This window comes from Anser anser (assembly GCF_964211835.1).
Source record: "Anser anser genome assembly, chromosome: 1".
In the NCBI taxonomy this organism is placed as follows: Eukaryota; Metazoa; Chordata; class Aves; order Anseriformes; family Anatidae; genus Anser; species Anser anser.
The window spans coordinates 139,641,885-139,930,242 of record NC_139720.1 but is presented as its reverse complement, the minus strand read 5'-3'; the positions used below and the strand labels follow the sequence as shown (position 1 = coordinate 139,930,242).

Sequence of the window (288,358 nt, the reverse complement as noted above, 5' to 3'; positions counted from 1 at the left end):
GGCAACCTCTTCTTTAAGTTGCATTTAAAGGAATCCAATTTGCACACTTGCATTGCTCCAGGTTATGAATCAAGTTGAGGTAAACAGGGACAATTTAGAGATTTTCTTGAAAAACATGTTCTGATCCAGTCAAAATCACTAATGTAAATGCTTCTTAAAGCTTTTTGCCCACGACAGAGGTACTGTGGTCAAGCCATTTTGAGTTTTGTGCCCTTCTGAGCAACTTAAACATAAAGACAGCATCATCCCATTTTCATCTCTTGTCCTTTCCGTTTCCAGGTGTTCACTGTGTAGCTATAAGAGCACTGCTGAAATGTGCAGGTTTTAATAGAGCATACTTCAATAGCTTTCTCCTGACAATCTCGTAGTATATGAAAATAATGAAGTCATGATATGTGTCCTTTTCATCTCATTGTCTCCTTTGGAGAACTTGTTTTGAATATGAATATTGGAGAGAAGCAGAATTGTAGCCAAAAGTTCCTCTGGATGCAGTGTTGCATACCCAAACATCAGAAAAGTTTATTTTGATTTTGAAACAACTGATAAAAGGCATTGCAATGCAGAGTATGTTAAGTATGATGAACAAATTGGATGAGGCAACATAACAATGATTTATGTGCAAGCTGCTCTTCTGGGATAGAAATTTTGAACTGATCTTACATGTGAAAACAGCCACTGCGAACAAGTTGAAATCAGAAAAAGTGTAAGAAAGTATGTGAATGTGGTTATTCTCCTAAATCCCCCACTAATCAAATTATACAGTCCCTTAAGCTGCTCCACAGGTTTGCACCAACTTAAATGAAACTCATTTTACAGTGATGTTTCAGGGGTGACAGGCAAAGATTAAAATGAAACAGTTACTTATTTCAAAATTTTAAGTAAGTTGGAACCTTAATCTAAAATGTACAACACTACTGTGGTTGAGAGTAACTCATCTCTACTTAGTCCTTGAGATTGCACAAGCACTAATTTCACACAAAAGTATGAAATCTTTTTAAGCTTCATCTTAGCAGATGAAGTATGAACAGTGATCAGCTAAAAAACGCTTCCTAATTACAATTCATTTGATTTGGTGGGAAAGATAGAAATACAAATCAACACATGCTACAGACCATAATTGATGATGTCCTAAGCAAACTTTGTCAAAACAAGCACATAGCTTGCATCAGCAACTATTAACACTGTCAGTGCTGAACAGATCCTTTGACTTTTGGAAGTGTTCCCTACCCTTGCTTTGTTGCTAATTATTCACAAACCATTTGTGCTGTCATCCAAGCTGAAGAATACACTGTGCTTTGTTAAGATGATCAAAATGTGCTTCATAAACATCTTTTCTAGCTTTTGAGATAAGGAGCTGCTTCCACCACTTTGCACAGCTTCTTCATTTACGGTCAATTAAAACCAAACTTTGAATTGTTATTCATCTTTTGCAGTTTTCTTCATTTTCTTTGTTAGTTTGGGGGCACTGGAACATGTGTAAAAAAACATTTTAGAGGAATGATATTTCCAGTGTTTCTGTAGAAAATCTTCCATTGTCTTCTGATTCACCCTTGTCCGAGGTTAAGTGACACTTCACCAGGATCCTAATAGACCCATTGCCATAAGCAGCTCTTAGAAAGGCACAGAAACATTTCTAACAAAGCTACTTATCTTTTACCCAAAACACTTTCATATTTTCTGGAGTTTCAAAGATCTGTATCACTGCTTCACAGTTCTTTCCCCACAAGACAAATCTTCAGATATACAAAAAGCTTTTGTTGTTTTTAAGACTCAAATAGTTGCTCTCATTACACAAGCTTCCGCTTTTGTTTGCTGATCATCCTGCTGCCCTGAAGAGTCTTGTTTTCCTTTTTCATTAATGGATATCAGAAAGGAACTCCAAAGCTTGCAATAGCATAGAAGCAGGCTACCCAACATAGCATATGGAATGGAAAGATGGAAAGTAACTGTTTAATCGAATTTTAAAATAAAAAATAATAATAAAAAAAAATAACACCTGTATCAGCTAACTTGAATGATCAGTAAGAGTCAAAAATGCTCTTGGGATGAAAGCAGTACATAGATCAATGCCAGGAGTCTAAAATACAAATTTTTGCATTCTTTCCCTGAATTTAATATTTGGACAAAATATATTCCTGATAGGTACCTGGAAAAGGTTTTTATTTCCCCAAATTTTCTTTACACCACAGCGACAGGGTGCTGGATTTTTCAAGGACAGAACACGAGATATAGTTAATGACATAGTGATATTTTTTTAGCGATATTTTTTTAGCAAACTCTTTTTCTGGATTTGGTCATACCTGACGCAGAACAATGCTAGTGAAATATATCCCCATTTCAACCAACACATATTTTCATGAATGAACATTTTCCTACATGTGGGGAAAATATACCAATAATGTTTTTGAATGTGAAGCCTTTGAGGTCAATAACACTGAACTCACATGTTCCAAGATTCATTCCAACCCAGGAAATTGCATGATATTGTGCAGCTAATAGACTGTGGCTAATACAGCAGCAAAAACTAGGTTTGTGTCTTCTTACCTTTGCTTCTAGGTTCTTCATTTTCTAATACTGATATATTCTCAAAAATAGTGTTAGGCTGAACAGAACACAGCTGTTGACAGGAAACTACGCTAAAAGAATGCTAAAGGTCTCCTGAAACAGACAGTCAGATGTTAAGAAATGTTAAGGTGTGACTTTTGAGTTAGGCACAACCCTAGCAAATAGTATAGGTTTTGGAATGGAACAGATTTGTTACCGTGAGTCGCTGAATGTTAGCAGATATCAGCATTAATGAATTGTTTCAGTTTTTGCACATTCACCACTCAGACACTAAGGCAGTCCTCATTTTTCAAGACAACTTTATCTTTTCTTCTTATTTTCTTAGAACTTTCAGTTCCTGTTACTAGCACCCACCTCTTCATTTTTCTCTCTGTCTCCAATCACTATCTCCAGCAGTCTTTTAAAATCTTCTTCTGCTTTGTTTTTCAGGCATAAAAGGGTGTGATCTTTGGGGGACCCAGGAATTCTTTGCTATAATCCTGTCCCCACTGCCAATGTCCTCTGCTGTTGTCCTGGGTTACCTAATCTCTCTGCTTCATTTCTCTCTGTGTGAGTTATGGGTAATGATATTTACCTTCTGTGCTTCAAATGGATGTCAAGGGATTGATTAGAATAATATTTTTACAACAGCATGAAGTGGAATGGTATTTGAGATCATCCTTGTTTTTGTTGGCACTTTAGTTATACATTATTTCCCTAAGTTTATTTGCTTTGTTTCCAACATTAGTTGTATGTATTATGATTTTTGCTACTGCCTTGTGCCAAATGACAGGTTCCTGCATGTTTCTTCATGCTTGCTGCTCTCCGGTGTTTCATTCACATTGATTTCTCCACCACCTGGCAGACATCCCTGAACACTAAACTGATAAAGCTGTGCTACAGCTCTCAATCCCTCTTCCGGCAAGTTCATGCTGACAGTAACACTGTAGTATATCCATAAGAAAGAAGCCATGGAAATTCTTTTTCCCTCAGTACACTTACAATACCTGTTGCTCCTCTAGGTATTCAACAGCAGCTGCCCCGTAAAATGTTAGTTATTTGCAGTATTGTCTTTTAAAAATACTACAATGTAGAACGTATCCTGATTAGCAGCTTTGGCTTTTAAGTATGTAGTGTTTTGTACAAAGAATTTAAAATCACCTTTGCAGCCCAACAGATGACATTAGTATACCCAGAGAAGCTGGGTCTCTTTCTCACATCCTGCAGAAGTGACCACTGTACTCATGGCTGCTCTGGGACAGCCGAAGCTGGAGAAGACAAATCTTGCTATGGTGCTGACTTTTGTCAGAGAAGTACGAAACACAGTAAGGGAAAGTAGATTTAGAAATGGAAGAAAACTGCTTTTTTTTTTTTTTTAATGAAAGCACAAAAAATTGCTGCCAAAATGATCCTTGCGTTTAAAATTAAAATTTATGAAAGCCGAGTGAAAAAACTTACAGTAGTTGGAAGAAGTAATTGAGGAAGAAAAGTGAACTTTAAACTGTATGTTTCTGTAATATTAATCAACAGGAATTATGGTGAAGGAGACTCTCGAGGTACACTGTATTTCCTGATAGCTGGCAGAACAGTGTTTCTGCTGTTCATAGGTTATAATGGTTCATAAGCTCTAACTGGAAACGAGCAGTTGCTTTTCATTCGTCTAATGTTCAGTCAAGCCAATGACAATACACAGGGTTTCCAGAGCTGTTTATTAAAGTGGCATTTGTAAATGTCAGACATTCTTACTATCTCTACTGGGCACTCAAATGTTTCATTAAAGCCATGAAGACAAGATAGGACGATGAGAAAAATCAGGCACATATAAATAAAATAGAAGGGAGCTGTCCAGCTCCAGATGTATCTAAATAAGATGAAATGGCATTCTAATTCAAAGAATGTGGTACATTTTATAAATCAGACTGAGAGGATATTTCAAAGGAGTTTTAAGACAATCAATCATATGTATCAGTCTTCTTTTCTTTATAGTATATGAGTTTAGACAATTATAACCATTATTTGAACTCTTCTAATCTTCTGAAGACTTTCTTTCTACCAGTTTTTCATAGTAGTTACCAGTTCAAGCCCAAACAGCATCACAGAAGTATTGCAGCTGCTTTCAAATGCCAGCCCTGAGAATCAACACAATTAATAACTGTATTTGGGCACAACCCCGGGCAGCCTGTTGTAGCTGACCCTGCTCTGAGTAAGAAGTTGGATGAGCTGATCTCCAGAGTTGCCTTCAAGCTGCAGCCATCCTGTGATCCTGTGATTTGGCAAAGAGAGATTTTTTCCTATGTAAAAACCTCTTAATATTTCCTCACAGAAAAAAAAAATAGATCATTCAAGATAGAAATCAGCCATATGATTGAAAATATTTTCATGCCACTACACACAAACAAACATATTAAAAAAATCAAGAGATTTTTATGCTGTTATTGGATAGAAATTTTCTCAGAAATACAACTGTCAATATCTCCTACATTAGCTACATTGTAATAGGGCCTCTTATTTTTTGGTACACCAATAGTCTTTTCCCACCATTTTTTTCTATTTTAGGACCTTATTCTCAACAGAGATTAATCTGGACTTTCTGCCTTAGCTGTATGGAAAACAAAATATGATAATGATCTAATGATCTTCAGCTTGTAATCAGAGAAGGTTATGAAAGTCCCACATATACATTAATAATTTCTTGTAAGTTAGAGATGTTCTGCTTAGTTCAACATGAAAAACAAGGGTTAACCTCAGATGACTTTCAATAAGGCTCTGAAAAAAACTGAGATCAACTGAAAGATTACCATGGAAATCACTTCCACTTATACAGTTATGGCTGTGTTGTCTGTACCTGAAGAAAAACTCCCTGTTTTGCTTATGAGAAACAATAATTATCTTTAACTTACATCATTTGTTTTTTGTTTGTTTGTTTGTTTTGTTTTTCTGTTAAAAAAGTACTGCTAAGCACTTGTAACTATACAAGGTGGAATATCCTTTCACTCCTGGAAATCCTGCCATCTACTGTGTAGTAATGCAATGCTTTACAGTAATTCACACCTCTCTAATTAGGCTTGCTTAAACAGCATCACAGGAGCAAACTTTATATGAATGAGATCAGAAATAATTTCCACCTTTACCAAGCAGTGCAAGCAGCACAGTGGATCAGAGAGCATGACATAATGTCAGCACAAAAAAGTGTCACTATATCTTAGACTATTAAGCTTTATTACCTTACTGCTTTGGAGGTTGTTGACCTCTGTAGAACATAGTCAGCACAAAAGTAATGCTTATATAGTCATGAGAACCACAGGTGAATCTTGTGTTACCACCTCTTCAGACATCTTTATTCTGCTTTACTGAAATAGACCTAGATCTGCATTCAAAAATATCCTTTGCAGGCCCCCTTTCCCTATGTAGACTGTTAAAAGAGTAGAGAGTATCTAGCTTAGATATAGACATCTATTATGGGATTTAGTTACCTAAACACTGGTACCTATTACTGTTTTAAATCTACCACATTAACCACCTTGTTTCCAGACCCGTCCTCCTGTATGTGCTGTATAATACCTAACTGGCCCATGCAGAAGTCTCAGATCATATTGGCTGTCTGAAATGGCCCTAGACAGATACGCTTGGCAATTGAAAATTGCTCCTAAACTTCTAATCTCTGAAGTTTGATGAGATGAATCATACCCTTTGCTTTAGAATTACACTGGTCAGATCCTCAGAAAACAGGTAGCAGGCTCCTTCATGTGGAGCAAAGCGGTGGATGTCATGGAGTCTTCCACCTAAAAAAAAAAAAAAAAAAATAATTAAAAAAAAATCACCCAGCACTCTTTTAGAAGTTCTGCAATGTCCAAGATGTGTGGGTGAGATGAACTGGCAGAAGAATGTAGGACTTCATCCTTCAGGAATGGCACCTACCAGTGAGGTGGCTATCTCCAATGACCTGCAATGGGAATAGGTGCTAATGTTTAGATAACTGAATTATCTCCTATGGGGACGGATCATTTATCCTAACATTCAGATATCAGCAAGTGTCTATGACTTGGTTTGTGAGCTACCTAAGTGAGCTACCACTGGTGTTCTGGATCTTCACTCAACCACCTAGATTTAGGTAACTGAATTTATCAGTAAGGACAGGGGAGCCTAAAGACATCTGTTCAGTTGACCAAACATTGGCATCTAAGCAATCCTTGAAGGATGAGATGGATAACTCACTAAAGTACTTACCCTGTTTTGGCTCCATCACAGTGGCTTAGGTATCTATCTCACATGTGGACACCTACAGTACCTGGAATTCAGTGTCTCAATCCAGAGCTGTACCCAACCCTTTGATTTTGGGGGATTTTTTGAGATCTCTTTCTAGTTTCATACCCCTAGCAATGAATCAGAAATCAACTTCCTACATCCAAAAATCAGTGCCAGCTCTCCCAGATCTCTACCAGATTTCTTGCACACTCACAATATTTCTAGAAATAAGAAGCTAAAATTTGTGAATACATTATTTCTCTCCTCAAGACCTAGTGGAGTGAACATTTCATGTAGCCTTTTCTGGGAAATCTGCAAATGAATACCTCTCACCCACAGGAAGGCACTATGGAAAGGCAGCAAAGGAGTATAATGGAGTCTCCCTTTCTAGGAATCCCTAAGAGATACTTCTGTTGCAACTTACAGGTCCATGTCTAAGCTTTCACCCTGCAAAGCTCTACATTCTCCTTACTCAAGCAGCCAGTGGGAAAGTATTCTCCTTACACCCTGATTTTCCAGTGTATTACATTGTTTCTCCCCAGTTTATGAATTCACATACCTCATCCAGGGATTTCATTAATTGATTTTTTTGGATAACACTGTGCAGGAGCCAGTCCTCTAGACTGCAGCTGCTGTTTTATGATGATGATGAGAGGTCATAACCCATACTTGTCTTTGTTATGTTAGTCACCTGTTATCACCATCTTGCTTTCCAGTCCAACATGAGATATATGACAGAAAGATAACTGCACTAGCACAGAACAATGTGATGACTGCAAAAACAAAACCTAAGAATATGTAATTTGATTTTGATAAATTGATTTTGATAAATCTATACAGAAATGCTGGTATGCTACATCTGATATACGCATCTGCTCAAACATTACAGTGACAAAAAATGAATCTTTGAGCTACAGAATAAGAATGTTGATTATTCAACTTATTTTGATTATATTGATTATTCAAATTATTCAATTATTCAACTACACAGAGAATAAGTAACTCTGCAAAGTTTCAGCTCTTCTTTTCACTTGAAGGACTTCTGTGTCCCCTCCATTTCAACTCCAGTGCTCTGCAAAATGAGAGAGGAGCTCATTTTAATTTTAAGAAAGCAAGGTGGTGTTGCTTGGCAACACCACGGTTAATAGCTGGCTGCTGGCTGGCCTGGAGCATGCCTCTTCAGAAACACTTTGTGTAGAGATATCCCATTATTACCAAGACAGTTACTGAGATTTTTTTCCCCTGACCATTTAATTGCATAAGTGTTCTTTCAAAAGCAACACAATTAGAGGAATCTTTTTTTTTTTTTCTTTAATTTTAATAAGTAGACTATTCATACTCCACATAGAAGTGGTCAGGGGAAACATTCCTAATAACTCCCCAGTGCACGGTTATTAGCACTATTGTCACAGCACACAAAGCTTCCCCAGTTAGGAACATTTGCACCATTATGTGACCTGATTTCTAAAACCAATACATATTTTTCAAGTATTTTTCACATTTTACTACTAATAATTAACAAAGCTATAGTTTCTGTACAAAACAGAGGATTCACTGTGTCTTTTGTCTCCACTGATAACAAGACTGTTCTTCCATTCTTTAACAATCTATTAAAAAAGAAAACTGGCCTAGGTGATTTCTGTAAAAAAGTCAGCATGTTCAGCTTTTATTCAAATGGTGTTAAGTATATGTGAATTCCAGACAGGTGGTTTAAAAGGTCATTTTTAAAATTATTAACCTTGCAGAATAGCTCAAGCTGTAAAAGTTAACAGAGAGTAACTGGTCTGGAACTCTAGAGAAAAACTCTTGGGAAAAGTGTTCACAAGAAGGTGCTTTCTACTATGAATACCAAAGACATTTTAGATTTAACCTCGGTTAAAGAAGATGAGTCCTGAGAGAACAGATATTCATTTAGTCTAATGTGTCATGTGTACATATGCTAAGAAGCTGGTTTGGGAATTTGAGCCTTTCTTTTTAATGCAGAAGGAGCTTAAACTAAACTAGCAGGACTACAGACACTACAGGAAATAGCTTGAGAGGGAGAGATATTTATATCTAAAACCTGCTGTCACAAAATACACAAAGAGTAACAGTTGATCAGTCTAAATCACTGTATTTAAGTAAGTTGCTTTGCAGCCCAAGTCCTTAACTCAAGAGTTATCATCTCAACATTAACCAGATAACAAATTCTCCTTATTGAGTCTTTCCTTAGTCTATTGAGAATCCCTCCCAGAAAGTGATATCTGACTGAGGAAGTTACCAGAAAGTTAAGCAGACCACTTGGACAAAAATTAGAGGTATTTCCACAGGTTTTATAGTCTGAAACTTCTATTTCTCCTTCTTGAGTATCATCTTGCTAATTCCATATTTCAGTTCATCACTTCCACAACAGCACCAGGCCTGGGTTTCCGTTCCTTTTGCAGAAGATAAACTAGGCCTACGAAACCTTTGCGATATGCATTTGATTCTCATTAAAGTTTTCCTAGACTTCTCATGTCTCTGAAACAAAAAGAAACATATCCACTCCTACTGCAAAGTTTTATGTGCATATTGATTCACCACTCAGAAAGAATATATATTTACTTGACTATGATCATTTTTTAAGTCCATTATGGAATATTTTCTGCTGAATATAGTTGCAATAATGCATTCTCCAGCTTACAAACCACACACAGCTGGAAACTGGGGACTTTGAGTAAATTAGAATATCATTCTAAAGATGAGGCTAGATTTAAATATCAGATTTGCATCAGCATCTGTTGAAAAATTCTTAATGTGTCTACAGGGCACTGCAGGCTGCAGTTATTCTGCATAGTTTTGAATAAAATGCCATGATTATTGAAACAAAAGAATCTCATTCAAAGACAGCTATACTTTTTTCAGTGTCCATCTACTTCACTCAGAGCCTCAGGAACTCAACATAATAATACTTACGAGTGTAGGTCATAATATAACTATTTAAGGTATCATTATCTATTTATAACTAGTAAGTGGCACTATTTCCTTGTATTACGCACAACTAGCAATTAACCAGGCAAGAAATAAAATGTGTAAAACTCCTCTGACAGAAAGAAATTTTACTGGTTATCAAAGAATTCAAATATTACCCAGTAAAGCCTACTAAAAATAGCAATAAAAGAAAAAGCTGGTCTTCTTAGCTATTATGATATACAATGCATGGTGATTAACACGGAGGAATATACACAGGGTCAATTAGCCAGTGGGATGAGTAACCAAAATTAGCAAGTGATCATTATACCATTTTTACTGCATCCTCTTTTCCCCATTTTTCCCTGCAATTATTATTCAAGTTTCTTTAAAGTGTTTGTGAGACTTTTGAAAGCTATTAGGATGTATTTTTTCCAATAGATTTTTCATTACTTTTATCACCATAACTTTTTAACTGTGCTTGCCAGGAAAATTATAAACTGCAGTTCTCCTTAATCATTTATTCCTTTCTTTGACTAGATAAACATTGTGAGACATAGGACAGTCTCACTTCTCCATCTCTCACAAAGATATGGACTCTGAATTAGGAACGGAGCCAGGGACAAAGCTCTGGAAAGTCTTGTCACTGACACCATAAATATGCGCATTCAATGCAAGGTTACGTTCAAAAAGATGAAATGATATCTTGAGATGTTTGAGGACACGGGGAAATACAAGTGCTATTGCAGTGTTACATGTTACACAGTGCATGGAATGCACACGTTTCTTGTCAACTATGATTAGAAAAAATAAATTGAATTTGGAAAAAGTGATGTTAACATAGTAGGAAAATTAAGATCATGTCATATGAGAGAAGATTAAAAATAATGTGTCTGATCTGATGAAGTCTAGGCCAGGAGGGATTATGATGAAAACTTACCAGAAAGACAGAAGGACATGTAAGGAAGACTGAAATACAACACACAAGGAACAAGTGGTTTAACTGACCATTAGTAGGGTGAGGATGTACATTAGGAGAATGATCCTACATACCTGAACTTCAATACTTTTGAGGAAACTCTCAGGAGGTCCAGAGAGAAAAGGAGGGAAAGGCAGGCAAAAGTCCTGAATAAATTTCAGACTGAGCATCATAACCTTACAAATGAGAGAAAACAGCATGGCTGTCTCTCACAGCTCTGTTTGGCAGAAACGTCAGAATGTGACAGCCCTACTTCCAAACTCCACATTTTGTGGTAGGCTGGGGGTAGAGGACAGACAACGTGGCTGTCACACTCGCTCCCCATCTCAGTCCCCCTTATAGTTCCCTGCTCACACCCAGCACAGAGACATCCTGTTAACTCTGCAAGGGGAACACAGTACAGGGTACCACCTCTGAGGTTCACGAGAAGTAGTTTAGTAAACTAATATGAGGGATTTATGGGGCAGGGGCTCCTGCTACAGAAGAAAATTGGGAGGGTTTGTCTTTTGTGGCTAAAAGAAAAAAATACTTTAACTTCAACATGAGAGTGATTTTAAATTTTCTGTGAATAAAAAAAGGTCAGGCAGTAAGCTATTTTCATTGGCATCACTGGGAGGTGTAAAGTGAGTTTATATAAACCAGTTAGTATGTTACTGCCATCATAAAAAGAACAAAGTCTACTCCTCATCTGACCTCACTCAAGTGGCAAGTTCAGCCATTGAGAACTGAAGAGTTATTTAAATACAGGGAAAAAAAAAAAAAAAAAAAGGCTGTAAATATGAAAATAATAGAAATATGCAAAAAATGAACCAGAGTGAATATCGCACAGATATCAAAGCAGCTATTTTCAGTGTCTTGGGCACATTCAAACCTATTCAAAATGCTAATGCCATTAGAAAATCTCCCTGTGTAAGTGACAAGCTGTTGTCTTAGAATCAGCAAACATAGGTGAGAACTGTACTCCAAAGTATACATTATAGATTATATTTATATAATTTATTTATTTATTATACTTATTCTAAATCCAATTTGCAGTGCAGTTCTCATCTGGATAGAGTGTTTGGATAATAATTGCCCTTACATACTTGTACAGTCTAAGCAAACTTGAACTGTTAATTCTTATTTCACAGCATTAGATCTGATGGATTTTGTTTGTCTTCTCCTGATGAATCTTTACGGTCAAAAGTCATTCTGAATAGCCAAGAACATCATATTCATGAATACAGAGGGCTTTTTTTTTTCTGAGAGGATACTAGGAAGGAATAAGAGTCCATTGCAAAAGAACATCCATGGGAAAGAAGATTAAAACATTTTATTAGGTATGTTTTCCTGAAAGGTTAAGTTAAAATATGCATTTATAGCTACTAATGTTATTCTTGCCCTAAGAACACTATTATTTATCAAAGAATCCTGAGTTGACTTAGTTGTATGTGAAATCAGGTGATTAAAACTTATTTTTCAGAATTATTTTTATATACTTTAACAAAACCATAGCCATCTTCTGTGAAAATCATCTCTTTTGGGGACCAAAGGCCAGAACAACGCTTGCACACTAGTTCAGATCTCCAAAGAGGACCCACGTTTCAGTTTAAGTGCCACATCACCAAATAGGGAGCTTTGCCAGAGGAATAAAGCATGACATCCTGGGAAGTTAAAGAATGCGGTTATTTCTATATTTGTAATTAATTCATGACAGCCTTTTATTGATTATTAACCTGCACAGGTAACTGTGTCTAAAAGTGTTTAAGAGCTTCTCCTTGAAGTTGCCTGAAGTATGTGATCATTTTTTCTGCACAACTCCTCATGTACCTTGCAGATGCGCTGGGTGATCTGTCAGGATCTGTCAGAATCTTTCTAAAAAGAAAGTCATTAAGATGAAATCAGTTTGCCATTACTATACAAACTTTGTTTGCACATTCAAATATGACCTAAAGTGAGAGAAATTTTGGTTTCTTTTTGTCACTTCTTTTTATAACTTCTTTAACCATTGGGTCCTACAGTTGCCACTTCACAAGTCAACAATAATTCATTGTAAACTCATCAAATATTTACATCCAAGTCCTCACTGTTTCAGGCTTTTTCAGAAAAGAGCTGATATATGATTTTAGAAAATCCTATCTTCCTAATATAACTGGAAAATCAGTGGCAGAACTAATTTTATAGTTGTTATTACCATCTTATGTCCAAGCTTGGAGCAGGATGCACAGAAATGCATTTACTGCATAGCATGCATCTTCTCACGCTTACATAACCATGTCCAGAATAAATTTGACACATAAGCTCTTTACCTTTATCACAACTATCAATAGTTTCCATTACAGGTTTTGCACAAGATGTACTAAGAAAATATGCTTTTCTCATTGTTTACTGAATCAGGTTTTGAAATATGATTCCATAAGTAGCATGTGTCTCCACAGACCAATTTGAAAAACCTGATGTATCACAGTATTTTTCAATGCAATAATAAACCGCAGAGAAAGTGTCAGCATGAATCATGATAACTTCCAGAAGTGCATGAAACAAATAGATCATCAGTTCAGTGACACCACTGCTGTCTTCTCTGTCCATACTGACCTAAGAGCAAAGAAATATGAAAATCCTTGCTATATTGGTATAGCACACTTCTGTTCACTGGAGGTTTATATTTCCTTCAGTGAGTTCTTCAGAGACTTCAGCTCTTTTCACTTTCTGTGAACATGGCTAAGTGACTTGCTCATCTTAAACAGCAAAATATCAGGAGACAGGTTCTCCACCTCTTTGTATCATCTATAGCAAAATGAATGCAAACTAGGGGCTCCATTTTAGGACCAGTCCCCTACAGTATTTTCATAAATGATTTGGATGAAGGACTTGAACTTTTTTTGAACAAATTCATGGATGATACCAAATTGGGTGGAGCTTTTGACTCTGTCAAGGGTGGTGAGGCCTTGAGGAGAGATCTTGATAAATTAGAAAGCTGGGCAATATGAAATGTCAGATTGTGCACTTGGGAAGGGGCAACCCTGGTTATATGTACAGACTGGGGGACAAGATGCTGGAGAGCAGCCCTGCAGAAAGGGATCTGAGGGTTTTGCTTGACAGCAATCTGAACATGAGCCAGCAGTGTGCCTTGGCAGCCAGGAGAGCCAAGAACACCCTGGGGTACATCAGGCATGGCACTGCTAGCTGGTAAAGGGAAGTGATTGTCCTGCTCTACTCTGCGCTGGTGCAGCCTCACTACCGTGTGCAGTTTTGGGCGACACAGTATAAGACATAAAGCTGTTAGAGAGTGTCCAAAGGAGGGCAACAAAGATGCCCTAGAGAGGAAGACATATGAGGAGCAGCTGAAGTCACTTGGAATGTTCAGCCCAGAGAAGAGGAGGCTGAGGGGAGACCTCATCACAGTTTACAACTTCCCCTTGAGGAGAAGCAGAGAAGCAGTGCTGAGCTCTTCTCTCTGGTGACCAGCAAAGGGAATGGCATGGAGCTGTGACAGGGGAGGCTCATGTTAAGGAGAGGTTCTTCACCCAGAAGGTGGTCGGGCACTGAAACAGGCTCCTCAGGGAAATGGTCACAACACTGAGCCTGCAGGAGTTCAAGAAACACTTGGACAATGCTTTCAGACATAGGGTCTGATTTTTTGGATGGTCCTTTGGGGACCAGGAGTTGGACTCAGTGATCCTTGTGGGTCCCTTCCAACTCAGATATTCCATGATTCTATGAACTACGTTTTGTTTTGATAGCATTTTTTTCCTTCTTCAAAGGACATGAGAATCTTAAAAAGGTATCAGAAAATCTATTGCTACATATTCTTTATGTAGAATATATTTATGTAGAATATATTTTTATATGCATATATATTTATGTAAAGAGAGTTTTCCATTCTCTGAATTCTTATGTCACAAGCCAGAAATCAAGTGGCAAAGGTGTTAATTACATGCCTGTTTCAAGACCAGGTTTTCTCTCTTAACTCATTTAAGCAGTCCACTTGACCTTCTAGAAATATTGTAGAACTGCCCATGCTATAAGATTTCCTTGTCAGGGATGGGCCATAAAACCTGAATTATTTACTGTTTTCCAAACTTCCTGAGCATATCTTTGACAGAAATAACTGTCTTATAATTATTTCATTTTGAAAAAATGTTTAAAAACTCTTATAGCGATGGAACAGAATATATAGAGATTTTATAATGTATAATATGTTATAAAGCTAAAACATACAGGGCAATTTAAATAGCATGTAATTCACTTTTACTTCATATGCTTTTGTTTCACAGATTTCCTTTATAAACTAGACTATACAAGACTAGACTAAAACAGTTCAGATGGAAGGGACTTTCAAAGGTCATCTAGTCCAACTGCCAGACCTCTTCTGGGCTTACTAAAAGATAGCTTTATTAAGTGCTGACCTGTATTTCCTCTTTCTATCTTTCTATCTTTCTTTTTCCTCTCTTTTTTTTTTCTCTCTCTTTTTTTTTTTCTCTCTCTTTTTTTTTTTCTCCTGGTACAGTTGTCCACCAAAACACATAACAAACAATGACAACAAACAGAGAGAACAAGCAGAATTCACTCAAGTGTGCAGAGAAAGGGCTTAGAAGCACAAGCAGTGAGCCCTAGCAACACTTGTTTGAGCTTGCTTCCTTGATTTCCAACATTTTAATTAAGTAAGTACATCTTAGTCATGAAATAATTCTGGAAAGAGCTGAAGCAAGAGTAACAGAGGCAATTATGTGTCTTTGACATTCGGTGGACAACCTTGCATTATATCTTAAGAAAAAAAAAAAAGAGGAAAATGTCCTTTTTCTGTAAAATGCTGAATAAATTGTCCTTATGTGGATACTGTACTGTTAACACTGTAGAAAGCTACATTACTCTTGTAAAATGGAAGGGGACTTAAAAATCTGTCTCACATATTGTGAGTTAATTTAATAATATAATATCAATTAATTTAATAATTTTAATATCAGAACTCTAATATTTGAAGAAAACAGGTAGGAACTTTTCTCTACAAGGAAGATGACAAACCTAAGAAATTTCACGTGGTCCCTGAGAATTTTCAAGCCACTGAAAACAGAAACACTAGGAAGGCAGTAACCAAATCAATACAGTCATTTTGTTGAATATCTATGCAGATTTCCAAGGGCAGTATTTTATTTTTGAAACTTGTTTGAAGCTTATTTTGTACACATGTCTTGTAGGATAATCAATGCCTTTTTCCAGGTTTTCACTCTACAAACTTTAAGAGAAACAGAAGTACTGTTTTTAGTCCTCTGTCTTCCTAAAGAATTTTGCTTCTTTGTGTTTTATTTTTCTGATTTAACTCATACAAAGCTCATAGAAAACAGACTTACAAGAGACCTCAAGAGGTCATTCAGTCTATCTGCTTCTACCCACTTCTGAGCTTGTTAAACTTATGACATTCCTAGCAGAGGTTCCTAAAGTAAGGAAATTTTGGTATCCCCTGCCAAGTAATCTCCTCCAGTGATTACCTGCAAATACTCATCAGAAGGTGTAGCACCTTAAAAAAGATGCCTTATAAGTGGGAGACTAACATCCTGAAAAAAATGAACTTACTAATTCTATTACAAGGAATTTTTAAAACCTCAAAAAATAAATAATGTATTTAAAAACAAATGAACAAACAAACACATGGAATACAGAGGCTTCCTAACCTTTATTCTGTTCTTTCTTTATTCTGTTCTGTATGTGCTGTTCCTTATTTCAACACAGAACAAGAAACACAGGAAAAACAGGCCCTCTATCTATATTATGTCCTTTTATAGGATAAAACGTGGGGAGAATAGGACGAAAAGGACCTCATTACGTAAGCTTTCAAAACCTGGATATAACTCTTAGGTTTCTTTGCTGATACTAGAGCTGGCCAAGGTCTGTCAACTCAAGATCAACTCAACTCACCTGAGCTCTGTAGAAGGTGTCATCTTCCACAACACATCAGGCTCTCTGAACATAGCAATAATTTCTAGAGACATTCATGAGTTAAAATATTGTTTGCAATAGATTGACCAACATAATTTATTAAAGTACAATAAGTATGCTTCAATGGAATATAATCTGAATGAAAAATGTGAAGGGAGTAAACTGCAGTTAGTTGGACTCTGGTTGCACAGATAATTAAAAGGAGCTCCCAGCATTCCTTGAGGATTTGACTTGTTCCATTATCAGGCTATGGCTGTCATAAACATACCCCCTATTTATTTATTTTTTTAAATAGTATAAAATCCATTGAAATGTGTGGGGAAAAAAATATGCTCTGAAGTGCTGGAAGACAATGATAAATGAACAATGTAACTGCAGTTACTAGTGCCTTTTAACAGCCAGCAGGAACATACTCAGTGAATCTCAGAAATGTGATTCTTGACACTTCTTCGTGAGCTGGCAAAAAAAATGAAAGGTCTGTGTGAGTTTTTTCTGATTTTTAGGGACTTGCACTTCAGTCTTTTCCACCTTCTAATGAGTCTGGTTCAAAGCTCACTGAAAGAAATATGGCAACTATTATAACACATAGAATAAAAAAAAAATGTTTTTATAAATATACTAACAGCAAGATGAGGGCCAAGGAGAATCTCCATCCTTTACTGGACACAGGGGGGACATGACTACTGAGGATAAGGAAAAGGCTGAGGTTCTTAATGCCTTCTTTACTCCTGTCTTTACTTGTCAGACCACTTATCCTTGGGGTACTCACCCTCCCAACCTGGAAGTCTGGGACAGGGAGCAGAAGAAACCCCCCAGCAGTTCAGGTGGAAACAGTTAGAACCTGCTGCTCCACTTGGACTGTCACAAGTCCATGGGGCCAGATGGGACCTACCCGAGGGTGCTGAGAGAGCTGGTAGATGTGATTTGTGGGCCACTTTCCATTATCTATCAGCGGTCATGGTAATCCAGGGAGGTCCCAGATGACTAGAGACTTGCTAATGTGACACCCATCTGTAAGAAGGGTCGTAAGGAGGACCCAGGCAACTATAGGCCTGTCAGCCTGACCTCAGTGCCAGGAAAGGTGATGGAACAGGTCATCTTGAATGCAATCGTGCAAAGTATGTGGGACCACTGGGGGATCAGGCCCAGTCAGCATGGGTTCATGAAAGGCAAGTCCTGCCTGACCAACCTCATCTCATTCTATGAGCGGGTGACACACCTGGTAGATGAGGGAAAGGCTGTTTAGTCTACCTAGACTTCAGCAAGGCCTTTGACACAGTTTCCAACAGTATTCTCCTGGAGAATCAGGCAGCCCGTGGCTTGGACAGGTACACTCTTGGCTGAGTTAAAATCTGGTTGGATAGCCAGGCCCAGAGAGTGGTGGTGAATGGAGTGAAATCCAGCTGGTGACTAGTCACCAGTGGTGTTCCCCAGGGGTCAGTGTTCGGGCCCATCGTCTTTAACATCTTTATTGATGATTTGGATGATGGAATTGAGTGCACCCTCAGTAAGTTTGCAGATGACACCATGTTGGGGAGAAGTGTCAATCTGCCGGAGGGTAAGGAGGTTCTGCAGAGGGACCTGGACAGGTTGAATCAATGGGCAGACATCAATGGGATGAGGTTCCACATGGCTAAGTGCCAGGTCCTGCACTTTGGTCAAAACAACCCCATGCAATGCTACAGGCTTGGGGCAGAGTGGCTCAAAAGCTGTGCAGAGGAAAATGATCCAGGAGTGCTGACTGACGCTCACCTGAACATGAGCCAGCAGTGTGCCCAGGTGGCCAAGAAGGCCAACAGCATCCTGCCTTGTATCAGGAATAGTGCAGCCAGCAGGACCAGGGAGGTGATTGTCCCCCTGTACTCAGCTCTGGTGAGGCCGCACCTCAAGTACTGTGCTCAGCTTTGGGCCTCTCACTACAAGAAAGACACCGAGACTTCTCTGTGTCCAGAGAAGGGCTACGAAGCTAGTGAAGGGCCTGGAACACAAGTTCTGTGAGGAGTGGCTGAGGGAGCTGGGGTTGTTTAGTCTGGAGAAGAGGAGGCTCAGGGAAGACCTCATTGCTCTCTATAACTACCTGAAAGGAAGGTGTGGGGAGCTGGGGGTCAGCCTCTTCTCGTGGGTAACTGGTGATAGGACTAGGGGGAATGGCCTCAAGTTGTGCCAGGGAATGTTTAGGTTGGAAATCAGGAGACATTTCTTCTCAGAAAGAGCAGTCAGGCATTGGAACGGATTGCCCAGGTAGGTGGTAGTGTCACCGTCCCTGAGGGAGTTTAAGGAAAGGTTGGACGTGGTGCTTAGGAACATGGTTTAGTGGGTGACATTGGTGGTAGGGGTATGGTTGGACCAGATGATCTTGGAGGCCTTTTCCAACCTTAATGATTCCATAATTCTGTGATTCAATGATAATTGTTACCACCTCTCAGCTTTAAGTTGGAACTTAAAAATCATTTGCACATTATCTATACTTTTTTTAAAATGCAAGGGTTTGCTTGGAAAGGAAAAGGAGAAATGCTAGAGCCTTTTGTTGATCTTCAAGTAAAGATATGATGGAGATGGTTTTCAGGCATAAATTCAACAAACCTTTCTATTATTCAATTTTTTTTCTATTTAAAAGTGTATTTTTATTTTGCAACAGGCTATGGCAGTCCTTATTTAAAGAAGTAGAAATGCCAGTAGCCAGAATAATTATATTTAAGATATCTCTAAGTCATGCGAATCGCTCAGCTGCCAGGACTTCCTTCTCACTCAATCGGTTATACTTTCAATGGGCAGTGAACTAAAGACTCGTGGGTTTTGTTGTTGTTTGTTTGTATAGTTTGTTTGTTTGTTTGTTTGTTTGTTTGTTTGTTTGTTTGTTTGTTTTCCAGTGGAGAACCACAAGCATGAGACCTAGCCATTTATAGTTATTAGAGACTTCCTGGTAGTGTTCATAAGCAATAGGGAGTGAGCCACATAGGGAGAGAGGCACAGAGCAGCCTTTGAAGAAGAGGCTGAGTAGTTTGAGACCTAAACTCTGCTGATTTTCTGGAAGTTTTACGAAGCTGAACACCCAAATGATTTTTAAAATGGAAATTGAATTCTGGGGAACATATTATCTGTCCACATCATATAATGAATGTGGCAGATTTAATCTAGATAGGAAGGACAGCAACAGCAAGGAAGGGATAGTTTCAGTGTTAACATGTGCTGCTAGAAGGCCACGTTCAGAGTCAGCTTGCTGAGTCAAAACTTTGCACGTTGGCTGCCAGCTCAGATAAAGCCTGAGCTGACCTACCTTTACTATTTTTCTCATGTCAGCCATCTGAAGTGGCAAATGTATATGTGAAAACAGTATGGATATATTTATACCAATGAATTAAGCACTGCAACCCTCTGTACTGTTAAGCAGGTGGATGAGTCTCTGAAACAGTTCTGGCCCAAACTGGCCCATGTCATATAACTGATTCCCAGGCATGGTTCATGAGTCTGCACATGCCAGAGACCATCCTCACTGTGCATGCAGTTTCTGTGCAGGCAAACTGCTTTAGAGAATAAGACAGTTCCTTTGCAGAGAAGCGTACCAGTCAGCACCAATTGACATCAATGCCCAGGATAGTTCCTAGCCATGTTTTATTTACTGCTGTAAACATAGCCTTTGAACACAGCATGTTCATTTTGCTCTCCAGGCATGCTAGACATTTCAGGTATTTCTTAAAGCCTTAATGTTTGCACAGCTTTCTCACTTCATTTCTTGCTGCAGCTTTCCTCCACCCTGAAGTTGCAGTTGTGATCAGCTTTCATCTGTCCACATAACTCTATATTTAATTGCTATTATGTACCTCCAGCTGACAAGTCAGTAACATACCTTACACATGCCCAAAGCAATGCTTTTCCACAGAAGGAGCACTTGTATGGTGTGAAATTTGGCAGTGCTTTCCAGTGTTTCAAATTCCTTGACACTCCCAGGAATACATTAAGGTAAGACCTAAGCACATGGCCCCTGCAGGAACTGCAATGTACTCTTGCTAGGTGTCGGTGAGGATGAGCCACATATTAGGATTTTGTGTCTTGAAGAAGCAGGCATAGAAGTAACTTGCAATAAAACTGAAGAAACAACCTAAGGGTGTGTACTTTATTCCTTCTTGGGGGAAGCAAGAAGTGCTTCTTTGTACGTGCAAGTTTAGAGGGAAATGAAAACTACAACATTTTAATCATCTTAAAGCTCCTAGACTCATGAAAGGCAAATTATACTGCCTAGAAATGTTAAAATCATCTCCTTCTATTTTATATGAAAGCATGGGCATAAAAATGGAAATAATCCACTCAAGAAACAATCCAGGGAGAAACAACAACATGACCCTGAGTTATAAACAGGAAGAGATTTTCAGTGTACTACAGAGGATTTAGTGAAGGGATCCCCATTAATGTTAATAAGAGGCAGAGTGATGAAGCCCAAGCACTGAAGTGAAAATTTAGCCCTTCACGTCAAATGTTCTGAAGATGAAGCACCTTCCTTCTGACTGCATCCAGTCAGAAACAAGGATTAAAATGGTTAATTGCTTTCTGACATTTGAGTTGAACTAAGGACACAATATGAGCAAAGGCATCTGGAAATGGTGTTTCTTTTAACAAATCTGGGAAGTGCCTCCATCACTGCACAGACATGGGATCCATCACTGCACAGACATGGGATCCCTCACTGCAGCTCTCTGGGAAAATCTAACAAAAACATCATTTAGATTAAATGAGATTAAACTCAAACTCCATTGCCCATGCAAACAAGGCCACCTAAGTGCACTAATGTATATGCTAGCCCTTTTTATCAAAACGTAAATGCTTCTCTCTGCAGGGCTTTTAAGCAAATTAGAAGCCAAAATGAACATAAAGTGCAAAATGTGTTATTCTATTGTAAACATCTTCTGTCTTTATATCATTTTTGAAGATTTTTATGCTTTGTTACGTTTAGCAGTGTAAACTATAAAATGTCCTGTTATGTTCTTCATTCACTGCATTCTTTCAGCTGAAGTTTTTCTTTTTACAACAGGGAAGCTGAAATATTGAAGGGAATGCTGGTCTACTGAAGTAAAGGATGATTTTCCCACTGTTTTGGGAGAACTTTGGATATCTTTCACTTCTTTCCTGATTGTTCAAAAGCAAGGGGAGAAAAACAATGGAAAAGAAAAATTAAAGTCAGTGGAGGGAATAATGCAGAACCACTGGAGATCTGACCCTATACTTAATCAGGTGAATGTGTATTTGTAAAATTTGCCCCAAGCTCAAAGTTTGCTTCTTGTCCCTTGTAATTTGGAAACACTACTGTATTCCTACTGACAACATTTGAAGAAAAAGGACAGTGCAAATTTGCAAATTATGCACATTTGTATATCAATTTTTATTATTTACAAAGTAGAGGCATAGAGGAGTGGATGATAAACTGGAGGGTAGGTCTAGCATCCAGAAGGACCACGACAGGCTGGAGAAAAGGGCTGACAGGAACCTCATGAAGTTCAACAAACATAACTGCAAAGCCCTACACCTGAGTTAGCATAAGAATATGCTGGGGGCTACCTGGAAGGCTGCTAAAAAACAGCGTTGCAGACAAGGCCTATATATCCTGGTGGACATCAACTGGAATATAGGTCAGCAGAGTGACCAGAGATGAAGACCAACTGCATCCTGGGCTGTATGAGCAGTATCACAGTCAGCAGATCAGGGGAAGTGGTTATTCTCCTTGCTGTTCACCTGTGGGGCCACTTCTGGAGCATTGTGTCTAGTTTGGGTTCCCCAGTACAAGAGAGATGTTGACAGACTTGAGAGTACAGAGAAGGGTAAATGAGGGGTACTGGAGCATGTGGCTTAAAATATGAAATTAAAGGAGCTGGACTTATTTAGCCTGGAAAAAAAAAAAAGCAAAATGGGAATTTTACTACCGTCTTACACTATGTAACGAAGGTTTGCAGAGAAGATGGGGTCAGACTCTTCTCAGACATGCACTACAAAAACAAAAGGCAACAGGCACAATTTGCCACAAAAATTCTGATTGAAAGTAAAGAAAAAAATGTTCAGCATGAGGACTGTCAAATACTGGAACATCTTGCCAAGAGATTTTTTGTGATCATCATCCTCGAAGGTTTTCGAAACTTCTCTGGACAACAGGCTCTGAGCAACCCGATACAGCTTTGAAGCCAGCACTGTTTTGAGCAGGCTGTGGACTAGAGAACTCCTGAGCTTTCTTCAAACCTATTTGAGATTTGTATGAGGTTTAAAATATTGTTCAATTCCATAAAAAATTTAACAATATAAGAGATATCACTATAATCTTTATAACAGTCTAGCATGAGCCAGGAGAATACAAGGGACATCGTATTTGTGAATGGATGATATTCAACCAGAAGGAAACTCAAACTCATATGCAGGGATCCTTCCTTAGCTTTTTAATCACTTTGAACCTGTACTTCAGGATCATCTGACTAGTGCAGAGTAATCTGAGTAATACCAACTATCCTATTTGAAAGGGGTTAGGAAAAAATCAAAGGATTTACCTCGGAAGATCTTTCAAATATCATTTAGAAGCTTTTCTAAAGTTAAATTTCAGCATATGGGAAAGTGTCTGCTGCAGTTTCTGTTCCTTGTTTCATTGACCTCAATTGGATGCGGAATATGAAATGGCAGACAGTGTAAGTCTCCCTTTCTTTACCTCTCTGTAACTTGTCTGAGGGACTTGGCTGCCTGCATGTCAGGATTGGGAAGTCACTGACATGGCCTAGCTGCATAACCTTGGTTCAGAGTGCTGTGGATATTGCTGAGTGTTGAGAAAGAACTGTGAAATAGTCTGTAGAACAAAGATAAGGAACATAACATTTCACACAAAGGTAAGATTGCTGAGACAGGATCTCTAGTAGCTCAAGGATTCATGGAAGTGGATAAAATCCTAAAGGCAAACAAAACAGCAACAAAAAAAAAAAGGAGATGTTGGAGGCTTACAGCTCAGGAACATGTTCCATGACATACACCAAAGCAATTCAATCCTTCCCTTTCTGACTAATGCCTGCCCAGCCTGCAGACACTCTGAATGTCCTACTGGTGTGGGTAGTATAACAAATTATGTGGTTTGTTAAATACAAGCTAAATTCTGTGTGTGTTGGTCAAGATATAATTTTCTTATCATTTAAATCTGTGTATACTCTGCTTGCAGGGTCTCTGTAAATGGCTAAACATGCAGCACAAATGTCCCAAAGAAGCATCATAACAGAAGGAGTACAATTTTGAGATTTGTAGCAATGCTTGGTTTTGAATTTTAGGGTTAGAAAAAAAAAAGAACCTTTTAATCTGACATCTTATTAATTAACTTGAATTGATGCAAAAGCATGCAGGTTGTATGGACAAAGCCCTTAGGAGTATTCATGCTACTGTCACTGACGGTTTTTTACGTGGTTACTGTGCCTGGGTATTCTTTAATTAATGTCATTCCCAAATAGACAATTGAGACAATCATTTCTCAAGGGATTTCAGTGTAGAGCCACTCTCTTTACAAATTTTGAGCACTGAGCCATGAAACAAAGAGTAGCAGCATGGTTTTAGGCAGTGTACAAATAATTGATTGTTAAATTGTTGTTAAATTATTACTCTTACACAAAATTATTTGTGTTCAATTTATAGTAGCAGAACACCTGCAACTTGAAAATATTTGCAACCAAGAAGTAGCAACAAAGTCATTTCAATTACTTGAGTCTGAACAACCCACCAGCATCTACTGTACTCTACCAGTGACCACCACAGTGTGTACTACCAAGGGCATCATTTTGTTCTCCAGAGAGACCATTCTCTCTATTTACTACCAAGTTCCTTTTATGATAGAAATCCCTGCCAGGCATTTGTTCTTTGTCAAGGAAGCAACATTGCAAACAGATTCCTACCTGTTAGCTCTTTTACTCATCTTATTTAGCTTTTCAGATGTTGGCTTCAATACTCCAAGCTGTTGCTGTTAAGCAACTAGACACAGAGTTCTCTTGAGAAATGTTTCACAAAGCTTGGACAGGCTAAGCAAAGATGATTAAGAAATTCTCCTGGCAATACTTACTTTCTTCAGTTGTGTCCCCAGGTGGTCAAAATGATGGAGGCTTCACAAGGGTTGCCCTGAGTTTAGTTTAGTTACAGTTAAAACTTTGGCTGACCAAGAAGTTGGGACCTTCCCTCAGTGTCATTTTGCATGACAGCAGATGATGGTCATAAAATTATCTCAGGCTTAGCAAGCCCTAAAAAGAACAGAATTATTCTGGTTCCAAATATCCTAAAAAAAAAAAAAAAAGTCCACATCCATCAACCACGTCTGTTGGCATGTTTACCATACACCTAATATTTTCTCCCTTTCCTGCAGCAGTTATGTTGCCCATGGGGGGGATCTAAACTGAAAGCTAAATTCCTCCTTCAAAGTTGTCAGAATGGATTCTTGTCACTGACTTATAGAACCAGGTATCATTATTGTTCTGAAAGATGCAAAGGGAGGAAACCGAGCAATTAAAGGAACTTGTAAAACCCTGTCAAGCTGCAAGTGGTCTATTTATTCTCCTATTGATCTTGTCTTCCTCTCCTTGAGGAAAAATGAATGTCCCATCAAATTCTTTAAGTCCCCATGTTTGTGATGCTAAGGATCTTGGATTTGCAGTTCTGTAGTCTGTCTTTCACTTGCAGCTCTATAATCTTTCACCTGAAATGCTGTGATGTCTTTTTTTTCCCTATATTGTTCTCTCGCTGATATCCTTATGCTGTTACTCTCATGCCCTTCCACCTCTAGCACCTCTAAACTCAGATGTTAGAGATGTTTCTGGTTTCTCAGAGGAAAGAGTTGCCCTGGTATGACAATTACCCCTTCTTCCCTGCTTTTTCATATAACTTCTTGTTTAAAATTTAGCTTACACTAGAGGAAAAAAAAAAATAAAGACTTAGGAATAACACAGTACGTAATAGTCATTTATATAACTGATAAGTCTTACCCAGTAATACACATCCACAGTGCTTAGCCTTCTTTGAGTGCTTAGACTTCCTCTTCTATGAAGATGTCTCAAAAACTAGCTTGAAGTCATTGTTCACATTACAGGCTACTAAATAAAAAGCAGATTTTAAATTTATTTGACAAATATTGATGGCATTTTTAATTTTTAAACTTTTTTTTTAACTACTTGAGAATCACTGTGAAGCTCATGCGACAGGAATGGTGTTTTCACATGAGCTATGGGAAAAATGTCATGGGCAAGAAACATGACCAGAACCTTCCAAAATTGCCACCTCAGAGCTAGGGTACCATTCTGAGAATTATTTTATTTTTGTATCGTTTGGTTTATAAATACTGAAAAAGTTCAGAGCATCTGTAATCCTTTCTACAGATGTAATGTTTATTATAAATAGCACTGTACTGTTACTTTGTGGGCTGGCTGTGAGGACTCAGGTGACTGAGGTGTTATGGCTCGCTTACTTATCTTCCTGACTGTGCTGTAAGAAATTATTACACACACAACCTTTGCTTTCCCAGGACAGCCTAGCTCAGTCAACCACATGGGGTACTTACTCCTACACTATATTTTATTTATACAGAACACCATGAGAAAAAAAAAAAGAAAAAAAAAAAAAAAAAGAACCCTGCTGAGGACATTTTGTCTCAGCATATAAATCAAAATCAGGTTGAATGAGAAAGCTAACCTAGTTACTTATAGTCCTTAAAATGTTGCAAACCAGGTGTTGATATGGAAAATGTCACAGACCAGCTCAGCACTGCAGCTTGCTAAGTTTTACCTCGGGGCTGCTGGAGCTTGAACCAAAAGCATTTAAAGGATGCCTGTATTTTGCAAACCTGAATGTGCAGAGACAGGCATAAACAGAAATGAGGCTCACTGGGTGTCACGGAGGAAAATGGAAGTCTGGAAGACCATCTAGTCTTTTCCTAGGTCAGATCAGCCTAGACGATGACATTTCTGACCAATATATATATAAAACACCATAGATCAAGCTTTGATACATTGATACTTGCTTTTTATTTTTATTTTTTTTCTATAATCTGGAAGAAATGACTAAATTCTACCCCAGTAGTTCCAAGAGAGCAAGGAGAAAAGAAAATCTGAGTATCAATAAATTATTTTTTTCCACATTTGAAATGCAGGATGGATTAATATGCTTGGCTGGCAGCATTATAAGTGACCTCAAGCCATGTCCTGATGACAGACAGGAGAAGTTTTAAACATTAAATTAAGAAAAAAAATTAATCTGTATATAAAGGATGTGAATAATTCCTCACTGATAAATAAAAATAAATAAAGAAATATATACATACATACGTACATAAAAACACCTTTGACTTACACTGAAGTAAATTTCATTTATTTATCTGCAAATATTTTTCTGTGAAACTCGGGGGAGTATATGTTTAAATGTCATTTCAAGGATTAAATAAATACATAAATAAATGCTTACTTTTGTTCTGTCTCACACTTTTCTTAATTTGTTAGTCAGCCACTAGAATGAAAAGTCTATTACTTGTCCAGTTAAATTTCTGAGTAAAAAACTTACATTCTGAGAAAGGAAATCTAGCCCAGAGCAGTGAGCTCTTCAACTAAAATTATATCTGTGATGAAAAAGGATTGTACCAGCAAAAATGTTTGCTTCCCTGACTTTTTTTTTTTTTTTTTTTTCTGAATTGAAGCTTTAGGTTTCTTACAGACATCCCTGGGTCAAGAGAGCTATACCACCACAGCCAAGGAGGTTTTTGCAATTATACATAATGAGCCAGAGTAAAAAAAAAAAAAAAAAAAAAAACCTTCCTTCTCTTCTTATGCACAGATATATTAAATGACAGATTTGCTGTTGTAATATGCAGAATTATTGGTGCCTGAAAACAACGGACCAGTTCTCAGATCTGGTGTCACTTCTTTGTGCTACATGGTAAAACATAACCCAGACCAGGTGTTTTTTATTTGCTTTTGGTTTCTCACTGCTCTAGCCTGCTAGTGGTAAGCAAAAAATATATATTAATTTGCCTATGCGGAGTCTGTTTTGCCCATGACGATAATTGTTGAGCAATCTCCCCATCCTTATCTCAACCCCCGAGCCCTTTCCATGGTATTTTCTCCCCCTTTCCCTTTGAGGTGGGGGAGTGAGAGAGTAGCTGTGGTAGAATTTGGCTGCATAGAAGGGTAAAACCGCCGTACATGGTGAGGATTAGCATTGCAAAGATAATTTTTTTGGACCCAGGGACTTCTTATGCCATGAGTACAGCAAAGAAAAAGGGGTGTTTCTAAATTACAAGGAAAAATAATTAGCACCTTACCACATGATACCAGGAAAATCTTTGTGACAGTTTGTAGGCTGGATGTAGTAGGACTACTGGAAAAACTTTCTCCAAACCTAGCAATGTGTATGCAAGAAGGTGGAGAGGATTGATTTAGACAGTATAAGCCTTCTCAACATAGCAAATATTTTCATTGTATGAGGCTATAATGTTTAACCTCAGTCCTCACAGCAAGTCTGTGAGGTAGCAGTATGGTAATACTTACACTAAAAATGTAGTATACAGAAAGGACTTCAGATTTCAGATGCTTTGAAGATTCTCTATATTTGCAAACTCAAAGCAATAAATATGTATCATGGGATACTCAGGGAGAAAAAAAAATAAAAAGAGAGTAAAAAGAGTTTACGTTCAATGCCAAAGATTTTGCCAGCTAATATTCAGAAGACTGTAACAGAGACCAAGAAACAGCAGCCGAAAATTATTAGATACAATATATTGAGATAAGAAGGAAAAGAAAGGTTAATGACCTAATCCCCAAAACAGGAGGCAGTGTCCTCACACCCAGTCAGAAAACAGCCAAGGCTTGTCAAGGAGCAGGGGCAGCCCAGGCTGGGTTGGTACCTCCTGGGTGGCTGACTGCAGTCACTGGGGCTGGGGCTGGGCATAACACAGAATTCATGGGAAAATGGCCTCCTCTCTGCTCAAAATGCAGGCAGTGTTTTGCCCCCGAGTCAATAGTAACAGGAAGGTTAGAGGTCAATCCTGTCTTTAACTCTCTTACTTTGCAAGATGATGCTTGGAGAGCAGAGGGTCAATAGCAGAGAAATGGATGATTCAGATATGGAAATTGGATTCCTGGGTAGCAAATTCCTCTGCATTTTCTCTTCATAGGTGTATGAACTTGTGGGTGGGGGACCAGCATGGTGATGGAAAAGCCCAGATCTCCCCACAGACCCTGTGACCTCAAGCAAGTCACCCAGGCTGTCTGTTTGCTGTGTCTTTCATCTGTAACACAGCAAGAATATTCCTTTGTTTCTCACATCTTGTGAGTATGTGTTCCACTTTCTGACCATCCCAACTGTGATCTGCACTCAGCACAAGGACATTTTGTTTTTATTTATTGACACCCAAATAATTGCAACAACAACTAACTGGACACCCTGGGCTGAGTTTTAAAGCAGATAAGGAGAGACCACTTAAAACATTTTACAATTTAAATTGCAACATGATCACATCATAAACTAACTAATCAACTGTCCCTACTATGGAAGAAGAAACACATAATTCAAAAATACACACATAGTACTAAATTATTCTCCAAGAGATCCACATAGGCCAAGGACCTCAGTACCATGGAGAATTTTTTAGGTGTTAATAGCAACTGTGGTTTACAGCAAGCAGCTGACAGGTATGTCTCCGGCCTCATAGACTATGCTGAAAATCATATCAGCCTTTCAAATGCATGAGATTTCTTCAAACTTGTACAAAACTCATGAGGTTGTCCTCTTAAAATATACCTGAGTAATGTTCACGTGGGTCTTGGCTTGCAAAAACATAGAGGAAAGCTGTACATTCAGTGACCTGCATACCAACAATCTGATCACTAATGTCTGACCCAGGCATATGTTTTTGTTCAGCTCATTCTCCTACTTGAGGAGATGTTAGAAGTGGAATGCACAGGTGATGCTGTTGCTCAGACAGCCCACGTAAAGACAGCAGTGATGCTCCTGGGCATGCAGCATCTGAGCTCACAGACAGTAGGCACATCACCAGAGAGACCTGTGCAAAATAAAATGTAAAAAAACTGCCCATCATGTGGAAACCAGTATGCTCCCCGTTGTAACAGTAATTCCATTCAGTAACTGAACTTTTAAACATTAATATTGTTGATCATCCCCCATTTTTTTGTGTAACTACAGCTGACTGTAGTTGAGCTGCAAAGTATTTTTAACTGAAATTGAAAGCACTTAGCCAATATTTTCAGGTAGACTGTGCCAGTTTGTCTGAGCTGCCATATGCACTGCAGTAAATAGTTGAGTTGAGAAAACCTGAGGAATTGTTATATAAAACCCATATATTACATGATCTCAGCTGACAGGCAAAATCCCTCTACCTTCTGAGATGTGATTTTGTGCTGGCATCAAATGCCTGTTTAGGAAAGCCCAGTGCGGTACACAGTGCTAAACCTTTGCTGGTGCTGGATCACTCTGGTTGCCACAGAGATGTTTTTTCCACTGAAATGAGGAATTTGCTGCCCTGTGCTACCACCTCATTTTCTCCAGACACTTAAAGCTTCATAATGTCAGCCTGCCTGTGACATTTGAAGAATTTCTACTCCTGTGTTTATTTCCTAGAGAAGTATCTGTGAGTGAAACAATAGGCTGAAATACCTCTTTTGCTCTTTACCTACAACAATGGCATAGGTTTGTTCTTGGCAATTTATTCTTCATTATCATATAAGTAAGTACCTGTTGTCACATAAATAGGGAGATTACTGGGAAACATAGTCTGATAAGCACTCAGCTTTGGCCATGTATGAAAAACTAAAATCAGTATATTCTTTTTGCATTTCTGAAACTGAGACTGAGGCTCCACCACCTATTATGATACCCAAAGTCATTTGAAATGCCGGTGAATATCCCATTTGGCTCCAGCTGTAGAGCAGCCTGGGACCTAACCTCCAGCTAACTCCATGTTCACGTAACCTAAGACAGATAGAATGGCATTAGACACATTTAGGCATCTGCATCCCATCAGCATTGTTTTGTTTTTTAAGGGCCAGGCATGTGATGCTACTCCCTTATAAAAGGAAGGGAAAAGAGGTGTCATTGCTCTCTCCTCCCTCCCTCCACAACAGCCCTGGAAACCACCTTGGCAACTCCAAGCCAGAAGCCATGATTCAAGTCCCCATTCTGTTTTGATTAACAGCAAACATTTCAGCCCACACAGAAGATATTTAGTTTATCAGTAAGTACAGTGTCTCCAGTTGTACTTTCTGTAAATTGAATATTCATACAAACGGGGATTTAAAAATACATTTTTCAGCATGACCCTTAATTAACTTACCACTGAGATATTCTTCCTCTCTCTAGCTTGAAGAATATTTAGCAATGTGAAGTGGAACAGCTATAAGTGAAGAGCCTTGTTCCACATCAGCTTATAAATGTTTGCAAATGTTTCTTTGTATTGGCCGAAACAGAAATTCAATCTGTTGTACAGCTCAGATGTTACTGTTCTCTCAGTTTGTTGTGGTCTTCTAAGGAAAAGGCAATAGCAATGGCTGATTATGGAAAAGCCCTCCATACAACATTTCCAAAGCACTCAGTGTGCAGCTTTTCTATGAGATGGTGCACTCAGCATCCCTATAAAATCACGAGAGGTGTATTAGGAAAGAAAACTTAAGCACCTAAATATTTATTCAGGTTTTAGTATTCTATAGCAAAAGAAAGGTCAACAAACCCTTCTGTTCTTTCTTATGTCCTTTCCTGAATGAGACTTTTTTTATTACAGTTTTTGGCACAGGTGGTCTGACTACCCAGTGCCAGTTGAAGACGTCACCCCAAGGAAATATTTCATGATGTTCAACAGGATTATCACATTCTGCATACATCTTTCAAAATACACACAATAGAGGGCCTGGACTAGCAAAAGAAAGCATGTTCAAGGGCTACATATAACACCCTGGGTACAGGTTCTCCAGTCTAAAATCTTTTGTGTTTCTTTGAGTGAGTCTGCATTGGTGTCTCACTGAAAGCACAATTTCGAAGCAAATTTTATTCTTATGCATCCTATGGTGTGACCTTGGTTCACATCACTGGAGTGACATCAGAGTGCTCAAACTAAGTTACTCTTGGATTAAAGCAAACTAGAAGATTCATGCCAGGAGCACACCTAAAGCTCTCCAGCTCCTATTGGGCATGCAGTGAGCAAGAGCAAGCCAGATCTGATCCAAAATAAATTTCCCTGAAAGGCGGCTTTTGGGTCTTCACAACCTCCTTCTTTGGTCTGCAGACCTGCTCTTATCCACTTATTCTATTAATAGTACAGACATAGCGTCTGTGCCTTACATATGAAAAGGTTTATCTTTATTCTGGAAGGAGCAGTACTAGTGGTGAGGATAGAGGAGCAGCATATTTGGGCAAAGGGTGATCAGTGTCACAGGGTGGGAAGAGCTGACAACTCCCTTCTATCTCTAGGAGGAATGTCAGAATGCCTTGCACACAAGTCAAGTGCTTCCACAACTGCCAAGGCTCACCACACATTCAAGGGACCACCAGGCATGTCTCAGTCAGGAACTGGCCACTCCTAACAGGCTTCAAGGTAGCCTGAGATGGTAGGAATGCACTGCCCACCTCACTGGTAGGTATTCAGATGATTTAGGAATCAGCAAGAAAGGCTGATCTGGGGTCTGTCACAGTAGCAGTATTTGGTCAAAGGTTCTGCAAAGGTCTCTCAGAGTAACATCAGCCCTGAAAGGGCTGGAGGACATGGCTGGAAGACGTGGAAGGGCCCTGCCAATGTCCCGTCTTGTTGGCACTGGTCTCCTTCCCATCCCTCACACCAACCTCCCAACCCACCCAGCCAAATGGTTCTGTGCCCACATCAGATATTGCTCTATCGAGCCCTCATCCAGAACAGCCCCACCATGAAGTCTAAACACAACATTGTTCATGAAGTCTGCAGCTTAAGACTATTATTTACGAACGATGTAGTTGATGTAGGTATCCTATTCTTTATGTTTCAATATCTTCTGTTTCAAGGCACATGAAAGATAAAGAGGTCATCCAAGATAGCCAGCATGGCTTCACCAAGGACAAATCGTGACTGACCAGTCTGGTAGCTTTCTACGACAGAGTGACTGCATTACTTGACAATGGAAGACCGATCGATGTCACCTAGCTGGAATTCTGTAAGGCCTTTGACACAGAAGAAGATGTTCAGCCTACAGAAGAGAAGGCTCCAGGGTGACCTCATTGTGGCCTTTCAGCACTTAAAGGGGACTTATAAAAAAGATGGAGTGACTCTTTGCTCAGTCAGATAATGACAGGACATGGGGAAATGGTTTTATATTAAAAAAGGGAGATTTAAAATAGATGTTAGAAGGAAATTCTTCACTTAGAGGGTGGTGAGACACTGGAACAGGTTTCCCAGAGAAGCTGTGGATGCCCCCCATCCCTGGAGGTGTTCAAGACCAGGTTATGTGAGGCCCTGGGCAACCTGATCTAGTGGGTGGCAACCCTGCCTATGGCAGGGAGTTTAGAACTAGGTGATCTTTAAGGTCCCTTCCAATTCAAGACAATGATTCATTCTATGATTCATTCAGATAGCATTTCAGCTTTGCAGAGCATCACTTTCTCAAGTTCCCACAGCTTAGGTAAGCCAAGGGCAAGCCAAACACCTGCTCATAGAAACTCAGTTAATCATCTCCTGTATTTCTGCTTTCTAAATAACTGGTAATTCCTTAATTTGGACCTAGATTGAAAGGACCAAAAGACTGGCTCTGCTTTCTTTTCCCTATATGGACCTACAATGGCAGGTATGGCTTGCCAGACACGTCAGCCAAGAGCAGTCCACTTTTTAAAAGCAACCTTTTCTGCATACAATCACTTGCCTGAGTTTAATGCTGAAGACAGAGACAAGCTCTCTTTAAAACACTTCCTCTATTTACTGCCTTCTATTTGGAGCAAGGAGGGGAAGCAGAAGAACATTAACATGCTGCAGAATTAAACTACTTTGCAGGTTTTCCTCTTTCTTCCTCCATAAATGGGGATGGTTTCCCAGAGGTGCCTGCAGCTTCTCTGATAAAGAAAGTCATTTATTTAATTTATTGTGTAGTATATATTAACTTTGAACAAATGCCTCATCTTTACTGGTAATAGATAAAATCGGATATCTTTATTGCTTCTGCTTATAAGGGTTCCTCTTCTCAGCTGAAAGAAGCATACTGCTCCAATATGCATTTTTTTTCTCATTATGTTAATTGTCTGCCAAATAGCAACTGCTCATTGATGGGCAATTTAGGTGTAGGAAAAAATCTTTATTTAGATGTAGGAAAGCCTCAAAGTAGGAGGACAGTAGATAACTATCCAAATACTTTAGCTAAATAGAAGACTTCTGAAATAGTTGGCATCAATATTTTTAACTGTTAACAGGAATTCAGTAGGTTGAAAAATGTGTCCAGCAATAAATTTCTTCTATAAACTAAAAAGCAATCTTGCAAAGAGCTGTTGTGGAATTGAAAAAAGTTATGTCTGATCACATTTTTCTGATGTTCTGGGAAATTACCGCATACACCTGCAGAAAACCATACAAAATATATGCATCCTCATTACAGTTGGCTTCAACCAAAACTGGGTAAGTTACACACTTGCTTTTTTTTTTTTTAAATTTAATGTACACATTAATTAATTAACAAACAAAAGAATAGGACTAAGTAGCAAAATCTCTCGGCTCTTTCTAATCAGTCTCCGGCTGCATGGTGCCAATTGCATGGTGTTAGCTGCAATCTGCCACTGACAGATGCAAGCAGGTTTGGAAGCTGTTACTTAACCTAGAGGCAGTGACAGTGTCTGGATAATTCTGATGTTATCCTGAGAGGATTAGGATACAAACACAAATTTAAACTCTTCTCCAATGCATATTTGAAGATGATGTACATTTGCAGGGATCTGGCTGCCACAGAACTAATTTGGCCTATGTTTTTTATTTGAACATATGTGGTTTCTAAAAGGAAGTGTATTGTAGGCAGAGATGAAAACAATTCAGTGCCTCTGATCTCTGGGATGTCATTTCCAAATGAGATCACCTTAACTGCGCATTTTCCTTTTCTGGCACCCATCTGGGGATATGTAGAGAACTACAAACATGCTCTTTTATTTTCTGAGTTTTAAAAAATTAGACCAGATACTCATTCATTTCTTTTTCTTCTACATATAATGCATATCATAGAAGCAATCTGGGGCTTTGTTGTTCTGAGGCTAATGTAATTTCCTGAGAGGTGAAATAAATGGTATTTTCTGAAGACAGAAACAAAGATACCACCAAAAAGCTTCTCTGCTTCCTCCTCAAATTCTCGAAAAACACAAAATACATTTGGAAGACTTTTGAACTCCCTTTACTGTCACCAGAGAAAAGTAGCAATGCAAGGAAACTATTCTTCAAGCACTAAGAGCACACTGCTTTTCAGAGGTCAAATGTAAAAGATTTGTATTTGTATACACAGTACATCATGAAATCCTTATACAGTGAAAGCAGTGAATCTGGGATCTAGTTTTTCTACATGAGAAAAGTCAAAAGACCTACTGCTGCTCTTATTAGAGAAGACAAAATTGCAGCTTTCTATTTCAACTTACATTTGTAGATGCATTTTAATAAGAAACATCACAGTAAGATCCACCTTTAAAAAGGCAAACTGAGAATGCAAATATCATCTCTGTTGCTATATTGGTATTTCAGTAGATATCTTATTTGTTAAGCACTTGATTTCTTACAACAAGCAAATGTAATGTGATAGATTTTCATACATCCGATCTTCCCAGATTATTAACGGGGCAGGGAGAAATGTACTTTTAAAAAATAAGATAAGAAAAAAAAAAAGATATGGTATTAAGGGTCTTTGGTGGAGCATTAAGTTACTTCCCCCTCAGTTATAGAAATTAATATTTAGTACTTATAGACATATTGCACACTAAAATTCTTAATTAATGCTAAGTTTTTCCACCCTTTCAGATCATGGATAAAAGTTTTAGAAAACAGGGAGCTTTCTAGAATGACAGGTTTTATCAATGATGAACTTACAGACCCACATGTTTTTAAATTTTATTTTTAATAAGCTACAAATTTTCAGGATAAAACAAAGAGAGAGCATTTGTCAGAAGCATTTGCTATAAAACACAGATTTGCTAAAAAGAAATGTATTAGTAAACATCATCTAACCTACATGCTGTGCCTCCAAGTTGAATCATTATCTACCATTCGCCATTGAGCTAAAAAGAAAAAAAAAAAATGTTCCTAAATATTTGTAGAAACATGAATAACAGCTTGAGTGTAAGGAGCTGTTAAGGGTTTACTGAGCTTTGAAAATGCTCTGGCTTTACCACTGCGTGTTCTGCCTTCAAATGTTATTTCTGTATGTTGGGTGTAGATACTGTTTTTATAGTTCCTTAGAGGACTGTAAGCACAGAATTCCAAACTGGAAGTGAGAGAGGATTTGGGGCTTAGGCCCAAACGGTCTTAAAAGAATTATGAAAGCAGCTACTTTTTTTCTTTCCTCAGCACTCATGCTTTATTTCCAGATGAAATAAACTTATTTTTACATCTCAATGTAGGGTTGTTTTCATAACTTTTGAATTGCTTGTCCTTGGAGTCTACTGCAATTTTTAATAATAATTTACATTAAAAATGTGTTATATTGCCTCTCTACAACACTCTTGTGGCTATCCAGATTTCATGCATTATGCCATGAAAAACAATGAATGAGATGTGTAAAAATAACACTTTAAAAGAAAAAATCTTTTTTTTTTTTTTCCTTCTATTCTTCAAGTTGCCACAAGTTTGGCATTTTCAAATTTCTCTCTTCAATGCTGAAAATTGAAAAAATGAAAACCAAGATTCTGGGACTTTGAGACCAACACCAAATATCAAGAAAGATAGCAACATCGCTTCCAAGGACACAGGAAGAGATTCACACAGAGGACCTTTTGCTTTGTGCAGGTTACCTTTGAATTTACAAGGATGTTTTTACACCTGCTAAGAGTCCACTGAGGCTGATAGGCTCCTGCTCAGATAGAAGACTTCGTGCTTATACTTCATTTGCAGAATTACATTAGTACTGTCATTCTGAGCCTATAGGACAGTGTGAGAGGAATATTTCTCCTGTTATACTGAGATTAAAACATGACTAGAAAACACTTACTAAATATCACTATTGTAATGCTGACTTTTAGAAGGTTTACCTTCAAACCAGGTAGCTAGTCTAATGAAAAATTTGGCTCCTGGCATTGCCCAAAGAGAAAATCTACACTTTCAAAGATGTCAAATTTGCAGAGGAGTGAAGGAGTTTTATGGTAAAGGTGGTGCAATAGTAAGAACATATTTATCATAGGTCATGTGATAAAAGTTTGTCAGCACACCACAAGGAGCACTGGGGGAAAGCCCACATCACACCCTGCCCCAGCTGTTCCTAGGCTCTTCACAGGCGCTGTTAGCCCATCAAATACCCATCTCCACAAGCCCAGAGGAGCACAGGGACACAAAAGCAAACCCAAATTAAAGACTTATTTGGAGGAAGGGACAACTTGTCTGGGTTCTTCTCAGGGCTGTCCCAGAACAGCCTCAGCCACATGAAACCCATCAAGATGAGTCGAGCCTGAAGAATGTTTTGGACCAAGAGGTTGTCTAGGTGTATAGGACACCTTAGAGACATTCAGGGGAAGAGCACCTGGAGATTGCACGAAGCTGATTATGGGATGTTTAGGAAGGATGCTTTATGGGATGTTTTAGGGAAGGAACCAACTGGAAGGGGTCTGTGGCCTCATGGACTCATATGTTCAGGGGCCAACAACTGGGGAGACTGGGATCCAGGGATAGATACTGGGCAGAGTGAGTGTTTGAGCCCAGCTGCTGGAGGGATCCACACTGTAATTGTCTGCATATGTATATTATGTATGTTCTCACTGGTGGATCTCCATCCTGCTCAGCTGGGGTAGAGACAGAACAAGGCCATCAGTGCTGTTTGTGTGCATGTGAGCGCTCTCTCTGTCTGTGATCTGTGTGGCCAGACATGTATACAGGCATATATGCACATATATATGCAAATAAGTATATATGTGGTGTATATATATGCTCTATGAATCTACTGAAAATGTATCTTCAGCTCCACTACTGATTGGACCTGGGGCATAGAGCTACTGCAGCCTCACCTCTCTCAGGCTGTCAGATTTGGTGTGTTATAGTTGTTTCTGTGTGTGTGTGTGTGTTTTCTTTTTCCTACTATTTATATACCACTGCATACAGGCATAAAAATCAAGCCCATTCTCCCTTAATTACTAAACAGACAAAAATTAGACTAATTCAAAAATGGAAACTAAAACTTAATTTTCAATTGTGTTTTAAGCTACCCAATGAACTTTTTCTGTGATTAGCTTCAGATGAAACATCTACAGTTCATATGTGAAAATTAAACATTAAACCTGTAAAGGGAAATTTGTTGAAAGACACAATCAGTCTTTATAAAAAACATACCCAGAACCTCTGTAATACATGCCAGGGCTGCCTGCAGCATCAGCGCATCTCTCCCCTCCCTAGGTTTGTCTGCTACCAGGTGACTGGTGGCATCACAAAAGTCAGCTCACCACCTTCAAAACTCCCTGTGTAACCAGCATGATTTCTCAAGTCTTTTTCAGCTCAAGTCCTGAAAGTCTTCCCTGACTTTATTTTAGCTCAGATCACTGTGGCAATGAAGCACAAAGGATATTCCTTTACTGTCATACAGTGTCTGCCAACAAGTGTCCAAAGGAAAGATTGTCCCCGTTTCATCTCAGCAGCATTTAATGGTTGCATTCCAGGTGCCCAGAGAGGCTTTGCCAAAGATAAAAGAGAATAGAAGCAAGTGGAAGACAGCAACTTCTGCTGGTGGTAGTTGGGGGCTGTCTGTATTAGCAGAGTGTTACCCCAACACTTTAAATTATCACTTGAGAAACTCAAAAATGATTCAAAATTCTCTATTCAAGAGCTAGCAAAAGAAAAAGAAAACTTGCATGGGGCTTCTTCTCCAGCACAGGAGCAACGTGGACATACGGAAAAGAGCCCAACATAGATTTTTTAGGGACTGGAACCCTTCTCCTATGAGCAGGCTGAGAGAGCTGGGCTTGTTCAGCCTGGAGAAGAGGAGGTTCAGGGGGATTTCATCAATGCCTATAAACAACTGAAGGGAAGGTGCAACAAGGACATAGCCAGGTTCTTTTCAGTGGTGCCTAGTGCCTGGACAAGAGGCTCTGGGCACAAACAAGCACCCAGGAGTCTCCCTCTGAGCACCAGGCAGCACTTCTGTGCTGTGCGGGTGACAGAGCCCTGGCACAGGCTGCCCAGAGAGGCTGTGGGGTCTCCTCCTTGGAGCCCTTCAAAAGCCACCTGGAAATGAACCTGGGCAACCTGCGCTGTGTGGCCCTGCTGGAGCAGGGCTTGGAACAGGTGGGCTCCAGAGGGCCCTGACAGCCTCAACCATTCTGGCATTCTGGGATTCTCGTTCACCCATGTAAGAGCACTGTAAGAATTAGTAGTATAACCCCAATTTTACAGGTGCAGAAAGTGAGGTAAACAGTCATTAGGTATTTTCCTTGTAACTGCAAACAGACAAAAGCAAGAGGAATAAAAGGAAATTCCACCCATATTATTAACCACAGATAATTGCACAAAGATCTAAGATCCATTTACAATGCAAAATATATTTTTAATTATTTTGATTCTGGCCAAAACCAGACACTACCTGATTAAATGAATTATTTCAGTGTTTTCCATTCTTAACCACTGTTTGCATATTTTGACATTTTGGATGGAAATAAAGCTTTTTAACAATGAAGGAGTTTTATAACAATTCCTTTAAAAATATTTTAATTAATGTGGGGTCATTTTGCAATGAGATACCATACAACATGATGTAGCATGGTAGGTGACAGGCCAACATATGGGAAAAAAATGAAGGGAAAACAATATTTAATTATATTAATCTTCTAAATATAATCATTGCATTGCTGAGAATTTAAAATATGTGCTATTCCAATGAAGACAATAAAATTACATTTATGCACAGCTGACAGTATGTACAAATGGCTGTGTGAAGAATAAAGATGCCTGAGTCAGGAGAAGCAGCAAAAGGCAATTCCCTCAAACTTTTTTTTTTCCTTTTGAAAACAGTCAGTCCAAATTTTCCATAAATCCAGGCAAAGTTCTTGCTTAGATTCTGCCTGATACGCCATTTTGTTGAGTCACTGAGTCATCAAAAGTAAATAAAACAAAACTCACTGGCTTTTCAGAATGCCTTTCCTTGAAATGTAAGATATGAGGAGTCCTGTTTGTCCATGGAGCTGAACAGCATGTTATAGCCGTATGCCTCAAATTTTGAAATTGATGTTTTGATATTGCTATAACATGCAGGTGGATAGCAGGATGATAGCCCGGCAGAGTATCATAATATATTTCAGAACTTAATGTACTCCTTGTCATATGGACAATTCTTTAACTAATTCAGTGATCTTGCAACATTTTCAAAATCCTTACTGAGTCTGGCTCTGCTTTTAACTGTCTGCTAGTGTGACAGGATCTGTTGTTTCATCAGCAATAGTGCATGTCATTTTCCAGAAAAAGTCTGAGAAATATCACTTGTCATTTCAAAATCTGTGATTTCCAGCACAAGCTTGTCTCCACAATTTTTCAGCAACTTTGAAATATCAACATCATAATCTACTCAGATTTAAAGGCAGCTGAATAAATTTGCAACTAATCTTTCTAGTTATTGTCGGTATATTTATTATGATGGTCTTGTACTGAAACCCCGTTCAGCAAGATCATAGAACCATAAAATCATAGAATCATGGAGTGGTTTGGGTTGGAGGGGACCTTAAAGATCATCTGATTCCACCCACCCTGCCATGGGCAGGGACACCTCCCACCAGACCAGGTTGCCCAAAGCCCCATCCAGCCTGGCCTTAAACACTTACAGGGGTGGGGCATCCACAGCTTCTCTGGGAAACCTGTTCCAGGGCCTCATCAACCTCTGCGTAAATAATTTCTTCCTAATATCTAATCTAAATCTACCCTTTTCTAGTTTAAAACCATTAATCCTTGTCCTGGGGGGTCCCTTCCCAACTTTTCTGTAGGCCTCCTTTAGGTACTGGAAGGCCACTGTAAGATGTCCCTGGAGCCTTCTCTTCTCCAGGCTAAACAACTCCAACTCCCTCAGCCTGTCTTCACAGGAGAGGTGTTTCAGCCCCTTGATCATCTATGTGGCTCTCCTCTGGACTTGTTCTAGTACATCCATGTTCTTCTTGTGCTGGGTGCCACAGAGCTGAACGCAGTGCTCCAGGTGGGGTCTCACAAGGGCAGAGCAGAGGGGGACAATCACCTCCCTCAACCTGCTGGCCACGCTGCTTTTGATGCAGCCCAGGATAAGGTTGTCTTATTGCCCTCAATCCATTCTCTGCCCAGCCTGTAATTGTGCTTGGGATTACCCCAGCCCAGGTGCACTTGGCCTCTTTGAACTTCATGAGTTTCGCACAGGCCCGCTTCTCAAGCCTTTCTGGGTCCCTCTGGATGGCATCCCTTCTTTCCAGTGTGTCCACCACACCACACAGCTTGGTGTCACTGGCAAACTTGCAGAGGGTGCACTCAATCCCACTGTCCACATCACCAACAAAGTTGTTAAACAGCACCAGTCCCAATACTGACCCCTGCAGAACGCCGCTCATTACTGATCTCCACTTGTAAATTGAATTGACCACAACTCTTTGAGTGCAACCGTCAAGTAATAAGTTATTTTCTTACTTAGCATTTATAACAGGTTCAGGCTTCTTTCTTCATGAGGTTACTGGAAATTTGAAGATCTGTTTGTTTAGATTTTGAGTGTTAGTTCCTGTCTCAAGAATTTTTTATTTTTCATATATGCCCAGCCAGACACAGCTTGTCCCTAAATGTGGTGCAGCACTAAAACAGCTCATTGTCACTGATACCAGCATGATGGAGCCACTGAAGCTGCTGAACCTGGATGAGCAGAAGGGACATATCCACTTTCAAAAGTGATTTACACGGAAAGGAATGGCATGTTTGGTGAAACAGTAGGAGCCAGAAAAGTTAACTTACTTGTTGGGAAAGAACAACAACAACAAAACTTTGTTTATTATTAGTGTTGTTGTTATTGTTATTTCCCACCCACCCACCCCACCCCCACCCACCCTTTCTCTTTTCTTTCACAGATCTTTTTAGAACATGCAATTAAGGAATAGTCTAGACTGAATCACTGGGAAGAGATGGAGCAACATAAGCATAATGCAGTGATTATTCAGGATAACCTTTTTTTTCACTATTCTCCTAAGTGAATCCTCTGTCAAAAGATGCTCTAACAAAGAAATGATTGAAGTTTGACTAACAGGCATGACAGGCAAGTCAGAGACATCCCAGGCTTCAGGTGTTCAACAGTGCCTGGTTTCTCTTCTCTTCATGAAAGAACAGACCACAGTCAGATGGGGGTGAAAGGAAGGAATAACTTACAAAAGTCAGTTGGGAGACCTAGAGTCAGTCTCAGAGAAATGGCAAGGCAATCTCAGATGGTCTCAGATAGGAGAGCACTGCCACACAGAGTGATGAAAACATGTAGCAAGATTAATGAAAGAAGGGAAGAAACAGCTATGCTTCAGGAAGACCTGTGAAAAATAAAGAGAGAGAGAATACAGAACAGAGACAAATGAGTCTCTTGGGGAGTGAATTTGCGGCAAGGGAGGGAAGGAAGCAGGTTCCCTAGCAGACCAGTCTTCAGCCCTGTCAGCGGCAGCCAGGCGCCAATCATTCCTCTGGGTGCCCCACAGGGCATCATCTTTTCCACCACAGTTAGAAAGTTTAAGTGGGTCCTTTTCATATCTCCCCTCCTGTTTCACAGAGTTAGTAAAAAGAGGGAGGGAGGCTGTGGTTCTGCTACACAGAGACCTTCCCTTGTATCAATTTTCCTGTTATTGCAGAGGTGATGGTGCTGTATTATCTGCAAAACACTGCTCATGTATATGCTAAAAGGCCACTTTTATTGTGCTCACATGAGTCTTGTGCTTATAACTGCCTCTTTTCCTTGACTTCTTAAACTGTTTCAGTTTCTTCTACAGTTTCGGTAAGGCCTTTGAAAGACTCAAATGTTGATGTCACAAGATCACCCAGCTAGTTGACCAAAGGAAGTCAGACGATGTAAACTTTCTGGATTTCAATAAAGCTTTTGATACTGTCTCTCACAGTATCCTTTTGGAAAAAAAAGACCAGAATACAGTTAGACAAAAGCATAATAAGATGGGTGAAAATTATCTGAGGTGTCTAGAGGGCAAGACATATGAGGAGCAGCTGAGATCCCTTGGTTTGTTCAGCTCAAAGAAGAGGAGCCTGAGGGGAAGCCTCATCATGGTTACAGCTTCCTGACGAGCGGAGGGGCAGGTGTTGATCTCTGCTTTCTGGTGACCAGTTATAGGACCCAAGGGAACAGCTTGAAGCTCTGACATGGGACAGTCAGACTGGATATCAGGAAATGGTTCTTCACCAAGAGGGTGGTTGAACACTAGGACAGGCTCCCCAGGGAAGTGGTCTAGGCACCAAGCCTGCAGGAATTCAAAAAGTGTTTGGACAACGCTCTCAGATACTTGGTGTGAATTTTTGGGTGGTTCTGTGTGGACCCAGGAATTGAACTCGATGATCCTTGTGGGTTCCTTTCAACTAGGATATTCTATGATTCTATAATTCTATATCACCCATGTGAATAATAGATTTCTCCAGCTAAAGGGAGTCAAATAAGGGGACATGGCTGCTAAATATACTAACAAGTAAAAAGAAGAAATTCATTAGTCCTTGAAAAATCTTACACATGATGGAAAGAGAAAGGCAAAAAGTCAGATTTTTGCTTTGCAGTCCACCATTAAAGTATTTCAGCTACAGATCGTGCTTGATCTCCAGCTGCTCTCTTGACATGTCATGGAACAGTTACTTGTAATTCATCTGTCCTTAGATGATTTTTTCCTAAAAAATGTAAGCTTCCCTTGTCTGAATGTCTCTATGACATTATCCACTGTATGACAGGTCTGCAATTATCATTCTTGCAAATTATTATTTAAAAATCTCCAGCTTGCTCCTGAAGCTCTTAAAGGGTATGAATTATAGGACCTGCAGCAAGAGTGCGCCACAGAACATTTCTGTCAATATGCAGACAATTGTGAATCTTGTGAGGGGTACAGAAAGAAAAAGGATGATGGCTCCAACCCATGAAAACTTAGTTCAAGGGAGATGTTGTAGAAGAAGAAATTCTCTTTGAGAAGAGAAAGCAAAAACTAACTTTCAGGTACAGGATATATTTATAATATTATATTCACTTAGTATTATATATTTATAATATAATATCCAATCTAGGACACAGCTCTGCTGCTAAAATTTAGATTCTCTCAGGACAGCTCGTGTTCTGCAGAAAACTGCCAAGGTAAAAAAGCAATTACTTGGCATGAAGAAATATAGAAAACAAGGAAAATATTGAAGAATAGTAATGTCAACAAAGGCTTGTTGCGATAAAAATTGAGCACAAGTTCTTGAAGACTTTGAGAAGAGATAGAAGAGTCATCAAACAGCAAACAGCACTTGAAGTTGTCTGGGTTCCCCACCACTTTTCTTTTCCTTCCATGTACTAGGCTTATCAATCACACTGTTGACACAAAGACCAAAGAGTGTACCCTTAGGAAATTCACATTTGCTGTTGCTGAAAGGTAGCTGCACCCATGAGAAGCTAAAGAACTCAGATGTCCAAAACCCTTGGTCCTCCAGAACACATCTAGGATTACTCCAGAGAGGCAGTTGAAAGCTTTATAGGTGGGTTTACAGATGACCCCATGAACTTTCCTGCTTTTATCCCAAAATGATTCCCTAAAACTTAGCTTAAAATAAGGTTGGAACAGTATGTTACTAAAATATGCAGAAGGAAAATGACTTCCTCCTGTACTGCCCAGTTACACAAAGCATATGAATAACCAAGGAGCACTCAGGCGGATACACTGCTGTAAAGCAGGAACTGAAAAGATCTATTGACCCCATCTGACACGCTTTGCAAAGCACGACTCCAGCTGAGCAAAGTGGTGCCATTCAAAGGCGGATGATAAGAGGTAGCACAGTGTCCTGAGGGGACTACACTTTGTGAACACAGACAGTGATTATGCTGAAATAATTAACACCTCTAATCAAGCAGAGAAGATGCAAGGTTCAAAACACTGATTTTGTACCTTTTATTTAAGAGAAAGAAGCTGTTCTTTTATCCTAAAGACTGTATCAGCCCTATGTTCACACTGGTACAAGTTGCAAAGCTCTTAGTTTTTACATTCCTCTCTGAACACACCAAACTGTGCACAGCGTGAGCTGATAAAGCTTGACTTGAACATTTTTTTCTGAATGCAAATTGCTGTAGGCTTTAAAGGATTCCAGATCTCCCTGGGGTAGGTACAAACTATTTTTAAAATGGATTTGATATGAAGTCTGTTTTAAAAGTCAATTTGAAACAGACTATGTCTGTGTGATAATGGGAGTAAATGGGATTGTGAAACATGCTGCAGGCCTTTTTCTTCTTCTTCTTCTTCTTCTTCTTCTTCTTCTTCTTCTTCTTCTTCTTCTTCTTTTTATGAAGAATGCCAGAGAGTAAGCACACAAATAATAAAAGTAAAAACAATAATTACCTACTGCGTGTTCCAGTCGATCTCCATACAGATACAAGTGTATTGACATCAGGACAGAGACATGCCAGGAAGCTGTCTGCATTACGGAAACGGTTTCTGAATTGCACACTAGCAGCAGCCAGCGCAGGTCATTGGGAAACATGGAGACAGAGAGGGTTCCTGCATGCCAAGGTTACAAAAACTGCTTTGTATGCAGATATACACATATATACATACATACAAGTATGCACACTTATTTTTGTCAAGATTTCCTGATATATTCCCATCCTGATATGCCTCTTCTCTCCCTCAGCTGAGGTCCCAGAGGGCATGTAGCATGCCCTGAGGCACACAGGTGCCTCTGGCAGTAAGGTACGGCAGTGCAATAGGGATTTTTCTCATCCCTAAGGGAGGCAGCAACTGTCTGAAGAAATCCACTATATACAGAGGAGAAGAAGAGTGCTAGGCCACCAGACTGTCAGCCCTAGGGGATGTTGTAGCAGTATCAATTTGCAAGATAAATATTTGGAAAAACATGAAAACAAAAAGAAAACATATCCATACATTTTTTAAATCTGGTGGCAGAATTTCCATTATTTTTAATGGAGACATGGATTTACTACTTTTTAAAAAAGCAGCATGTCTAAAGTTTTCTCCCACTGACTCTCTCAGCACAGTGGTAGAGGAAAGAGCAGCAATATCTCTCACCTGTATGAACCCTCTGCCCTTGTACGGGAACTAGGATGCATGGAGGTTGCAGTTATTGCTGATGGCTGCTTCCGCCTCTGATACTGTCCATGCATCCTTTCTCTGCCACCATCTGCAATAATTGCAGTCTGCCAAACTCAATAGTCTCAAAAAAAAAAAAATCTTTAGCTTTTCTCAATGGAAAAAAAAAGGTAAAAAAAAAAAAAAAAAGAAAAAATAATCCGACAGGAAAAGGGCACTCAAATATCTTTGAGAATTTAATTGTCACATTTGCTCTGAGTCACTTAACTCTACCTGTACTCAACAGTTCGTTTTTTATCCTTTACACCACTTCTGCTACAGAACAGTAGACTAAAATGAGTATTTCAGTCATGTTTTACAAAACTACACAAAGAAGTCAATCCACTTTGGTAATCCCTGTGAATATATATATATATATACATACACACATACATTTTATATATATAAAATGAAATGCTTTAAATATCTACAATACTTGTATACTGAAAACTGTTATCTCTGTCCTCAGTGCTAGATTCTCATGACTGTAAGCCCTGCAACTCCTTAAGCACTTCCTAGCTTGGCTGGAAAATTCCTGGAGAACCTATTTTGACTTGCTTATATTTCCTTTAGAAGTGTCTGTTGTATAGAGACTGGCATCTATTCCCCAGTCTAAACCATCATTGCAGCATAGGCTTAGATGATTATGTACCTGAATGTCATCCAGGCCTTTCACCAAAACATCAGAAGTGATCAGAGCTATAACTCTTGTGGTAGCAGAGACAGAATTTAAATGATATCAGGAGTATTTAAGTAAACATCCAGAGTCAACTTCCCTAATAATTTAAACCAAAACTTCAGTGCTAAAACTTCAGTGTCACAGTGCCTGAACAAGTCTGGGGTCCACCACAAAGCATCACTGGAAAGGCAGTAAGTATAAAAGGCAATCAAAATTTCTCCACTCTGAAGCATGAGGCACTTGAGACTGGCAGCACCCCAAAATGTAGTCTAGTACCACAAGTTACCTATCCCTGTCAATAAAGGAGAATTATTAAAGAATCTAATCCCAATGGAACAGCCAGGTGGTTATGAAATTGTGTGGTAAAACAGAAAAACATCCCTGTAGACAAAGCTGTCAAGGTTATAAAAATCTGAAAGTAAAATGGGTATAAATAATTATCTGGAACCAATGAGGCAAAAAAGAAAGACAAATACTGTCAAGAGAGAATAAGACACAAATTTAAAATCCAAGCTACAGCAAGTGAGACATGAAAGCCAACCATTGCTATAAAGTAAAAGATAAGAGGAACTGTGATGAGGTGATTCTGTTCCAGTAGAAGAATGGCACTCTTAAAGACCGTTAATCAAACTCAGAATATTCATAAATTGCTAGTTAAACAAACTTTACTTCTCAAGTGTTCTTGTTTTCTGTTTTGAACACAACTGAAGATGAATATGTAGATTAATCTAATCCTGGAATTATTTTTCATTGTAACTGCTGAATATTTGTACACAAATACCAAATTACTAACATGCACCCTACAATTTTAATTTAATAATGTGAATCCATGAATGTCTCTTTGGACTTTATTAGCCAGTGTTTATCTTGGGAAATGTTAGAGAAAATTAAGCTTCACAATTTATGTGTCTAGGAGAAAGTGTTTTACTGGAGGAAATGTGGAAACTTTTGAAAGGGTTCCACTCTGACATCAAGAGCTGCACATAAATATTTCCAAAGGGAATGCAAGAACCACCACAGTGAGGCTACCAGTGCTCCACATGCATTTTTCCTGGTTTACAACACACTTGCTGCAGCACAAGCCTTTGGGACTGTGGTTAACCACTACCTGACACATCTCCCAGGCTGACCTTTTCATCCTCTGTGCTTCCTTCCCCATGAGGCTAAAGAAATATTCTCTCCCTCCCCCACCATAAAAAACACTATTCATTCAGGACAAATTTCCACACTCACCTTTTTTCTCCTCTTCTCCTCCACCTGCTGTGAAGCCTAACTCCTGGATCCTTCTGCAGGTCCCAGCCAGTTGCTTCTGACAATCCTCTTGGCCAGCATCAGGCTCCTTCCAGCCCCACTCCAAGGATGTCCATTAGGCCTGAACCACTGACCAAGTACCGTCCTGCCCACCAGGAGACCCCAGGTGCTCACTTGCTGACCACCACATCCCTATGAGTGCTGATGTCCCCAGGGGCCACCTTCTCCCTGTCCCTTCTCAACAGCTGCTGTTCCTGTGCTGGGAAGATTAAAAGCCCCCAGCCAGCTGGACATCAAATATTAGAGACACTTATCTTCATTGTTATACTCAAAACTGCCTGCACTGATAACTATGAAAAAGAGATACTTATGGGGATCTGGGGACCATCCATTCAGATGAAATTCAGGAGTAACAGCAAATGAAGCAGAAAAAAACTCTTCTTCCTTGCTGAGACCTCCCACATGGCACAGGCAAACAATGAGCATTTTCTCCTCCCTGTACATCTGCAAGATGTTGCTGAAGGGTTTTGACTTCTGAGAAGAACCAAGTTTGGAGGTGTAAGATGATGATGGAGGTTACAGAGGTATTTCTCATCTCCCCAGGGACACCAGCTCTACCAAGAGAGAGCAAGTCTTGCTCTCAGCTACTTTGGTCAGAGCGACAACGTACCTCAGTGGTGCTTGTGTTGGCTTCAACTCTGAGGCACAGAACCCATTCAGATCAACCTCTCTTACAGTGTGCTGCACTGCATTGCAACTGTGCGTGTAGGTATATGCATACAGATCCATTAAGTTGTTATGATGGGAATGTTTAAGAGACTGACAAATTAGGCCAGGGTTAAACTTTAAAACAGACCATTTCCAAGTTTACTTATAACAACATGCTTCTGCTAATGCTATTTTGCCTAAAATTTGGCACTTTGGGCTCCTGTTTGTATGTTCTGCCATGTCTCCTACCTGCAGCTACACAAATCTTTTGTTGTCCCTTTGGTCACACTCGCAAACCTTTGTAAAATGCTTAACCGTTGTGTAAGTCCACCACAGTGTTACAAAACGCTTATTTGCAGTTGCAGGTGGCACTGTTTTAGTGCACTTATAATTGGGCTCAAAGCAAGCTAATACTAATTATGTTCGAAGTGGTGCATTTATAATTTACGGATGTCTCAGATTTCTTTTTGGGGCTGCAGTCGCATTGTTTGAATATTCTCAAGACTTTTTTTTTTTCCTGACAGGTCTTTGATTTTGTGCTATTGAGATGCACAAAAGCTCTTTTATTTAAAGCATCATTAGGATCATTTCTGGCTTAAAAGTACTGCAGCATGTGTTGTTTACACCATATATACTCTGCCACAAACATATTTTCTGTTTTTTTTTAAGACCCTCTTTGGAGGAAGGTGGCAGTCATATGAAAACAGTAGTGTGAGGAATACGCTTTCATAGAGAGGATTCTGATCTATGCTGCTATAAACACACCTGCCACCACTCAACAGACCAAATGTGGCATCCTGGCTAGTGAGCTGTAACAGACTCATTTTCCTATCTGGGATTGCTTGGACAGAAATATGTGCCATGCCTGTACCACACATACAATGTAGAATTGAAAAGACCATCTCAGACAAGTGGCCAAAATCTTTACCACAATTTTAGGAGAAAAATAGAAAAACTAACAGGGTGATAGATGACTTGGAAAAGCAGTAGCATCTTTTGCCTTCCTTCCCTCAAAAAAACATAGAGACATCAAATATGAATATCTTTTTACAAAATTAACCTTTGGTAGATACCTGAAATGTCAGAAAGTTCAGGAGTGAGCAAATAACAGAAAGGTCCAATTTCTGCTCTCAAGAAGCCAGTAAATATTTGGAAGAAGAGAAGAACTGCCAGAAAGAGGATACAAGGGAATAGACGGAAAAAAAAAATGGAACTAGTTGAAGTTAAGCAAAAAAAAAAAAAAAAAAAAGCCTAAGAGATTAAATGAGGAGAAAAATTGAAGACAGAAATGTTTAATGTACACATCTGAAAAGGGAAAATAAAACAGAGATATAATAGGAGAAAAAGTAGGAAAATTCTAGTGAGACTGAATGAAAGTGTATCTGAGGCAAAATAGCCACAGGGAAAGAATAAGGACACAAAAAGTCATATTGCTCTAATCATGCTATGTAGTTACACTAGTAAAACCTCCTGAGCATAGACTCAGCAGTATAGATCTAAATGTGTTTGTATCAGTGGAGCACATTCATAAAAGAGATGGAAAATCTGCGGGGCAGGAATATAGCTAATAGCGGTGAAGACAAAGCAACAGTCAAGTTGGAAAGAGAGATAAGAAATTGCACATTCTGCTCAGCAGTAGCAACAGAGCAGCATTTTAATGGTGCCTTTTAAATTTGATAGCAGAAAGGTTTCACTTCTGCAATCAAACAATAAACTCAGCTTTCAAAGTGTTCAAAACATGTTTCCCTCCCTCGCCAAGTTACTTCAGACACAGACCTGGACTGCATACATTCTAGTATATTTTCTTCAGCTTAGGCAATTGTACTTGCCCCTTGCACGCACACTTGAGGTTCTGGGGGCAGACTTGGAAGCCTGGGCTTCTAGCTTCAGTCCTCTTCTGCACGTATGTTCAAGGCCAAATGTAGGTGGCAGGAATACCTATACACTGTGCTGGGATGTACTGCAATCAGTACTGGACTCTGGGGAGGTAGCCTGGTACTTAAATATTTTGAACACATTTTCCAATGCAGTTAAGAATCACACCAAAGAGAGCAAGATTGCTGTACAGACTAATCCCCTTTTCTCTTGAGTTTCAGAGCAATTACACTGCATTTGAGGCACTGTGGATTTCAGCTGAATGAACCAGTGCCTGGGCAACAAGGGCATCTTGGTAGATGTGATAAGCCAGATAATTCAAGCACAGCTGATCAGCACTTACTGCTATGCTTGTCCCTTTTTACCATTAACATTTCTTCAGTTGGTTTGCCTTCTTAGATAGAAGATAATAAAGATTCACATGATACAGACCAGGGTCTCTATTATCAGTATGCAAAAGCAACCTTTGTTAATGTCTACTGACAGCACGACTACTTAAGTGATTCAGTCTGGTGTCCTTTAGTCACATCCTCTTGAGGGCTAAAGCTTTCTATATAGCAGCAGGGACCACTTCCTCACTAAACACTGATGCTCATTTAATCCAAGCTCTAATTAATTGGTTTTCTTTTACTGTGTATTCATGTCTAAAAGGGTTTTTTCTATTAATTTATTACTTTTAACAAAGCAGATCGAAGCAGAGTTGGAGCTGCTGTAATTATTACATTCAGTTTCACAGCAAGTGAATACAGAGCACCCATTTTAATTCTAGTGTGAGCAGGTACATCACCACAGAAGCTCATCTTGATGCAAGGATCCAAAGTGAGGTCCTGGGTAGGTCAGCCTTAAAGGTGACATGGCTCCATTTCACTACACTGCATTTTAATAAATCCAGTCCTATAGAGATAGAGACATCCCTATATTGCAGAAATTTCCATAATGAAGTATAATCAGTGAAGTTAAACTCATTAATAACATAGCTAAGTGTACGTTAACACAGTAACACATAAGCTAATAATTATTAGAGAAAAAGATATTGATGGAGAGGCAGACTTGTCTCTATCAGGCCACTGAACAGCAGTTGTTTCAGATGTGTGGGAAGGTTAGATCTCATTCTCCTTTCATCAGAAAGGATGAAAGGCTTTATAACACAGGTGCAATGAATTTGCCAGATAGGTTTTCTTTGGGTAAAAAACACAAGCTCATCTGACTGCATTTTGAGTCATAAAAAGGTTACCATCAGGTGTGACAAAGGTAACATCCAGGCAGACCTTTGTGTGTCAGTTTTCTCTGACCTCTTGTGCAAGTTGCCTATAGATAGATGTATGTGCAGTCAGTCACTTTATGCTGGTATTCTGACTTGCGTATCTCATCAGAAGAGCTACTATTTTTCCACATATAAGTGAAATTTCAGTTCCTGTTGATGGCTTAGGCTTCCAAGTATAGTTTCCTTTGACAATGGCACAAACCCAAAATATTTCCAAAGCTATTTAGTCATTTATTTAGGAGTCATTAAAGAAGTACCCTTTTATACTGTAGAGGTGAATAAGCTGCAGGAAGACTTGAGAAAACTCCTCAGAAATAAACAAGAGGAATCAAAAAACATGGGGAAGAAATGAGCATTTAGCAGAAATTTGCAACAAGATCACTTCAGGGCCTCAGGTACTTAGCTGAGGCAGGTTTAAAAGGTCAGGACATCTATTTTGATCAGAAGAGGCAGTATTAGAATTAATGGGGACTAAAACATCTCCTAAACAGAGAATTCCACTGAGGTATGTATTGAACTAAGCTCTGCACACGTTAATGTATTGCCTCAAAACTATTTCTGCAACTCATAGTGTTTGTATCATACTTGCTAAGGTTAATTCCAGACTGGAGACAGGCACAGGTATGAGACACCCTTGCACCAGAAGAATCTTTTTTCCTTCACAGTTCCTTGGCCCACCCTTAGATGCATCCACAAAAAAAAAAAAAAAAAAAAAAAAAAAAGAGTTAATCTGCACAAGATTTTATGGGTGCCAAGTGATTTAAATGGCTTCTTTTCTCCATAGCACAATCATTTGCTCCTGCACAAAATCAGAAATAAAACACACCTAACACCTGTCCTGGAAGCATTTGAAATTACATAAATGACTAGATTACTGCTAGGGTACCGTGCAGGCTTTTTGATCATGGTTTGGTTACCCTCTCACTCCCATATCAGTTGTGGCATGAGATATTGCTGTAGGAGACACTAATGCTTGGCAGTTGCTTACAGCCATGAAGCCTCATCCCATGTCCTATAGACTCTGTGACTACACCAGAAATGGAGAGCAGGTACTTCCTGCAGGCCACGGGGTTCAAATAATTTCTTTCTAGGAAGAAGAGTTGTGCAGCCAGGATTTTGTTGGTGTTTGTTGGTGGGGTTTTTCTTGTTTGTTTTTTGTTTTCATCGGTCTTCTCTGGGGAGCTTGTTTAACTTTTGCTGCCTTTTGCTTTTGGTTCTGTGATGGTCCCTTGGCTGTACTAAGCAGCTGTTTTGAGTTGTCATTGGATGCAATGACAAACAATATAGCTTCCACAAAACAGAGCAACTCAGCGTGAAATGAAGCTGCTATCAGGAGCTGTTGGGAGCTGTGATCTTCAGGACAGTTTGGGGTGGAGGCATTAAGGGGTTATTTTCATGCTACCAGTCAGAACTGGTTCCTGAGCACACCAGAAGCAAAATCTTACTTCTTGCTCCATTGCAGCCTGGGAGAATCCACTACAGAGTCCTAAATTAGATCTCCTGTGAGGGGGAGCTGCAAAGCCCACCAAGATGCAGAGGCAAACATGTCTGATGTCAGAATCGATGGCTCCATCCCAAGGGCTAGTCTGGCTCATAAGCAGGGCTAAGGTTATCCTCTTTCCTTTCATTGTCACCCCTGAGCTCTGTAATCCTTCAGTTACCAAAGTAAATGTCACTGCTGTGCTGTTTGAAGTAGCTTTGATTAATTCATCTCCCCAATGTAATGATGATAAAGCGAATAGAAGTGAAAAGCTCACAACAAGCTGCTAGGCACTGGCTAACTAAAACTGCAGAAAATAGAACAGGTCTGACTCCAACTGTACTGTTAAATGGCATGGAGATTTCAAATTGAACATACATTTTCCATTTGCTGCATCAGGCCTCTTGCCATCATTTTCCTCTATCATTCTCTGAATTGTAATGAGACACGGTGCCTTCACTGTTGCTTACCTCCTGCAATTATGAGACATTTTCCTCTTAAACACATTGAGGAAATAAATGCGTATTTATGGTATGCAAGATATTTTGCTCAGCTTTATAGAAGAGAAATCTGTATGAATCCCTTTATCTTCTATCACTGGGATGTGTTTATCATTTCACAATCAAATGTAATGCAAGTTGGCATCAATTTTACTAAGAATAATAAGACAAAATGTAATATGAATACATAAAAAGTGTTGTTGACAGCTTGTTTACAAAACCCAGGACTTTAATGCAGATTTTGTTTTAGCACAAAACCTATTAACATAATAAAAATGCTGTCTGCTTCAAGCAACCTGTTCTCCTCAGCTGCTCTTTTTTGGAGAAACCATACTTTCTCAGAAACTCTGAATTTGTGCTCACACACAGTACTCACTGCCTCTTGTCCCATGGATTTCTGGAGAATTGTGAAGGGTCCTCCATGCATTGATACGGCTAGTCTTCCAAATTCTTAGGCCAGATAGGTTTATTCTATTAAAGGCTTGCGATATGGGGATATTATTTAGTAACCCTCCAAATTCAGTGTTGCGTGTACAAATGGGGTAACTAGATACAGCACATTTTCAGTGACAAACTCATTCCCTTTCTCGTAGTGCAGAGGGTCAAAACAACAGTACCAAGATAAATAATCTTAAATATTCAATCTAAACCCCAGTGCAGGAAAGCAATTAAGCAAGTGTTTCACCATTAAAGAAGAGCACAGATGCTTTCTTTTCAAAACAAAACAAAACAAAAAGTACACTTTAATATTTAATCAAGAGTCCAACTTAAATGTCTCTGTGCTAATACACATAGCATGGGGAATAAACAAGAGGAGTTAGAGATGTATGCATGCCCACAGATATGACCTCATTGGCATTACAGACTCGGGGTGGGATGGCTCCCATGGCAAGCATGTTGGAATGAAGGGATAGAGGGACTTTAGGAAGGAAAGGCAGGGGAGAAAAGGGGGGGGGGGGGGGGGGGGGGGGGTCGGTGCTACAGGCCACCCAACCATGAAGACTGAGCAGATGCAGCCCTCTATAGACAGACAGGAGCACCCTGAGATTCACAAGCCCTGGTCCTCATGGGGGACTTCAACGACCCTGATATTTGTTGGAGGGACAACACAGAAGGGCACGTGCAATCCACAAGACTCCTGGAATGTATTGATGATAGCTGCATTCTCCAAGTGGAGCCAACTAGGAGAGGTGCTATGATGGACCTCATTCTCACCCACAAGGAGGGGCTGGTGGGGAATGGGAAACTCGAGAGCAGCCTTGGCTGCTGTGACCAGGAAATGGTGGAGTTTAGGATCCAGAGAAGGCAGAGAGAACGGAGCACTGCAGGCTCACTATACTGGACTTTGGGAGAGCAGACTTGGGCCTCTTCAGGGATCTGCTTGGTAGAGTATGATGGAACAAAGCCCTGGAAGGAACAGGGGCCCACAAAAGCTGGCTCAAGGATCACCTTGATCATCAGATTAAGGCTGATTCAAGGATCACCTCCTCCAAACTCAGGAGTGATGCATCCCAACAAAGAAGAATTCAGACAAAAATGCCAGGAGGCCTGCATAGATGAACATGGAGCTCCTGCAAACTCAAGCAGAAAAAAGGAGGCCTCCAGATAGTGGAAGCAAGGATAGGTAGCCTAGGAGGAATACAGAGAAATCATTCAAGCAGCCAGGTTAGGAAAGTTAAAGCAGGAGGTTTCATCGCAATATGAGGAAGAACTTCTTTACAGTTCAGGTGACAGAGCACTGGAACAGGCTGCCCAGGGAGGTTATGGAGTCTTCTTCTTTGGAGATAATCAAAACCCACCTGGATGCAATCCTGTGTAACATACGCTAGATGATCCTGCTTGAGCAGGGGGGTTGGACTAGATGATCTCTGGAGGTCCCTTCCAACCTCAACCATTCTGTGAGTCTGTAATTAAGGCCTTTCTCTGAAGAACATCTGCTTTACAAATCGTCTTGAGCTTTGTGTGAGCTCCACTTTTTTCTGGTATCTTTACTATTTACTATACTATCTTTACTATCTGGTATCTTTACTATTCATTTTAACAGGAAACATAACCTACATATCTGAAATAAGAGTGCTGCAGACAACACTACACAAAGAGAATAAATGCAGTCATCTATTACAAAGGTGGTGCACAGGGCACTGCTTCAACTGTTAAGCACAGAGAAACAAATGTAAACTTGCGTGCATAACTTTTATTTAGGTGTTCTCCAACTCCGAAGTGCTTGTCTTCAAATTCTTTCAATGTCTGTGTATGTAACAAGTATTCTCATATCAACAGGAAAATGGTTTGAGGGGTTGATTCTTAAATTAGTTCCATTCATGAAGAGGTGCCAAGTCAAACTTGAGAAATCTTTTGCAAGAGTAAATATGGCCCATAGAAAAGTCATGTAAAATCTGATTGGTGTAAGGGGTATTTAATTTATAGAGTGTATAAGAGTGTATATAGAGTTTATAAGAGTGTAAGGAAACACAGCAAATACTATTCTTTTATCTGCTTATATGCAGAATATATAACATATTTTTAGTATTTTTTTATTATCTAAAATTTAAAGTAAGTGATGCACAAAAATATTTCCAAACTGTGTTCAACTTGTAGAATATTTGTATTCATTTTAAGTCCTTAGTTTGAAACAAATTTCCAAATCTAACCTCTACTGTATCAAATCTGAAAATCTACCCACCTACAAATTTTTCCAGTCTTACAGTGGAAATAAGATTATAGCAAATATTTCATTACATACAGTAACTAACATGAAAGAATTTACAAAGACTGTGGAGTGAAGAAATACCAAATCAAATGTTTTACATTCAAGCTTAGGGCAGCTCCTTTATTCATTTACTTTATCACACAGTTTTTGCTTTCATGATTACATAATTTTTTTTCACAAAAAAACACAGCCACTTTTATTTGACAAGTGTTAAGAATCTCTCTTTGGCATGCTGCTTCACATCAGTTCACAATGCAGCCACACATTATTCACATTCACTGAAAGCCATTAAAGCTTTTTTTTTCAAAACAGAATTACAGATTTCCTCACAGACATCGCTGGAGTGTTCCATAAGCCTCAGTCAACTTATTGTCACAAGAACTCTTCAGCAGAATATCTGGTGAGACCAAGTTTAAGAGCAAAAACTGTTTGCTAATTTGGAGTTTGTGATTGTGACTAATCAGCACTTCGGAAAAATCAGGTAGTGAATTCTCAGGTGAAAATCTTGATCAGTCTCCAGAAGTTCCCAGCTTCAACATACTTACTGCTCATACCCTTCCATGGATTCTAACTGCAGGGTAAGAAGCAGGTAAGATTTTTCAAAGGCATATGACACAGTCAGCTTGGAGCATTTTTCTTATAGGACACTTCAAACTATGTCCATGGCAATGTATAAATCTCTGACAAATTTCAACCCCTGAAATTTATCTCTGATACATGAAAACATAAAAGCTTTTCAACCGAAAAGATGGTATGATTATGTGTTTAGTATTCCTGTTACCATAATCACATTCTTAATAAATAACTTGAAGTGTTAAGTGTTACTGGAAGCATTGAAAACTGGGCCTATAATGCCAATGTTTATTATTTGCAGTGGATTTTGTCAGGATTTTGCTATCACTGTACACACATACCTGTATGCAGTACACATAAAACTATTGTATGTGGTAGTTTAACAGCAGACTTTGAGCGCAAGTAAGTTATATTCAGACAACTCACTGACTTCAGCTGGTAAAGTCAAAAAACTCAGTATGTTATTCATATTTGTATTCAGTCTCATAATAATATTTTTTTTCCCATTTTCACACAGTGAAGATTTAGAAAAACATATTCCTGACATAAGTTTTAACCAGTCAAGTAGCACTGGTTGGGTCCAGAGCTGGTGGAACTACAAGCAAAGGGGAAAACCGAGCCCTTTTTACGGCTCAGATTATATGCCCAGATTAACCCCCAAAACTGACTTTCCAGACAGCTCTTAAAAATAGTCTGAACTGTACCCTGAGACCACAGACTGATCTTTGCCTGTGGCACAGGCAAAATGCACATACCTTTAAGACATAGACCACCAGAAATCTAGATCAGAATCAAATAAACTACATTATAATCCAACTAATAGCAGAGAGCTTGGTACATTTTCAAGTAGCAGATAAATTACTTTGTATATATAAAACAAAACAAAAATAGATATTGTACTTTGCAGATTTCATTTTCTTAGACATTCTGGGAGTTCAATAACTGAATTCAGTGGTGGTAATTTGTAGTAGTCTGAGTTCAAAAGTGAAAGGAAAAACAAATGAGGGAAAAAAAAAAACAAAACATTAACACTCCTGAGTCAATTTGAGGATTTTTCTATTTATCTTCATGAGCACTGTCATACAGTTTGGGATTTTTAGTTCATATCAGTGTCTGTAGCTCTTTTCATGGTCAATAAATAAAATGTTCATGAGAGATTATAAATTAGAAAGTGCAATAGATTAATATACTAAATGGAAGGATGAAATTAAACATAGGATACTGCACTGCCAACTATGCACACCACTGATTAGAAAATTAAAACAAAAAAAAAAACCTTATTCCACGCTCTTCTTAACATTGTTAAATAACAGTTATTTTCCCCTATTTTCATTAACATTGTTGAGTGAGAGTAGGCACAGATCATCCAGAGAAAGGGGCTGGAGACAAAGCAAATGAGTTAGTGTTTTGTTTGGCAACTGATGGATGGGAGGAACAGAGTGTGAATCAACAAGAAGTGAAGACTGCAGTTTCAAAACAGCAGATATCTATAAAGGGAAAATATTTGGTGGACAATGAATTGGAGAGGAAAGGGGGAAAGAACATAGAAGGAAGCAGGAAAAAAAAAAAAGTCTCTATGTCCCCACTACTGTGCTTCACTCTTTTATAGCGCTCCGCAGCTCCCTTACTCTTATTAACTTGTACAGTTAGGGCAGCTCTTACATCATGGACAAGCCAAAGCGTGTTGATTTTCTTAAAAGTAGCAGTGGGTCTTTTACTCCAGCCAGGATAATAGTAATGATGGCCAAGACTACATCTTGAGAGGGCTTTCTTTCCATTACTGATTCATTAGGCAAAGCACTAATTGAAACTACTGCTAATAAATCACTGCTGTCTATCAAAGTTGCAATAGAACCCTGAAAAAAAAAAAAGAAAAAAAAAAAGAAAAACAGTATGTGATCAACTTTAAATGTACTGTAAAAATCCTTTTGCTGCTTATTATTTTGAGTAGCACTGGGATACTGCCAATCTTATATTTTCCACTAATAAGTGTGCGAAAAGTTTCTCTTATCCTTTCCCTCTAGAGCGCCTATGGAGGAAGATTTTAATCCTCCCTTCAATAAATCTCCATCACTTGTCGATTTCCTTTTGCCCTTAATAAATCATTCAGATTTTCATTTGCTGACTTCATCTGTGGTGGTTAGCACTTATTCTGAATTGCTAGAATTTCCTATTGTAAATTCACTTCAGAAGTATTAATTTAATGCTTCAGCTATTTCATTATATTTTCTGGCTTTGTTCCCAACCATTTTCTTAGCATCCCATTACAGCAAACATGGAAGCTCATGCTTAGCATTTTTATTTTGTGTCTATTTCAGGTGCCACTGATTTTCTGCCATTTGGAACCTATGAATTCTTTTTAATGGGGGTTAATGTAGGGAGTAACCATCTGATAGCTGTTAAGCTGAAATGTTTCCATATTTTTTATTAGTGTCTTTAAAATAATAGATGATGTTTGCAGATAACTAATTCTCTGCTATTTGATCAACAGTATTTTTTGTATTTTTCTCCTACAAAACCCAAAGCATCTGTACAGAAAATGTAAATTTTTAAAGCAGTTCAGAAAGTTGGGTACAATCAGGAAACAGATACATAAACAAATCAGTTGACTATGAAAAGTTACACAGAAAACTAAAACACAGCAGGAAAGAGAAGCCTTTTCTTTCTGCGCCTATCCCTATATGTTAAATATAAAATTATCCTGATTCACTGAATGAAGTCTGCAGTGCAATTTGCACAAATATTTGCAAATAGCATCTGATTTCTCAAATAAGACCTTCTCCTTCCTGGGTGGTCACACAATTTTTGTTTCCAACTCTACCTTTAAACACTATTTTCTTAGAAACGACACCCTTTATTTTAATTTTTATTAAGAAAACCAGAATTGTTCTCATGGACTAGACTTGGTGTTAACCAAGATATGGCACTAGAAGTTTTAGAATGGTCTAAAATAAGCTTTTCTGAACAGCTGTCAAACAACCCATTCAACAAGGCAAGCCTCCTTTTACAGATATGAACTAGAGTTCCCTGAAGAATAAGTCATTATACATTTCCCAGGACAAATGCTTTTTTTTTTCCTAAATCCAACAGCTTAATTCAAATATCATCATATAAATGAGAGAGATTTCTTCAGTCATACCTCAGCAATATCCAGTAGCAAGATAGTCCCAAAGCTCACTCTGTAGTACGGGAAAACATTTCCATTTTTAAAACAAATTTTGATTTGATCTGATCCACAATCAAGACAAAGGTAGATACATCCAGTCCAACAGCTCTTAAGGAAATTAAGCTAACAAAGAATAAGGGGTATGATCCATGCATGACGCTCTCGAGGGAGTTAGTCTGGCTGGTGATGGTCCACATACTTGTAAACAGCCCAGATTCTGAGGTAAAAAGTTAAATGTGAATGTTTGTGGGTTATTAAGGGTAGCAAAGATGGTGCTTAATAGCAGAGTATTAAATAAAAACTTTACAAGAGCAAGTGACTAGGGAAAAAAATGGCTGACCTTCACCCTGGACAGATGAAAAATATGTAAGAGCAGGAACAAAATAATCCTAACTTTACACATTAAACAATGTAAGGTAGTAATTATCACTCAGGAAATGTACCTTGTAATTATAAGAGGCTCTTCTATAAAAATGTATAGAAAAACCCCTCAGTTTATTTGCCAGCAAGAGTCCAAGAATTGAATCAGATCTCAGCAATTATTAGGAAAAGAATGAAAAAACAGAAGAAATCAGGGGGGTATTTGTGTCTTGGCTATGCTTATGTCTGATTCTTTTGACTCAAATAGGCTACGGTGAAATTTCGGAAGGTGCAAAAAGTGATGAGCAAAGGTAGGAGAGCATTTCCACATTAGAAATGAGCAAACAGACTGTGATCTCCAGACTGGAAATTGGCCTATAAAATCATGATTTAGAAAAAGGAAGCAGGGAATGACTATTCATTATCCCTTCCCAAACAAAAGGCTTAGGAAAGGTACTGGGGGAGAAGTCCCATAGAAATGAAATTAGCACAGGGTAAATTCAAACCAAATAACTGGATTTTTTTTTTTCCCCACAATGTACAGTTTATCTGTGAAACTCCTTGAGACAGATGTTGAGTTTACACAGGTTCAGCTAGGGGCTGACTAAGTTTGTGGAAGGATAATTCAGCAGGTAAAATTCAGTACAGAGATGTTACCTCTCATGCAAGAAGTCTCTGAATCACATAAATCTCTGAAATCTGGGACAATATTTGGGGGAAGAAGCATTTTATGTTTGGCCCACTCCTGGGTTCTTCACAGACATTGATTATGTGTCACCATCAGAGACAGGTTGGGAAGACCTTGGGCCATTGCTATGCTATGGTTCTCTAGATAGGTCACAGTTTGGTGAAGCTCTAGTATGTCCCTGTTTCTTTCCTTGCTTCCAGTAACTGCCCTACTCGAGATGGTTTCTTTGAATAGTCTTTGCTTAACTTGCTTTGTAGTGATATAATTCCTATATTTCTATCTTACTACATTTTACGTCATTCAGAACACATAAATGCATCTCAGAATGGGCATACATTTGTTTACTCTACAGTTTACAACAAACACCACTGCGTAGCCTAAAAGGATGTCATTGGCAATGACAGTCTTCTGAGATAAACACCAAAGCTGCTAAAGATGATACACTTTTACTTAATTTATTACTTAATTTATAATTTTTTCAACATTTTAGAGAGAATTTCACATCAAAAATTAATTCCACACACTCTTCAAATTCACTCCATTTCTACAGGATCCTATGCACTAGTTTTTTTTCACGGATATAGTCACTGTAACTTGTGCCCTTCTGTTGTACAGATTACATTGATAACTATAACGGAAGTCAATGAAAAATATACTTCATTACCCTGAAATGATCTGAAGTACCTGGGTAATTTTCATTTTAGCAGATCGTCTACTAATGTGAGAAACAACAGCAAGAGGCCACAAAAACATGTTTATCACTGTTATTTCTCTGGTTATTGAACATTAGATTACACTTACACAAAGGCTTGTGCAAACAAACAATTTTATCTTCTTTTTACCATTTGCTTTGTCGTATGAGCTCTCAGTGAGCTCTTTCCTGTGCAAATGAAGCAGCAAGGATGTTTAGGGAAGGAAAGCCAGTTTATCTCGAGGAAATCCTCATGAAAACATTATACCATAACAAAAAATTCATAGAAGCAGAATGAATTTAACCTAAAAGCATGAGCATTATGATTTTGTACTCCATGTGCCCTGCTTCCTTTCTCTTCACAGGACAAGTAATGTAAGAGAAATAAAATCTTATTTGAGTCTTGTTGGTGTTTCACTTCTGAAGCAAGCAAGATCTCACTTGCACTGAAGTATTCCAGAACATTTGCTAAGATGAGTGAGTGTAAATGAATTGCCACACTTCCATCTTCCTCCTTCCAGCAAACTGTAAATGCAGACATACATTTTCATGTCAGCTAGTGTGATTGCATTATTAGCATGAGTTGGAGCAGGATTAGGGTTTTTGTTTGTTTGTTTGTTTTTGTTTTGTTTTTTACTCTTTAAAAAAGAACAATAAAGAATTTGTAAGTTGTGTTGTGGGGCCACCGTCTTATTTTTGTACTCCTATGTACTGACAGCGTTTTAATGGAATAGAAAAAGAACTAAAGCCTTAAATCTGGTGAGTCAGAAAAAAAAAAAAAACAAATTAAAAAGAAAAAAAAGAAAAAAGAAAAAAAAACAGACAAGAACAAATTATTTCAACAGACTCCTTATTTTGCATTCTCTAGGGCTTAATACAGCAGGTCATGCATAACCAGTGGCTGTATCAAGATTGTTCCAATGTGAGAAATGTTGAGAGCTATAAAATTTTTGTGATTATTTTTAACCAGGGATCAACGTTAAGCTGATTAGCATAAATGTTTCTTTAATTGCAACAGAATTCCACTAATTGCTGAGTAAACTGCTCTTACAAACAAAAATAAAAAATAAAAAATAAAAAATAATAAGAAGAAGATCCATACTGAGAAGGAGACAGGCCAAATTCAATTTCAAGTTGTCTAAAGGAGCGAATTTCAGGGTCTTTTATTTGTTTTCATTTCTCTTTCGTTCAGACACTTCACAGTTTTGTTTCTTTTTCTCTGGTTCAGGTTATTTTTTTGTTTGTTTGTTTGGGTTGGAAGGGTTGGTTTTGTTTGGTTTTATTTTTATTTTTTATTTTTTTAAATATATAAAACAAAATGGAGGTTATGCTCATCTTTTTACAGATCTTCTGATCTACAGCTATTCACTATTAGAGCAGCCTCAAGGTTTCTCAACAGCCCAGTCAGAGCAGACTTCACCACTCCAGGGGGCTCAAGTGTGGATGGGGATGGAAGTCTCAGTGAAAGGTTTGGGAGCAATGGAAAAAGCTTTTCTCTTTCTGCTCCACATGGTCCCTCTACTACTGCTGAATCTACCATGAGGGGTGGGAGCCAGCCTTTCTTTGAATGAGTGCTGTGACTTATTCCAGTCACCCACTTAATATTATATTGCAGGCTTAAAACATCTAGGTAAGGGATACAACCTAGGTATGAGTAAAATGAGGTATCTGATTAACCTCATACCCTCTGTGGGAGAGAGATTGTTTCTCTCTCACTTACCAGGCTATGCCAAAGACTAAGTGCAGGTAAAAGCTGTATTTTCTCATTTCTACTGGCTTCTTGTAGGTCAGCTCTGTTCACTTGGGTTGCACCCACCAGGTCGCCAATTTCTCTGACTCAAGATAAATCAGAACTGCCTCTAATTTAGGCCAAACCCACAAAGGTATTGGAAGCTGCAGACTGAAATCTTGAATCTCTCACAGGACTTAATATTCATAATGAGAAATTTGACCTGTTCTGGCATTCAATTATACAAAACAATATATATAGTTTAACACATTATTATCAGAGAGAAGGAAACCAGAGCCAAAGTATGATCTCATTCTTCCATATAGTGTATTAACCTATTTAAAGACTTAGAAAACTCCATCCCAGAAGCGACTTAATAATTAAATGGAAAATGTCTGGTGCTTTATCACACTTTATGTCTGTACTTTGGTAAGGTGAGGGGCATTTGCTTATTTTAAGAAAAAAATAAAACAGTTTAACACTGATGAGGAGCTTTAGAAGGAAAAACAAAGCCTCCATAGAATGCATTTTCATACCCAAAATAATAACTCCTTCCACAGCACATTTTCAGGAGCTGTATTTATTTTTAAACATAGATAATGATACATCCTCCATAGCGTACAGACTCTCTGCTTAACTGTCTATCATTACAACTTGAATATTAGTTACTTTAATACAAATAGCTAAATATATTGACAAAGACAAATTAAGACCTAAAAAGAAATGAACAAACATCTGCTATTGTGAATGAGTTTTTCATCTGCGACTACTCAGATTGTGTCAATACAAACTTTTAGGCACAACATGTTCACTTGTGATGGTGCCCTTTCATCTGCACAGTAACTTTTTTCACAACCAAATATAAGTATTCTTTCAATTTTGAATGTCTTGTTCTGCAAATTGTTCACAGAACAGAAGAAGAAAGACCAAACCTGACAAAACGATCATCTTGATCAATACCACTTACGCGTTTTTTTTGGTTGGTTGGTTGGTTGTTTTTGTTTGTGTTGGTTTTTTTTTTTTACACACCTTTTTCCTCTTACGTATCTTCTTCGTATTCTGACAAACAAACCAAATGAAACAGAAAGCTTTTTTGAGTCTTGAAAGTATAAATTACTATGAGTTCCAACCTACTACAACATGAGCAACAAGAAGATAGCACATCCCAATGGTACAAGACACAATCATCATGGGGAAACCTAACCTGAAACAACAAGAAAACAAACAAACAAAAAAAAAGATCAATAACAATACAATATTTTGTTCTCCAAGTACATAATGAAAAGGAATTTCAAGTTATCCTGCACATTCCAAGCCTGGAATATGCTTATAGCAGTGCCAAAAGCATGGTTATACTGTGAGATCACTACAAGGTCAAGGAATCTAATATTCAATTTCATATTTCTACTGCTGGCCTATTTAAAAGATAGGTGGACAAAATCAACATAATTTCATTTATTTCAGTGCATCTCTTCCAATTTACTTTGTCTCAGAATCTGGCATGCCCAGCTGTTTCTTTTTCTTTTTACTTTTTTTTTTTTTTCCCCAGACAATAAGCAATTATACAGGTAAAATAACAATTCTTAGAAGTTAGGCAATGTTGGAATAGATCATTCAGTAAGTATCACTTCAGATTAGCTGAGTATGGTGCTTTATAACAATCTTTGGTTCAAACTCCTTATATCATTTCCCTGTCGAGCTGTAGTCACATACAGATGGTATTCCTCTCCTGTACCTCTCACCAGGTTTAACAGATTTGAACATTAAATCCCAGACAGCTGTAAAAGTGCTAAAACATTGCTGTTGTATTGAAAACAGCTATTTGCTTTTCATCACAGATTAAGCTTTTCACACCATACCCACCATTTTTTTATATCTTTCTTTAGACTGACAAACACAGGGAGCAGAAATGGACAACTAGAAAGGATGTTATGGGGTTGGCTGAGTCCTGCTCACAAGACTCTTGCACATCTGTGAAAAGAAGTGAGTTTTCTAAAACTTAAAAATGTTGTTGTATGGCTCTGAAAGACTATGAAGTACCACTTTTTTGATCACACTTTTATTTTTTTTTATGTTACTAAAATTATAAGGAGAATTGAGATGAGAAAATGATTTTGTGACAAACAACCCTCCTTATGTAATGTCAAGTTCAGCCATTAATTTCCATAAACCTCATCAGAGCATGGTAATGTTCTCTGAAGTGCAGCATTTCATTTATTCTCTTCCTTGAAGTAAGACCTGCTTATTATATATGGGTATATTAGTTGTGCCTTTTTGCCTTGCTTGTTAGGCATCCTTGGTAAGGTTCCAGGTACATATTTGTTGATGATAGGAGGACAACATTCTTGAGCTTGAGTGGATGAATAGCTTCTTGCCTTAGGAAGCTACAGCTAAAAGGGACTTCTTGGTGCATTAAATCTGGCCACCACTTCCTCAGTACATGAAACCACTCACATAAAATTAAAATTAAACTTCTCAATGGCTCACTGCAGTCTGATCGCCTTTCCTCTTTCTACCTGCGGCTCCAATGTTATTCTAAACCTTGTGATTTTCATAAATCATGGTGTGTTTTTTTTCATTGCTGTTTTGCTGAAAAACTGACAGAAAGAAGCATAGCTGTGACCAACAGAATACAGGAACTCTCACCTTAACAGTCATTCATTTAAGTTACAGACAATAGAATTTCTTCAGGAAACAGGGTCACAGCCAACACACACACACTGACCTATAAAGCTGACAGAACAATTAGGAAACCAATAAAATTCAAACACTCTAAAGATAATGTTGAAATTATTTAGTGAAGAACAAGCTTGTCCATAATGATGGCTATGTGGCTGTTCTTGACCTCCTATCAAAGTGAACCCATCCCATGTACTGGTAGAAATAGAGGCAAACCAAGAAAATAAAAGGAAACACCTGCAAGGCTGAAAACGTATAAGTGCTTATGTATAAGGATGCATAATGTATAAGGATCATCTCATTTCTGTCTCCTTGATGTCCCCCAGAAGAAGCTGGCATTGCCCCATGTCCATGACCAAATATTGCCTGTACCAGAAGGACAATTCCAATGCCTGGCTCTAGCGTCTCCTCTGCCTCTCTGGGATTTAGGACCTGGTGTGCCAGCCACTTCTGCCATTCATGTAAGAGGCATTATTATTGGTATTCTAGCTTCAAATGCATTAACATGAAGCTGGTATTTGAAATTGGAAAAGAAGAAAGAAGAAAGAATGACTGGGTTTGTTCGAGTGCTGAAAAATATGAAGAATTGTTAGAAAGGATCATAGGATTTTCACAGCATTCAAATATTTCATCAGAAGTCTGCAATATATTTGGAAGTGCTCATTTATTTTTCTTTTTTTGTTCAGATGAACATGCGTAACTATACTGCAGGTAAGTGTTATTTCTTTCCAAGTTCAAATGGTTAGATCCTTGCTTTTGAACAACTCATTACTGGAAAGAGCTGAGTCAGTAATCAGCTCTTTACCATTATCTTTTCGTATTCAGTATTCACTAAATGATCAAGCTGATACTAAATGATCAAGCTGATAATATTACAAAACAGAAGAGGGAAAGCTAAATCCATTGGAATTATTTTAGAAAAAAAAATTAAAAAGAAAAAAAAAATTAATTTGATGTCTAGACAATTGCTCAGAGTCCTTCCTTCTCTCAGCATATCTGACCTCCAGGCCTCCCTAATTTCACTAACATAAAAGTGTCCAGATAGGGCAAAAAAATCAAAAACAGCTATGGCTGTGGGAATAAAATAGCATGGCTATAAAATCCTCCTACATCCTTTAATATATCTCATGAACGTTCCCTGCAGCTGTATCCACATGACAGGCCAGTGAACTGGAGATTGCTACAGCTCTCATAAGAAAACAGGTTGTTATTTGACAGAAAACAGAATTTTATTGACCTCATAGTTAGCAAACAAAGAACTGGTACTGGGAGGAGTGGGGATAGTGTAGATCTTAATCTGTACTAATACAGCCTAACAAACCTCCATGGGGAATGCACAGCAGCTCAGCAGTGACTGGCAACATAATGCCTTTGTAAAGACTGGCAAGGGGAGGGGAGAATCCAAACAGATCTAGTGGTTCTTGGACCATGAAAAAGAGAACAGAAAAACTAACCCCAGGTCCGGGGCAGGGGGTGGGTTCATGCAAGAAAATGGATGAGTTATACAGGACCACATATAAATATGCAGGCATTTTAATTATGCCCTGACTCAGAGTGGGAGTCAAAGCAAGTAGCCAGAGCCACATACACCCTGGGGAGGTACCTCACTTCATTTAGCATGGATGTTTGCACAGGGCCCAGCTACGAAGCCATTACTCTCATTGCATAGACAATTAGCCCTCAACTTGAGGCCTGAACCTCAGGCCCACTGGCCTGAGCACAAATGTAATTGTATCAAATTCACTGTGGAATTTGTGCACCAGGGAGAGAGGAGATGAAGCTTGCTCAGTGAGTATTAGGTACTGGAGAGTTAGTTGATTACCCAAGTCAGTTCAGTGCCCCGTTGTTCTATTGCACTGCATCAAAGACACAAATCCTGTCCCAGCCTATGTATGACGTAATGTTTAGCCACCTACATTTTCTTTAGTTACATCAAATACAAGAACATGCTTTAAACAATGTGAAGATTACTTTCCATAAATGCTCGTTTGCTGCATACACGTTGGTCAAAAAGCAACATGTCAGTTGTTGTTCCTGTCCAGGAAAAACGATCAGCAGGGCTTAGAAGTCCTAAAAACTTCTCTTGAACTAAAACTTCAGATTAGTAAGAAACACTAATTAGCCTCTGTCATAAAAACGCATTTTTTCATGACCCTGTACCAACAGCATATCTGATACGACATTTCTATATACCGACTAAGGAAAGAGGACAGATGTACCCTGCACTGGGCAGCCTTTCATCCCTCATGCCCACTGCACACAGGGAGAAACACACGTGCTGCACTGCCCTGACTCTCCACAGCTCATGGAGACTGCACTGAGTTTTCACTACTTCAGAGACGAAGCACAAGGAAGGGACAGGTGATAGAATCATTCACCCCAGACTTCCCTCCTTTTCTTCTAAACAGAAGTTTACATATAAAACTGCAATCCAAATGAAATCACGCAGCTTAAATATACACAACATGCAGATGTTAGTTCAGTGCGAGATACTGAGAACAGTTCCAGCAGAAGCCCTAGGGATTTGTCTTAGGCAAAGTTTTGCTTATTAATAACTTCAATGATCCAGTAGTGAAGAGCTTGCAAATCACCTCAGTGCAGGAGAGATGTCAGACTCTGTGGAGAACAGAATTCAGCATGTTCTTAACAAATTAAAATGAGAATTTGAAATGTACAAGACAAAACTCTGTAAAGATAGCTGTGAAGTATGCATTAGGAGAAGTCAAACCATGGGCACAAAAACAGCAAGGAAAGAGAAGCTTTTTACTTTTAATGATCTAGTTATTTTTGATCCTGCCTCAGTGCAAGATCTGGACCTGTACATACTTAGAGGAAAAGGAAACTGTTGTAGAATTATTCTGGGGATAAATCCCATTTTAATGAGTACCTATTGATGTGAATATTATAGTTTTCTTAGCTTATATGTTTATTTAATTGTATTTGCTAAATACTAATAGTGAACCCTTTAGGGTCTGAATTGTATTTTTCTGAACAAACTGATCTCTTACTGTACCTTGCAGCTCTAGTTTGTCATGCTTCAAGAGCCAGCAGGACCAGGGATGTACAAGACCCAAGTTCAGTGCCTTGTTCTGCCTGACTTGGGACATGACATGACTCTTACCTGTAAAAACCATACCTACAGGCATGACCTTCTTGACATTTCTGATCCAGTAAATTACACAGCCTGTCCATCCTCAGGGGGATCTGTGGAAGAACAACACCTCCAAGGAAATGGGGAACCTTCAGCTGCTCCTCATTGGGAAAGCAACAGCATAAAACTCCCAAGACCAAACCACTGGCAATGAAAGAATGCTGGTGGTAGCCAGGGGTAAGAGTTAAAGCTAAAAACTTCTGCTCCTGCTTGCACTCACAATTTCACAGTATCACAGTATCACAGATTTCTAGGTTGGAAGAGACCTCAAGATCATTGAGTCCAACCTCCGACCTAACACTAAGTACTCCACTAAACCATATCGCTAAGCTCTACATCTAAACGTCTTTTAAAGACCTCCAGGGATGGTGACTCCACCACCTCCCTGGGCAGCCCGTTCCAATGCTTAATAACCCTTTCGGTAAAGAAGTACTTCCTAACATCCAACCTAAAACTCCCCTGTCGCAACTTTCGCCCATTCCCCCTCGTCCTGTCACCAGGCACGTGGGTGAACAGACCAACCCCCACCTCTCTACAGCCTCCTTTAAGGTAACTGTAGAGAGCAATAAGGTCGCCCCTGAGCCTCCTCTTCTCCAGTGCACAGTTCACATTATACTGGTGGAGTTTGCATCAGGCTTAAAATTTTGCTTTTCTCATTTCATATCTGTTTCATTGAAGGTTCTTTAGAAGGTATAACCTTCTCACCCACCCACTTGTTCCTCCATTATTCAGCACAGGGTACAAAAGCATCATCTGCACATCTGAAGATTGCCATGCCATCTGAAAATATTTAACAAAAGAAAGATGGTGGGTAATTCACCTCATTCTTGGACACTCTCTCATTATATGCAGTGCCTTGCTCTGGAAGTTGGATAAACACAAGCTCTTTTTTAAAAGTACATCTAAATGTCTACAAAAGCAGCTTCAAAACTGAGACTCAGATAAGGTATATTTTTAAGATACATAAGGTTATTTCTGAATGAAAGTTACACCTTTTAATGTAGTTTCACAATTCAATTTGCTAAGTAACTCATCTATATTTCATCCCGACAATAAGGTAAAACTGCAATATTCATGGATCTTAATGAAAAGAATATCATAACCCTCACGAATCAAAAAAATCAGCTAGTTAACAAAACTTGTATAGGTCTATGTAAGTCATAGTTAACACAGTACAGCTCAGTGAGAAAATTCTTTTTCTATACCTCAGCTAAGATTAAATAGCATAGTGAAATATTGGGGTGGAGTGAAGGAATAAAATGAGACACAACATTATAGATTTATAAATTATAAAACCATTATAGATTTATAAATTATTTCTGCTAACATTCTTAGATATATAGATCATTTTCATTGTGATTATTTACTGTCAAATTCTCCTACAAAGAGATTTTCTGGAAAGATTATGTTGACTTTTCATACTAATTGTTAAAAAAAAAAATGCTCAGAATTTTTTGAAAAAAAAATACAATTTTATTAACTCTATTGATTAATTCTTTACTTTTTTTCACCCCCTTTGGCTTTGGGAAGGAGTAGAAACTGAAAGGAAATATTTTAAATCTCTTGTCTGCTTTACTCTCAAAACAACTAAGAATTATGCTTTTCACTAATTTCTCTGCTTTTATCCTATCTGTGGCCGCTATCTTGTCATTCTATTTCTTCTCTGCCTTTCTTCCAATGCAGACCGGATTTCCTGTCATTTTTGTTGTGTCAACCTTTCCATCACTCCAAGTCTTTGACATACTGATCCAGTTTACCTGAAAGGAAAGTACAGACTTAACTATACTTTCCTATACTTAAAGAAAACACCTAAAAAATATTTATAACATGCCCATGACCCCTTCAAATCTAACACCTGTTGTACCTCAGAAAACAGGTGGCTAAAGCTGCCAGTGAGCATTAATGCAACATTAAATTTCTGTGAATTTCATATAGTCTAGAATTACATAAAAATTACAGTGTAGTTACCTACTAGTTACCATACACAGGTGTTACTGTGTAATTGAAATCACAGAACAAAACCTATAATCCCATTTTCTTCTGATTGCTAAAATTATTACAATTTTGGGTGATATTCTATCTGTTTTGAGTCTATGCCAAGATTTCCCATAGAGTCACTAACAGGACTGAAACTGAGATTAGGAAAATCAGTGAGAAAATCTAAAAGGTGTTAAGTTTTGCCTCCTACAGTCTGGAACATGTGGAAACATTCGCTGTAAACCTCTGTTCTTATGTGCAGAACAAGTAATAGGCTTTTCCTTGACCTTCCAAAATTCTGATGATCTAAATGAAAAAGTTCATTCATTGCAAAAGAGTCTGCCAGCTCCACCTGGCAGACTCAAATGACCATTGATAGAATATTTGTTGCAGTATCTGTCTGTGTCTCTGTGGTACAAATGAGATAAAATACGAGACTGTCCGAACAAGAGACTCTGATAACTATCCAAAAGCTATTCATACATAGTAAGCTAGCAACCTGTATGAAACACCATGGAAAAAAAAATGGAAAACATGTCAATTGTAGTTTAAAAAAAAATGTTGTAATTGATTATTTAAAGAAGAAAAACACCACTTTTTAGATGACAAGAGCATCTGGCCTTTCTGTTAGAACCAAACACACACCTCCAATAGGAAATGATGAAATCCTGGAGACACCCAGGAAACTAAAGCTCAAATACAGAAACAATCCTGAAAACACAGAACTACCAGTGACATTTTACTGGGGAAGAGCAACATATCACCAATAAATATGTGAAAGATAATTTTCATTTTTTCTTGTTCTTCTAATATCCCTTTAAGCTAATAAATCAGTATGACTAATTTACTAACATGCATGAGGTGTTCAGAACCTCATATCTAGCTGACAATAGGGAAAAAACAGTAACTTTCCACATTTAGCTTTAAGGGCCCCATGACCAACATAAATACCCTACATTTAAATGAGAAAAAGAATGACTTTGAATAAGTCCATTGGAGTCACAGCATGTAAAGGAAGCTAGACTAAGACCTCTGTGTGTGTCAGAATGAGTTTTATTAAATCTATAGAGCATACAAAACCAGATTACCTTGCTTATATAAATTAGTAGGATGATATTATAGAGATATACACAAGCCAATAGCTGAAAAATCTCTTAGGCTTACATTACTTGCTTAAGCAGAGGAATAATGCCATAATGCAGAAAACAAAATTAGGTGGTGTGCTGGATCAGGAGTCAAACAGACAAATCAAGTGACCCCCATGTAAACCATCTGTAGAGTTTCTTCTGGAAGATAACCAAAAGCTGGAAAGCCAACATAACAGTATGACACTGTGGATTCCCCTGTTTGCCCAGCTTTGCTGTACCTGTGGGAGTTCTGGCTTTTCTACATCTAAATGCCCTATGGCATAAAACCCGTGTAAGGGTCTCCAACAGGTTAAGTTGCAGCTTCAAGTAAAGATTTAGTTACTCTTGACATTAATGATACAATAACCCAAAGCAACTCAGAAGATTTTCCAAAGTTTACCACTGCTTGCTTTCTAATTAACAATACCTAGAGTGAACTAACCATGTTTGAACGCTCCAGTCACATCCTTTCTTCAAGAACGCTTGCAGCAACTTTCAGCCAAGGTAAGAGCCAGGAACACAGAGAGCAGAGGAAGCTCTTGCATTGAGGATGGCCAGCTGAGACTGCTCCCAACACTTTCCTTTTCCTGAAACTTGTATAACTATTAATTACATAAGAGAAAGTTGCAGATGGCCATCTGCAGATGGACACACTCATTTTACACAGCTGAAACTCTATCACATGCTATTCTCATTTTACATGAAGTAGGCTGATCTTTTCTTAGTTTCCAGAAGAGAGTAATCTACTACACATTGGTACATTTTGGCACCCAGAGGGGCTGGCCAAATCCACACTTTTATAAAGAGAAAGCAGCCTTTACAAAGTCAAGAATAGGAGTATGAGACTTCATTCACATAAGGAAATTCTACATTCAGACCTTCTATACCATTACAGCTTTAAAAAACTAATTTGAGCACTTTAATTTTTGCTAGACTTCCTGAGTCTTAAAAAAAAAAAGTGTCTTTTTTCTGTTTTTTTAAAAAATGTGCAAGCACTTTGTGTTAGTAACTTGAACAATATTTGTATATAGCTCAGAGCACCAGTATTATATCACAACATTGAGAAACAATTGATGTCCTTAGAAAATAAATGTTGCCAACACAACAAGACCAATACTAACACTAACTGCTTACAAAATAAATAAATAAATAAATAAATAAAAACCTTAGATTACACTAGATGCTTTCCAAACTCCAGTAAGCTAACTGGGCAGAGTGGAATAATCTGGAAGCATCCTTCCTCTTTTTTGTTCAGATTTTTCCATTCAAATATAATGCGAGTTTAGTTCACCTGTTTTACCTTCTGTTATTTCTAAGCCCCCATGAAAAACAGAAGATACAGCAGAGTAAAACTAACACTGTGTACCATTATAGTCATCATATTTTCTATCATATATAGTCTCTTTAGAGATACAAAGGTCCTCCAAGCAATTTTACTAGACAGCTTAGTGTGTAAGCAGCTTTCCTGAAGTTTTAATACTGCTAAAATCTACAAGTCCCTTGAAAACCTAAATTGCTTTATATATTATTTATATATATATATATAATATACATATATTATTTATATATTTCCTTCTTCTCAGTAATTCAATCTCTATATATTCTGTTTAAAAGGATGTATTTTCTCTTTTCCATCAACAGATACTCCCAAGAAACATGCAATGCACATTGTTAAAGCTCCAAAGCAAGCTGTCTAAACTATGGAAGTTTATAGTCAAAGTAATAACTCCATTCTTTGCTGAGAAGTGTCATTATGACTATTAGAAAGCAAGTGATATTATACGTCATCTGTTGGCAAAAGGGAGCATGCCCCACATTGAATTTCAGTTCCATCCACAGTCAGAAGATTTTTCTCATTTTTACAATGTAACATACTTGTTTCTGACATTTGTGTTCCAAGGAGACTGAAGAATTACAAACACAGTATTTGTCTGTGAGATAGTGGGTATGGCAAAAATTAATGGTGATTTATTTTAGTTCCAAAATGTTTCAAAATTAAAAGACTTTTAATGACTCTGCATTGTGTTGCTTTTCCTTGGAGAGGATTCAGGAATGGAAGTTGCCTGAGTGTTATTTCCATGAATGTGCTTAATCCCAATCCTCACAAACAGTATTGTGGAACACTTTTCTTAGTCTCTCTCTCTCTCTTTTTATTTCATTGTGCTCTTTTATTTTCGTTAAAGCACAATATAAAAGGAAAATGTCATTTTTTCCAGTAGAGATTAATCATTTAATTCTTTAATAATATCAACAGAGCATTCTGAACTATTATAAAAGTCACGGAGCTCACTAAAAAGCCAGATGCTACATAAGACAAAACATAATCTGTTTCATTCCCCTCTCCTCCTTCTACTTGCTTTGGGACTCCTAGTTGTGTGCCACATAATGTGATGACAGAGAATTCATGTACAGCAGTTTGCCAGGACAAAGGAGCAAAGTAACTGCATGATATAACAATAATAATTAAGAATATATTTTAAAACCATATCTTTAATTTAAAATAGAAGCATGCCTCTAGTTTAGCAAAGATTATTTTTCATTAAGAACTCAGCAGATGCCTTCTGGTAAAAAGTTATTGTTGTTATAAAGCCAGTAAACTTTCCACCACAAACCCTGTGCTTTAGGAGGCTTCAGATCCAGTCTAGGGCAGGAGCAGAGAGTGAGATATTTTCTTTCCAGCAGTGTGAACTGGAACACTTCTCTCCAGCCATGAAATGCAAGCCAGAAGGAAATAAGGGACCAGCAGGAACCTGGTCCTACCACAGGTCTGATTTTAAGTACACTAGCGAACTAAGGTTAAGCAAAGTGAATCCGGTTCTAAGTCCATCTGTTCCTTCAAAAGTTAAAGCTCTGTTGTATAAAGCACCAGAAAAATGCATTCTGTACAAATATATGTCCACAGACTATCACAAATATATACCAACATTTCTTATGAAATGGAAGAGACCTAACAGATAGGCAAGATAGGAAAAGCGTAGTATAGAGATGCAGGTAAGTATTGATAGCAGGTTGATTTAATATGGACTAGCTACATGACCAGCTCACAGACATTGCAAGTCAAAAAGAAGCATCAAACGGAGTTGGCTGCCAAATTATTATGGATGGCATATAACCCCTAAGTTGCTTCAAGTTGAAAGGTCAGAGCCTGAGAAACTTCAGTTCTCTACTCCTAGAAAAATATATGCTAAATTTTCAGAGGTCATCTAAACCACACCATCAAGAGTGTTATTCAGGTCCACATTGGAAACAAGGTTAAGAGAGTGACTGAAATGAAGGAAATACAGGAATAAAATTATTAGGCTTTTAAGAATTATAAAGAGATTTTACTAACTTCACATTTTCAACAAACACATGAAAACTAAGCCAGTTGTTTGACTAATTTCTGCGTCCTTCCTCCTGTCTCCAACTCTGCAGTGGCAGAGATGGATTGCTGCTCCAGAAATGCAAGCATGCACCAGCAGCTGAGTTATTCAGATGGTCTGGCCCAGCTATTTATACAAAGGCTGCATGCACCATAGTCTTCCTTCTTTATTGTTTTAGATGTCTTATTTTCTTTTGAACAGTTTGGACAATCAAGTGGTTGGTTTAAATGTCATCAAGTGATTCTGAACCATTCCTAAGTCCCACCACATCATCATCTTATTATCTTTCTAAAATATCAGGATCATTGTTTCAGATATGTTTATGACATTTTTCATTTTAGTTTATTTCTCTGAATTTGGTCTTTTTTTGCCAAGGTCAATAGACTTTTGAATCTCCTGTCTTAGAAACAGGTGGTGCAGTGATGTATTTTAATGCAATTCAGCTGTACCATTATGGAACAAAATCTTAAGTAAATGCCTGTCATTAATATACTTAAAATGCTAGAGATGGAATATGAATATTTCTTGACTGATTGGAATAATTTAGTTTCTTTTTCCTTTTTCCTTTGGAAAGGCTATTCATTAGATTGTTTTCCTACTACTATGGAAACTATTTACATGTATAGTTGACACTTAGTTTTGAACCTCTCTCATTTTTTGTTCAGCCTTCATTAGCAGCAGATAGAAAAAGCTTAATAATAAACAACAACAAATTTGAAAACAAATATTTTAGTAGTATATGTTACACACTATTACAAGAGAAAGCAAAAACAAACAAACAAACAACAGTGACAACAAAAAAGAATCAAAACAAAACAACAACAAAACAGAATTCCATTTCAGACTGTCCTAGGATGATTTCTTCCCTTTTCTTTACTAGACTTTTCAAGGCATATAGAATGAAATGAATCCCCAAAATCAACAACAAAAGAAAACATTAAAAAAATGCAAAACATTGTCTCTCTTTCAGGAAAAAGTTTTCTAGATTATCCCAAAGAGCAGCTCTTAGTCACTATCATTTTAAAACTAATATCATTAAATAACCATTATCATTTTTGCCTATTTAACTGCTACATGTGAGCTTCGTACTTGAGTCTCTCTATTTAAGTAACTCTCACTGAAGCTGAACAACTGCAAATATTGACCTAGGAAGTTATTATTCAAGTGATTTAAAAATGTAATACTGTTTAAAATAATATAATACCCCTGAGTGCAAGTATTATCAGGAAAATAATCATTTTAAGAGGTTATCAAAATTCATTGCTAAGTTCAAGCAGTAAACAAACAAAAATATAGTAATTGCAACCATATCTTTTATGTGAGAAACAATGGCTAGCTTACATAAGAAAATAAAAATCTACTTACTCTTCCATAGAAAGAGCTAGTTGCTTTGAGTAGTTCTCATTTCAAATGCATTATAATGAAGATAATATAAACATGAAATCCTCCTTTCTTCTGATCATCTTGGTATATGTCTGACACCTTATTTAGCAACAGAGGGGAAACCACCTTTCTACTCCTATTAAAAAGTTATCTGAGGAAATGAAATACCACATAAAAATATGATTCTGATGTAATTCTGAATGTCTATATGTTTCGGCAAGCAAATATGAAGCATGGGATAATGTAAATTCAAGCCGAGGAGAATTAATATATTCTCTCTGAACAAGGTTTATTAGTCAGGGTTCATAGACAAATACAAGTTCAAACATCTGGTATTCTCTGGGTCCAAGACTTTGTGTGTCTTCCTGCCATGTAAGTTACCTTTGTGTTTGGAATTCATGCAAATTGTTTTGCAAAACAATGTTACAAGATACAAAATTTCTCTGAGCAAATATTTTCAATACAGCACTTTCTGACTAATTCTGTTAATTACCAAAGTACCCTATTTAAGTAGAAAATCACTTTCTAATTTTGATATTCTTTGAGTAAGACTCTTGTTCAGTAATGATACTGTCTAATCAAATTGAGCATGTTCTAATTAACTGTACAACACTTGGCACTTGATGTAATAACTATATGAAGCCGAAAAAAGTAGTGATGTTTCGGGTAACAAAAACTATTTATACCATCACATACGATATGTGAGGGTTCAAATATGCCTTGTTCGATACCAAAAATATATAAAAATTTTACATCAGTTCCCAGGTGGAATGAAAATAGAGACTAACTCAAGACAGTTTGGCTTTGCATCTCACCAAGTCAAATTAGAAAATGCATGAAAATGAGCAAATATTTCACTAATTCCCTTCTTGCAATCACCTCTATGTGACTCAACTTGTACCCTGTCCAAACTCTCCTTTTCCCACTAACTCACTTATCTCCAGCTTAAGACACACAATTTGTCAGAACAGGACTTTTTTCCACTCTGCTCTTCATGAGCTCAAACCCCCTTCCTGGGCACACAGCTCATACTTTCTGCCCATTACTGAGGAGAGTGTTGGCCCCACAACTCCCCATAAAACTCTTAGTCTACCAGTAGTCAAAAAGGCCAGTGACAGTAATAATCAGCCAGGAACACACAAGAGGATTTGGAGATATGCTTCTCCAGCTAGAGAACATCAACCAGACTGAAGAAAGAAAGGAGATTTTCAGTTCAGTCTCAAAATCATGAGTCACACCTGGACTCACAATACAGTGCTCTCATTTTGGGGAGTACAGTGACTGATCAGCTAGTTGTTTCTTTAAAATCCAAAGACACAAATGATCAATTTATGTTTAACTCCAATGAACTATGAGCAGATGAACAAAACACTGTAGCCAAATCATCTTACCACCCTCATTATGATTACATCAGTTTCTATATATAGAAACTCTTGTCCACAGTTCCTCCCTGCATCTCGCTGAAGTTGAGTGCCACCTCTGCCTGCCATTACCCAATATTTTTGTTTTGCTTTCCGACTCTATCTTTAAAACAGACCACTCCACAAGCTTTCGTATTTGTTTAACCACAGTTATCCTTAAAAAAGCACTTAATGAATAAGTGGGAAAAAATTATTTGTTGTGATACACATCTGTACAAGTCTAAATCTGAGTGACTGGCCTTTCTAGGACACAATTTGTTTGACTTCTATTAGATGCATATATTAGGATGAAATGAATCATTATCCAAAACTTATTTCTTTCCATTGACTATAATGAGAGCCATCAGTGACTAGTTGAAATAAAGATATCAACAATGTCTAATGGAAAAGTGAGCTGAGATCAATCTTACCTTTACTGACAAGCAGCTCTGTGAACACTGGGAAGTAATGAAGCCTTATTTCCTACCAATTTGTGTCTTAAATTTGATTGACTTTCTGTCTCAGTAGAAAGCTCCAACTGAACCTTTCTTCTATAACTTATACTGATGTTCTCCTGGATGTTTTTTTCACCATGTGAAGACATATGGGCTCAGACTGTACTTTCCCTCAGTGGAATACTAACAAGAGTTTCTATTCCTCTTTCCAGCCACCAACTTTGATGACATTTCAGGGATTTTAATTATATTTGAGAAATTAAGCCCCTTTTCCCCATCCTCTCCTCTGTCAAATGTGTTTGAAGTTGATAAGCACTTCAGAAGTTATTAGGTGGGAGACACACAGACACATTCACAGCAGTACGATTGCACAGGAAACCAGATGAAAAGTTAGGCTTTGATGGAAAGAAAGGAACAAAGAGCTTTTCAAAAGCTTTTTTTTTTTCTTTGAAACATACTTGTAACAAATAGCTAACTGATCTTGAGATGTGGCAAACGCTTACTATGACATAACTCAAGAATGACTAAAGAAAGAGATCTACCTTTGTATGTGCTTACATTTTGTAGTTCTAGTTTCCAACTTATTATCAGAATGCTTGTAGGTGTGGGAAGGTAATGGGGAACAGAAAGAAATGCGAAGTTAAAAGTCAGCATGAATTTGCATATATTTTGATTTGAAATTTCATACGATCCCTAAGGAATTAAGTTAAACATAAAAACTAAAATTCAGTTATTAAGCTATAAGAAAGAAAAATTATCACAATTAAATTGTAAATTTCAAGGCAATCTTGACTAGAGTGTTGCTGTTGATACTTCTGCAGTATATAGCTCAGAATTTAATATGAAATAGAAAAGTGAAGTGCCATTTATGAAAACATTGCTGGAGTAGGAAATAAATTATAAATTATTTCATTGTTACTCCAAGTGAAAATACTTCTGCATTCACTTTGTATTCAGAATATATAACTAATCTGAACAGTATTCAGAAATCTCACAAAACCAAACATTAATATTCTAGCAGCATACCTCATATCTGAAAAGTCTATGTATTCTTATAATGAAGAATAATATCTGCCAAAATACAAAGAACAATTGAACTGCTTGTATGCCTTGGTTGAAATCATTAAAATATGAAATATGTATTTGAAGGGTTTTTTTCCAAATGTGACTACACCATTAGTTTGCACCAATATACCATGCTCTGGTAGTTAAAATGGAAATAAACAACTTGTACCAGTGTCACTGGAGTAATTTATTTAATGATAAGCTTCAGCACGTATTTAGTACTTCAAATTCTTCTATGCATTGACATACTAATTGCTAGCACTTCAGAATATACACCGACTAAATACATTTTGTGTCAGAAGAATACAATCACTAGATTTTCTGTACAATATTCAAAACGTGATAATCTTAGTAACCATTTAAGTGAGGAGATCCTTATTCTGAAGTCTGACTAGTACAATGCCAGAACACCACAGTCCATGTAAATAGGTAAAGTGACTGCAGATTTAACTTTGGCTTTTTGAATGTCAGTATATCAGACATAAAACTTTTCCTTGGTATGCATATGCATGCATTTTTTGGCAGGGAAAGGAAATGAGTTAACCCTGTAAGCCAAAAAGCCTTGCAAGGGCAATGTGAAAGATATATATTACTTGTTGCCTATTTCTCCTTGTGAGGAGCATACATCTTGTGCACTATTCACAGCACCTGGTGTCTAATCCATGTTAGTATATGTAACCGTTTCAAAAACTACGATTTTCTTCAACTAAGCCATGATGTAAACTACTACAGTCAAATACAGATATAATTTCAGGCCTTAGCTTGATCCCCAGCCTGTTTCTTTTTTCTCTTCAGTCAGTGACAGAAACTAAAATTACTTTATTTTACTAAAACATTTTAATTTATTGACAAGAAAATCACTCTTACCAAAGTCCATTCTACTGGCCTCTCAAGAGAAACTAGCAGCAATGTTCCTTCCTCATCCTCCCAGTTACTGCTTTTGACACGGCTGCCTATACTATTCTTGGGTTTGAAAGCTGATGCATCTTCTAGCTCTCTGATCTCTCTTCATATGTGCTTCAATGGATCTTTCACAGTATTTTCTCTTGCTGAAGAGAAACTGTTTTGCCCTGATACAATGATATTACTTACCTATATATTAGATCCTTCCTCACCTTTGGCAGGGCAAAGCGTAACTCTTCTGTTTGTCATTTGCCAAGTTTTGCTAACACAGCTCCATAACCATTTCTAGAGTGTTATCTTTTACTATATAATCGGACTAAATTAATTAGAATTCTAAGGAGCAATGCGGGCGCATAAGAGTTTTTTGCTCCAGCTTTCCCATATGATGAACTGTCACTTTTGCGCTAAGCCAAAGTGCATGCAAACACAATATGAAATCAATGATAATATTCTGTTTATATTGACCACAAAGAGTATACATGGCAAGTTGGATACCTCACTTTAGTAGTCTAAATAAGGTGAGATGAATCCTACTCTTTGTATCCATTACTATTGAACAAGTTTGCATTCAGTTTATAGACGGGCTGCACAGCTAGCGTGTTTTTGATCACTCCTTTAAGAGTGCCTCTCCTTTTTTACTGTGCTGGGCTTTGACAAGAGCTTGGCTCTGTGGTAACAGGAATTGCAAGAATCAGCACAACCAATCTAAGTGGAATAGACAGCCCTGGGTTGAGAACACACACATGAATGCTATCCTCATGAAACCGTCTACACAGTAAACCCACCTTGCACTATTGCAGCATAAATCAGATGTGCAATGTGTTTCTAAGGAAAACCAAAAGAAATGCTTACTAGAAGAAACACGGTGATCTCTTCAAATTGGATTGATATCAAATGAACCATGAAAATTCTGTGATATCAAAAGATTTTACTTATACTGTCTCAGTTCACAATCCTGACACCACACATTATGGTAGCCTTAGGGAATAGATAACTCCTATAGACCAGGGAACTGAAACTCTGTTACATTAATTTATATACCTGCATCTTCTTTGGGATTGTACTTTTCCATGAATTACATTTAAATCAAACAACCACAGAAAGCAAGAAAAAAAAGTGGTATCAGCAACAAGCAGATGCAGGTACTAGATTAACCAAACAATTCTGGTCCCAAAGCTACGCAAATGGCTCAAGACTCATTTGGTATTTTATAAGCAGACTTGTAATCATCTATCAGCAAGGTACAGCTCCATCTGGCAGAAGAAAATTTCATGCATTACATTTCTTGTATCGCCTCCTGGGTTATACCACATTACTGAACCCTCTCATAAACCTGTATATAATCCAACAGTGCCTACAATGACAGCACACAGCCTAAATGTTTGGATGAAGTAAAAACAAAAAAAAAAAAAAAAAATTCTTTCACAGGAGTAGGTAAACTGCAAGGAAAATATTTTTCTGGTTCAAGGCTATCATTAGCAGGACTCGTACTTGTTCCATCAATGTCTAAACCTTAAAGAGGCATGAGCAACTGTGGAGTTTTTCAATAGGGTATAGTCTGGCCTCATTCTGCCCTCCTCCAAACTCACTGGACAACATCCATTAGCTTCAATTAAGACATTATTAGGCCAACAATGTATACAATCAGCAAACAGAGTTCTCACTGTTTTGTTTTTAAAAAATGAGACATGATCAGTCTTGGCAAAGAGCAATAAAATAAAAACAGTTCAGCCTTTAATTTTTCCATCTGTCTCAGGAACAGGGTTAAGAGCAATGGTATGTGACACGGACCTCAGCACAGTGAATGAAATGGATGTCCCTCATCCAGAGCAGAACTCTCTCTGCATCTCTAACATGCACATTTAGAGCCAGAGGCATACTGGACAGTGGTAACAGCTGTTGCCTTAAAATATCAAATCCAACCATCCCCTGCACAAAGGGCTCCTGAAAAAAACAGGTATTGTACCAATCTCAGGATTCTGTTCCATTTTCTCTGAAGTACTTGCAGAATGTGGGCAGACTGACAGTTTGGTTTTCCCAGTGTTTGGCTGCAGGGCGCTTATCCCTGGATGTACACTAGTTGAGACACGTGCCCTTATCTAAAATGAATCAAATCATTTCTTTTGTGAGAAAACACAACCTGCTGGTTTTCCACATTCTACTGTGTCTGCTATTAAGAGCAGATTATTTATTTATTTAATAGCAAGATGGCTTGCTTGGGATGTATGGCATCACAGTTATAGCAAAGATCTCAGTACTTAGGAAACAACATGAAAAGGGCTGAGCTAGCATTACACTTGCAAGTAAAGGTACCAGCAGCAGTCTAATCCCGGCAGTAAGCTGTTCAGAATTTTCTGCTTCTCAAGTGCTCCTGCAGCTGGACTGTGATTACGCTGCTACAGCTGATTAAGGCCTGAAACATCTGCACTACACTGATGAAGACACCTGATGTATCTAGGACTGTGGGATTCAGTTTCAGATTCAGGCACACAAAATCAGGTGCCTCGTGTTTAGACATCTATGTGGGATGCGGCTGAGTTCTCACTGCAGCCAGTGGAAACCCAGCAAACAGAAACTGCAGAAGTGTTTATCTGATCCTGCTTTGACACTTATATTTTGTAAGATGAGAAACTTCTTACAGATAGACAAAACTCTTGAGGAGAAAGAATTTTTTGTTTTGGTTTGTTTGTTTCTTTGTTTTTAATTATTTAAATAAACTGACAAACATAAACTAAAAAGTATGTATGTCAACTGTTCCTGTTTTTCTATGTTTAAACATGCCTTCTTTCCACTAAGAGTTTGCATAAAGATGCATAAAGCACAGACTGTCTCTGTAAAAAGCTGCCTGTTACGGGGATGAAATCAAAAGATAAGCCAGACTACATTATTCTTTCCCACTGTCACCATATCAAAATGCCCCCACTATCTAAGACTTACTTGCAAAGCAACACAATTCACTGTTCATCCCAAGAGTAATAAATAAATATTTTAATGGTATAAGATCAGGAATCTTATACAGACCAAAATTATTAGTAAATTCCAAAGTTTTGTAATTTCCTATTGATTTCCAAAAGGGGAGCCAGCAGACACAAGCAGAGATAACCAATGTTCTGTAGAAAACTTTATTAGATATTATTAATACTATTAGAGCTTGTAAGATTTAGGACATCCCAAAAGCCTAAGTTCTCCAAGTTTTTATTATAAGAAGTGTTTTTACCATATGTCCTGTTACCCTCTCTCTGATGCCAGTCAGCATTTAATCAAAAGGCAATGATCAAAGTTTCTCTCTAACTTATTGTCCTGTCATTCAGACAGCATTTTATTTTCTTCAGCCCTCTTAACCATGTAAAAATACCTACGGTGTTTTACAGTTCTTAATTCATGAGTTATATGAAGTCTGACCTTGTTTACATTCTATCAGTTGCGGTCCTTAGTAGAATCCAAATAAGAAATAAAAATAAACAAAAACATTTGAAGCGTCTATTTCCAAAATGAATTCAACCCTGTTGAGTTTCTGACATTCAATCCGATTCTCTCCTCCCGTAATTTCATGTAACTAAAGTCTAAAGCTAACTCTTTTTTCAGACCTCTCTCTTAACTTGGATGTTTAGGTTTCTTCTAAAGGAGAGATACCGTCATTTTGTAACTTTATAATTCAGGGATTTTCTTGTGTTTACTGTGAACTACATAAATCCTGATTTCCTGATATACATGCATGGGGCACATATAGTACTAGAGGATCAAAGATTTTCCAGCAGATTTTCACTGGGCTGCTAGATTAACTGCATCTTCACATAAAGTAGCAGGTTCTTGGCCAATTCAAATAGGCATGTATGTATATGTCGGAAAAATTTTTTTAAATCTACTGTTAAATGGAAAGCTCATTTCAACCTTAACCACTTCTGTATTTCACTTTCTGCAAAAGAATGTTCATGAAAAATAAAAACAAAAACAATTTTTTAACTATTTGCTAGTAAAATAGTCCTGTTTTATTTCTAGTTAATGAATCGTATGTCTAATAGACTTGGAAATAATTAGATAAAATATTTTGAGAAATGAGATGACAAGCTGAAAAATAAAACAAAGTTGATCTATGGATATACTAAGAGTACACCCTGCTTCAAAGCTCACGAGATAAACACAGGTTATTATTAGAGGTTCTAGAAACAACAGAAGTTTTCGTTCCAGATTACCATTTTCAGAACCCAAAAGCACACAACACCTAGATAGTAAAATATATTTTGTGGATACCAGCATGGAAAACCTTCCCAACTGAATTTAATTTAAAAAGAAATAAAATAAAACAGAACTGGATGAACAGACAAACATTATAAATTATACATGCTAAATCACAAATTCAAGATTTAGTTTATTAGGTTGGCACTAGCAGCTGCAACAATGATATAGAAGGAAACAACTACATAAGAAAAAGAAAGACTGACAACTGCATTGTTCCTGTAGAAAAATTTAGGAGGCGATTCAAGGAGGTCACAAAGGTAAAATGCTACTGAAGGAATCAATAGACAGTTTTTATGCAAAACCAGCCAAGCAAAATATTTCATTGATGTAGCTAGTGAATCCTGTAGCCAAAAATACTTATAAAATTCCACGTAATTTCCAATTTATATTTTCGGCCTTGGTCCAGCAAAATACTTAAACCACCTGTATACTTTTGATTTTAATAGACTCTTTCCATGCTTAAAATTAGGTATATTAGTGGGCAGCCATGGGAACTGGAACTTTTCTTATTTTTGTTCATCAGCATGAATTTGAATTATGAAAAAAAAAATCATGAAATTGAATTATGAAAACAAAGATCATGCAATCTATGTGACTAAGCTCATGAGAACAGAAGGAAAGGCCTCTTCCCACAGATAACTACTGATAGGACTGGAGGGAGTGGCCTCAAGTTGCACCAGGGGAGGTTTAGGTTGGAAATTAGGAGACATTTCTTCTCAAAAAGAGCAGTTAGGCATTGGAATGCATTGCCCAGGGAGGTGGTGGAGTCCCTGTCCCTGGGGGTGTTCAAGGAAAGGTTGGTTGTGGTGCTTAGGGACATGGCTTAGTGGGTGATATTGGTGGTAGGGTGATGGTTGGACCAGATGATCTTGGAGGTCTTTTCCAACCTTAATGATTCTATGATTCTATAATTAGTTTCAAGTTTACCTTTGACTTTCAGCAGAGCTTGTGCTGAGCGTACCTGCTCTTAGCTTAAAATTCTTCTAATTTGTGCTTCAGTCATTGTTTTCATTGGTTTTGAAAATTATATGGAAATATTTCTAATTATCCTAGGTTTAATAAAGCAATCTACTTTGTGGTCACAACATAGTTCAGGATCACAACAGTCTTTCTATCTGTAACAACTCTTGGCAATGGGAAAAGTACAGAAAAAAATTGTAGTTTATGCCATGAAGGCCCTGGGCAATAACCAGATGGTGTTTGATTTATTGTTCTTGCACCAGGAAGGTTTTGATTATTTTAATGTTAAATGGCAATGCAATTAATTAAATCCTTAACAGCTTTGCCATTGGAATGCATATTTGTATGTGTATAAAGACAGAATGTGTTCCCCTCTGAACAAACATCATGCTTCTTTGAATTATGTGATTTATGACAAGTATCAGCACATACTAATGAGAATACTTTAATTCCAGAATACTGTATCATTTTCAGCAGGAACTTATTTCTGATAGATAACTGCTTTCAATGAAATAATTTATACATAAATAAGCACAGTTAATGTTGAAATTTGCAAAAATTCTGTTCATATCAGGGGGTTAACTAATTCCTTTTTCAAAACTATCCCTAGAAGGTCCTCATCTAAGGAAGAATAATAAATCACTTCTTTAGGAACATAACAAGGGATGTAGGAAGCCAGACAAACAACTATTAAAAAGGAAACCTGAGTAAAAGGTGTAAGATGATTGAGTCTGATAGAGAATAATTATTATGGGACCACAGGTGTTTCTATGATCTAAAAATGTAAATGGTTAATTTTGTATTTCTTGTGCAGCAAAAATTCCTACTAGCCACTTTAGCATTAAGGTTCCCATCAAATGCATGATCAGACTCAAAAATTATACCTGTACCTATACACAAAGAACAATTCTTACAGAAGTTATTCTCATAAATCTGATAAATGCAAATGAAATTAAAAATATAGCACATGACAACAGAAGCATAAAAAATATACTCAAAATTTTCCCTGGGATGAGAACTTTAAGATGAAGCAAATATAGCAAAAGTGTTATTTTGAACATTATATATGACTGACTGGTACTTTAGGTTGTTAGCTAAATATACTTCTCAGTTGGAAACACAAAAACAAGTCAGTTTCCTTTTCTTTTTACCTTCTGAATACTCTGGACAAATGATGTCTGCTTGCTGCATGCATATTTTTTATGCAAGGTGAAATACAATTATTGTGACTAGTCACCCAAGCATCCATGCACAATATTCAACAAGACTGAGATGTGGAAAGCCACTCAGTTTTTCCTAGGATACAATTGAATGTATTATCCATATGCTTCATTAGCATGACAGCATGGCCCCTTAGGCTAAACTCATACTACATGAAAGTAACAATATGGTCATTGCAGTGTTTGGAGAGAAAGTCTACATGAAGAAAAGTAGTAGAATGGGAGGAGAGCTGCCCAGCCCCACTGAAGTCAAGGCCCTGGGCTGTCCTAAGCCTAAGGTTCCAGGGACAGCACCTTCCCCAGTGTCCTCAGGGCCTTTTCCCTGTCCTCTGCTCACAACCAGGCCCAGGGAAACAGACTTTTAAATATGAAAATCAGAACAAGACCATCAAAAGCCCCAAAACAGCAGGTGGTTAGCTAAAGAAGATGATTATCACTTAAAGTCCCTTCCATTTATTTAGCCAGATGAAGAATAGTTTTGAACTCAGCTCAGAAAGGTCCCAATGTGAAGACCTGACCGCTCACCTAACAGTTGTTCAGAAGCTTTTGAAGTAGTAGGTCTTTATCTCTGCCTTTCTCATTAGAATCATAGAATCATTAAGGTTGGAAAAGGCCTCCAAGATCATCTGGCCAACCATACCTCTACTACCAATGTCACCCATTAAACCATGTCCCTAAGCACCAGGTCCAAACTTTCCTTAAACACCCCCAGGGACAGGGACTCCACCACTTCCCTGGGCAACCCATTCCAATGCCTGACTGCTCTTTCTGGGAGGAAATGTCTCCTAATCTCCAACCTCAACCTCCCCTGGTGCAACTTGAGGCCATTCCCTCTAGTCCTATCAGTAGTTATCTGTGAGAAGAGGCCGACCCCCAGCTCCCCACACCTTCCTTTCAGGTAGTTGTAGAGAGCAATAAGGTCTCCCTTGAGCCTCCTCTTATTCTTACACATCTCTGTGGGAGAGAAAAACACTACATGCTACTTGGCAGGAAATAACAAGGGAAAAGATATGAATAGATGGGAAAGGCAGACCAACATTAACAAAGAGAAGAAAGAGTAGAGAGTTAAAAAGAAAAATGAACATAGATGAACATGTTGTACCCCTTCCTCAGGTTCATTATAATATTGAGATTCGAGATATTTTTGTTATATGAACATAGCCAGAATATAAATTTTTATAATAGTACATTCATTCACTTTTTATTCAACACTTCTCTTGGATAAAATTAGCCTGGGAAATTTACTGCTTGCATTGGTCAATAATATCTGAAGATTGCATTAGAATGGTTAGAAGTCTTAATTATTTTTAAATTGATGTTTTAATTTGTTTGTTTTTAAGTAGAATTGTTAGTTAGAAATCTGAAATATTAACTTTTCATTAAATATGCCATATTAATGTATGGTTAATTGCTCTCTGTTACTATGTCCTTCATAGACATATCCACGTTCATGCACAAATTCCACTAAAAATTGTCAAGAATGAATGGTTTCACCATTTAGCTCTCATGAATCAGGAAGTAGTAAAAATAATGTGTCATATATCAATATATTTGTATATATGCTATACTGAAGTCTTTACCTAAGAGCTGTTAAAAAAATCAACTATATATATGGTTTACCAAAGGTATGATTTGTATTATTTAGCTTTAGGACACAGGAGTAGATGGTTATTTTTAGTCAGATAAAAGAATGGGGCTTCCATAAAGAAATTCTTCCCATCTCATATATCCCTTTAAGATGTCAGGACAAGTCTTCCCTTTTCCTCTCCACTGACTGCAGAAGGAACATAAATGAATAGCTTGGATTAAATGGATGAACTCAGGTGTGATGAGGCACATTTCAAGACAAGTATTCTATTTTTACGTTGTCTTGTTCTTTAAAAGGAAAAAGCAGAAAAACCTGAAGTAACATGACCACAGGGGAAATGTTCAACTTCTGTGAGGTGAAGGTTGACCCAAAAAGACCACTAACCACACTAAACTTCTTTTAAAATAATATATAAAATTATAGAAATTCACACTTCTTAATGCACAGTTTTTTGTGCTGTGTCTTATTGCTATATGCACACCAGACAGAATAGCCTGCAGACACTGTTCATGTTGGTCAAGTTACGCTTCATCTGATTTTCAATTACACTGCCGTGGCCCCAAGGGTCCTCAGTGACCACACTGCCCATGCACGTACCCCCTCAAAGCTCCACCCCATCCATCTCATGGCCCAGGACCCCATTTAAGGTTCTTCAGGTGCTCCTCCATTCAGATGTTCTTAATGTCAGAAAACCATGCGGTACCTCCAACAGCACAGCACGTTCTTTTTTTTTTTTTTAATAGCAATCTGCATTAAAGCAAACAAAAAAAAATTCTATGCTATAATTTGCTAGAATAGTTCAGAAATTAGTTGCTCTTCTGAAATTATTTTTTGAATTTCCGCAGAATCATAAATATTAAATATTTCCAAGCCTGATATTCTACTCTATCTGCAACTGTAATTACAACAAGCCCTGGCTTATCATGCTTTTCTTAATTATTTCAGTAATGGTTGTTGATTTTATTTATTAATAGAGTCATATTCACTGTCTCAAAGCCTACAGAAAAGTTGACCATTCATTTTGAATATGTTTCTATCTGAATAGTCATAGAATTAATATTTTTATGGCAGTTTATTCTGTGCATACAAAAGTGTCAATTATTTTTAACCTCTAAACTCAGAGAAGGCACATTGTCTGTCACTGAACTTTTGAGTTTGACATCAATTAAAGTTCTCCCATTAAAAAGAAGTTATTAGAGCAACACGAAGTCACACAATCAATCTGTCAAAAATGATATTCCTGTAAAACCTTAAAAAAAAAAAAAAAAAAAAAAAAAAAAAACCTATCTGTGCCTGAGAGGCACAATTTATAAATGGCAAATTTAACTTCAAAATTTAAGCCCAGAGATCTCCAGACTCCTACTTCGCTCCCATGGTCATGGCAGATAAGAGCAAATTTTCTTTTAATATTACTACATTTAAGTAATAAAATGTGATAGACTATGTATTGTATATAAATACTGCCATGTTTCTCATAAGATTACTTGTTAGGCCAAATAACCCATATAGTGTCAGTTCTAAAATGAGACCATTTAGGTGGCTTTATTCTCACACAGTTTATATATGTAAGTATATATAATACTAAACTATACTACATTCCAGTATATTAATAAAGCAATGGCCACCTGCTATCTGTAAGTCAATGAAAATAATGGATAGGAATATCACAGTCAACAATTTAATCCAAAGTCTTTGGAATTTAACAGAGACCATAGATTTCAATGAGTTCTCAATGAAGCAGTGAAAGCAAAGGACTCCATAAGTCATAAACCTGTATTTCACTCTTTTCCCAGTCCCTGTAAATAGCCTTTACTATAAACAGCCTTCACCAATATATCATATATAAGAAATACAACAGATTTTGATTTTTTTTTTTAATTTTGCTGATTTCAGCTTTTGCTCTTTTGGAATGGCCTCAATTTTGTTCTCTCCCTCCTTGTTTTCATTATTCATAGCCATATTGCTCAACTTCTTTTTTTTTTTTAACATCTCATGTATCAGTATTACTATACGTAGATCTCCTGCTCTGGCTGAGATCACACTTTTCAGATTTAAAAACCTCCTCATTACAGTGGGAGAAGTAAGAATGTAATTCAGTGTGCTTCAAAGTGAATTCCGTTGAAGACATTTGAAATTTCAGTCACAAGAAAACAATCAGTAAAGAAAGTGCGCATTAATCGTGGCACCTGAGGAGAAATCAAATGATTTTTTTCAGTCTGGCCAACACCTGGGTAAGGCAAATATTCAGTTTTATAACAAAGCAAAATAACAGTGTTTCAGTACAGATTCCAAATTTGCTTTTTAAAAGGCAAGAACTTCAGCAAAAGGCAACAATTTAGAACCTTTCCAGAAGGTTCTCACACGCTGTGAGAATAAAAAAAATTTGCAAGATCGAGAGAAACCTATGCAGTAGCCGCTGTCTTTCAGGCAGAAAAACAGGGAAAGAGATTAAAATACATGGCTGTGAAACTGAAGCAAAAGACAGAAATGTTTCCAATAAAACCTGTTCCATACACAAGTCTATAAACAAAGATCTTGGAATATTTAGCAGGATTATTGTTAGTTCACTTCTTCTTCTTCATATGTATGCTATTTACACTGTCCTGCAGGGCCATAACAAATGGCTACGGAAAGGCAGGATTTGTTCTGACCACCTGAAAGGCAGAAAACCCATCTGAGGGAGATGAATGACAGAGTGGCTTGGTGGGTAACTGGCAACCATCCAAGATTAACCCACCGTAGATTTCAAAAATAATCTGTCCATTTCAGAAAATAAATAAATAAATAAATAAAGGAAACTAAGATTAACAATTTGCACTATTATATTTTTCCCTTTGTGTAACACAGCTTTTTCAGCACTATACAGCACACAAGCTAGCTAGGAACCACATCTATCAAAAGTAGGCCCTTACCTTTTCCTTGTGCTATATGAACTGAGATGGTAACAAGAAGAAATTCAGACCAGCTTCTAGCTTCAAGACATGGTGAGGGAAAGTATCAAAGGCTATTTAAGTCCTACTTCTCTTCTTGCCAGAAATATTCCTCTGATATTAGCTTGTTAAAAAGCAGGCAATATGAGGCTACGCATGATTATCAGTGAGTAGTGTAACTAGAAAGAGAATGAAGATGCTCTCTCCTCTCCTCACTTGGGCCTACTCACAGCATGTAAGGCACTGGCACACTTTTCATTTAGTGATCTACAACAAAACACAAGTGCTAGATCACAATGGCAGTAGAGATGTGGACAGAATAATACTTGACACTTGTCCCACATCTTCATTAACACTACTAACATTGATGAATTATCTCAGAAAATAATGCACTGACCTCTTAACTACAGAAAATCTCTCTGAATGAACAGTCTCCAAGTTTGTTCGTTTATTATTATTATTATCTTATTTTTCAACCACAATCATGAAAAGCCTAACAGCATAATGGTACATATGAACTTCACTTTGTGCTTTTTAGCTTTTAATAAAAGCATATGCACCTCAACAGAAAGCATAAACTACAGCACAAGGCTCCAAATTAGCTCCTGCCTTGATGGTGTAGAAGTTTAATCACTTAGAGAGCCTTCCTGTTTTCACTCCACATGCTCCTAAAACTGGATAACACATTTTAATTATAAGACCTTATATCTAACCATGAAATGCTGTACGTTTAGATACAGCACCACTCAAAATAGTTTGAGTATCTGGTAGAAATCAAATTCAGTGAAATGAAAAATGTGGTAATTTACTTGCCTTTTAAAAGCCTGCTAGAAAGGTAAATAGTCTCAACTGATCTCAGCCAATATTAGTAGTGTTAAAATATGAACCCTCATGGTCAGACGAAAGGAGTTTTATTCAAACTCTACCACCTACAAGTGAAAAATTGTTCCCTGCAGGTTTTTCTAGCATTTCATTCTTTAAGTTTTTACATGACTGCTATTTAAAGAGACACTGAAGAAGCACTGCATTATTCTTTGGAGCAGACATTCTGATTTTCAAATACACTTTTCAGCATAAATTAAAGTCTGCAACTAAAACCCTGGGCTTTGGGGATATTTTTTAAGGCAAGATTCTTGAAGTGCAGTTCTATTCACTTAAAACGATTGGTTTGGGGAAGGGCTTTGTAAAACTTTCACACCATACTGTATCTCACCCACCTGAATGCAGTAAGACTTTATCTTCTCTTCAGTTTTCTTTGCAGATTATCAGAAAAAATAAATGTAAAAATATAATATAGTCTAAACAACAACAACAAAAAATCACCCTATAAATAAATATCTTTCTTAGTGTAATATCTGCTTATGTGGCAACCATCATAGCTCTGTAAGTTGAAGGAAGCATTAATTCAGACAATTCATGTGCAATTGTTATAGGGAAAATATCATCTATAAAAACTTCAGCATTAAAGTAGAGTGTAAAGAAACAAGAAAAGATTTTAAGTCTTTCACAAATACTGAGCTAAGGCGATGGTGAACTTCTCTTCCACAGATACTGGTTAAAACCACCATATTAGAAGTGATCATTTTTTTTTTTTTTTGGACTGCCCTATTGTAAAGGCAAAAAAATGCAATATAAGAAATCACAATTTTTGTCTGTGTTAGCTACAAGCATCACTCCATCCTGACACGCATTTGATTTTACTTGTGCTTCAGTGTTCATCTTTATGTCAAAACATATTAAATTTCACAGTTAACACCACGGCAGTTGAGAAGAGGGCTAAGACAAATACAGATGAAGAATAAGAAGCTAGGAGTAAAAGTGAGACATTTTGCTTGCTGTTAATAGCAGCATGAGAAGCCTTGCACCAGAACATGAGCAGTCTCTAAGTGAGCTGTGTTCTAGCTATGTACCAGCTCCCACGTGAAATGAGACCTGGGCACACAAAGGCATCTCTTATCCTTTTTTCTCCCTCCTCACCTCTTCTCCCCTTACCTTCTCCCCTTTGGTTTCTACAGGAAGGAAACAGAAATAGAAATGCTAGATTGGAGATGCAGTACATTCGAACCCATTTCTCAAACTGGAAGACTTATGGTCAAGGCCAAGGTGAAGGACCATGTTACATCATATCTGCTCCTTGCACTGTTAAGTCCCTTTAACTCCAGTTAGACACTACTTTGTGAGAATACCCCACGATAGCAAAGTGGTATGTATATTCCTGGAGAATCAGTGCTTCCTATAGAGCCCAATAAAGAAAATTAATTATTGCAATTGTTTTCAAGAAGCCCTTTTTCAGATCTTTGAGAATGATATGAACTCATTTCATAGTCTTCAAAAGATAAAACAATAAAAATAAAAATAAAAAAATGAATAACAGAATCTTACGCAGCTTAAAATAAGATTAACTAGTTAGATTTCATCTATTTTTTCTGAAAAGTGATTTTTTAATCCAGAAGACTTCACAGCAAAAAGAGAAGGAAAAACAATGCACAGGCCAAAGAATTCAAAGATATTTACTTTAGTTAGAAGATATAAGTTTGTTAACTCCATGTAAAACTTCACATGGTACAGAAAACTCGCATTTCAAGTTCGAAAAGGAAATATCTCCATAATTAAGGTCTCAAAATAGTATTTTTCCTCTTTTTTTTTTCCTAAAAACGTGACAAAACACAATAGTTCATCTTTCCATTTATGGTATTTCTTATCCTTAAATAAAAATCAAAAGAAACATTCATAAATACTTATAACTCATGAATTATTCTTAAAATGGTTTGTACTCCACTATTGCAAGAATACTTAAGTTCATGGAGTATACAACTATTTAAAATAAGCAAAGTTCACTTTAATCAACTGACATGGACGTTAATGTGGCATTTGCTTATTGAAGAGCACTCATTTGGCCAGTGCTGACAATTTAAAATCTTACAATGGTTATTCTTGGATAGCTGAAAGAAAACTGGCATTCTTCTTAACAAGCCCAGCCTAGAATCTAACACTGAAAAATTTACTACCTTTCTACCTCAATGAAAGATCAGCTGAAAAATCAACAGATAGTCTAAAGCTTTGCCCTTCCTAGTACAACAGTGAATAGGATGTTAAAGTCTAGAGTATATTTTTTAAACTCATTTCCCTAAGTGTATTAATAAATATTTTCATGTATAAATGGATTTTAAGTTTATGATTAAAATAAGGTACTTCAAATAAAACTTCTAATGTTTTCCATACATATGCAAAGAAACCAAGATAAAGCCAAAAAAGATGATGCAATAAACCTAAAAAAAAACGGATTTTCAAAGATAGAAGTTTTATGAAGCAATAGTTGTAAAACAAAAACTTGCACAAATTGAATTAATGTGTTTGTTGAGAGATCTTGTTTGAAGTGTTGTGTTTATACTTATCTGAGCAGAAGTCTGTTATCATGTCAAATATCAGCATTTAACCCATGACCCATTTAACCCATTACTCTTCCTTACTCATCATAAAAGTTGTGGGAAATGAGATGAAGCTAACCTGTGTGTCTTTCTCATTAACCTTTCCACAGCAGTTCATTGAATCATTGAACTTTAAGCATCCTAAAAACCTATGTTCTGGAGCTTCACAGCTGATAGAAAGCCCAGAGGTGAATTGTATTCAGGAGTTTGAATGCCACATTGCTCAACTGAAGTCTCCACCACTAAAGTCCACATCCAAGGTAACAGGGCTGTTTTTATTCTGACCAGAATCAGCCTTAAACCACCAACAGTGTTTAGCATAGAGTAGTGTTAATAACAAGGAAAGAAGGAAAAATGACACTAATTGAAATGGAATGAACAGGACTACTAATATCTAACACATAATCAAGCCATTTATATGGCTTTACAGAGCCCAGTGTTGGGTTTGTTTGTTTGCTTTTTAAGTAATTTTTATTAAATCATGTAAATAGGATACACGGGGGTACCAAAGGACATCACATTTGTCCTCCCACGTGCATGAATGATAATTTCCACAGGAAGCACTGTTTCACAGTCATTATGGATGATCACCAGAGAAGTTGTGGATGTCCCATCCCTGGAGGTGTTCAAGGCCAGGTTGGATGGGGCCAACCTGATCAAGTGGGTGGCATCCCTGCCTATGGCATGGGGGTTGGAACTAAGTGACCTTTAAGCGATCTTCCAAGCCAAGCCATTCTGTGATTCTATGATTGCTCTCATGCAGGGATAAAGGGATACAAGCAGGGATATACTACTGTAAATATTTTTGCTGTGAATAACTCCCAAGATAAATCCTATGTTGAGAACATTTTTTAGTAAGCTATTATCAGAAACCAATATTTTTTGACACTTCCAAATAATTGTTACTCCCAGTGAAGACAGAGAATATTAATTCAGCTCTTCAGATACCATATGAAGGGAAAGTGACAACAGAAAAACGCAAAACCTGAAAATATGCACAACACTTGCAGGATCATGCCCAGCTAAGTTTAACACTGTTATCTAAATTAGGTCCCTTGGGCTCATACAGTGTTCTTCCAGGCAGACTCATGTATCAAATCATCTCTCCCATATACTCATCCTAATACATAGTTATCCAATCCACTCTTCTTTTGCCTATATATTCTACACCATGATATATTCACAGTCAGACAAAATTTACATTAAATAAAATTAGAGTATTTCCTATAATCCCCACTTTCTTCTCCTGTCATATAGCTTGAGCATTTATCTGTTTTTTGTTATTTTTTTAAATCACATTATGTATCACAGACACACAGTGGTGATTGGTATTGTACTGAAGCATGATGATGGAACATGTCTTATTTTATGTTTGAAATACCACGTACATTTAAAAGGCTATAAATGCATTTCTTAAAGAGAAGATTAAAAATCAAGCTGGCAATTTTATTAGCATGTAGAAACAGATAATTACAGACCCTACAGCAATGAGCACTTCTTATGCTGTGAAAGTAAGAAGCAAATTTTTCATTGGTAACAAAAAGATTTCTGTGGGTTATTTTCATAATCCATAGGGCAGATTGACCCAGTGTAATGCTATATGAAAAACAAACTCAGAGACAGATTGGTAAAAATTTAAAGCTAACAAAAAATGCAGTACCTCGATTAGAAGAGACATCTTCAATGCTCTCTATCTTCTTTTATTTCTCAAGAAAAACAAAACTTTCTACACCCTTGATAGATATAAAATCTCTATGTTAACCTCTGGAAATCATTCAGGCAAGAAGACTATACTGTCTTTATTTGACCATTTGCTAAAAGAAATAGTATCACTATTACACAGGCTGCCCTCATTTATGTTAATTGTCTTGTTTATGATTGCAAGTTTCTCTGATAGCCAGACTAAAAATCATACTATGCATATTATCTTTCCCTGTCTTCTGCTTACTTATATATGCTGTCACTCAGTAATTACCTTCACATCAAAAAAGAGAAGAAGAGAAAGCTAAAGAAGAGAAGGCTCCAGGGTGAACTCATTGTGGCTTTTCAGTACTTAAAGGGGACTTTTATGAAAAAGATGGAGAGCAACTCCTTGCTCAATCAGATAACGGCATGACAAGGGGGAATGGTTTTAACTAAAAGTGGGGAGATTTAGATTAGAGGTTAGGAGGAAATTCTTCACTCAGAGGGTGGTGAGGCAGTGGAACAGGTTGCCCAGAAAGGTTGTGGATGCCTCATCCCTGGAGGTGTTTTGAGACCAGGTTAGACCCCGGGTGACCTGATCTAGTGGGTGGCATCCATGCCTATGGCAGGGAAGTTGGAACTAGATGTTCGTTAAAGTCCCTTCCAACCCCAGACTACCAAACAAAATTGTATTTCTCTTCAGAGGCGTAATGTTCATTTTTTGCTCTGATGTCTACCCTTGACCATATACAGCAAATAGCCCACCACTCCCTATCTTCTTTTCCAGTCCCCACTGACTGACAATTATATCTATTTTTATGCTTTAATATTTATCTTTGTGTCCATCTTATAACTGACTTAATAGATCACATCATTTCCTTTTATCTCTGCCCATTGATAATATGTTAGTCAGAAACAAGATGTGGGGGAAAAAAAAAAAAAAGAAAAAAAAAAGAACTGGAGGCCAGGCAGGTGGAACAGAAATATTCATGCTCAGTGAAAGGAGGTAACATGAAAGCTGAAAGAATCTTTGACTTAACAGTAAATAGTAAAATGTGAACTTTAAACGGCATAGATAAACAACAACAAAAAGCAAATAACTCTTTACTTCGTATTTCACCTTAGCTTTGTAACATGGGAAAAAAACAAGGGGACACTGCCTGGAGTACTGTGTTCAGCCCTACCTTAAAATTACTAGAAGGATAATGAAAAAATAGAGTATAAATAAGATTTTTCAGGAGAAAGATTAAAGGATATAAATACAGTTTTATGGAGCTGTTTCCAAGGTGAAAGAGGACTGTAATTTAGTTGGACTGGGTCCAAAACCCAAGAGCATCTTTAAGGAAATTGCTACTTGTGATCTTGGCAGTTATTTGTTATTTGCCTTCAGATTTCTTGTGATCATTAAATGCTGAATTCCAGAATGGTTGAGGTTGGAAGGCACCACTGAAGATCACAACCACCTTGGGAACCACCACTAGTGACTGGCCTCCAGCTGAACATTGTGCCAATGACCATAGTAGTGTGTACCTCTCCCTTTCCTTTGTCCGCAGGTCATTATCTCATTCAGAAATAGGCTCCTGTTTCCCTTAGTCCTCCTTTTGTTGCTGATATACCAGTAGAAGCCCCTTTTTGTTGCCCTACTACCATGTATGATGGACTCAATGGTTAAAATACATGAATTTTCATGGTTCTAAAAAAGATTTTTATGGTTTTCATATATTCTAAGTGAGATGGGAATCTTCTTATTAAGATACCAGCAATAGCGAGGTATCGAGATACCAGCACAGTGAAGTATCAAGAAAAGCTCGCAAGAACCAGAAACAACACATTGAATCCACGGCAATTGAGTAATATTTTCTCAAAGGCAGTTTTGCTCCTCCCCTTTTGAGCACAGTTCTGACAGAACTGGTTTCTATGTATGTTGATGGGAAAGGTGGGAACAAGGAAGAAGGACTAAATACATTCTGGGTAAGATACTTGGTGACACTGGCCAGCACAGTCACAGCCAGATATGTGTGGTTGGCACCTTGTATCTCCTAAACCAGCAGTGTCCTCTGGACACTGGGCTGATTAAAGTTCCTTCACCGCTGGTAAGGCGGATCTATGTCTTTCTCCCTCCTTTCCCAGGATAATTTTTTTCCACTTAAATGCCATCCTATTCCACCAGAACAGCACTTCCAGCACATGGGTCTGAGTTGCTTGGGTTGTGAGGATAGGACACCAAGGGTATGGTCAAACAACCAGCTGGCAGTCTGGAACAAGATACGCATCCCCAGATCTTTGGGGAAGGAAGGACTCTTGATCCAGGGGAGGAAGCAATTAGATGTGGTTCTGAATGGATAGAGAGTCACCAGGATGTCCTGGTCACTAGGCACCTCCACCTCTGTTATGTCAAGGTGCACTCACCAGATTTGCTCCCCAACCTTGCTCACTTCTCCTCCTCAGACCACCATCACAAAATATGGTTCGCAAAAAAACTACTTCTAACAAAGGCCCCTCAAACACAGTTGCATAATTTGAGCTTAGTTTACAGGTAGAGAGGAAGAAGCTTGCAGGTATGGGAAGTAGTGTACTGTGATGCGTGACTCTAAACACCATCTGAGACAGACATGTCTGGTCAGATAGATTTCCTGCATGGAAACACCTGAGAAGGACACACCAGTAACAGTCTACACTTGCCCTGACTACACCTTGGCAAAAGTCAGGAGCAGAAGGTCATCATCTCCACATGCGTGGTATACATGAATTTTCCCTGGTGACTTCCAAAGATTTGCAAGATGAGATAGAATCACAAAATCATAGAATCATTAGGGTTGGAAAAGACCTCCAAGATCATCTGGCCCAACCATCTCCCTGCTACCAATGTCACCCGCTAAACCATGTCCCTAAGCACCACAACCAACCTTTCTTTAAACACCCCCAGGGATGGTGACTCCACCACCTCCCCGGGCAACCCATTCCAATGCCTAAACCCTCTTTCTGAGAAGAAATTTCTCCTAATTTGCAACCTAAACCTCCCCTGGTGCAACTTGAGGCCATTCCCTCTAGTCCTATCGCTACTTATCTGTGAGAAGAGGCCAACCCCCAGCTTCCCAGAGATTCCTTTCAGGTACCTGTAGAGAGCAATAAGGTCTCCCCGAGCCTTCTCTTCTCCAGACTAAACAACCTCAGTTCCCTCAGTCAATCCTCACAGGATTTGTGTTCCAGACCCTTCACCAGCTTCGTAGCCCTTCTCTGGACATACTCTAGAGCCTCGACATCTTTCTTGTAGTGAGGAGCCCAAAACTGAACACAGTACTCGAGGTGCAGCCTCACCAGAGTACAGGGCGATGATCACCTCCCTGGTCCTGCTGGCTACGCTATTCCTGATACAAGCCAGGATGCCATTGGCCTTCCTGGCCACACTGCTGGCTCATGTTCAGGTGAGCATCAATAAGTGCCCCCAGGTCCTTTTCCTCTGCACAGCTTTCCAGCCACTCTACCTCAAGCCTGTAGCATTGCATGGGGTTGTTTTGACCAAAGTGCAGGACCTGGCACTTAGCCATGTTGAACCCATCCCATTGGCCTCTGCCCGTTGATTCAACCTGTCCAGGTCCCTCTGCAGAACCTCCTTACCCTCCGGCAGATTGACACTTCTCCCCAACATGGTGTCATCTGCAAACTTACTGAGGGTGCACTCAATTCCATCATCCAAATCATCAAGAAAGATATTAAAGAGGATGGGCCCGAACACTGACCCCTGGGGAACACCACTGGTGACTAGTCACCAGCTGGATTTCACTCCATTCACCACCACTCTCTGGGCCTGGCTGTCCAACCAGTTTTTAACCCAGCCAAGAGTGTACCTGTCCAAGCCATGGGCTGCCTGATTCTCCAGAATACTGGTGGAGACTGTGTCAAAGGCCTTGCTGAAGTCTAGGTAGACTAAACAGCCTTTCCCTCATCTACCAGGTGTGTCACCCGGTCATAGAAGGAGATGAGGTTGGTCAGGAAGGACTTGCCTTTCATGAACCCATGCTGACTGGGCCTGAGCCCCCAGTTGTTCTGCACATGCTGTGTGATTGCATTCAAGAAGGCCCGCTCCATCAACTTTCATGGCACCAAGGTCAGGATGACAGGCCTGTAGTTCCTCAGGTACTCCTTCTGACACTTCTTACAGATGGGTGTCACATTAGCAAGTCTCCAGTCATCCAAAACCTCTCTGGATGACCATGACCACTGATAGATGATGGAAAGCGACCCAGCAATCACATCTACCAGCTCTCTCAGCACCCTCGGGTAGATCCCATCTGGCCCCATGGACTTGTGACAGTCCAGGTGGAGCAGCAGGTCTCTAACTGTTTCCACCTGAACTGCTGGGGGGTTTCTTCTGCTCCCCATCCCAAACTTCCAGGTTGGGAGGCTGAGTAACCTGAGGATAAGTGGTCTGGCTAGTAAAAACAGATGTAAAGAAGGTATTAAGAACCTCAGCCCTTTCCTTATCCTTAGTAGTCACGTTTCCCCCTGCATCCAGTAAAGGATAGAGATTCTCCTTGACCCTCCTCTTAGTGTTAATATATTTGTAAAAACATTTTTTGTTATCCTTAACCATAGTGGCCAGGTTGAGCTCATGCTGGGCTTTGGTTTTCCTGATTTTCTCTCTGCAAATGCTGGCAGCTTCCTTGTACTCTCATGAGTTGCCTGTCCCTTCTTCCACAAGACATAGACTCTCTTTTTCTCCCAGAAACTCAGAAAAAGTTTCCTGCTCAGCTATGCCAGTCTTCTTCCCCACCAGCTCATCTTATGGCACACAGGGACAGGCTGCTCCTGCACCTTTAAGACTTCCTTCTTGAGGAGCATCCAGCCTTTCTGGATCCCTCTGCCCTTCAGGAGTGACTCCCAAGACACCCTGCCTACCAGCATCCTGAACAGTTCAAAGTCTGCCCTGAAGAAGTCCAAGGTAGCAGTTTTACTGATGCCCCTCCTGACTTCACCAAGAATAGAGAACTACCATTTTGTGGTCATTCTGCCCAAGACAGCTCCTGACCACCACATCTCCCACCAGTCCTTCTCTATTTGTGAACAGCAGGTCTAGCGGGGCACTCCCTCTGGTAGGCTCACTAACCAGCTGAGTCAGGAAGCTGTCTTCCACACAGTCCAGGAACCTCCTAGACTGCTTCCTCAGGGCTGTATTGTATTTCCAGCATATGTCCAAGAAGTTGAAGTCCCCCATGAGAACAAGTGCTGGTGATTGCGCAACTTCCACCAGCTGCTCGTAGAATGCCTCACCCATCTCTTAATCCTGGTTTGGCGGTCTATGACAGACTCCCACCAGGATGTCCACCTTGTTGACCATCCCCCTGATCCATATTCATAGGGACTCTACCTTATCGTTCCCAGACCTGAGTTCAACAACACCAAAACATTCTCTAAGATACTAACAGTATATACTGGTAGAAGACCTTGAATCAGATGTGTGAAACCTAATGAGGGACCCTGGGCAAACAAGGAAGAAATGCAGAAAAGAATCACTCTGTTCTTTGAGGAAACCTTCATGAATAAAAGTAAGCAAGATCAAAATCCTCAAGAGCTACACATAATACCTCTTAATGCCAGGGGAAGCCTCTGAATATATTGAATCAGGGTACACTTGAATGAAATAAATCTTTTCCTAAGGCAAGTTATGCAAGAACTCATGAACTGCCTGCTCAGGGAATGAGAAGCTAGAAAAAGTGGGCTTTTATGTTCTTTCTGCTAATTAATATCCAATACTACCTTCCTGTGACTGTTCTGGATTCAGTTCTCACATCTTTCCTCACAATGACCACAGCCTTCCCCAGTAATTATTTCCACTGAAAGCATACATACAGAAGGTAACTTCAGAACATGTGTGTATCATCTTCAGTCTTTCCAAAGAGTAAATTCCAGTGAATAATGCTGAAAGGACTAGTTACTCTTTAAACATCTTTGTTTCTGCTTTCCCTAAGCCAGTGAAGACTTGATTTAGAGACTCTCAGTGAAGAACCTTTTCCTAATATTCAACCCGAACCTCCCCCGACAGAGCTTCATGTCATTCCCTTGTTGTTATTAAACAATTATTAATTAATAATTACACCAGTATTAAACTACAACTTGACCTGCTACTGACCATTGATTACACTTTCACTTATAGCTGCTGAGTAGGTGGTCCAAAAAATAGTAATTGCCTTTAGATAAATCAGTTTACTTAAGGGGATTGTGAAGTTCTACTCAGTTTGAACTGGGGCATCCCACCTTCTCCCAGGGTTTCGCTGTAATCACAACACCTTTATACGCTCTATCCACACTACATAAAAATTACATGATCAATCTTCTGCTGGCATTTCAGTTCCCAAAAACAAATTAGGAACACAGAGTCACAGAATGGTTGAGGTTGGAAGGGACCTCTGGAGATCGATCATCTGGTCCAAGCCCCCTACCAAGCAGGGTCACCTAACTCATGTTGCACAGGATCGCATCCAGGCAGCTTTTGAATATCTCCAAAGAAGGAGACTCCACAACCTCTCTGGGCAACCTGTGTCAGTGCTCTGTCACCCTTACAGTAAAGAAACACAAATCTATTTTATAGACCTTTTCGATAGATTTTCCCATTGGAGAATCCATTGTGTGTCTAAAGGAAAAGATGACACTTTTAAAGAGAGAAGTTTAAAATTTACCTGAAAAACTCCATGAAAGAGAAGCCGTAACCATGCTGTTCAGCAATTCCTGCACAAACAACATTTGCAGATGCTCCAATCAATGTCCCGTTACCTGCAGTTCAGAAAACAAATACTGGTTTATAGTCATGTTCTGTTTCTTACCTTTCTTCTGTTTATTCTGTGCTAACGTCCTTAGATGTACCAGTTAGAAAAAAAAAAAATCAATTTCTGTTGTATAGACTTGAAAAGAAACATACAGACAATATTTCTACATCCTATAAATAGTTCATTGCTTTCAAAGATAAGCCTGGTATCATTCTCTAACTCTACATAAGCCAGGAAAATAGGGAAAGAACATAACACCAATCTAACAGTCATCAGAGTGACACCAGAGACTTGCATTCAGATAAACTTGCTGATTTTTTTGTTTCTTTTACAATAAGATGCCATCAGACGAGCTGAAAACAAACGATGAGATAGCACAGGGAAGAAAACAGAATTTTGCAGCAATATCTTCAACTAACATTTGAGGATGTTAAGAAAAACGGATGCCTTTTTTCCCTACACAGGCATGACATTGGCAAATTAATGTCTTTTATATATATATGATACCTAATTGTTGGTTGGATTTTGTGTTGCTTTTTTAATAAATAAAAATGTCAGACAATGGAAGAGACTAGATCTGTTTCACATGTATTTGCTGAAGTCAAAAGGATCACCATACTTTGTTTGCCAAACCATAATGTTTCTTTAATACATAGAAGAAAATACCTTTATTTACTGAACTTCAACAAATTACATTACACAGGTCCCCTTACAAGAGGAAAATTCAAAGGCAAAAAATGCCTTTGTGTGCATGTTTATAAATGTTTATAAATGTGCATGTTTATAAAGCACATCTATCTTCTTGAGAGAACTACATATCTCTTCTTTTTTCTTTTAAGCCTTTTCCAGTAACTAATTTACTCCTGTTTTTTCTCTAAACTTTCAACATTGTGGCAACATAAAGTAATCAGGTATTCAGCATTCAGAAAGACTGACCCATGTTCTATAGTTTTCACATATGTCATATCTTAGACTTCAGAAAACTCATATACTTGACTTCCACAAAGCAACAAAATTATGTCTTTGGCAAATATTTCTGTTCTAAAGCATGATTTGGGACACCTATGTTCTATTCCTTCATTGAAATTTTGAACAAAAGAGGTAAGCATCTGGAAGATATTATTTTTAAACTGTGGCAAGTCATCTCTTTTTTCATACATCACTACATTAACAACCTTTTATTCTAAGCTCAAGTCTTCATTTGCTCTCATTGGCATATAGTTACTCTTCTCATTTTGGCCCTGTTAAACATTACTGCTCAGTGGAGACTCTTCTAGTCTGACTTTGAGAGAAACTGTTCAGAAGGTAATTAATGTTGCAGTTAATTGTTTTGACTTAATAAACATTTCAGGTCACCCAGAGCTCAGTTTACCAAAGAATAGGTCAGAATAAAGGCAGAAGTATGATTCCCCTAAGTATTCACCCATGGTGCACATACTTTTCCTTGAGGTAAGGAAAACATCTCCCCATGTCCTCAACCCCAAATAGACATTTTATATCTTTAATTGTTCCCTCCCCTTGACCCAACCCATCTTTTTTTTTTCCATTTTTTCTGCTTTTTCTGCTCTCTCAGGAGCTATGCTAGGTGAGCTGCCTCCTACTTGCTGTTTTTAAGGCTTTGACCTTCCAAAGCAACTGAGCTTGTTTTCTTTGTCCTGTCTTTGACTAAAAGTGTATTTTAGTTACTTTAATACTTCAGAGATATAAAATTGAACTTAGAACACCAAAATTCCTGGTAGGCTTTTGCATAAGAAAGGCGAGACACAAAACATGTGGCTTAATACAAAAACAGAGCAAGTTAATACAGCTGAAGTTATTAGAGGAGTCAGGCAGGAACACTTAAATAATTTTCAATTCCAAAGCTAATCACTAGTCTACAGCCTCCAAACATTTCATAAGAGGTTTCTGCTCTACATGTAGTGCAATTAGACATCACCATCAGAATAATATTACTATAGACAAGGAATATAGCTCTGGTTTCAAATTAAGGAAACAGGAATGAAACTATACTTGTCACATGGCTGTGACAAGATACAGCCAAGATCTCCAAACAGCACACTCTCTTCGATACTGTACATGTGCTACAGTAATGCCTTCAAATAATGAGTTATTATGGAAAGAGTTTCTGCTTCAGCATTGAATTGTTTTCCCTGAGTAGATTTCACTTGAGGAGAAATCATCACTTTAAATGTTATCTGAAAGAAGTGGTATTTCTTTTTCATTTGTTCAGACTGTGCGTGCAGTTTAATTAGGTATTGGCTCAGCAGGCTTCAAAGAACCGCACTGAAATTAACAGCCAAGGCAAACTTTTGTTTCCCCTCCAAGGAACATCCATCTCAATGGCAGCCATTTAACTCAGCAGTGAAATAATGAAACCATGACCTCTGAATCACAGATAAGTCAAGTCTAGGTACATGTACATGGGAACCTATACACATTAAATTTGTTCAAATTGATGCAAATGAAGAATAAGCATTTTCTAGGATTTCACAGAATCTTCACTTTATCATCACATCAACTTCAACCTTAAGAGTAATTAATCTTAAAAAACATAGCAAAGACTCCTATTTGCTTGTATGTTCAAGCTGTAATAGCACACTGGTCAACTGTATCAAAGTACAACACCGTAATAACCAGTATATCAGTTTTGATGACTACTGTAACTCATCCTTTATAACAAAGCATATAGTTATCAAGAAACTATATTCATTACAATGAATTAAATGCAATATTTCTAATATCCATAGTAGATGATATGTTTGAGGTAAGCCATAAATATTATCTTTCATACCTATTCTGCCTTTTTTTCTTGGTATACTGCAGTCATTATTGTCAATGCTAATTATGCTTAAAAATTCATAACCATGAAATCAAGAAAACATTTTTCCTTAATGCAAAAAATATATACATATATATATTCACTTTGATGTGTGATCATAGAAAGATCTAGACATGTCAGTTAAAATGTCAATGCTATATAGGCTATATAGAGGAAAATAACAAAGGAATCCTTATGGATCATGATCATTTTTCTATGGACATGCCCTAGCTTTGCACAATTATTGCAGAAGCACAATAGAAGGTCTTCAAACATTTCTGTCCAGAAAAGGTGACATAAAAGTATCTTTTCTCACAGCAAATTACTTTGAATATATTTAGGGAATGCAAAATCAATTTTAAGTATAAGAAAGTATTCAACAGTTGTAGTTAAAAATAAATCCATAAAAAATATCCAAAACCAAAACCTACTTATTTAAATGTGTCTTTCTATATCAATCCAACTTAGAGAAACAAGTGGGAAGATGTTGAGAGAGTTTGGTAAGTCTGATTTGATACCTGCAGTATCCAACAGATCAGCTTCTTCCAGCCTTTTACTTCCATTTGCAGCTACTTTCTCGCAACATGGTGTTCAGTTGTTACCCTCTGCTATAGCACTATAGAGACTATACTAGAGACTACTAAATTCAAGCCTAGAACTGGTATAACATATCTAATGCACCTCCCTGGCTCAGCAGACCTCTCCCTTGGTAAACAAAGTTCATCCACATGGCTACAATCTGCAATGCACTGAAAAATACTTTGGGGAGAACTGATTAATCTTACCAAAGGAACGGGCTGGGAAATTGGGGAAGAACCATAATAAGCAAAGGGAGAGACAGTTTACATCAGTAATGTTTCCTCTCACTTTAAACCTCATTCTCAGCTGTTAGTTTTACTTGGTAGCAGCACATCTATTACATCTAAGTACCATCAGTTCTTAGGAGTCTTTGGTATTGCCCTCTCAAGAAAAAACTAACCCTTGGGTCTGCTGCATTCTTAATATGTTTGCCTAGAGAATCACCCTCAAAGTGTCTGGCAGAATCCGTGTTTCTTATTCAAAGCACCGAGAAATCAAAGGGAAGGGATTATCACCAATAAAGCTATTTTGCCTGGCATGAGCAGCCTTCATAAAAATGGTTTCTCAGAATATAAAGGAGATAGTACCTTGTGCAGCAGCAAGTTTAAAAGAGAATTGCTCTTTTCTGAGAAAAAAGGAAAAAAAAAAAAAAGTTTTTTTCTGAGCGTAGCACACCACTTCTCCACATGGCCTAACAGCAGACAGCAAGCAACACATGGACTTAACCAACAGACTTTCTGTATTTTCTTTTCCCTATATCTCTGGCTAGCTAATGCATAAACAAAAAGACTACACTGCTTTCATAACAACTGCTGAGCTAAGGCTATTATTTAGCGATGTGCCAGTAGAGAAAAGTGTTTATTATTTTTCTGTAATCCAATTATTTCAATGGCAAAGCTAAAATTCACTGTCCTGTAGCCACAGTAAAAGACATATGCAGCACTCAACATAAGCCATGAAAGCAGATTTACCCTGGCCTTGGACAAACATCTGTGCAAGGCACAGTTTTACACAGGCACAGCTCTGTCTACTGCTTTGTCCCAGGCAAATATTCTCACTTTGAAACCAGGAGTTCACCACAGAATCATGAATAATTTCAGGGTGAGGTTTCTCAGACCTGCTTTTTGCTGTAAACAATCTCATTATAGTTTCTACACAAAACCTATTTAAGGAAGCCAGCTCCCTGATTTCCATACATTTTCAAAACTCTGCAGTCTTCCATGCACTCCATTTAGTTAAGTATAAATTGACTGAAGTGTGTGGCTTCCTTTCCATAGCATATGTCATTTCTCTAATCAAAGCACATCCCAAGCAAATGTATCAAACCTGGCTACAGAAGTGAACACTGAACAGTTATGGTTTTTATTACCCTTACAGGAGACAACCTTCACAGCTTTCACTAATTTTCTGTTTCACGCTAATCTAATCCAGATTTGCCTCATTAAACAGAGCCATTTATATTCATGTCTTAAGTGTGTACAACTCTTGAATATCTTTTAATATTGTTTATGTGTAAAAATAAACAAGCCCTGGATAATCAAATTTGCAATCAATAAAGAGATAAAGAATTAAGGCCATTTAAACCATTACCAATCCTTACAATAACCAGGATTCTCAGCTCATAAGCAGCAAGGGGAAAAGGCCTGCATGAACTCATTGAACATAGTTATAAGTCACAGACTTCAATTATACAATATCAATTTATTATTTTTTTAATTTTACCTGTTTGGAAACATGTTGAATGGGACACTTCTGTCCAAATGCCTACATGTGAAATTTATAGGGAAAACACTGAAGGTAAATCGCAGTTTTGAGTCAATTTTTCCAAAGAGTTCATTGACCTAACCATTCAATTCAACACCTTGGCCCTATTTTACTACTACTACCATACCGCCAGCTGGACAGTTACTGTAACTATTGCTTTATTCAATGCTCATTCTTTTCTTTTTTCTATGACAGGAAAAACTGATTTTTTCCTGGGCACACATATCCTAGTTTACACTTTTTTTCTCTCTCTGATTTTTAGATACTGATGTTAAAATTGTCTGCTCAGTTTCACAGCTTCTCCACACATGGCACTACTAGGGACCAAATGTTGAAATAGTTCCATAGGAATATAGAAATAAAAGTATATTATTCAACTTTATACTTCGGAGGTGAGCAGAACAACGTAATATTATTCAAAACTAAATGTCCCTCCATTAAGTTATTTTAGAGTGTTCAATGTTTAAAATTCAGATTCCAACTTTACACAAATTGACTTTCAATTGGAGCCTAGCTGTTATGCTTTGCTATGGTTCAGGTGCCTCACTTTAAAAAAGTTCACAACTCCTGCTCAGTGCCCCTCTTCATTTTAGGTGTGTTAACCGCGATTGTGTTGCAGATATTAATATATGTGTAAGTAATATCCAGGGTACAAGTATAACTTTCTTTAGTGTCACACAGAGTGTCTGATTGAGTATCTGATTCATCACTATAAATCAGTTATATCAGAGACTAGATTTTCTTTTCCTTTTGCACCACTCAACGCTGCTGCAAGCAGCACGTTATCCATTTTACATAAAAAAAGGTGTATTGTCTGGAAAGTGCCTGCAGTGGAAGGAGAGGAGATAGACCAGTATTATCTTCTGCACTTAGAGTTTCAAAGCTTGCTATAGCTTCCTTGTCTTGTTATGTCTGTTAGCCCAAATGCTACCTTCTAACTGAATATACCTCTTCTGCTGACAGCTGCGCAGAGTCTGTATACTCATAGTGCAGCGACTCAGTAATACAACATAATGAGTTTAAGTATTCTATATTATTCTAAAAACAGAAGTGGTCAAGGCTTCTAAGAAGAACCCTTTGTAATTTATGATAAATAAATGCACAAAGCAAGTAAATAAAATTAAACAAAACTCTACTTTGCTTTGTAGGAGTCTTCAATGTCATCTCTGCTGTCACCACTGATCATTAGCCTTTCTCTAATTTGCAGAACTCTTTAGCAAGCAATTATTTTACACAGATTGAAAACAATTAATACAGTCATTTCAAATTCATCAGCAATGTAAGCATTATTATGAAGTGAGCTTATGTCTGGTGTAAATTCTTTTGAAAAATCACTTTTGAATAGAACTGAATTCTGTATATTACATACATATTCTTCTCCTTTCCATTTTGAAATCTAAGATCTACCATCTGAACTATAAATCCTCATCAGTACAGATGACATGAAATAGCATCCTCTACCCCATATACTTCATATTTTACCCTAAATAACATACATACATAGATATATATATGTCTGCCAAGATAACTCTTTTCGAGCTTAGAAAAATGGCCTTGCTAAGAAAAACTGACTGGGTTCAATATGGTTTTTGGTTCTTTATTAACTCAGTGTCTTAAAGCCAAGCAGGCCTCTGATATTTCCTTAATACAGACATCGATATGTCCATCAAATGTACACGCTGTGGTTTAGCTGTTTTTACATTTTACATTCACAACTTTATTCTCTATTTCTTCCATGCCACAGAGGATTATCTTCAGCAATCTTAAAGATTAGAGAATCTCCTCTAGCTGCAGGTACACTGGTAATGAGCCTGGCTCTCACGCCACGGACTTTACAGCACTGCTGGCCTTTAAGCAGAACTTCATACCAAAAAAGTGTGAAGATGCCCCAGAGTTTGAATGTCATGAAAAAGCTAAGAAAAACAGCACTTGGATTTTTACAGAAGGTTGAAGGTCTTGTCTGTTTCATAAAACAGCAAGAGATTAGTTTGGACCCTTGAATACCGATGCAGAGAAAAGATTCCTTGTGCTCATATCTGATGATACTGTTCTTAGGGCTACAACAAAAAAAAAAATGAAACATTCGGTTAATACCTGAAGAGAGTTCTTCATTAAGAACAAGCAAACAGTACTACCATTTACTGGAGTCATAGTTTAAAGTCTGAATTACTCCTTTCCATTGCAGCAAACACTACAGAAACAATGTAAAGTATATTCAGAAAGGAAATTAGATATTAGGATAAGGAATATAAAATACCTGCTGTATTTTGCTTCTTGATATGTAACATTTAAAGTTATAATACACACAAAGTTAAAACACCACACAGATCTTTAAAACTGAGACACTTCCTGAATTTCCTCATTTGTCTTGCCTGCCATTTAAAATCAAGAGCAGTAGCAGCCTTTTCCTTTTGAAAGATCCCATACTACTTTCATTGATTCCCTATGGTCCTAGCTTTTATTTGGATTGAGTTGTATAAACAGAGACATACAAATTTAACCAAGTCAGATGTGTCTCACCCACAGACATAGAACTGAGCCTCAGGATTTCACGTCATCAAAAGACTCCAGTGACCTTTCGAAACAACAGAAACTTGCAATATCAGTGTTCTGGCTAAATTCAAACTTAGGTAAGTATATTCTCTCAACAGATTTTTTTTCCTACAGTTTCAATTACATTCCATTGTATACAACAATTAATTTTGAAGTAGTACTCCTACTAGTAGCTGGTGAGTACTCAACTAGTAGTTGCTGAGTAGTACTCCTCTTTAAAAACTGCTGTATTTTCACTCCATACTTTGGTTCCTGACATACTTTTTGAACATTTCAATTTGAACATTTTTGAACATTTCAATTTGAAAAGCTTTATACAAATGTGATCTGTTGCAACTATAATTGAACTTCAAAGGATCTACAGAGGTGCTATTTTCATAATATTAATTAAGAATTATATATTTTAATGTTTTATTGAAGGCTTTTACTTTTCCCTCATATTGCAAAGAGGCAGGGTTGATTTAGTAATATAAACAATATTTCTAGATTTATACCTTCACTGTGCCTGAAGCTTTACAGCTAGTTTAGGATTTTACTGAGCAGAATCAGTGGGAATAATAAATGAGTAATTCTCACTGTGCATGGTCCAATCTGCATTAGGCATGTAAAGAGGCTTGCCAAGAGACAGAACAGCTACAGCATTAGACCACCAAGAGAAATCCAACTTTTTAGTTGCAGTGTGGGGTTTCAGTCCTTTAATAGCTGTAATTATCCTGTGGATAATAGATATTAGTCACACCTGGGTTTTGACCCTGGAAGGCTAGAAGAAAAGTGCTCTTTTCACCTCCTTTCTCAAAGTACAACCAAACTTACATGGCCAGAACAACACAGCTGTATGCATCCTAGAGCTTGCCTCTGTCAGTAGAATTATGACAAAGACAACTTTCAGGTGTTGTCCTCCAAGAAAATATACTGAGAAGAAAACTAGCACAATACTATAAACCACATAAAATGTCCCCTTTGAACTACCGGAGTACTTACTGTAGCTGATAAATACTTTTGCACTTTTCTTACACTAGCAACACAGAACTCAAATGCTAGTCACTTTCAAATATGATTTCAGTCAACTTTTAACTCAAGCCTTTTTTTTTTCTTTTTGCAAACATACTTTTTGTAAATCAAGAAAAAAGCAAGAGATAAAAAGACAAATAAATGCCAGCTGTTCAAATGTCAAATGTACAAAATCCTTTCAAGCAATATCTTAGCTATAACCTCTTCAGCTCACTAAAGAATCTAGTCCTACACAATTGAACAGCCTTAACAGGTGCATTTCTGACTGTGCACTTACTCAAATTGAGTTGAATCCATATTTCTTGTTATTTTACAACTTACAAACCAATAGAATCTACACGATTAAAGCTCCTCCTGTTCTGAAATTGCTGGAACTAGCAATCTTCATTTATGCTCCAAAATTTCAGAGCAGCATTCTCTACACACTATTGGAAGGCCTATGCACATTTCAGTCTCAAGAGATATCATAATTTCATCATATACTGAATAGGAAGCATTAATGAATAAAGCTTTGTTCAATGTCATCTCCTGAAAAAGAAATATGAATATATTTGTCAGAACACCAGAACACCGCAGAAAATGACTGAAACTATTTCCTTGTTTGTTTCCTTCAGTTTATTTTAAATTTATTGTTGTCTTTCCTTCATAGTCAAAGCACAATTGAAATACTGGCAGATAATGCATTAAAAAAAAATAAAATGTGAGCAATACAATTTTTCAAGCTATTACTTAGTCACCCTGACCATTAATTACCAGACAGATATGAGCTAATAGGGCCATTCAGCCTTCAGAAAAATTGACAAACCAAGAGGCCCCAAGGTCGGAATTCATTTGACCTATCTTTGGACATCCCTCTGAGCTCTTGAATTTCTGTATGTTAAGGGCTCCTACATACCTGCCAGAGAGTGTCTGGCATTTTCAGTGGATGAATAAACATCTGCCTCCTGGAAATGCCAGTCTCCTCAGCACCAAACAGGGAACCCAGGGCAGTGAGACTCCTAATTCACAATTTCATTTAAGTTCTTAAAAATAACTGTGTTATCTTTAGTATCTTAGAGATAATCTAGCTCTAAATTTCCAGAACTAGATCTCCTGGCAATTTACCATGTTTACTTTTTAACTGCATTAGATTAACCTGACCTGACCAAGAAAATTTCTGCCAGAATTTCTGCCAGCTGCAGATTCTGTGGAAGACCAAAAGGTTTCAAAATTGTGGTCATCTCACCAGGAACTGACAATGGCCACCAGTCTTGTTGGCTTTCTGTATTAAGAGACAGGAGTTTTTCATTCCTTCTCACTTCCAGATACACATTTTACAGAGCAAGGATCATCTGTGCTATTTTCAGTTACTCCTTATCTCTGAACCCAATGCCATGAAAGACAGAAATTTAATAGCAGCAGCTTTCTTTTGGGAGACACTGGTGAAGATGACAACAATGTGGTAGTTATATTGGCAAAGGTCTCTCTGTCTTGCTTGAGATTGATTCAATCCTTTCATTTCCAGGACAACAGCTAAAGCAATGAAAGAAAATTACAGTCTTTTCTCATCCCATCATCTTTCAAAACAGTAGGTGGCTGTGCACTTTGTGACAGTAGAAAAATTGTACCCACTGGAAATTTTTCAGGACAACATGTTGCACAGTATTTCCAAGATGAGCACAAATGATGATGGTCCTTTCATGGACACATAAGCATACAGCAGTGTTTACCCTGACCCCAAGAAACACCATCCAATTACAAGTACAGAAGCTGTGTATTATGTAGTAAACAACAACCTCTGAAATCTATACTTTTAATGTGTTATTTAATCAGGCACTTTTAAAAAATGTCTTGTTTGCCAAATTCCTTTGGTTGCATAAGGAGCAATAAGATAAAATCTTTTGCCTTAGGCATCAGACAATAATGATATAATTTTCAGTTCCCCATTACAAAATGAGATTAGCCTACCCTGAGGATTCTTTCATATCACTTCAGTGCTGATAAGCCTTTCTTTTCGAAATAATTTTAAAGGCCATATGAATTTTTTGTTTTGCTACGTGTTTTTTTTTGGTTGGTTGGTTGGTGGGTTGGTTGGCTGGTTTGTTGGCTGGTTGGTTGGGTTTTGTTTGGTTGGTGTGGGCTTTGCTTTTTAAAAGCCCCTTCTCTTCCACTTTTTGAGGGTTTATGAGATTTTTCAAAGCAAAATATTTTCTTAAGAATAAACTGCCATCTGCCATTAGCTTCTCGTGTTGAAATGGGAAAGTCAGGACTATATTAATCTTCAGACTAATGTTCTCATGAGACCTTTGCCAGTACAAGTCATAATTTGATCAGCTTTATCCTAACAGAGTACTATTTGGAGTATTTAAGCTTTCACAAACAATGATAATGCTCTATTTTTTTATCAGAGTACTTCTATGTAGTCTATTTTAATACATGAGAATTTCCTATGTATCTCTACTACCTTGAATTCAAACAATGCCTATGGTACTGCTTATATTGTTATTGTTGTTTCATATGGCATATACACAGAAGTCTGTGTTAAAATCCCAGCAGCTCTTCAAAAAATCAAATTAAAGGAATTTGGGTTAATACAATAACTGATACTTTAGGAACATCAGCTGAGATTTGTAAAGGCTCCAAGGCTGGTGAAGTGCTTCCCACTCAGAATATATCAGTGTAATCTGGCCAACTTTACATACCTTATGCTTTTTTCTTTTTTTTTTTTGAAAATATCTGAAAGTTTAATGAAATCAGTATCTTTGATGATTAGCAAATTGTGAAGAAAGATGATATTTTATGGCAAACATCTATATAAAGACACGCTGATTATTCAAATCACTGGTTTTAAAGAGGAACGGATTTGCAGATTAAAGTCACAATATAATGAGTAATGATGAGTACAAAAAGACATTCCTAAAATGAATAACTCTTGTTTGGTATAAATTGTCCTGTCTTTGCAACGTGCTCTTAAAATTCAATCTGTAAATTACATCATTATAATCTTTGTTAGGTATTAAGGTCACTTGTACTAGCAATCACTTAGCTAAATAAACAAACCAGAACTTGTATTAGACACAAAATTGGTTTGGGTTTTAATCTCCATAAAGTAAAGGAAACTATTTGGAAGATTTCAGGGGTAGGAAGGGGTGGATTCATTGCAGAACAGTATCCATTTTAATGTTATTTAACCTAACTGCCTAAATATTTATGGATCAGAACACAGTCCAATACAATGTAATTAGCATTAAATCTCTCAGTAGTCAAAAACAATGCTAACTCTACTTCTCATTAAAAGCTTATATGTTTTAATTGTACTTAGTACACTTGCTGTTTGCGTCAAAACATTTTCATAAGCTATTTGCAGAACATAGAGTAATCCAGTATAAACATTAATTTAAAAACTACCGGATGGCTATTCTTCTTTGTTGTTATAACAAATAGAGAGGAAATCTTGGACCTACTATGGAAACATGGTACATTTTTAACTAAAAAAAGATAAAAATAAATAAAGTCATGAAGCCATCTGCTTGTTTTATGCTAGTGTACTGACAATACATGAAATCCCAAGTTAACACTGATATGGGTATTAGAAGAATGGCTATTAGCTTTCTTTATTTGAGGTAAATTTCCCAGATAGTTCAATGAGGTATTCCACAGACTAAGGAGTGCTAAATACGCCAGCAAATGGATACTCAACCCAGTTCTGTAAGCAAGCCAGAAAACCTCCCAGTGACTTCAGTAGACCCTGAATCAAGCCTTCAGATCTCAGCTATTATACATTTTCTGCATCTCTTCAATGAGCAATGATGGGCCTCTGTTCTGGAAGCTAAACGTATCTTTGTATTTTCTCTCACAAAAGATCAGAACCCCATAAGCACCATCTGGACTGCTGCTTTGTGTGTTTGTACTTTATGCAGATACAGTCTTCAAACACAGACTGCAAAAATCCTATTGTAGTTTATGCAGCAGACAGTGGCTGGGATCCTTATCCAGAAGTCCTTTGAAGTCAAAAGGAGCTGCACCAGGCCCTCACTATGCTTTGCATAACAAAATCATTGAACATATTTGAACCAGTTAATACATATCATAATTTCAAAGTTATTGCCTCATGTTAGCTTTCTTGCACAGGCTCTTACCTCCAAGGCATGCACCCATGGCCAATGAGAAGATTAATGGCTTCATAGGTAAGTTAACATCAGGATCTTTACTCAGGTTGAGAAGCACAGGAATCTATGGTTTAAGAAAAGAAGAGAGTGAAATTTAGGAGACATTACCCAACCATCAGTACGTTATAAATAAAACCAATTTAAGTGAAAAACTGAAAACACAAGTCTAAAGTATAACTGTTTTTCAATGAGCATCTTTGCATAATCTTGTTTTCTGCTCAGTTTTTCCCACTAATTGTGCTGGTCCTGCAGTCCAAGAGAAGTTATTGGCAATGTCAAGCCAACCCTGACAAGGTTGACTGCTTACAAAACCAGAGATCCCTTAGGATTGTGATTGCCTCCCATAGGAGCCTTCTATTTCAACTGGGAGCTGACAGTGACTATAAGCAATTCCCCCTCCACTTCCCATAACCTGAAGGACAGATGTATCTCTTCTTCCTGGAAAAAGCTGTGAGAGATGTCCAGACCTCGACCTGGATGTGTATCATGCATCAATAACTAAAATATTCCTGAGTTCTTTTTATAATTAAACGTGTCTGATCTGTTAGGGAGACACTGAGAGAGAAGATCAATGCAGCAGGCTTCTGAATTCACAAGCAGAGCTGAGTTATTCTGCTTTTTAGTCTAATATTACATTTACCAGAAAATGTATATTTTGTTCTCCTGCAAAATATTTGCAAATTTTTATTAATTTCATTTAATATTTTTAGCAAATAAATTATTTAAAAAAAGACACACAACTTGTAAGTCAAATGAGGTTTGTAAGGAAACATAAAAGATTTCATTAGGCAACTGGTGTAGAGCCAAGAAGTACAGCAGGCAAGCTTTCTAGTAGCACCAAATCTTAGTCAGGAGCAACCTTCAAAGCTAAGCAACTTGAGCTTTGATTGGGGAAAACTGTTTATACTTCCACTTTATTGTATAACTGCTTCGTTTGAAAGAAAGGCATAATCACTACCTGTAGAGAAAGGGTTGTTAGCTAGGTGAGAGTTGATAATGCTATTGATCTGCTTTTAACATGTGCAGAGGTCTGTTGGACCAAAGGACAGAGAAAGAATAAGCAAACTTGGAGCACTAAGAAACCAAGCGGCAAGGGATATACGCAAATAACTGTGATTTGCCTAAAATTGAATGCTTTCTCAGAATTCGGGATTTTCAGTAGTGATTAGAGTTATGACTTTTAATCCTCTGATTTGTCATTTGGACGTATTTCAAAGGTCCCCCTCAAGGGCTATGATCTCAGAGATGGAGCAGCCACTTCCTGAAAAATGTTCTCAATTTGATGACTGAGTAATGCTCCCCTTTACTGACTGGATCAATATATCGGCTTTATGAAGAATTGCAATCCTTTCCTTCTCCCTCTCTCCTGCCATTGGTCCTAATCATTCCTCTTAAATCCTCTAATTGGTTAACATAGATAAGGTAATGTTTAAGTAATTATTCCTGAACTGTACATTGCCTGAAGATGGGTACTTCTATTTCAGGCCTAAAGAAGAGTCAGCATGCCCAGTATCTTGTCTGTTGTTTTTGCTGGATTTTTTTTGTGTGTGCTTGTTTTTGTTGTTGTTTCCTTTTTTCATTAGATAGTCATGAAAAATTTCATTTCCCCCCATAAACTTTGTTTTTCTCAAACCACTGCTGCCAGAACATGATACACAATTCAAACTACAGTTATATTTATATGTTTCAACATAAAATGAAATAAATTTAAACAAAAATACTGAAATCCCAGAATAAGCCATCTTGCTCAACCTAAATAAAGCATTTCTTCCTGCTGTGTAATTTTGTAAGAACCAAAGTCAATTATTAGCTCCTTGGAATTATTCAGAAGTATCCTGTTGTACTACATTAACTCTCTTGTTGTAGGACACAACCCTGAACCATGCAGGCTAAAAACACTTTTTAAACCAGATGACCTTGTGCCATGCACTGCCCTGCAGAAATGGTGGATGTGCATTAAGATGACAATCCTATTTTCTTGCTTTTGAGGTCAATCCTAAAACTGGTGCCAGCAGGATCCTAAGTGCAGACCAAGTAATGCTATTTTCACACCTCACTGATGAGAACTGTGTGGAAAGCAGAGCCCTATGGCCCTCCAGGGGACCTTCCCTATAAAAAGCACTGTGAAGGAAGTGAGAAGCAAGAAGCAGAATGTAGATCCCAGGCAGAAAGTCAATCAAGTAACTCTCCACTTAGTATTTGCAGCTAGATATGCACAATACTCCCATCAGAAAGTTTGGTTCTCTCTGTTTACTGAAGGAGCTCCACTCTGTGAGCTCTCAGTGACTCATAAATCCCTATTGACTGAAGACACTGAAACTATTTAGAAGAAAGTCTCTAATCAGAGGTTTGAAATTCACTCTATCTTCTTTAAAACACAAAGATGCATTGCAATGCATCAAGAGGAAGTGAAATTGTACAATGTGTTTGAATCAGTATTTCTAAATTTTTAAACCCAATAAAATATTTCAGGAGCGCAAATACAAACTTGACCCCACTGGTTTTATTGATATCTCCTTGACATAACATTGCTTCCCTTCCACTTGAATTCTTTTTAAAAATCTTCATAGAAATTAATTATCTATGTTAAAATTATCATCAGTGATGTCATGCTCCTAAGTACATTAACAGGCAGCAGGCTAGATCAGTAATCTCTGCTCCCATAACTGTCTGCTTTTTCAGCAAGAGAAAAGTACTGAAACATGCATGCCTTAGGAATATATATTCATGTACAATTTGGGTGTTTTCCCTTATTTAAAGGAATTCATGTCTACCAAAGTATAGCAGTTATGGTTATAAAGGGAATGGAAGTTCTATAGATCTCCATCATATGCTTGAATTTAGATCTAGCATGCATGTAACCTCTGTAAAGAGATATTTCTAACAAGGAATGCCACAACATAAGTTTCAGTTTTAAATAATCAGATGAAAGATGAAAGCAAAACATTCAGTTAAATTTCTAGTGTTTCAGATAAAAAATATTTAGTTATCCACAGAGTGCACCAAGTTTTTGCAAACATTATGGAATATTCTGTATGGCAACTACACGTCACAAAGGCTCCAAAAGTCACTAGCATCACTTTTTTATATATAAAAGTAGGCGTAATACAAATAGTGTTCTCATTTCCATCCTAAGAACATTCATGACCCAAAAGCAATGAAGAATTAGGAAATTTGATCACCAGCAAGAGCTTTTAAATAGATATTGCAAAGCAATTAAAGCCAATAACATCTCTTAGTGCTTGAGCAATTGCCTTTTAAATAGACAAGGGTCATAAACAGGCTCAGTTACAAAGGGACCTACCTCTGTTTCCCATAAAATCACCTTAGACATATATTTTTTTTTTTCATATTCATTCATCCAATTACGTATTAGGCAACACTTTTGCACTACCAATACCTCAAACTTCAGCTTTATTTACTGTTATATTTAACCCGAGTGATAAAAAAAAATGCAGACTATGAAAGAGTTAGAAAAAAATACACAACATATACAAGAGCATCACAGCATCAAAAGCAGACCATGCTAGAATAGTTTGCAAGCTGGAACATAGCTTGCTGCAATACATATTGTACAAATACATTTGTCATATTGATTAATTTAATTGGAATGCAGACTTTTTCATAGTTTTGCTAAGTGCTGCCCCTCAAAAGACAGAAAAAAAAATAAATAAAGCTTTAAAACCTCGTGTTTCCATCATTATTCCCTCTTTAGATTACATAAACAGCATCCTTATCAATATTAGAATGAAAATCGTAATGTCTTTTCAGGAAGATAGCATTAATTTCTTATAGCCTTTATTTCAACAGTCTTACCAAGAGAAGTCTGTTTGATTAGTTGCTAGAAAAATTCCTAGCTTTTCTGGAAAACTTGATATTGAACCACATTTCACCCTCCATTACTCCTTGATTGGCAGAATTTAAATGAAATGAGTGACATAGCTCAACAGAGCAAAGCCAAATCAGCCCCCTCACCCATTCTATATGACTCACTATCTCATCTCACTATCTATATGACTTCAGCCTGGAGAAGAGAAGACTGAGGGGAGACCTCATCGTGGTCTACAGCTTCCTCACAAGGTGGGGCAGGCGCTGATCTCCTCTGTCTGGTGACCAGTGATAGGACCTGAGAAAATGGCTTGAAGCTGAGAAAGGGGTGGTTCAGGCTTTGTCTTAGGAAAAGGTTCTTCACCAAGAGGATGGTTGGGCACTGGAACAAGCTCCCCAGGGCAATGGTCACAGCACCGGGCCTGCTGGAGTTCAAAAAGTGTTTGCACAATGCTCTCAGACACACGGTCTGATTTTTTGGGTGGTCCTTTTGGGACCCAGGAGTTGGACTCGATGATCCTTGTGGATCTCTTCCAACTTGGGATATTCTGTGATTCTATGATTCTCTGTCTCCAAGTATTAAAACAGAAAAACACAACTATAAGAAATAATAAGTGTACCTGGAAAAAGGAGGGTGTCCTCAAAGACTTGATATAGAAAGGTACTAGTCATTAATCTCGATTGTATTCATGATATTTAATTTATTATTTAGAGAGAATAAAAGCTGATGCACAAACAACACAACTATTTAATGATGCTGGCACATTTGTCTATATAACTATCCTAGTCAAAATCAACCCTTGTGAAGAAAATGTTTGTTTATGATATACATTTTGGAAATACATAGGGTGTGTTACAAATATTAAAAGACCAAAAATGGAAATATATATATTATCATATTTCACACTGATTTTAATCTTGAATAGTTCTGAAAGCTTTCTAAAATTGAGTTGGGCTTTATTACTATTATACTATTGTCCACCTTCCCTAGAAAATATACCATCTATCAACAACTAATAATATAAGGAATTAATTGAAATTCAAAATATATATTCTGCAGGACAGCATATTTCTTCTCATTCCTCTCTGCTCTTCAGCATCCTGAAAATTTAAGCAAGATTTAAGCAACCACAAATAAAGGAAGCTTAATTTTTACTTTAAATTAATGCTTTAGAAAATAGAAAACTGGAAGATTTTAGACTAGAATTGTATATGTAAATTACTACTAAGCTAAATTTTATAAAATACTGTCATTTTTCTCAACAGAGTCCTTGCATTTATATTGTGGTAGGCAATCCATTTTTTTGAAAGAGAATATTGGGGGTCAGAATTGAACATCTCAATTCTGTTTTTCAGAGGGGCTCTATTCAACCCCTCACAAGCCTTGTTCCTTCCAGTTTTGCTGCAATGAAAGTGGAACAGAGAGCCTCAAGCATTTTGCTTTCACATTTATTTTGATACATAAACTGTATTCTTTGGAAGCAAAAGTGTGACTGACCAGTTAACATTTTCACACCTTGCTGCCACAGACTCTTTTCCGTGACTCCTAATTACCAAAGAGCAAGTTGAATCAAGACCTTTATTCTACCCACCTATTTTTATGACAAAGCTTGCTCATGAGCGTGACATTTAACTAGTCAAGGAGATCAAGAAGTAAGAGCTCTTTTGAACCTTTGAAGACTGTCTTCTACAATACAAGCAGAGATGATGATTTAGCTTAACTAGCTGAACCCTAGATACGTAGGGAGGAGACCGAAGAGGAGAGACACTGCTGCTCTGTCAGTGAGAGACGCCTCCTGGGGTGGCAGAAGACTCATAAGCAACAGCAGGGTAAGCCCCCTCAGCTACTTCTGCTTTCCAAAAATATTTGTAAAAGTAATCACACACACCCATCATGCAAGCAGGGTAACTTAGCCACTCATTCATGTTTTTCCCATATTTATGCAGCACAAGAGAAGTCATCAGGTCATATTGCCCATCTTGTCTATTTGTGCAACATGATGGTAAAGCAGCAATTTATATCTTTATTTTAGGGATTCGTTGCTGTTCTACAATACAGGGTTTCACAGCACACACTTTGCTAAGAACTGCATGTGGTAAAGATGTTTTCTATGAAAACTGCAGAGAATGTACATTAATAGAAAAAAAGCTATTTCTAGTTTCCCAAACTGTGGATGATTGGTCTGTCTCTGCAGACTGTGAGGGTACAGTCTTACACATTAATTGAGCATTGAAATGAAGAACACAGAAAACTCCAGTAGGGCAGAAGGGAAAGAAGATCCAAAAATAAAAGTGGCACTAAGAAACATGAGATACCGATGAAATATTCAGTAGTGAAAATGAAAAGACTCTGATAGTTTTAGAGGTAAGAAGTAGTTGGCCAAATTTATCTGATTTCTGACAAAGACCTGTCAAGACTATGTCACCTTGCCAGCCAGGTGGTTAATGGAAATTGCTTGTTACAATGTATTGAGGAAATAGTATTTAAACTCAGCTAAAACAAAGATTTACTATGGCTATATTTTTAGTTCCAGTAACAAAAGAAAAATATAAACAGATGGCTCTAGCATATGCAGCTGATAAAACATGTCAATTAAATTAAAGAGAGTGCTGGTAATAAAATCATGTCACCTAACATTCTAAGGGCAGAAATGCATGGCTATTTAAATGACAATAGTAGGAAAATACAGGTCTTAAAAATGAGTAAGACTACCTATTAAGGAATGTCATTGTGAGTTTAGTCTGTTCAAAAGGGAAGAAAAATATGAGCGGATTAATAGAATGACACACAGAGCATCACTACGTGATTCACCACATTTGTTCTTCAGACAAAGAAAGCTGGATATCCAACATGAAAAAAAAAATAAAAACCCTCACCATTCTGGAACAAAAATGCATAAGACTTAATAACTAAGCTCCTGCTTTTTCAAGTCTTCATGCACAGACTATTTTGCGGGTTGTTTTTAAGCAATTCACAGATATGTTTACATCTAGTAGGTTTGTCACTGACAACATAGACCTTTGCATACAGAGTTCATGGAGTTTCCCATAAAGTACATATCAAATTCAAAATATTTTTCTACAGTAGATTTTTTAAATATTGACAAAAAATTATTGATTTTCATATGCGTGGGCAGCTATCACAGGTGCCAGGAATGTTTATGCAACTAAGTACAATAAACAGTCACCCAGATAAACATTTTAATTAGGGAGCTGGGTCTCCACTTTCCAATGCATTAGAAGTAGGGAAAAATCTTCTGGTTACAGTTCAGCAACTCAGTTTCAATCTCTTCATCTTGTTCTGGGGCAGTTCATGACCTTTGTATTCATGACAAATTATGTGAAACAATCAAACGGAATATGGTCTGAATACTGCTGCTTTATCTTTCTGTGGGTGCAAAGTTTTATTTTAGTTTAGCACTGAATTTCACCAAAACAGAAACAGTTAAGAGTAATCAAACTACAATGAGCTAAGTCACCTCAGATACCTGGTCCACTCTTTCAAGCACACAATTAACTTCCTAAAGCGTCCTTTCTAGTATGAAATCTTTCTCACCAACAACAAGGGGTTGGTGGGGAAAGTAAAGTTGAAGGGTAGAATGACAATGAAATGGCAAAGTTTATAAACCTGAAGGCAGCAAGGGAGGAGCACAGCAAGCTCACTACCCTGGACTTCAGGAGAGCAGACTTCAGCCTCTTCAGGGATCTGCTTGGTAGAGTACCATGGGACAAAGCCCTGGAGAGAAGGGGGGACCAAGAAAGCTGATTAATATTCAAGGATCACCTCCTCCAAGCTCAGGAGTGACGCATCCCAACACAGACGAAGTCAGGCAAAAACTCCAGGAGGCCTGCATGGATGAACAAGAAGTTCCTCAAACTCAAGCAGAAAAAAGGTGGAAGGGTGGTCAGAGCTCAGAACGTAGCAGAGGGTGGAAGAAAGGACAGGTAGCCTGGGAGAAATACAGAGAAATCATCTGAGCAGCCAGGGATCAGGTTAGGAAAGCTAAAGCCCTATTAGAGTTACATTTGTACAGGGACATCAAGAGCAACAAGAAAGATTTCTATATGTATGTCGGTGATAAAAGGAAGACTAGGGAAATTGTGGGCCCTCTCCAGAAGGAAAGAGGAGACCTGGTTACTTGGGACACAGAGAAGGCCAAGGTACTCAATGACTTATTTGCCTCAGTCTTCACCAACAAGTGTTCTAGACAAATAGCCCATGTCACAGAAGGCAAAGGTAGGGACTGGGAGAACAAAAATCCATCTACTGTAGGAGAAAATCAGGTCTGATCTAAGGAATCTAAGGTGCACAAGCCCATTGGACCAGAGAAGATGCATTTCTTGCAGATGACACTCACTTGCAGATGACACCAAGCTAAGTGCGTGTGTCGATCTGCTCGAGGGCAGGAAGGCTCTGCAGGAGGATCTGCATAGGCTGGAGCGATGGGCTGAGGTCAACTGCATGAAGTTCAACAAGGCCAAGTGCCGGGTCCTGCACCTGGGCTGCAACAACCCCAAGCAGAGCTACAGGCTGGGAGATGAGTGGCTGGAAAGCTGCCTGGCCGAGAAGGACCTGGGAGTATTGGTGGATAGTCGGCTGAATATGAGCCAGCAGTGTGCCCAGGTGGCCAAGAAGGCCAACGGCATCCTGGCCTGTATAAGAAGCAGTGTGGCCAGCAGGTCGAGGGAAGTGATTGTGCCCCTGTACTCGGCTCTGGTGAGGCCGCACCTCGAGTACTGTGTTCAGTTTTGGGCCCCTCGCTACAGGAAGGACATGGACGTGCTCGAGCGAGTCCAGAGAAGGGCGACCAAGCTGGTGAGGGGTCTGGAGAACAAGTCTTACGAGGAGCGGCTGAGGGAGCTGGGCTTGTTCAGCCTGGAGAAGAGGAGGCTCAGGGGCGACCTCATCGCTCTCTACAGTTACCTGAAAGGAGGCTGTAGAGAGGTGGGGGTTGGTCTATTCTCCCACGTGCCTGGTGACAGGACGAGGGGGAATGGGCTAAAGTTGCGACAGGGGAGTTTTAGGTTGGATGTTAGGAAGTACTTCTTTACCGAAAGGGTTATTAAGCATTGGAACGGGCTGCCCAGGGAGGTGGTGGAGTCACCATCCCTGGAGGTCTTTAAAAGACGTTTAGATGTAGAGCTTGGGGATATGGTTTAGTGGAGTACTTAGTGTTAGGTCGGAGGTTGGACTCGATGATCTTGAGGTCTCTTCCAACCTAGAAAAATCTGTGAATCTGTGAATCTGTGAATTTGCAGGTCCTGAGGGAACTGGTGGATGAGGTTTTTAAGTCAAAGTCCATCATGTTTGAGAAGTCATGGCAGTCCAGTGGAGTTCCAGCTGACTGGAAGAGGGGAAACATAACCCCATTTTTAAAAAGGGATAAAAGGAAAATGTTGGAAAATAAGGAGGTGACTGGTGACAGCCAACACGGTTTCACTAAGGGCAGATCATGCCTGACAAATCTGGTGGCCTTCAACAATGGAGTTACAGCACTGGTGGATAAAGAAAGAGCAACTGATGCCATCTACCTGGATTTGTGCAAAGCATTTGACACTGTCCCCCATGATATCCTTGTCTCTAAATTGGAGACATGGGTTCAACGTATGGAACACTCGCTAGGTAAGGAATTGGCTGAATGGTCACACTCCAAGAGTTGCGGTCAACAGCTCAGTGTCCAAGTGGAGATCAGTGACGAGTGGTGTTCCTTGAGGGTCGGTATTGGGACCAGCGTTTTTTAACATCTTTGTCAGTGACATGGACAGTGGGATTGAGTGCACCCTCTGCAAGTTTGCCAGTTACACCAGGATGTGTAGTGTGGTCAACACACTGGAGAGAAGGGATGCCATCCAGAGGGATCTGCACAGGCTTGAGAGGTGGGCCTGTGCAAACCCAATGGAGTACAACAAGGCCAAGTGCAAGGTCCTGCATCTGGGCCGGGGCAATCCCAAGCACAAATACAGGCTGGGTGGAGAATGGATTGAGAGCCACCCTGAGGAGAAGGACCTGGGGGTGTTAATTAATGAGAAGCTTGACGTGAGCTGTCAGTGTGCTCTTGCAGCCCAGAAAGCCAATTATATCCTGGGGTGCATCAAAACATTCATGACCAGCAGATCAAGGGAGGTGATTTTCCCCCCTTACATTGCAGACCCCACCTGGAGTACTGCATTCAGCTCTGGGGCACCCAATGTAGGAAGGACATGGACCTATTAGAGCATGTCCAGAGGAGGGCCACAAGGATAACCAGAGAGCTGGAGCACCTCTCCTACATAGACAGGCTGAGAGAGCTGGGGTCATTCAGTCTGGAGAAGACAAGGCCCTGGGGAGACCTTATAGCGGCCTTCCAGTACCTAAAGGGGGACTACAGGAAAGGTGGGGAGTATAGTGACAGGACAAGGAGTAATGGCTTTAAACTAAAAGAGAGTAGATTTGAATTACATATAAAGAAGAAATTCTTTACTATGAGGGTGATGAGGCACTGGAATAGGTTGCCCAGAGAGATTGTAGATGCCCAATCCCTGGAGGTGTTCAAGGCCAGGTTGGATGGGGTTTTGAGTAACATGGCCTAGTGGGAGGTGTCCTTGCCCATGGCAGGACAGGATGGAATTAGATGGTCTTTAAGGTCCCTTCCAATCCAAACCATTCTGTGATTCTATGATTCTATGATTCTATGATAAAATACTTGCCATGTTCTGAGCTCTGTACAGAATACAGTTTCACTACCTCTATATATGAATTCCACGCGGTATGACAATTTTGAAGGGGATGTTGGACCAGATTTACTATTGTCTAGAGCAAAGAAGAATTTGAACAATTTTGCACTGTTGCACTGAAAAGATAAGGTAAGATACATCAGGATAAGTTGCTTCAAATAATAAACTAATTCTGTTTCTACCTTTTAGGAATTTTTTTATAGAGCAGAATGCTGGAGAGGTGCTGAAAAATATCAACATGTTATAGATGCTTAAATACGTGAATATTTTGCACCTTACAACATTTCTATCTTAAAACAACTAAAAAAATTTTAGATTTTATTCTTAAGCTTGCAGATAATTTATTGTGCTTATGTTTTAGGATAAGCAAGAATCCTAACTTCTCTGTCTAGATACTTAACAAGCCTTAAAATCCTTAATTTTCTTATAGGAAACAATTTTTGAAATCTGTTTTCATTACTTCAATTCATAAAACAGGTTGTTTCCTTGAATTCTTAGTTGTGCTCTCTCAGATACATTCATGTTTTAATTAGTTATTTTCAGTAATGATCAACAGTTTCCGCATTTCACATCCTATTAAGGTAAGAAACAGACAGCTACAAAATTTAATACTGTGAAATTTGACACTTAAAATGGACCAGTCAACTTTATCCAAAATCAGACAAAATGAAAATTTTCATCTATGTATCCATTCATTAGCCATTCACAGTTTTTTCTTTTTTCTTTTTTCTATACACAAAACAAGTCATTATAAATCTAATTATCCCACTGTACAAACAAAAAAGCTGAATTGAAAATCTGGACTGCCACACTTCAAAGTTTTTTGTTTGGTATTTTGTTTTTTACTGAAACAGCATCATATTTACAGACCTCTCTGCATTTTTTTTCTCTTTTTGTTTAACACAATTATGCCCCTTAGAAGTCAAGCTGCAGGCCTTCTTACATGCTAGAGTGGAATTCCATAGTTCTTCCATTTCTCAGGCATGTCTGTTGCCAAAACACTTTACGTAACATCCTCTATATTAGCAAGTAATGCATATAATAGGAGAAGGTCAGGAGACTGAAAGAGCTGGAGCTGAGACTATTCTCATCTACATTGCCTCCAGTCCAGGGGGGCTTTCTTTGAATTAGATATACAGTCTGAATTTACAGTATGGCACAGGGCTAAATGCATCCTGTGGGTATATGGCTTCAAACTTTCTACAGGGAAAGTAACACATAAACACATCTGCGTCTATAAGGCCTTCTAAAAATCACCACACTATCTTTTAGTGTCTTACACAAATGATGTTAAGATGCCACTTCCCCATCACAGTCACCTCACATTGGAGACCCTTACTCCTGTCTGTTCTCATGCCATTTCTGAGTTGCTGTAGCCCATCTCACCTCTCTGCTCCAAGTTTAGACAGCACATGCTACACAGTGTTGTGAGGGGTGAGTGGAAGACCTCATCCAACAGCTGCAGAGGCAGTGTTGGGGACGTTTCATGGATGAACTGATGCTTTTCTCCTTGCACCTCCCCACCCATAAAGAAAAGCAGGTGTGTGACTTTTTGGGTGCCCTTGCCATTGCAATGGTTGTGTCCACAGTCAGCTAGAGGTTTGTAGCCAGAAGAGCTGAGACTGTAAGACTGTCATCCCTGGAATATAGAAAACAAGCACTGGATACACACCTTTTGAATACAGAAGAGATAGAGCTGGGGCCCTTAACTGTGAGCTGTCACCAAGCCTTTCACTGTCTTTGAATGGTATTTCAGGAATCTTTATCTATGTACAAGTCAAACAGGCTGTCACCCTGTAAGCCTGGTTTCCCCTTACTCCTACTGCTCAGTAGCTAATCAGTTTGGGATGGGGAAATTTAGTACTGGAAGAGGTCTCTGATGCCATCCTCCAAATACTCTTTGCTCAGTCAGTCCACACAGCTGATATTTATGAAACCACACAGATATTATACAGATTTTTGGCATCTGTAGGTTCAAAAAATTGGAGGAATTTGATGGCCCCTCATTCCTACCCAATATAAGGTCCATTGAAGCTATGACTGCAAAATTCACAAGACCAATTACCCATTGTCTTGCAGATATATTTTTCACCACTGAAAGAGATTTATGGACCTCTTGGAGGGCTTCACTGGAGAGAGTCAATTTTTCTGTGTCTTTTATATTCCCTGTCATCTACCTGGACTTGTCATCTACCTGGAATTCTGTAAGGCCTTTGGCAAGGTCCCACATGATAACCTGGTCTCCAAATTGGAGAGAGATGGATTTGATGGGTGGACCATTCAGTGGATAAGGAGTAGGCTTGAAGGTCACACCCAGAGAGTGGTGGTCAATGGCTCTATGTCCAAGTGGAGGCTGGTGACAAGTGGTGTACCTCAGGGGTCTGTCTTGGGACCGGAACTGTTTAATATCTTTATCAATGACATAGACAATGGGATTCAGTGCACCTTCAGCAAATTTACAAATGACACGAAGCTAAGTGGTGAGGTAGATACAACAGAAGAAAGGGATGCCTTCCAAAGGGACCTAGTCAAGTTTGAGAAGTGGGCCCATGTGAAACTAATGAGGTTCAACAAGTCAAAGTGCAAGGTGCTGCACCAGGGCAGGGGCAATCCCAGGGTGTAAAGACTGGGTGAAGAACTCATTGAGAGCAGCCCTGCAGAGAAGGACTTGGGGGTTCTGGTGGACAAAAGGCTTAACATGAGCCAGCAGTGTGTGCTTGCAGCCCAAAAGGCCAATTGCGTCCTGGGCTGCATCAAAAAAGGAGTGTCCAGCAGGTCAAGGGAGGTGATTGTGCCCCTCTACTCTGCCCACGTGAGGCCCCACTTGGAGTCCTGCATCCAGGTCTGGAGCTCCCAACATATGAAGGATGTTGATCTGTTAGAACAGGTCCAAAGGAGGGCCGTGAATATGATCAGAGGGCTAGAGCACCTCTCCTATGAAGAATGGCTGAAAGAGCTGGGGCTGTTCAGCCTACAGAAGAGAAAGCTCCAAGGTGATCTCTTTGCAACATTTCAGGACTTAAAGGGGACTTATAAAAAAAAAAAGATGGAGAGTGACTCTTTGCTCTATCAGATAAGAACAGGATGAGAGGGAAGGTTTTAAACTAAAAGGGGGGAGATTTAGATTTGTGGTTAGGAGGAAATTCTTCACTCAGAAAGTGGTGAGGCCCTGGAACAGGTTGCTCAGATAAGCTGTGGGTGCCCCATCCCTGGAGGTGTTCAAGACCAGGTTGGATGAGGCCCTGGGCAACCTGACCTAGGGGGTGGCATCCCCCTATGTCAGGAGGCATGGAACTAGATGATCTATGAGGTCCCTTCCATCCCAAGACATTCTATGATTCTATGATTAGGAGTTCAGATTCAGCCATGAAGCTGACCCCTTTTGCCAGAAGAGCGCAGGATCATTCATGCCTATACCATAGCAGATGTTCCATATTCCTATATTCTAGGGCATCTGAAACCAAACTCATATCCAAACGTATGCCAATATGATCCTCTGGTTCTGAGTACACACTTGGGGTTGACCTCCAAGCTGTTGTTCCCCCTGGGTAACAGTGTGAAAGTGTGAATGAACTGTGTGGCTGAATGAGTGAATTAGCTGTGTGGAAGATTACCTGCTCTTAATAGTTGCAGGTTGATTCTGTAAATAACAAGTCAATAAATAAAAGGTCTTCTGAGAAATACTGGTTGCCCTGTGTATATTACATGCACACACACACTGCACCCATTTAGAGAAAAGATAATCTACAAAGGATATGGGTTCAAAACATGTAATACTCCACATCTGGAGTTTATAACTTTGACATGTGTGGTGTTAAATATCTTTCCAAAACAATTATTGTTGTTTCATCAGTAGGAACTAAGTGCCAAAGAGACAAAAAAAAAAAAAAATTAACTGAAAACACATGCAATCTTACGTAAAGACCTGGGACTTAGTTATTCAGGAATTTTGTGACAAAGAATAACAAAGACCAAAGTCCTAGTTCATTCTTTGAGATAGCCAATGCTAGGTCTTGGCTTCAGTCTGCCATATACAGGAATGTCATAACACCTCAGCTTTTGACAGCTTTTGCATAGGTGAAAATATACCTGCATTTTTCTCCCTTCCTTCTTTTCCTCTCCACCTATCTTCCAAGAAAATAGATTGCAACAGCCTTAGGTTTGGCCCAGAATAGAATGGAAAAGATACGCATTTGAAATTTCTAAAATGTTGGCAGGAATCTTTTCTTGTTTGCCTGTATTTACATCCCTCAAAGATTCAAAAGCCATGGTCTACAACCCAAAAGACTCCTGTGTTTCTGTACCATTCCACAAAGCATACTGTCTTTAAAAGAGGTTTGCTTTCAAAATCTGTAAAAGTCCTTTTGGTCTATGTGCATGGAGATGCTTTTTGTTATAATTCAAAACCAATTTTTATAGACTAGCTGGATATGAGGTAAAACCTTCTAAGCTAAGATTTTTGCATTATTGCTTAATTGTCCTTAAGTGTTTGCTGGGAGGTGACTCATCCTGAACCAACCTTTCCCTTCTACCTATTGCTTGCAGTATGCTGTTAAATCAATATTATTCCCCAGGAAACACCATGGTAATCAAATCAAAATACCATATTAGCATATAATTATAGAGTAGTTGCAAATCCATCCAACCTGTCATATGCCCTGTAGGAAGCGTCTTAACTCTTGACTCAAGCTAAGGGTGCACATGGCCACCCAATGACAATGGCAGAAAAAAAGGCACAGAAAAATTCTGCTTCGCTGAGAACATGCTGTAACAGTGAATCATTCCTATGGCATAATGAAGGAATTACTGCACTTTAAGTAGAGGTCTTGATTGAATAAATCTATCTGACCATGCCCTAATTTGTTATAATTTGATACTTTTCTGATATTTAGAACCAGCTGCTGAAAAAAAATTTTTATATTTAATATTATTTGCTGTTTTTTGAATTAATAACTTATGGAAGTTAGCTATAAAAGGTTATAGAATGTTATTAAAGTATTAAAAAATTTAGCATAACTACATGGCAAATAGAGGGAAAACACTGACAGAAGTAGATGGATAATGACAGTTTCCATCCAAAAGATGATTTTACCATTCATCTATCTATTTTGATATAACAAGGAAAGTGCAAAAATGCAGCTAAAACAGCACACTAGTTCAACAGACAACTACAAATGCAACTACTAGTTCAACAGACAACTACAGCAATGGTCAGCTAGACATCAAAAGAACATGAGTTTGTATTAATGATGGAGTCTCAGGCGATAAAGTAAATTACAACATAGCAGAGGTCAAAAAAAAAGCAAATTGTAACCAGCAGGCTCAGCTCCCTTCCCAGCACCAGGAAGAGGAAACATCAAACCTGTACCGACTCCTACCATCGTAGCTGTGAATGGAATATTGTCAATCACAGATGAGGCTAAAGCAGACACCCAGAGCACTAAAATGATGGCTACCGCCAAGCGCTGATCCTCAGGAACCACCTGGAATTAAAAGAGGTTAAGTTACAACTTTGATGAGATCAGCATTGCTCTGTCCCCCTAATGGCACAATCACACAGGGTCTTCATGGTTTCAGTTTATCAATATCTTTTATTCCTTCAGGCTCTGAGATAGAATAAGCATTTTGTAAAAAAACAGCCTGGCATTTAGTAACAAAATTACTATTTTTTTTCAAGGTTATTTGAACAAATAGAAATTAAAAGACTGATATTTCTAATACTCATATTTCACACACACACACAAATTAATTGTGTAACTGCAAATGTTCCCCATTCACTGTTTATATTTGTTTGCACCTTGGTATTTTTTGTTTATTAGACTATAAAAAAAGGTTTCCTTTTTGCACTTATAGCGACATTTCTTCTGCCCGTAGATATACACTGAATATCATCCACCCCAAAGTATGACATACCTTCTCGATACAGCTGATGCAGGAATATAATCTTTAACATAAAATTCCAAAAGAAAAATATTATTTAGTATTCTATTAGAGTACAACTGTTTTCCTTACCTGAAAAACACTTGTCAGTATTTTAAACATACCTTTATTAACAAAGCTGTCTGCTCCCCTATGTAGTCTATTAAATGCAAATGAGCCAAAGCCTAAAAAAAAAAAAACAATGATATCAGCTAGTGAGGTATTGATGCAGCCACATTTTTTCAGTAGATGTAAGCACACACAGTTCATTTCCACTCACAAGATCTTGATATCATCTCACGCAGCTCGCAGCTTTTACAGCAACTTTGCAGTTGGTGGAAAGAACAGACATACAGAAATGGTAGCTGTATTTGCAGAAGTGGGCAGGTTGTACTGGAAAGACCAGTGGGATTGCTTCAAGAGCCTGGGGCAAAGGCATCAGAGAATGGCTGAAATGTCAAGATTACATTCTTCAGTGAGCATGTTTTCCTGAATACCTGAGGACAACTGATTTTTACTCAATGGCCCCAAAACCTTGGACATAACCCCATTATAGACAAAAGTGTATCATGTTTAAAAGGTCAGGCATCTTGCTCAGGCCTATGTGAAGAAAAGAGAAAACAAAATATACTTTTCCATTAAACAGCTGCATTGCACCTGTAAAAACTAACACTACCCAGCAGCTAAAACCAGGCCAGAGACTTTGGGTGAATGGAAATTGGCACAGAGGCAGCAGCTCCTAGAAGACAGGAAAAGCAGCTCCCCAGTGCCCACGTCAGGCATCCAACCTGAGGAGGAGAGCCCTGTAACCACTGGGTCAGGGGACAGCCTGCTCCAGGGTGCTCTGTCCTCCCTGTGGGAACTATTCCTATTTGTGCAGGATAATTGGGTAGTACCCCAGACAGCCATGGTTACTACCAGACATGAAAAGACGTAGCAAGACTCCAGCCCAGTGGTTATGGCTCTGGTCTCTCCTTGGGCAGATAGGAGAATGCAACTGAGTCCTCACACCAGAAGTATGATCTATTCCTTCAAAACACAAAGTAAAGGGGTAAATTTATCTCAGGAGAGACTTAAATTTAATTTGATTTTGTTTTATTTTCTTACAAATATTCAGAATGAAGCACTATTTCCAGGCTGAATGGGGTATATCTATTTTTTGACTTTTCAGTTTCTGGGAAGAAAATTGCATAATTTTTGGTGCAGCCCAGACAAAGGTGGTTAGTCTACTTTCCATTTTCCTGCCATGACAATGAATCAGTTAGCTGCAACACTGTGCTGCCTGAGAGCATTGCCACACAGCTGCAGAAGTCAGCATTCACATGACATGATGCTGTGCAACCTGCACAGCAGGCAGTCAGAGCTCTTCAGAGACATCACTGGGGGAAAAAAAAAAAAAAAGTATTGAACTCACACGGTGTCAAATCCCCTGACAGAGATAGACAAAGATCCTAATAGGTACCGAGTGGTGTGGCATAAGACACAGTAATGACAGAGTGACAGCAGGGCTGTCATTGAGACCAGCAATTCCTGCACCTGCAGCTCAGTGGGGCAGCTGTGTGTAACTATTTGGGTACCACCAGCAGCACAGGGCAGCAGCACCCACCTGCTGCAGGAGCACCAATACCATGGGTGGGCTGGTAGTTTTCCACTCACCACATGAGCAAGAGATGCAGAGGTAAAGGCAGGGCAGCTGCATCTCATACAAGACAGGATGTCTCACTTAGAAGTTCTAAGGGAACACCGTCCAATTGACAAGGAAAACAAGGGGAAGAGCAGAGGCAGTGATGCCACATATTAAATATGGCCCAGAGACTATATTTAATTTAACAACTTGCTGCATGGGAAAAGGTATGTCTACATTTAAAAATGCAGCATTCAGAAAACAGGTTATAAGGCTTTAAAATGCATACACATAGCCTTTACATTAAGACTAATGATGCTTTTTCAGGGGTTTAACTTTAACAAATACATTTTAATAATTTTAAGTTACCATTTTGATTCTAAGCTACCTGTGTTGCTACGATATAATAATAAAATGGCTTGGGTTGGAAGGGACCTTAAAGATCACCCAGTTCCAACCCCCCTGCCATGGGCACAAGGGTCACCCCCTAGATCAGATTGCCCAGGGTCCCACCCAGCCTGGTCTTGAACACCTCCAGGGATGGGGCATCCACAGCTTCTCTGAGCAACCTGTTCCAGGGCCTCACTTCCTCCTAATATATAATTTCCCATCTTTTAGTTTAAAACTATTCTCCCTTGTCCTATCATTGCTCTCCATTTTTATTATAAGCTCTCTTCAAGCACTGAAAGACTGCAACGAGGTCACCTTCAACCTTCTCTTCTGTAGACTGAACAGCCCCAGCTCTCTCAGCCTTTCTTCACAAGAAAGGTGCTCCAGCCCTCTGTATGCATGGCCTCCTCTGGACCCACTCTAACAGCCCCACATCCTTCTTGTGCTGGGGGCCCCAGACCTGGATGCAGGACTCCAAGTGGGGCCTCACATGGGCAGAGCAGAGGGGCACAATCCCCTCCTTCGCCCTGCTGGCCACTCCCCTGGTGATGCAGCCCAGGATGCAGTTGGTCTTCTGGACTGCAAGCACACACTGCTGGCTCGTGTCGAGCTTTTCGTCCACCAGAACCCCCAAGTCCTTCTCTGCAGGGCTGCTCTCAATGAGTTCTCTACCCATATTAACTCAATGTTTATCAAAGAGATTTTTAAAATGTACATAAAAGCAGTAATATTAATGAACTCTCATATTTTTTCTGCAATTGCTTTGTGTTCACACTTTAAAATAAACTTCCTAACCCATAGTTGTCAGCAAGCAGAGCTCAGTGTTACATTTGGTTAGCACTGCTGCCTTGTTATTCAATTATCCGTCAACACAACATATTTCTTTTCAGTAACACCCAGAATTTCTTCTGGAATCCAGACATGGTATCGCAAAAGAGAGATTCAGGAAAGAGGAAAGTGAGTAAAGGACAGAATGAGGGAAGTCAGTAACAGACATGCACATTGCTCCTTCAAGACAGTCAGTCTGCAGGTAGCTCATCACATTGGAGATGATGACAGTGCTAATCATGCAACCAACTTTAAGATGTCTATAATATCCAGACTAATCGCCTGCAAGCACGTAAGTGAAAGGCAGCAATTAGTACCATGCCACTGGCTTCCCCAGGATGTAAACTGCACAGAGGGTCTCCTGGATCTTCCTGTGCCCTCTGAGAGCAAGAAGTATTACTGCACTAATTGGTGCCTTCCAGCATACGATTTCCAGTTTGACAGCTCAAGATTAGAGCTTTACTGCAGAAAAAAAAAAATCATGTAACATTTTAGATTGAACTTTATGCACAAAAATTTGCATCAAACCCTTTTATGGGCAGTATGTCATGATGACTGCTGTCAATATACTGTCTCCCAATTTTTCTCTTGACTATCAGGATAAGTTCCTTTCATGACTTTAAATTGTTGTTATACTAAAGAGCCAGGAAAATTTTCCTTTCATTAGCAAACTATTCACTGGTGACCTGAGAAACCATAAAAGTGAAAAATCGAAGTTCAGTGAATTATAGCAGTCATATCTGAAGTCTGGCAGTAAATGGCAAATAACTTCCTGTGTGTTTTACTATGTTATTGTACAGTCACACTGCACTCAAATCAAAACTGTTCAATTCAAGCTAAAACAATAAATGCATCAGGGATTGCAACTAATAGACTGTTACAGCAGCAGCTAACAAAATAAAAATGGCTTCAATATGGATTCCCTATGAGAGTTAGAAAACACAAGGATATATAGAACCTGATAACACAGAGAAATAAAAATTGCCTGTGCTAATGAGTGTACAATAAATCAGCGTTTCCTTGATGAATTTTAGACCTACTAGCTCTCAAACAAGCTTCCTAATGATAATCAGAGTTCCTATTCATCTTTTCAGAGGTTACCAGATTTTGACTTTCAGTTAGGAATTAATTAGAGTTAGTTGAGTTACTCAATGCTTGTATTTGCTTCAAATTTAGTCCCTTTTTTTCTTTTTTAATGAATTGTTTTTTTATAGATCCCAATTTACAAAGTCTGTGTTCTTTCCAATACTGGAGTGTATAGTAGGGGGGAAGCTGTGCAAGAAAATTTGTTATTCCAGGCTTTTCCCAGACTACTCACAAAGACAATTCACTACCCAGTGATCACTCGGGTTTTATCAGTCATGTTTCTACAACTTAACATCATTTAAATGGAACAAATAACAACTAAGAAATATCAAGCATTTTAGGAAATGCACAGACACCTTATTGACATACCAATATGGATATTCATACAAAGATTTCTCCAAACATTTGGGGTAAAAATAAATCCACTCAATCAAAAAACATCAAACAGTAAATCAAAAAATCAAAAAACATCAAACAGTAAATATAAATATATTGTATTATGTAATTTAAAATTTATATAACATATTATAAAAATATAAAAATAAAAAAGATTAAATATAAATATAAAAAGGGGTATAAAACATGGCTGGATCAAAAAGACTATTAGAACAGACAAACACACAAAGATGACACAATGAGATATCCAGACAGTTCAAGTACTGAAAATCTTTTACAATTACAATTGGAAACTGAAATTCAGTGATATTATCCTTTCAAACCATCCTCCCATGAAAGCTCTCAGGCCATTTGGTAGCCAGCATGTAGCTGACAGTATTAGAAGCAGTTTTCAGCTATGGTTTATTCTTGCTCTTTTATTTTTTCTATTGCTTGTCTAAAGAATTTCAAAATAAATACAGCAATATATATAAACTATCTGAATGCATGGAGCACAGACAAACCTGGAAAGAAAAATTCCACTTATGGAAAACGATTGTGTTGGATGTACACAGCAAATGCAGCAGAAGGAGAGTAGGACCAAGCTTACAGTGAAAAATTAATCAAAAATATCCAGCTTCTACCACTCCACCATTTCACTCCATGCTACTGTGACTGCATTCAATTTTTTATTTTGTTAGCAGAATTGAATCTGCAAGACACCTTTGCCTGGCAACATACATGTCCTCAAAATTCACATTTTAAGTTGGTTCTAACTGCTCAGGCTTTAGAAATCACAAAATCTTACCTCCATGAGAACAAACAATGCTGCAAAGAAAAGAAGGGTTGCCCATTCCACCCGGTTTAATATCATCTCAAAGTCATGGATGTCTGCTAGCACTAGCAGCCAAATGGCTCCCAAAATGGCAATCCAGCCTGCATTAGAAAAAGAGAGAGCACATTGGGAAAAGAGAGAACAACACTTCACACATTATGTACTAGCAAGGTGAAAGTTATAGTATTGCATTTTTCAGTTAAAGGTTTTTGCCACACTTTCACTCTGACTCTATAAAAGGAGAAGTTCAAAAGTACTCCAGGAAGAATATTTTGTGCTTTCTAATTTATATCTATATCTATATTTACACATAGGGAAAAAAATCCCATAGGAGGGCCAGGTTGCTAGCAGCTTTCTATTAAGGCCAGAAAGGAGAAAGAAAGAGAAGAGTCTGCAAGCATAATTGAGAAGAAAGGAAAGAAGGCATGTCTGGGTTATCCAAAAACAAATAAACAAAAAAAAAATAGTGACTTTTAATCACAAAGAAAACTTTAGGTGGTTAGGAGATGGTTGGAAGGATTCTGCAGTCCCCTGAAAGGCTGGCTGCAGCCCCAGGGCATTGAAGATTAACAGGCTAAATGTGTTAGAAGATAAACTGAGGATGTGAAATGATCTTTGAAACAGGACACCATCTTTAAACAGCAAAATAGACTCCCTGCAAACAGGATCCCTCTATACATCCTGACGTTTTAAGACACATTTTGGTAGATGACAGAGAAAATGCAGATGAAATGCACAGACAGAGAATATAAGCAGTGAATATCCTGTCCAAGCAAGACTAGCTTTTGCCCTGCACAGCTAAAGTTCTTTCTGAAGCTGTTTAATTCTTCTGGCACATTTATCTTGAACAGTAGAATGGGATTTCAGACACAAAACTGAGATTTTTTTTGGCATTTTTTTTCCTCAGGATGATACTCTTTTTTCTTTCTTCTTCTCTACCTTTTCTTAAATAGCAGATTTTTAATTTTTTTTAATGCGTAAAACTGAAATACATAATTTAGGATTTTTTTATGGCATGGAAATAAAGCATCCCACCTCTTCGAGTAATTTCTCCCTTTGTTGTGATTCTTTCAGATACCTGGTGCTACCTCATACATTCACTGTAGAAAAGTGATGGATTCAAAAAAACTGCAGAACAAGTGAGGAGGAAAGAAGAATAACAATCTTGAATGGCAAAAAAAAAAAATTTCTAAGTTATAATCAAAGACCAAATGTGAATAGGCCCCTGCTGCAAAGCAGGTAGCTGAATAAAGTGAGCCTTCTACAACAGCCTTCAAGAACCACAGCTGTAAGAAAATTCAAGGATAGAAGACATTCATAAAACTTTAGGCCATTTGACTTGCAGCTTATGCACACGGGTTTGTTTTTCTGTTAAAGAAAGAAGGAGATCCAACATCATTCAACAGATTAAAACTAAGATCAAGCTATATTCTATTTAAATTCCATGTAAATACAAAAGAAATAAAGAGACCAAAGGTTCTGCATCATCACCAAGCTGTAAACATTATTTTTTTATTCTTTCCTCCAAGTTCCATCTTTTCCTCTGGGCAGCTCTACCCTTGATTTCCTTAAACTGGCTTCTGTCCTCTCCATGACTGAAACCATATTTTCCAGCATTACGAGCAACTTTTCCTTTCCCCAGCTTCTCCCCATGATCCTCCTTGAAAGGCTTTGACACCACTGATCATTCTGGTTCTGCTGATTCCTTGATAAGCAGCTCTCACAAGAACTCTTCTTAGCCTGGCATGAAGCTAATCTAGAGCAAAACGCAGGGAAATCCTTGTAAGGAAACAGATGTAAGGACTAGGAAATCTAATGGTTTACCAGCAGAAAGACCTCCATACTACTGGAAACAAAGCCAAAACTAAATAAGGCTGAAAACTCCGAAGGAAGTTTATATCTGGAATTTTGTAGCTTCAGCTCCTATATTGTTCCCTTATAGAGATTTTGAGTAAAATCTCAACTGAGTGCCTCACTGGTCCCAAAAAACATGTCTCACAACCATCTTTGCTCATCACCAAGGACTGAAACTACCATGCTGCAAACTGAGCAAGTCTGGTCCCTGCTTTGCTCACAGTGATCTAATTAGTCCTCAGTCAAAAGTAGCTCATACATGAATATTATACTGCAAGGGAGGAGGAGAGCAAAAACCAGCACAAAAGAGAGCGGGGTGGGGACAGCCCAGATGGTGCCTCTCAGAAGTCTCTTAGGAAACTCCAGCAGCGAAGTCAACCCACGTTCAGGGCAGGCAGGCTCTAAAAGCAAACTCTCATTTGGCCATCCTCTGCCCTACTGAGTATGAAACATGGCACAGGCAGGGTCAAATCCAGCCCACATCATTGATGCAGGCAGATAGATACCAAGTGGTAGAAAAGGTCTGGTTCAGCTGTATCAGGAGGAAAGCTGGATGTGGTGCACTGGGGTAAAGGATACATAAAATGCCTTTGCATTTGATTAAGTCTTTATCTTCACAAAGACTGGTGGGGTGTTTGATTGGTTTGTTTTGGCAATGAAAGAAGTACTGGGTCATAACCATCTCAGCCATCCAAATTTTGCAAGCAGCTTATCAGCCACATTCCTGATTTGTGTAAAAGACCCCCTTTTGTAGCTTCAGCTACCCATAATCTTGCTTTTCTTCTTTCTGCAAGTGCATTGTGCTCTGCTAAGCAGTTAGCAAATTTTCTCATGAAGAATGGAATTTTTACCAACTGTTGGGAAGAGGCTCCTGGACCGACCTAGGAGTGGTAACACTCTGTACTGCTCAAGGTGAATGCTGGATCCTGGCATAAGCTGAAAATGGGTACAGCTTTTTTGCTCTCCTGGCCCTGGATATGCACATAGCCTGAATGCTAAAATGGTGAAGCTCATACAGAAGAACTTCCAGGAAAACGTTTTGAAAAACTTAGGTAGTCTTATTCATACCAAAGGCAAATCAGACTGCAGAAAGTTATAAATCACAGGGAGGGAGTGCTTTAGGAGTTTCCAAAATAGCAAAAGAAAGCAAGTAGGGAACTGACAGTTCCAGACATCTACTATATTTTTTGCTATCATCATTGAATTACTTTCTGCCTTTCCCTAAACAAGGTGAATCTATCCATGCAAATTTAATAGTTGTTTTCTCTGAGCACAAAGAAAGTGGTATGGACATGGACTGGCTAATTTCAAATCTTAGCTGTTCTCCAAATTCCAGCAAAATACAGTGGTCCTTAAGTGCAGATTATTGCAATTCCTATTAGAGGGACACTTCAATGGAAGCAGATGGGTACAGATCTGGAGCTTAACAGCAGAATTTTACTGCTATTTTGTACAGCTGTAAGTGACAACATTAGGTACAATGAAGTGAAGGATTAAAGAACAGAGACTTTTCTGAAGTTCTGGAATAATCTGTGATAAAATCTGGGATTATTTCTACACTCCTACCAAAAACAAATCAATCTGAACATGGTAGGTGGAGATAATCATTTGCTAAAACTAATGAAATATGAGTTGCACAATAGGTGGACAGAACCAAGCATTTTGTTGCAACATGGGTTTTAGCAGCATGCTTTAGCTCTATGCACACAGCTTGGCATGAGAACAGTGCCCTTCCTTATGATAGTGTTCACAGGCAATACAAATGGGTAAGGGACGTGTCCTCCTGCAGTACTCCAGCGAGTAGAGATCTCGAGAATTGAAGATGTCAGCTACTTATTGCAGTCTACATGCACAGTCTTTTCAGAGTGCATTTGCTTTTTTTATTGTAACTGCAAAGAGGAGAAATATGTACCCATCTCTCAGAGGGTGAGCACAGGGTGGGAGCAAAGAGAAGGGGAGAGGAAGGAGGGAGTCTCTCAAGGAGTTTTGGAGGACTTCTTGTAAGATCTTGAGGTTTGACTTCAAGCATCCTGCAACTGGGCAAGAGTAACATCTTCTTCTAATTCCTGAAGGCCACAGTTGTCAGTGTGGGTTGTAACTGCTTGATTGACTGTTCTCTGCCACTCTGCTTGTCAAAGTCAACTACGTCTGTACAGATATTACATAGTCACCTGCCTCTCTAAACGGGCAGGTTTCCTGAGCCTTTTCTAAGTAATGTTCTTGCTAAGAACATTCATGACAGTGTTTTATATATTTGGGTGTCTGCATTTGCCCTGGATTCAATTTGAAACATTCCTTCATTTTCAAAGAACTGAAAGTACCAGGGTGCATTAAAGACTGACATCTCTGTTTCTTTATTTTCTAGCTTACTGGGCCACAAAAGATAGCCAGGAAGAAGAAAAATAGAAATAATTTCAAAAAATAACTTCTCATTACTACAGTGAAAGCAAAGCCCACTTATATTTCCCAAAACCACTTCTTTTACTGCCTTTCAGTGCTTCTGTTTCACAACAATTGGTGTTCTGGAAATATAATGCTGAGAGAAACTGAATCTAAATTCCATTTCTGCACTCGCACAGCACCCGTTGAAGACAGTGACAGTTTCTATTTATTTTAGGAAAAATAAAATGTTTTTTTATTATAAAATGCACCTTGCAAATTTATAATGCATTCTTCACAAAAAAGATTCCTGTGTCTTGTCAGAAACCAGGAAAATGGTACAGGAGAAATAGCTTGAGTGCTTGGCTTTTCTGATTCACTTTACCCAGTAGGGAAAACCACTTTTGGAACAATAAATAGCTTATGATGAGCAGAATACAACTGCAGTCCTGCTAAAATAATAATAATAATAATAACAAAAAACTTATTTTCAAATAATCAAGCAGAAGAAGTAGAAAACAGAAAACAACCTAATAGAATCCAATAGAAGAATAGGATATGTGGGAGGAAGACAGGTGAAAGAGAAAGAAATGAAAGGATGAAAATACTGTGTAATCGGCAGGCCTTTCAAATGCTCATTAAGCAAAATTTGTATTCCTTAGTAAAGGTAATTTTGTCTGACCTACTAGCAGCTGAAAAGCATATTAAGCTTCCTCATAACAATGTGAACATGTAGATACTGTACATTTCCTTTACGTGCACAGAATTTGAAATAATTTCTTTCTATATGAAGACTGAGAGTGCAGTCTCTGTTCTGGAAACTGAAATGGCGCTTGAGACATTTACCCTGAACACCAAAGCCAGGATAACCCTACGCCACCTCAGTACTGGCCTGAACAAAACAGAAGGCTGCTCAAGAAAGACAGGTGCAGGGTACTACAATTTAGGCAGGAGGATTTTAAACTACACAAATCCAGGCTGGGAAGCACCTGAATACCTAACAGTCCTGCAGAAAGACTCAAGAAATACAGTGGATCACAACAGAACCTAATGGCCTCCTGAAATACACGATCAGGATAAAAAACAGCAAATCCTGTGAAGCAGCCTTTGCTCTCTTCACCACCAGTAAACCCAGAAAATGTGTACTATAAGATGCCTACCCATTAGAAAACCAGGGCAGAGAAGTATGATTAACAGTCTGAAAACTTGAATTTTGAGGAAAAATTAAAAGATTCTGGGATGTTTAGTTAAAAGATAAGAAGATTAAATTTCAAGTCTTCAGGCAAATACCAGGCTTCTTCAGAGGGGAGAGAGCAATCTGTTTGCTGTGGCAGTAATGGATAGGACAAAAGGGAGTGAGGAGGCATAATAGCAGTGAGAAAGACAAGCTACACAGTATGCAGAATCACATACATAACAGCTGAGAAGTAAAGAGAGATTTTTAAAAATCAGCCAGACCAGCTTCTGCTAGATCAAAGTATAATTCTCCTTTCTGGAAACAATGGTATGGATACACGGATTTTTTGTAACTGAGCAGGATATTCTTTTCCTTTGATGTTACCAATCTTCTACTTGTCAAAATGGCCACAGCAACTTTTTGTGAATTGCATAAAAACACTCCTAGCGCACAACATCCATAACAGGCTAGAACGTATTTGTCTCTTACCTTTGAATCATGGCTTACATAGCATGTAATTGAATATATGGGGAAGTAAAGTCCATCATTGTGTCCCAACAGCTTAATCAGAAGTCCAATTACCTCCATAACCCTTCATAACTTAACCCAAAGATGCATGTCAGTCCTTCATACTCTATGCTACAGTTGTAATGTTATGTATAAGCATTCATTCAATTATACTCTTATGGACTTATATATAAATATTTGCATGAAAAGATTAAATCATAGACACATTTACCATAGCGCTCACTCTACTTATGTAATACGTTTCATCAGTATTACTGGATGTGAATTAAAATGCCCTATATTTAGGTTTTTACAATTCCTCTTTTTAATTTTATCAGTCATGAAAATGTACATTCTAAAGTCATGCCGAATAAGCAACAGTTGTCAATTCATAAGCACTGTTTTATCTTTAATATATATATTATTTTAAATATATATAAAATGACACTCTTAAAAACAACTTGCTGGTCTTTTGAACAGTCTCTTTTCATTGGCATAGCTTCATAGAAATCTTTTGTACCTGTTCTGTGCTATTTTTAGAACCAAGCTTAAGGTTGTTCCTTGGGGACAAAACTATGGTAGTGACAGTCCAGGACAGTTTGCGCTGCAACTGAAAATGCTTAGTAGAATACAAGGAGATAGAAAGGAATGTGAAAGAAGTTGATGGAAACTATAAACCTATGAAAGGCAAACAAAACAGAAACCTACACTGATAGAAGGAAATTTTAAAGTTAAAAGCAAGAAGTGTATCATAAAACAAGGAAGCAGAGGACTAGCTGCTCTGTAATCACAGATCAGCCTCTATATATAGGGGTCGGGTGGGCTGGACTTTACTGCTGAGCTGTAGTATTGTCAGGTCAGAGAGGAGAAATCACATTCACCATTGTGTGGCAGTCTCAACACCCAACTTTGTTAATTCTCCTGAACAATCTAAAATGGCATCCAAGCTAGAACACAGTAAGCAAGAAACCATGGTTAGAGATTGCTATAGCTAGGTGCTACATCTAACAGAGAAGATATGTTGACACATATAGCTGTGTATATTGTACCAATCTGTCTTAAAAAAATGATAACATTATCTCAGTGAAGGTCACTGAAAAAAACACACACTCTATTGCTGTAGCCTCATAGGCTCTTGGAAGCTAAAAATAATTTAAGAAGATGCAAATATCAAGATAAAGTGAAGGTCAACTTTTCTAGAAGAAAGAACTAAAGAACTAAAATGCAAAAGGTTCACTAGCAGATACAACTGCTGCTGATTCCTGTTTTTTCTCACATTGAGTGTACGGGCAACTGCAAGGACAGAGGATAATTTCTATGTTTAATTACATGTTCTTAAAGATAACTGGGCATTTTCAAGGGTGTAATTTTTTGAAGACTAGCCTCAGAGAAATAAAAACTGCAAGGACCACAGAAAACAGATTTCTCTTATTTTCAGAAAGAATGTGTTATGCTGAGAAGGAAGAATAACTAAGATCCAAACAGGACTATCTGAGTCATAGTCAATGCTGACTGCATCAATTTAGCTTCACTCCAACATTCTGATTACTACAAAATAATTGTCAAATTTATTTTTAACTCATATTCATACACACTTGACCAGGATTTTCTTCAGCATCACTATGAATCAAATATATATTAACCTTGTAAATACAATTATGTTCATTCTCATCTTAAAGCAATGTGCACCTTCATGGCACAACCAAATCTCCATGCTACATACTCAGAGACCAGAAGATCAGTCATGTGCAGTGCTCTTCTTGATCTCAAGTAAAAATACAGAACAATTTAAGCCAATACTACTACATGCCAGAACAAAAAACAGAACAGAGGAATGAAGCAAAAGCAGAGAGGCAAAGAGTACTAAATGAGGCCAAATGATCCAGACTCCATTGACAGTAGTAGTTGATATCACCTGAAAAAAAGGGCTGCAGATCAGCTGCTGCAAGCACAGCTTATAGAAGCTGGAAGGATATCCAGAAAGGGCTGGGCGCTTTCAAAGAGGAGAAGAGCACCTGAAAGCTAAGGTATCTTACTACAGTAGGCTGGATACTCTTGTCAGATGCTATAATTTGTTGTTCTGTTTACCATTACAAGGTCAGGATTTAAAGAATCTAAAGCAAAAAGAAACAATTAGTTATCCAATCAGTCTCACTCTGCTCTGGTGAGGCTGCACCTTGAGTACAATGTTCAGTTTTGGGCCCCTCAGTAAAAGAAGGACATCAAGGCCCTGGAGAGTGTCCAGAGAAGGGCTACAAAACTGGTGAAGGGCCTGGAACACAAGTCCTGTGAGGAGTGGCTGAGGGAAGAGGGAACGGGGGTTGTTTGGTCTGGAGAAGAGGAGGCTCGGGGGAGACCTTATTGCTCTCTACAACTACCTGAAAGGAAGGTGTGGGGAGCTGGGGGTCGGCCTCTCCTCACAGGTGGTAGGACTAGAGGGAATGACCACAAGTTGCACCAGGGGAGGTTCAGGCTGGAAATGAGGAGACAATTCTTCTCAGAAAGAGCAGTCAGGCATTGGAACGGGTTGCCCAGGGAGGTGGTGGAGTCACCGTCCCTGGGGGTGTTTAAGGAAAGGTTGGACGTGGTGCTTAGGAACATGGTTTAGTGGGTGACATTGGTGGTAGGGGGATGGTTGGACCAGATGATCTTGGAGGTCTTTTCCAACCTTAATGAATCTATGAAATTCTATATTCTGTATTTCTATGAAAGATGATACAAAAATATCCAAAAACTAGAAACAGAAAGCATACCTAATTCTGTTTTTGCTTACTTTTGCACAATTGTGTGACGTCATGCATATTGTTATCAATTCCTGTATAGCTAGGAATTACAACTTTTGATGCTGTGTATAATGAACTACTTATGACCTGAGCCTAATAATACAGCACAAAGGAGTATAGGTGCGGAGTGATAGGAAAGGTCTTGAAAGTGAGGGCATAGGATGATAGCGAGTGCTCTAGGACTATCAGCAACTCAGCAGAAAGTAGTTAGGGATAATAATGCAAACTTAGACATGAGTCAAAAACTATTTTTGAGGTAAAAAAAAAAAAAAAAGGACAAGGAATAAGTATGTAACAGACAACTCTCCATATGACCAAATTGAACTTAATGCAGAACTGAAGACAAGATTTAAAAAAGTAAGGCATGAAGTTTCAAAAAATGGAAAAAATTGAGCTCAAGTGGACTCAAGCACAAGAAGGAAGAAACCACCAGCATTATACATCTCCTGGTAAAGAGGAGAAAGAAACCCTTGTAATGCTTCCCCAGGCAAAGACCTGAAGGTATCAACTCGTCATGTCTCTACTCAGACTAAAGCTGTAAACTTTTGCACCCCCCATTGCATCAAAGGGTAACCGTAACATCAGTATACAAGGGGTAGATACTAGGAATATGTCTTTTTATTATTATTATTAATTTATTTATTAGCAAGAGCTTTAACTTTAATTGTCAATGAGTTTGCTTTTGTATTCATTAGGTAATTCAATGTGTTAGTGTTATCATAAGTACACAAACAATAACTGTTTGTTGTGTTTTGCTTAAACTGATAACAGTTTTGATTAGACTAACAATAAATTCATGGTTCCAGATATAATGAGGTTCTCTTTTTTGCCCACAATATCATGAGCATGACACCGTCACAGATACTTTGAAAGCTGGAGCCTATTGCTCTATGCAAAGAAGGCATCCCTAATCCAAATGTTTTGGGGACCAAAACAATCTACCTCACTGAAATGTGTGAAGGAGTTTGCAGGCAACCACAGATTATTCGGATGATATTTTTAGCTGTTTAGAAAAGGTCTGTAAACATTGGTTCCCAAGCTTTGCATCTGGTTCCTTAACTTATCAAACCAGGTTGGAAAGCTTTACAAAAAATACAGGGGAAAAATATTGTCTCTAACAGATTTAAATATAGTTGATAATTCAGTTTTATTTGAGAAGTTACTTAGCAGTCAATGCCAATAAGCTCTCCTCAGTTAAAACCAGTTAATATGTCAGCTCCTAGTTAGCCTGGAGAAAAATGTTAGATTCAGTGACAAACTGGTGCGAGATATGCTAACCTTAACAATGTAGCCTTTGGCTTTAAGCATGTGCTTTCTTGAATATATGTCATTCACCAATTTTTATAGCTTAATAGCTGTTTGTCTCACTAGGATTTTTGTTGTTCTTAAGCACTAAACAAATATACAGTGGCTTCTTAAATTGATCTTGTGTGAAACGTTTTTTTTTGTTGTTGTTGTTTTTTTCAAACATTTTATGAAATAACTCTTCAGTAAGTTGAATAGTTCTATAATGGACCTTTCACAAGATTTGCACAAACTATCCTGAAACCAAGCATCTCCAAAATATAAACACTCTTTTCCTTACCCTTCCTATGGGTACAAACACATTTTGAAAACCTAATTTGTTTCATTCTGCATATATGATTACATTGTTTGTAAACAGTGCAGATTTATATAACTCCACCATCACACCAAAGAGTAGCATAAGATGGTTTAAGCTATTTACCACCAATGGTAGATGAGAAAAATGTTCCAGAATAACAGTTCAGAGAACTGTTCAAAATTCTTAGAGTTCTTACACAGCTTTCTGAGTTAAACATTCAGAATAAAACTGCACAGACTACATTTATTTCACCTGTGTGATATTAGCTCTTTTTGAGCTCATAAGAATTAAACAATTTAGTCAAAGATCTCAAAGCATAAGGTTTCTGGCATTAGTCAAACATCGCTAAATCTCTTACACATACTGGCAGTCTGTCTCAAAGTTTTTAAGGAAGAATCATTGCTACAGCAAAGTTCTCGTACCATTTACTGAAAATGATGCAGAACAGAAAATGGATTAAGTTAGTTGTTAAAATGCTAGGAAGCTGCACTAATGGAGAACTAGATTTGGTGTTTCTAAGCCAAGTAAATATCAGTACAGAACTTCTGACATTCTGTGACTCAATACCAAACTTAAGCAAATTTGAGAAGTTCTTTAGGGCAATGAAGGACTTTCTTCATCATCAGGAAAGTAGCACTCAGTCTCTAATCTATTCTAAATTATTGGTTCACCTATGTAAACTACAGTGTTAACTGAAAATTGTGCATGTCCACTTAAACAAAAGCATGTTGAAAATCAAAAGAAATTATATGGAAGGGATTTCAGAGCCACTCCACTTGCCTGAAGATTAAGAAAAACTTTTTGCTATAATTTGCATAACATTCTCTGTAGAAATCATTTGTTGTGAGGTTTTTTTTGTTGTTGTTCTGCTGATGTTTTTTCCAATTAAGGTATTTAATTTCTCCTGTGAATTTCAACAAATTTTCTGTAAATTACAGAAATTAGTCAGAAAATATGACAACTGGCATCCAAAGGAGTGACAGGATAACAGGAGTCTTTTGTATCTACAGCAACTGAACACATTTCTCCTTGAATGCACTCGTAATAAAATAAAAAGAAGCTCTGCACAATATGGCCATCCAAAAAAAAAGTCATTTTAAATTAAATGAAAAGAACATTTTCCCTCCTTTTCCACTGTTTCAATCACAGATTTTAAAAGTTTCAGTGATGCAAGATACAACTATTCAAGACAAATTGAAGGGAGACTTAGATTCTCAAAAGTATCTGCAGCAGAATTTGCTGTGCAACCTCACAGTCGGAAGTAAAACCATAGTGAATATAGAAGACAGGGGAGAGTTGTGCAAGAGAAACTAGATTTAACTACATAAATGAGTCCTCAGCAAACAAGACAACAGTTGTCTATAAATATCGAGGAACTTTAGCTTTAGGGAAAAAACAACAGAGAAAATTTATGTCTGGGAGGTTTTCTTGAAAGAAGTGATGTAGCGTGCTGATTTATAGAACTTGTCCAAGTACCCAGAAAGTTCATGGTGATCGTGATTGTTAAATTAATACAATCATATTTTTTTATAAGTTCATATGTTTGGGTCCTTTACTAACACTGCTTTGTTTAGTAATACTACAGCTGATTTTAGTTACTATTGAAATCCCCAAAAAATCAATAACCAAGCCAAAAGTCCATCTAACCGTTTTGGTTTTGTTCTTACCTGTAACTGAAACTCAGTATAAATTGAGAAGAGACCCTCTGGCACGTGAAGAGTGAAATAACGTAGAGTAAGGTGACTCTTTTCATGAATTACCCCTCTAAAGCAGGTCTTGCAAATCACAGTGGTTGATCACCTCCACTGATTATTGATCTCCTGCACAGATTATTTTAAGGGCAGCTGAAGATAATTAGCTCCAACATCAATGTCTGAAGGATCACAAGCATCCACAGCACCAAAGGAACCAGAATGAGATCAGGCAATGGTGTGAAGACAAAACCACTCAGCAGAAACACAAAAAGACATGATTGCTCCATCAGGGTTTATGACTTATTGGCATCATGGAGATGTGGTGGGATAGCTCCTATGACTGGAGTGTTGGAGTAGAAGGATGCAAGCTCTTTGGAAAGAACAGGCTGGGGAGAAGAGCAGGGTGTCCTGCACTCTATGTCAATGACTGCTGGAGTACATGGAGCTCTACCAGGGGATGGATGAGGACCTGACTGAGATTCTCTAGGTAGAGAATCTAAACTCAGGGGGAGTGAGTGATGCACAAGAGGGCAGCCATCCAAAGGGTCTTTGTCAGGCTGAAGAGGTGGGTTCACAGAAATCTCATGAAGGTCAACACAGAGAAGTGCAAAGAGCTGCACCTGGGGAGAAATAACCTGAGGTACCAGTACATGTTGGGGGCCATCCAGCTGGGAAGCAGCTCTGCAGAAAAGGACCTTGGAGTCCTGGGGGACACCAAATTAAACATGAATCAGCAGTGTACCCTTGCTGCTAAGGCTAATGGTATTTTTGGCTGCATTTGATGAAGCATTGCCAGAAGGTCAAGAGAAGTGATCCTTGCCCTCTACTCAACATTGGTGAGACCACACCTGGAGTGCTGTGTCCAGTTCTGGGCCCCTCGTAGAAGAGAGACATGAACATGCTGGAAAATGTCCAACAGAGGTCCACCAAGATGATCAAGTGACTGGAGCACCTCTCCTATGAGGAGGTTAAGAGAGTTGGGGCTGTTTAGTATGGAGGAGTCTCACAGGGGAATCTCATCAATGTTTATAAATACCTGAAGGAAGAATGCAATGATGATGGAGCCAGGCTCTTTTAACTGGTATCCAGTGCCAGGACAAGAGGCAATGGGCACAAACTGGAACACAGGAAGCTCCCTCTAAACACCAGGAAGCACTTCTTTACTGTGCAGCTGACAGAGCACTGGCACAGGTTTCCTGAAGATGAGTCCAAAAGAAGCAACAAATCATAGAATATCCCGCGTTGGAAGGGACCCATAAGGATCATCAAGGCATCTGTTGCAACCCTTTAAAAGGAGGAGAGGACCTTCCACTGTCTCAGAAATGACTGAACCTTGCCCTGAGAAGAGAGGGTCCAGAAGCAGAAGGAAGAATGATTGGAAGGGGCCTGCAAGGAATGAGGCACTTCCACTGCATGCAGAGGTCACTGAGGGAGGCAGACAAAAGCAGGGCCACAGCAGTGATGGATACTCAAAGGAACTGCACAGAGATCATAGTAGCTCAGCAAATCACTGAAATGACTGAAACCAAACCAAAGAGAAAGGATCTACCCCAAAGGAAGTAGCTTATAAATTGATGTCCTGGTTCCAGTTAGGACAGAGTTAAGTAGCTCATAGTAGCTGGTAGGGTGCTATGTTTTGGATTAGGATGAGAAGAGCGCTGATAACATGCTGATGTTTTAATTGTTGCAGAGCAGTGTTTACACCAGGCCAAGGACTTTTCGGCTTCTTGCTCTGTCCTGCCAGCGAGCAGGCTGGGGGTGCAGCAGGAGCTGGGAGGGGACAGACCCAGGACAGCTGACCCAAACTGGCCAAAGGGGTATTCCATACCATCTGACGTCATGCTAAACAATATATAGGGGTGGCTGGCCGGGGTGGGGGGGCCGGCTGCTCGGGAATAGGCTGGGCATCGGTCAGCGGGTGGTGAGCAATTGCATTGTGCATCACTTGTTTTCTTACACATTATTATTGTTAATACTATTACCATTATCACTATTATTATTATTATTGTTATTATTATTTTCCTGTCTTAATAAACTGTCTTTATCTCAACTCACAGGCTTCACTTCCCCGTTTCTCTCCCCCATCCCAGAGAGGGAGGGGGGAGGGTGAGCGAACGGCTGTGTGGTGTTTAGCTGCCAGCCGGGTTAAACCACAACAATTGATTTTGTCTATTCTGTCTGAACTGGTCAATTTGAGCATCCCCTAACATAAATAAATAAATATTCCAGATTCTATTCCAATAAAATCTTTAAAAAAAAATCTTTTGTCTCTGTAGTGGGGAAACTCATTATAGTTCAAAGCTCTAGATGTGCCTGCCTACAACTTGAAATCAAAATAGGAGCCAAGTAGAAACATCAAAGGGGCTTTATTTTCCTCTCTTGTTATCTTTTCTCAGATGCTTTACCAATGATTTATCAACAAAGTAATATCCCATAGGAACAGAATGAAAATACTGTTGAAGTCGAAAGTTTGCCATATTTGTTTATTTAAAGTCTCCGTATTAATCTTTCATATTTCATAGAATTAGACTAAACAAACTGATGAACAGGTACAAGAAAGCTGAATAGGAAAGTGTTCTGCATTTTAAAAGAGAGTTAAGTATGAAAATTTTATAATTTAAATTAAAACGTCAGTTCCCTCAAATTATATCAATGATTCCAAGTTCATAATGGAAAAATTGTATCAGGGCTGGGGACAGATAAAGAATTCTATAATCTTTCTAATTCACTCTTCCAAATGCAATTAAAAGTTATTAGATTTCTAACACTTAAGCTTCTGTATAAAACATTATTCTGTTAGGAAATTAAACACTGAACTACAATCTCCTTTCATTTTTATGCAAAAAATTTATTGAACAAATTTAACCAAACCACCAGAGTACAAGTGCTGTATTTTAGGAAATTTATTTGCATGCACTGGAGGACTAAAATCCATAGCAACTCATAGCAGCACTATCTTCAGTAATGATAAATAAGTGGCAGCAAACATCAAGACAGTGGAATTCACGAGTCAACAATGAGACCTTGGTATAAGTCTGTAGGTTCCATTAAGTGTTATTAGAAATTATGCGTATGATTTAATAACACTTTTCCATTAATCTGATGGGCTTGCTGTGAATACAGAACAGGGGGAAACTACACAGAACACATAGAGCCCATGTTTACTTTCAAGGTTACAGCTGAAGATCAGCTAGTGAATAAAAGAAACCTGCGCTGCCAACCATGTCATTTTCTTCATTTATTTTACTGTCATGAAGTAGGACAAAAAAACAGTCATCATTTATTAGATTTCTTCTAGCACTCCAACTACTTTGCAGTTTCGAAATAATATCTTACCAGGGGCATATGCAACCAATGCTATATGGTCTTTACTGACTGACTGTGGGTTTTCAAAAACACTTTTAGATGATGGGTTTACTTCACAAAATCCTACATGGTTCAGTGTCTACTTATCTGAGGCAGAAAAGTAAGGGTGAAAATTGATTTCTTAAATTGCTGATGTGAACTCCTTCCTTACATTCTTAGCCACAGTGACTTCAAATGCCTTCAAGTGTCTCCAATTTCTGCTTCTTCCTACACTTCAGTAAAGTTGCAGTTTTGTGGTTATAATACATCAGTACAGCTTTTAACAACTTAGCAGCCAATATTATTTATTGGATTAAATCACCCATCATGATTTGTCCATCATGACAAACACTCTGGAACAAGGAAGCTGACACTGCAGCTGTACCACTAGTGTCACTGGCTGACACCCCTTTCCTCAACCTGATTGCCATGTACAGCTAGAACTAGCCCTATATAGCACAGCAAAAAACTATAGTATAGTTCAATCAATGCTTTATTCATTATTTATTCATTCTTCTTCAAGACTGTTGCATCTTTCAGTCACTGGATGTACACAGTGGGGGATTCAGATGGAAGGAAAAAAAAAACACCATAAATCTGAAATTCTATAAATTGTAAGTCCTCAGCAGCCACAAATATATTGTTAACTTTCATAGGCCAATGCACAGACAGGTTTTATGACTGCCCTTCAGTTATATGTGAATTTTAATTTGGTTCTATTTTTAGGACATGTAGAACATGTCCGCACATAGATATACACATAACTGTATAAAAATCCACACATATAAGTCTAGGCTTAGAAAGTATACATATTATTTTTATTTCACACACATACAGTGTCTTCCTTTTTTTAATTTGGGAAATTATTTATTCTGGTGATAATGCAATGATGTCTGGAAGTCATACAAAGAGGTATCTATGCTGAAAAAGTAATGCCAGACTACTTTAATGTCCTTACATGGAACAATTTCTGATCTCCAGGATGAATCTTTGTCATTTATTCATATCTACAGTGAGATCATGCTAAGGTCAAATTTACTTGTTCTGTAATGTTTACCCACCTAGCTAATACCGGGAAGTCAGAAAAATGAAGTCATGAGCTCTACCTGCTACTCCTCCTAGGGTGACTAAGACGTGACTGCATTTCAAAAACCTGTTCTGAGAAACTGCTGTTCTGATTAATCTGGTATAATTGTGAGGCAAGGAACATACAGAAAAGAGCTTTCTGAACTGACACAGACTCAGAAAAATCTTACAATTTGGCTGTCTTTTGTTGTTGTTGTTGTTGTTGTTGTTTTGATTTATTTATTTATTTATTTCAACTAAATAGAACAAAACTATGAAACTTACCAAGATCTAGGTAAACACCGGGAACAAATGAGTTGAGAAAAAACATAAGAATAACACATCCCAGCACAGTCAGGCATTTGATAAGAAGGATTTTGTCTGTTATTCTGTGCTGTAAAGAGGAAAAAGAATTGAGTGACTGTATTAAAGAAGGAGCTATCTATTATGCATTAAGTTCAAAAGATCATGTGTGAAGTACAAGCTGCTGTTCCTGTATTGTATATTCTTCTTCAGCATAAAAGACACAAATATTTAAATTGAAGCATTTCATGCACACTATATCTTGAATGTGTATGTAGGAACAAAGGCCCAATGTGAAGCTAAGAAATGCAAGTAGCTAACAACTGCTGAATACATCCAGATGTGTTCAACTAACCTTACCACAACATTATTACATAGTTGTATGGCTGAAACACAGTTTCTACTATAGACAGAACTTCAGGTGCTCTGTGGTTTCACAACCCTGGACAAAATCACCCTTTGTTGCAATTATTCTCTGAAAACCTATAACCCAACCTAGAGGCCAGATCCATATGCCTCCCGTGTAACATTCAAAAGGACATGCCAATCCCTAATCCCTATGCAGCTCCTGTACCCCTGTGCCCAGCTCCTCATGCTCTCACCCTCAGACCCAGCTGCTTCCCATTGTGCCCCTGATTCTCTGCTCTGATCTCACCTTTACCACCAACCCAGGGAATCACCTTCTCCCAGCCTCAGTATCTCTCATTTCCAGTCTCTTCCACACAGTTTAAAGCTCTACAAAAGTACAATTAAATCTCTATTCTTTAAGAAGTTCGTCATTTATGCAATGCTTTGAAAAAAGTGTAAAAACTAATAAGAAAGTCCTGTTGGCCTTGTTCTGTTTTGGTATGACACATAGGACAGAGAGGTCCCAGCCAAGGACATGAGTTCCCAAGCACAGGCCTGTACTCATTAGTGCCAATGAGATGGAGAGGATGTGACATTTAGACAATTACGTTTAGTTGAAGTTAATCCCACTACAAAGTATACATCTTGTCAGACTCAGCTTCAGCATAAAAGACTTAAGCAGTGTTAATGTGTGCACAACAAAGAAAAAAGAATTTATGCAAGTGGTTTATCTGTACTTGAATAATAAAGCAGGTGTGCCACAGACAATGTAGTAAACTAGAGTTGGTATTAGGTACATCAGCAGGAGTGTACTCTACCGTCATGCATCATGGTTATAAACAACCTATGGACACCTCCTAGGTCTCTCTGGCCATAGATTAAAATTTTAAGAAAACACTGATGAATCATTTATTGATCCTTTAAGCAACCTTTTTTCTAAGGAACATAAGTATAAAACCTGGCAAATACTCACAACATGGTTCAGTAACCCTGTTCAACTGAGGCCAGCCAGCCTGCCTGCCAGTTTTTCTGTTCTCACAAAAGTTATTAAATTTGCATTGGGTTCAAAAAACTCTCTCCATACAAAGGCATAGGTCCACTTACACTGATACTGAGAAGAACTGCTATCTACTTACTTTTTTCTGAAGTTCCTGAATATTTGTTTCCCAGTTTTTATCTTCTTGTGAAATTTGCCTGAAAGAAAATGACACCTGCTTTTTTCCACTGTGAAATTAGAGCTCTGCCAAGAGTATTGGAATAAATCCATCTTATCACAACCATCCTTTTACCCATAAGGAGCATCTCATACCAAAAAGGAACTGTGTGCGACGTAGTCAATAGCAAAATTCCGGTGACAATTCACTTAAGACCCCACTTTTGTAACAAGCACCACTAATACACACACGGTTAAGTTCATGAAGAGTGCCACAGGCTTGGAAGGAGCAAGCATCCAGAGTATGAACTCGTGTATAGGAGCTGGCTACATGCAATACGTAGTTTCAGAAGGTGATGTGTGCCCATCTGCGATAAAACAAGGGTCATGTGCTAACAAGTCAGAACACATACGTGTTACATTTGCATTTTATAATGAAGTTTTTAAGATCTGAATAACTTCATTGTGTTATCAGCATAGTCAGCCCTCCAGCAAAAGGCCATGGGGGTCGCAGTTCAGGAGCTCTGTTGTTAATACTAACGAATTTTTACATTGCTGTAAATGTACTTGTGCTGGAGAAATCCTGATTTTCAAATTAAATGTACAATTTTCATGTATACTTCAGAAGACTCCTCTTTGAGTATTGTAAACTCAATGTTACTTTTTTTTTTAAATTGAAGTAACAGACTTTTTTGTCACTCCGTTCAAAGTGCATAATATCAGCAAAAATTATGCAAGCAAAAATTATTACTGAAATGGTGTAAGAAATCTTATTTACATTCCCTTGTTCATACTGTATATTTAATTAGCATGTTTATTAATTTTAAAAAAAAAAAAAGCTATTTCATTTTCACTTTAGTCTAGAGTCGATTCAATTTAAAAGAATTTATCACTGCTATTCTCAGACATCAAATTCCATTGCATAACAGCTAGTTTTGCTGGAACCTAAACAAAATAGGGTTAGCATTTTGTTAGTCCTGGTTTATAAAAACTTCTTTTCTATACATAAATGGTTAATTATGCCTATGCTCAGGTTAACACTGATGACTTGATTACAAAATAATTTTAAAATGCAGTAAATCACTAGTGGTATGTTTCTCAAACTCAACAGTTCACTGAAGAACATTTGAATTTTTCAGCAGAAAAGAATTTGCAGCATTTTACTACATTGTAGTCACTACTGCAAGGAAAAGCATAATGAAGTATTTATGACCTTTTTAAAACAAAAGCTACGTGAAATTTCTCGGCCTTTATATTTGGGTCCTATTAACATATATTTTCCAAACTCTACACATTACGTTTTTTTTCTGAAAATACTGAGGCTGAGGGTGGCTCTTCGTACTTGCCCCAACACACATCTGATTAAAAAACAACTAAGAGCATAGGTCTCATCCCAATGAAGACATTAGCAAAGCCACAGTATCATTTCCAGCAGTAGACTGAGATGAGCAGGAGCTCCATGTCGGTCCAACAAACCACCCATGTCTGCAGCTCATCCCATCAAGAGTGGGAGCAAGGGAGGTGGCCCATGCTGGCACCCACTCACCTGTGGAATGTCCTGAGCTTCTTCCTCAGGAGCATCTCCAGAGTCAGCACCTTCTGCATCAAGAGGCATTTCACAGCAGTCTCTTCCCTGCTGGCAGGGTTAATGCGCTGTGCAGTCAACCTCCAAACATAGATCTCATGTTTCAGCTCTAAAAAGAAGTAAAATTGCTTATGTTAAAGCAGGTGCAATGCATATAAAACCAGAGACCCACAAAATATGTGTAAGGTGTTCTGGACTTAAAGCTCTTAAAATAATTGGAACGGTTTCCCAACAATTTGCCACTTTTAAAGCTGCTTTTACCATTCATTTTGCAGAGCTGAAGGGAATGGAAAATCAATATGAACATTTCAAAATTTTATATAAATTAATCTCAAAATCATTAAAAAAAAAAAGTAGTCTGTCTACAAACACTTGCATATGACAACCAGTATATATTAATATAATGCTAAAATGCAGACCTTAATGATATCTGGTCCTGTGTAAGTTTAAACAGACTTATTAACACTTCAAATCAGCCTCCAAAGCATTGTCAGGATTTTGAATGTTTTGGTTTATTTTTTCCAGTATTGTCAAGACCTTGGAGAATGACTGAAAAGTGTGTGCTCCTGTTGAGGACATGCATTAGATTGGGCATGCAAAAAATATCCTTTGGGTTTTCCAGGAAATTCCTAAAGAAATGAAAGCTGAATATTCATTCATAAACTGTGTGCACAAATACTTCTTGATGAACTAACAGGATGCTTCCTCCCGCTTCCTTTTTTTTTTTCCATCAAATTTTATATCATTGAAGAGAATGTGTCGAGAATTCATGGCTTTATATCTTAAGATCCCTGTTTAATGTGCAAATTGTTCTTATCTTAAGAAATGGACACCTTTGTGACCAAGTATTTATAGCTATGATACAAAGTGAATCATGTAAAGATTGGCCATAAGAGGAAATTAGACTTGACAGAACTCAAACATTTAAGAATAAAAGTAAGGGTGTCCAGAGCCATCATAACTTGCCTGAACAGCTGATGAACAGCAGATGACTCACATTTTCTATTGGTCACATCTCTAGATGAGCACACAGTTTGCAAGCCATCAAAACAGTTATCTTTGCCTCGGCTTTATGATGTAAGACTGAAAATGTAAATTCACGCTATATAAAGCCGAATTTCAAGGTTATTCAACAACCAGTGCTCATCTAACGCATTTCTTCAAAAAAAAAAAAAAAAAAAAAAAGATTCATACTTGAACCACAGATATCGGAGGTGCAGAATCTACCACCTTGGTTTGTAATATATTTGGCAAATCTTGCCAGGATTATGCCGGGAGATTAATCTTATACTACATTGTATTAAAACATGGATAGGTCCTGCTTATCAGAGGATCCACATGAGTTTGTGCAGATGCCTGTCCCAGCCATCATTTACATTTCCATCAGCAGTTGTGACACCCACAAATATATCAGCAGTGATTTTCTGTTCTCTTCCAGAACATAAAGAAGAAAGTGACAGAGCTTTAAGCCACAGCTAATCTCCTGCTTCCAACCAAAAAAAAAAAAAAAACATTTTTTTTTTTGAGGATTAAGGTGGATGGGAGCTGTACAAAAAACATATTTTAAACCTTAGAAATGGTGGAATTTTTTCATTTGAAAAACCTTCCTGAATTCTTCAGGGTAAAAGAAATATTCCCACCACCCTTCAAGTTGCCTTAGACTAAATGAAATAGAAACTTCTGTATTTAATTTAAGCATATGAAGGGGGAAAATCCCCCTCAACAGGTGAACAGTCCTTTTTGTTCTGTTCTCTCATAACATTTTTAAGTTCAATAGACTGTGGCTTATAAACTGTCTCTCGTCATCAGTTCAAGAGAGAGAGTATGGTTTTTGTTTGTTCTTTTCCTCTGGCAAATGCTCATGAAGCATAATTATCCAGCTTGCTATTCTGCTTCTGATGGGCTGTCTTTGCTGCAACACCTTTTCTGATCATAGGATCAAACAATGGTTTGGGTTGGAAGGCATCTTAAAGACCATCTAATTCCAACCTGCCCTGCGATGGCTCTCACCAGACCAGGTCAAAAAGCCCAAAGCCCCATCCAGCCTGGCTTTGAACACCTCCAGGGATGGGGCTTCCACAAATCTGGGCAGCCAGTTCCAGTGCCCCACCACCATCGTAGTGGAGAATTTCTTCTGAACATCTGCTCTAAATCTGTCCTCTTTCAGTTTAAAAACCATTATCACTATCACTTGTCCTATAACTACTTGCCCTTGTAAAAATTCTCTCTCCATGTCTGTTCACAATCGTCTGTTCATCCTGCCACAACATTTCCTCTCATCCTTTCCAACTGAAATGTCACCAAGGATTTTGCTGATGGAAGAAAGTTGAATCTTTCATCCTCTAAATGAGATGCAGATGCCCAGTGGGAATTTTCACACAGAGTCTTTAACTTCATTCTTTTGGAAAGGGACAGCTAGCATCGCTGTATCTGTGCCACAAACAAAACCACAGAGCAGAAAGCAGCTCAGATGGGTTGCGCATTCCTGCTCCATGTCTGAAGTGCTTGGGGCTAGTCTCCAGGCTCAGAAAAGTCTCACCTATGTTAAAAAATACGTGTTTTCACATGGCTTTGATCTTGCCTTTATGTACAGTAAGTGCATGCTTTATTGTTCAGACTCTTTAGTTTTCTAAACATCCCAAGCATGTAAACATCTGAGCTGTTGTGAAATTTACTTCAGAGCAACATGACCTGCAAAAATCAGAAGAGTCAATACATCTTTTACACTGCTACTCCATTTATGCCAATAATTTCTGAAGAGTTTTTTGAAATTTTTAACAAAACTTTCTAACAGAAAGTTCTTCCTATTTCAGTTTCAGGTACATTTTTATTGTAATTGTGTTTTATGGCACTAGGTGCTATATATATGTATATATATGTGTGTGTTAGCAGTAGTTTTTGTTGTGAAGGAAATATAATGCAATACCCTTGAGGTCATTGAGAACACTGAACACAACCAGAAACCTTTGGGCCTTTATCTAGTCCTCCCATCTCAGGTCTGCAAACCCACTTGGGTAGCAACCTGCACAGTTTGGGAACAACTGATCTTTTATGACATAATGTGTTAACATGAGCAATAAGAGTTTGTGGCAGCTTCAGGTTCTTATCAATTACTTTGAAACTATGGATAAAGCAGTAGAAGGGCAGCATTTGTCTGGCCCTGAGTGAGAAGGTCTCATACCCCATTTCCATAAGTTCCCATCCCCTCCTCAGATGGTACATGATGGTCATGTTACAGCAGGGCACGCTGACTCCACTCACTCATCCAAGAAAACCCAGTCTGCATGTTTTTTGCAGGGTTAACCTTACTGTGGCTCAGCCTACCATCAATTTATTATCCCATTATGATACCAAAAAGTCTTTGTGAAAATGGTGCATTCATGAAGTCCACAAGGTACTACAGAAGTATACCTAGCATTGGTTTTTCACAGACATCTTTTTTTTTTTTGCTAGAAAGTCCATTTCCAACAAGAAAATAATATTTTTGTCTCATCTCTTGGATTAAAAAAAGGATCAGCAAATATGCAATCCTTATGCTGCTAATCTGTTTTGTCCATAGGATCCTAGAACGGCTTGGGTTGGAAGGAATCTTAAAGATCATCCAGTTCCAACCCCCCAGCCATGGGAAGGGATGTTGCCCACTAGATCAGATCGCCCAGGGTCCCATCCAGACTGGTCTTGAACACCTCCAGGGATGGGGCATCCACAGCTTCTCTGGGAAACCTGTTCCAGGGCCTCACCACCCTCTAAGTGAAGAATTTCCTCCTAACATCTAGTTTACATCTCCCCTCTTTTCATTTAAAACCATTACCCCTTGTCCTATCATTATCTGCCTGAGCAAAAAGTTGTTCTCTTTTTTTGTTTTGGTTTGTTGTTTTGTGTTTGTTTTTTTTTATAAGCCCCCTATAAGTATTGGAAGGCCACAGCGAGGTCTCCCCAGAGCCTTCTCTTCTGTAGGCTGAACAGCCCCAGTTCTCTCAGACTTTCTTCATAGCAGAGGTGCTCCAGCCCTCTGATCACATGCGTGGTCCTCCTCTGGACCTGCTCTGACAGATCAACATCCTTCATGTGCTGGGGGCTCCAGACCTGCATGCAGGACTCCAAGTGGTAGAGCAGTCGGGAACGATCACCTCTCTCAACCTGCTGACCATTCCCCTGTTGATGCAGCCCAGGATGCAGTTGGCCTTTTGGGCTGCAAGCACGCACTGCTGGCTCATTTCGAGCTTTTTGTCCACCAGAACCCCCAAGTCCTTCTCTGCAGGTCTGCTCTCAATGAGTTCTTCTCCCAGTCTCTGCTCATGTCTGGGATTGCCCTGAGCCAGGTGCAGCACCTTGCACTTAGACCTGTAGAACCTCATTAGATTCTACACACTTTTCTACACTTTTTCTTGTTGTTGTTTTACATACTTTTTCCCACTTCTCAAGCTTGTCCAGGTCCCTTTGGATGGCATGCCTTCCTTCTGTTGTATCAACTGCACCACTCAGCTTACTGTCATTTGCAAATTTGCTGAGGGTGCTCTCAGTCCCATTGTCTGTCGCTGTTAAAGATCTAAAACATTTACGATCCCAAGACAGACCCCTGAGGGACGCTACTCATCACCAGCCTTCACTTGGACATAGAGCCATTGACCACCACCCTCTGTGTGTGACCTTCAAGCCAACTCCTTATCCACTGAATGGTCCACCTTTCAAATCCATCTCTCTCCAATTTGGAGATCAGGATATCATGTAGGACTGTGTCAAAGGCCTTACAGAAGTCCAGGTAGATGACATTGGTCAGTCCTCCCCTGTTAACTGATGCATTCACTCCATCATAGAAGGCCACCAGAATCGTCAGGCACAATTTGCCCTTGGTGAAGCCATGCTGGTTGTCTTAGATCACCTGCTTGTCTTGCATGTGCCTTAACATTGCTTCCAGGAGGATCTTTCCCATGGTCTTTCCAGGCACAGAGGTGAGGCGCACCATTCTGTAGTTCCCCAGGTCCTCCTTTCTACCCTTTTTAAAAATGGGAAAGATGTTTCCCTTTTTCCAGTCACCAGGGACTTCACCTAACTTCCAAGACTTTTCAAATATGACAGAGAGAGGTTTGGCAACTACATCAGCCAATTCCTTCAGGGCCCTGGGATGCATGACATTGGGCCCCATAGACTTGTACCTGTTCAGTTTCATCAGGTGGTCTCAAACCTGCTCTTTGCTTACAGTGGGAGGGATTTGGGGTTTGAAACATGATGATCTTTAAGGTCCCTTCCAACCCAAGCCATTCTATGATTCCAGTCTATGACTTTGCCCCCCAAGCCCTCACCTACAGGTTCAGGAAAATGAGAGATGTGGGAAGCCTGACTGTCAGTGAAGACTGAGGGAAAGAATTTGATGAGTCCCTCAGCCTTCTACATGTCTGTTGTTACCAGTTCTCCCTTCTCCTTTATCAGAGGGGGAACACTCTCCTTGGCCTTTCTTTTCTGGCAAATGTACCTATAGATTCCCTTCTTGTTATTTTTTGCATCCCTTGCCAAGCTCAGTTCTACCCATGTCTTGGCTTTCCTGATCCCACCCCTGCACATCCGGGAAGCAGCCCTGTACTCTTCCCAGGCCACATGTCCCCCCCCCCCGTTTTTGTCATTTAGCATATTTCACCATGGAAAGAACAGGCTTGAAGTCCTGGACTCATTGAAATTAACAGAACATCAGCTACAGACCTGAGCTGTGACATTTAGGTAAGATTTTCTGCATTTTAGAAACCATTATGTTTCACCAAAAACGCATATTCTTTCTGCAGTGCAGCAACTAATAGTCAGACTGATTTTCACTTAATCATACCTTCCCTCCCACCTGACTGCCAATAACAAAGACGACACTCTCAAAACTGAGTGTAATTAATTCCCAGTCTCAGAATCTGAAGAGGACAGTCTTGTTAATTGAAGATACTCAGAAGAGCATGACCAATCTTGACGAGATGATAAGAATTATCATAAAATGACAGTTTTTAACCTGCAAGTGCACTAAATATATTATCTACCTTTTTGCAAGCAAGACAATTTGGGGCTGTGACTAACAAAATGCAAAGCACGTTCCTCTGAAAGCATTTTTTTCTCCACATGATATTGTAGCTTAACTTTTTCCAGTAAAACAATTATTTTTCTTAGTTAATTTCTTAGAACAAGGATACTTCTGTTTAAATGTTAACTGAAAAATAAATTAAGTACTACGAATTACAGCTTAATCTAGCAATACTAATATCTATAACTTTAGGTAAATTTTAAAATCCCTGATATAATGTAATTTATCTTCTCAGAATTATTAGAGTGTAAGTAAATGTCATCTCCATTTTAAAAGCACAGAAACTAAGTTAGAAAGGTGAAGTCCAAGTGTGGAAAGAATTTTCCTTGAGGAATTTCAAGCTCTACAACTGACACATCTTTCCTGGAGGCAGCACCCCCCCAGAGGAGATGAGCATAAGCTCTAATTCTGGAAAGAAAAATAAATAAATATATATATATGTATATGAAATGTCCTTGTCTTTATTCCATTGAGTAGGACAGTTTATTAGTCATGTGGATAGAGGTAAGCAGAGGCATGAATATTGCAGGGTCTTCAAAACTGCAGCAAAACACACTTTGCCTGATTCAGCTAAATACTTGCAAAGGAATGCAAGAAATCTGCACAGTGCTGCATAAAGTGATATAGAAGATTTATATCAGCTTTCAGACTGCTGGGGCCCCATTTGGTCACTGAAGCACCTAGGACATGTTCAGATGCTCTGCATGGGATTGCAGCCATGGCACAAGAAGTACAAGAGACCCTCGTCCCTGCAATAAAGCAGCTGAAGCCCAGGCAGAAAACTGCACAGCATTTCAGATTGTGCCACACTTTTAAACCACCTCTGTAGGGTTTTCTTCTGGGCAAGCTAGGGCAGACAGCAACAGCCATGGGAGCCAGGCTGTTAAAAAAGAAGAAAAACAGCAAGCATCTTTCTTAAAAACTGAAATGGATTTTCCTCATTGTGCTTTGGATTGTCCCCTGTAATTTTAACTACTAAAAGAAGCATGAGGAATTTCAGCAAAACACTACAAGCTCACCACTACATTTTATAAGAGGGTAGTCAATTCAACACCTTTATGATGGTAACATAACACTCAGATGGAGTGATCTGCAGATATTAAAGAGAGTTAGATCTCTCACAGTGTTTCAAGGTAGTTGAAAAAGACATACATTACTCTCCAGCTGATTTCTTACTGAACGAGGGATGGGGTCTCAGGAAATATATGCTCTGTTCTCTGACTTAGAGATGCAACATTATTTCAGTCATTTTGGATTTGCCCCTTAATTTCCTCTGCTTTATTTCCCCATCTTTCAAAAGCAGAAGTATGAGTATGTTTAGGCTCCATGTGTACCATAAGCACTTGCCCAATATTATCACAATAATCTCTTCTGCTTGAGAATGACAGAGGGTCGTAGGAAGTAAAGAATAAAGTATTTTCAGCCTAAAATTTATCTAAAATCCCAGTACAGTTTATTTCAGAAGAAAAGTCATCTGGTCTGAAATCTATAAAAATAATTCCTGTTTACTCTCTATCAAGACATTTTAACTCAGACTGCAAGACTTAGCAATTAAAAACCAATTTAGCCAATGTTTTCCATTAAAGTACAACCATCCCATAATTTAAAAGAAAAAAAAAAAAACTCTGTTCAACTCACTATCCTTTTTTTAGAAGTGGACAGATAAACTCCAATCATAAAACATTTTGCAGTAAACCAAACAACTGCTGAGGTCATTTCAATACCAGGGGAAAAAAAAGTGCTGCAAGCAAAGACTGAAAGATGGTATTCCCCGAGTCCTATTAAGGGAAAAGAACCATGAAAAGATACAGCCTCAAGAGGATACCTCTCATAATCCAAAAGATAAAAAAGATAATGCTTCATCTAAGGGCAAAATGAAGAACAAAATAAGCTTACTTCAGAACTAGCATATATTTTTGCTACTGGTTTAAGTGTAAGAAATGGTTACTAATAAGTTCAGCTCATTCAGCTTTGATACATAAAAATGGCAAAAATAATTTTAAAATGTCAAGATTATACTTTTTTGTGAAGAGTCATCACAGTGAAAGTTCTTTGCAGCAAAATGATACAGGGCACGTACTAAATTAACATAATATGTAGCACTGTATACTAGGAATATCTTAGGAGCTTCAGCACCATCAGAGCAAAGTGAAAATTTTGTCATAGTATATCAAAAAGCACTGTTAATGAAAGCCCAGGACTTCCTGGTAAATGTGTATCTGTACTATTGTTCCGCTGTTGTGGTATGCACACAAAAATCTAGGGGGACAAGTGCTGTAAAAGAAACTGAAGGTATCGCTTCCTAAATTTTTACCTCTCATCTGAGATTTTTCTGTACTGAATCCTTCAATGAAAAATGTATATAATAAAATTGTGAAGTGCTGCTCTATTGATTCAAAATACCACTGTATTATACTTTCTTTCTGAATAAGGCAGGTAAAGTAATATTACAGCAACCTTCTTCTGACGACTGCATTATCAATGCGCTAGGCAAATAATATGCAATTGTCATATTTCCCTTATTCTGCAATGTCAGAATATCATTTTTATCACTTAAAAAACAAGAAAAGACAGATCAACATTTTCCTCTTTCCAAGGGAAATAATCCATCAACTATAAAGGAATGTAAAGGACACATACAAGGATTTTAAACATAAAATGTTTTGAAGTCTTTAAAAAAATATGAAAATCTTGAATACATGTAAAGTAAATAACTACAATTATTTTTATTCCTGATTATAGAAGAGCTATTAAAGGTGAAAATAATAAAAGATTATTTTTTGTTACATTTTCAAACATAAAACCATGACCCCTGGTGGATCGAACTGTATTGCTGAAACAGGAGTAGACAGGTCCACAGGGACCATAAGACTACTTTCTTTGAAATTGAAAGTTTTACCACTGTTTAAAAGACATAAAATGTACAAGAAGTACATGGTCTTATATTCCAACATAATTTGTAAGAAAGTTACATCTTTTAGCTTAGCATGCTATACACTACAGTAGGAAAGCTAAATTATTAAGTATTCATTGTTAATATATACAACTGGATTGCAGAGAAGAAAAAAATAAATGTTTTCCTATTCCACACTGTTCTTCAAGATTTAAAAATGCTTCCCACACATTGGGATTAAAGAGAGAGTGTGAGCAAGCTCAAAATACTTTACCTATAATGTCAAAGAGGATAAAGTTTGAAGTATTCATGTATCCTTCATATCAAATCACTCAGTTTTTATTCTGAAGCTCAAGGGAACATGCTGATGTACACACAGACAGGCTGATCTCTCTCTTCCATGCTTTGATTTGGAGCAGAAAAATCAATTCTAGGGGTGAGAAACATTTCCTAATCTAATTTTAATCATAACTGATTGAAAAAGAAATTCACAAGAAGTTGTGACAAATTTCACATCTTGGGTGAGGACTGTAGAGTGCAATGTATGTTGCAAAACTGCTAGCTAGATCTAGCTTGGAGTTGAAGTTGAATGCTTGAAAGCATTTTAAAATATTCCTTTCTTTGGACATTATTCTCTGCATAATCTGACTGTTGAATTCCTCACCTGAACCAACTTCCAAGTAAGCCAGCCCACTGCTTTTAACAGCCATGTTAAAACACCAATAGTGCTTTACTGGCAGTTAATACCTACATAGGTACAGGCACACCACAGAACAGAGATTTACTGATGTATTTTATCCAGCTCGGTACATAACTTACCTCTCAGTGATTCTAGCATGAAATGGTCCCCACTGTTACAAATACCTTACTAACTAAAATAGGGCTAAAGATCGTTCTTTGCCCCTGAGGAAAAACATCACACAAAGCTGCAATGATGCTTCATGACACCTTATAACCTGTGTCCCTGCAGTGTCCCTGTGACCCTGGACATTATTATTATTATATGGGGGCTTTTTTCATTTGAAAATGTCCAAAAATAGTATTGGGGTTGTCTTGCAAGTCATTATAGTAGTTCTTCACCAGCATTAAACCAAAAGGTTGTACGCCACCCTTCAGGCCAGAGCATGAAGGTACACAACAGTGCTAGAGGATGCAGAGGCAACCAGGGTAGCGTTGGAGGACTGCGTAGCACTCTGGAAGCCAAACCTGTGGTCTTGTAACAACCATCTTTGGAAGTGGTCCCTAGAGTGAACTGGGGTAATGACAGGGGGAGAGATCCTACAAGTGCCCCAAAACCTAGCAAAATACAAAATTTAAACACACATTTATTTGACACAACTGATGTGACTAAATCATTTTTTAAATTTCCTGTTATCAGCACTTTTAGGTGCCTACTGACAAACTTTGACTGACAAACTATGTCTCAAGGCCAGAAAGAAACTATGAATCTGTTTGAATGATTATCACAAAAGAATTATAGCTTGAGTGTGCTTGACAGGCCTAGGATCAACCTGCGCCTACATGGAAGCCCAGGCTAGCGTCACAGGCCATGACAGCCTGGTACAGAGAGGAAGGGAAACTTCATGACTTCTTCCAGCAGCAGGCAGGACATCTCATGCCATAATAAAACACAAAAGCTGTTAAACCACAACCACATGCCCTGGGGTTTGTTCCCCAAGGCAGACACCTCAGAGCTGCAACAGGCAAGGGGGTTCACATGAACAAAGTAATGACAACACTGGGCTACACCTTGTGGTTAGCTATACCTTGTGGTTAGCTACAGTTACAGCTGATTACGCCTATGCTACTATGGGACCCGGAGAAATTCAGCAGACTTTAAGTGCTAAACAGGCTTTTCAGTTTCATCTTCCCTTCTGTCTTGACTTTCCTCCTAGCTGTGTCACCCTTTGGACGGTTTCATGTGAAACGAGGCCTGATGTAAGCAACACTTACTCTACATCCAGGAACAACATCTGGACATCTTGGGTATGCAGCCAGCACAGTCCTATCAGTTGCACATCTGACAGCCCTCAGTTATACCTCCCCTATTCTTTTCTCTTTTTCCATTCAAAAGTTTCCACCTATTTTCTGCTAGTATCGTGCCTGGTTTGTTTGTTTGTTTGTTTGTTTCCTCCTCCTTTCTAAGTTCTTCCTTTATAGAAGCAGCTGCAAAGCTCCACATGGAAGAAGAAACAGATTTGCTCACTCATCTGGTTACCACGTTTCACGTTGAGGGAAACAGTCTCGTGTTTTTTCACACATTAAGCGCTTTACACATGACTGTGATTAATTAGAAAATTCCTTCTGCTGTAGGTTTTGCATACTATCCTACTACCACAGCATTATTTTCCCAGCTGCTGCAGACAGTGAGCTACATAGAGAATAAACATGCTCCCCCCTCTCCTATCATCACCCCTCCTGTTTCAACAGTGGGTCTCTCTTTCAACAAGCAAAACAATCAAGAACTGGAGCAAGCAACACAGAAGAAATTGGAAGCTGGTGCCAAATCAGTCATCACAGTAAGTTCTTCTTTGGCAAAAAATGTCAAGGATAATACTTGTCACCAAACCACACGTCAACCAGTGTCCTGGGGAAAAGGATCTTCCAAAGCACTGAGGTCCACAGCTCCACAGCCTCATAACTGAGAAATAACAGCATATTTTCCTGCTTCCCAGGGACTAAGTAATGCTAGGTTAACCCTTAGAGGTTGTAAAAACTTTGATTTCAAGTAAGAAGATGTTTTGGGAATGTGAGGGAGAGGGGGAAGAACAGCAACATTAATTCCTCTGTCACTCATATACTGTTATTTTGCCTTATTTATTCTATTGGGAAACAGTATATATACCTTTTAAAACTTCATAGCAGCCTACCCCAGTCCTAGCATCTTTTTCAACAACACAGAAAAAGGTGCAGGTTTATCAGCTGAAAGTCACACTCAAAAAATTCCTCATGATATCCCTTCATTCTTAAAAAGAATTTATCTCCTTCATGGTTGAGTTCTTCAGATTCTTTTTTTTTCTGTTGTAATATGCCACGCTTCAAGGCACTGCAGGTAAATGGTCCTACTGGGGAAGAAATGTGTGTTTTTCTTTCTGCACAAGTGCTACAGCTCAGACCAAAGCCAGCAACTTATAGACACTGGTAACACACTGCATTGAAATCAATCTGCCAATGTATTATCAGAGTAACAGCACTGTTTGTTCTTAAAATTAGTGCTTATCCTTCCTCAATGTAGCCCAAAACAACGGAATAATCTTAAAGCACAAGGAAGACTGAAAAAAATCTTAGGAGAATAATACAAGTGTCACATATCTTGTTTAATTGCTAATCGGGGGCAGAATAAGGGAAGGCAGAAATTTAGCTGATTAAAGCAGCTGCTTCAAACAAGCCATTTCAAGTTATCACAGAATCATTGCCATCTGAAATGGAAGGACCTCTGAAAACACCTTGGAACACATTGTGCTCCTTCTGCAAATCCAAATTGCTCCAGCTACCTATTAATAGAGGCTGTGTTTGTCGCTTTCTCTTCCCATTTCACTGAAAATTTCAATAGAAGGAATACTGCTTTAGCATTTGTTCTAATTGAACGGCTACTGATTAGCTTTGCAGCAACAGAGATGCTGATTATGAGAAAGGGTACATGGTATACTGATTATAAGGCTGCTATATCTGAACATACTAAGCTGCAAGTAGCAATGATTACTGGGAGATGAATTGAAATATGTTAGCCTCCGTACAGTGTTTCATTCACAAAGATGCTATCTAAGTGAATAAATTGTGCTATTCAAGGTAACCCAACAGTGATTATGTGTTCTTGGTTTCTAAAAAAAAAATTAAAAAGCATGTTTTAAATTTTATAGATGAAAGAAAAATAATTCTATTTTCTAAAATGTGTATTCACAAAATAATGCTGTTATGTTAGGAGCAAAATTTCTCACAGTTGGTAAAATGAATTTTCTGACTGCAGATATTACTTATCTCAGGACACTTTGCAAGGTGGCATTTTTAAAGATAATTGAAGTATATAAGTCTAGTTATTCATGTAAAGGTCCAAAAAGCTATGATTTTTATTAGAAAATAAGAAATGAATAAAAGTAAATGAATTCTCTTTAAATAAGAAAGTTGGCAAGTTACAAAAAAATGCTGAATACTAAAGATTTTAAAAATATACTTCCAAGCAACAAAGAAAAGTAATCACTTTTTATAATGATGCATAATTACAAATGGCTATATCTGATAGGTTGCAAGGGTTCCTTTTCTCCTTAACAAAATGATAATTCCTCTCCCAGAGGTGATCTCATCCACAAAGGATTGTCATTCTTGAGTCCTGTGTAGAACAGGTGGGAACCTGCACTTCAGCATTTTGGTACAGAAGAGAGTGAGCAATAGGAACATGAGCCAATTGCCTACATGTTCAGATTATGCATTATTTTCAGCAATGGTGTCTTCCCATAAGGCAAAACTCAACATTAAGTATTTCAAGAGGACAAATTTGAGGCATATCTGTGGCTAAGTGAGGAGAACATCCTTTTCTGCACGTTAGCACCACCAATTTTCATTGAGTTACTCATTTCCTCTAAAGGCATTCCTGGCTCCCAAGATAAAAATTGAGCTTTTTGAATGTATTCTGATGTAGTATATACAGGTGAGCCAGAATTGTCTTAGCGTTTTGTCTACCAGCAAATAAAATATTTTCTCTCTTTGACCCAGAATTACATGGTCAATAGATTTATTTGCCAGGTGAGGAAAACTTCTTGCAGCACCTTCTCCAGTATGAGAAGTTAGGAAAATAAGATTCTCAGTGGCATTTCCAAAAAAAAAAAATCTTATTTTGTGGTGTCACAGAAATATTTAAGCATTTTAGAGACTGACCTCATTGCTTTATTTCTCTTGCTCTCAGGATCAAATTTCTAAGGGTGCAGGAAGCATCATCTGTTGTACAATAGCACAGTAATGAAAATGTGTATCTCATACCAAGCAAACGAACAGAAAGAAAATTTTCTTTAATTTTCTTAGAAAACTGTTAGGCAGAACACCCCAAAAACTCTTTTCTTCTAAACACTGAGCAGGACTTTGGCCCCTAGAGCTGTGAACAGATAGGCTGAGAGCACCTTGTGCTGAATGGGCACTGCAGTCACAGAATCGCAGAACGGTTGAGGTTGGAAGGGACCTCTGAAGATCATCTAGTTCAACACCCCTGCTGAGCAGGATAACCTAGAGCACATTGTGCAGGATGGCATCCAGGCAGGTTTTGAATATCTCCAGAGAAGGAGACTCCACAACCTCTCTGGGCAACCTGTGCCAGTGCTCTGTCACCCTCACAGTAAAAAAGTGCCCTCTCATATTCAGCTGTAACTTCCTGTGCTTCAGTTTGTGGCCATTGCCTCTCAGTCCCTCAAAACCAAATATCTGCACAAAAGCCAACTTCCCAGGTGGCGAAGTCTCTGTCTGAGCTTTCTTACGGATGAGATTCAAGAGACAGGGTACATCCACTGAGGAGAGAGGACTGTTGTTTCTGTCTTTTTAATACTCCTTAAACTAGTTTTCCCTGTGCCAAGGCAAGACACTACAAGCGGTACTCATCTAAATTAGGCACCTGTTGTGAAGATCTCTACCACTCAATCACCTTGGACTCCCTTTAAACTCAAAAGAGAGTCATAAACTTTCTGGGATGTGATATATCTGTTCTATTGTAGACTGTTATATTATGCTTTAGAAGGGCTTATCTTCCTCCATGGGTTATAAATGAAGCCAAGTTATATCAGCCTTATCAAAATCTGTCTTCACCATGCTAACAGACCCCACATTCACAGTTCATTCACATGGTCTATGGTAGCCTGGATCCCAAGTCTACAGGAAGAAAAATGAAAAACCTTCACTCCTGGAGAAGAAACAGTTATACTCAGCTATCTTTGTAGTACAAAGCCCATTAAGAAATTATACTTTATGAATCATTTTTCACCTCATAAAGAAATTATAGACATTTGGGTGTTATTATTAAGTTTCACCACTCAAACAGAAGCCTGAGAACAATGATGAAAACTTCAAAACCACCAAACAGAAAGACATAAAACCACAAAGACAAAAAGGGACTGACATACTCAACAGCTATTGTAAAGGCCAGTGGAACAGCATTACCAAGACTTCTAGAAACTACGGAAGTAAGCAATATAAAAAGAAATACACTTAGTCGTACTAAATTACAGGAATTATACTCCAGAGAAAGCTAAGTTTGGAAAAGCCACAGAGGAAAGCTGGAAAAATTCTTCTAGCCTTGAAGAAACATTCTGCACTGACTGCAGACCAGGAAGATATTGCTGAAAAAAATCCAGTGAGAGAAACCAACAGTGAGGGAATACATCAGTGCACTCTCATAAGGGAAACCTGGCATATATCTAAAACAAAGCTGTGAACTGAGCACCATGAGCAGATGGTACCTATTGTGATACAGAACACTCCTGTATTCAAGTCTTTGGTTATAAATGATGCAAGTTATCCCCATAAATTTTGAAAGGTATGTAATTATTCATGTCAATACCTCAAGCTTAGCATCAAGAAAAATATATATTTCTGGAAGTCAGAAAATATCACAATTAAAAACCAAATCTTAAAATTTAATATTCAGAGACTGAAGGTGAAGGGGCAGTTTCCTCTGAGGACAACATTGTAGTAGGCACTAATCAGTCCCTGCTTAACACATGTTCCTATTAAAGTAGTGTTTATTAAAATGTTTTCACGCTCATACTTACCAACAATTTCACTCGGCTCCTTATTGTAAAGTTTTTTGTTCCAGTAAAGAAGTCTGAGAAAAGGAAAGGAGACCAGAACAACAAGGCAGATACCAACAAACATATGTCCTGTGAAGGCTGCAAAATCCAATCCCTGGAAATAAAAATGAAAACCTAAATTAAAAAATCAGTTATTTTCCTATAATACCTACAGGGAAAAGTATTTAACTATATGCACTTTAGCAATCAATAATAAATAGAAAGCAATAAAATCAGTTCCAAGTACAGTATACACTGTATTTCGTCTGTTTCAAGGAGACAAGCAACATTACAATTTAGTTCAGAGAACTCAAAAAAAATGTTAGGAGTTATTCTGAAATGCATTCAGTGTTCCTAAAACAGATTTTAAAAGAAAAAATAATTTACTTTCATGACTTTAACTTCATTTTAAATCATACTGAAACACAGAAATAGGTATTTTTAATGACCAACTTTGTTTTAAACTGAAGACAACATGGATTTTACAATAACCCTATCAGAGCCAGGATTTCATTTAAAGTCAGTAATGTTCTTCAATAAAAATATACCTCAACAGTCTGATTATTTTTCTGCATGCTTAATATACACATATATTTCTTTATATTTTGCATAATGAACCCCTTTAATTAAGAAGTTCTTAAAATATAAAGTATAATATGTTAAAAAGCTGCTGCTTTAAACAATAAAAATTGATAGTGACCATTTTCCCTAATACTGTGAAGTTAGCCGTGCTTTGAGTAGGACATTGGACTAGACAGCCTTCTGGACTAGACATTGGACTAGACAGCCTTTCAACTGAATTACTCCGTAATTCTGTATTATACAAGCTGTAGTGGATCAAGGTTAGCCTTTCAGCTGGGATTTTCTGAACTAGTCAGGACCAGCCTGTCCAAAACAAGTTACACACAAAGCTTCAAGGGGGATCATGTCCAAGCACTCAGGTAGCAAGGAACTGTCCCATATCCCAGAGGCTGCCTGAAATGGCGATCCCTGCAGAGCAGCTCCTTGACTCTTGGGACCACAGTAACTCTATGGGTAACTCAGATTGTCCAAACTGAACCTTCAAAGCTTCTGCTGACTTTCCAGTCTCTAGAAAGTCATGGGATCTCCCCATGCCACCCTATGTCTGTGCAACAGTAAGTGACTTGTCTTGTACCAAATATTGGTGTGCTACCTTCTGTAATGCCAATACAAATTAAAAGCAGCTTCCCACAGCAGCATTACCTCCTGTGTGTTAAGACTATTGAGGATTTACTAACTGAAATATGGGTTCTTGTGTATTGTCTCCTACTAAAACAATTTACATGGAAACGTTCCAACTGACATTACTCCAGTTTAAAAAAGAGGGGGGAAAAAAAGTGTTTCCCCATTACATCAGAGGGCATAATAAAAAAAAAAAAAAATAGCACAAGAAACTGATTAAAGTCATTAAGAACTTTCATAGCCAGATAAAGATTAGTGTTCTTTTAAAAAAAAAAAATAAAAAAATCCATAGTTTGCAGACAAGCACAATCAAGTAAATATGCAGACCTGGGATTAGAATTTAGTCCTACTAAAAATACAGGATTCTGCTACATAAGTTCAAGAAATTTGTCCTTAGTTATTATCTAGTAGTAGATTCCTTGCCTATTCTACAGACACTAAAAGGTAAAACTGCATGCCTGTCCATTCACTGGCTTTTCATTATAACTCAGCTAGTTCCATATTTTTTATGACAAAAGAAAGATGATTCTTCAGGAACTGGAACAATATATTTTTGATTTTTTTTAAGAATCAGACAGAAAAACATGATGCCACAAAAGAAAATAATATACCTTCATTCAGTTTGCCTACATATTAGTTCAGCCAGTCAAATGTCTGACACCTCTGCAAGATGCTCTTTACTACCAAACTTTTATTAATGCTCAGAAAGTTTGGCCTCTAGGCATCAAGTCAAGATTTCAGACTACAAGGCATATTTCTATGAAGGATGAAATCAGCATTCATAGATCAGGAAATTTACAAATAACAATGAAAGAAAAAAAAAATTCTACAAAGGATCAATACTTGTAAGACCTGTTCCCAAAGTATAGAAAGTCCATATCCCCCACACTTATTTCCTTAATTACAGACATTTGCCATGAACAGTGAATCTAATTTTTCTACAGGTTGTCTCTAAGATTATGGCCAAAATGAAAAATCAGAAAATTTTGTCTGGACATTGAGAATCCTGAAAACCAAAGTGAACTGATCTTGGCTCAGAAATTGCTCATATATTGACAATGTACCATTTAAGAGTCTTGGAAGTATGGAAAACAAGCATTCAGTTTTAGGTGGTCTCTAAAATGATTTGAGGAGAGGTAGGAATTTGAAAGGAGTTAAGCTGTAAAAACACTGTAGCTACACCAGACAAAACAGTAATGCCTAAATCTGACTGGAAAAAAAAAAAAATGTTATCCTCTGACTAACAAAATGACTGGGAACCAGCTGGTTGAGGACCAATAAAGTAATAAAGTGTTAGCAGAATATACCCAACCCACAATTACCAGAACCAGGAAAATTACTTTTGCATCCAACCTAGTATCAATAAGCATAGTGGCCACAAAGCTTTCTTAGGCTGACAACATGTTCATATCATGAAGGAGGATGCCGGCTACCAGGTGGAGTATTCTCTGCAGAGATACTCAGGCATAAAGCTAATTGCTACTGTAGGAGATAAAGAAATAAAATAGGAACCTGAAGAATCCCCGGAAACTGGAGTTTAAGCTGGTGATGGCCCCACCATATGTTAATGGAACTTAAGTGGCTCATGGCAAACAACTGCTAAGATTTACAAAGTCACCTGCCTGGACGTTTTGAATACCAAACACCAATTTTAAAGCAAAACAATTATGCTTTTTTATTGAAGTACTGCAATGCAGAAGCTTCTCAAACAAAAAATACAGCAAAAGAAATGTGCTCCTTGAAACCCACAAAACTAATTTCTCTATGAAAATGAAAGTCACATCAACCTGGAAGACAAACTAAAACACTGAGGTTAATAAGGAGGTCTCAGGACTGACTGAGAGTTGAAAGGAATTAAAATGAGACAGAGATCACAATGCTCTTAAAAATCAGGATTAACATAGTTTCATGACATAGGAGCTGACACAGATGAGTCTTAAGAGTGATTTGCAGACATCATAAGAGAAAAAAAAATTACCTACTTGATTTTTAGTATCCTATCTGGGAGCTTACTCAAACTTTTCAAAGAGCAGCTGGGCTGAGATTCAGAATTTTATTAAACTTCATAATATCACCCCATTGATCTTTCTTATATCTCAGATCCTTGGGGAAAAACAAAATGTGCTTCTCTGCTGCGACTGCAGAACAGCTTTCCAATTCAGCTGAAACAAATCATTTTCTGACATGGAGCGTGTTTATTTCAGGAAAGAGCTTGCACAATGATATTGCCCACGATAGTGCAAGGCTGGATTCAATTCTCCTCTTCTCTTCTCTTGCTCCCAGCTTTCCTTCTTGTTTCCTCCTTACAGCAATACACCACAGCCAGCATGTGCAAATGACACCTGATGATCAGTAGCACCTTGGATAACTTGTTGCCAGTACGAGGAAGCTGAGGACTATCATGTGCAATCCCTTTTACTCCTGATATCAGAAGGGCTGGTGGTGCAAATGAGTTTACCACCCCCCCGATGCTTTGGGCTGGGTGCTTAGTACCTGCCTCTCCAGCACACAGAATATGCTCTCAGGGTCAGGAGCAGATTTCCCACCAGACAGTCTCAGGTAACTAGCAGTCAACTGGCAGCTTCTGGAGAACTTTCAGAGACCATATCTATTTTCTGAGAAGGAAATAGAAAAGAGGAAAGGGAATAGGATAAGGAGGAATGAGGTTGGCAAAACCAAGCTCTGACAATAGGGCAACATACTGATTTGTTAATTTAGCAGAGGAACAATCATGACAGAGATCTTCAGGCTTCCTGCTGCTCTGTTACAAAGGGTTTAGGTCACATCACAGATACCAATGTCACAGCAGAGGATCGCAAGATGGTGGCACAGACAATTCACCCCTCGCTCCTGCTCCCTTGCCCACACTCTGGTAAGGGCATGTAACATCTACACAGAGCCTGTATTCATACTCTGTGTGCCTTTTATACCTCCTGAGTTCTCTGCACTGCTGGGGCCAGGATTCAGCATTTATAAAAACACATTAAAGCGTTCCACACGTCTGCTGCATACAACAAAATGTCTTTTTCATAAAGATTTTCTTTTTCCTGCACAATAGACTGAAATAAAATTGACATGCACAAAAGGCAAGAAATACTTTTCTTCCAGGGGATTTCAATCCATCAGATAAATACAATACATGCCTCAAATGTCCCCTACTTGAGGCTATGCTGATTGTGTTAAATTTCCCCTGTTCCCCAGACAACAATAAAAATCTAAAGATTTTGTTTTACCAAGACAACAGCCTAAAGGTTCCCTTGCCTACAGACTCAAAGCTGAAACAGAGTGGGCATCTTTCCTTAGTTTATGGTTTTAAATGTGAAGTCAAATATATCAATTTCGTATTAGGAGGAAGTGTCATACTGTTTTCCTGAAATGCTAGCTTTCCATCATCCTGACCTCTTTTGATTGTTTGTTTATGGGGGAGGGGTGTTCACTGCTTTTGGAGGTCTGAAAGTAAATTCTAGTATTTCAGACTTTTCCAGAAGAAAGCAGCCATTTTAAAGCAAAGGGAAAGCAAAAAACATAGCTAGATGCATGAATTCAGCGATCACCAAATGCTGTGCTTCTAGTCAGAGTGCCCTTCAATTATTTTTTTAAAGCTAATAAAATGAAGAAGAGCAAGAGTAATTTATTATTTCTACACTGGCTTAAGCATCCCTTCGAGCTGAGTGACTGAGATGTATGTTGTGTCAGGAGGAACTGCTCATGACGTTGCTGAGAGACAAATCACTGATGGTCTAACAGCTACACAGAGATAATGCCTATCTGAGACATTGATGAGAACCCTTTTTTGCCTTGCACTGTATTCTTTAATGATTACTACATGCAGAGATAGGGAAAAAAAATCTAAAATCAGCCATAAAACCATATATTTTATTTCATATACCTTACCTAGGGTTTCATTTTTCTTGAGGAAAGGAATCAATGAAACATTGACAGAACGAACAGAAGATTTACAAACTGATTAAAAGTTTTACCAAGCTTGTATACAGCAACCTCAACAAAAATAGCCCGCAAGCTATGGGAATCCATTTCACACTCTGCCAGTGCTTGAAATACCTTCACAGATTTATATATAGGATTTTCTCTCTTCCATTGGTCAGAATTATCTACTTCTATTCACACATTTTTGGCACCAAAATTTATCATAAAATAAAACCAACTAATATAGCATCATGCTAAATTTCAGCATGAAAACTGAAAGCCTCTGAAATGCAAGTGTCCTGGTTTCGGCTAGGATAGAGTTAATTTTCTTCCTAGTAGCTGGCATGGTGCTGTGTTTGGGATTTAGGATGAGAATAATGTTGAAACCACACTGATGTTTTAATTGTTGCAGAGCAGTGCTTACACTAAGCCGAGGACTTTTCAGCTTCTTGTTCTGTCCTGCCAGCAGGCAGGCTGGTCGTACAGCAGGAGCTGGGAGGGGACAGACCCCAGACAGCTGACCCCAGCTGGCCAAAGGGGTATTCCATACCATATGGCGTCATGCTGAGCAATTAATATGGGGGGGCTGCCCAGGGTTGGGGGACCACTGCTCGGGATGGGATGGGATGGGCATCGGTCAGCAGGTGGTGAGTGATTGCCTTGTGCATCACTTGTTTGTACACATTAGTAGTAGTAGAACTGTTGTCATTATTATTATTATTATTTTCATTTCTTTCCTAATAAACTGCCTTTATCTCATCCCACAAACTTACATTTTTTTCCCGATTCTCTCCCCCTTCCCACTGGGGGTGTGGGTAGGGTGAGCAAACGGCTGTGTGGCACTTAGCTGCCAGCCAGGTTAAACCACAACAGCAGGACAGGAGATCCCGATGGCTGTGTGTTTTCTGGGGAATTCCTGTCAAATGGCAAGAATAACTCTGAACGGGTTGCTGAATATCCAAAATCTTCAGCAAACATCAGATAAACAGTGCAAGCTTTATCACATACCAACACTGTAAATAAACAGGGAACCTCAAGAGGGTATAATCCAGCACAAGCTAAAACTGTCTTCACTCTTATCATTACCTCTTCTAGATAAAGCTCGATACACTAACATACACTATGCTCGCACCATTTTGCCCTGGAGACCTATTCACCATCCCTTGTCCAAAGATCTTGTAATCACAGCCTAAGCTTAGGGCCCAAGCAACTTCAGATATCAAAGGCGTGATTGCAGATATTTGGGAAATTCCCAAATATAGAGGACTTAACACCCAACCTTTCTGAGAGCAATGGCTGGTTTGAAACAGTTTGTGCCATATTTTGTATGTAAAACAGAGTTCCCAAATTCCAAAGCAAACATTTCTTCAAGATAAAAATAGAATTTTGCTAACAATGGCCACAAAGTAGAAGTATTCTGAAGGTAATAAAAATTTTTAAAGTTTTGTATTCACTGAATGAGTTTCTCGCTTGCTCTTAATGAAATCTTTTTATTTTCATCATTTTCTTTTCCTAATATCACAATATAAATGCCATTTTGTGAGACTTCTTCCAGCTTCATCCCAAGAAGAAGTAAGAGTACAACAAATCTCTATCTCCAATTATGCAAATGTTCCACTAATTCCAGGCACAATGGAAGGGGAAATGCTAGCATTATAAATTAACTGCTGCTATTAAAAAACAAAACAGCCAAAAAAAAAAAACACCTTTAGGTATTCATTTATGCCTCAGGACAAATAAACAGACTTATCCTTACATTTTAATGAGTAAGGTTTAACATAATGCTTATTTATTCAAATATACTTCTCATAAAATATTTTTAATATGACATGAGTTTTCCCTAGAACCTAGGTAAAAAAAAATCTCTTCAGCACTACAGTAAACAAAGAGTAAAGCATTTCTAATGCTTTAACACAACAACAGCATCCAATGTAACAGGGCTGTACTTCATTTTGTATTTATTTAACAAATCAAGGTTTCCTAAGAAAGTGTGAACTTGTATAATGTCTCACTAGGCTGCTTTTAGAGGTAAAAGTACAACAGAAAAACTTCAGGATGACTGGTAAAATTCTCATTCTTATCACACCTTCTAAAACAGAAAAAACAATCCTCTTCACAGTGCAATAAGCTATCAGCCTCTTACAGGGGCAGTTGTCCAAGTACTCCTGTATTACTAGTGCAAAAATAACACTGGAAAAGAAGTGTAAGAGGATGAAAAGAGGAATTTCAATGAAAATATCAAGGAGAAAAAATGTATAGAATGGTAAAACCATGTTTGAGGACATTCAAAATAAGGAAAAAAAACATCTATTTTCCTTAGAAAACATAGGAACAAACACTTCAAACAATAATGCATGAAGTGCTGTTTCCAAAACGACACTAAAATAAGCAATTGCATTCAAAAATTTCTACCTCTGAAACACCAAAAATAAAAATAAAAAAATCACTTGGTACAAATGTAGCTGACATTCCACGCATTTCGGTGGCAGACTTCAGTTTGATCCTATGAACTATCCTCTCAGCAGCTACTAGAACTAGCACCAGAAACAATGTCTACATTTCATCTTTGAAAAGAGAGCTTGCTAGAGTGGATGGACAAAGTTAGGAATCTAGGTATTAGTTCAACAGCATAGACTGCAGGAGTCCAGATGGTCCAGGTCCCTCCATGCCCTTCCTCTCAGCTTTATCCAGCTTCTCCTGCTATCACTCTCCTAGGCAGATCCCCTCCAGAGGGGCTGAGACCTAAGCACTGAGGACATAAATAGTGAGGACAAAAGCCACACCACCTCAGAGCCCAGGATGGGTCTTTGACCCTCCCATATATATATACATATATATATACACACACATATGGAGATATAACAGATGAGAATGTAGGAAAGAAGTGCAAGTCACATGGTCCTGTGCTGAATCTGATCTATTTTCTTACATCCTTACTTCTGTGATCCAACAAAGACACGAAAAAGCTCCAGAGTGAAAATGTTGCAAAGTTTTTCTGCTTGTTTAAAATACAGAATTTACGACAGTGTCACATTTTCTAGAGTATGTATACATCTGAGTCCTCCTAAAATTATCAATATCTCATTCAAGAAAAATATAAAATTGTTTCCTTTCAATGTGATTGCTTAATTGCTTGCTGTGTTTATAGCCCCTGCAAAAGGTTTTACAGAGATGATGAGTTTCTGAGTATTTAGGAAAATGACCTGTGTGGCAGGTGCTAATTATTCTCCTTTAGAAAAGGAGGTTGCAATAATTGCACAGATTTTATATTTTAAAATGTAAAATTTAGCAATCAAATCCTCAGCCAGGAATATTACAGAGTCTCCAAAGTCACCATTCAACCAAACTAATTGCAGCACATTTCAAATATTTTGAAAGTAAACATTTAATTCATTAAACACTATTAACTTTCAAAGACATTTTCCAACCTGGACAGTACTTAATTAATTTGAGTGTATGCAGTTAATTAGAAGAGATCTTTTTTTTTTAGTACAACAGAAATGTAATTAACTCCAAATTAAAAAAAAAAAAAAAGTTTTATACTAAAAATCCCTCACCCCACTGCCACAGATATTTTCACACTAGCCCATATGTTACACTAAATTCCTTTAAATTCATATATGGCATTAGTGTCACAAAGTAATTTGAGGTTTATGACACCCGGAAAAAATAGAAAGCACAGGGTTGGTGTTCTCACAGGGTGGAGAGGGTCATGTGGGTGGGAGGAGATGGTGGGACCAGGACAGTCCCTCTGGCAGGGGTTGGAATGCTTCTGTCCCACCCAGCACCTGCCACCATAGCCTTCCTTTTGGCACCACTCACCCACCAAACTGAAGAGAGTTTTATCCATAAATAAAAGAGCCAAGCACAGGAAGTTAAAAACCCTCACTGTAGCCTGGAGATACCAACAGGTTGGCAGGTGGTGGGAGCCAGCTGAGCCTGTGCTGCACGGCAGGAGCCCCTGCTCCCCTCTCATCCCCACATCCCAAAGGGCTGCAGCTAGAGGACAAAGGCACCACCTGCCGCGGGCTTGTGTGTGACAGGTCTACAGGGGCTACGCAGTCTCTTGCAGTGTGTACAGGTGTGTTCAGACAGTTATTTCTTGTTTAAAAGTCACGAGAAGGCATAGAATGGTCTCAATATATTTAAAGTTTGGATTTTCATACCCCTTTTCATGTCCGTTTCTTATTTTATTCAACTTTCTGCATCTACAGACCTCCATTGTTTTGATTCCTTCTTCACTTTGTCATTGACAAGGAAAACCCCCAAAATAAAGAAAAGGAAACCAGTATTCTCAGCCCATATCAAAAAGTCTGTTCTTCATCACAGTTTTTTTTCCCCAGGATCACTGTTTTGTCTGATGGCCCTACTAAGAAAGAAATAGCGTGGCAGAACAAGCGGATTGTGTTCTGTTCATATGGCTGTCTGGGGGAAGAAAAGGTTCAACACAGCATAAATCAGCATCAGCACTTAATTTTAGTAGCAGAGTAGCTTGCAGTACATACCTCCTTCCTCAGCTCCTGCTTTGAAACAATAATCACGTTTGGAGGATCCCCGACAGCTGTGGCAGCCCCCCCAATATTTGTGAAGATTACTTCTGCAATCAGGACATGCCTGGGATCAAGATTAAGTACTTCGCAGAGCCTGCAGTATAAAGAAAATTGAACTAGCCTCTTACCCTATGATTATATTTCCTTAAATCTTAAAATCTATAAAATTTACAAAACAAAGTTCTTCCACTGAAAAATTTCAGGCTGTGAAACATAATAGCTATGAGTGTGTATAGTTAAAATTTTCATTTTATATATACTTTGGTAATTATAACAATATCAATGCAAAAAATGTAGATATTTTACATTTACAATAAAATAGTTAATGGTAAATGAAACTGATGTGTTTTAAAAATAATTTCATTAGAAGTAATCAATTATTCCAAAAGTTGAACTACACAGAAAGTTTCAAATTTAAACCCCATTCTAAGTGCTATACAGCTTTTTAAGCCATGGTTCCCAGGTGACACTGACATATGGAGAATTATTCTGGGCAAACACAAGCTCTGTACTCAGCCCTAGTTATTGACTACCATGTGGAGAGCAGAAGCAGAGGACAGGCCACCTATCAGCCATGAATCATCCATCTATCAGAGATCTCCATTTTCAGCCAAAGTTTACCCAGTTCTTTCTGCTCCTGGTTCTCCCCCTTCCCTAAAGCTTAATAATAAGTAAGGAGTGGGGCCAAGGTGATTCGGGAGCCCACATCCCAGGTACCTGCTCCTGAGCACAGCATGGCAGCTGGGGTAAAAGCCCAAAGAGAAAATCCTCTCTGTTTTTCAAGGGGGCATGCTTAAATTATTGCCCCCTCTACCTAATAAGGGATGTGGGAAAACCTGGGCAGTGAGCATTCATCCTCAGGATTTTGTTTGTTGTAGTGCTGTCAGTCATTTCCCTGAAGGAAGTTGAGCTTTACGGTTCCACCTAAGTCTATATTATTAAAACTTACATTTCAAAGAGAAAAGCATGTGTTGCACAAAAGCTTACCTTGATACACTTACTCTGTCACCAAGAGTATCAATTTAAAAATCGGAAAAAGCACTGTTAGCTTATACATATATCAGTACATAAAAAGTCCAGAACAAAGTAACTGTACAAAAATGCATTATTTCCCAAACAGTGTAAAATTATGCAGTTAAAAGTGTGCTCTGTAGTACAGCTGGCCCGATTGTACTAGTTGTGGCACAATACTACAATCATACTTTGAACGTCATCACTCCATCGTTTCCAGCATTTCTAAATAAACTTAACGTTTCATTAGCGTTTGGCTTGGTTTGGTTTTGATGTGTTTTGATGGGACTCGTGGTAGCTTCAGGAATGAACAGCAGATGTACTCCAAGAAAGGCCAAACCCAAAGTATAGAACAATTACAGTGTGTTAGCTGTACCGTAGGACTGCACTTTCTCAGTACACTTACCCTAGTTATATAATTTCCCATGCGAACAACCATTAGCCTTTTCCAGTTCCCAATAACAAAGCATTTTGAAAATAAACTATAGCTAAGAATGGGTAGTTATTAATTTTTTATCAGCTTACTTCAAAATGCAGAGAGAAATAAATATCATGTTTTACGCCTTATTAATGGCAGTCTAAATCCTTATATTCACAGAATCGGTAGCATTTTCTGCAAGCTCTATCTCCATGGCAATGCAGTGCAGTGTGATGTAGTGAAGCTTTAGACGAGGGCTGAAGACAATGACAGTATGATAAAAACAAAAAAATGACCGCCAGCATGATGTTTTTAGAAATAGGCTATTATTTGCTTCGATTATAGCAAATTTTATTTTCACTTTGATAGTAATTCATACACAAATGTTTCCTGCACACTGAATTTACCCTTCTTCAGTGTTACAAGCTCATTTGGTATAAAAAGGAATAAATGTTACAGTAACTCTGCCTGTGAACTGTAGTTCATGATGCACTGACATCTGTGTTTCAATCCATTCCCAATTATAGTTAATATAAAATATTCTGCAACACAGCTAAAGAAAACTTGGTGTTTAATAATTCCAATGTTGCTTACTGTTAGAGGTGAAATTATTGACTGGAGTAAGGCAAAGTGATCTCTAAAATATAATCAGACAGAAGACAAATGGAGCTTTCACTCACCAGCTGTTTCCCAATCTAGAATAAATGCCACTTGCAAAATTGGTTTTTACTGCTTTACACTACCTTTTAAAATGGCAGCATATCTTAATAGAACTTTGTGTACTTTAACGATGTGCTTTAATACTTTTTTAATGATGTCATAATCACGCGGATGAAAAGCTCGACATGAACCAGCAGTGCGTGCTTGCAGCCCAGAAGGCCAACTGCATCCTGGGCTGCATCACCAGGGGAGTGGCTGGCAGGGTGAGGGAGCTGATTGCCCTCCTCTGCTCTGCCCTTGTGAAGCTCCACCTGGAGTCCTGCATCCAGGGCCCCCAGCACAAGAAGGACATGGACCTACTAGAGCAAGTCCAGACAAAGACCACAAAGTTGATCAGAGGGCTGGAGCACCTCTCCTATGAAGAAAGGCTGAGAGAGCCAGGGATGTCCAGCCTGGAGAAAAGGATATTCTGGGGAGAGCTTGCTGTAGCTTTTCAATACATAACGGGAGATTATAAAAAAGATGGAGAGTGTGGAGAGTGTCTTTTTACATGGACAGATAGAGATGGGACAAGGGATAATAGCTTTAAACTAAAAGAGGGAAGACTTAGATTAGAAATAAGGAATGTTTACTGTGATGGTGATGATGCACCAGAACAGGTTGCCCAGAGAAGCTGTGGGTATCCCATCCCTGGAATTGTTCAAGGCCAGGCTGGATGGGGCCCTGGGCAATCTGATCTAGTGGGTGCCATCCCTGCCCATGGCAGGGGAGTTGGAACTGGGTGATCTTCAAGGACCATAAAGGTCCCTTCCAACCCAAGCCATTCTTTTATTCTATGAATGACTGTAAGCACTCAGGATTATTTTAAAACCACACTAGATCTTTCATAAACTAAACTGGGTTAACTAGACACAGGTTAAATTCAGGTTAAACAGTGCTTTCTAGTCACACATTCATAGAGGTTGCAATTCATGTGTTACTAACTTACATAAATCTGAAGTAATTAAAAGTCACTGTTTTCTTTTAAAAAATCCAAATATTTCATCTCCAATCACAGAATTGACCTGTGACTGTACCAATGTCATGATCACCATCAGGAAGAAAATTCAGAGTCTCATAACTCAAAAGAAGATTCTTACTTGAAATCTGGAAGCCTTTTAACAAGTATTAGAAGGGATAACACTTATGTAAAACATAGGTTACTAGCCAAAATTGTATATAGCCCGTAAAGGACAAGACAGCATTAATTAAAAAAAATCTCCCTGCTTACAGGAAAAAAAGTCATCTGCTAGGGAGCATTTGGTGCAATATCCTATTGCAGTTCAGATATGGAGAAAAACCAGGGTGGTTAACTCCCAAGGCAGTTAAACAGGCTTCAGATATATGTTCACCAAACAACACAAAATGAAAACAACAACTGATCCCTTTGAAAACATCAGCTCTTTACCCTAATACAGTAGGAGTATTTGAAGTTTTAATTTCCATTTAGACAATCAAAAAAGTCCAAACAAGCATTTATGCACACATGTCTACTACTGATTGCTGGCTATAAAAGACTAAGTCCAAAACCATAACAATAAAGTACCTTATGGTTACTGGAGTAAAGAGCAGCATAGTGGTAACGTTGTCCAAAAATGCAGAAAGAATTGCAGCAATAAGGCACAGAAGTGTAATCATGGCCCACACCTTGCCTCTAGAGAATCGATAAGCCTAACAAAAAAACAAAACAAAAAAAAATTAAGGGACTACACCATTCCAGCTGAGCTTTCAAAAAATGACAGATAAACTTCTTCATGAAAGATGAAGCAACAGTGAGCTCAGAGCATTTACTACTCCATGCACGTCCATCACTGCCCTCTCCAATATGAATTAATTTAACAACAAAACATATATTGGAAGCTGGCAAGCATCTCCATCATACAAGTGTGAAGAGACCTCATACTCCACTGCCAGGCATGGAGGGGGTCTGCAGCAGGCGCAGGACTGAGCCTCCACCTTCTGCCTGCATGACAGGGTGGACTTACACAGTTCAGCCCTCCTATCACCTTCACAAGCTGGGACACCTTCCTCATCCTCACAGCACCACCAGGGCTACACAGTCTGGACATCTATCTAGACAGGGTTTTTGTCCACGTGCATTTTGCTTGGATGTTCTGTGCTCAAAGCAGTCCTCTTTATTGCTTTTGTTTTATTTCTTTCCACAGTTCTCAGGAAAATTAAGCTTTGCAACAGGAGTCCCTCACTATGGGTAATACTTGCTTTACAGCTAATCCATCAGTATTACCCTTTTCATGTAATCTTAGGTTCTGCTACTGTGCAAAGGTCTGTGGCCATTTATCATGTGTGACTGTAAAGCTAATGATTGTTCCCATATTTCCTTTCTCCTACTGCCAGACATAAATACAGATTTCAGCAACAGAGGAACTGCAGTCCTGGGCAAGTTAGTGGGATAATTCAACTTTATATTGTCCACATGCTTGTATATCCTACTGGGGGCTTTTGCCTTTCTCCTGTAAAAAGAGAATTGCCTTAAAGACTTCCTTTCATCCCTAAAAGATTTTCTTGCAAAACTACAAGTTGACCACTGTCATTTGTAGTGTGATAAATACACACTGCCCAAAGAAAGTTCTATTGAAGTTCTTTGATGATCTTATTAAATGCTAACTTGATTAAACTAGTAATAATTAAGAGTACCAAAACAAGCCTACCTTTACTGCACAGTAGTCAAAGAATCCAGTTTCTGAAAATATGGCCACCAAAACCATCTACCAATAGAAGAAAAAAGAAAAGAATAACTTGCATCCAAATTACACAAAACCAATGTAATATAGTTTGTGGCCCCCACAAAAGTCCTTTGTATCTGCCACCGTTTTGAGAATCTGATCATTTTCATATCAGGATAACTACTACAGCTGTTGGTTATCTCAGATATCATATGGTGAAATTTAGTTCTCAGCGTTAGCAGTCTATAAATTAGTCTGGTTGAATTTTATTTGTAACGACTAAGTAGGCATCATACATTAAAGACTCAATGTATCTCCTTTGCATCATTAATCAAGGGAAGGCAATAACTGTGCTTTCTGCAGTAATGCTCTACAGATTACAGAAAATATCAGCTCCAAGAATTACCTGCACTTTCCCACATTTCTGGGCTGTTGCCTGTCCTTCTATCTTTCCTCTCAACAGATTTTTTTTTTTTTGCTTTCCTTTTTTGTGGGGAGGGCAGGGGGGGCCAGTGCATTGTCAGTAAATAAATTAAAAAAAAAAAAAAGCTCAGAACGAAAACAGAAAATGGTAATTTTGCCTGCATAAACTGTGTATTTTTTATCAGCATTTAATCACACTTGGACAACACTTTTTATCATAAATAGCTCTGGGCGAAGTGATAATATAGTATATTATTATAATCTAATCATATATTTCTCCTCCATTTCTGGTATTCTCTTTTTGGCTCCAAACATGACAGTAAGACAAAGAAAGCCAGAAGAGTGTGTTTGAGGAAGTTTTTGAGTAAACAAAATTAGAAGATAAATGAGAGTGATAAAACTTGACACTTAAACAGGTTTTCCAATATATAGACCTCAATGATGGTTTTTGTGTGTTATCAATATGATTCTACAGATTTGAAAAAAAAAAATATTTTCAAAGGCTCCTTCAAAGGTATGCTCATCATCCTTTTTGATAAATATCTTAGGGCCAAATTTTCATCAGAACATGTCCCAGTAAAGTGCAATTAACAAAACATTTTTAAAAGTAACATCTAGATATTGAATGTGATTATCTCAACACATTTAGAGCAAGAGATACATTTTAATTACCATTCCAAACAGTAGCGCCAGTGTCTCATAATCAATCCACTCTACCACTTTGACCATACTTGGCCTCTGCAATCAAAAAATACAATTACCAGTAAATACCGCGGAACACCTAACTTGTGATTAGCTATGAAGTATAAACTCCACTTAACTGATGAGCCATTTAAATAAGCTCTGACAGAAATTAATAAGTGTTCCTACAAGGCACACAAAAAGGACTCTTTTTTTATTACTTCATTATTATTATTGTTATTACTGCTACTATTAATTTAAAGTACTGCAGGCATCCTAAGTGGGTCACTATCAAAAGCCTACATTGAGCTCTTGGTTTATCTATTTGTTCCTTATGTAGCATTGAAGAAATAAATTATAACAGAATTATATGCTACACCCCATTTTTCCTTTTCATAAAATAACAAAAGCATACAGCTTCACCTGTGAACACATTGGAGGGAATTTAAAAGAATATAGCAATGATGTGGTGACTAGTTATACGAAAAAAATGGAAAAAAAATCAATCAGACTTTTCACTAAATATCAGCTAAGAGTAAGTGGGGGCGACAGGGGGGAACAAAAGGATTGGAAAGTATAAGCATGAGGTGTAAATATTTAGGACGGCAGAAGGCAGTGTATTTTCCATTTAGGTTTGATTGGTAACCTAACATTACTGAAAATAACCGTGCTAAAATAAATCTGAATTATGCTAAAAATTCAGCTTCCTGCAAATCATAACTAAATGCATCAACTGACTTTTACTCCTCTTCTATGTCATAGGCTCTCCTGCTTTCCCCATGGTGACTCCCCATCCTAATATCTGCCCTACCATCTTGTTCTATTTAAAAAGGCTGCTGTCTCCTGTGTCCACTCACAACACGGCAACCCCTGGATTTTTTGATATCACAGACAGAATTGAAGTAAGGAAGTAAGCACTTACAGTTTGATAACTTACCTCCCCAACAGCAGCTAATGCCGCTAAAGCTGCCAAAGAACCCAGCATCGCTGCAAGGGTCCTGTGAACAATCTGCAAGAAAGTTTAAGAAGTGACCAAAGACTCCTTTTAACATTTCATTATTATTAAAAGAATAAAAAATTCTGTAGTTGAATCTTTTCTTGTTTTGTTTTTTTCCTTATTTGACCACACTATCCTCTCAAAAATAAATAAATAAATAAATAAATAAAGCTTAAGAGAAAATGGCTGATTACTTCAACTCACTATAGGATTAAAAAAAAAATAAATGCCACATCTGTGGGAATCCTGTAGGAAGTCTCAACTCTGATCTCAAGGCAGAGAAGGCACTTGGGCATGCATTTCCTATATTTGCCACTAGTGGCTTGAGTAGGAAAGCCATTAATCTTCCCAGCTTAAGGATCAAAAAGCCAGGCATCTGTGCCTGAGCTAGTCTTGCTAGCTTCCCATGGGAAGAAGACACATGGCCATGAGGTGGTCTACCTCATTCTTTCTAGGCACTTGTTTATATCCAATGAACTACAATGACCTACAAATACAAAGCAAGACCAAAGTACATAACTCAGACCTGGGGCAGATGAATCTTACACAGACATACTAGATTGAGTTTCTAGGTCCATTTTGTGGTCTGGGGCACCGATAGATCTTGCAAACCTGTGTACTTGCTTTTGCACTCTCACACACTATATTTGAACATGTCGGATCACAGCCAGCTCCAGACAGTTCCAAAAGGGACCCACTGCTGGCCAGAGCCACTGGGTGGGCCTCTGGGAGAGCAGAGTTAAGGAAGCTGCACAACAGCAGCTCGGAGAGAGGAGTGAGAAAATGTGAGAGAAGCAGCCCTGCAGGCACCAAGTTCAGTGCAGCAGGAGGGCAGGAGGTGCTCCAGGCAGGCAGCAGCAGTTCCCCTGCGGCCTGTGGAGAGGCCCCTGGTGGAGCAGGCTGTCCCCTGCACCCATGGGTCCCACACGGAGCAGATCTCCACGCTGCAGCCCGTGGAGGAGCCCCCGGTGGAGCAGGTGGATGTGGCCTGGAGGAGGCTGCGGCCCATGGAGAGCCCCCGCAGGAGCAGGCCCCGGGCCGGAGCTGCAGCCCGTGGAGAGGAGCCCACGCAGGAGCAGGGGGTCTGGGGGGAGCTGCTGCCCGTGGGGGACCCGTGCTGGAGCAGTTTGCTCCTGGGGGATGGATGGACCCCGTGGTACGGAGCCGTGTGGGAGCAGTGCTTGAAGAGCTGCTGCCTGTGGGCAGCCCCCGCAGGCTCAGTTCGGGCAGGACGGCATCCCGTGGGAGGGACCCCGCGTGCAGCAGGGGCAGGGAGTGACCGTGAAGGAGCAGCGGAGATGAAGTGTTAGGGACTGACCACAGCCCCCATTCCCTGTTCACCTGCGTCACTTGGGGGAATGAAGTAGAAGAGGGTGTTTTTAGTTTGACGTTTATCACTGTTCTGCACTGCTAGCGAAAGACAATAAATTGCATTACACTCCCCATGTTGAGTCTGTTTTGTCTGTGACAGCAACTGGTGAGTGATCTCCCTGTCCTTTTCCCAACCCTTGAGCTCTTTTTCATCGTATTTGCTCCCCCTGTTCCTTTGAGGTGGGGGAGTGATAAAGTGGCTGTGGTGGAGTTTAGCTGCATAGCAGGGTAAAACCACCACAAGAAGAACATTCTTCTTTCATACAGAGGTTTTCTACATCAGTGTTTTCTCTACAAAAATGTTTTGGCTTCAAGGAAGCCATATACTTCAGCTAAATCTACTGGACGCCTTTGTCTCTTGTAGTTCTTCAAAAGGTGCTTCCACCAGTGTCTAGACTAACCAGCCCTTGAACAGTGATTCTGCCCTTCTCTAATGTTTCTCTAGTATGTGAGCAAAGCATCTGAAAATAGGATCCATACTTCAGACTGCAACACAACTTTCAGTAGATATTGTTTTAATACTTGAACAGTTCATACAATATACAGACATTTATTCATGTCTATATATCCAATGAACAAATTGCACTTAAAATTCTCAAGGAGAAAGTATGAAAGCAGACAAGCCCTGAAAAATGTGCTTTTTCCTCCTCCAAGTGCTTGTTTCTAACTATTTAATCCACCGTGTCTGGAAGATCACAGATTGCATAAAATAACTCAAACTTAGAATGTATTTAATAAAAATCACACTACAAGAGACCAAATCTAATCAACAGCATTTACTATTAATGTGTTTAAATATTCAGACAGAAGCAAGAATTATATCTCAGAAAGGAATAAGACAGTCTAGAAATATTTCCTTTGCTGCTAATTTTATAAGAAATATATTGCTGATAAGAAAAATAGGACATGGACATCTCAAGGCCCTCCCACCTGCTTATATAGGAAAGGAAAAAGAAGACATTTGGCTTCGATTTTCTCCTTGAACATAAAATTTTAACACTAATGCTAAACAACAAAGCAATTTACCAAATGACTAGAAAAATAAATATTTAATTGACTAATTTTAGGAGTCAAATGAAAATCTGTCTCATTTTCCTGTTTTCATTCAAAATGCACTGAAAAATAATTTATTCACAGTAACAAAGCAGGAGATCAGACCAATGTTTCTATGTCCTAATGATGTAAAAGTATGTAGCACAGATTGTCTCCAACCAGCTCCCACATAAGTGGGTGATAAGCGGGTAATCGGTCATCGTTTAATTTAGTTCTTTTGATAGTTCTTTTGCAGTTCTCGGAAAAACATCATGGATTTTCCAAGATTTGATTGGTCCTAGATATTTTGTATTGTTACTTTGGCATATTTCCACATAAGCATTTTTGTTATCATCATTATACACTTAATTGCATATATTAGGTTGACAGCATTTTTAGTTTCCAAGAGGCACCTATGGTTAAAATCCGCTTTTGTTTCTGCACAAAGATGGGGAAAAATGCACAAATGGAGTCATCTATCAGCTCCTTCACCCTGGTAGTCTTTCAAGAGGCATTTACGAAAGTATATCCTAAAGAATGAACAAAGACTGCTCAGGTACAAAGCTCTATTGCAAAAATCTTGTAAAACATGCAACTCTTCATTCCAGCAAATTATCAAGTGGAAGTTGTACAGAAATATAAACACTAGGAAGCACCAAGAAATATAGTTATTCAAAAGCTGAGGAGATCTGGAGGAGGTTTAGAAAAGAGTAGATTACTCTTTGATTTTCTTTTCACATAAAGCAAGCCCCAAACAAACAATGTATTTGCAGATGCATTCTAAAAGCTTACAAATGGAAAAAATAAGATACAGTTTAAAAGCTGCGATACTCTGAACTACAGTTCCACCTAATATCTGTGCCATGTGTATCTCTGGAAAATCTCACATTTGGAGGACATCATGTTAGGCAAAAATCCATTATTATTCTTTTGGAAAACACTGTGGACCCAATCCAAATCCTTTTGAAGTCTGAAAGGAAGATGAATATCATTTCAGGATGAATCTGAGTGTATGCATAAGCAACAGTTCAGGTACGGAACTGAAAGAGCTCAGAAATAAATTAACAGACTTTTAGCTCCAGGAAAGCTGAGAGATTTGATGAACTTCTGAATCTAAAGAAATTTTGAAAGATAAAGTGAGAAATCATCCATATTAAATTGGTCCTTCTTATGCTTGGGAAAGTGTGTCTTTGTGCATTCTTTTGTAAACAAAGACAATATGCTGAAAGAACCATGATTTATAAGGAATTTCTCTTTCAAACAGAAATTGCCTGTAATATCAAAGATTTGGATTGGCTGTCTAAGCCTGATTGGATAGTCTCCATTTTATAAGCTAAGAAAGTAAGTAGAGGCAAATGACTGGCCTCTACTTTCTTTCAGTTACAAATGACAGGAAAAGTTGGGTGGTAAGCCCAGGGCTATAGCACCAAATTCTGGTCAGTCCAGCCGTTTTAAGTAGACTTTTGGTGTTGGAGATAACCAGTTATGGAGTAATCAGAGCAGCTCAACAATTTACTTCTGGTTGTATATGGTGGAGGAAGAGAAGGCTCCTAGGGTCCTTCTACGTACGGTAGTGCCATTGACACACTAGTTCTAGATAACTGAGAGGCACAGCTTTGGATGCTTGGGCTGTAATACACTGACGCAGTCAATAACTCTCATAGACCTTTCTATGGTACCTGAACCTTACTCTCTATTTCATCTCTCCTTTCCAAGAATCCATCTCCAGCACTGATAACCTCTTGTCTGGACCACAGTTCAGCTACACAGTACTCATTATTCCTTTGACAAAAACCATCACTAAAATAGTTTCCATACTGCACACTGCATATCAGAGCACCTCTTCTCTTTTTCATTCTCTCTCCAATTTGCCTGTTGTCCAAATTTCTGTTTCAAAAGTAATTCCTTCTTATATCTTTTCTGGTCCTCATTCTGTCAAAGGCACATAACAAAGTGACATCTTATTTTCAAGTCACTTATTTATTCCATCCCACAAATGGATCCCCACTTTGCAATGATTTTAAGCCATTCTGTAAAATGCACTTATTATAAAAGTTCCTTTCCTGATTTCCTGGAAAGTCTTCTGGAAAAAAAAAAAAAAAAGCAATGGCCATTGAGAAGAAAAGGCAGAACAGATGCTAGAAGATGCAAAGCCTTTGGTCTATCAGTTTGCATGCTAGAGTTCTTCACCTTCCTTGACTACAAGCCTTATAATCTCTTCTCAGAAGGGACACCTTCATTGTCACCATCATCTTTGTTTTTGTCTGAAGAACACCTAGCAGTGCTTACTTAATGAAACAGCAAAAGATGGCACTTGTGATTTACAAAGGGATAGTTATCTCAATGGAAACTGCTTCTGAAAACAATGCAGCCTTTACAATGCACAGCTCAGACCTTAAGCTCACCTACACAGAATAACACTTTGGCTGAGAACTGAGAAAATGGAATGGTAATTTACAGAATTTTATATAAATAATGAAAACATACAAAGATGCAAAAATGAAGGCTATTAAAAATAACATCAGCAATGCAGGTGTTGTGTTAACACCATAGGATCATGCTATAAGGTCAAAACACAATGGGCAGAGATCAGAAAAGCTTCTGTAAGAGATTTGTTTCATAATTATCTGAAGAAAGGTTTTCTCATGATTGCCTGCTGTGTGACAATGTGCCAAATGCTGATTCTGTATGATAGTTTCCATACTCTTAATTCAGAAGTTAATTCTAACATAAGAAATCAAAACAACCCAAATAATTTATGACACAAGTTTGTTGTTCTTGATATTAATTAAAAATATACATTTCCACAGCTTTAATGCAAATTGGATTTAGGCAACTTAGACCTTCTTCAGATTTAAATTTTTTTATCCATCTGAACATGCTTTAAACTGTTTGCACTGAGTTAATCTTTTTTTTTTTGGGGGGGGGTGGGGACAGGGGGTGATAGACTACAATAACATCATTATAAAAATGATCCAAAATTCCATAGACTTTATCCTGTAAAGTGCACCAGGAGGTAGAAGAAAATTATTTAGGATCCCAGTGAATGGTGACCTGTATGCTATTTCAGAGCATACACTTCCTAGCTGAAATCTAGGGCATGCGTATTTCTAAAATGTGCTTCTGAAGATATTTGATAAATGATACATCATAACAAACATTTTATTTCCACAAGTCTTTCTTTGTAAGTGATAAATGGCAGTTGAAATATGACTGTCAGTGACTTTAATGTAAAGCTTCAAACGCAGCCTCAATTCATTTCTTATCTTTTTTTTTTCCTCCAGTGAAGCCTGTTGCATTAAAATACTTCTTTTCCTGAAAAAATCATTTTCATATGATAGAGTGGCAGCAATGCTGCATTTCAACAGGAGGTGGTTATCACCAAGCCTATATTCACATATGGGTTTTATATGTTTTCCACCCACCTTCGGAGTAGCTGAGACCTTTGCTATAAAAATCAACAGCCAAATCCCTCTAAGACTTCACAAAGTCTCTAGTTCAATTATTTATTCTCAGGGGACAGGGAGGAAGAGAATGGGGATAAAATTTGCTCTAGGATAGCTTTTTTCTGACTTAATGTTTTATATCTATTCCTTTTTATGTTTTAATAAGGGTTTATTGGGTTAAAAAATATCCTCAGCATTGAAGAGGATTTTCTGAAGCATTCTTTCTTTTTTTTTTCCCCAGAGAGAAAGAGTTTGCTTTTTCTAAAGATAATCAAGACAGCATTACCTTGATTGCCTCTGGAAATGTATTCCTCAGATCCCTGCAATGGAGATTTCATGTACTTTATAAATTTTGGTACTCTGCATTGCCCTGGACTGGTTTGGCTGTTTTAAGAGTGCATTAAAATGTTTCCACTAAGTTCTCTTTTTTTTTCTCTCTCTTTTTTTTTTTTTAATAGCAGGATACAGACAAAACTTCAGTCTTTCATGTCACACAAATTTATTCCACTTATGGTCTAGAAAATTAACACCAAAGACTGAAACTGGCATCAGAAACTGAAATCAAAACTGACATTTCCAGAAAGAAAACCAACGAAAATTTAGCCAACCAACTTAGGTAATTTTTCTTTATTCTGTTAAGCAACATAATGGAAAATTTGAGTTTTTGTTAAAAAACAAGGGTTAAAAAAGCTTTGCAATACCCTGCAGTAAACCCACTTCAAAGCTGAATGACATCAAATTCTCAGTACATGAGAATGTGCTTTACTTCTGACAAATTGCACAATCTGGACACAATAAAAACCGATAGACTAGAAATGCAGGATATAGTCAGGTACAGATGAGATCATAGCGGAAGAAAAGGGAATTCAATGGAGCCAGTCATATTTATTTGATTTTCTTCATGCTCACCTATATTAAAGAAGCCATCTAGCCAGCACCAGCTAGTGAAAGCATAGCAACATACCTCCCCTTTAGTTGGTAATGGCAGCTAATGCTTTGTGTCCTCTTGTTTGTTCCCCACAAGAGCTCTGCAGAAGCATTTCTGCTGCTCCTTCAGCCCCAGAGCACTCTTCCCAGAGCCTGGGAACCCCTTACAGGGGACCTGTCTCAACAGCTAGTGCAAAATGAATGATAACAGAAAATTAATTGCCTTGGAATTACTTAGCTAAGCAGTAGCGAGTAAATTCTCCAGGGAGTCTAATGAACCAAAAGGGAGTTGCTCAATACATTTTAGAAAGTATAACTTATACTGATGAAGTATTCAGGGAAGGACTAAAGCATCTCTTGAGGCAAACACGCAGGGTAGAGCTGGTGAAAGATGATGTGTATCAAGGATCCCAAAGGGACTAGAAGCATCACAAAAAACACTGACAGCAAGAACAGCTATTTATATCTTTGTCTGCAGATTAGGATACTATCTGTATGTGTTCTATACACGTGACTAGGCAAATCATAAAATAAGACTTTACACTAGGTAAAATTTTTAGAAAATCTTATTTTGGCTTACAAAAATAAGCTTAGTAATATCAAAACACTGGACATAAGAATGCCTTGCTGGAAAAAAATAACTGAACTGATGGTTTACTTACTTTTACAAGAATTCAGTGGTGACTCAATATAGTATTGCCACATACATGAAATGTGTGCTTAGGTTCAGCTAAGAATATAGACAAGAATTCTGTGGACTTGTAAACATAAGCTGCATATTTTAGCATTAACATGCATTCTCATTAATCATATGATAAACGGTTGATACCTATAACTCTGAAAATAACAATCAACATACATTCAATAAGCAGTTTTTACAGGCACATTCCCGATCCGAAAAGGCTTTTTTTAATGGAAACATTACATTCTACAGCAAACTGCGTAAATCCTAAAGAACATCTACACAACCACAAGGTAAGAAAGCACCAATCTAAGCCATTCTGCTATAAAAGACATTTTACTCAGATGTGTGCCAAGTTACTTGTTCTAATTCAATGTCAGTGCAGAGAGTCATGGTTTAAACAACCCTGCCTTAAAGGCATAAGGAAAAGTAAAGTAAAGCAGTTTGCCACTTCCTCATTCAATTTTTCAAAATATAAGATAAATTCAAGGCCAAAAATATCTTGGGAACTCTGTCTAGGCAAAATAGCCTCAAAATTCAGTGATTGAGTAAATAATCACCAGCTGATATCAGTTCTTCTTACTTAAAAAACAATGCACTAAAAAAGAGGGGGGGGGGGGGGGAGGAGAAGATGAAGGAGATCAAATTATCTGATTAATTCATTCCCTTCTTTCATTAAGCTAGAGAAGAGAGCAGAGGCAAGAGGAAAGGAGGGAAGGCAACAGCACTCATACAGATGTTGGCTGGAGTCTCTAGAAGAAGGTTTGTTCCTATATCAAGAGGGCTAAAATGACTGCTAAACTTCCAAGCTGAATATGTTTTTCAAAATTAGCTCCCTGGTCAGAATATTGCTAAAAGCCAGAGATTAAAAAAAAAAAAAAGTCTATCAGTCTGTTGTATCAATATAATTGCAGACATTGGTGGGTGTTTTCCAGCCTTTACCTGTAAAATGACTTATATAACAAAACTGTTTTCAGACCTCTCTAGGACATACTGGATGTGGAAATCCAGTAACATCTGGTGATTTGAGAGCCACACAGACTCGAATTTTAAAAGCATGTCTTTTTATTTGCTTTGAATTTGGGAGTTTTGTCTTAACGTGAAATTGGAGAGACACACAAAGATGAATGAACTGAGGTTCTGTAAATCAAGGCCTTGAGTCAGGTCAGATGAATAGAAAGCAGAGCCCTGTGGAAAAACAGGATGGTAATCATTTTTATGTGCCAAGGCATATTGTTCCTGTGATATTTTAGCTACAAAAACATTTGCTATATGACTGAAGCAGAGAGATCAGGTCCTGTGCCAGTAAAGGACTTAGTGTTGCTACCTAGAAGATGATAAACCAAACCACTACTGCAGGCTGACATGACCAAAGCCATTGGATGTTGACAGGTTGGCCTGGCAACAAGTTTTCAGTCTTGCTAAAACCTTTGCAGTTGTGGAACATTTTCTTGAAACCAAAGAAGATGGCAGCATCTGTATTTTCCCAGTTATCACAATGTCCTAAAGACTAACTACATTAGAGTTTCTAATGTAAAGAAATTACATGAAGAAAACCACAAAGCTGAGGTGTAAGTCTATTTTACTTTCCTGGTGTGAATATTCATCACTCTTCTTTAACAGCAGCATATTATGACCGTACAGAATTGCAGCCCTGCACTATGAACAGTATGGCTAACCGCAGCACCCGCCTTGCGTTTACAGGGAGCTGTCTGCTCCAGCTGGCTGTTTCTCTGATGTATCTCTCATCTCTGGCATCTCCTCTCTTCCTCACTCCATTTTTTTTTCTTCTCCTCAGGATTTTTTTCCTCTTTAGATTGTGCCATCAAATATACTTTCAGTACCCCTTCACTGCCTTGTGTTTGTTTATTCCTTTTTGCCCTGCTCACGCTGAAGGAAGACATCATCTAAGGCCCCAGAAGAAGCTGACTGGTTCTCATCCCCATTTGCGTGCATTAGAAGTGTATGTGAGTTTTAACACCTTGTTAAAATTTTAAGACTTCATGGCTCTCTGCCCCTCTGTTTGCCGTAGGCGGGGTAGAAGCTGAACAGCAACATTCAATTAAGCTAATTTAATGTTCTATTGCCCATCTCAAAAAAAAAAAAATAAAAGCAACATACATAGTATGCAAGGCAGGGCAAGACATTTATGCTTGACAGTCTCACAAATTGAACAAAATGCAGTTTGAAATTAATTTTAAAAAGCAATAGAGAATAGAAAATGGACACTTAGAAATTAGTTTTTACACAGTGTTGGAAATATGACTCCTATTATTTCAGAAAAAAATAGCATTCTGTGAAAAGTGGAGCCTGGGTGCCAGCATCTAAAGCTTTAAAGCTAGCAATAATGTCATCTCTTCCCTGGAATAGCAAGCAGCACCATCCAGTGGCAATTTTTTTTTCTGTTAAGTTCTTAATTAGGGCCAACTTCCACACTACAGAAGTACCATCATCTAAGATAGTATTCTTTAAAGCGCACATGTGTAGACACACACACACACACACACAGTACTCTGTGCTTCCTTTACTTAAATCATAAAAATCACAGAATCATAAAGGTTGGAAAAGACTTCTAAGATGATCTAGTCTAAGTGTCCACCTATTGATATTGCCCACTGTACGCTTCCTTTGTTGCGGCTGTGGCAGGTAAAAATGGCTGTAGTTCATCCAACTGGTGTTGGCTCTGTCCTATTGGAGGCAGTATCTCTGCTCTACCCAAGTGGTAGAAATCCCAGCACCTGGGCAGTACTGCTGCTCATAAGGAACAACTTGTAATGCTCCTGCACAGCTACTTTAAGCCATTTTGAGCTTCTCCATATAAGGTCACATCATCCTCCTAAATCAGAAAAAAAAAAAAAAAGAAATGATCTTGACAGTCCACGTTGCTTAATTGCTAGCTCAGTCGCAAGTCTTGTTTGGGCCTCACCAACACTCTTGGAGAATATCCAGTGTAAAGTTTGGAGAAAAATTCCCTCTGGGGGACAGGAGGGATGGATCTGCCCTACATCTAGATCCCCTTGCTCAATCCAGTCCTCCAGCACCTATGCTAGCAAGGTTTGCTTCCTCCTACCACTTGCTCCATAGGCCACAACACCATCCAGTCCTCCATCTAAGCAAGCTTTGCTGCCTCCTGGCACTCACTCCATAGGCCTCAACACCGTTCTCAGTGCACGCCATCAGTTTTATGTCATGAAAGCATTACTCAGAGACACAGCAAGACAGCCCTCATTACCTTACACATTTTCAGCTGGAAAAATAGAAAAAAGAGACATTTGAATGGCAATGGTGTACCATGGTGTTGGAGACTTCAAAGCAGACCTGCAACCACCTGCTGCCCAGGAAAGATGTAGCCAACCAGCTCCATAGAAAGCTAGGTTTTTCTACTGGATTTTTACATTTTAGATATCACTAAGCAGCATTCAGATTCCATGCCATTCACAGCATCTTGACATTAATGATCTCTGCTTCTGTCCAGCAAGTTCACTCTCTGTGCCCTAGCTCCTGGCTCCATTTCTACCTCACTGTAAAATAGTGAAAATGATCAAGACAGTCTAGAAGTCTTTGCTCTCCAGCGTGTTTGTGCTGCTAGAAGCTGGCTGGCACACCAAGGAGGCACTGGTTTACCAGCTCTGCCCCCACCTTGTGCTTTTTTTCTCCTTCCCAGTCCCAGACAGGAGAAGAGGACAAATTTTATCTTGCCTTATGAGGTATGGCTCAGACTCTTCACCAAAAAGGGATAGATGGTTTCTTCTTATCTGCCCTAATTTTCTGCCAACACCTACAGCAGTGTTTTAATGCCTCTTCACAATTCTTGCATCCTGGCACAACTGGAAATAATAGTAGCAGGAATGTACTTATTTCACACTAAGGCCAGGGAGAGCAGCAGTTCCGATTTTCTTTTTTATGCCATCTTTCCAAATAAAGACTATGGATTTTCTTCCATCCCTGTACTAACAGTCTTTTGGTAGGATATATGTGTAAGTGGCAAGACTCTAGTCCACTCTATTCTCTATCTATATTTAAGCACAGATCAATATGAGAATGGATGGGAAGTGAGAAACCGTGCTGAATAAGCTCATCTCTAGTTTCTGTGAATCTCCTCATCGGAAAAAAATCTTCCTTAAATTTAGTCTATCGCAATCTCTTTGTATTATGTTTTGTACACCAGTGAATATTTCTTGTTTTCCTATTCCCTCTCTAAAGTATAATTTCCCATGTGCAAATAAATAGCCTCTTACTGGAAATAAAAAAATAAAAATAAAAAAAAGAGGACTGTCTGAGCACAGACAGTAGTAATAAGAAACATGTTATTTCATTTGTAAAAGAGCTTTCTGATATTGGTTTAACCAGCCCACAATGCTAGAAGAAATGGTTGTACTAAACCACATACTAAAATGTAAAAATTTTTATGTCTGCAGCTAGTTTCTACTGGTTAGATGCTATTTAAAAAAATCACTCTATATTAAAGAAATTGAGCTTAAGGGATGTTTATTCATAATTTAAACCAGCTAATAATAGAAAAGTGATATGGAAAGAAACTGATACTCCACATTTCCATTAAATTGAAAATTGTGATTATTAGTCCATGCTTCACAAAGCAAGAAGCTAGACCTTTTAAAGCCAGATCTTGCACTTTCACTTTTTGTATTTGCATTTTAAGGAGAAATACAGACTTGTAAATGTTATTCAAGATGTCAGATCACTAAAATACTATTTGAAAGATCCTGACAAGATCTTTCTTAGGGGTACCTACAGGACAGGATATGAAACTAAATGCTAGGTGCTGTGATAAAACAGCTCCAGTGGAGGATCTCACAGAATTTCAGGCACCTGACAGCATCACTTTTCTGCCATATGAAGTACTAGCAGTACTTTCTTATTATTTAATAAAATTACTGTTATTCTGCCTTTTATTCCTGACTAGATAAAATGCTTCGTAAAATAGTTTTTGTTTTTGTTTTTAAGATTATTAACTTCATATTTTCTGGTTTACTTAAGTATCATAAACAGTTAACACTCCATTTTAGCCCACAACATAAAATATGCAATTAATAGAAAATAGTGGACAAGTGTACACAATTAATAATTCATTCAAATTAATGATCTCTGTCCTTTAATAATAAATGTTACACATTCCTCCTGACATATTTCTAATTACTGCATGTTCAATGTAGCTACAATTATGCAATTCATAATTACTATTAAGAACTTTATGAACTCAAGAAGCTTTTCTAAACACCAGTAAAACTTTCTAATATTAACAACTATTTTAAGATATGGATAAGCAGATAGATTTCTTTTCAAGGTCACCAGTGTATTATTCCGTTATCTACATACACAAAAGGAGAGAAGTCAAAAGTATCTTACTGTATTACAAAGGGAACCTATGAAATTTTTAACCATGAAACTAATTTAGCACAGCAACATCTATGTAAAACTCTGGACATCTGGACTTTACACCATATGATCCTGTGGAAAATGTCAAAACATACTTATAGCCCACCTGTTCCTCAGTAACCCTGAAGGGTCAGATGTCAGAGCTGACATCAAAACAGGTAGATCTGAACCTCCTGAAGTGTACCCTTGCTTTAATTTCCTGTGCAGTGTAGCCTTCCAGGAAGGAAATGAAATACTTCATTGCTTTCTACAACACTATAAAATAGTATAAATTAGATTAATTCAGAAATATCACAAGAAGCAGTTATTTTTCTTTTTTCTCCTCTGGGAGAAGGGAACGGAAGAGAAGACTGAAATGCAAAGAGGTAACTGTTCAATATTTGAAGAAAAATCAATTTCAAGAGAATGAACGTCTAGTTACTGAAGGAAAGAATGAATATGTGAAGGAAAAAAAAAAAGAAAAGAAATAAAAAGGAACATACAGATTTCACAAAGAAAATGTAACTAAGAGATGTCCAGAGTTAAGGGTAATACACCAAAACTCCAAGGGGTAGAGTAGGATGGTGAATACAAAAATATTCATGTTTATGGCAAGCATATAGAAGAAATTATTACAAATTGAAGATGAAAAAGTGGAATCTTCCTTTACCAAAAATGTATTAATATTTTTATGATCAAATAACACATAATCATTTTTAAAAGGAGTAGCACTTAAAATAGATGCATGAAGAAACCAGGTTCAGTGGCTTAACGTGTCTCACAATGTGCTGTTCTTCAGAAGATACTAAGACCCCTACTGACAAGGACTGGTTCTTGATATACTTTGAGCTCCTACAAATTCAATATCAAAAAAGATGCAAACAGCTGCTTCAGAGCAGAATTTTCCCCATGTTTTTACACTGCTGCAAGTTTAGAGGAGACTGTTTACAGAAAATGCATTTCATTTTTCAGTCAGAATATGTTCCTTTGTCTCTTATCATCTCTATCTGTGGGAGGCAGAAGCTCTTGCAGTCTGTTTCCTGTATGCTCGCTGATGAATAAGGTAGCAAAGGGCAGGCTGAGAAGGGGAAGGAAGGATTAAAAGGTGAGGACAGTGGGTTTGAGGAGGTTGTGGGCACAAGATCTGGGTTTCCTGTATGGGGAAAAGGGTTGTGCAGGAGGAGCAAGAGGCACACCTTTGGATAGCTCATGTGTTGTAACAGAAAAAAGGCTTCCTCTTTCTTTACCATTACAAGAAAATATGTGAAAATATAGCTCTAAAACCTGTTTGGGTGTCTTCACTGCCTGAAGTTGAACCTATATTGGCAATGATAATGAATAAAACACAGGAAACTAGAATAAAGACAGATAAAAGAAGGGGAGCAGCAACACAGAAAATGAAAATCCATGAGAGATCGCTCCTGCAGCAACACCAATTGATTTCTCTAACAGTGATAACTGTTAATGGATTAGAGTGCAATGTGGTGAGAAAGCAGGACTTCAGGCACCAAAGTAATAAATATCAAATATAAGGTAAGCCACTATTACGTATACTAAGAATATTAACATCTATGTCTTGGAAGAGTTCCATGAGGGAACTAAACAACAGTCAAGTTTTATTTTATGTTAGTTATTGCCAGCTTATAAATTCATAGTTTAAAATTTACTCTAGTTGTAGCATGTGTCGTTCCTACAGAAATTATGGAGAAAGCATCTAAAATTGTGATGCAATAGGTGACTTCCAACACTTTAAAATTCAAACAAAGTTTACATATAAAGATCTATTTATGTCTTTGAATTTGCAGGAATAATTTTTCTGCCATCAACAGAAAATTTTCCATTATCATTTCACAGAAACAATGAACTAATGAGTAGTTTCAGAGCTTTTTCTTAGAAACAACAGGAAAATGTGTGCTTTTCTTAGTTTTGCTCTTCAGTTTCAAGCCTTTATTTCCTTTGCACACATGAATTGTTCAAAAGTGACTTTCTAAGATGCAAACAAGAAATCTCAGCCATTACATACATTTTTTTAAAAAAAGGATGTTTTGCAATTGTTATAGGATTGCGTAGGGTTTTTTTTGAAAAGCTGCATTAAAGAGTATGAAGCTTATTTTGGTGTTGTGTTGCATGCCTACCTATGTTTATATCAAGATCTAGTCCAAACCACTTTCACACTTAATATTAAATCTCTTTGTTCAATTAGAAAATACATAGAACCAGTTTTAGCCTCATAAATAAATCGCCAGTCTTGAATGACATAATCTAAGCATCTGAAGCATCTGTCATGTTACATGTGCCCATTACTGATATTTGATAAGAATGCGTTTACCTATCTTTCTTACCATTTCAGCAGGTAACAGGATGAAAAGCTTAAGGTACACAAGGGATATGTAAAAGTAGTGAGCATGCCAGACATTACTAAGCACCTTATAGACCTGATTCACTTCTCTGTTTCATATTAGTGGAAATCTGGTGTGAATCAACCTGGAAAATTCATGGAGAATGTATATACTCACAATTCAAAAAAATAAGAAGAAGGAGAAGGTAGGCCCCTGTATTTGTACTGTATTTCGAGATAATCAGACAGTTAATGTTTTCAGTTCAAAGAAGTTTGTAGCAGCCTGTGCTCTTTCTGACATGTTTTTCATCCTTAGTGCTGATTTGAGGTATTTTCTTTGGGTCTGGTAACTCACGGCTTTGGAATTAAGTTACAATGTATGTTTAAAGTTCCTCATCCCTTGACTTCTTCATGTTAACTCAGACTCTTTTTCTTTAAATAATACAGTAAAAACATTTCTAAATGTCAGTGATATTAGAAAGTGTGCACAGTTTAACCTTTTAAAAATAAGCAAAATTATAGTTCGAGGTGCCTTAGAAAAGGGAATAACCAAAGTTAAAAAAAAATGTTTTTAAGTTAATTGCTTTTAACCTAAGATTTTCTGCATCTTTTGTAAACCAAATTTATTTTTTTATTCTCACAGCCAAGCTATAATCCTGTTCAAATACTAAAACATTAAGAGGTGCTAGTAGAAGAACATGCAAGAACCACTGTAATGTTAGTATAGCTAGCCAGCATCAGTTGCACTTCAGAACAATTTCCTCACACATACCTTGTTCATTCCATTAGCAACGATAATGATTCAGCAAGGATTCAGGCACAGATTTTAAAAGTATGTTACAGCCCAAGAATGAAACTCTTCCTCACGTTCCATTTGCAATGTAGGTCAAAAAATAAAACCAAAGCACAAAACATGACTTACTTCCAGTATGATCAGCACATAGACACCAACTAAGATGATGGATGCAATTGTTACTTGTGCCTCTATATTAGCATGAAGGTACTGGTGTTTCACAGAGAGAGGAATGCTTCCAGGCTCCTGCAGGAAAGCTTGAATGTTTATGAAGATGGTGCCTCTGGGGAAAGGAAGAAAAGTTTTGTTTTTCTTCTGTAATGAAAACTCATTCATTTTATTTATGCATTAATTTTATATTAAGAATCTATAAATATGTGTTATATTTTTGCAATTACAAGCAACTTTTCAAATATTTTCACTTTATCCCTCTAGATAGCTTTGCTTGGAAGATAACTCAGCAACCCAGCCTTGGAAATGCATTGAAAAAGCAAAGGAGATGTCATGCTTTCCTGCCCCTCTGAAACAGTCAGTAACAGATTATTTTTAGAATGTTATCTTATTCTTTGGCAGCCGAGTCTATGTAAACTTCAATGGTTTGTTTCTTAGTCTTGTAGCCAACCTGTTTGGCATCTGAAAGGTTCTAGTTGTGATGATTTGCTGATTTCTTCTTGAACTTAAAGGTAGAGACCAGTTGTACACCACCTGCAAAAGGGTCAGATTTGGTAATATTAGTAGAAGTCAGTGAAAGTGATAAACCTCTGTTCTGGCTTTTATATCCCTTCATTCTATCTCCTTTGCAGCTTGGAGAATTTTTATGGACAGGAGATCACACAAACCAGCCGAAATTCATTCCACTTTGTTAGTTATGTTAGCAGCCTTCAGCAAGTTTATCCTTATCCCCTTGTTCTATGAGTGAAGCCAGAAACAGCTCCAGGAGCTGCTCTAGAGAGGGGAGACCACATCACACTTTCTGTTTGGATTTAGGGAACATCTAGGGCAGCTAGGCTCCTCACCTAGGCATCTCAGCTAGGTGACACAACACAAGGCTACTGTGGGCATTTCCACACTGCAAGAGCCACAAATCCCAGGGAGCAATCCCAAATTTCCAGACAAATTGATACAGATCTTCTGAAGTTTGCACAGCCCTCTGACCTGCAACACAAACTGCATGGCACTTAGGACAAGTGTCCTCCAGGCTCTGAGTGGTGCCCTTGTGGCCCAAGATATTTTTTCTTAAATTCAAATGGCTTGGGAAAAAAAAAAAAAAGAAAAAAAAAAAGAATTAAAGACAGTCAGCGTGGTGCTTTTACATTATGATGCTCAAGATATTCTTTCTTGGCAGGTTTAAGATGGAGGACTTGCCAGGAGAGCATTAGAAGACTACATAAGGGAAAACAGCCAAAGCTGCTGAAGTGTCCGTTGTTCTCCCACAGGCAATAGTCCCTGGAGTGACCTGTCATCTAAGCCATAGAAGAGACAATGTGGTTTGCTCCCAAAGACTGCCTAGGAAGAAAACTAACAGACATGAGGTACAGATGATGAGAAGCCCAACAGCAAGATCCTACCCCCAGACATTATGAAGAGTACATGCTAGAATTTCAGCAAACAGAATTCCTTCTTTGGCTGATCTAGGAAGAGGAATGAGAGAGAGGAACAAAAACAAAGAGAGGGAAAAGAGCCTCAGAAAAGAAAACACTGAAGCTTTACCCAGTAAAATACACTGATATACTGGCAAGCTTAGTCAAATGTCATTAAATACAGATACATAAATTATCTTCTTTTTTTTTTTAAGAAAATAAATGTAAAGAAACATAAAATTCAGTTAATTGTAGTGTAAATCCTGAATCTGTCTTGACCCTGTGTGCTACAAATTGCAGGGAGAAAAAAAAAAAAAAGAAACAGCGTTATCAGCCAACTTGGAACATCTGATGCAAAGAAATGCCTGAGGAGCATGCAGGCAGGGAAAGTCATTTTGAGTAGCATAATCTGGTCATGTCAGGACCACCACTGGAGTGCCAGCAGGAGGTGGGCTGCTACAACAAACTGTGCTCTGGCTACCTGCAGCAGTGCGAAGGCTCCTTGGGGATCACTGCCAGCAGCATTCTCCACATCAGGGAGTTGAGTGGTTTAAGGGAGTAATTGCCATTATGGTATTCTTTGGCACACTGAGGTAGTGGGACTAATCTTTCTCTGCAGCCTGTGGTATTGGGTGTAAGCAGGCATACTGTTGACATTATTCAGCTAAATTATCACTGGTAGAAACAGGACACCACCTATACAGAATGAGAAGCAGCAGTTTGTATGCCAATGCTATTTATTAAATGATGAGGCTTATTTTCATTGTTCAGTGATACACAATGACACCTCATAAAAAATCCTCCTTTACTGAGTTCTCAGGAAGGGAGCAGCAGGAAGTTGTTACAGACAACATTGGCAATGAAAAAAACTTAAGAGAAATAAAGCCAATAAGTGTGACAACTTGCCTGAGAAAATAATTTGCAACAAAATGTGAAAATGTATTTCACTGAGTGCAAAAAGGTACTTTACACTTGTTTCTTCTTCCTAACTTTTGAAATGTTGCCAACTTTTAACATTTGAACTTTCATGCAAGATGTCAGCCAAGAGATATCAGGTTTAGAAAATTTTGATAGGAGGTTAAAGTCTTGCAAAGGCTTATTCTAGTTATTTTTCTAATAATTTTTCTAATGCTGACCTTCACACAGGTTTTCCCACAGGGAAAAGCATGACCAACTAATGCACACAACAATGATGGAAACACAAAAGATAAAACACATCTCAGAAAAAGTGAAAGAAAATGCAAAGACCATCACCTGCTGCTGGTGTCTCCTCCTTGAGACAGCATCTTCAGTCTGGCTGATTTGCACTAGAATGTATTCCTCTGTTTGCTCGTCAGCTACATCTGCTACAAATGGACCTCCAAGGTCTAACCTCAACAGAGCAGAATCATGAAAATCTGTCAGATTCATAGCTGTCAATAAGGCTGTTAAGGTTTGAATTTCCAGTAAAAATAAGTTGTACCAACTCCAGAATTAAAAATAGAAATTGGTCAACTTATAATGACAAAAAAAAAAAAAGGCAACAAACCACATTCACCTAAAATAATCAAGAAATTATGAAAAGAACAAAACAGACGTATATTTCTTCAGCAAGTAGCACTGTTTTGGCCTGGTTTCCTAAGGAAACAGAATTTACAGGATCACAATACGTCTGTCCTTTCCTAGCAACTTTTAAGATCAATCAGTTTCAGCTGACATTGCAGATCTACCAAAGCTCCAAAAGAGTGTATGGAAATATGCAGAGAGACTGAGAAAGCTCTTTAAGTGTTTGTATAGATGAAAGGCTGCATCATTAGCTCAGCAATTTAAACATCACAGAAATTGTATTGGGAAAAACACTGTGTAAGCTGCAACCACATTGGAAACTAAATCAGAATCAGTGCCCCATTCATGATGGAGAATTTGCTGTTTGGTCAAAATTTCATTCACAAGTTTGCTAACATCTAAAAACATATATTCAAGCTTCTGCCAGAACACTCATGGTCTCTTTCCCCTCCAGCTCCCTTTCTATTTTTTCTCTCTCTCTCTCAGGTATAGTATGAGGTGTGGTCAAACTACATTCCTAGTCTAATATAATTAAGAAATCAGCCAACCATGAGAGACAAATCCATTAGAAGTCCGGCACTACTTATCCAATACATCTAGGACTATTTAGACTCAGTATTGTTAGGAGTTCATTTCTGGCTTGGTTGAGAAAGAAGCATCCCTGGAGGCCTGGGGAAAAAGGAAAACCTGAGCTTTGAAAGCCCTCACAGACTTTAAAAAGACTACAACAGAGAGACAGTGGAATTGTTTTGCTACTGTCTGTGATGAGATAGAGAGCAAAAGCATCACCAATATACATGTGTGTATATTTATGGGTATATATGTATAAGGTGGGAAAGAAGACACTTGACTTTACACATATATGCCCTGTTGAAATCACACAACTCAGATGCATGCTTGAGTATCCTAACAGCCTTAACTTCTGATATTTAATTTAATATACTACAAAGAATTAATCTAATGTAAAAAAAACGGACAAGACTGTGTACCTGCCAGAAGGAGTTTTCCAGAAAGAGGTTCCGTTGCCCACAGAACTCACAAATTTTAACAGAAGAACAAACACAGAATAGTTAGAGGGTACCCAGTGCATTGCTATGCCCCACTTCCCAGTGAGCCCCAGTAATGCCATCCATAGAGGACCAGGCTCTTCCTACACTCTGATGGGGAAAGCCTGAGACATTATGCAGAGTTCTTTCACCTTTAAAAGGACGTTGTTGTCTGGACAAGAGATGCCTCTCACACTCTGTAACCAAAAAAAAATCCTAGCAGATCTAGTGGCAGTTGAACAGCCAGTGCATTGCAAGGTAATATAAATTTCACCCTGCTTAGTTTGGCAAGTCACCACCTCTGTTCACACACTGTTCATCAAGAATGACCCACCCAACCACCCCCAAACATCTATTTGCTTAAAGAAATTGCGTAGGAAATCATAAAAAATAACCCCAGATGCAACAAACTTGAAACTAATTCCAGTCAAGATTATTTACACGTGCAGCCCTTAGAAAACATAAATATAAATTAGTACAGTTCTCTTCCTTTTCTGAAGGTTTTAAGTGTGACTTGGCATCATAGTTTTTTTGTATCCTAATATATGATTAGTGTCCACTGAAACTATATGTATACCTTTAGCTAGAGACATTAATTATACTTTCTAAGAGGCCTGCTGACCTGAAGTTATTAACCCAATGATTTGGGACACCTCTTGACAGTCTGCTTTTTATTAGAAGTGTAGCCAGTAATTTGTGTCTCAAAAAGCTTCAGGTGCATATAATTATGGCAGCTCCCTTTTAAGCAATACTTTTAAAATAAATCCTGTAATTACTCAGATGACACATTCAGAAGCTATTATAAAGGATGCTTAAAATTAAAGGGGGAAAAAATGAAACCTTATTTCCAAGAAGAGTTCTTCCTTCCTTCTTTTCCTGTGAAGACGGGGATACTTTAGATGTTTTTTCCATTTCTTTCCATTTCTTTCTGTGCATTTATAAAACCATCAAAGAGAGCCCTACCAAAAAAAAAAAAAAAAAAAAAAAAAAAAAAAAAAGGTTCTCCTTTGATTGCAAGTGGAACTGAACATCATTCACTGATCTGCAATGAGGCACTTAGAGCTGAAATCCCATCAGTTATTTTTCTCCAAAAAAATATTTAGAGACTCTGTCATAATTCCATTGTTAGACTGCAGCAGATCACAGCCTTTATGAAAGGTAGAATCAAACTAAACTGGGAGAAAACTTCAGCCATGTTTTGATAAGTCAAAATGCGTTGTGTTTTTTTTTTTACCAGGCAGCTCCTCAGAATAGTTTTGTTCTGCCTTATCTTGGTTTTATATTGCCCTTAAATTGCCAGAATGTGATCTCTTCCCCATTTTAATCATTCAGATGTGACTTCAACTTTTGGGAAAACTATCTTTTTACTTCTAGCATCCCCTCTTACTCTGCAATTTAACCATGCTGGTAATTTTTTTTCTTTTCTTAACGTTTTTGCAGTGTGGCCTCCAGTATTTGCCTTTAAAGCAAAAAAATCTCCCTGACAAGATTTACAGCTGGAGTTGTTATTTTTTATTTCACTTCAGCTAAGCTGCCTCATTTTTCTGTAGTTCCATTCTTGAAATTATATTACTGCTGTGAATTATCCTGTCAAGGGATTTTGGTTTGCATATGCTTTGTGCACCATTACACAGTGGCTCTCTGTATTTACATCTGGCACCAGCCTGGGTGCATCGCTCAAAGCTAAACCAAGAGTTGTTTTTTCCATTCTTCGTTTTCTGACTAGCTGCTCAGAGAAGGTATCGAAGAGAGTGTGAGAGTCAACTCATGTCACTTTACTTTTTTGTAGCTTACATAAACAACATGATAGAATGGGATGCAGCGGCTAAATATTTAAATTATAATTCGTTCACCCCAGTTTCTACTTCTGTACTGAGGATATCTGCATCTCAGTTGGTTACTCTGATTCCCTTAAACTCAGTGAAAAGAAAGTGCTTTTGAGATGGAATTCATTGCCTTATTTTAGACCACCACATTAAGTTGAGAGGAATCACTCAACAGAAGCACCAGCTGCCTCTGTAAGCTATAGAGAGCCTAGGATGACTAACTCAGGTGTAGCTAAGTCACACCCTAAGTAGAGAGTCCCTGCTTTACCTTACATCAAGCCATTTATTCAGTATGTACAGAACCAACCGAAAAGCTACGACTGACAGAGATTCTCTCTTCTATTTGCATGCAGATGGCTGACTTTACGCTTTCTTTAACATCTATTTGTATCACCTACTCTGCCTACTGTAAAATGTACCTTGACATCATTACAACTATTGATTATTTTTCACCAAGTTTCTAATATGCGTGTATACTATTGATCCTGATTTATGACCACGTTGCTCATGCTGGTTTCTTAGGTCTTGCTATTTTTAGAAGACATTTTTTCTGGGCCTTACTATCTATTTTTACATGTTGCCCTTAACTGGGATCATTTCTGCATTTTGCAATTTTCTCTCTTGATATAAAGCAGATTGCTGTAACTAGTTAGGGTGTTTTTACATTACCCCTTCAAGATGCACCAAGTTCAAAATACACACAACTTCTTCTATAACTTCTCTCAGTGTTCTATCAGTTTCAGAAGTTTTATGAGTTCTTAATAAACTATTTTTTCATAGCATTTTCTCAACCATACATTGATATTCTGCTTCTTTGCCTGCCACTGAACATGGTCCTCATCTTCATCCATCTACTTAGCAGTTTGAACACTGCCTGCAGGCCAAAATACTTAGTTTGTTTCCAACAGCAACAACAAACTTAAACCATTGTTAAATGTGTTCTGCAAGGAAAAAATTACCAAGGAGTGTCTGACAGTAGAGGGCTAGAGTAACAAACCGAATAAATTCAAAGAGAGAAAAGAATTAAAGGGATTTGAGAAGCTGTTTCGTTCATTCCTTTAAATTGTGTTTCTTGGAAGAAAAACCCATTTTTCTCAACTTCCATGGAAGTTGAAAAGTCTGATAAATTCTGTATATGCTCCTTGCCTCACAGTTTTTCTTTCTATAAATACCTCTGGTTCAGGGAGCAGAAAAGGTGATTTTCAGTGTCATTAATGGTCTTGGCATGATTACAAGTTTACCCAGTGACCTTTTCTTGCTCCATGATTAACATATTTGACCCACCATTCAAACTTATGCAACCTAATTGAGGAATTTGATATTAAGGTCAGCATATCTTTGTCTTCTCTGTCTAAAGCCTCTCCTATCAATTTCCATATGTGGAATTTTTCTGAATGGTTCCACTGAATTCAACTAAAATGAGAAATCCAGCCTATGATGTAAATTTCAATATATTACTGAGATACACTTTCTACTTAAGAATTTGAGATCTTAACACTGGATGGGGCATGTTGAAATTGCTCAGAGCCACTGAGGAGGGAGCTAAGCCAGAGAAAATAGCTACTGACTAGTCAATTTGATATCTATATCTTTTTAGGATGACCAGAGACATGTTCAGTCAAAACTTGAGATGTTGTATTTTCTCTAACTTTTGTTTTGTGGTGATAATACTTCAGGAGCAAGTGAGTAAGGAACCCCTTACTGTAGGTGCTGTGGAAATATATACCTTGCAAAGTGTCAGTCCTCACTTCAAAAATTTTAATGAGATGTCAAGCATATAAAGCAAACAATTAGATCAGGACTGAAAAGATTTAAAATATATTCATAAAAATGAAAAATTTGGGGGCAGACTTGGAAAGAATTCACAGTCCTCTCTCCAGTTATTATTAGATTTCAGGTCCACAAGAAGTAAGTTCTGACAAGAAATCTGAAAAGGGAAAATTAAATTGCTGCACCTAGACTAACCTAACTTTCCCTCACCTATAGCAGTAACTGGCACAAGTACAGGTGTTCTTGAAAGGGAAGTAAACAAGATTGTAAATGAAATACTTGTCAGGGACAGAGTAAAGATGGAAATTCACAACTCAGAGAGGTAGGTGTGAGACCCATCACCCCAGAACTGCACTGGAAGAAGGTTTATCTTTTCTTGTAAAAAGCCAGTATACACTATTGAGAAGTGTAGAAATAGCAATAATTGTACCAGGTGCAGTGAAAGAAAAGAAGGCAGTCTATTAGGGAGACAGACATTCTTTAAATGACTGGTAGTGTAGAGTTTGATTGTGTAATTCCTCAGTAGCATCCACAAATCCCCATTACTTTTTAATTTCATAAAGCCTTGTTCAATTCTAAAGGTTAATGCACAGTTCTGCTCCAGCTGTCTGTTCCCTATTGCTTGAGAAATACTTAAAATTTTACTTAGGTCAGGGCAGAATAGTTTAGAAAGGAAGGAATAAACACAAAGTATTGTAAGCATTTCATAACATTCTTAAAGACTGAAAACTTGTGTGGTTAGGAAAGAATTGCGGGAATAGTTCTCATTCTTTCTGTGGTCAACCGGGTAATGTAGTGAGGTTACTTGAAGGTTTGAATGGCCAAAGAGTTACAGAAAATAAATATGTTCATGTGTTAGAATAGGTATCTGTAACTAAACTAGGAAATATCTCTTCTATTTTTATTTATACCCTCTTTCCAAAGGCACATCATCTTATTAATTATTCGTGTGTCCAATTTGCCATATAGCCTTTCAGTAAAAGGTCTGAAAATGGTGCACAGATATACATTAATAGCGGCATTGAATCTTACTTCCTGCAGAAGAGGGTCTTTCAACCTGGCTTTATACTAAACTTACTTCTCCCTGGTATTAAAGAGTTGACTGTTAGAATTTATAAGCAAATAAATCCCAAGTGTTTTCAAAAAGGAACAATATTGTCACTACTTTGAAAAATTATACTAAGTCAACTGAATTTGGATCTTGTGGCAATAGGGAAACCAATATTAAAAAAATATCTTACATACTCAGAAAGGTTCTAGTAATTCAGGGGAGGCAAGCTGCTCTTTTCAGAAACTGTAGCCACCACTCCTTAGTGCTACATGTCAGGTTTGTATCAATGGGGATGGACAAAGCAAAGGGTGATACAAGTGAGCTAGTAGAAAAGACACAGAAGACAGTGAAGGGAAAAAAAATAGAGTAAATCCAAGCAATAGATTAAACTACAGAAATATCAAAAAGGAACTAAAGCAATGGAAAACGGCTAAAGAGACATCACATTAAAAGCAGGTCACCCCCATGCCAGCAAGTCTCTCCCAACAGCCAGAGACAGAAAGTCCCACCAGGTCTGAGATCTAATGGCTATGAAAGGAAAAAAAAAAAAAAAAAAACCTAAGTGGCATGAATGAATGAAGTCCAAAGGGACTCAGTTTGATTTTAAAAATATTTCCATCTTTGGTTTTAGATTTTTTAGATTTTTTGAGTGTATGCAGACGTATACATGAGACTGTACATATTCAAAACAGAAATCAATTTACATGGACTTTTCTGGAAAAGCATAGAAGTGAAGGAATTTTTTTTTTTTTAAAGTAAAACAAGTACATGGTACTTAGTACCAATTCAACACTTTTTAACAGCTTTCTGAGAACTGAGCTACAAGAGGCAAAGTGTTCATTTGCATAATTTAGCATCATATGAGCTAGGACACTTCTTTTCCACCCAAAGCAGTTTTGTATAATAACCCCTGAGGGCTTTGTGACAAGGACAACTGTAGCACACCTGCCTGCCTACCATGAAATTCTTGTAGACGTTCAGAGAGTAGCGCTCAGCATCCACTGAGAATACTGCAGTCTGTCAGCCAGAATAAATTGCATATTTGACATTTGTGTGTGAATGGTTAGCATTACTCAAGTCTAGCCAAAAAGGTAAAAACTTTCTTCACTGTGTGACAAAGTGGAGGACAAACACATGAGCTTACATCTGCATAAACGAAGACTAACAGCAATGGTGAGATGACATTCAGAATTGCTCATGCCTTTTCCAAACCTCATTTAGAAATGAAATCTTTCTCCTTGACCCTTCTGCTTGAATTACTGTGTCACCTTGAAAATGAAGCATGGCTTTGCTGGATTGCTTTCTTCTCACATATTTTCTCCCATCTCATTAACCTCAGGTAGGAATGCAAGGACAGAACATCCAGTTTTCAACACATATGACACAAACTAAGAAGATTCAGCTCCAGGTTTGTCAAGTAAAGAAAGGGGATGCTGTATTCTGTCTGACAACTACCTGGCTAAAGCATCCTGACATGACAGGTAAAATGTGAAACCTGGGAATGCTTGGTTTTGTCCTCATATCCCAGTCCCAACAGCATTTCCTGAAACAAGCAAAAAGTATAGCTGGCTGCAGAATCCATATGCACAATGCAGAAGCTATGGTTCCAACCCAACATCTGTGGAAAGACATCCAATCCTCAAGTTATGCTCTGAGAGCTGACTAAAATTTGAACTCAAAGACTTGCCACCAATGCACCCTGATTTGGCAGTCTCTGTCATTACAGCCCTGGTGCTGTTCAAGACCACATGCATATGTAAATAGGACCTTTCAACAACAGTTTCAAGGAGGAAAAAAATACCGGTGTGAACAAGATACTGATGGGAGTTTACCATTGAAGTTGTCACTGGTCCCACTAGTCCTATTCACTTGCACTCCTCCAAAAAACAATCTCCACTTCTCATTATAAATGGCCCTCGAGCACTAACATTTTCTTCCTCATTTACCCTAGCAGTCATGTAATATTGTGTCATTATTTGCAATAGTGAGAATGCTAACAATCAAATCTATTTAAAATGGACTCTCCCTGCTCAAAGCTATGGACCTGCCCAGTTAAGCAGAAGAAATCACCCATTCAAAATGTAATTCTTACCACACCTTTTCAGAACAAGACACTTCCCAGGAGCTCATAAAGTATATCTGTAGCTTGAATCATCTTCTAACATTAGTGAAATAATAAACAGGTAAATTGTAGACCAAAGAGATAAAACTAGAAATATATTGAGAATAAGAAATGTAATTTTTGTTTGTTTACTAACTGAATGCTCATCCCTCAAAGACCTTTGACATTCAGGTCTGCATTCACCTGCAATTAATCACTTTTGGTTTGGATTATTCTATTGCTTGTTCTTTTGAACAGTTTGTTGAAGATCTGTTGACTTAAATTCACTATTGAGCAATTTTACATGGAAAAATAAATAAAAGATTCCACACCTCCACTGAAAAATATCTACAGATCCACAAATCCAAACATATGCCTGTGCTAAGCTGTTCTGGAAATGGATCTGTGAATCACCTAGTTTGCTGCTTTTGAAGGAGTTCACTGAGTAGCATCATGGTCCAAGTATACTCTACAGATATGCTACAGATGACAGCATACAAATGGCCTGGAGAGCAGTTGCTACAGCCAGGGGCATGTGCTAGTCATGGTCACAGCTATTTTCTGGGGCTTGATCCCACTGGGTCTTCAAACCACTTCCACTCTTCAGGTTTCATACAAAGAGAGTGAACTCAACTGGATGGGAACCACAAGGCACCCCAGACAGGTGCTGTACATTATAGCTCAGATGTGGAGCATGATTGTGGTCTGCATCAAAGAACGAGTCTAAGTGCAGCCCAGGCTCTGAGGACACTGAATCCTCTCTGGACGTAACTGAGAAAACAGCCATTCAACCAGTTTATCAATGAAACCAGTTCAGTTTTCTTCAATGAAGGAAGGATACAGAAGCTTTCCAGAGGCGAGACAGCCAACATCTGCCAGGACATACCTTGATCTGGATAAATGCCAAATAAAACCTAGGACGAGGATAAAAATCAAGCATGCATTAATAATACAAAAACTGGGAAAAAAAAAAAAAAACTGTTAAGCTTATTTTAGAAACTTACAGAAGACTCTTTCAAACAGTACATTAAATCTTAAGATTGCTTTCAGTATTTTCAGGTATGTTTCCCCCACAGCTGAAAAGCGGCCCAGGGGCACATAACAAGGAGAAGTAATACTCCCTCAGTAAACTTACTGCCAAAGTCACATGTTCAATATATTCCATCCAAGTGTCTCTTAGGAAAAAGGCACTCAACCTCTGCAGCTAGCTGTCTCACAGCATCACAGGATGGGTGAATTTAACAGCCAAAATGGTGATGAATTTACATGGAGAGAGAGGTATGATGAAGACTAAGAGCAGCTCTAGTGGGAGAGGGAAGGGGAGGAAAGCAGAATGCAAAGTGCTGGGAGCAGGACAGGAGAACAAAATCTTGCCTGGAGTATATCTGCAAACGAAGCCAAGGACAGAATATTTCTCATAGAAAGACTAAGTCAACCAGAGGAAGAAGGAAGGAGAACAGTGGTGAAAGAAGGAGAAGAATTCAACAAAACAGAAAAAAAAAAAAAAAAAAACCTTGAGAATGGGAGAGGTTTTTTAAAGACATGCTGGGATCTCTGATCTGCCTAGAGAGCACAGCTCTTCTCTTGTATTTTTGTAGATTTTCCTTTCAACCCTCATATTCTGGGGAGGTTCTGCCTACTCTTACTGGCTGCAAGTGCTCACTGGTGGGAACTGCTCCCAGCTGCCCTTTTTCAGCAGCCGCTCAGAAAAGCAGAGGGCACAAAAATTTTTTATGCATTTTAGTGTCTTCCACGAGAGAATGGCTGCTCAAAGGGCTATAGGAGGAGATAAACATTTTTCTGGAGGGAAAACCTACCAATATTCCCCAAGTTTTAAGCAATATCTGAAGACCCATCTTAAATTAAAGAAGGAAACACTGAGGACACACAAATTTGAGTTAAAATTGACTGCTCAAACCCAGCTACCTGACCTACTACATTGTCCAGGGTCATGGCTAGCGCACTGAGCAGTTGTCTGATTAGGTATAAGAACCTGCACAACATTTTTGTTTTGTTTTGTTTTGTTTTTTGCCATCTTGCTCCCACCCTTGATACATTTTCTTATTACCAAAGACCAAGTATCACAACTTGTTTTGAACTAATTGTAAGAAATTTAATAGAAGGAGGGGGAAAGGATTGCCAATTCAATACTTACAGAGCAGACAACTACAAAGATAAAAAGACCTGAAACTTTCAGGAATTTTAGACAGCACCTGAAAAGTAAGAAACATGTATTTACTGCATGGTTATTAAAAATAAAAATAAAAATAAATGTACTCTTAATAGTTCTGCCATTTCAGAAATATCATATTGAGCGCTTACAGGTGATATCACACCATGTCAGAGTATGAACACCACTACACAGGGTCAGCAAAGGATTAGGAAGCCCTGGTGACTATAAGGGCTTTCTGTCCCCACTCTGCCACCAGATGCATCTGTCTCAATGCATGGGAAGGAGGTTTTATGTCTCAGGAAAGCCAAGTGAATGCTGCAGCATGAGCTGGTGCTGGGACCTGGAGCCACTTCCCTGCTGCTACTGGTGGCTCCCAAGAGACCCAAAGCACCTTTAATTCTCCCTGACCTCTCCCAGGGCTGCAAAGGAAACCATAGCCACTGCAGGAGGGTGACACATCTGAGCAGAAATGACAGATTGCTGCATAGAGGGGTACTGTCATGGACGAATTCCCCAGAAACAGACTTCTAATATGCATCCTGAAAGGTACTGATAGGATGCCTCATAGGCATTCTGAAAAGGTAGTTTGAAGACAAGAGCAAGCTTTAAGAATATCCCAGTTTTAATAGTATATCTTCAAACCAAATATACTGTGTGAGCATCTCTAGATAAACCGTCTAGCAAAACTAGAATTTTTTTTTCATAGCACATCTGTTCCTTTTGAGGGAATGCCCAGTTCTGGAGATTCAATACCATCAAACCTTCTGAAGTGTCAGAGCTTACTACTGAGTGGGTTAGGCAAGAATAACTCTAAATTCAAATGTTGAAAAATTATGCTCTCAAGTAAGAAATCTTAAGATTTATTACTGTTAAATTACCAGGTCTTTTATCTTACCATAAGAGGCAACTCTTTAATTATTTTCTTGTTGCCCATCAGAATGTTACACAGATGTCTTAATTTACAGAACTCTTTTTGTTATTTGCCCTTATTACATCTCTTCATTAATTGAAGCCATTGATGTTCTCATCACATTTTTTCAAAAGTAAACACTAAATCATTGCTTTTCCGAGAGAATGACAAATGCAAGGTTTGATTTAAGCCTGATGACAAGCAAGAAGAAAAACATTTCAAGTCGCTAGGATAATTAGCTGAGAAGGGAACAGTGCAATAAATAGCTCTGTTGACAGATGCTATAGAACAAAATATTAAAGTGGAGTAATCTGGAGAGAGTCAGAAATAATTTTTAATCACAGCGCATATAAGTCCATAAATCGAATTCATTGACTGAAAGTAATATGAGTGACCGGAGACCCATTTTTTGAAAAACTTTTTTTTTTTTTCCTAAAGATCCCTTCTTCTTCAGAGTTCTCAAAAAAAAATGTAGCTGATAAAAATATGGTGCCACAGTCAAACTGGTACAAAGGGGTTACAACATCCTACTAAAAAGAAGTGATAGCAAGTTTATGCAAACTTTGCACAGGAGAAACATCAGAGAAAGCTAGGAGGACAGAAAGGCAGCTAGGTGGCTTCTTCCAGAAGCACCAGAGAGCCCTGCTCTAATGAAAAACAAGGTGGGGTGGGGGAGAGGATAATAAAGATTTGAAAAGAGAGGAATGACAGCAAAAGTCATTATCAGCACCCCACAGCTGATAATTCTTTCAGCTGATGATTCTTTTGGTATTGTATGATTTATGGAAAATACCTAGTGCCAGCTTTGTCATGTAACCACTCTCTTACTTGTCTATTCTCCCTATCTTCACATCACAGCTGTTTCAGTATTTTTGAGAACTTATCATGTTATGAATTACTAAAGCCCAGTCCAGATTGGTTTAATTTGAATGTATTTGGTATTTTCTGTTTGCACTTCCAAATTATCATTCCAAATAATAATAATTAAAATTACTATTGAAACAAGAAACAGCAATAACTAGATTTTAAGACATAAGAGAAATCAAAAAGCATTAATTAAGACTTCATAAATTTATAAACACTTGTCTGCAAATAACAGAAACTCATCTCAAGGAGCTGTCAAGATATAATAAAAAAAAGCTTTTGGAAATGGTTATTTTATTAAATGTAGAATTTAAAAGCCTCTTTTCCTCCCATCTGTTTGTTTTCATGGCATTTTGTATTAAGGAAGCAGTGCTTTTAGCAGCTTACAGTTGAGAAGTGACGAGCCTTTGACTCGTCCGTGTTTTGCAATCTGTCTCTTTCCAGAGTGCTAATCTGGCACAGTGATGCAAGCACAAACTGCATGCCAAACTCTGTGCTGATATATGCCTCCGGCGCAATCCCATTTGACTTCAGTTGGAAATGCACGAAGTATAAATCTATGAAGGATTTCACCCCCTGTTCTAAACCAAATGATTTTTAGTCTGATCTGCATGTGGTGTCAGGCAATTTAGCTCCATTTATTATCTCAGTGGAGTTATGCTGATTTACGACAGCCAAGGAGCTGGCCCCATATGTACAACCAACACTATAGCAATGAAAATATTTCACAGGAAGTTCTGCCAGAGAAATACACCACTCTTATAAACGTATGCTATACTGGAAACAATTGATTCTACTCTCCCGCTCAATGCCTTTGTTCCATGAAATACCAGGGAAAGCTACTGCAAGCGTGAAGAAAGACGCCTGCCAAACTTCTTCACATCTGCTCATATTGCACTAATTGCAGCCATTGAAATTCTCCTACTCCATTTGTTTAGCAGTGGTGCAGGAGAGTGGCACTCCACGCAGTACCATATGCACAATGAAAGAAGGAAAACAATTGTGAAGTGATGAGCTGAGACAACATACAGATTGGGAAAAGAGGCATGGACATCTTGTCAAAAAAGGCTCCATGGATCAATACGGAGATGAGGACATGCAGTGCTGGGCTCTGTACAAATCTGTAGCACTATTAGCAGAGTCCAAACCAAAGTAGGTAAAAGTGTTGAAACTCCAGAAAAGACAGAGAGAATTAGAATCTGAGATTAAAGGGTTTGTTAGCTACGACCACAGGTGAAAATATCGTGAGAAAATTTGAACTTAAGCTGTAATTATATTGATATATTTTAATACATTAAAAGATTCAAGGTCATCCTTGCCTAAACGAGGTAAAAGATTACTTTAAGAGTAATCAAAGAGTGAAATATGTAAATGTACCTAAAGACAGAAAAGTGCTTGGTTGTATTTTGCATTGTGTATCCGTGAAAAGCTACTATCATGACTCCAGAAATCATTGTTAGTACCTAGAAGACTGTGTGTATATATATATATATATTTTTTTTTAATTAAAGACAAATATTTCATAAAAGCAAGAACACTGAAAAATAAAACTGTGGAGTCAACAAAGAGGCTTTTGTGAAATGGCTTTCAAGATGTTATAAGCAATAAAGAGAGTATTTAATTTCAGGTTTAGAATAGGTGCTGTGATTAATGCTTCTAAGAACAGGGGGCTATTGATCATTAGGCTGTAATCAATGTCATCAGGGTTTATTTATAAATTATCAATAGCAATATATGGCCTAAACATGGAGTGTTATTTTATTCATTTGTAGAAAATAAAACACTTTCTAGCCAGCTATACTTAAAAACTAAAACTAATGAAAAAAAATGCAAAAAATAAGTAACTGAAGATTTGAATTCAGACCTCATCTTTGATAAATTGAACTTGGTATGAAGGTTGTCCAAGATTTCATATTTCTCAGAAGAAGCAGATCTAGACAAACTGGTCATTTCACTTCCCAGTTGAAACCTTTGCTCAAATTCTGCAGAGCTGTTGTCCCATGAATCATCATCTGTGGTAAAATCTGGATTGTGAATAGCCATGCACAGCAACCTGTCACACATTTTCAGTAAATAAAAAAAAAAAAATTTAAAAAAAAAACAGTGGTTTATTTCAACAGATAGTATATGCAACTGACCTTACATATTCTTAGCTTCATTATGATGTATTTTAATGGAAAACAAAAACATAGATTTATTCAGTACAGATCTCCCCTTGGTGATACAGCTGTGTAGACAGCAGATCAAAGATAAAGATCTCATGATGCTTAGGTGTACCTGAGAGAATCAGCATTTTGAAGCACCAGGCAGACATGCTTCAGGATTTAGTGTGTAAAATCCCCATCAGAACTGGGCATATAGCTCTGCTGTATCTTGCAGTGCACCTGATGCAACACCACATGAAGTAAATGAGAGCACGTGACCTGCAGTTGCCTGTCCTAAGGACTCTCTAATCACCCTGACCTCAGACCTTACATTATTCCCTATCCCATTTATAGCGCCTTCTTTCCACTCAAGTTCCTCCAAAGTAATTCTCTGCTTGCAACCCCTGACATTCACTTTATTTCCCATCAGGTTTGCTGTCAGGATATAAGAAAGAACCATGCACAATTAAATAGAACTTAGAAAAAAAAAGTATTTTGAGTAAAATGAAAGTAACTCACCCATTGTCCTCTGAGGAGACCTTCAGCAGTGGTGTCTTCTCTGTAAAGCAAGTGTTTCTTGACCTTGAGCTGAATAATTTGGAAAAATTGAAGTGATACCTTTGGAGAGAGGGAAAAAAGAACAGTTAGTTTGCATTGCAACAATTCACTGCAATTCTACAGAATATTTTGGTACAAGAGCATCTAATTAGTTTAATATTGTTTAGGAATGGTGTTTGCCTAACTTATGGTTTTCACAAAGTTTGAACTAGTCATGGAAGTTACTCCCTTACAGTCATGGTGGCCAAATAAGAGAAATTTACCTCATCTTAAAAGTGGTGTCTAAAATAGTCATTGAAATTTCCTCCAAATGCCAGATGAGCAATATACAAATAATCCACACTTGGATGCTTACATTTCAGAGTGCTTAAATTTACAGTGGAACAATTGCACTGTAAAAAAAAAAAATCTTAAGGAAAATAATTACATATATTAATGTAAGTTTATGTAAGTATACCATAGAAAACAAAATAAAAGGATAATTTTTGTTCCACATGTGTCCTTTGGGTCATAGATAACAGAAATCTAGTAAACTCTACAGCAACCATGCCCCCCTTTGCACAGGGAAGAAAGTTTTATCTGAAGTACATCATCCCTGCAGCACAATCCCTTCCAAACAGTTTCTGTCAAGTCTTGGTACTGGTGCTGCAGATAATTAACCAAGATCGAGCTATGTCTTGCCATATTGCAGCTTAGCGTTGTTACTTTTTTTGCTAAAAAATATATCCCAAAGTTTAAGGGACAGCTGAAAAGAATCAAACACAATCAAGTGGGTCTATCTTTGGAGCAGGCATCTTGGAGGGATGAAATAATTGAACCTTTTAGAGCACTTTCCAAAACCTGGCTCTTCCAGAAATGTTTCCCATGTTTAACCTTAAAATACAGTGGAAGATAGTGGAATTCCTTGCAGTTTACAGAGCTATATGAGTCTGCATAGGTCCACAAAAATGATCAAGGGACTGGAGCCCCTCTCCTATGAAGGAAGCCTGAGAGAGCTGCGACTGTTCAGCCTGGAGGAGAGGAGGCCTAGGGGGAATCTCATCCTTGTCTATAAACACCTGAAGGGAAGGTACAAAGAAGATGGAGCCAAGATCTTTTTAGTTGTGCCCAGTGCTAGGACAGGAGGCACTGGGCACAAACAGACCCACAGGAGGCTCCCCCTGAGCACCAGGAGCACTTCTGTGCTGTGCGGGTGAGGAGCCCTGGCACAGGCTGCCCAGAGAGGCTGTGGGGTCTCCTCCTTGGGGATCTCCAAAAGCCGCCTGGAGATGGGCCTGGGCAGCCTGCACTGGGTGGCCCTGCTGGGGCAGGGCTTGGGCCTGGTGGCCTCCAGAGGGCCCTGACAGCCTCAGCCATTCGGTAACTGAAAATTCAGACTTTGTAAAATTAAAACCTCCTGTTAATGCTTCAGCTTTCTTGTTAAGTAGTGTTACCAATTCAGAAGCCATGCTAGTTGTGTAGAAAATGGATATGGTTATTTTAGCCTTGAGTGGGCAAAGTACTTCTTCAAACTCTGCTTTAAGCACCATATTTGCAGTCTCAACAAAAAAAGAAAGAAGTGTTAGAGAGACTGAATTATCCAGTACATCAGGTCAAATGCTGGACAGATTAGAATTCAGGTGCTACATTGCACTGACACTTCATCTGTGAAGAGATGATTGCATACTTTGAAACTATCGAAGTACTTCCTTTTTTAAATAGGAGAACATCATTCACACAAAATGTTTAAGTGGAGAAACTCTGATATTTTAAAGCAAGTGCTATTTTAATCTTATCATAGCCTTAGATGTAAAAGATTACCTAGAGCTTTCACAGAATGGGATCCATAAGGAGAGTAAAAACACTATTAGGACTTCAAGCGTGTAGTCAACGAGCAATACTGATATGCTTCTGGCTGATCCTGGCATTCCTCTACATTTGGAATTTGCATCCTAAGTTGACACATTTGATAAAAATTCTGATGGTGGGCCTCGAACTTGCACATTCAGAAATTTAACTGATGGAAAGACTGATTAGCTGTTTCTGATATTAAACAAAATGATGCCATTTGTTTCAAACATGCACAAACACACACACACACACACTAACAAAAAAAAAAAAAAAAGGAAAGAGATTCCAAAAAGTATTGTATTGCATGCTATTCTGATGTAACCTTACATTGTGCATACCATTAACCTTTCCACACGTACTTTACTTCTTTTCATCCTAGGACAGGTGCAAAATCTAAGATCATTAACCAGAAAACTTTCTACAAAAACCTCCATTTTCTTCCATTTAATTGTTAGTGTGTTACCAACACTGCTTTGTGTTATATTCCTGTGTGTATATATATATATATATATATATAAATCTGTAGAGATAGATAGACAATCCCCATCCTCAAGCACCAGTGAGGGCTGATGACAGCGTGCTGCCACCACAAACCCACCATGTCCTGCCACAGTGCCCAGGTCTGCATGGTGAGCAGGGCAGGGACTCGTCACACACCAGTCCTCACATGCATGAAAAGGGAAGCAGAGAGTGGGGCAGCTGATCATGCTGCCTCTATGTAAAGACTCTTGCATGGTAGTCACATGTGAATTCAGAAAAACTAGTTCTGAAACTGCTTTTAACTCAGTGGCTTCCCAATACTGAGCTGAAGTACTGATAGCAGAATAGCTGGAGCAGCACAGAAACACTGGCAAGTTAAAAATTGGCACTTTGTATAGACGTCCTTGGGTGAGCGTACATTCAGCTTCATCAGAGACATGCCAGAGTTGATATGTTCTGCTCTTTACCCCAAAGTGCACAGTAAGTCCATATCACTACCATGAATGAGCGACCACTGTGCAAACAGTGCTGCAAGGCAAAGGAACTACAGCTATGGCAACCAGGCAGAGGCCCAAGGTTTGGTGGAAGATGCTTTAAATGACTGAACATGAAGAGAAGAATCCAGAAGGCTAGTTAAAGACATTACCCTCTCTTTATTCTGTGCATCTGTTATCCCTGCTGACTGGTATATGTCTTGCAATACTTAAATGGGACTACAGAGCTTCACAGATTGCCAAGAAGGGCCAATATAGTAAAATTGGGAAGGTTCTTCAGATAAAATGAAAGCCATTAGTACATGAAAACATCAATTTGTAAAGAGTAAAAACACATAGACAAGAATAAGCAGCAGGAAACAGCCAGGCTTGACAAAACAAAAATAATTAGAGAAAAAGCAGGAGAGTTTCAACTCCCCCATGATGTGATTACCCTAATTAGAGTATGAGAGTAATATAAACAATAAAGCTAATTAGGGCATAAAAGAATCTTGAAGGCTGAAAGCTCTAGAAAGAAAAGTTGGGGGGAAAAATAATGAAGGAATAGCACAGATTATAAAAATGAATATAATCCCAAAGTAGAAAGCCTAACGTAATTTATATTATGTGCAGGTGAGGAGTTGGTAAGCAGGATACCACTTGTGCCCATTGTTTTTCTCTCATGATTCAGAGTCAAAAGTCATTAGCATTTTATACATCATGAGAAGAGGCATGAAAAAATTGCATTTACATACATGTGAATTTATATGTACATACACATAGACCTTTGCACAAAAAATAAACATTCCCATTTCACTTTCCTTCCAAAGGGATGAGAAAAAATTACAGTACTTCTGCAGAAACACCTTCATTCTTCTGAGACACCATAACTTAAAATGGGAAAGCACCCAACCAACCAAAATCTTGGTAGAAAGTATTTGATGAGAACTCCTTCAAAGACTCATAAAGTAACATTCATGTGGAAAGATCCATATAGAATTGACATTATAAAAATAAGAGTATGACCTGCCTCCTGTGTAACTGCAGCTGTGGTCACATTCATTCTCACATTTGCTACAGCAGGGCATGTTTTTTGGTTTTGTTTTGTTGTTTTTTTTTTGGTTTTGTTTGTTTGTTTGTTTGTTTTTGTTTTTTAATTAAAAGAAATCTTTCAAACAGAAGATTGTGTTCTTAACCACTTGGCTACTGCTGTGACAGCCTTATATACAGATTTTGGCTCTCTCCATAGGAGTATAGGTTTGTTCTGAGGATGTGTGCATTTTCTGAGCTCGTTACTTGCAGTCAAAGTCATACTTTCCTATTGCTAATCTTTCAAGCAATTACAATTTCTGTCTCCATAGTAACCCAGAAGATGAACCAGAGTTGTAGGAGGTCTATCCCTGCCACAGATGATACAGCAGGTCCTGCCAAGCCATGGTGTCCACAGATGAAGTTCCAGCTGTCTGACAGCAGATGGAAAAGGATCCCACCAACACATTAAAAAACACAAGGGTGTGAATACAAGCCAAAGGCATCTATTGCAGAAGCCCCCACAATCTGTGGATGTGCCACTGCTCCCAAGCATAAGCACGGTTCACACTTTCTTGGTGGCAAGTTGTACTTCACTACAGCTGTAAGCAGAGATGTGACCTTCAATCTCCTACACTCATTTGGGCAGTGTAAGGAGAAGTAGGCTCCCCCTAACCTCCTGGACATGCAGAACAGTACAAGGAGAGCTGGAGAGGAAAAGAAGAAATGTGGGAGTCTCCAGCCATTCCCTCTGATGAGCTGACGACGCTTCAGATGTTATTCAGAGTCAGTGGCAGAAGAGTCTACAACAAGCTACTGTTTTCCATTAACTGCAAATGATTACTTCCAAAGTCTTCGGGGGACTTGGGATGAAGTCCACAGAGAGAACTCCATTCCTGCCCTTGAGCACCAGACCTGCACCTTGACCATGTGAGCACTGCCTTTTCAGACCTTCCTAATGTGTTTACCCATGCCATTTTAAATGATTTTGTTAGGAACAATTTTTCAGCAATGAACAACCTTTCAATCCCAAATACACTGAAGTAGAGGATACCAAAAGGTACCTACAGAAACCTGAGGAAGAAAAAGACCACACTCATCCTAGTTAGCTGGCAAACTTTTAAAATAGTCACTAGGTTTGGTTAGAGCCTATTATTTAGCTTCATATTGAAAAGATTAATCATGACACACAATGCATTAAGTTTACACTCCCTATAATAAAAAAGCATACATTTTAAACATCAGCAAGTATAATGCTTCATATGTTAAGTCATGCACGCAAATATGAGTAAAAGAGCTATTTCCATGACAACACAAAGCAATGATCCTCACTTACGCAGAAAGGATTGGGTCAGAAGAGAAGAAGAGGTGAATATGGAAGCATACATATTGTGCAAGAACATCAGCAGTTTTGAACATAACTTATTGAAAATTTCACTATATAAAACATTAAAGCAGAATCTCTTCCAAAAAAAAAAAAAAAGAAAAAGAAAAAAAAGTAGCATACTTTCCTGAATTAATAGTCACTAAAACATTGTGTGAGCTTTCCCTGTAAACAAAAGACCAAAAGTACTATAGAGACAAGAGATTATATCAAAGTTAATAAAAACTTAAGCAAAGTTTCCTAGAGGAGAAGACCTGAGTAAGAACATGAGAGATAATTAATCATGCAGGAGTCTAGAAACAATTGTAAGACTTTAATTTATCATTTCTACGTTGTTGTAGGCTAAAGCCTAGTTTCAGAAGCACTCTCTTCCTTGATTATACAATATTTATCCTTACACCAAGTCATGTGTACTGAACTAATTACTCTTATCATAGCTGTAAACAAACACATTGTAGAAATAAATTGAAAAACAGAGGTTTTTTTATGAAAATAAAACAAAAATAGAGCAAACAAAAAAAGAAAAACACAAAAAGACAAGCCTATACCAGCATTTGATCACATTTAACACACATTCTTCCACCAGATTTGGTATTTGTCAGTATCTAATCAAATCCACTTTTGGACAGTAGTTGTGTGGTACTAACTGTGCTGACCAAAATCCTAGCATTCAGCTTTTAAACCCTGACTGTGGACTAAGCAGCAGTATGCATACATCCATCAACCTCATGATATGTAAGTGCCTACACAGAGACACAACCCTCCTTCATGATTTGTCCTCAGTGGTAGCACGTCATGGGGGAGCTGTTATGACTACCCACTGCAAATGAAATATAGTCAACTGATATACTAATTGTCAAGAGAAAGATCGAAGACTCCACAGTTCACATCTCTAAACAGGCTCCAGACGTTTCCCCATGACTGCTTTGTGTAGCTTCAACTAAATCAGCCAATAACCTCTCAACCCTTTAAAAGCATGCACTATTAAGATGTCAGCGAAATTTAGCAATGAAAGCATTACTTAATCCAGGCTCATTTTCTCTTTGACTTTCCTAATTTTTTATTAGACAGGACTGTACAGGATTCCCCAGAGGACTGTGGTGCTGGCACTACCTGACAGCAAGGCACTGCAAGAGGCAAAGCCAACTGGCAGGTTTCATGTTGAGAAGCACCTGCTGTGTGCCAAGTCCCCAGGCAAATAAAGAGCATGCTTAAGACAGATGTAGTGAAATGTCTGTTGAGCTTGTCCCAGACAGAAATGGTTCCTTATATAGGACTTAAGCAATGAGCTGAATTCATTTAGTTCTGCTGGATCTTGGGAGGTGGATATGTCCCACAAGAAGATGTGGCAGTGGTGTCTTGTCCTCTATTTTTTCAATATTCTGTTACTTGAAGAATTAAGACAATTTTAAGTTCGGAAATAGCTTGGAAAATAGAACACTTCCCGTGTTTCTTTTTTTTTTTTTTTTTTAATCAAATCAGCCTTTGTGGGGTTATTGCACTCCCCTGAAAAATACAATTTTCAGATACCTCCAGGACTTGATTGCTCCTTTTCCTCAAGAGTTTTTGCCTGCTTCTGCCAGGGGAAATCTCCATCAAGAAGACTTCAGGATATGGTTAACAACATATATCGACCAGGACTCCACTGCACTGGATGAAGCTAAAAGAAAATTCTTAATCCTTAAGATGCCCCAATCCTTAAAATGACCTGAAGCTCATCTGGCTCTACCTGAGAGGACTACACTCTTCTCCATACATTTTCTGTTCCCATGTCATGGTGCCACAAGGGCTGACTGCCCCATCAGGAAGGAGTCAGGAGCAGAGGGTAGCTATGGGGCTGGCAGGGCTGTGCCCTCCACAGCCAAGGCCCATCCTACAGCAACCAGTGGAGGAGTAGGGATGAGACTAGGACAGGGACCAGGGCCAGCCCAGAGCCTTGTGACCACCTAGCAGGGAGACATTGATGGGGCAGATAGAGAAAGGCCGCCCTTTGAAAGACTAACAGGTTGTATTGAGAAAGCATTGCTGCTGTTTCTTCCTCTCCATTGTCTGCTTCAGCAAAGAAAATTGGAAAGCTACCAGGGGCAGCATACAAAAACTGTGGATAGTCTGAAGGAGAAAATACATTTCAGGAGCAGGTGCTGCCAAAACAGTTTAGCTGTTGGTGACTGCCAGCTAGCTACAAATCTGAAATAGGCAGCAGTAGCCAGGGTTGGTAGTGGTCCAAGTTCCAAAACCCAGTCTCTCTATGGATTACATAGATAACCTGTTAAGAGGTATTATTCTCCAATACTGCAGGACATGCTGAAAAATGAATCTGCTACAAGGAGGCAATTTATCAGCAACTCTTTAAGCATGGCTGCACTCATAATACTTTAGCATATTCTGCAAGCCTGGCTTTTAAATGCCAGCTTTTCTCTTTGGCATTCACTACGGGATTTTAGCTTAACCAACTCTGTTGCTAACTGAATTTATGGCAAATAAAACAGGTGGAGTGGAGGGGCATAATTTTTTACAGTTTGTGAGACAATTCCAAGAATCTCAAAAGTTAAGGAAGTAGTCACAACTTCATGTTTTAACTTTCTATCTAACCAGGGTCTCTTAAAGATGCAATTAGGGGCCCTGGGATGACAAAAACTTGAACAGAAAGACAGGTCTGAGAAGCAACTGAATGAAGTTCCCAGAGAAGTTGTGGATGCCTGGAGAAGCTGTGGATGCGCCACCCCTGGAGGTGTTCAATGCCAGGTTGGATGTGGCCTTGGCCAACCTGATCTAGTGGGTGGCATCCCTGCCCATGGCAGGGGGGTTGGAACTGGGCAATCCTTAAGGTTGCTTCCAAACCAAGCCATTCTATGATTCCATAATGTGACTACCTATGGAGAAAGTTATTCTCCAAGCACTGTATTAATATAATGTTGTACTCCCAAAGGTTTGGGGCATGTATGTTGAAGAATGAAGATTCACTATCAGACTGGATCAATTTAAGGACAATAAAAGAAAATGAAGTACTGTTAGAAGATGACCATTGACCATTTCCAAGATGAGGGAACACTTTCATACAGAATGATGAGAAAGGATTTTTTTGATACAATTTTCATTAATCCAAGTGATGTACTGACAAACTGTCACATGTAATTGTGCTTTTGGCCTTGCATACTCAAAATTTGGTTTTGTATGCTATTCACCCCAGCTTTGGAGATTGAAAAGAGTAATTAGTAAGCTATACTTAGAGATGAAATCATAAAGAAGCCATTTTTCTTCTTTTTTAAATTGTTGCTCTGTTGTTTTGTTTCAGGAATTTGGAGATAACACTATTCATACCTGCAACATTTAAAGAAAAAAAAATATATTAACTTTGTCATGAAAAACAATGTATTTTCATTGCTTAGAGTTAAAAAAAAAAAAAAAAAAAAAAAAAAAAAAAGGCCTGGCAGATGACAGATGTATGAAAAAAACTCATTAACAACACAAAAAAAAGTGTGATTGGTTTCTGTGCCTGGAGAGGTGTTGGAGAGGGCAGGCAAAGGCAAGCAGCAGGCCACCCCATAGTTTATAAAATTCAAGCTTTCATCAAATTAAGCTTTGTTTTAGAAAACACATGCTGGATCCCAACTATCGTTACCTTGCTGGGACTTTTCTTTTGTCCTTTGGCCACTATATAACAAAACAAGGCAAGTTCAAGAGCTCAGACACATATCTGGTAAATGATCAGGTTCTCATAAGATATTACGCTGTAACTCATTTGGCCTATATAAACCCTGATGTCAGTGGATTGGACCCAGCAAAAAATGTTAAAATTCTCTCCAAAGCTAGGACACGAGACACAATACTCAGAGTAGGCAGAATCAGGAAATTTTTAAGATTAAAAAATCATTTGTAGGAGCGATATAGCTATTATATATTGAAATAGCACGATTAAGTTGATAAAATAATGGGTATTTTTCTCACTAGAATGGAGTTCTTCCATTATATTTAATCTTTTCATTATTTTGGTTACAATGGAGGTATTAAAATTTCCTTTTCAGCTTCTGGCTGAGCATAAGACACTGAAGTTATTCATATAACTTTTGCCATCTAAAGGTCTGGTCTAGGGTAGTTACAGTCACTAGCAAGGGACAGAGCTCCTCAAATCATTTTCCTCCACCCCATCTCTCATATTGGCTCTACAAGGAACCTGAAGAATTTACTTCCCTCAGTAAGTCTGTAGACGACAACAGGTTAGGCACAAGTGTTGTCTACACTCACTGCCCGAGTGTAGAAGTGCTCTGCAGAGGGCTCTGGATAGGCTGGACTGATGGGCTGAGGCCAACTGCATATGAGGTTCCACAAGGCTAAGTGCCAGGTCCTGTACTTGGGGCACAACAACCCCATGCAGCGCTACAGGCTGGGGGAAGAGTGGCTGGAAAGCTGCCTGGTGGAAAGGGACCTTGGGGTATTGGTTGATGAGGTGGTAGAATGTGAGCCAGCAATGTGCTCAGGTGGCCAAGAAGGCCAACATCAATCCTAGCTTAGATTAGAAATAGCATGGCCAGCAGGACTAGGGAAGTGACTTCACTCCTGTACTCGTCTCTGGTGAGGCCACACCTCGAGTACTGTGTTCAGTTTTGGGCCCCTCACTACAAGAAGGACATTGAGGTGCTTGAACGAGTCCAGAGAAGGGCAACAAAGGGCTGGTGAAGTCTTATGAGGAGCAGCTGAGGGAGCTGGGGTTGCTTAGCTTGGAGAAAAGAAGGCTCAGGAGATACCTTATTGTACTTTACAGTTACCTTAAAGGAGGTTGTAGAGAGGTGTGGATCAGACTCTTCTCCCAAGCACCAAGTGATGAGGGGAAATGGCCTCAGGTTGCATCAGGGGAGGTTTAGGTAGGATATTAGGGAAAATTTCTTCACTGAAAGGGTTGTGCAACATTGGAATAGGCTGCCTGGGGAAGTGGTTGATTCCTGGAGGTCTTCAAGAAATGTGTAGATATAGAGCTTAGTAGCATGGTTTAGTGGTAGACTTGACAGTATTAGGTTAAAGGCTGGAATAGGTGATCTTAGAGGTCTTTTCCAACCTGAATGATTCTATGATTCTATGAACTTTGAGTGAGTTTACTCATTAAAAAATATATAAGCCTCACACAAACAATGTCTATATTAGCATCCTGATTTTCATACTTCTTTTGTGTGTACTTTTTATTTGCTCTCAGATTAAATCTCTTTTTGGTACAAAAGATTTTTCACCAGAAAAGTTATTCAGTATTTGTTAGGAATATAAAGAGCTATGAACAAGTCCTTCCAAACATGATTTTCTCCTTCCTAACAGGTAACTTCCAGTACAGACTAAATCCATATCACTAGTCACTGTATTCATCTAAGAGTAATATCAGAGAGATTTTTTTAAAGCGCTGAAAATCCCAGAGGAACAAATTAAAGACACAAGGCAGAATATAAAGGTAGCTGATAATAATACACTATTTACTGTCAACATTTGCAGAATATTGAATGAAACGATACAAGAATAAATGCATTTTTTTCTCACAAAAATTATGTTTTTTCCCTGTAGCAGCCCTTCACTTAGAACATTGTAACATGTAAACACATACAGTTTCCAAGCCTCAGGAAGCTCGTTCCACAGTATTGGGTTCTGTTTTGCTACCAGATACCTTTCTTCTGCCTTTAGAGACTGATATCTCTAGGGACCTCAAGGCTACAATGTCAGAAAGGAGCTATCTAATTTATGTTAACGAGAAGCTTTAAAACATAGGTTTTTGATTCAGTCGAATGGAATACGAATTTGAAACATAAGATCTGAGTCTGCAAATACAGTAAACATAGGTTTTCCCAAATAAAAATAATAGTAATAAACTATTATAAATTATGCAATCCAAGAAATTCTGAGAATTTCCTTGTCTCATTCTGACTAGCATGATAATTATATCTGCAAGTCTCGCCCAAAGGGGGAAACTTATCAGAAAAAGTAAAGAATAATGATGCCATTTCAGTTTCCTTTCTCCTGATTTAAGCTGTAATCATTCTCCAGCTAACAACATACTCCTGTGCACTGAAAAAGTCAACAAAACAAAAACAGGTCTTTCAGGGTTCAGAAAGAAATTCCTTTTCCTACTTGGCAGGTGGCTTTGTTCCAGCAACACGGTTTAACTGTACATCATATTTCTTGATAGCAACGATGCAGTACTTCCCTCCCCATCACACAGATGCCAGATTCTCTCCTCTCAGACACTGCATTCGTTCTGGACCTATACAGAGTGACACTTTGATTACTCCATAATCTCACAGAGGTGATTTCTTTCCATCTTGCTCCTGACCTAACATATTCTTGATGAGAAATGCCATAACATTTGCTATTCATGTTCTAAAAACCAGCAGCCTCCCAAAGCTAAACAAGACCTGGACACTGATCACCATAAAAAGATAGGATTCTGCTCAGTAGGCACATGGATAATAAGTCTTTGCATCCACATAAAAATTTCTGACTATCCAGACATGAGGTTACATAAATAAAACCTTATTCTGTGCTCCCAAACAAAAAGAAAAGAGAAAAGGGAGAGAGTCAATGCTTCTGGCTACAAAAAGATAATTCTCCAGCAAGACAGTATCTGCAGAAAAGGGGAAACCCCATGCTGACATAGCGGCCCATTGCCCTCAGCTTCTTTCTGTCTTCTTCCTCTCATTAAGGCAGAAGGCTCCAAGTTGCTACATAAAGAGAGATCAAAAACCAGCAGGTCCTTACAAATGAATACCACTAAAGAAGCAAGACAAATAGGACTGTCTCCAAAAGCAGAAGAATCAAGACAAAGAATGTCTGTTATTGGTCCTATCCTGGCAGAGGTGCCATGGAGCACAGCTAATTCAGACAGTTAAAGACAGAAGAAAGTTTATAAGTGTTTTATTTCTTGAAGATTACTCCTTGAATAATCTATTAATTTTCAATCAAAAGCACACGTTAGCATTTTGAAAAGTATGAAATAACAGGCTTTTCATCAGAAAAAAAAAAAAAAAAAAAAGCAAAGTCTGTCTTTTGCTTTGCACTGGACCAGTTACACAGCTGTTTGATTATAAAATCAAACATATCAAAAAGGTTTAGCGCTCTTAAATTAACAGCATCTCCAAATAAGAGAAGTCTGAAAGGCACATCAGATGCCTGAAAGCTGGATGAAGTGTAATGCCAACAAAACACAGTTTCTCACATATATCTTTTGAATAAAACAACTGAAGAAACTGTTGCAAAGATAAACAGCCACTGCACTAACAAATGTCTTTTCAATATAGTCTGCACAAGCAGTTTGCAGAAAGAAATTATCAATAGGGCATGGTATAGCAGGAAATCTGAAGGGCACTCTGACAATATGAAAACACAAAGGAAAAAGAAAGGTAAGCAGATACACTAAGCAGAGGATCAATGAAGTGGGAGGAAAAAGAGAGAGAGAACAAGACAAGAGAGAGATGATAAAATGACCGGCACCAGTCATCGCTCTTAAAAGTTGTAGCGTATAGGTAGCTCTTCTACACCTCCATAATCAGTATGGAACAACAGTCATTCCTCTACACAAACAGAACAACATTAAAGCCCAGATAATGGCATTGCACTTGACTCATGGCACTTAAAAGTAGATTACAATTTATAGAATTATAGAACGACTTGGGTTGAAGGGACCTTAAAGATCGCCCAGTTCCAACCCCCTGCCTTGGGCAGGGACACCTCCCACTAGACCAGGTTGCTCAAAGCCCACCCAGCCTGGCCTTGAACACTTCCTGGGATGGGGCATCCACAGCTTCTCTGGGCACCCTGTTCCAGTGCCTCACCACCCTATGAATGAAGAATTTCCTCTTAATCTCTCATCTAAATCTCCCCTCTTTTAGTTTAAAACCACTATTCCTGGTCCTATCATTATCTTCCCAAGTGAAAAGTCACCCTGCAACCTTTTTGTAAGATCCCTTTAAATACTGAAAAGCTGCAACGAGGTCTCCCAGGAGCCTTCTCTTCTCCAGGCTGAACAGCCCCAGCTGTCTCAGCCTTTCTTCATAGGAGAGGTGCTCCAGCCCTCTGATCATCTTTGTTGCCCTCCCCTGGACCTGCTCTAACAGATCAACATCCTTTTTGTGCTGGGGGCCCCAGACCTGGACATAGCGCTCCAAGTGGGGCCTCACATGGGCAGAGCAGAGGGGCACAATCACCTCCGTCACCCTGCCGGCCACTCCCCTGTTGATGCAGCCCAGGATGCAGATGGCCTTCTGGGCTGCAAGTGTGCACTGCTGGCTCGTGTTGAGCTTTTCATCCACTAATTGCAAAGAAATGTTTTAAAAAAACAAACCAAAAATAAGGTGTATGAGAAGCAGAAGTATGTCTTGTACTATTTTAAGGTTATGCAATCTGAAAATTAATCAGAATAGTGAAAGAACTAAAGCTACAGGAATTATCTCCTCTGGAAGCATTAGGTAAAATTGTTGGCTGGATAGGAAAAATATCATTACACATAGTGGAGATAAAAGAGCAAATTTTAACTTAAGCCAAAAATATATAGACATTAAATTTTTAAAAGGCTATAAATTTAGAAAGGAAGGATAGACTCCATCAACATTTCTTCTTCATTGCTATAGGTATGGTTTAAGTCTCAACCCTGTGGTGTTACTGCAGTTTATATATTAACTTCACTTTGGTGAACCAAACACTGAAACCTCAATAGGACAGGCTATGATGTCACTAAGATCATCCTTCTTGATAACAAAGACCAAATGTGGTGTAGACCGTGATACTTTGAAGATCTTGTCCCTGAAGAAATGCATAGATAGCAGAGGCAGGAACCTGATGACTAATTCTGCATACAAGTAAATGCCTTTACATATAAGGAAGCTGGTGTCAGTAGTTTATTTTGATGACCTCAAGGCATTACTTGTATGACCTAAATCTCCCTAGATTCATACAGTGCTTGACAAGTATGAAGACCCAGAATTCTCTTTTCTCTGTCCTGCCTGTTTGAGCCTCTAAAACATTTGTTGGATTGACACAACAAGAAAATTCACTCCCACTCTAAATTGTATATAAAGTGGTACATTTGTTAACTGCTTTTGATGTGGAACTCGTGTTCTGCCTCACAAATATCATATTTCCAACTGAAGGAAAGCATGACAGGTCCAGTGACATTAATGGAGCTCTTTCAACTGTTGTTGACAGACCTACAGGTTCGAAGCTGTGACTAGTACCATACCCAAACACACAAATGCTTATGACAATCTTTCTTTTCTGCCAAAGATAGTCTGTCTTCTCAAAAAATAGGCTAGTTGAAATATTTCTGGCCCTATAATCCTCTTCAATACTGTTATACAACTATGAACAGATTTGCAATGGGTGTATGTTGTTATTTATTTTGTGGTCAAAAACAATAGCTTTCAACTAGCTGATGTTTAAATTTTTTACTCTGAAACATCCCTATTACTTACAGTTCTGGCTTAGCTCGTATCTGGGGACAGTCCATTGTGCCACTCCGCATTGAGAGCTTGGTCTTATTGACCTGCACTAACAAGCAGTGGGAGCTACTCTGTACAGTACACAAAGAAGTGTACTGTGCAGCCACTCTGTACAGCTCAGCAAAGAAGCCATGTGCTACCAATAGATGTTACAAAACTGTGTATTTATGTAATATTATGACATATCCCTGCTGTTTAGGTTACACAATTAAAGATGCATCAGACAAAACAGAAGAGCGTTCTCTGTTACCCTCCTTTCTGGGTTTACAGTTCCTTTTATCAGACTAAATTCAGGTTCATGCTTTTCTCTCTAAGAGGTTTACATGATATACCAGCTGTCAATACACTCCTAAAGAGGATTGCAGCTCACATGTCATTGACATGGCTGAGGAGGTAGAGTTGCTCCTATCACTACTAGAAAGATTGGAGACAAAAGAATATTTCAAGCTGCTTTTTCGTTTTATTTTATTAGAAGAAGAGAAAATCAATTGCATAAGACCAGAAGAGTGGGTAGAAAAGTCACCGAGAAATATTTACCTACCTCATTAAAGGAAGCACCGTATGAGGTAAGGATTAGACTTCTTACAATAAATTCATATTTAACATAGCGCTTCCTTCTCAAACAGCAAATGCAGCAAATGCTCTGCCACACATAGCAGTTCAATATAACTGCCAGCATGGCTGTCTGAGACAAATGCTTTCATACTACATCATTGCCAGAGCTTCACTTCAGGCAAGGGAGCCCTTACAAAAACTCTCCTGGATGACACCAGGAAGTGACTGGCAGATGGACTGTGTTTACTGTCCCTACTAACTGGCAGAGAAAAAGGGAATAGCTCAGAAAGTGTGAGCAAAACCCTCAGCCCTTCACAGCTGCTTCTGAATGATGCTAATTCACAGGCAGTACTGAGTCAGTTTCTTCTGCTGCATTTCTGAAAACTGTGAGTTTCTGTAAGTGCCAATCTATCTATTTTCTATTTCACCCTGCCTGAAAGAAATATAAAGTGTGCAAAGGGAAAAAAATCAAGTACATTAATTCTGAACCTACCCACTTTTGACAGGACCTGGCTCCAGCTCACTATTCTGTCCTTGACTTAGCTCTGACCTACTGTGGACAGAGCTCTGTGTGGTTTCTGACTTCTGCTGGTCCATTAGCACAATTATTCCAGGTTGCTGATGAAGTCCCATTAGTACCTATCAAGCAGAGAATTGCTTGCTTGGTCACTGTAAGCATTTTGGTGACTCATTTATCAGCTTTTGCTGTATTTCAGAGTAAATCACTTGAGCTCCTTATGAATAGCAGTTTTTGGGAAAAAAAAAAAAAAAGAAAAAAAAAAGATTTGCCAGACCACAGACTCTGATCCTTTTTTTTTTTTTTTTAATTCACTGTCTAATTCTTTCCATCTCCACTTATCTATTTTTCCATCAAGTACATTCAATTTAACATGAACTTCAGCTCTTAAATGTATGACTGCCACCATCCTGGAAACTTCTGCAGTAGCTGAAGAATGATTTCCAGTGCTTCTAATGCAAGAGGACAAACCAATCTGATGCTAATTAATTCTAATGGAAAGGCATTTAAAGTGTTGGGCAGACTGAAACACATCTCTATCACCAAGCAGAACTGTGCCCTAAAACAGTAAACTATGAGAAGAAAAAAGAAAGAAAAAAAAAAAAAAGAAAGAAAAAAGAAAAGAAAAAGAAAAAAAGAAAAAAGAAAGAAAAGACAAAAGAAAAAAGAAAAAAGAAAGAAAGTAACAAAAGGTTTCTTTTTGTACCCAAGGGTAGGATAGTTTAGTGTGGGCGGGATTGTTTGTTTGTTTGTTTTTGAAGGATCGTGGACTTCCATGTTTTTATCTTGCTAACATTTCTAATTTTTGTTGGAAGATGCAGTTGTAAATACTCACTAGTACAAGGTATTCAGAGGAAATAAGGAGTGCCATTAGGTCTGCTGGCTTGTTTCAAGGTTTGGGACTGACAGTTTGTTAACTGCAGCTTTGGGAACGTTAGGATGTTTTATCATAACTGGGGACTGGTCGCATTAAAGCCTGGCTTACAACCATGGCATTAACTTGCTTTTATCTATCTCATTCCACAGTTCACCACACCCTGGTCTCACTCTATTTCACACCATTTCGGCTTTGCCCAGCGTCTCTCTGTAGCCACATACAAGGGCTTGCATTCATCCTTCTCAGTATTGCTACTGTCTGCATTTTCATGATATCTCTCCTGCCAGATACTTCTCCATCCACCTGTGTCCCAGAGCCCCCTCTGCGCTCAGCAGCAATTCTCCAGGAGCCAGTCCCGGGCAGAGGCTGTGGCAATATTTTTTGGCAAACACTCAGTATGAACTAAGATACCCCAGCTCTCACCTAGCTACCCTAACTACTGGGAGCAGCAGTATCCTGCAAACCCTTCATCTCTCCCTTGAGACCCTTTTGTCTTCAACAAAATAATCACTGGAAGAAGGAACAAGAGAAAGAGAGAAAACAATGCTGATTATCAGGAGATTTACTTAGAAACTAGAATGCCTAGCTCACAGTTCCTCTTTCAATGGACGTTTCATGACTTAGAGAGATAAAAGCATACAGAACAAGGCATACAGAACAGTTTTTCAAAGAAAAGGCTTCACTGAGGTATACTGAGTGACTGAGTTATTTGCTTCATCTTGCACTGATAGCTCCTCACATCAGCTATTTAAGCCCCATGCATGCCCTCCTGCTCATCTGTGATTGCCTCTATTACATTTCTTCTCAAAGTCTGGCTGTCTTGTGGGCTTAACCCTTCAACCTTATAATGTTAAAAAGAAAAAAAAATAGAAAAAAAAAATAGCTGACATTAAAAGCCTTTCCTCCTGTTTAAAAAGAGGTTTACATGTGGAAACAGCTGTCAGACCCCAAAGAGGATTGAAGCTTGTAGGCTACTGGCATCTTTCCACAACTGACCTAAGAGGTCTAACTAAGAAGAACCCAACACCCAACATAACCATGTTATTAACCATTAGAAAGAGAACAGCTGCTTGCAAAAATCAAGTTTTTTTGCAATGTCACAGGAACTCAGTTGTAATATTTGATCTCTGTAGGTTGGTACACTGTAAATTTTTCACTTAGTGTTGAGTTCAGTTTTTAGCTTGACAGTGGAAAAAGTGTGAAGCAGTTAATTAGTGCCTCCTAATTCCTTCAACAAAGCACTGAGATACAAAAATTAATATTGGTGGATTTTTGCTTACAAAAATGTCCTGTCAGAATCAAAATGCAGTTGAGTGGCTACAGGGGACTACTAGGGTTTTAGTCTGCTGATGATAGAACAGAAATGGTAATACATGACTAATTTGAAACATTGTAAATAATTATAACAAACAAGCACTGAAATGACAAATAGTACACAGAAACAGAAGAACTAAAGAACTTTGAACACAGGAAAATTCATCATGAGTGAGGTTTCTGTCTGTGTATTTTGTTAACAGAAAAAAAATTAAAATCAGTCTTGTGCGGGACGTGCATCTTTTGCTCAAGTGAAGCCCAACATTGCCCTTAAGTTATGTCATACAACCACGTTTCTGCCGTCCTTCTGCTACCACTCTCAGAAGCTCTTTTCCAGGAACTGGGGAACAGCTAGTTAGAAAATGGCAGCAGAACTTTCCAATAATCTATTTGCCTATTTTGCATAACATTGTCTTTCTTTTATACTTCCTACCGTTCAAGCTAAAAGTTTGCTAGAACTGCTGATTGCTTCTTTCAAGTTACAGCTTCAGTTTTTGAGGGGGATTTTGTGATGCAGTAGGGGCAAATGCAGAGAACTGTAATCTGAACTGACAGAGTCTCTGCAGTCCTATGCACCCACACAGTGTGCTCACAGCAAGCTGTGTTGTGGCCACATGCCTCCATATTAGCAACAAACACTTGAGAGCATATTCGAAATCAAATGAACCATATTAGATCAATTAGCAAAGACGTGACTTCTTCGATATTACTTGTTCACTGCAGTGTCACATCATTTCAGGATCCTCACAGGAAATTCAAAACTCAGAAACATTCACTACTGATAAGAAATGAAAAGAAAGACAAAAGTGTCACCAGTCAAGCAGTGAGCAATATCACTAGAAGCTACACGACAAAGATGTATGTGTCAGTTTGCTGTGAAGTCACTTATCTGTCCTGGACTCTTCTCTAATGTTTGCATGATTGACATGAAAAATCAGAATGGTTCCTACATAAACATGCAATTATAATGTGAAGACAACTGCTTTCCCTGTGTGGCTGTTGAACAGAAGAAAATCCCTCTTTATTCTAATAGCCAAAGATCAAAATTAGTCTTAGGACACATAAAGAATGTTTTGAATGTTTTTGAGCTATTTTTTCCTCAGTCTTTTTCCCCTGTCTGAAGGAGCTTTTAAATTGTCACATAAATTTTACTTATTTAGACAGTAACCATGTCTTCTTTTGACATCGAATTTTAAGTTGCATAAATGTCCTTTAAATTAGCAATATGTCATCATAATTATAAATCAAAACTAAGATTTATAATCCCTTACTCCTAAAGGCATAATTTCACTTTCTTACAATAGAGTACAATAGCTTATCCTCTCCCGGCTTCTCCAACTAACAGGAAATGCAATTGCAATCTTTCTGTTGTATTGGTGCAAACCAAGAATTCAATAGAGATTTTTAACTCACTGAACTTCTCATTGCAAACCAATCATTTCCCTACTGATCCTGGGACCACAGATTCAGGGTAAAGGAAGAGATGGATTTGCTTGATTGTTTTTACTTTTCCTTACAGAAGTGAGCATTACGTAAGTGAAACTGAAATACAGGAAAAATACTGAGAGAAATAGTTTTGCCTGATGAAACACAAATTCAAGCATATTCAAAAAAAAAATGTATTGTTTTTTATCCCGGGGATTTATCTTCTTAATGAGGCATTAAGTTAAAGAAAATATTTCCAAGGACTATCTCATTAAATAACCAACAAATTCCAGGGACAAATTCATCTAAATATAACTTCAGTGGAGTTATTCTAGGGCTTGGTTTCATCACCTTCTTTTCATTGTCTAATTTCTCATGAAAAGTTCACAATATACTCAATGCACAACTGCCATCATCTTTTTATTTTCTTTTAAGAAGACACCATTATTATCTGACCACCTAAAAGAGGTACAGCCAGAAATTACATCAAAAAAAGAGAGGGACCAAAAGGACAACATGAAATGAATGCCACAGGGCCTGGTTACTTTATTACCCACTCTTCCACTGCTTTTATATTCCAAAGAAGGACTTCCTTTTTTCAGTAACATAGTTTTAAATGGCATCAGAAAGTAATTGGTTACCAGGGATTACTATTCATCTTATTTCTATAGAAAAAATTATTTCTATGGTGCCCTTTGAAGCTCACTAACTCCTAGGCTGAAAGCAGCTGACATCACCCCCTTCCAGTGGATCAAAAAGGAGGATTTCAGATTTGGTTGACACAAAGATACATTTGGCTTCTCCTGTGGAAGCAGCACTGCTGCTGATGAGACCAACAAGACTGAAGAGCCTTTCTCTGTGGACACAGCTTGTACATGCAGAGACAAGATGGAAGAAAATAGCCTGTGCTTTTGGAAATGTCAGGGCTAACCTAAATAGCATGGCCAGAGAGCAGTGTCAAACCTTCCTGCAAGGTAAGGGACTCGGGAAAGTGTCATGGCACGATGTCTATAGGCTGAAAGGCACTTTCATGTACCAAGATGATACTGAGATACTAATGAAAAAAGAGCCTGATTGACCCATTATGCAAAGGCTGAGGAGAATGAATGAAGTTCAAAATTAAAATCCAAACTTCAAGGGTGTTTTGCACTATGTTAAAACCTGGATTTCTTAGTAGACCACTATATACCGCACAGTGCAGTTCAGTGTAAATAAACACCTCAGACAGATGCAGTCCCACTGAACACCACTAGACCTCATTTGCTGTGCAGTTCAGAGGAACATGCCTGCGTTTCCTATAGTGAGCAGTACTGGAGGAAGTCTGTTCCTAACAAGAAGGCTGACTCTTATTTCAGTGTGAAGGATGTTCTGTGCGTGGTCCAGGACCACTGTGGGTGGTCCAGTCTTCATACAGAGCCCAGGGAGACTAATGCAATGTAGCAAAAGCTGGAGGGTATTGTTCTTCAATATGTGATGGAAATGAGAAAGCATTTTGACAGGTAGGCAGCTCAAGACAATACACACACTAACCATAGTATACCTACAGGATTATGCTGCAATCAAATGAAAATGTTCAGTCCAGAATAGGGTGAATATCTACCTCCCTGAAAAAAAGGACCTCAGTTAACTCAAGAACACCTTCTTAAAGGTAATTTTTGCAACTGAGATAAATCCTCTGTTCTGTTAAATAGTTTTTTTGTTTTTTTTTTATAAAGTCTTGTCTCAGATCACATTTGAACAATTCAGAAAGCTTAGGAATCTTATCCCTGAAAGATAATTCAGCAATTTAAGTTAAGTAGATGCATTAAAACAAACCATACAGACATGCCAGTTTAGTGAACCTTTTTATGGGAAAAAAAAAAAGTGGGGGGGGATTTACTCTCCTCCTTTTTTAATGGTTAGTAGGTTTCATTGCAAGCAAAAGAACAATTGACATTAAAAGTTAGTACTTACTCCACTGAAACTCATCAAAAATCTTGTGAACCTGCAAAGGTTTATCCATGGTTTTATCTGCGTTCTGTTGAGTAGTCACATTGATTAAAGGGTAATTACTCATAATAGAGAGGTCACATAGATCGCAATAGTATTTTAATTACAACTAACATACATTGGCTAAAATATACACTACAAGCCAGATAAGATTCATCTCCACAAAAAAAAAAAAATAATAATAATAATATATATATATGTGAGATATTTATATCTCACAGGAGTAAGAGAGGTAAAAATCAAACAAGGAGAAACTTCAGGAGATCCTTTCCCAAACCCAAATATATTTCTATAAAACATCAGATATATATTTGTCTGCAAGACGGCATAGGGATATTTCTTTAATTTTACGCCTATTCCTGAATCTCTCACGGTGACTATATTTTACTCAACAGGAAAAATGTTATCAGAAGGCCTGGAGCTACTGCCTGCCCTTGCAGGAAGGTGGGTGCAGCTTTCTGAAAAAGATGGGGGCTGAGGCCTGAAGACTGCTTTATCCCTGTATGTTTTGTGACACCTCGTGACACCAAGTAGGGAAGAAAAGCCACATGTCTAATCTTGAAAAGAGCAAAATGGGCCCATAGCTACTATTAAAGCTGAGATTAGTTCAGAAATACAGTGATCCACCACCCTCCTAAGGCAATTAAGACTGCTCTGATGTCCCATTAAGCTTTCCATTCTCTTTGTGGGAGAAAAAAAACATTTTTTATTGACAATACATATCTTCTCTGCAAGGAAGTAACAATGAATTTGAATTAGAATAAAAGTATTCTGTTTGTCCTAATTCTTACCTTCCCTGTACGGGAACTTGAGTGAAATCCTTCCCCAAAGCAACACAGTCATCCTCCCCTATTGCTCTATTTTCACAAAGTGTCTGTGGCTCTCCGAGACTAGCTACCATGCCATGATATTCTTTCAATAGCCGCAGCTCATTGCAACTTCTCGTCCCCGGTTTGGATGCCACTGTTGCAGATAAACCGGTTTCATGTGAAGGGGTCTGATTCAGCTCCATCTCTTGTTGTCTAGAAATTGTACTGTCATCTTTGTTATCCAAGTACATCTGTCCCTGGGGGGTGTTCTCCTAAAGAAAGCGAAAACAAATATATTAGGACTAAATTGAATTGACTCAATGTTTGCTTCAGTACAAGTGTGTTAAAAATGCCAAGCAGTAGATTTTTTTGTGCACCTTTGGATATTTCTCTTGTTGGTCTATTTCCACCAGGAATAAATCCAAAGTTTTAAACCTCTTTGCAACTTCAAAATTAGTCATTATAAAAAGCACATAAATATATAAAGAGACCTTTTCCATGTCTGCCATGATTTTCTCCCACAAATTTTCCAGGAACTTGCATTGACCTGTTCCACACAACAAGCCATAATCACTTACGGATCAGCGAGGGCTGGCATTGTGGCTGGTTAATGAGAAACAAATGCAGCCACAGAGCTATCAGCGAGCTTTGGGTTTTACTTCAGAAGCACATAAATACCAGTTCTTCAAGATCTGCGTGCGTGGAAATCCAGCTTATGCCAGGAAGAATTAACTCAGATTTACAGACCTCTTAACATTGGGAAAGTGGAACTGGGACCAAAATTCTGGCCAAATTTGAAGTGGAGATTTATGTGCTGAGAACATCAGATATGAAGGCAGTGAGACCCAAGCTCCTGTTGGATGCAGCAACTGCATATGCCAGCTCTTGTGCCACCCAGCACCTGGGCACAGGCCTGGGTCCAGCAGGGGCTGTCACAGAGGCCACGGGCTCAGAAAGGCTCCCCCTGCAGAACACCTGGGGTTGTGCTAATGCCATTTCACCACATCGTACAACTTTTACCTTGACCACAGCAGTGCCATGGCCGTACTGAAACCACTGCTCCCTTCCCGGCCGACAGGCTCCCTCAGAAAGCCGCTGTCATGCTGAAGTGCTGCCACAGGCAGCAGCCCCTCATTACGAGATCAGATATTCAAGGTTTCTGGAGACAAAATGCCATTTCACCAGCTGCCAGCGGCGCTTATGAAATGTGAATCCAACCTTGATGAAAATTAGGTCCTATTATATGATTATTAACAGTGATTATAATAAAACTTAGTGCGTAACAGTCAAAAAGCTTTTATACTTTGATCATTAAAATTCAGTATGAAAAGTTACAAAAAAAAAGCACTTCAGAATACCACAAAGTGCCCAAATCAGACACGGAGACCGAGTTAGAGAGCAGCCCTTCTAGAACACATGCTGAGGAACCTAATTATGGGTCTATTTAAGTGCAAAGTGGCAAAGCCACCACAGAAGACAGCAAGAGCCCGGGACACAGGCCTGTCAGCCTTGTGTGTCCCCACACCAGGGACAGCAGCCATTTTGGGGCATGTCCCCACTCCCCCCTCCAGGGACCTCAGCAAAGGACAGGCAGGTAGACCTGCAGGGCCATGGGGCAGAAATAGCACAGTAATAGGAAATAGACCCAGCAGGAGAAATCACTGGAAATGGAAATAACGGAAAGACAATTGTGGCTTTGTGCAGCTTTGAGCTCTCCCAGCCTTACAGCTCAAAAAGGATAGAGGACCCTGAAAGGAATGACTGAAATACACAGTAATAGAAACACAGATCTTGGCTCCAAGCAAGAAGGGCTTGCAAGACAAATCTAAATCAGAATTTCCCCAGGTGGCATATCCTTCTCTAGTCCTTTCTATTCCCAGTATCCTTAGTTCTCATATCCTAATCTTCTTCACCTGACTTTATAAGGACCCACACTTAGATTGACTAATTTGACTCTTCCCATCATTAGCAGCCTGTAAAACATCAGCACAAATAAGCCTTTGCTTACTTGTCCTTTCTTGGTTTTCTTGAAAGAGAGGAGAAAGAAAGGGAAGGCAGTAGGGAGAGTGTGCTGAATTACTGAAAGAAGTTAGCAAAGTTACTCCCTTCAGAGGGGTCCCATTTTGGGGCATGGCTGGCACACATCACAAAACACCAATGACACTTCAATTTTTGATAGATGATACTTTCCCCCAGATATTTCCTTGAAGAGACAAGTCCCTTTGTCACCCAGTATAAGGAGCAGAAACATGGCTGGTGTAGTACCAACTACACCATCGCTGAGCTGGTCCAGGCCTTTTCCATTATCTGGAAAGCACTGAATATTGGTGATAAGACAAAATCCTGAGTGAAAGTCCAGGAAAGCTGGGCTTGTTGCATTGCACCTTGAGATCAAAGGCTGGTGGGTTGGGGTGGGCCAAGTCACAGCACACAGAGGCCAACACCACCCCATCAATACCCTTATGCCACCTCTGGTAGGCTGCTGCCCTACTAGGCAGCCACTTGCTGCCTGTGCTAAAATCACAACCTGTCTTCCACCCTAACAGATAACTTCGGAATGCAAATATTTCCAACTGCACATGGAAAATATAATTGTTCTTGTCTTCAATCTCAGTACATATATTTACTTACTGGTTTTATTAAGACTGTAAATTATAATTGAGATATCTTCCCACTTGTTAGATTTTTCATAACATTTGGTTTGTCTGAGCACCTGCTGTGAAAGTATACAGACTTTCAAGTGATGTCAGGCTGTGGAAACATGAGCTCCATCTGTACTAGTTTTTTTAAAGATGAGAACCTGAACACAACCTCTAAAATTGATCCTGTGTCACCCCAAAAAGTGGGAGTTTTATCTTGAGGTGAGTAAAGACTAAATTAGTTAGGCTCTTATAAGTACAGAGCCTTAGCCTGAAAGACATTTATTTTAAGAACTAACATCAATGAAAAATAAAAGAATGCCAAGGACAAGAAGCTTGAGAGAAAACCTGATGCCTGGATACCAAATCATAAACCACATTATTGCACATTCACAAAAGCTTTGCAAAAAAATAAAATAATACAGCATCATTTTGCCACAAGAGACAGGTTTGATTGTGATTACCCACGTAGCTAAAACATTGCTAAGGCAACTATCACCATGGTATCTAAGCTTCTAAGACATCGGTGCATTTACCATTCAAGAAAATCTCAAATGACTGCATTTCTCTGTAGTTACAGAACTTTTCTTCACTTTTATTTCTTCTTCCTTTTTCTTATCTTACAATGCCTCCATCAACAATGAGACATATGTGAGATGTTACCATGTGAAGGTGAGGAGAGATTTTAGCCAAGGAAAGTTCATTTGGGATTCATCTGGAGCCATGCACCAGCAAGGGTTTTTTAGCCACAGCTAGAAATTGATCGAGCAACCACTCATCTGGATTTTGACTATGAAAGGGCTAATACATTATTTAAGCAATATTTTTTATCCTTTTTCATCCTTTCCATCCCAGCCCAAGCAGTTGAACATCTGTTTTTAAAGTACTAGTACAGAATTTCTTTTTCTGTTAAGTTTTCAGGTGCTAATAAGATCAACAGGCTATCTAAATTATTTTATTTAAGAGAGTTTGTGTAGCCTGCATTTTAGTTACAAAACATAATGCTGGAGGCAAATGATGTAGCTGGTAATATATCATTTAAAGCATTATTTTCCTGAGTTTCACTAAGTACAACATAGTATCTCTGCCATCAAAAATGAAGAATTTAATCTTAGAGCCCATGAGGATACAAAATATGACATCTTCTTGAGAGAACGTCCATAAGCAGTATGTTTTCTGTCTTGTGCATCTCATAATCTGTCAAAGCCTTTCTCCCATCAAGACTGGAAAAAATATTACCTCTACACTCAGTCACCTTTGCATTACCAGGCAGAAAGCCAAATTCTAAAACTTATCTATTGGAAGAAGGAATGTGTGGTGCTGCCCAGCGGTGAATGCCACCATGCCTGCCTGCCTCAGGCAACGGAGAACATGGCTTTTTAAGCAACAGTCATGTTCACCCCCCCAGGGCTCAGATGTGCCAGGGAACCTCTCTCCCAAGGCAAATTAAAGCCAGATCTCCCCTGCCTGGGAAGGCTCTCTACATCATCCAAGCCTAAATAAACTTCTCTCCCACCAAATCCTCTCTCAGCCTGCCTCTGTGCCAGGAGCAGAGGCCAGAGGTACAAGCTGCTGAGAAGAAGCTCACAAAGTGCTCACAGGGCATCCCAAGGCAGATGTGCCACCAAGGCAGCTTTCTATATATGCATCTCCCTCCGGGTATGCATCTCATGACAGCTTCCCCACAAGTCGGACAGGTAATACTGTACTGGCCTCATGTGGCAAAGATGCCTAAAAATTTTCTCAGCAGCAGGGAGGAGAGTAACAACTCCTGGTCTGTGGCCCTGAGAAACAGAGCAGGGCTTCAGCACTACAGCTCGTAAGTCCTCCCATGGCAGGGTTGTTTCTGCATGACCATTGCCATGCATAACCCTGACCCTGCTGCCCAAGGGACAGGCGAGAACCATTCCCAAGACCGGGGAAAAACTTTTCCCTAGAACTGCAGCCTAAAAAACAGACACCATACACACAGAAGCCCCCACACCAGCACTGCCAAAATATGCTTATTTATATTTATTTACTTTGCTTGAAGAAAAGGTGCTGGGATGTCTAACACTGTGATGTGCAAGCAAGAATTCTCAGTGTTTCTTATTTGGTAGGTTTTGCCTTATAAACAGAAAGTGTTTCTAACTGTAGGAAGCAGTTGAGACTGGTTTGGGCTTAAAGGGTAAAACAAATTATTTTGACATACATGATTTGACAGTATATTCCAGTACTGCCATTTTCCACAGAAACTGTGCCTATCCTACTTACAGGATCGCCATTATCCCGTAGGGTGGCGTTAGGGATTGCATGGAATAATGCTGCACAGAGCAGTCCTCCCTTGTGTGACTGAGTGGGAAGACTACAGAGCAGGGCTGGCCACAGCAGATTGTCACTACTTTTCCTTCAGTGTCTTTGGGGTCTTCTTTTCTTTGGAGGTGAGACAGCACGGAGCCATTTGCTGTGGCCTCATGCTTTATGTTGTCACTCAGGGATGGGTCCACGTGTGTCCAGGAAAGTGAGGAAGGGCTCCAGCCACAGTGCCTCGATGGAATACAGCAGAAGCCCCTAAATCTCACTGCTGCAAGACGGTGGCTGCCCTTTTGGTGGCTTCCTGCGGGTGGGAGGCAGCCCTTGATGGATCACAGCTCTTACTGACGTCCCAGCTCAGCGAAAGCCCTGACACCTTGCTTCTCAGACCTTTCACACACAGGACCATGACCTTGTTGATGCCTTGCCTCCTTTGGACTGGTATCCCATATGCGACCACAGAGCTCAGGGAAGATACAGGAGCAATGGCCTGGCAGGACAAATGTCCCTCGCTGCAGAGAGGTGGTGTCCAGGCTAGGAGATCCTCAGCTGGGGAAGGAAAGGGGCAAGGTGGACTGGAGAGTCAGAGTGAGTAAATGGGAGGTCTGCTTCAGGAGGAGTAGTGAGGGAAGCTGTGGGGGGTCCGGGCATGGCTGGTGACAGGGTGTGTGGAGGAAGAGAGGAAGATCTGGGGCTGGTCGTAATGGTGATGGTCATGGTCATGACAGGGAGGGCTGCGCAGTGGGCAAGCTTATTATATAGACCTGATTCAAATAGCTTAACAGGGGGCACCATTTGCAGGCCATGAGACAAAAGACGAGTAACTCTGGCAAGAAACCACTTTCAGGCCGCCAAACAAAAGAAAATGACTTGGTGTTATTTTCCTGTCACACAGCTGCATCAGTGCAACTCCATGGGCAGCAAACTACAGCACAGGAGCAACACCAAGCAGCGCAGGTGGCAACTCCTCTACAGAACGAAAATGTCTAGTTGCATCCCAAGAAAGTGCAAAACTACTTGGTTGGCTAAGAAAAGTAGCTGAAAAGTGAGTAGGGAAAACCACGGCACCGCCACCGCGGCAGCACTGCGGGTACGCGGGCAGACGCTGACCCCTGCTGGCAGCCTCGCCGCCTGCCAGAAAAGGGTTTTCCCTGGAAAATAAATAAATAAATACATGCATACGTACGTAGGAACACACGTTTTTAAAGCAGGGTGTCCCCCGAGCCACACGAGGGTCCCCGAGTGGGGTGAGGAGTGATCATAGAGCAAGTACCCGTTTATTTGCACGCTTAGGGTGTGCAGAGGGGGGGTCTGGCCATCACTGAGTCTCCCCCGCTTCAGGACTCACTTGGTTGTTCATGGATAAAATATCTATAAATAGCTGGGCGGCAGTGTTTCTGAATAGGCAGGAATGGTCTTATAGGCAGGAATAGGTTCTGAATAGGCAGGAATGGTATGCAGTTGAGGCAGGAAATGTTTGTAATGCGTTTTGAGATATTGATTAGCAGTGGTCAGCTGGATTTTAAGAATCAGTAAAAGAAAAAAGTTAAACAGTTTAAGGGGGTCTCATTCAGTCAAGCTGAAGATGTCATTGACACAGAGACTCCTGTCATCATCAGGACAGCAACTGAGCATTCTGTTTGAGAGCTTCAGATACCCCAGAAATTAGGCTTTTTTTTAAAGAAAAAAAAATGTCCCTGCATATCTGCATCACAATGCCCTGCTCTTGCTTTATCTAAATAGTCAGTTTGGGAGCCTTTTAGGAGGAGTCCTTGTTGAAGGAATAATTTTAAACGAAGAGCTATCAGCTTGGTCATTAGGAGCAGGGCGCACTGTAGGCATAATGACAATCAAATGAGCCAGTTCCAAAAAAAAAAAAGTAATTTCCTTTTTTGTCTTACTGCATCTGCAAAAGAGGTCAAACCAAAGCCCTTTCAAGCCAACAGGCAGAGTTGTCAAATGTCTGATCAGATACAGATAACTAAGTTGGGACACTTTGTAAGGTTAGGCCCCAGTTAATGCCCTGGGTCCGCATACAGCCCATGGAGAGACACAGGCACTGACCACCAGGCTCACTTGGCAGTGGGCACCTGAGACAGGGCAAGTGCATCATGCTCCAGAAGTGCCTGCATCTCCCACTGATGGCCGAGGGACCTGGGAGTGAGGGAGATGTGTACTGTACCACAAAGCAATGCTGTACAGTTACTGAGGCCAACATCGGGGCTTGGCCATTTGAAGATGTGCTTAATGCTGTCACATCTCTGAAACAGTGCAGTTGTTGAAGCAGATTTCTTGCTGGTAAGCTGAGCAGGTAAAGGGAGAAGGAGAATGAAAGTCGGTATTAACACAAGTCGCTGGACAACTTAGGTGATGCTGTTGAAGAACTATAGCGGCATCATCAGCACACAGGGCCTGTGAAGCACCCTCACTGGAGGCGACATGGCTCCCACCTCTTGGAGGAATGGGAGGGAGAAGCACCATTCCTGACGAGCCTGGAGACTCAGGGTGCTGTGTTAGAAGGAGGCTGAATCAGAAGGAAAATGATACAACACTCAAATAGATTCTTTTGGATTTAGGGCTTGGTCTTATTTTAGGGGGAAAAAAAAGAAGAAAGACTCTAGAAGATACTTGTAAAATGTAGCTGAAAACTATTCAGGAAATGCAGGTTGCTTTAGCTAAGACATGCTGAGAAACCAGGCATGTTTGAAAGGAAAAACAGTGTCTTTCCTGTCATGACCTATATGCAAACCCAGAGAGAGTTTTCTTCTCTCCTTGAGCTATGAAAGTTCTTTTTATGCCATAAAGTTAATGTTTCTGTATTCTTTTAAAAATGAGATCAATAGCAAATACCATGTTTCAAGAAAGCTACCTAGCCTGCTGAGATGCCGAAGGCCTTTCATGAAGTCTTTGTGCAAGAATATGAAATGATTGACACTGATGAGGAAAACTCCAGCACTATCGCCTTGCTAGAGGACTTTTGAGAGTCTTTTTGACTTCTCTCTGGCACTTTCATAACCCATCATTACATATTCATGGGAAAGCAATGAGAGCTCATGTGGTCAGATCACCCTGAAGCGTGTCTGTGGGTAACCCCTGAGGTCCCGAGGCAGAGGCTGACAAGGAACACCCGGCTCCACAGCCCTTGCCAGGGCCTTGGGCCTCTCCAGCTGCCGCAGGCAAAGGCAGCACAGGGTAACCACAGGTGAGGCAGGAAAGGTTGGAGAAGAGTATTCTGAAATCTGAAATGGCTTCTAATAGGCCTTTATTGGTGATTGCAGATTGCTGGTGTTGTTTTTACTTTGGGCTCCTTATCCTTCCAGACATGTCAAAGTCTATAGCAGTGCCCTATTCTCATATTGGGTGTGTATAAAGGTCTTCATATCTTTAAATATTGCTTACATACGTTTTTAAGTAACAAGCAAGACAGTAGGAAGGGGTTGATTAATTGACACTATACTTTGAAATCATTACAATAACCCTGGCTAGTTTCAATGGTGTTTTAGAGAAAAGAAAATTCAGGTTGCGAAGTTGAAAAGGAATACCAATATTAAGGGACATTTTTATATTAGTTTTATGCCCATACTATGCTAATAAATGTTACAAGTTCTTAACAAATTATGCTACAGACTTTCAAGCTGAACACCAAACTCCCTAAAACAAAGTGCAGAAAAATGTGTTATTGCCCTCAGAATGACATGTCTAGATGATTGTTATTCCCACAGTGTCAATCTTTCTTATGTCTAACTTGATAAACTGCAGGTGCTCGAAATTGCTGCAGCAGCTAGAATACTGATAGGCAATAAGTGTTCATGTCACATTTCTCCTGTCCGCCGTTAGCCTAAATTTACTTCATAGGAAAGATGATGATAAGGAGTCTCTTTGCACAAAGGAATTAGAGCATCCATATGCCTTGGCAGCTGTACCATGGAAAAATAAAATACCAACAGGTGCAGAAGAGCAGAGTTCATGGTACTGATGGTTTCTCCTATATTCTAAATATACAGCAAATCAGAATAAAGTACATCTCTTTCATACAGAACCCCAGCACAAATGGAGGTAGCAGTGACATAGACACAGTTTTAGCACACCTCTTTGTCCTAAGTATCTATCAGACTGGAATTTGTTTGTGAAATGTCCCTTGGCACATTTACTATTTCAACTACAAAAAAAAGCAGCACACTAGGTATGATTATATTTTACAAAGTGAATGTAAATATTTCATACACTGTTAATGTGGCTGGAATTTTTACTTCCCTGCAGGTAAAAATAGCTGACCCTCATTTGTTGACACTGGCTATAATATATTCAAGATAATTAAACCAAGAGGGAACATTAAGGGAGCTAGTTAAGTATTTTGTATGTATTTATTTCTATGTTCTATGATCAAAAAAGTTTTTGTTTACTTTCTACAAATAATTTGTTGGAGTTTTTTAATTTTTTTTCCTTCCTGTACTAACAGGTTTCATGGCCATATTCAAAAATTAATCATCACCACAGGACAAAACTACAATGAATCCTAAAATAATATTCTTCTGAGACAGCCATAGCAAACAGCAAAGCATTCTAGAAGCCAGACAATGACCACTGTAAATGTACATATCTGTACTGATTTCAAGCATCATTAGTACTTATTCTTCTTTCCAGATAGCCAAAGGGATTTGATTCAGTCCCTATCAAAATTTTGCTTTGATTTCAGCTGGGAGAGGGTCATACCTGACTGAGCTAATAAACTTCAGTTTCTACTAGAAATTTCAATGTTATTCTAACAACCTGTTCTTGTGTGAATTAAAAACCAGTCAATCAAACACTAAACAAGGGAAAAAAATGAAAACAGACATATTTAGCACTTACTTTTCTGGAATTTGGGCACTCCATTAGCACCCTACTGCTGTACACAGCTTTTTGCCTTCCTTGTGTTGCAACTGAGCCTGCTTTTATATACATTCCTACTTCTTTCAAATGATCATGCACTAAAAAGAAGCACAGCTTCATTGATAAAACTAGTGTGCCCATGCTGTTGATGGCACTGGTTCACGTTACAGTCCTGACAAATTCATTAATTTCTCTCTCAGCTTTAAAACATTCTTACAAAACCAAGAAGCTGAAAGCACATGCTATAAGATGTAGATTTGTGAAGCTGGCAGCTTTCTGGAGTGCTAAAGCTTATGAAAATCCAAATCCAAGCTAAAATGTATGGAATGTGAGCCTCAGGGCTTTATCCAAAATACATGGAGACTGGTGAGAGTCCTTCCACTGTCTTCACTCGACTTTGGATCAAGCCCTTCAAAGACGTAAAACAGAGGCTTAAAATGCCAAGCTTGTAGGAGATACTTGGTTGCAGATAGAAGTTGCCAGGCTCCATAACTCTGAGGGGAGGGCTGAGTAATGCATCCTCAGGGCTAGAAGGTTAAAATCACACAGAGAAACTGTACACATTGTGCTGGCAAGTTGGCCCCAGGACCATGCACAGGGGAAATACAGGAAGGAAGGGATGTCAGACCACCCCCTCTGGGTCCACAGCATTCCTCCTCTCTTAGCCATGGCAGACAATCTTTTCATGTTGGTGGGAATTTGGTCACGAATTATTTTATTTAGGTATCCCTGGAAGAAGATATTTCAAATACAGCACAGAGGCAGAGCTTTCCTACCAAAATAAAAAGGAAGAGCACTAAAATCTCAAAACTGATCAAGCAACTTCATTGTTTCAGCAACTAGGAATTGCTTTAAGTGCTTGGGAGGGAAACCACAGCCCAGCAGCTGCCACCAAACTGGAGATGAGAATTGGGATTGCTGTTCCCTGCTTTGCTGTCTGTCTGTCTTGGGGCAAAGATGTGCCTTGTCCTCTAAGTAACTTTCATCCAGTAGGGTTTACTCAGCAAAGCTGTAAATTGTTTTGAAGTTCTGAGGCAGAAGGCACTGGGAAGTGCATTGTAATATCAATAGTAACTGCATTTTCTCAGCAAAATATTTGCACTCTGCATGAGAGTACATTTCATGGGAAGGGGGAAAAAGAGTGGCCTCTTCATTCAGATTATCTTAACCAAACCACCTCTGACAAGTGCTTATGTTCCTTGGCATTCACTTAAGATGGTGCATTCCTAGGCAGAAAGTTCATTGCACAGAATATTCATTAGCAAGTCCTTCTGTGAATCCCAATAAACACTGTGCCCTCCAAGTCTCCAGAAGGTCTGAAGCAAGCATGCATTTCTGAAGTAGCTGCTTAAAGATCTGAGGGAAACTTGGCTGGAGGAATAGCCACATGATCCTCCATCCCCTTTAGAATTTTTGGCTTTCAAACACTAAGTCCAACGTGACTTGACAGCCTTATACAATCAAAAACTCACCATTGACCAACCGAGCAATGCAATACTGGGAAGGTTAACCAGAAGAGGGACGGAGATGAGTATCCAAATTCCCTTTCTTTCTGTCTCCTCATTTGAAGATTTTACCTTATAACTACTCAAACGGAAGTGAAAACTTCCCACGGGGAATCTGGCTGTTGTGCAGAACAACATTGCTGGCTGAGGAAAGGCAGGATCTCTTTCCTGGCCATGCAGAGCAATCCACAAGGAGCTTGTGTGAGCACAGCACTAATGTGAATCAGGGCAGACCCCACTGCAAGGACAGCTCTGAGCTTTTGAGATGTTGGGATGAGTGTGCATACTTTGGGTCCAGAAAAAAGGAGCTTGGGAATCCATGAGCAGAACCTTCAGTGCTTTGTTTTATCTCTAGCCCTTCATCATCATACTCTCTCTTTAAGAATCCCTATTGAAAAATAACCCTTGGAAAATATAATTGCTGGTCATAGACCTCAACAGGGTGCTGGAAGAAACTAATATCTTGACTGGATCCACTGTGCTCCTTGTCCCTGTCCCTATATTAAAGAGGTGACACCTCATTCCCACTGTGGGTCATGGGAACTAATGCAAAAGGAAAAGGAGACAAAACTGTTGGGCCTGACATTCACACTAATTACTCTTCTCCCTACCCTAAAACCGGTGAGAGATGTGTTTGCACTTACCCTAAATCCTCTTTTCACAGTCAAAGCAGTGTAAATGAATGCTAGGGTTGGTGGAAATAAGGACTATTATCTTCAAAGAGATTGTTTGACCTACCTAAACTTTGCAGCAATTTCACTGTAATAATTTTTTATTTTTTTACCCTGACACATTGTGGAAATCTCACACTAGCAGTCATGAGAAAGTGGAAGACAATGACTAGATAATTTGGTGCATCCCAAAGTCTTTAATTTAATCATGGATTGTACTTCGGGAGATGTGTTATTTAAAGATATGTAAGAATTTCATATCAGGCTGCAAACATTTGTTTCTTTTACTTCATGAAAGATAATTGCTGGATTATGGATAATTGTTAGATAAAATATTCTTTTCACTTATCAGAGTTCACAAAAGTTACCTCATAGCAGAAATAGTTCTGAGTTAACTCAGCGATGAAGAATTCTAAATTATTAACTTCCTCTGATATCCAAGTAGTCTGTATTTTAAAGCTAAATATCATTTATCTGGAAGTAAATCAAGTCTCTCTGGTGCTCAGAGTTGTAGTTCAACTAATTTATTCCTTAGCAAAGTCCAAAAATGGTTATGTTTACTACATTCAACTTTTTTTTGAAAGTGTTCATGAAATGTGTTAGATTTAATACATTAAGCATTTATTTCTGATTTATGGGACTTTACAGCAGTCTGTGGGTAGATGCAGAACAATCTTTTTGCCAAAAAGATCAGTTTCTCTTCTGTGTCATTAAAGCCAGAAAAATTGAACCTCCAGTTTGACTTCTAGAGCAGTGAATAAATGGCTAAAGAAAACCAATTTGCATGAAGAGGGAAAAGGTGTCTGTAGCCCATGAATGATCGATAAACATAGGCAAAACATTTCAAAAGGAATGCAGAAATTTGTTCTTTTCTAAATGTAAGGAGAAATAACAGCTGTTTAACTGGGAGTCCTGCATTGACCACAGCTGTTGTGAGAAGTTTCCCTTTGAAAATACAGACCTTAGCTTAAGCTTATATGCCCTAATATTAATAAGATACCCTTTGTTTAATGGATAGCCTTGCTGTTTGAATTTTGTATTATTACGGACTGTTTTAAGGCAGCCATCTGGGCCCAGTCAGACCAAGGATCTCTGCATACAGACCTAAGCACATAATAGGTGGAGGACCAAAGAGTGCAGCCTGTTTACAGACGGTGAAGCTATATAGCGAGGAGCAGTGGCCCTGCAAGGTGCTCCAGCATTTAACAAAGAACTCAGCCTGCATCCTCCTGCACCATGGAGCAAAAAGGACAAATGTAATCCCTGAAGGTTTAAGGCCAAATAGCACACAGGTATTGAGACTTGTTCTCTTGCCATGTTAGAATTTGTTTCCTACCAAGTGCTGGGGTTCCCGTTTTGGAAAGGAATTTGGAAGAAGGGAGACAGTGCAGAAAACTCACAATGCAAATAATCCAAGGGCTTGAGAAATGCCTTACTGCAGAGTAAGTCCCATTTATCAAAAAAAAAAAAAAAAAAAAGGAGCGATGACTCAGTTATTTGGCCACCTCCACAGAGAGCAAATATCTGGTACTAGTGCATACTTTAACTTAGTGGAAAAGGCAAGATAAGAACTGATGGCTGGAAGATGAAGCCAGATAAATCCAAACAGGAAATACGGCAATTTTTTATGATGTTTTTAAGTGGTCACATAGATTAACTACTGAAACAAACTACTGAGGACAGCAGACTGGCAATGCCTCCCCATCTAGAGTTATCACTGGGACATCTGCTTAGTCAAGACATGCTATTCAATCCAAGACTGGGGAAAACCGGCTAAAATGTGAAAAAGTGTGATACAAGAGTGCAAGTTAGAGATGAGAGTCCCCTTTAAACCCAAATTCTGTGAAAGTCTGGCTGTACAAATTTCCTTTTGATCCATGATCTCACAATCATTTGAGGTTCATTTTCCAGCAATTTGTTTTTTATACTTTGGCTTTAAGCAAAAAAAAAAAAAAAAAAAAAAAAGGTAAACCAGATACAGTTATCACAATACAAGTTGTTAAGTTGTTTCAAGTTGTTTCAAAAAAATCCTTACGGTAATCTATTCCTTTTGGACCTATAAAAAAAAAAATCTGGTTACTGAAATTTTTTGTGCATTTCCATGCTTAAAAAGCAATGCTTCTGCTGGCAATTTTCATTGAACACTACTATTTATAGAGCCACTTCAGCAATGAAATAGGAAGCTGTAATCGCACTCTAGATACTTTGGCAGCCCTTGACATGGGCAGGATGTCTGAGAGGTACTGTATTCAGGCTCTTCTTTTCCTTTCTTAATAAAAATCTGTCTTCAGAACTTCCGTATAAAAGGGAAGAACTCATTAGCTGAGAGGCATACAAAATGCAAAGAGCTCATTATGCTTTTGGGATGAAGATACCAAGTTTAGCCAGATATTGTATTTTAATTGGATTTCCCAGCAATAAGAACAAAACACTCTCAAAACGAACCCTCCAAGGGAGGAGAAAGCAGGACTCTGCTCTTTCTCTGCAGGCCCTGTAGCCAGTGGGACTTGTGCAGATCTTTCCTCCTTGTGACTCCGGTACTGGTGGAGCACCTCACCCACTCTGCAGAGGAAGAAACCACATCGATAAGTGCTGGTGCCTGCAGCCTCCCTTCCTTGCCCTGAGCCACTGAAATGAAGAAATTCTTCTAATAGACCAAAAAGAGGGTTGGTTATGTGATCCTCATGTCAACCCACCTCTTCTTTCAAACCTGAAATGTCTTGCCCTTGCTTCTCCTTGGGAAGCTGCTAAAACAGACCCTTAGGACCAAGGGGATGCTGCAGGGTCACTGTCACTCATGGGCACTTATGCTTAGCAGATGGACTGCCAGGAAGACAGCACTGCCTGTCCAGGTACCCGTGCAGGTATGTGCTGCTCTTCCTGCAGCACAAGCACAATCTGTCCAACAGCCCAGCAGAGGATGTCCCTGACACGCGCTGTGTATTTACACCAGGCACCTAAGACAGAGCGACTGGGCTGCCCATCCAACAGCAGCCTCTTCTAAGACCAAGAGATTTTGTGCATGATAATTGGCTTTGTGCTGTCAAAGGGTTGTGTAGGAGATATCTTTGTTGCTGACTGGAGAGAGAAACCTCCAGGAAAAAGGTTTACTGATGGCAATAGCAACCCCCCTGTGCTGTTTTCCATAAGAAATGAAGCATCTCCAGAAATTTTTGCCCAAGCCAAGAATTTTGCACAACAGCTACCAGGTAAGGGCTGCCTCCTGACCTGTTAGTACCTGCAAGAAATCACAAGGTTGTGATGATGCTCTTGGGATGTGAACACAAAAGCAAGTTGTCTCTGCAAACCTGTGAGCAAGGTCAGGGTGCACTGGCTCTCTCCCTAGAGTTTTCCCTCTGATGGTCCTCAGTGGAGCCTCTATGCCAACCCTGGAGATGGATACCTCAAGGTCCCACATCGCAAAACACCAGGCATGTTCAATGTTGCATATTAGCACTTCCTTGGACAACGCCTTGGGGTATTCATATCCTAAAGTTGCTTTAGAAAAATGCTTTGGATGAAACCTTGGTGCCCTTGAAATTCATCCTTATTGAAGTCAATGGCAAATACTTTCTCCTTTGTTCCTCTGGCAAAACAGAAAAATATACACTTCTGAAATCAAAATGAAGGTGGCTGCAGCTTCATAGATTGAGCAAGGCTGGAATGGCTTAGCTTCACTGCTGTTCCTACATGCATGCAAATGAACTGCTTTACTATTATTTAATTTAGAGCATTTGAGTTACTGAAGATGAAGCATGCATGTTATGACAGATTTGAGACTAAAGCCTGCTGCTGAAATTTGCCACAGCCACGTCATAAACAATTAGATAAGAAAGAGATGTAAAAAACGGTAACAGAACAGTGACAGGAGAGGTACAAACACAGTCACTGCTGATATCCCTGGTCATAAAATCTCCGATGCATGCTGAAAACATGAGTTTCATCAAGATCTGGGGCATGTCATCTAGGATCATTTCCTTACAGACACTTACCCAAATGTCCCAGCACTCAAACAGCCCGTATGTCCAAGACAAGAAAAGGACTATGTAATGAAAACCTGATACACAGAAAATTTTAGAAGAATGTGGTATTCCTGAGGCACTATAGTTGTGCAGCCTTTGTAAAGATATACAGTCTGAAGTAATTACCCTCATATTTGGCATGTACTGGTGCTAGAGTGTGCATACACAACACCAAATATATCCCATGCTGGCCAAAGACAAGCAATCATGTGACACACCGCATAAATTAGAACATACATGCTGAGAAATTCCTTGGAAACAGAAAAAAAGAGTGTATGAGAATTGTCTCTTCAAGCATCAGGTCCCCGCTCAACCCCAGGCCAAGTTAGGTGTGATTTTGTGTGAAGCTACTCCAGATTTGTTATGGCCAGTTACCATTTAGATTATTGAGAAAGAGATTTTCTAGGCTCAAGCTAAAGCACAGTTTCCCCAGTGAGGAGTTTCATAGACTTCGCTTTTATATTAGAAGTTGAAGCATCAACTGCATTTGAGCGTATCACACACAGACAGTCTAAAAGGAAAGGAAAATCAGCTGGCAACATGGCTAAGAGAGGCTGAGAGAGGTGTTAGGGAACTGACCTAAAAAAAAAAGAGAGAAGCACAGTGTTAAGAAAAGGTTAAGGCACAGCTTGGTGAATCTGCTTGTAGATATTCCAGGGCAGCTCAGAGCTGCCCTCCCTCACCCTGAATCCCATGTCCTGCCTTCCCCAGTCCCCAGGGTTTTGAGGCTCTTGAACTGGTGATGGTGGCTTTGTTCTCCATGGCCCTTGTTGGATTTGACAAGAAGCTCAGCATGAGCCAGCACTGTGCAGCAATGTGAGCCCAGAAGACCAACTGCACCCTGGGTTGCATCAAAAGCAGCATGGCCAGCAGGGAGAGGGAGGTGATTCTCCCCCTCTGCTCTGCTCTCATGAGAACCCACCTGGCGTGCTGTGTTTGGCACTGGGGCCCCCAGCACAAGAAAGATATGGACCTGTTAGAATGGGTCCAGAGGAGGGCCACAAAGATGATCAGAGGGCTGGAGCACCTCTCCTGTGAAGACAGACTGAAGCAGTTGGGATTGTTCAGCCTGGAGAAGGGAAGGCTCTGGGGAGACCTTACAGTGGCCTTCCAGTACCTGAAGGGGGCCTACAGGAAAGCTGTCAGGGAGTGCAGTGATAGGACAAGGGATAATAGCTTTAAACTGAAAAATGGTAGGTTTAGATTAGATATTAGGAGGAAATTCTTTACTCTGAGAGTGGTGAGGTACTGGCACAGGTTGTCCAGGGACGCCCCATCCCTGGAGGTGTTCAAGGCTTTGGGTGAGGATGGGGCTTTGGGCAGCCTGGTTTGGTGGGAGGTTCCCCTGCCAATGGCAGAGGGGTTGGAATTAGATGATCTTTAAGGTCCCTTCCAACCCAAACCATTCTATGGTTCTATGATTCTGTCGTTTCTGCGGCATGAATTTGACCAGCCACTTTCCGAACCCAGAAAAAATGTCAGATATTCATAACTTCCTCCTGCAAAGTGCTTCTGCCCCATGACAATTCACTGCAAGTGATGCTTTATTAATAGAAGGGTTTTCCTGGAAAACTGCAAACATTCTAGTTAAAAGCAAACTGAAAGACAGACCCTAAAACATCAAAAAGACCAAGGGGTCACTGCAAATACAACAGAGTTGGATTAAAATCTCTGTTCAGTCCAAAGCTCAGTTTTTATCTGATCGTCCCACCAGCACGGCGTGTGACCTGATTTCGGGTATTCTGCTGCTGTCTACCGGTACAAGCTGTTGGTGCTGTACCAGTTTCTGCAGAGGGGTTGTCTATGCAAGATTCTGCATATCTCTTGGGCTGGTGCGAAGACTTGTCAGCCTGTGGTCAGGGCATTCATTTCCTGTGTGGAGGATGCAGCTTGAGATTTCTTATTTCCCCGAAAGATTTAAAGCCATCTGGAGCCCCACAGTGAAGGGGGACACAGAATAAAGTACAGTTCACCCTTGGAGGGACCTCTGGAAGGCGTCTGCCTCTTATGCCCAAATTCTTTATTTCTTCTCAGAACCAGTGGGAAAGCTTTGGAAATGTTACAGTTTCTGAGAACCACAAGCTTAATTCCAGTTCTGAAAGGGCTCAGGCACAACTGGGTATCTTCCTATCAGCCCATAAGGTTGGTTTTCAAAACTGATACATGTTATTTTATCAACACACTTCTGAGAAGTTTATCCTCCATCTCATCCTTGCAAGGCCCCACCTGAAACTACGCTACATGCCGTGCCCCAGTCCACCTAGAAGCACATTTGCCGAAACCAAGACCACGCTTGCATCCAGGCGAGGGCCGGACCCTGGCACACACAACAGCAGCAAGAGCACTTGGCTGACATTCATTCCTCAGCTGACTGGCCTGACCCTGAGGTGAAATTCCTCAGCCGGCAGAGAAGTATTCCTGGTGAGACACAGACAGCCTGAGGAGCAGCTGGGTATGAACCCACAGTGTGAGGAGGCCACATTTCCCTGCACACTGACAGCAGTCTCCCAAGCCCCTGTCATATGAGGAGCCATCACAAAGCCAGCTCCAGCTCAGACGACAGATAATTGTCCGCTACTGGTTACGGTGAAACATTTTTTCTCCTGCACTGCTCGACTTCCTAGTGCAATGCACCAGGAAAAGTGGCTTCAGCAGGAAATTGTATCTCCAGGGTGAAGGAAGAGCTTATAAATTAAATTAGCCCCATTCAGCATGCTATGAAATTTTAAAGCAAATCAAGCAAGGGCATATAAGCACAAGACTGTGGATCTTGGGGGGGAAAAACTAGCAGATATAAAATCGAGTATTAAACACTATGTTGTGGTTTAACCCAGGCAGGCAGCTAAGTGCCACACAGCCACTTGCTCACTCTGCCCAGGTGGGATGGAGGAGAGAATTGGAAAGGTAAAAGTGAGAGAATTCATGGGTTAAGACAATTACGGTTTACTAGGTATGGCAAAAGCAACGTGTGGCATGGACATCCACAGCCACAGTCCCTTTGAGGTGTACCTGCTCTGATGCAGCCTTCTCCATCAGCCACAGTCCCTTCAGAGGTGCCTTCAGACACCTGCTGTGTTGTGGTCTTACCCACGGCCACAGACACTGCAAGATGTGCTTGCTGCAGCATGGACTTCCCCATCGCCACAGATGCTTCGAGGTGCACTTGCTCTGGAGTGGACTTATCCATGGCCAGAGACATTTGGGGATGTACATGCGCCCACGTGGGCTCATCCACGGGTCCCAGTCCCTCTGGCACGAGTTCATTCTGGAGTTCCAGCCTGTCCAGTGCAGCAGCACAGGCACAGCAGCGATGCCCTGGCCATCAGCCAGCCCAGGTGCATGGCCACAGCTGTTATCAAAGCGTTCCCAGGCACAGCAAAGCAAGATGACAAGGAGTAGAGCAAATGGCAGAAGCAAAAGCAGCCACTAACAAACATTGGACTCTAACATACAGAAAGGCAAGTAACCCCCATGACAAGCACAAGAGCCTGCCTATTAGCAGCTAAACAGCTATAACATCTATAAATTTTGTCAAGCACACTCCACACTCCAAGCAAATCTGTCATCTTCTCAAACTTTTTATGCCCCATGTTGGGGAAAAAAAAAAAAAAAAGTTAGAGCTACAAAACAGGTAGAAAGTGTTCTTGCTTTAAACACAGCCCTCTTAACCAGAAATGTTCCTGCACACATTCCTAAATACAAGTGGCAAGTGTTCAAATGCTATATGGTATGGAGAGTACTGATGACAAATAGATACCAATTAGGCAGATATTTCTGCCTACAGAACACAGGTTAGCTTGATTAAAACAAATCTCTAAATTAGCCATCAGTCGTGATATCTCCACAGTGTTGTGGAATTTGCAGCAGCTCCTATAGAATAATGTCTACCTGGCACTAAAATTAAGTGCTCTTGCAAAGAACCACAATGACTGAAATTACCGGACACCAGTTTTAAGAAAAATAACTAGGGATAGGCATGCAAACATTGGAATGGCTCATTCATAAGCACAGAACCTTTGGCTCTACGGACAGAGAGATGTATACATATACATCAGCTATACATATGCCTATAGGTTATGAATAATGTCTTGCATAGCAGAGCCTGTGGTTTAAGAGCAGTAGTAGTTTGAGAGAAGTCTGTCATGCTGGATGCTGAACATTTGCAATGCCTCCCCAGTTTTACTTGTAGTTTCTTTGGGTACTTTTTCCCTTGATCACTGCCCTGGCCCCAAGAAAATGTAACAAAATTCCTACATATTTAGGGTGCTTGTGTTATGACTTAAATATAGTGTTCAAGAAGCATTTTCACAGATTGTGCTGTTCTGCTACAAAAAAAAAAAAAAAAAAAATTACAAACCTGTAAGCTAACAAAGCCATAACTAAAATAGATTTTTGTGACAAGCAATTACAAAGTGCTGGACCTCACTGCAATAGAAAGCGAACCTCTTTCAGAGGGAAAATCACCTATAAATGCCCTTTGGGGGGTGTTCAAGGAACAGGAACCGGTGCACTTGCATTTCTGCTTTGATTTTGTCAGCTTCCAGCCAGCTTCCCGGCATCCCTGCTGAAGCAATGGGGCAGAGCCAGCCCCTGCCCCGGGCAGAGAGAAGAGTGGCTTCACGGCGCTCGCCCCGCTGCTCCTGGCAGGACACAAAGTGCAGCCCAGCTGCGCAGCTGTCTTGAGGGATGGCCGCTTCCCTGCACTGTGCTTAACAGATCCACGCTAATCCGTCACCACAAATCCAACAAAAGTCATGTAACTGGCTCTGTGACTGGGAGGAAAATGTATCCTGCAAGTCCTCCTGGTTTGATGACAGGTAAAGAAAATGAGATTTTAACAAATCAGCCCATGAATGGTGGAAAAGAAAATACTGCACAGGTCAACACAATGTTATATTTGACTAAACATTCCTGAGGGTGCCATTGTTCCACCCAGTGAAAAGCGATGACCCCGACACCATTCGTCCTGGAAGAGAGCTCTGTACAGGGCATCCCTGGCAGGCTGCTGGGAACTGCAGCTGCTGGGGCATGAATGAGGCCCCAGCTCATTCCTGCAAGCTACAGGACCACAGCAATGGTATTAGCAGGAGGCAGTCCTGTTGGGCCTGGGCAGAATTCAATAGCTGGGAACTAGCACAAAAAGCAACCACAACAACAGCAACAAGAACAAAACTGCTGTCCCTTTGTGTGAAAAAACAGAGATCGCAGCCTGGTCGACTAAAAAAGAATCATCAATGCTGTTTTCAATTTTGAAATTACAAGGTTATAAGGCTTATCATGCCAAGAATCTTTATTTGATTAAACCAGAAAAGTAGCAGAAACAGAAACATAGCACATGGGTTTTCTATGTTAAATTAAATAATTGTAATGATATACGTAAAAGAGATGAACTCTGTTATCTACAGATTGCATCAGTGAAGGGAAATGGTCACAAGAGACCTCAAGTGTAGCATCCACTGTGTGTGATGGTATTTGTATAGATCAAGAAAGCACAACAGTAATAAGACTTCCCAAGAGAGTAAAAGTCATGTGTTTATGCAAACTAATGAAAGGCAATGAGCATCAAACAAGATGGCTACAGTGCTGAGCCGGCTGATACTGCAAACCTCTGACATGTGACGTACGGCCGTGGAAGAAGATAAGGGTATGCTGATGGAGAGCGAGGCTGGCAGAGCAGAATAAAAAATCTGTGCACAACAGATCCCTCCCTACCACAGTCCCATGCTACATAGCTAAAGAGTCTTATGACACTGCAATAGCTCCTGGATCAGGTACTTTTGCTCCTAGTGAGGCTGCATTTTAAAAGCCAGCTTCTCTGAGAGATACGTCCAGGGCTCCAGAATTCCCTGCTGCGGCTGCCAATTATCTCGGTCCCCTCTTCAGTACTTTCTTTACTCTTTTTTGTAGGCTCCTGAAGTACCACAGACCTGGTACCTAAACCCATTGATAGCTGCAGGAGGATAAGAAGTCTTAGCTTTACTCTCAATAGGTGCAGTTCAGATGACTTAAAAATAAAATTAAATTTAAAAAAAAAAAAAGGTCACTAGTCAACCAGAAGATGCTGTATCCTGCTGTATCCTGCCCTTTTTGATAGGAAAACACTGGGTGCAGTCATATTCCTGCAGAGATTAAGAATTTCAATGTGTTCAGTGAGATCACAGGTCTAGGATCAGGGGTAAGGCGTGGAAATGAGAGGAACATGAAAGTCCAAATGTTGATTTATGAGGGAATAAGTTTATGTTCCACACATCTTCAAGCAAATGAACGGTTTTGGCAGCACTCTGCAGCTCTTCTAGTGAACACAGAATGTTTTCTTTCTTCTCTCGGGGAAATTAAAATGTCAGTAGTTCATTCCTCTTTCTTGTTTGATCTGTTCCTAGCTGGACATGGAGATTTTAAAGCATATGATGATCCTACAGTGACCGCATTAGAAATGCAAACATCTGCCAACCATTACCACACAGCGGTTTCTGAAATAATGCTCCATTTGTCCCTGCTCAGAGCAGAGACACACACAGCGTGCAATCCCTAACCATAACAGCCGGTGCCTGTCAGAAAATAGTAGGGTTTTTGCAGTGGCTTGTTTGCCCAAAAATCATAGGAAAGGTTGTCCAACCTTCGGCACACAGACTTCAGTAGCTTTCTTTCCTAAGTATGACAGGCTGACATCGTTTTGTAAAGTTCTCGAAAAAGAAACTGAGTCATTGCTGTACCAATAGGCAAACTTTACTGCAGTACTAACAACACTCTGCAAAAATAATTTACTGAAGCCCCGGCAGTTTAATCTATTCTGTGAGAGAGAGAATGGCCAAGTCTTAACAGTGAGAACCTAAAGGCTTTCTGCTGTAACAGGATTTAGCAATAACTTTTAATTGGCAGTTCAAAGTTAATCCTCAGGGGAAAATGTGATCTGGCAAAAGCACCCAGTCACAAAGAAAAGGGAAAATCATTAGACTGTGGATTTTCTTTTTTTTTTCTTTTCTTTTTTTTTTTTTCTTCTCAGTATTTCTCCAGCTATTGTTACTGGGAAAAATTATAGAAATAATTGTTGCATTGTCTTGGCCTAACAAGGTTCTTCGTAGGTGACACATTTTTACCCCTTCTGTATTCAATTTCTCTACCAATGAAAAAAGGGCAAAAGTTTAAATTTGTCAGTGCTCCTAGGGGGCTTTACCTTTATTTAACACACCTTCTGAAGGGAAAACCATAGGCAAATCCCTTAGACTAATACTCCACTCTTCCTTTCTTTGTCTCTCAACATTATTTTCACAGGTTCACAGTCCCCAAATTTTCCTCCATTTCAACTTAAACAGCAGCCCCCAGAGGCTTGCAATGAGGAACCATTTCTCCTCCTGGATTTAGCTGCAGGAAAAGCCCATCACCCAGACAAATCTCATTACTTCACCAGGATCTGTTCAGCTCTAAATTTCAGCAGTTCCATCATCTATGATTTCCTTGCTTTGTTCCAGTGACATTTAAGACTAACTCATGGTGACCTGCTTAACTCAGAAGAAAGTATATGGGTGCCTCAACAGAGAACTGATGAGGTCCAAATTAGCCTACTACTGACAGATCAAAGCCTGCAGTGAAAACTGAGTTGTCAATAAAAGCTCTGGAACTGCCCTCATGAAACTACCACGAGCTCTGATAGTAAGACGTGAAAACACCTTATCTGAGATTTCAGGTAGCAAATATGTCCACCCGTGACTGTATTGAGAAATATGAAGTTTCCTACACATCAGCCAAACCACATTTCTTGAAAGGTGCAGCTCTTTAGACTCTGTTTTATATGGGTACTAGATTCTGTTCTCGAAAAAAATACATTATACAAATAGTCCCCATAAAAATTACGTAGCTGTCTTAAGCGATTAATCCGCTGACCTCTTGCTTTAAGTTTCATTGAAATCCAAATGCTCATATCTAGTTTGTAAAATCGCAAACTCTCAGGAAGGAGGGCAGCTTTGCCCTTGTCCTCCTGCAACAAATGCAGCGTTGAACAGAACAGCCCATTGTTGGCCAGACAGACTGCTCTCTTTCTGGAAGACTACTCAAGCAAGACAACTAGAAAAATCACAAGAGCTTGTTACAAGTACAGCCAACATGAGTAAAATCCATGAAAAGGAATGTTTCTGAAAAGTAATAGTAGTATTCTATGAACTACTTCATTCGTTTTTATTAAATCATTTTACTTTAGGGATGCATTCACTCTACAACATCTGTGCGTTGCCTCAATATGCAGAACTAAACATGTTTTTAAGTGTGTTTATATTTTACAGAATACCCAGCCCAAAAAGTAAGTCTGATCTACTTCTCTTACATGTAAATGCAATAGGAGCAGCAAAAAATAAATATCATAAATCACATCAGGTTTGAGTTCCCAAAGGAGCTACAATCTAAATTAAGTTAAAGCAATCTTTTAAATATTTAATATTCTGGGAAAGGTTAATGCAAAGGTAAAAGGAAATGCAACTGAAAGAACCACTGAATTTCATAACATATACTTGATGTGTTTCATTAATGTTCTAAAATGCTGAATGCTCAGGTACATACAAATGTTATACAGAAAACTCTGTGCTATTTGGAAAGTTAGAGTAACTTTTAATATGTATTATTTTATTGTGCATATTAAAACTTCTCTCAAAATTACAGAATTGCATTAAACTATCCTAGAAAACATGTCTTTTAGAAAAATTGCATTTTACCTGCTTTTTGGAAGAAGTCCTGAAGTGCTGCTTTTGTTTGAGAATAAAAACTCCAAAAGGAAGGAAAAAAACAAGGTGCACGGACGCAAAAAATAAAACACTTGGTTCAGCTGAAGGAGCTGCAAGATGCCTGTTGTTTTCTGAATAGAAAGTTTATTTGGGTGAATGGCTTTGTTGGTGTGCAATGCAGCTCAGCTCTTTGTAGTAAGTATCTCTAGATGAGGAGAGAGTGACATTTCATACTGTGCACTCTCATAAATGAAGCAGGAATTCCCAGATTTGCCATCACGTGATTTCAGTGAGGAACTAGCATTCATTTTACTCCCAGCACACATTACTCCCTGCCCAAACAAAGCTCTTTCCAAAGCCTGAGATGGTTGTAATAAGTGGCAAAGACTGAAAGGGTAAACAGATCGCTACGAGCTTCACTGAGCAGACACTTAACACGCTGCCCCGAATTCGGGCAAGAAGCAGGAAAAAATGTCCTGAGGAGGACAGAGCAAATGTACCCTTGTTAAAGTGCCACAGAAGTTATAAAAAAGCAGATTTAACAGTTCTCACTAGGAAAATCTGCCAGCATTTGAAAGGGAAAAAAAAAATAAAATTCTGTTTTTCTGCCATAAGGAAGTACTAAAAAGATTATCCTGACAAATACTCATTCTCATTCTTTATACTGGAATTTCAAAGATCTACACATTCCACTGCAGTACTCAATGCGAGGTTAATTAAGCACTGTACCAGCCAAGCTCTTTTTGCCCTTATCAAACATAAATTGGCAGAACAACAATACTGTAGCCCTGTCTGTCTACAGTCCCAGTCCCAATACAGTATATGCCAACAGAAAGAACAGATGCTACATTAATATGATAGCTAAGAGCAGAATAGAGAAAAGGAAAATAATATAAAATTCATTCTTCACAAAGAGAATGACACTATTGACATTTTGCCTTAGAGAACTGCATGTTATTAAGTAGAAATGATGGTTTCTGCTAGCTGAGCCTTCCTAAAGAAGCAATTTTTCATGAAAGATCAGCAACTATTTTTGACCTTCTAAGACTCAAGACAGAGATGAACACTTCCAGCTCGAATCATGATTATCCATAAGGTCATCAATAGGTATCTCCAGCATTCTCATTTGATGCACATCCACGTTGTACATCCAAGACCTGTCTTCTGTCTTGCGTCTGGAGAGGTGCTTGCTGCATGAGTCTGGTGAGAAAATGTGATAATGTGGACCACTGCACAATTTGTATTTTGATATTCCATCTGTGCTGTTGCTGGAGGTCCATAACTGTCCAAAAGTGTGCTTTTTGGTGTTTTTTTATTTGTTTGTTTGTTTGTTTTGTGGTTTGTTTGTGGGTTTTTGGTTTTTGTTGTTGTTGTTGTTATTGTTGTTGTTTTTTGTTTGTTAGGTTGTAGAGTACAAGTAATGGCTGCTCTTTTGCTGTAAAATAAGTTCCAATTTAATCTAGTTGTCTACAAACATCAAGGTGACCATAGCCTAGGCTTGAGGAAGTCGCTGACAGCTCTGTAACTCAGGAAGCCCAATCATGTTTTGTGAATGCAAATCTGTTTATACCAACAACCAGTATCACAGAATGGCTACTTGCTGACTGCTTCCTCAAGGTACAGTGGTAGACCTAGCAGCATGACACATACCTTTTTCACCACTGTAAACATCATTGCCATGAAAATATTAGTTTACGAAGAGCTTACAAACAAATAGGTGTCATTCCATCCAATTTCATGGAGAAAAGTTGTACTGGTTTTGGCTATAATGGAGATTATTTTTTTTTCACAGCAGCTTGTATGGTGCTGTTTTGGATTTGTGAACAACAGTGGTGACAACACACCGATGCTTTCATTGCTGCTGAGCACTGCATACACAGCCTCGGGACCTTCTCCATTTCTCACACTGCCCCACCAGCGGATGAGGGTGCAGCCAGGACAGCTGACCCCACCTGACCAAAGGGATATCCCATAACTCAGGGTGTCATGCTCAGCAATAAAACTTGGGGGGGGGGGGGGGGGAGGAGGAAGAGGAGTCCCATTCAGAGTTACAGTGTGTGTCTTCCCAAGTAACACTAACACATGATACAGCCCTGCTTTCCTGGAAAGGACTGAACGTCTGCCTGCTGACAGGAAGCAGTGAGTAAATTCCTTATTTTGCTTTGCTTCTGCAGGCAGCTTTGGCTTTACTTATTAAACTGTCTTTGTCTCAATCCACGAGTTTTCTCATTTTTTTCCCTTCTGATTCTCTTCCCCATTCCACTGAGAGGGGTTAAGTGAGTGCCTCTGTGGAGCTTAGCTGCCAATGGGAGTTAAACCACTGTATGTGAATCCAGTACTCCTTTTAAAGATTATTCTGATACACACACACAAAATCCCTTTATTAAATTATTCACCACTCCAACTCTGTCACCATTTATTTGTGTTTCTATTGCTTTGATGCTCCAGCTGTGGCTAAGTACCCTAAAGCAGGAGATGCTGCACAAACACAGAAAAAGATGAAGTTTTCATCTCTACAGATGAGGTGCAAGACAGAAGTCAGCAAGCCCGGCAAGGAGTGACTAAGACAACACTGATCAGCATAGTGATATAGTATTTTAGGGAGGCAAAGACCTAAGGGATGCACACTACTCAGCTTGCCAAGGGAACAGCATGAAGCTGCATTAGCAGAGGTTCATTTTGGATATTAGGAAAAGGTTCTTCACTGAGATGGTGGCAGGAGTTCAAGAAGTGTTTGGACAACACTCTCAGACGTATTTTGATTTTGGGGTGGTTCTATATGGAGCCAGGATTTGGACACGATTATCCTTGTGAGTCTCTTTTACCTTGGGATATTCTGTGATTATATGGTTCTATGATTAACAGCGGACAGCCAGGCAGAAATCCCAGGAATCAATAGAAATGTTTCTGATGTTCATATGTTTGTGGTGGGTTGACCTTGTCTGGCTGCCAGACACCCACCAAGCTGCTCTGTAACCCCCCATCCTCAGAAAAACAAGAGAAGAAAATAAGATGAAAAAGTTCATGTGTCAGGATAAGGACAGGGAGACCACTCACCAGTTATTGTGATGTGCGAAACAGACTTGACATGGAGAAAATCAATTTATTTTATTGCCAATTAAAAACAGAGTAGGACACCGAGAAATAAACAAACAAACCCATGTATTCCCTCCCACCGCCACTTCTTCCCAGGTTCAGCTTCACTCCTTCATTTCCAGCTCTTCTACCTCCTCCCCCCAAGCCACGTAGGTGAACCAGGAATGGGGGCTGCGGTCAGTCCCTGATGCTTCATCTCCTTCACGGTCCCTCCCTGCCCCTGCTCCCCGTGGGGTCCCTCCCACGGGATGCCGTCCTGCCCGAACTGAGCCTGCGGGGGCTGCCCACAGGCAGCAGCTCTTCAAGAACTGCTCCCACACGGCTCCGTACCACGGGGTCCATCCATCCCCCAGGAGCAAACTGCTCCAGCACGGGTCCCCCACGGGCGGCAGCTCCCCCCAGACCCCCTGCTCCTGCGTGGGCTCCTCTCCACGGGCTGCAGCTCCGGCCCGGGGCCTGCTCCTGCGGGGGCTCTCCATGGGCCGCAGCCTCCTCCAGGCCACATCCACCTGCTCCACCGGGGGCTCCTCCACGGGCTGCAGCGTGGAGATCTGCTCCGTGTGGGACCCATGGGCTGCAGGGGGACAGCCTGCTCCACCAGGGGCCTCTCCACAGGCCGCAGGGGAGCTGCTGCTGCCTGCCTGGAGCACCTCCTGCCCTCCTGCTGCACTCACCTTGGCTGTTTCTCTCTACATTTTCTCACTCGTCACTCTACCAGCTGCTTTCGTGCAGCAGTTTTTTCCCTTTCTTAAATATGATTTCACAGTGGTGCCACCAGCTGATGGGCTCAGCTCTGGCCAGCAGTGGGTTTCTTTTGGAGCCGTCTGGAACCTGCTGTGTCCTACATGGGGGCAGCCCCTGGTCTCTTTTCATGGAAGACATTCCTGCAGCTGCACCCTACCATACCCCACCCCCACCCCCCCCACCCCTGCACTACAAAAACCTTGCCATGGAAAAACAATACAATGTTAAAGAAGAAAGTTCATGCACTCTAGTGGAATGGGAAATTAAAGCTATGCATTTGCATGTTTCCTATAAATCTTTAACTGTCAATCTAGCTGTAGAAATGAGGGCATTTCCTGGTAAATGTAGACCTAATCCAAAATCCATATATAAATTTGTGATAATTTGGAAGCCACTGTGCACAGGGAAATGAGCTGCAGCATTTCTCTCCCAGGTTATAAAAAGGCTGAAAGAGTCAAGTCTACCCAGACAAGAGTACTGAAGTGATTAAGTGAAGTCAGTTAACTGCTCCTCACCAATCTGCAAGAACAGAAGATAGTTGCCCAGCAGCACAGACAGGAGCTAATATATCCTTAGGGAAAATAGATAAGGGCAAAGTAAAAGACACTGAGCACATTTGGGACAAAATAAAAATAACAGGCAGATGAGCACCTGATGGCAGAAAGGGGTTTCAGAAGTCAATTAGCTGCCAATCCTGTGGAAACCTGGTGAGACCTGAAAGACTCCATGGTTCAGGAGAAGACATTAGGTGCACTTCAGTACCCCGAGTTATGTCGTGAGAAACTGGAGCTGATGTCTGAGCTTGGTGAGAAATGGCACGGAAATGCATCAAGGATTTATTATTGTTTTAGTAGATCCACGACGCAAGGGAAATAGGAACTTCAGCAAAATTGCGTAAAACACAGCCTTCCCTTCTGTCAGTTGCTGACTCGTAGCAGGGACTGCCCATGTAGCCCAGGTGTGGGGGGACATCTCACTGAAGCAGATTTTTTTTTTAGGTTGTAGAGTACAAATAATGGCTGCTCTTTTGCTGTAAAATAAGTTCCAATTTAATCTAGTTGTCTACAAACATCAAGGTGACCATAGCCTAGGCTTGAGGAAGTCGCTGACAGCTCTGTAACTCAGGAAGCCCAATCATGTTTTGTGAATGCAAATCTGTTTATACCAACAACCAGTATCACAGGACAGGAGGATGGGTCCCACCTTGGGGCAGGCAGCTCATCCCCTGGAGCCCTGTAGAGCAGCTATATGGCCTGTGTCCGGACAGGTCTTACCCAAAGCTGTGACACAAACACTAAGTATGGGGATGACTCCGTGGGTTATGGAAAAGCAGGCATCAATGCAGAGGCTGGAGTACAAAGTGAGCAGAGGTCAGAAAGGTCTGAATCTATAATGTGAGTCCACTCAGTTGTTTATAAAGTCTGTTCCTAGCATGACAATCAAAGGATGACTGAGGAGAAGAGGCGGGGGGAGGGGGGAAATATAACCAGCAGGCAGCAGGGGCAGACAGGCTTACAAATAAACAAAAAGAAAGAAAGAAGAGAGCTTGAACACCTCTGGGCATGGGGCATCCACAACCACTCTGGGCAACCTGTTCTTTGAGTGAAGAATTTCCTTCTAACATCTAATCTAAATTTCCCCTCTTTTAGTTTAAAAATATTTCCCCTCATCCTGTCATTATCTGATTGAGCAAAGAGTTGCTCCCCATCTTTGTTATAAGTCCCCTTCAAGTGTCCTCATTCATTCCAGGAATATGTTGGGTGCAAGAAGTATGAAAGCTGGGGATGCTATTTTGTTGGATTAATTTATATTGCAGGTAAAAAATATTTTCCTTCCCTAATTCTCTTATTAAATTTAAGAAAAAACTGTATAGCATCATCATATAATTGCACTAGAGAACGTGGCACTTCCATGTCTCATGTCCCTAAAAATGTATTCAGCACGTAGCTGAGGTACTATGTGGAACGTCACACAATGGGAACAAAAAGATAACAAATAATACTGCTAAATTATGAAGTCATGTCCACAGAAGACTGCAAAGAGAAAGCTGTGATGTTGCTCAGTTCGACTTAGGATTTCATGTCCATAAGGCTGTACAGTGTAACAGGAGCTAGCTGGGGTCTGGACTCAAACTGATCATTTTTCTAATAGTGAGCTTTGAAACTGCTCGGTTTCCATAGATTAAAACTGAACAGAGCCGGGAAGGAAACCAGGCGTGGTTTTAGTTGCATTATCCATATTTTCAGAGCAAAAAACAGGGCTCCCCATGCCTTCCATAAATTATTTTATGGAGAAATTTTCCATGCAGTTCTGTTTTTTGAGTTAGGATAGATAAATAAATAGATAACTAAACAAGATCATCGCCCATGTGATTGCAGCAAGTCCCAGCTGTAGCCCCAGAGCAAACATCAGTTTCTCGGTAGGGAACAGCAAGCCTGCAAACAGGCCGGCCGTTGTGTGGACGTGGCGTTGCTCAGACTAGCGAAGAGGGGCTTTTGCATTCCTGACAGACTTTCCTGCCATGCCAGGGCCGCTCCCTCAACGCTAAAGCGTGGGGGAGGCAGGGCGCGGGGCTGGGCCTGCCTGTCCACCATGACAGGCCGGTGCCTGCGTGAGGCACAGAGGGGACAGGGCAGGGCAGGGTGGTGCCAGGGCTCGCACCAAATGAAACTAGTCCTGGGAAACCTGTGGTGTGTTTTTTAGGAATCCCACATCTTCCTTCGGGATTTTGGAAAAACACACACACACAAAGGCCAGGCCGGTGATATGTGGAGTTTCTATTGCTTTTGTTTTTGACCAGTGCAGGCCCACGTTCAAGAAAACACTTGAGGCCACAACTTCCATTAAATCTGTTTAAAATCTGGGTGTCTAGTCTAACCAGTCTCCAACACGTAATACAGATACAGACACCTGTAATGGATAAAATCATCCCATCATAAGGTAGGAGGGATTTGTGCTGGCAAATTTAAGGTGTCTACATGAAAGGTGCAGGTCTAAACTCCCCCTTCTTGTTGCTGGAGATGCAAAGTCCCTGCAGTCTGAGAAAGGGATGCCCCAGCCCCAGCCAGGTGTCCACATCAGGATGAAGTTAAAAATTCTCAATGCTGTATTGACCGTACTGATTAAGTATCCACATCCCAAAACAGGGAGAATAGGCATGGAGTTCATGTGTGAACACTTTCACTGTAGACACCAATATTTGTAAGGGATAAGGCATTAGGTGATTCAGTTGAGTGGTCCTCTGGAGGGAAATGCCTTCATCTCTTGGACAGTGAACAGGGAGAGGGAGATGCCTTTGCATGGGGTCTTTCTAACTGGGAACAGTTTGGTCCACCTCAGGCAAGTGTCCTGCAGCTGTAGGCCTGTTTGCCCATGTTTCCTGGAGCTGCCCCAAGTAAATGCATGCCAGGTTCTGACAAGCCCAAGTCCAGCTGTGGCTGGGCTCTTTACTAGGCTCTGTTCCTTTCTCCTCTGTAACAGAGGAGATTGGAGAGGAGATGGATGATAAGAGTGGTGGGAGCTAGTAGAAGTGGTGAAAACACAGTTGCAGAAATCTGCTCATCACCAACCTGAAATAGCGTAACTTTTTTCAGAGGGAAGAGTAGACAGGTAACAGACATGGGAGAAGAAATGCCTAGTCTAGTTTATACCTGCAAAGGGGCCAGAGATAATGAGTGTGACAAGAGGCTGGCTTCCTCTGCACTGGTAGTGAGCAGAAAAAATAGAGTTTTCCAGCAAGAGCATGTGCTCAGTGGCAAGTTAGGTGTTGATTTGCCACCTTGAGCTGACAGTCTAAGAAGTCTGTGCTGTGTTGGAACCAAACAAAAGAAATTCAATTATCCAGTGCACTTAAATGAAAGATTCACTTTATGGTGAACAAATGGTCAATCCAGGCAGGGCTGCAGCATGGAAAATCAGAGGAAATCCACCCCTGGTAGCCAACCTCATGATCTTTTTCTTTCAGGGTGAGGCTAAGACAGTACTGGTAGTCCCATCATTCAGTCCCCACTGGTATTAGACAAACCTACCCCTGATGGCTACTGTTGGCAGTCTCCAAGTGCTTCATATCAAGGTTTTCATCACACTGGTCAGCCTAGTGCTGAGTATGCCTGGCCAGCAGTGGGGGGGGCTGCAAGGAAGAGCAAAGCACTCATGAACTTTAGGTCCTTGCTCCCAGCACATTGCTGGCAAGGAGACAGGGACACATCCCAGCCCTCCCATCTGTGCCTGGATGCACTGTGAAAGGCTCTGCACACCAGGTCATGAGATGCGGTCAGGGAGAGACGCAGATAACAATGGTAGCCTTTCAGCTCCAGGCCCTGAAAGGTGGCATTCACTGCCTGTTCGACGCTGCTCCAGCTCCAGCCACAGCCCCCGGCCACCGCAACGGCCCCACATGCCGAGCACTTGCCTGTCTTCACAGGCCAGGGAGCTGCTGGGTGGCTATGGCTTGTTTCAGGGACACAAGGGTAGGAGAGCAGCCAGGAGGTCTGTTAGGACCTTTAAGTGACTATGTAAGAAGCAATTACAAGATCAAACACCCTATTATGCATGAGCACATACATCAGAAAAAGCATGAGACGGTACTCGTTGTATAAAAGGAGTTTCATTTTCAAAAGTCATCCCATACCCTTTGGGTTAATCATAACTCAGCTGAGGCAATTACAAACATAAACCTTCATTTGTGCCGATACCTTATCTCCATTGAGAAACAACTGCTGCCTAGCTCCACACCCCTGTCCCTATGCACCTATGCCCATCCCCACATATAGTCCAGAATAACGGCGTGTGCCTCCTCTCCAGTTCCCCACCCAGAGACGATCTGCAGTAGAGCAAGAGACATAATTACTCCAGGAGAGTGATTGAACCTCAGTTAAATAGGGTTATGCTGTCATTATTATCGTGTGCCAGGCAGAGCATAGGTTTTGTCTACAGCAAATGTGAAACTAGTTTGCTTAAACTGGGAAATTTTCTGAAATTTTGTAAAAGAAGGCATTTTTCAATGAAGTATAACAGTGGTTGACAAGGTTTCTCCTTCCCATCAAAGTTATGTATTCCTCTCCCTTTATTATTTTTTCCATAAATACGTATGATTTATACAAACATTATATATGATTCTGCTAGGAAAGTTATAACATTACACATAACCTATCATGTCCCTGTCCCTTTTCACTGAATCCATCATGCTAACCTGGTTGAGCAGAAACAGCTCCAGCCCTTGCAGGTTTAACACAACATTTGCCAGGCTGGTGAAAAGAATTTTCTCTCCAGCATCCTTAATGCATAGCTGAGTCCCATGAACTATCCTGTAAGAACATCGCACCATAAACCCTCATCCACACATCATACCTGAACAGAGGTGGATTTCACAAGTCATTCTTTCAATTCACTTCACAGTTTTTGTTTCTGACTTTTTAATCTACCTGGGAAAGGAGCACCCTTATCTTTGGAAATGGAACCAAGCTGTTAAAAGTTCCAGATGCAGCAGTGCCCACTGGTTATTTTTGGCTTCTCTTCCTTTTCTATCTTCTATATTGTTTGTGGTTTTTTTTATTTTTTAGTTTTGCTAGTCACAGACTGTCAGGTCTCTTCAAGAGCTAATTCATCGTGGTTAACAGGGGCCCTTCACTTCTTTAAGGATCCAGAATCCTATGACAGAAAACTGCAGGGCTATAATGACTGTCGAACAATTTAGTAAAAATCCTATTTGCCTATGTAAATCTATCACGTCAAAAGCCATGCCAAAAGATAACCAGATCTGCATCACCTGAAGGAGTATTCTCTGTGGATCATAACCAACAACACATTTCTGAGTTGCATGGAAATGCTCATCTCTGAAGAATGGATTTCTTCACACAGGGTGCTAAGACCTTCCCAACATTGACAAACCAAGGTCCATCTCAGTGGTAGGAAAGCATCATTTCACTTCATGATAATTCATAACTCTCCAGATGAAAGTTCTCTGCCATGCAGAAATCCCAGATGCCCTTGGGAGCTCATCTTCTGGAGCTTGCCTACTCAAAACACACCTATGGGGAAAAAGAAAAAAAGAAAAAAAAAAAAAAAAAACAGAAAACAGAAAATCGCAGAATCACAGAATGTATGAGGTTGGAAGGGATGTCTAGAGGTCACCTGGTCCAATGGCCTGAAGAAGCAGGGCCACCTAAAGCAGGTTGCCCAGGACCTTCGGCCAACAGCAAGTAGTTTTGCCAACTGAGACCAGTTAGTATTGAAAGTAGCATAGTGAGTTTGGAAGGCCAGGACATGATTTTTTTTAAGCTTTTGCAAGACCAAGGGGACATAATTTTCATCTATTCCCACTGCTTTTTTTTAACTCAGTCCTGCAAAAATATAAATAAATAAATAAATAAATGAATGAATGAATAGATAAATATTAAAAGCTATGAGTAGGCTATATGTACATCACCACATTCACTGCTCAAATCTGTAAGCTGCAATTTGTGGCAGGATCTTCTTAGAGGACCGCAGTGAGCTCAGTGGCTACATCTTGCTCTAACCTAAACAAGGAGACTCGGATGAAGTCAAGGTGTTAAAAGGTACCCCCAATTCTTCTTTCATTCTTGCACCATCTTTTGTGTCTCCTTTTCTTCTCTGTCCTCAGAATTATTTATCTCATTATTATGGCCACATTTTGTCCACCCCCACATAGGTATAGCCCCTTCTCAGAGCAGTCAGTCGTCTCCAAGCTGGCTCTTCAAGCAAGGTGATGTTTAACCCAGAGAAGATGCCTTGCAATCCCTCCCAACATAGCAGTACCATAAACGTGATGTTATTAGTAGGATCTGACATCTTCTTCAGGCAAGACAAGTTACTGAAATCTCAGGAAAATGACCCCAAAACCAGCCATGTCAACAAATGAGCGCTCAGTAGCTGCAAAACACATCTTTCCTAAAAGCAGATGGGATGTTGGATCTAGGCTCTGATGTGTAGAGGGTGCCCTGAGTACTGCTGCAAACACTACTGTCTCAGAATAGCTTTGAGACCACAAAATATCCTGAATCTCCCAGAGGTGCCACAAGGCAGTTGTTTTACCATCTCCAGTAAGGTCTTGGCAGCGATTGTCACTATTCTGTGAGAGTTAAGAAGATGATAACAAGGTTTGTACCACTCCCAAATGGAAAGAAACAGATTGTACAGCTATCTTTCAAATTAAACAGCCCATAAGCAAACTCTAGTTAGGGATTTTGTCCTCCCCCGTTCCATCTTTAAAGCCCTGCATAAAACAGACAGATATCCCAAAGCACATTTTGAACTCGTGAGCTATTTCTGTAGCCTGTTACTGCACAAAAATATTTTCTCAAACCGTTTTCCATTAGTCATCTCCCCATTCTCTAATTATTAGATCTTTGGCAAACAATACCCCAACATTCATTTGTTTAAAAATATATAAGGGCAGTGCCATTTGCATTTCTTTCCTGGGGGTATGCTGACCACATCCTTCCCAGCTCTCGTGACACAATGTGACCCAAGCAGTCGCAGCCATCACTGCCCTTTCCTCTGCCCGCTCCGTGCTCACCACTTGAAGCTACCTTCATGGACACAGCAGTGCACGTTTTACCAGAGCAGTGAGGTGCTGCTCGTCCTTGCTCCCTGTTCCAATCGGCAGCCTTCTGTAGGTGGGACGAGCCAGTTCTCCGCCATGCACCAGCTGGTGGGAACAACTCATCGGCCCCATCAAAGAAGTGCATGTAGCACTCCTATGAGATCACCCCTATCAATGCAGCCTATGTGTTGAAACAGCATTTCTGTACAATGCGGGGACTTTGATCTCCTGACTCCCAGTCCTGTGCCTTAACCACAGAGGAAGCTTGAAAACCTCCCAAAGACTTCTTCGCTGGGCATGGTCATACAAAGGTTTCTTAACACCATTGCAAACTGCCTGCGATCAAAGCAAGGTCATCTTGAAAGCAGACATCAAAAATGTTTTGACATCCTGTGGCATGCAGGCAGTTCTAGTTGTAGAACCAAGACTGAGAGGCAAGCCCAGGGGCTGAAACCAAAATTGCTTGTACCTGGAGCCAAGGCCAATGTCATCCAGAGTCATATCTGCCTTTTTTATGTAGAATTTTGTACCAAATGTGTTTCTTACTTGCAAGGCCTTTCTGACACATACAATGCACAATATTTAAGTCTTCTTACAGTGCACAAAAATGTTTAAACAGATTGCTGCCATCCAAAGTAGTCACCATTTTCACAGCAGTTAATTTGGATTTGTGCATAACAAACTAGAAAGACAAACTACCTGGCCACAGGATTGCATTTTCCCACTGAAATTGGCTATATTGTCACAATAAAAAATTTAGATCATCTTCATAAAGACTCCAGAACAGCCAGTAACTAACCTCACGCTGGGTTTAACAATATTTGCTTTTCCCACTGTAATCCTTTGAGCAAGTTACTCTTAGTTAAATGAGTTTACACAACATCTCGTTATCCATGCCATGGGGCAGTGGCATTTCTGCTCTGACAGCAGAAGCCTTGAAGCTGGACTTTCCAGCCCCCTGCCCCGATCATGCATGGTTATCCCATGGAGCCTGGAGGAGGGCAAACATTTTGGATGATACCTACAGTCTCAGGTGGTTGCTAAAGAGGAATGATAAGGAGGACTTGAGGGCAGGGACGTTTTAGAGGTGCTTGCTCTCGTCTGCTGCTTGTTCTCCCTTCTTCCCTTCCCATCCCACTGGGCCAATGCAAATGGTTACAGGGCCAACTTATGAACCAGAAGAAGGAAATGATCCCATCGATAAACAACCAGTAGCAACCTCAGGGCAGAGGATTTTAGTGCAAAAGTGTTTCTTGAGAAACAAAATACAAATGTGATGGCTTAACTCATCTGCTACTTCCAGAGCTGCTTGGAAGACTGCCATGTGCTGCTGCTTTGTTGCTCTACCATTTATTTTCTCCCCCAAGGCTGACAGGTATATCTACGCTGCTGTGTTAAACAGAGCTGGCAGCAGAGGGTTAGCAGCTGATTTAGGTGAGAGCAGCTGTGCCGTAAGTCCGTAAACCAAAAACACCGCTGCAGGAAGGCACCAGGGGACTCCTGCAGCACTGAGCTGCAGTGCATCTTTATCTTCCTCCACGGGATAAATCACCAAGCCCTGATGGGGTCAGGGAGAGCTGTGTGAGCAGCAGAACTAGCATCTGGTTAAGGTGTTACTGAAGAAGAAAAGATCCTGTTGAGCCAATGCAGGTCCACAATGGAAAAGCTGAAAAGTTTCAGTGTCTTCACGTAATCCTGATTGGAGTTAAAGGGTTTTGTCTACAGTAAGTTTGGATGTCTTAAGGCACCTTGGTTAGAACATGATGAAGAGGGTACCGTTGCTGAGTCTATCCTACTTACCAGAAATACGTTTTGGAGACAAAGAATAAAGCATTGCAGGAACAAATAAGCTGAAAGGACTCAACAGAACGGTTTGGACAGCTGCCTGACTGAGGGTAGATCAATAATTGTCAGATCATCACCAAGAGATGTCTAACAAGATTTTAAAAACTCCTATTAACTCAAAATCTTGACCTGCCTAGACTGATGATTATGGTGGTAAACTGTCTTTACAGTTACAAAATGGTGGTGGTGGGTGGGTGTCAAGTATTGCTACTGTTTCTTCTAAACTTGCTTTGGATAACCACGGACAATTAATCATTTCCTTCTTAATCCCAATGTTCTTTGAGAAGATGCGGGCCACATCTTCGTTTACATACATCATGTATCTAGAAAAGCCAGTATCCAGTATGTGAGCATGAATTGCCAGTCTAGCCCACTCCCCAGACAGAAAATCTGGTCCACACCTGCAGATGGAGACCTCTGGAAACAGTTCAAAGCCTGTCTGACACACCTCACACAAATCTTGTCAGTGTGGGCCTACCCTCAGTCATGGCTGAAGGTCCTGCGGCCTAGTCTCACAGCTTTGACCTCTGCAGGATGGTGTCTGGTGTTATTACATGGAAACCAACTCGACAGTGTACTGACTGCAGGCCAGACCCTCCCCAAACGTACATGCAGGCAGTTAGCCTTCTCTTGCCTCTCTACACGTCTTTCAGTTGTCTACTTAGTCCTGGTGAGGCACACATCAGCACTGTGAAACTGCTCTTGAAGAGAATATTTCACTCTACAGCGTATAAATGTGCTTCTTTACTTGCTTGTCATCATTATTGACATTTTGACGTCCAACTTGTCCATGCCTCAGTAATCGTCTCCAGACAGGGCACCAAACAGCTGATTCCTCAGCAGCACAACCAACAATAAATCATGTCTGGCCATACTTGTAAGGAGGTGTGGAAGGACAGTGTCAGCTCCTCTACAGGCACCTTGCTGAGGGAGTGATTACAGGAACACACAAACACGGCCAACACACAAAAGGGAGGTCATGATGAGAATATTAGAAGATAGAGCACGTTCAGACCATACCAGCCAGGACAGTGGTGCAGTGCTATTTTCTTCCTCTCATACTTACAAGTCCACCTCCTTCCTGGTTTTGTCCAGACAGTTGTCCCCCAGGAATATCCCTTCCTCTACAGGAGCATGGAGAAAAAGCAACTCACATAGGCCAGCCCAAATCCCACCTGGCCCCCTCACACAGCTGTTTCATATATTTAATTTCTTCTTTCGGACAACCCTTCGCCTATCAGCTTCATTTTGGGCATGGACCCTGTTCTCCAGTTTACTTTTAGGGATGACTCTAAGTCAAGGAGATGAAATTTATTTAAAAAAAAAAAAAAAAGAAAAAAAAAAAGGACACTTGCAGGATTCTTACTTGTGAATTTTTTCAAGGTTCAGAGGGAACATAACACATAGATGCAATTTTACCTCCACCTCATTTGAGAGACCTTAGTTTCCTTATAAAAGTAACGGAGATAGTTACCAAAAGCCATAACAAAGTGAACCTGCCTTATCTGTTAACTAATGGGCCAATTCTACTGGCAAAACAGCGTTAGAATAGTTTTGTAATTTGTGATTCACAAATCACATGCTCATGCCACAAATGCCAGACATATCGGAACAAATGTTAGAAAAAAATATCACTTTGAAATTATGGAAAGAACGTGCTCAAAACAGATCAGCTTCCAAAGCTAAATAGCAACTTTTCCTCAAAACAGCAGTGAAAAACTTTACAGAGAGAAATTAATTCAAAAGTCTGTCTTCTAGGAAGACAAGTCACAGCCTTGTCTATTTGGTCATTCTTGTGTTTCTCCCTTTCAGACCAATGGCACGCTGGTTTTAGAAGAAGTATTAACTGGCATCTTTTGGCCCCCAGTCAAACATTTCATGAAGAGTGAGAAGGAAAAGCAGCCTCCTGTATTTGCAAGTATCCTAATTTTGTGCTTTTTTGGCTGCTAAACAGGAAAACAAACTCAGCCAACCACCGAGACTGATCCATGCTGGCACTTTTTGCCCACACATTGATAAAGTCGTTACAGTTGAATAAGAAAGGCCCAAGATAGGATTATATTTTATTTACCAGAAGTGTTGCAGCCCATCGTTATATAGGCTTGCCATTGGTAGTGAGTGTATCCAGTTGCCCAATGTGAACAGAGTTTCTCGTCAGAGAGAGCTGGTCAAGGACTACCAGAGTCAGGAACAACTGAGCCAATTATATTTTGTGTTTCTGTGAAATCCTTGCACTGCATTGCTCTCTGGCCATCAGATGACCAAATGCAGAACTGATGAACTTGCAGACATGCCATCAGTATCCAAACCTGAGCCAACAGGTAAATCAGCAGAATCTTTTACAAGTATTTGAAGCAGCAGTTTACAAGCAGTTCACGTGTCACATTCAGAGTTGCTTTTACTGAAGTTTTCACTTAAGGAAGGATATGACTTGATGATAGAATAACTTTTCCACCAATTTTACACTCTCAAGCCCCAGTCGAGTAGGAGCACCGCAATGGAATGTTTTACTTAAAATCTTACTTTTTAATTACAAGATTTAATTGAAGGTTAACCTTGAAAGGCAACTTCTACATGAAGGAGGATCTTCTACAGGATCTACACATCTGAACATTTTCCTTAAACTACGTATTTGAAAATAGAAGGCATTTTATCAATAAGGTCATTGAAAGCTCCTGCTTCCCTTTCTCCTAGAAGAGTGCTGCACAGTTTAGTTTTGCACATTAAAAAGATGCTTTCAGGGGAGACATACGTTGTCCTGAAAGTTTCTTTGACTAACATGATATTTAGGAACAAATACCATGATTATAAAAGTTATAGAGAGCATGTTCTCTACACTCCCTGAGGGGCCCAATGACCTCCTGTCCATATTGTCAAGCTGTTCAGCAGCCATTAAGGAGCTTTAGAGGAATGGGGAATTTGCTCAGGAAACAAAGTAATTTTGAACATGGGATTTTTCTTTTATTATCTTGCAATTTCACAATTGTAAAGCTTTATTATAAAAATCAAACCACCATCTGGTCCTTTGCTTTTAAAGGGATCTAACACAAACTCATTTGTAAGGTTGAGTCCTGTTCCTTCTCAAGAACCTACATCTGAAAGCTACGTAAGAGCTATTCCCATTTTTTCAATACTCAAAACAATGACTTTTTAAAGAAAAACAACTGGCTACTCAGAACTATTTTAAGCCAGGCCATAGGTGACAAGCATTTCATACTGTAATAGGGCACCCAGGACTCTTCCGTTAGGATGGGAAAGCAAAGAAGGAAGCTTAAAAACCTTCTTTTATTCCTCCACAAATTAACAATGGGAACTGCTACTGTACGAAACAAATAGGTCCTTTCTGATTTTTTTGGAAGAAAAACTCTTGACAGTCATGTTCCTCCTTGCCCCCAACCCCCCAACCCACAAAAATTGTGTTTTATAGTAGTTTGTACACTCCTGAAATGGATTTTGAAATTCAAGAATGGCAGTTGAACTTGGTCTCAAGTCCTTGGGCTTGTGGCATTTGGGCACGACTCATCCATCAAGTCTGAAAAGCTGACTACAGAATCTCTTTGATCAAGCTGGATGCCTAAATGGCTCCTGTGTTACCATGACAAAGGACAGCAGACAACCACATGAGCACTTCTGTACCAGACTCTCCACTCTACCTCAGGATATTCAGAAGAAATTGAATTCAGCAGCAAAGATAAAAGACTTTGCTTTTTTTTTACACCACTATTTTGAAATACCAAGTATGTCTCAGGACAAGTGATTTCATGATCACAGTTAATATTTAAAGTTGGAATGGAAGTCATACACAAGCACTAAAAAAATGACAGTGAATCAATTCTCCATTGTAAGAGGTTAAATACTATCCTAATAATTACTGAAGAAAAGTTTAATATCACTTTCCACTCAATTCTGAACTAAAATACTGTTGGCGACAAGGTTCTCAGGGACAAGGTTGTACGTATGTCATTATGTATGTTGTATGTTGTTATGTATGTTGTATGTTTTCTTCTACGTGAAGGTACTTGAAGACATCTGTCCCCTACATTTCCTGAAGAGAGATTTTTTCCCAGGTGCACAAAAAC

At 39.0% G+C, this 288,358-nt stretch overlaps 1 protein-coding gene and 2 long non-coding RNA genes across 9 annotated transcripts; 1 reads left to right on the top strand and 2 right to left on the bottom strand.

Annotated features, from left to right (window-relative positions):
• Nucleotides 1-64,224: 64,224 nt before the first annotated feature.
• On the bottom strand, nt 64,225-271,461 carry OCA2 (OCA2 melanosomal transmembrane protein). Of its 5 annotated transcripts, XM_083805754.1 has the most exons (25): nt 271,022-271,459; nt 246,301-246,590; nt 224,131-224,229; nt 223,332-223,520; nt 219,676-219,733; nt 218,362-218,434; nt 209,436-209,593; nt 207,224-207,306; nt 206,731-206,884; nt 190,577-190,648; nt 189,631-189,696; nt 188,521-188,577; nt 187,398-187,522; nt 183,679-183,817; nt 174,026-174,158; nt 158,287-158,434; nt 156,724-156,781; nt 155,222-155,330; nt 138,503-138,630; nt 133,517-133,576; nt 132,851-132,955; nt 116,901-116,994; nt 103,971-104,064; nt 93,400-93,435; nt 64,871-64,947 (listed from the first exon to the last, which is right to left on the bottom strand). In XM_083805754.1, the coding sequence occupies exons 2-24, from the start codon at nt 246,567-246,569 to the stop codon at nt 93,417-93,419; spliced, it is 2,490 nt and encodes an 829-aa protein (XP_083661880.1). In that variant the 5' UTR covers nt 246,570-246,590; nt 271,022-271,459; the 3' UTR covers nt 64,871-64,947; nt 93,400-93,416. The 5 variants fall into 5 exon arrangements, with proteins under 5 accessions (XP_083661879.1, XP_083661880.1, XP_083661881.1 ...); XM_083805753.1 differs by lacking the exon at nt 93,400-93,435 and having other exon boundaries at nt 64,225-64,947; nt 271,022-271,458; XM_083805755.1 differs by lacking the exons at nt 64,871-64,947; nt 93,400-93,435 and adding an exon at nt 69,602-69,626.
• Nucleotides 109,850-112,994, bottom strand: LOC310884286. Of its 2 annotated transcripts, none has more exons than XR_014574120.1 (3): nt 112,266-112,994; nt 111,711-111,793; nt 109,850-111,275 (listed from the first exon to the last, which is right to left on the bottom strand). It is a non-coding gene; the product is annotated as an uncharacterized lncRNA (long non-coding RNA). The 2 variants fall into 2 exon arrangements; XR_014574121.1 differs by having other exon boundaries at nt 111,739-111,793.
• LOC310884279 lies at nt 202,666-209,427 on the top strand. Of its 2 annotated transcripts, XR_014574115.1 has the most exons (4): nt 202,666-205,003; nt 205,821-206,014; nt 207,037-207,129; nt 207,947-209,427. It is a non-coding gene; the product is annotated as an uncharacterized lncRNA (long non-coding RNA). The 2 variants fall into 2 exon arrangements; XR_014574116.1 differs by lacking the exon at nt 202,666-205,003 and having other exon boundaries at nt 205,035-206,014.
• Nucleotides 271,462-288,358: the final 16,897 nt, after the last annotated feature.

What these genes read in the sequence shown, in the direction of transcription:
- OCA2 (XM_083805752.1), bottom strand. Translation starts at nt 246,569, where the DNA reads ATGTACTTGGATAACAAAGATGACAGTACAATTTCTAGACAACAAGAG. An exon ending in GGAGGAGACACCAGCAGCAG is followed by an intron (nt 207,307 to 209,435) that starts GTGATGGTCTTT and finishes ACCCTTTTGCAG; the next exon opens with GTGGTGTACAACTGGTCTCT. An exon ending in TTGACTACTGTGCAGTAAAG is followed by an intron (nt 187,523 to 188,520) that starts GTAGGCTTGTTT and finishes TTTTTTTGTTAG; the next exon opens with GCTTATCGATTCTCTAGAGG.